Consider the following 288,358-nt stretch of genomic DNA (forward strand, 5'->3'; position numbering starts at 1 on the left):
AATGTTCTATATCTATGTCCTGCTCCTTTAAAGACACAGCAAGACAAATCTGGGATACATCATTTGTTAATCTGTGACATTAGTGAATAACTCAAAAAAAATCTGGTTCATATTGAACCTTTGTATTCAGATTCTCAGAGTCATATTGCAGTGTTAAAAATATTTAAGGAAATGGGAGGGCTTATCCATAAGGCTGCTAAAAGCATGCTTTTAATTACCTAGTGTATTTAGACTCCGCATATTTTTAACTTTTCAGTAACCAGTTCATAACAAAACAGTTTACATTTTTCAGCAACACAGGACACAAGGGGCTGACCTCAAACCACATTAAGTCAATTTCCTTTTCACTGACTATGTTTTATGGATGCTGTACCCAAGAGACAAATGTAATGCTCATAGCCATGGCCTTTCCCAGCATTCACAGATGCATGGAATAAATTATTAAGAGCTGCATAATAAATGGAAACAATCATAAAACACTGCACTATGAAAATGAAAAAAAAACGTTATTGAAAGATGAGCTGATCTGCTTTGAGAAGATTACAATAAGACAACAGGAAGCCAAACTCTCCAGAGAATTTGTATCATTTTTCTAATGCATGTATAACTGCATTAGCAAAATAGAAATATATAGCATCAATAAAACATTTAAATGGCATTGCAACCTTTTAGAGCAGTTGTTCCACTTCCATATATAACTTAACATATCTTTTGCAAATGCTTACAATCTCATAGTCTGCTTCTAGCAATACTGAGCCCTCATTGTACAGTAAAAATGAAGGATACATTGAGCTACTATCAGTACAGAAATGGCATATAATAGAGTACTTCAATCAGACTTGATCCCTAACTGCACATAAACAACACAGATCCACCCTAGCAGTCGTGCACTTTAATAAAGTCCTCAAGAAAAATGCAGTTAAATAAATAATTTATACCACGTAGTGCTTTTCAGCGAACAATCTTTGATATGGAAATTGGAAGGATCACATAGGTATTATTTGCATCTTTTCATGTATAGATACATGTCATCATGTATATCTATACAGTATATATATATATATATATATATATATATATATATATATATATATATATATATATATATAAATATATATATATATATATATATATATATGTAGGCTTGAAATAAATAACAATTGTTAAACAAATTTTCTGATAATACATCAGTTTTTATGACTCTTCTGCTGTACTCCAAAAGAAAATTAACCATCTTTTTGTGTGCATCACAGATGCATTTTTATTTGTGGAATTTAATCATAAATTCTGAAGTAAGATATCCTTGTTTAGGATATTGGAGTCAATGCTCAAAAATGTGCATACGTACTTATGTGCCTGCATGTGCGTGCTAAACTCTGCCACTACGTTCACCTATTCATATCTTTCTCCTCTGTGCAGATCCAGAATAAAACAGCAGGACTATTATTTTTTGCTAGCTTTGCATGTTTCACTATTTCCTTGATTACAGTTTACTACAAATATGTTTCACAGCAGCATGCAACTTATTTCATATTTTTTAACTAAAAAGAATCACTTTGAGCATGACAATAGAAGCTTAACGTGTTCCAAGGTTTCATTTGACCACTTACCAAAAAAAAAAAAAAAAAAACGTAGAAGAGCTTTATAAGCATGTCTTTTTTTGTGAGAAAAGCTATGGGGGTATGATGTCATGGTGGTGAGAGTTGGTACTCTGGGACTCATATTAAGACCATCATCCTGTTCACATTTTTCAGGAAGGAGAAAAAAATGTCTTTCTCTTTGAGCTTCCTCTGTTTAGCTTTAACCTACAAAAGATTTTCTTCATCACAGATTGTCTCACATAATGCAATTAAGGTGACCAAGGATTAGTGATTATGCACTTGCCTAGACCAGGAGTAGGTTATTCAATCCTTTACAACTGCTCTGGTCTCTTTCATAATATATATATATATATATATATATATATATATATATATATATATATATATATGTGTGTGTGTGCTTGTGCGTGTGTGTGTGTGTGTGTGTGTGTGTGTGTGTGTGTGTGTGTGTGTGTGTGTGTGTGTGTGTACATATGCAGAAGTGATAATAGGTATGTGTTCTCTGGTTAGAAAGAATTTGTGGTTGATTATCAGTGGTCTGTCTTGACAGTAAAGATACGCAGGTGACACTTATATGTCAATGATGTCAGATAAATATCTGGAAATTGAGGATAATAGTTTGAACTTATTGTATAATGCAGTTTTCTATTGCCTGTACTTCAAAAAAAGCAACTGGATTGCCACAGTCAGACAAAGTAGTAGTCTTTGACTGGACTTAAAGAATGTCATGTGATGCTAAGTTTGAGAATGGAAGTCTATATCAATCACGTTTGTGTTGTGGACTAAAACTGACAAACTTAAGAGATTGGAGTAGGATAGATTGGATACTGGTGAGCCTAGTACCACCTGGGAGAAGTTCTTTGCTTTCTACAGTAGGCTGAATAATCTATGAGGCTTAGCTGGGACAGTGATTTCATGGATGAATAATGTACAATGTTGGCCCAAGGGCATTCCAAGCTGTTTATAATCTTCTGCATAGTTATTTTTCAGGATACAGCATGTATCTAGTTATCGTTTTTTATTCATGTCCTACAAGCAATATATTCTTAGTTTTGGTAGCAATCAGGATAAGATTATTGTCAGAAAGTCAGGTTTATGTAAATAAATATCTGCTAATGATGTTTGGTTCCATTACAAATAAAAAATAACCAAGCTGTTAATGTACTCCAGTAGCTGATAGTTCCCAGTAAATTATTAATTGTTATATATGTAAATAAAGGTCCTTTCCCAGACTAAAGGGGCCTGAAAAAACTCCATATCTTATGAATACAGAGAATAAAAGCAAATGGAAAAGGAATAGTGAGCTCTTTAAATGAGAAAGCCAGTGCTTGGCATGTAAAATTCCATTCCTCTGAAATAACACGTTTGGCCATAGAACTGATAGGTATTGGAGGAAAAAAATAATTTTAAATATCATACAAAATAGACTGTCTTGTATAACAGGGATTAATAGCAAAGTATAGTCAAAGCAAAAGGAATAAGGGAGTGTTAAGTGAAGGACCAGCACTGATAGAGCTTTTAGTTGAGTCTAGAACAAAGGCTGCAGTTAAAAACAAAATTATAATTAGTAGAGCACATAAAATATTGCATGATAATTGCAAGAGTGAATTAGATGAAGTTAAAAAGATTGGGAAAAATGAATGGAAAATCAATTTAAAAAGGAATGATGGGAGGACATCTGTATGGCTCCCAAGTATGCAATGGAGTCCAGAAGGTTAAGGATATTTACATGGGCATATTTACATAGTTATTTTGTACTACAAAAAGTCTTCAGAGAATTTCCTCTGGTTCAGGTTGAAATCAAATGCTGGAGATGTGATGGGAAATAGAATATTACTTAGGTACATGTTTCTTGTGAATGTAGTGATGTGGCAGATTGTAAAATACCTTTCTGAGTTCCTTGTTTGAAATGTTGGAGGAGTAAATGGCTGTAACAGAGGAAATTATACTTTTGAGCTGGGATATAAAATCTGAATTACCTAGACATACATAGGTCTTAATATGATTAATGCTACTGACTGAAAAAAGCAGTTACTAGAAAATGGAAATCAAAATCTAAGCCAACCGAAGTATTGAATATTGTACAGCAGATAAAAGAATTGGAGCTGGGTTTTTAGCAAAGGGAAGGAGTGAGTTACATAGAAATAAATGGAATTTGTGGAAACAATGCATGCAGAATAATGTCCAAGAGCATGAGTGAGGTTAAAGGGATACCTTTACATAGACAATTTTCTTAATAAAAAAAAAGCTTGGCTTTTTATGTGGTTAACTGTTACAGTGCAGAATATTATGTCTTCATGATATGCTCATATCCTTTGATGTCTCTTAGGTTCATAGGTAGGTACTAAGCTATCGGGCCAAAGGGCTAAGTAAGCCTAGCCATCAAGGTTTCCAGGCCTACGCCACCCAAGAATGTTATTTTCCTGTGCCCCTGTTGTGCAGAGCCACCAAGTGATCCTCAGGGTGTATTTCCTATTTCCCATCCACTCATCAAGAGTTTTCTTGAAGAGTGCTAATGAGGAACTTTGCTTGACATAGATGGGTAGCTTGTTCCAGAGTATGGAAAGTCACTGGGACAGGAATCTGTCCCTTCAGCATGTCCTGTTTATTGTGGTGACAAGGTTTAGGTCCCTAGAGCATGTAGCTTGGAGGAAGTGGAATTTCTTTAGATGTAGCATGCCCAACAGCTCTGGGTTTGACATAGCTTTATATGTTAGGCAGAGACCACCTCAGAGTAGGCGATATGCTACGGTGTAAAGCTGGAGATTTTTGAGATGGTCAGTGTAGGGAATCTGTTTGTGGCCAGTAATCCTTTTTATGAGGTACTTCTGTGGCCTTTCCAGCTGCTGCAGCTGTCTTGTGAGGTACATTCCAAATGGGACGTTGTACTCTATAATGGGTCTAATGAATGTCGAGTAGAGGGGAACAATGACCTCTTTTTTCCTGGATGAGAACCCTTTTGTGATAAGGTGTGCCACATAGAATGATTTCCTGACTACTGTGGCAATGTGATTATCAAAGGAGAGACTACTGTTTACCTGGGTCCCGAGGTCTGTTATCACACATTCAGCATTAAGTAGACTGCCGTCTATGTGGCAGTTCATGGGTACAAGTTTTTACCAAATGGGATGACAATGCACTTTTTGGCATAGAGCTTGAGGCCATGGCTCTGACACCAGGCATCTGTCTTAGTGAGGCCCTTTTGTAGGATGTCCACATCATTTGGGGACTCAACTATGGCTCCTAGTTTGCATTCATCTGTGAAGTTCGTTAGCCAAATGCCTTCTGTGTTAGCCTGTACTTCAGAGAAGTAGATACCAAACAGGAGAGGTCCCAGGACTGAAGCCTGTGGTACTCTGCTTGTCAATGGTTTGAAGTCAGATTTGGAGTCTGCAACTTTTACAATGCGGGTTCTGTCAGTGAGTCAATTGGCAATCCATCTTGTGACATATGGATTTATACCTAGTTTAGTGAGTTTAGCTATAATTTCAGAATGGGGGATGGCGTTGAAAGCCTTGGCAAGGTCAAGATAGGCTGTGTAAATCACCTTACCCTTGTCTGTGGCTTTGGTGACTGCCTCAAAGAAGTTGATCAGGTTCAGGAGGCATGATCTGCCTTTCACAAACCTGAACTGTGTGGGGTCCAGAGTTTGGAGGGTACCGATTTCTTTGTTTATGAGCTCCATGATGATACATTCCATGGCCTTACAGACCAGGTTCGTCAGGCTAATAGGGAGTTCCCAGGATCAGTGGTGGCTTCCCCTTTGTGGAGTGGGATAACTGTTGATGTGCACCATTCAGTGGGCACAAAGCCATATGTGAGACTATGATTGAACATGGTGCTTAGGTGGGGAGCCAGTTCATTCTGAAGTTCATGTAAAATGCAGCCTGGGATGTTGTCCAGTCCCATGGATGCTGTGTTTTTGGCATTAGATAGTGCAGCTTTTACCTGAGTGGTTATGATTACAGGGACTTTGCATTCTTCCTGTATAGATATGGGCCCTTTAGGGGGTGAGAGGAGTGTAAAGTTAGCACTGAAGCTATTTGCCAGGATGTTGGCAATATCAGTTGGTTCTGTAATTTTTATGCCATTGTGCTGTAACTTAGAGCAGATCTGGGTGTTGTCATTGATATTCTTGACATAGCTATAGAATGCTTTGTAGTCGTCCCTAGAATCAGTGGTGATTTTGTTTTCATAGCTAGCTTTGGAGGATCTTATAAGGGATATCAGCTTCTTACTGATGCTGGTTCAGGGAACTCCTCCAATCATGGGATTTTACTCTTATTTTGCAACAGTTTCTTCCTTCTGTTGTAGAGTTTGTTTATGGCAGGGGACCACCAGATTGGCTTGCTTTTTTTTGGAGGATAGCGGCTTGGCTCTGTTTGGGATAGCACGATCCTTGCACTTGTGTAAGTACTTATAGAATGCATCTGTGTAGGATTCAGCAGTTGTAACTGTAATGTCATCTGCATGGGTGTCATGAAGTTCACCACTTCTGTTTTAAGAAGCATGAAATTGGCTTTGGAGAAATTTTTTACCATGGTTTCCTAATGGGGTTGGGGGCAGGATGTGGATATCTAGGGTGATTAGCTTATGATTGGATCTGACCAACGATGAGTTGACTTCAGGTGTAGAACACCGGTCACTCATGTTGGTGATGACTAGGTCTAGAATATTGTTGCCCCTGGTGGGGGTGTGGATAACTTGATCCAGGGCATTGGAATTTATGAATTCCAGAAAATGATGAGCAAAGGAGTAGGTGCATGAGTAGTTTTCCCAGTTAATGGTGGGGTAGTTAAAATCACCCATTATTAGGGTGTTTGGTTGAACCCTAATATTTTCCAGTATATCAAGAAAAGAGGAGTGGGAATCCTGGGGCATGGTAGGGAATCTGTAGCAAGCTACAATTTGGATTGCAGTTTTGGCCAGAGTTAGTTGCACTTGGATAACCTCAGATGCATTATGCTGAGCAACTAGCCTTGAGGTGTTGATGTTCTTAATGAACATGGACACACCTCCACCTTTGGTGTTCTGGCCCATGTTAGGTGGCCTTTAATTATACATTAACAGCTCATTACTGTTCAAAAATATGCATGCTGATTGGATAGCCGAAGCAGCATACCATCTGTAAATTGAGTATATACTAACAGAATAATGTCTGCCCACCGAAGTACCACTGAGCAGCCACACTTTTCTATTGGGATATGGTTAGAGTACAGAGCAAAATACCAGAACAGTTGGGTACATTCTGCAAAACTAAAGAAACTGAACCTGATTTTCCTTGTGTTTCTGTGCTGTGCCTCCTAAACTTTTGATAGACTCTCATATCTCTCAATTGCTCATAATTTTTGCCTCATAGTTTTGGTCTTTTCCTCATTAAAATTACATTTTTCTGGCAAGCCATTGGGGGTTGAAGTCATTAAATAAAGACAGACATTTCAGGTTTGAACTTCATATCCTTTCACAAATGCATGCTAACTTATTCCAGGAACTTTCTAAGTTTATAACAGCAATAGTAAAAATCTGTCCCTATTTTTGGACATTTGTTCCACTATTATGTTGGGCTTGGTCCAGGTTTCTTGCATTCTGTAAAAAAAAAAAAAAAAAAAAAAAAACAACAGCAACAGATATGCTGTTTTCTTCTTTGCTTCTCCTGCACTATACTGATGTACGTGCAAGCGTGGGAACATAACTCCCATACATATGAGCAGTACATCACCAAATACAGAAGAGCACTACCATTATACAAAGACATTATTTAAGAACATAAACACATTTCCTTCTTAAATAATGTTATTGTATAATAGCAATAACCCACTCATGGGTGTGGGTATCACAGGATTAACCCACACCCATTTGTGGGTTATTTAAACCCAGACTTAGGACATGGATTTCTGATTTAATCATGCAGCGCTAAACTCTAATATTAGAAAAACACACTGAGTGTCAATGATAACAACAAGGTCTGTTCTTGGGATAAAGGGCTTGAGTTATCTGCTGAAACAGTATTATGTCTCTTCCCCATTGCCTCCAATAGGGTGGGGGGGGGGGGGTGAGACAATTACTTTTTGTATGTCCCTGAAAGAAACTTCACAATGAGAACATGTCACTTTAACTGTTAATGAGAGACAGCTAATAAAAATCTCAGAGGGGACTCAGTTGAACAAAGCAAAAAGTGTGTGTGTGTGTGGGGGGTGCTTGCCAGCGAAATAATATATGACAAAAAGTATTGCTTGGCAAGCAGTCTCCTCTTGTGTATCATTTGCATTAACATCAGGGCAGAAATGGTGAGTATTCACAAAAGATAAAGGTTGTTTTACTTCCACAGAGTCTCTTTCTACAGAATTTGTAAGCATTTTGTTTCTTGGCATAGCTCTTAACTCTTCAAGATTTCCTTCCTTTAATGTTTTGGTCAGGATTGCTCAGTAAATAAAATGAAACTTCAACAGAGGGTACAAATAGTCCTGGATAAATTATACTGTGAAAAGCCAAATTAGGGCTCTAAGAAGCTACAACATTTACATTTTCTTGGCTAGAGTGGAAGTTTCACATATGTTTAACAGTCAGACAGCAAGATAGCGTCTGTTAAACATCAGGACTTACTAAGAAGGCAAGTTGCCCATTTATAAATTTGAGTTTTTCATAAAACAAATAATACTTGTTGACTTTTATGAACCCATTAAAGATGGTTCTGGGCTTGAAAAGGGTTTTATTCCTTGAAATGCAAAATAAATACAGCCTGTCCTCATTACATTAGTTGAAAACTAACTGCAGTGGATGCTTCTGTAGATGCAAATCTAAGTGAGGGGCTACAGCATCCAGGAGACAAGGCTTTCAGATTTATTTATCCAACAAGTGGTTAGGTGGCTGACTTCACATGATCTTTGTATTTTTTAATATACCAGAACAATTTCTGGAATCTGAGGTGTTACAGCAGTGATTCTCATCATGCCATAGTGTTAGAATGAGGCTCTGAGGAAATCATTCCTATGTAGAGCTGACCATCTTCTGTTAACTCACTAACACTTATGTGATGTGCAATGTCACACCACTAGCAGCCTACATACATCCTTACCTTCCAAAGCATCTTCTGGGAAATCAACTTAAACAGCACAATACAAAGAAATATGAACAATAAATTATATTACAATGGCACAAACAGAAATATTATCAATAAAAAGTCTTCTTTGCATTGATAATAGCCAGTGCAATGACAGTCTTTATATCAGGTCTGTTTTCAGCAATAATTTTAGTCTTCTAAAATACTCATTACTGAAATTTGTTCACATTTGTCCATATTGTCGATACTTCATCGATTCCCAAATACTTATACACCTCTTGCGCAAATTCCATTATATCACATTCCTGTCCCAGGCTGATATTTTCTTGGTGTTGCAGCTTTTCTGCTTTACAAGTCACTTTTGCTCATCTATCAAGACCAAATGACATTCTTATATCACGTGAGAAAGTTTTGACCAGGTTCATTTGTGCTTCCAATTCCTCATCTGATGAACTATGCACTTTCAAATCATCCACAAAGAAGATGAGAGGTCTTTACATTTTATTGTTTTCTGGGAGCCAAACTGTAACCAAGACCTACCCCCAGATTTAATAAACTCCATGTAGGAATAGTGTTATTCCTACACAGAGTGAATGATGTCTGTATCCACATCTCCCTCTCAGCAGTGCAGCTTGCATATTAATGAAGGTGTGCTACTGAGGGGGGAGCCGTGTACACAGAGACTGAATCAGTGCTAGGGGGTGTGTTATAGTAGTGCTAGCAGATCTGTAACATCCCCCTGCACTTCCAAAGTGCCATATGGCACTTTCCAGTAAAGAAAGTGTTCTCAGACACTGAAATGGAAGTTGTGAAATGAATGTCATGTAGGGGGTATGTTACAGTACCTGTAATACACCCCCTGCATTGTGAAAGTGCCGTATGGCACTAAATAAATGAAGAAAGTGTCCTCAGACACTTAAATAATACTATGAACTGTAATGTCATGTGGGGAGTGTGTTACACTATCTGTAACACACCCCCAGCATCATAAAAGTTCTATATGGCACTAAAACAATAAAGTGCCCTCGACACTTATTTAATAATGTGAAGTCTAATAGTTTAATTTTAAATTAATGGTTATTTTTTTTTTCGTTTTCCTCAAAGTTTAAGCTTAGCTGAACGGGTTTGCACAGAGAGGCAATTTGCTCATTAGTGCTTAAATGTATCAATAATATATATAAACCCACCTCCATAGGTATCACAAGGGATAAGAAACTAAGAGTAATGCTACTCAATGCCAGAAGTCAAAACCTCAAGATGCACGCACTTGAAACTCTCCTTAGCATGGAGAACATCGATATCTGTGCAGTAACAGAAACCTGGTTCAGGGATCCCGAGAGCACCCCAGCACTACCAGGTTATACCTCATACCATGCTTTTCGGCCCCAAAACTTGGACTGAACCACAAAAGGAGGGGGAGTATCGATATTCATCAAAGATACCCACACCTCCAGGTTGGTGGCAAAGCACGAAGCATCAGAGACTATCCATGTGCAACTAACAGTGGGTAAAACTGCCTTCCAGTTTATAGCCTGCTACAGACCACCCTCCCAAACCCAGAAACCCCACTCAGCCTTCCTGAGAACACTGGAAAATATGAAGGTCTGTCCAAACACCATTATGTTGGGTGACTTCAACTACCCAAACATAGACTGGGAGCATTACTCTAGCTCCAAAACCCTAGCCCAAAGGTTCCTAGAATTTATAAAATCAAATGCTATGGAACAACTTGTTACCACTCCCACAAGAGGGGAAAACATACTGGACCTGATCATTACCAACATGGGGACTCTATGCTCCAGACCAGAAGTGTATCCCTCACTGGTAAGATCAGACCATAAACTAATCTCACTGGATATTCGCATCCCGATCCCACCCCCTGCCCAGAAAACCACAGTGAAAAACTTCTCTAAAGCAAATTTCACACTCCTCAAAACTGAGGTGGAATCCTTCAAAGCCCCGGGCCTGTGGAAAATATGGCCCAGACCGCAGAATCCTTTATAAATGCATTCTATGAACACCTTCAGGAATGCATGGATCATGCGATCCCAAATAAAACCAAGACCCAATCCTCCAAAGGCAGACGTCCTGTCTGGTGGACCCCAGCCATAAACAAACTATACAATAGAAGGAGGAAGCTACTAAATGATAGAGTAAAATCCCAAAAAGGGAAGGCATCACTGATCAGTATTAGCAAAAATCTACGGACACACATAAAATTGTCTAAGGCCAGCTTCGAGAGAAAAATTGCACAGGACACTAAGGATAATCACAAGGCTTTCTTTAGTTATGTTAGGAACCTGGGTGGTAATTCCCAGATATGCTCAGAATTAGTCCAAAATGACAAAAAATACACCGAACCCACAGACATTGCCAACGTCCTAGCTGACAGGTTCAGCGCAAACTTTTCCGCCCCCTCCCCATCAAAAGGTTAAATATCTATCCCAGCAGAGTGCTGGCCCCCTGACATCTCAGATGCTCAGGTAAGAGCCGCCCTCTCCAAAGCAAAAAACACAGCATCAATGGGACCAGACGGTGTCCCGGGCTGTGTCCTACACGAACTCCAAGAAGAGCTAAACCCAAACATAAAACTACTGTTCAATCTCAGCCTTACTACAGGATATGTGCCCAAAGAGTGGCGTACAGCAACAGTGGTCCCTCTCCATAAAGGTGGTGCCTCAACGGATCCTGGAAACTATCACCCCATAAGCATGACTAGCTTGGTCTGCAAAGCTATGGAAAGGATCATCATGGACCTCATAAATAAAGATATTGGGGACCTACAAACACTGGATCCTTCCCAGTTCGGCTTTGTTAAGTGCAGATCCTGCCTCTTAAACCTGGTTGATTTCTTTGAAACAGTCACCAAGGCTATTGACGAGGGGAAGGTGGTCCACACAGCCTACCTGGACCTCGCAAAAGCCTTCGATACAATACCCCACTCGGGCTTTATAGATAAGCTCACCAGCTTAAATATAAACCCCTATGTCACTAGATGGATTGCAAATTGGCTCAAGGACAGAACCCACATGGTTAGAATTGCTGGAGCCATGTCAGACTCCAAATCAGTTACAAGTGGTGTCCCACAAGGCTCAGTCCTGGGACCTCTCTTGTTCGGTATATATTTCTCGGAGGTACAGGCCAACACGGAAAGACTGTGGCTGACCAAGTTCGCAGATGACTGCAAACTGGGTGCCATAATCGACTCTCCAGCCGACACAAGCATCCTCCAAAAGGGCCTCATAGAAACAGACATCTGATGCCAGAGCCATGGCCTCAAGCTAAATGCCAAAAAGTGTATAGTCATCCCCTTTGGCAAAAACAAAGTGCCCACAAATTACCACATAGGTGGTAATCCATTAAGTACAGAAGAAGTAATTAGGGACCTGGTGACCCAAGTTGATAGCAATCTCTCATTTGACAACCACGTGGCCAAAGTGGTTAGAAAAACATTTTATATAGCCCACCTAATCATGAAGGGATTCACATCTAGATCAGGGGACGTCATCATGCCTCTTTACTCATCCCTCATCAGGCCCATAATTGAGTACAATGCCCCTTTTGGGATGCACCTTACCAGACACCTGCAGCAACTGGAAAGACCCCAAAAGTACCTCACCAAGAGGATCAAAGAGCTCAAACAGATGCCATATGCTGCCCGGTTAAAGAAACTCCAGCTCTACTCAGTGGCATACCGCCTGTTCAGAGGCGATCTGTGCCTGATGTATAAAGCCATGTCCAACCCGGAATTAATGGACATGCTGCACCTCAGAAAATCCAAATTCCATCGAGCTACGTGCTCGAGAGACTTGAACCTCAGCACTGAAATAAATAGGACATGCTGGAGGGACAGATTCATAACCCAGAGGCTCCCTTCACTCTGGAATAAAATCCCAGTCCAGGTTAGGCAGAGTCCCTCACTGAGTCTCTTCAAGATGAATCTTGATGAGTGGATGGGAGATCGTAGGTTTACCCCGGGTATCACTTCTGTGTCACTGTTAGACAGAGGCACAGTATACTAACCTCGAAAAAGGGCATAGCAAAATAAATTTAAAATGGGTGGCGAAAGCCAAACACATTCTGGCTAGGCTTATAAATGCCCTAGGGCAGATAGCCTAGTATGAACCTATGAACCTATGAACCTATATATATATATATATATATATATATATATATATATATATATATATATATGTATATATTTAGTTGAAATATTCACAGTTGAGTTAGCTGAGTGATGAGAGTCATGGCTTCGTGTGCAGTAGATGCACAGTTTGAATACCAAGACAGGCCACTCAGCTTTTACATGGGAAAGTATTTTTATTTTATTTATTGATATAGTTAGTGATATTTATTGATCAGGGTAGTGTAGCTGGTCCAGGATCCCAGTGTCAGTGGAGATATGAGGTGAAAACCACCATGTAAACACAAGTGTCCAATACATTACAGTCACACCCCAAAGTAACGTAATGAAAGCACATTTGGGAGGTCATGTAAAGTAAAACATATACACTGAATAATAATGTATCAGTAATGAGTAGTTAATAGCCAATTCCTATTTTTTTTAAATGAAAAATCTTGTTTGTCCTTAGCTCAGTTTTGCTAAGCACTGCTAAACCAAACTAAGCAATGGAGAAACAGGACCTGTCTGAGCAGTACTTAGCAGCGTTCAGCTCTGCTTAGCTGGTTTGAGTATTGCTAAGAAGTCCCATTGTAAGTAGTATTTAGCTCAGCTAAGCGGATTTGCGCACTGCTAAGCACTGCTTAGCATTTGCCACTTTAAGCAATGCTCAACTAAGCTTAAAGGGTTTGTGCACTGCTGAGCTTTGCTCAGCATTTTTAAAATGGACCGGTGATGGCAAAGGGCAAAAATATGGCATTATTTAAACCACACAGGCATGAAATTGGGCAGAACCTGTTAGAGTTTGATCCCTGTAAAAACTATGACAGGTGCAGGAGAGTGAGCGTGCTTTTGGGTGCAGCACTGGGGCATGGTGGAGTCCAGGGTCATGGCTGGGCTCCTCATAAAAAGCCATGCCAACAGATGGCTGCAGAGCCAGTACCAGGGCCATTGTATTAGCGGTGGATAGTGCTGGCAAAAGTGGATGTGTAGGGTCTGTACATATGTATGTGGTCCTGTGATGTCTTCCTCTGTTCATATCTTTCAGGTGGGATGTGCCAAAGAAAGAACTTGCCCTTCTCAGAAGCGGAGACCAATGCAATGATTAATGCTCTCAGACTCCATCATCGGGTACTGTTAGGAAGGAGACAACAAAACCAGCAGCAGCAACAATGCACTGCCCTGTGAGCAGAATTGGTAGCAAATATCAACAATGCGGGCCACTGACACTGTGCCACAGACCTTATCCACAATGCAAGGCAAAGGGCTGCAGCTGTGGCTAGGGACCGTGCTGGCATAGGTGGAGGGGCTGCTACTCAAAAACCACTCTCAGCAATTGAAATGTTCCTTGCAAACCTTGGTTCAGCCACCCCTTTCCCAGAAACCATGACTACATATGTCATGGAGGTGGGTGGCACAGATTCCACAGATGAGGAGCAGTACTGTAGCATTCATAGTGGCAGCCTTTGCATACCTGCATGCTTATGCCAGGTTAATCTGCATTTGTGGGTGGGGATTTGTAATGCACACATTTACACACGTATTTTGAATGTCAGCAATCTGGGTAGTATCACAGCTTGTAGTGTACATGTACATAAATGCACAGATTATCCTGTACCACTGCCACATGTGTGTGTGCTGACAGTAACTCTCCCCCCACAAATCCATAGGTCCCTCTGGTGTGGATGGGGAACATCAACCTGAAGCCAGTGAGTGTGGAAATGTTATGTTGTGGCTCATCTATACCCTAGGCATGTTAAGGGCAGCCAGTTTTCCATGCACGCAACTGTTAAGCTTAGCCATATTGCAATGTGTGCATGTTCACTTGTGGTGGGGTACACTGCAGTGCATCACATTATTCATCACCGGAGCCCATTTGCAGGAGGTGTAACATATTGGCACATACTTTTGTGTAGGTGTAGCCACTGTGCTATAGAGGGGTACATTATTAGTGTGTACACGGGTGCACTGTGTGTTAGGTGAAGGCCCATCACATACTCCCACTTCTCACATATCTCACAGATGTATAGTAGTAGCAACATTAACTGGACATAGCTGCACTGCATGTTGTTGAGGGCCTATCCAGGGGGTGTCTGTTGTGGCCTGATTGCATGTAATGCATGGCATCAGTCAGGATGTGTGGTCTGCATAATGCCTTTTTGGGACCCTGGGTGTGTGTGTGTGTGTGTGTGTGTGTGTGTGTGTGTGTGTGTGTGTGTGTGTGTGTATGGATCAGCAGACATTATAGTGCAGGAAGCAATGTATTTATGTTGTCTTCTCCTCACAGGTGAACATGGAGGTTGGGGTCTCTCATCCTCACAACCTAATGTCAGTATCTCATCAGACTCTGATGATGATGGTGGCTATAGTGAGGCACAGGTGGGGTTTTTGGGGGCCGAATATGTGCCACTGGTGAACATTCCTCTTCCACCCCCAATGTCCCCGCACACTGATAGTATGCCCACACATTCCCAGTCAACAGCAGCCACAGATATCGGATAGTCAGAGGGTGGTGGCATTGAACAGGGTAGTGTGGCAACTATGGCATCTATGACTGTAGACACTAGCCATAGCCAGAGAGCTGTTGAGGTCTCACACAGACAGATTGACAGGGGTGCTCCAAGGAGGACTGCTGCTCATCCAGCCCCTGTCAAAGGTGTCACAGCATGTGTCACCTGACACATGTTACAGTCCATCATGGTGACACAGACATGTTGTGAATAGTACACCAGATGGATGCTCAGGGTCATGTATGCAACACTTATGGACATTCGTGACACCTGCCATGGCATTGGAGATGCCATAAGTCATTTCACTGATGCCATGGATAGAAGGTGGGATGAGACGTTGTCAGTCCTTAACCATGCAATGTCTGTGTTTGAACATGTGGTGGGAGTAGGATGTCGGACACATGGATTTAGGTCAACAACAACATCAGCTGACAGCCCATGTGGCCATGCACATTCACACTCTTGTAGTGGCAGTACCACCAGCACTACCAAAGGGAGGTTGCTGTCCACACCATAACATAGCAGGCCATGGGCACTTGGTCTTGGCCTGTCCCATGAGGGACACAGACCCAGCAGACAAAGGTCACCATTAGGAAGTAGTACCAAATCTGGCCTTGGGCAAGGTGGTGCCAATGACACTCATGGCAGGACCAGTTCCCGTGTCCATGGCCGTAGATGGTGAACTGTATATCCTGCCATGTACGGTCCATGGCTGTCCAACATACCCTCATCTAGGGCTTCCACATGGCTTGACTGTGTGCATGCACACACTCACAAATCACTATCATGTGAGGTCACCACTAGACACATAGAGCTCCTCTCCATGGCCCAGCTGAACACCACCCCTCCAGACACACACACACACACACACACACACACACACACATATACGCACACACACAAACACACACACACACACACACACACACACACACACACACACACACACACACACACGATGTCAACTGTATGGCCAGCCTAGGCCTTTGGCAACCCCACACCTTGTGCATGTGATGATTCCTGTGCCACATCCCTGTTATTAATGCCATCGATGCAGGGGGAATGCTAATATGTGTCTGATGCAAAGGGGGAATATAGTACAGGTAATGCCAGTACTACGTGTAAGGTGCTGTTTGCTGCCAGTTGTCATGCATACACATCAAAGTTTATGTGTCTTTGTGCCATGATGCTTTATTGCTGTTAGTACTGCTGACTGACTGTTGTCTCACAGACCTTATTCCATTTCATTTCGAGGTGTGTGTATGGACATCCTCAGGAGCTGCTGCAATTACCAAAGCCGAATATGGCAGAGTGGAAACACAGAGACCGTATCATCGCCAAGGTATAGCTGTATATGTGCATGTTTACCTAGGTGCGTATGTGTGCAACAGTGTCTGAGGGACAATCGGGGTAGACAGTGTAACTTTGCATGCATACCCTTGACACAGCCAGCTAGCCTTCATGCATGTCACCTGAGTGTTTCTTAGAATCACCGGTTCATAGATACAGAGGAGGTTACTAGAGTACTGGCACTGGGTCCCTTGCAAGCCTAGGCATTACTTTATCCCCAACAGAATCATTGATCAGCACCTGTTGCCCCTGGCATTGTTGGATACAGGTTGAACCCCAGGGACAGATGTTGTTTTTCCCATCCACTCAACCTTGATGCAGTTGATGAGGGTATGCATGATAGTGTGTTTGAAATGTTTGGGGAGTATAGTCATGACACAGCACAGCCTCTGGGAGCCAAATGTGACTCTCTAGCATGTGTTTTTGCTACATCATATGCGATGCAGGCCTCTCGTGCCAGTAAAATGCATAGAGTTATCCTCTTGTATATGGGGCAGCTGTTGAAAGGCTGAGCACAATATTGCCATCTTGGCATGCCAGAGACACGTGTGGACAACCTGACTGATAACCAGTGGGGCAGTACTGATTACAGGTTGTTGGCATGGAGCAGGTTTTGAGGGCCATGGCTGACCATTGTGGGTGTTAACATAGCCTTTATAATTTCTGCAGATGTCTGCATAGGTGCATAGCAGACCAACCATGCTGCTAATGTATTGTTGTATTGACTGAGGACTATTCAGAGGTACTGGCTACCATTTGTCTGGATGCGGCCCCTTTATCTATGTGGTAAGCCACATACAAGCATTTTCTGACCATTGCCACTACTTGCTGCCTGATTGAAACATTGCTGGCTTCCTGACTACCCAGGTCTATCATCGCAGTCTGTGTGTTTATGGGGTTGGTGCTGATGTGGGGAATACTGAGGCCATGTCCTTGCTGTATGGTATGCTGACACCATTGTCTGCATTCAGTATGAAGCCAGGACCTTGGCACCATTCCAAACCCATTGTATGGCCCATTGCAGTGTGTTGACAGCAGTTTGTGGCTCATTGACAGACTGCACAATACTTACAGTTGACACAGCCTTAGACAGTACCTGCATACGTGCCAGTTAACATACATGTGGGTCATTGGGGGCAGCAGGTAGTCACAGGGCCTTCACAAGTCTACATATTGCACATACATAGGTAACACAGATTGTGGTTGCCACCTTATCAAATGTGGACTGTGGGACACGTCTTGTAGTAACGTGATAGCTGGCAGGACATACCATACCCATGGCCAGTGCAACACACAGAACTTCATTTGGTGTGCTACTATGACACCTTCTTTGTGTGACATTACCTTAGCTTACACTATTTGTCATACCATTATGGTGCTTCTGATGTGCAATAACTGCTCTATGCAATTAGTAGACAACTTTATGAAATGTTTGTTGTCCTACACTCTCGGGACCACTGTATTGTATCAGTTGTCATCACAGGTCACACCTTGCCAAACATGGACTGCAACCTGCAGGATGGTACAGATGGTGGCCATACCTCTGACCTTTACATATGTCTGCAGAATGTCCTGATGTTTTCCACATATTTTGCTTCCATTTGTCATAACATTGTGGTATTCTGACAAATTGTTGGAAAAGCATGACAGACTAACATTACAGATTACAGATGGATATTGTCATGTCACAACACATACCCTTTGGAAAGTGCATTGAAATGCACAACCTGTTCTGGTATCTATTTTCCATGCATCACAGCAATATGTGAAGCTTGTGTTCAATGTTTGGCTTTAGCCCCACTGTTCCATATGGCTTTAACCAGATGTCTGTCTGTGAGGGTTTGAGTGGTATGCTGGTGGCCATAACACAGTTAGACTGCTACAAGGGGATACACATACATACATGCACATGCACACACACTCATAACCTGCCCTTGTTGACAATAGAACCTCTACCAGCCTAGTTTTACATACAATACTGCTATATACACACAAACACCACACCACTACTATAGTGTTACAGTGTCTGCCACTACTATTCAGGTGGGTGACAATTGCAGGGTTTGTTAGGCTTGTCAATGGGGGGTTCATAGGCCCTTAAGATGGTAGATCCATCACAAACACACACACACACACACAGACACACACACACACACACACACACACACACACACACACACACACACACACACAGCTGACTTGGGATATGCATTGAAACACACAAGCACACAGAGTTGACACTTCTATGATTAGAATACCTACCTATCTTGTTATGTACAATACAGACTGACATGACTATTGCAAGTGCCAAGGTGGCTTTGTGTTAGAAAATGTGTAACTGTGCTTCTATGGTAGATGACATCTGTAGGGGTCCTGACTAGGTTAGAAATGGGGGAGTTAACAGGGTGGAACAGCCACACAAAATGGTATAACCATCACATACACACAGGCAAGACAGCCACAGGGGATATGCATACAGAAATACATACACTCACACAGTTGGCAATAGTCAGATTAGAATACCTACCTATCTACTTGTATGTGCCATAGTGCTACATACATATTGCATGCGCCACAGAGCTTATATGCCAGGGACACAACACACAACCTCTTACACCAATTAATCTTGGGAATGCCTTCATGAATGGTGGGATATACCACACAAAATAAGGACTGTTCTAACATATTGCTCTTACAAACCTAGTTAAGTGATAGGGTAACAAATATTGCATCGGCATGATGTTTCAGATGGGTATGACATCTGAAGCTAACATGTCTATCAGTACGGCAACTATCACATATTTTCCAATGATTTGTCATAATACCCCATTGTTATGAGACATGGACAACATATATGTTGCAACCATCTGGACATCCTGCATACATCTGTACAGATGAATTGCATGGCCTGTAGAGTTTGACATGGTGCATCTAAGGTGGATGATAACAACAGTCTTTAAAATAATGCCATGGGGAGGGGGTTAACATGTTTTAAAATGGTATAACCAATGCACACAACAGCCACAGGGGATATGCTTCACACATAAGCACATATTCAGTTTTACAGTTGGCTGTATTGAGATTCAACCCCTACCTACATAGTTGCATGTATTATAGTGCTACCTACTTATCACATTTCCCAATAAGTTTATATACCTAAACAGTGACCAACACAGGATTTAAGATGGATGACATGAACAGGCCTTGTAAAGTAATGCAATGGGAGAGGTCACCAGGATGGAACAGGCCTCAAAATGGTATAACCAACACCCACAGTTGCCAGGATTAAGATTAGAACCCCTACCTATTTGTACTATAGTGTTACATAGTGCATGTGCCACAGAGCTTATAGGCTAAAGGGTGCTCAAAGGTACTTCTAAGGTGAATGACATCAGCAAGCCTTGTAAAGTAGGGCAATGGGAAGTTTATTGGATGGAAAAGGCCTCAAAATACTTTAACCTACAAACACACACACAAATACACACACACACACACACACACACACACACACACACACACACACACACACACACACACAGACACACACAGACACACACACGCACACACACGCGTGCACACACGTGCACACATGCACACATGCACACACACACACACACACACACACACACACACACACACACACACACACACACACACACACACACACAGTTGCTAGTTCTGAGATTAGAACCCCTACCTATTTAGGTAAATGTACTACAGTTCTACATATTTATCACATGGACCATGGAACCTAGAGTGCTGAAGAGTTTCCAAAGGTTCTTCTAAGGTGAATGACATCAGCAAGCCTTGTAAAGTAGGGTAATGGGAAATTTAATGGGTGTAAAATGCTTACAAATACTTTAAACTACAAACACACACATACTTGGCAGTACTGAGATTAGAACCCCTACCTATTTAGTTATATGTACTACAATACTATGCATTGGTCACATGCACATGAAGTGTATAGGGCTAAAGAGTGTCCAAAGGTAGTTCTAAGGTGAATGACATCAGCAGGCCTTGTAATGTAGGGCAATGGGAGGTTTACTTGGTGGAAAAGGCCTCACAATGGTTTAACCTAGAAACACACACATACACACAAACACACACACACACACACACACACACACACACACACACACACACACACACACACACAGGCAGGTGAGGAGAGATTACAACCCCTACCTCACTACTATTACATAATGGAGGTCACCTTCGTACTAGCATGTGCCAGTGGTTACAATTGGTGTGCAAATGTCTTCATGAGGACATCTATGCCTTTCAGGGTGTCTCTCTTTCTCTATGTCTCCATGTCTGTCTGTCTGTCTGTCTGTCTCTCTCTCTCACACTACTTGTCTCTGTCTGTCACTCCCTCCCCCTATCTCTACCTGTCTATAATTGATATATCTGTATATGTTACCTATATATATTTATGTCTATCATACTCAACAGATGCAGATATATCACATATGTACCACCTCCAGATAGCTGTGGGTAATTCTCTCTGATGGGACTGGGGAGACACAGTTAGGGTGTACATAGCTGTCTGTATGCAAATACATATCTGGACAACAGAGTTGTATAGTCAGATGTGCATTTATACATGGGCTGTACTTCTCTATTTGTAGTAGCATGGCCAGTAAGACCTTCAATAGTAAGAGTTTGATTCCATTCCAGTGGTAGCTGTAGTCCAGTCCAGGATTTTGTGCACTAAAGCTGATTGGCTGATGAACTTGTGTAAACAGTCCAGCACCTCAGTGATATACTGTGTGAGGAATCTCCTGTCTGTCTGCTATCCTTATTAACTAAGTCATAACCTGGTGTGGGTACAGAGTGTATTAGACTGAACAGAGTTTTCCATAACAGGTGTGGAATATTCTACATAGCATGGTGATTTCCTGGTATGTGTGTGGCAGATCAGTATAGAGTAATGTTAGGGAGCACTGACATACATTTGTTTACTGACCCCATACACTGTAGAGAACTATGTTACAGCAGAAATTGTTCTAGTGTGCACATTCTATATTTGTCTGGCCAGTGGTTCCTCTCCCCCTTATATGTGTGTCTTTATCCTTCGTAGTGGCCTTTGTCCACAGTTGTTGCTGTTATGTACTTGTAGTTATGGTGTGAGTGGAGTAGATGTCATAACTTCACACACAGGGTTACAGATGTCACACCTCTGACTGTACCTGTTTAGTGGGTTGTCTATCATTGTGCCCCATACATCTGCTGTGGTCCTCAGATGGTTGGTGTTGCACTGTTATTGTAAGGCTACAGGTTGGCCATAGCTCTCAGATTCTTACAGACAGACATCTGAACAGGCCCATATATAACAGTCAGACATAGGCCCAGGCAGGCTCTTAATATCGCTCTTCCAAATGTACACAGTTGGTAGAACGGTTTTGTATTAGCTTGCATTTACTTATGGGTATGACATCTGCATTTCTACTGTCTGTCATTGCTGTTTTCACATCAACCTTTATTGGTTTGCCAATAGTTTGGCAGGCATGCAATGTTATGACAAGCAGAACAGATATACTATGAGGCATATGCGTGGACATTCTCTGACACCCCATAATTCCACGGGTAAGGGTGGTGCCCACTGACTTGTCATCAGTACTGACACAGTTGCATGGCAGCCTTTATATCCTGGCACTCAACTGACTTGTCACAACCTGCTGTTGTAGTAGGCACTGTGTAGGTTACTCAGACCTGTGTAATATCCATATGTGTGTGGCCCCCTGTCCCTCTATTGTCCAGCTTTTCTGCAGTAACAAATATTGATTTCTGGTCAGTGTGTACAACCCTTACCATTGGCATAGCTGACATGCAAAATAGCTGAGATGGCCAGTCTCAAACCATGGACCCTAATAACTACAGCACTGTCCTTAAGCCAGTAAGCCGCAGCAGCCACCTGAAATGGGTGTCTACTTGCTGACACTATTAACCACAAAAATACATAGCACATTGACCCCTGCATAATGTAGAAATAGAACAAGTTATCAAGTTGACTGTGACAGCCCTGGAAATGTGTGGCCTGCTGTTAACAACTTACAGACATAAATGTTACAGCAGGTCTATGTGAACATGGGTTTGTTGGGGGAGGGGGGCATACCTCTTAAGTGTATACATCTTTACAGACTCTGAGATATTTAGCACATAATTAGGGTCCATTCTTCATAAAATTGTTGTGTGGCAAATAATGGTGAATTCATTACAGACTGTAGTCAGAAAGTAATGACAGACATTTGAGTTTCAGACATCTTGACATTCAGGGGATTCATGCAGGTGCAGTTAACAATTGACAAGACCCCTGTTCAAATCATAGCTAGCTACAGGCCTCCCACTCTGACTGAAGATGTCCACTCCACCTATCTGGACCTCTTTGACTCTAACAAGATTTAACCCTTTACCCTGATCCTGGACGACTTTAACTATCCAACCATAGACTGGAAGAAATACTCATGCCAAAACATAAATGCCCAGAGATTCCTTGATTTCATCAATGCAAATGCCTTGGACCAGTTGGTTGACACCCCCACAAGAGGTGAAAATATCTCGGTCTTTTTTTTAACCAACATGAGTAACCATTGAAGCATCCCTACAGTGTCATCATCCCTGAAGATCAGACCACAAAGCAGTCACTTTCAGTGTTACCATCTCCCCTGCCCCCCCCCCCCAGCTAGGGTAAAACCAAAAAACTTCTCCAAAGCTGATTATAACCTCATGACAGAAGGTATAAACATCTTCAAAGTCCCCAGCCCTCCACAGAAATTGGCACATATATCAAAACTTACATCAAAGTACTATATGAGCATTTATATAGCTGCATGGAATCAGAACTACCAGACAGGGCAAAATCCTCCTCCTCAAGGAAGAGTAAACCTGTCTGGTGGACATCTACTATAAATAATCTGTATAATAAAAAAAAATGCTGTCCAGGACAAATGCAGATATATTAGATATGTGCCACCTCCAGAGAGTTGCGGTTAATTCTCCCTGATGGGACTGGGGAGACACAGTTAAGGTGTACATAGCTGTCTGTATGCAAAGACATATCCGGACAACAGAGTTGTATAGTCAGATGTACATTTATACATGGGCTGTATTTCTCTAAGTGTAGGAGCATGGCCAGTAAGACCTTCAGTAGTAAGAGTTTGACTCCATTCCATTTGTAGCTGTAGTCCAGTCCAGGATTTTGTGTGCTAAAGCTGATTGGCTGATGAACCTGTGTAAACAGTCTAGCACCTCATTGATATACTGTGTGAGGAATCTCCTGGATGTGTGCTGTCCTTATTAACTAAGTCATAACCTGGTGAGGGTACAGAGTGCATTAGACTGAGCAGAGTTTTCCATAACATGTGTGAAATATTCTACATAGCACAGTGATTTCCTGGTATGTGTGTGGCAAATCAATATAGAGTAATGTTAGGGAGCACTGACATACATTTATTTACTGACCCCATACACTGCAGGGAACTATGATACAGCAGAAATTGTTCCGTGTGCACATTCTATGTTTGTTTGGCCAGTGGTTCCTCTCCCTCTTATATGTGTGTCTTTGTCCTTCGTGGTGGCCTGTGTCCACAGTTGTTGCTGTTATGTACCTGTAGTAATGGTGTGAGTGGGGTAGATGTCATAACGTCACACACAGGGTTACAGATGTCACGCCTCTGACTGTACCGGTTTAGTGGGTTGTCTATCATTGTGCCCCATACATCTGCTGTGGTCCTCAGATGGTTTGTGTTGCACTGTTATTGTAGGGCTACAGGTTGGCCATAGCTCTCAGAGTCTTACAGACAGACATCTGAACAGGCCCATATATAACAGTTAGGCATAGGCACAGGCAGGCTCTTAATATTGCACTTCCAAATGTACACAGTTGGTAGAATGGTTTTGTATTAGCTTGCATTTACTTATGGGTATGACATCTGCATCTCTACTGTCTGTCATTGCTGTTTTCACATCAACCTTTATTTTTTTGCCAATAGTTTGGCAGGCATGCAATGTTATGACAAGCAGAACAGATATACTATGAAGCATATGCGTGGACATTCTCTGATACCCCATAATTCCACGGGTAAGGATGGTGCCCACTGACTTGTCATCAGTACTGACACAGTGACATGACAGCCTTTATATCCTGGCACTCAACTGACTTGTCACAACCTGCTGTTGTAGTAGGCACTGTGTAGGTTACTCAGACCTGTTTACTATCCATATATGTGTAGCCCCCTGTCCCTCCGTTGTCCAGCTTTTCTGCAGTAACAAATATTGATTTCTGGCCAGTGTGTACAACCCTTACCATTGGCGTAGCTGACATGCAAAATAGCTGTGATGGCCAGTCTCGAACCACAGACCCTAATAACTACAGTACTGTCCTTAAGCCAGTAAGCCACAGCAGTGACCAGAAAGGGGTGTCTACTTGCTGACACTATTAACCACAACAATACATAGCACATTGACCCCTGCGTAATGTAGAAATGGAACAAGTTATCAAGTTGACTGTGACAGCCCTGGAAATGTGTGGCCTGCTGTTAACACCTTACAGGCATAAATGTTACAGCAGTTCTATGTGAACATGGGTTTGTTGAGGGAGGGGGGCATACCTCTTAAATGTGCACATCTTTACAGACTCTGCAGATATTTATCTCATAATTTGGGTCCTTTCTTCATAAAATTGTTGTGTGGCAAATAAAGGTGAATTCATTACAGACGGAAGTTAGAAAGTAATGATACATATTTGAGTTTCAGACTTCTTGTCCATCAGGGGATTCATGCACATGCAGTTAACAATTGACAAGATCTCTGATCAAATCATAGCTAGCTACAGGCCTCCAACTCTGACTGAAGATGCCCACTCCACCTATCTGGACCTCTTTGAATCTAACAAGATTCAACCCTTTACCCTGATCCTGGACAACTTTAACTATCCAACAATAGACTGGAAGAAATACTCATGCCAAAACATAAATGCCCAGAGATGGATTCCAAGATGGTGGTCGTCTAGTTGACACCTTTCACACGAAGCTCCTCACAAATCAGCTAAAAACCGACAATTTAAACAACTTTCAGTGTGGTGTTCTCACAGGATTTGGTCTAGTAAATAACTGTGTATCTGGTCATTAAGAAAAGATCGTTCTTCTATCAAAAAATCCAGTCAAATCTCTTTTGTGGAAAAAATTAAACTTCTCTCAGCCTGTGTAGCCTGGGCCACGTACATCCAAGGGGTTTGTAGCTTTGACTGTATCCTACTGGAGTACTCTCATCTAAGGCATGGCTGGAAACTCTGACACCATGGAAACACAAACTACCAAGGCCAAATTCTCTTCATTATCATTATCATCTCCGGAGAAAGATACAAGTTCTAAAAGACTCAGAACCAATAAACAAGTAGGTGACACTCCAAAACAAATGCTAAAGAAAAACTGACTCAAATTTCCATATGGAAGACTTAAAAATGGCTTTACAACCAATTCATTCAGCCATACAAGGTTTTTCTACTCAGCTTACAGACTTTGGCAAAACATTAAAACAAATAACAGATAGGATGGACACACTTGAAGGTAAAAATCATACTATGGAAATCCAAATAGATTCAATAAATAAAGACTTGTGTGCTAAAGATTCACTGCTTACTGTAATACAAGATAAACTCCTGGACTTGGAAGCGAGAAGCTGTCGCAACAATATATTAATAAGAGGTTTGCCAGAATCATACGATAACCAAGATTTACTTAAAATCACAAAACAGATTTTTTCAGCACTTCTCACTTTAGACAGCGACTCTGAAAACCTAGTAGTAGAAAGAGCACACAGAGCCATACGTTCTCGTCAAGTAACCATTGTACCCCGACTGATCTACACCAAGATTTTGAACTTTCAAGATGCCCAGAAGATTTTGGTTACAGCTCGTAAACACAGACAGTTTGTATGGAATAATCACAAACTCACTTTCTCACAGGATTTACCTCATCAAATTAAGTTAAACAGACAGAAGCTGTCTCCTTACTGTGCTGACCTAATCAAACGTGGTATAAAATTTCAGATGCGATACCCAAATGCATTAACATTTACTTATAAAGACAAGAGACAGTCAGTGAATACTGTGCAAGAAGCGAGAGACACTTTTCTAAAGCTTTTTAAAGTAGTGCCCACCACAACATGAGAAGCTTAACAAGAACTGGCCAATCTCTGGTGGCTTATAAGTCATTGTACAAGTCATTGTATGCGTACAAAGCAGCACAGTTAGAGATACAATATTTAACTGAATGTATCAGAGTGCAGCGTATTCCGAAAGGGCTACGCTTTAGTAAATTTCCAAATAACGCTGCACCAGGTTCTGATTTATTTAATGATTTGACTGAACTATTTAACAAGGCTGGACTGGACATGCTGGACCTAATGGTCAAAGACTATGAGACAAAAGCTGCTGCATTACTAGTTGAGGTTAATACCCTCAACAATACAATTGTGAACAACAGTAATTTTAATAGTATTAAGAAAGACTATGAAAGTGCATTTAAAGAAGTAGATGATCATTGTATGAGGGTTGTTTCTAGGAAGATAAAAAAAACTGGAACGAGACCTAGTAGACTATAGAAATGGGACAGCTTATGTTTTCAATAACAAAAGAAAATGGTACAACAGTAAATTTAACAATGGCAACACTCTTAACAACTTAGATGACGACAACGAAGCTACACCTGATACACAGGCCCCTAGGAGAAGTGATGACGACAACGAAGCTACACCTGATACACAGGCCCCTAGGAGAAGTGAAAGACTAGCCCAGAAATCAAATCAGGAACCTAAGCAGGTTTTTCACTATGCTCCGGGGAGGCAAAGGAACAGGGAATTTACCCCCCAAACACAGAGATGGAACAAATCCAGGAGGTAATAACTCCTTTAGATGAAGTGAATATTATGACCCCAAATAATTGTAATGTTTGTAAGCAAGATAACTTAATTATTTACAATTACACGGATACAGAATTGAACACTGTGTATTTTGATCTTTTCACAAAGGGGCTACATTTTGTTCCCTCCCATTCTTTAGATATGACCAGAACAGTATTGGACCTGAAATTATTTATGAGACAACTTAATTTAAACATTTATTTCAGGGGTGATAATTATACACCCAATTTATTTCACAGGTCCAGTACTTTTAATCCTCCGCTCCATCCAGCGTTGAAAATCTTTGAGGAGTTAGTAGAAATAGAAATTAGGAATATCAAAGGTAACAAAGGTACAACACACCCTAGAAACCTTTCCAATGAAGCATTTGGACTAATTAACCTGTTGAGAACGGAAGACATCAGGGTAATGAAAACAGATAAGGGGGGGGTGGTGCTTATGTATAGACATGACTATGAAGCAACCTTACATACTTTATTGCATGACACACAACAATATAGTGAAGTTTCACTCAACGAACGAAATATAGCCTATGCAAAAATTAAGTATATGTTAGAGGACCACCTTATGCAAGGTGCAATTAACGAACAGCTGTATAATTATTTGTTGGTGCCAAAACCCTTAACACCAGTAATATTTGGTATCCTGAAGGTCCACAAAGGGCTGAACCCATTACGATTCAGACCTATAGTGGCAGGAGCCAAGGGAATAACTGAACCATTAGGGAAGTTTATAGATATTACAACAAAAAATTTGGTGACATCATTTCAACATTTATGTAAGGATTCGTGGGACTTCTTAAGAAATGTGAAACGGGAACATTTTACAGACACTAAGTTTATGATAACTATAGATATAGTAGACTTGTTCCCCAGCATCCCATATATTACAGGCTTAAAATGGTTCAATTATGTAATTACCTGCTCAGCAGTTCTTAGCGCTAACATGACAGGTTTGTTAGTGGAATTTATGGATGTAATCCTTAACAACAATTTTATTTCCTTCAATGGAGAACTTTTCAAACAAAAAAGAGGAGTAGCTATGGGGACTCCATGTGCATCAGCATACGCAAATACGGTTCTTCATTATTGGGAGTCTAATTATATTTTTGCTTCTGAATGGGTTAAGTATATTATACACTACCAGCGATACCTTGACGATATTTGTATCTTGTGGAGAGGTGACCTTAATGATTTTGAAAAATGTATGGGTTATATTGGTTCTACGACTGATTTTTTGAAATTTACTTACTCAATAAACCCTAATTATCTACATTACTTGGATGTTAAGTTAGAAAGAAATTTAGAAATGAATCAATTTCAATCTAGTATATTCAGAAAGGATAGTTATTCCAATATGTTTTTGCATTTTGGAAGTGATCACCAGTTGTCCCAAAAGAAGGGAATTATAAAGGGCCAACTCATCAGAGCCTCCCGCATGTGCAGTGAAGACAACTTATTTCAAAAGGAAGTAGAATTTCTTAGAATATTATTTTTGAAAAAAGATTATCCATTACATTTATTTGACACATTAGCACAAGAAATTTCCTCTAAAAGGGTGGACCAATATTTTCCTTTACTAGGGGAAGGTCCAGATAATAACTCAAATAAAAACATAAATAAACATTATGTTGAGAAAGAAAATTCTTTTCTCCATACATTTAATATGAACAACTCTGAGATAGATAATATCATTTGAAAATATTGGCCCATGTTATCTAAGAATTATGAAATTAATAACATAATACCAGAAAAAACACATTTTTTGAGAAGGAGGAATAAGAATCTTAAAGACCTACTTGAAATGAATCAATTAAGAAAGGCTTGTAATACCCAATTAAAATTTGGGACTTATGGATGTAATTCTTGTAAGCAATGTCCTTTAATGGTTAATAACAAGGGCTTATATTTGAAATCTAGGAGGGCCAACATTATCTCACCAGGTCACTTCAATTGTAACACTAAAGGGGTGGTCTATTTAGGGTTTTGCCAACATTGCTATGGTTTTTATGTTGGCAAAACCGAAAGGACACTAAAGAAAAGAGTCTATGAACATTTATATGAAATAAGCAAAAAGAAGTCAACAAATGCCTTTTACAAACATTTCCTAACTTGCAAACAGATGACTCTAAAGTTTTTAGTGTTAGAACAGGTCATGCATAACCCTAGGGGAGGTGATTGGGAAACGTCCCTAGAGTACAGGGAATTGCTATGGCAATTAAGACTCAATGCTTCTAGGCCACCCGGGTTGAACGAAACCATCAGTATAAGTAGTGTACTCAAATTAAGGAGAGCTAAGCTATAGTCGACTAGATTGTTGAATTTTTACATTTATATATTTATATTTATACTTATATTTATATTTATATTTATGGATATATTTATATTTACATATATTTATGTTCATGCTCATATTTATATCTATATGCACAGTTTACACTATGTAATTTTCTTTTGTCATCAGTCTGGTATTAATTCCTATTTTTTGTTCATCAATTTAGAGTTTGATTATTATGAAAACATCTTTGGTTATATAAAAGTAGCTGTTGTTAAAATGGATATATGGGGTATCACAGTTGGGTTTTAAGTATAATTTAAACATGAATTAATTATTATGCGAAATTTTATTTTGTATAAATGTTTTACACAGAACATTTTTAATTTTGTAGTTTGTTAATATTTTTCAAACACCTGCAATATTTGGACAAATAGTAATGTAGTACCCTAAATGTTGTACCGCTTACAGTTTTAAATTTAGGTTTTAGTGGGTAAATATGATTGGTTACATGACTCATTAATTATATAATTGACATATTGATTCAATCATCAATTTCAAAGAACTGTATAAAAAAAGCAAAGAAACTTTCACAAGGTATCTTGACAAAGCCTGGGAGAGCCCAGGTGAAAGCGCTTGAGTTTATTGTGGAACTGTTTCGTTTTTTATTACGTGACCAGATTCAAAGTGCATTCTGGAATTGGTTCGAGACATAAATAAATTTTATTACAAGCTGCCTGTCCATTTCTTGGCGCAATACTTTTTACCTGGTTGGTAAAGTTCTTTCGTTTGGTTTGTTTTATAAGTCATTGTGCTAATCTAGTTTTATTCATATGTTCTGCATTTGTTATGCCGTTTTTACTCTGAATTGTGAAGTACTAAACTGTGTTGAGATGACAATCTTGGCTAGCTATCTTTCATGTTTTGCATCCATTCTACATTTAAAACTAGTGCTTTATGCCAATAGGAACTTTTGTTCGATGACAATTGTAGTGACTGTATCACATCGATCTATCTTTATGAAGGCACGCTCACCTAACATAGACTGTAGCTACGTATATAGCTTATTGTCTTCGACTTACATGGTAGCTGGATGAGACTTTTTTTCTGTATTGTAATCCTGCTTACCCTTTAGTTTCATTTTGTACATTGGAATGCCACAATTGGTTTCTTCTGTGATCGTCGCTGAGACCCATAGAGATGACATTGCCTCTTCAGTCATGCAGAGCACTTTTTTCTATATTCTGGTAAACCTTCAGTTTGACGTGCCTGTCGTGCCTAACACGAACATTAAGACACACTCAAGGTTTAGCTTTCAAAAGAGAAAAGTTGCTAAGAACCATTTATATTCCATTTACACATTGCTTTTTTCTTTTCTCTATGTTAGAATGTTGCTTTTAATTTGACTTTCATCAGATACATTAACTTTGTTCAATTATACTTAGTAGAATATTGCATAGTTTGTGTCTGTTTATGCAAAAACAGTGTCACAGGAATAACTTTCATTATTAGCTGTGAGGTATGTGTTTGTACAGTATGTACGGTATCAAAGCAGATAGCTTCACTATCTCACAGCACTTTATTCTCCACTTTGATTCTCAACAAAATCCTCATGTCCTCCCTACATATGTGTATGTGGGGGGTGATTGGATACCATAGTTTCCTTTCCAGTCCTAAAATACTGTTGTAGGTGAATTGGAAATTCATCATGTTGCCTGCAAGTATACAAGTACATATGTGCACCATGTGATGGATTAGCATCCTATCCTGATTTTATTTTCTCCATCTTGCACCCAATGAGTGCTAGGATGACTTCTAGTTGCCCTGCATTTCTGCATTAGATTACATGGATAATTGGAAAATGAATGCAAGAATTTGTGAAGCTTGTAAGCGAATGAAATATGATATTTAGGGAATAATAAGATTGTGTGTAGAATTGTCTTTCTTAAACACTTCTTAAGTCATATAAACAGTCGTCATTTATATTTATATATGTAGTATGACAGCTACATAAACAGGTGATAAATGGGTACTAATAAAAGTTGAGTCTAATATCCCAGAGTCACAAATAGGTTCATATCCCTATCAACACCTATCATATACACATTACATCCAGCGGATACCACAAACTTGTCAATACATTTAATTTTATTTTAAACACTACAGTGAGAAGGAGAGTTGGTGTGGTGAGGTTTTACTATGACGGACATTTTGTTTTCCATGTTTTTGTATATATCTATAGTTATGTTTAAAGATTATAATAGTCCTTTTCAGGACTCTTTATAGAACTATTTCAGTTATGATTTCTATTATGTTAACCAAAGTTAACTTTATTATTTGTGATGATTCATATGTTCCTTCTTTTGTTGTAGACGGGTGGGTAGGCACCGGGTTAGTATGGAGGGAACTGGTTTTGATTTTGGAACTTTTAAGAGGCAGTAACATACAATATAATTTATACAGTGAGACTAGGTTCAATATTTTCTATTTTGTTAGGATTTTACTAAGTAAAATATTTAAGATTTTACTGAGTAAACACTTAAGTAGATACATAGACTTTAAGCAACTAATGTAATGTCTTTATATATTGATTCTTGGAATGTCAGAGGGTTACAGAACAAAACTAAGAGATCACTATTGTTTCATTTAGTGTTCAAATCTCAGGCCAGTATTTGTTTTCTGCAGGAAACACACGTGCATAGAGATGACTGGAAAAAAGAAAACAATAAGAAATGGGTTAAAATGATAATTGCAGCCGGGGATTGCTCTAATTCAAGAGGTGTGGCAATTTTAGTCAAAAACAATTTCCTTGGTAATACTACAAACATAAATTATGATGCAGATGGTAGATGGTGTTATTTCTCTTCTTATTTTTCTAACATTGATAAACCACTCTTGTTTTTTAATTTATATAGTCCTTGTGACCACCAACATATTTTCTTTATTCAGATATGTAATATTCTTTCATCTTTCAAGGATCATTATATTATTATGGGTGGGGATTGGAATGCCGTTATTAATCCTGATATCAATCGTACTAGTAGATCAATTTCATATAATCACCAAGCATCTATTGCCCTAGAAGAATTAATGTTAGACCTCAACCTTATAGATCCCATTACCCTCAATGTACATACTGACAGGAAAGATAGATATACATATTATTCTAAATGTTATAATGTATGGTCAAGACTAGATTTTTTTCTTGCTTCTGTTTTTCTTATGCATCAAAAAATTGAATACTTCATGGAGCCTAGATTTTTATCTGATCATTCAAGGATATCACTTAAGATTAGCTTTGATATAACGAGGCCACACATATATACACAAAATAGATGGACATTTAACAACAACCTTCCCTTGAATAAGAATATCCATGTTATAATTACTGAGATTATACAAGAAATGTTTTCCAATCTTGATACATCAGACATTCCATATGATGTTCAATGGGCTGCTTGTAAGGCAAACCTTAGAGGAGAGTTAATTAGCAAGGCTTCTTATCTTAAAAAACAGTATAGAAATAAAGAATCATCGTTAAAACTAAAAATCCAAATTTTAGAAAACCAGCACAGATTGAATCCTGATTCTTCTATATATCTACAAATTTGTGAATTCCAAAAAAGAACTTTTACTACTACACCAACATAATCTCTCTATAATAGAACAAAGGCTCTTAGCTACTTATTCCGAATGGGCTCAAGTCCCCTCTAAAGTTCTCACCAGAATAATTAAAAATAATCATTCCTTACCTAGAATAACACCTATACACTATAACAACAAGATATATAATACGGACTTAGAAATTATGCATCTTTTCACTACCTTGAGCCTGACCCTATGACTACACAGCATATTGAAAGTTTTATATCATCCATTAAATTCCCACTACTGAATGATCAACAAAGGAAAACACTATCGGCCCCTTTGAGATCTCAAGAAATTTCAGAAGCCATTGACAAGATTAAAACTAATAAATCCCCAGGTCCGGATGGATTTACACCAGAATTTTATAAGACTCACAAGTCAATTCTTGTACCTTTTCTTCTTAAAGTTTTTAACTACATAAAAATAAATGGTATATCAGATTTACATTGGAATGTCTCAAAAACCATATTAATTCTAAACAATAATAAAGACAAAACAGATCCTAATAATTATAGACCCATCTCCTTAATTAATATTGACATTAAAATTTTAGCCTCATTATTAGCTGAGAGATTGAAAAAAGTTCTAACATCATTAATTTCCCCAGATCAATCAGGCTTTATGTCCCGCAGGTATGTATGAGACAATACTTTATCTCTAGATGCCTTTATACACTTCGCAAAAAAAGATAGAAATCCTATATATATGCACTGATCCTTGACGCTTCGAAAGCTTTTGACAGAGTAAATTGGGACTTTCTTTTTCGTACTATGTCTTGCTTTAATATACCTAATACTTTTATTGATTTTATTAAAGTTTTATATAAGGATTCTTCCACCTTTCTTCATATCAATAGAAATGCCTCTAAGATTATAAAAATCACTAATGGTACGAGACAGGGATGCCCATTATCTCCTTTTCTTTTTAATCTATACTTAGAGCCAATGTTATTATATATAACACAAAACACTTTTCACAAGATTCCCAAAATTTTAAATTCTGAGGTGCCCTTTTCTGCATTTGCGGATGACTTGGTGATATACTTCCAAACACCTAGTACAGACCTTGTGAAAATAATCAATATTATTAATAAATTTTCACAGGCCTCTGATTATCAGGTGAATTCTCATAAAACTTTCATTGTTCCTATAAATCCATCTGCCCATAAACCTCACATATTTTCAGATTCCCCTTTTTCTTTCACCTATGCAATTAAATACCTAGGTACTCAAATTGAGCATAATGGTCTTTCTACATTTCAAAATAATATTCACAGAGTATGGTCATTAATAGTTTTAGATTTACATAGATGGGAATTACTTAATATATCACTCTTATCCAAAGCAGCGATAGTCAAAATGAATATACTCCCTAGACTCCTATTTCAATTTAATGCCATAGACCAGATTATTCCTAAATCTTTCTTTACAAAAGTCAATAAGGAATTAGTTAGATTTATCTGGTCTCCTAAGTCAGTCAGAATATCATATCTTAAATTAACGTGTCCTAAAAATAAAGGAGGCCTAGGTCTTCTGAACTTTTACATGTATTATTTAATTATTTCGGCTAACAAACTACTCACCATTGTGAACTTGAAAACTGATAGGTATAGGCAGTACCCCATTTGGACCAAATTATGGCATCAATACATTTCAAGTAAAAATATTAACCCAATTGCTCTTCCTTTCCTTTCTAAGGAAGCTGCTAACATTCTGAAAATTTCCAAACCCTTAAAACAAAAGATCAATTATTTTCAAGAATTAATAAAACTCATTAATCTAGATAGCATTTTTCAACTAACACAACCTTTACACTTAAATCCTAATATCCAGTTTAATAATGTGCCTTTTAATCTTTCTAAATTTCCACTTAATCAAAGTTTCACTGTGTGGGACTTGCTACAATATAACGATTTATCTCTCACTAACCTACGCATAAAGCTGAAAGCAAATATTAATTACATTACTATACTACGTCAATTGAGAGATAGCATCATTGTGAAATTTGCTCACATTATAGTAAGTATAAATGATTTTACAAATCTTACCACTGTTATACAAGCTCTAACATTACCACAGAAGATGTTATCTAAATCTTATAATCTGGTTAATCAGATAATACATAATAATACTTATCTATTTTCTGATTATTGGGATAAACAGAATGTCCATTTGTCTTTAACTCAGAAACTTTCAGCCATCAAGGATACTTTAGACTATTCCCCATTCAAGAAGCTTTTTTTATACCCAGTTAATGATATTTAATAATGCGTATCATACTCCTTCCAAACTTAACAAGTTTGACTCCAGAATTCCCTCCTCATGTTCTTGCTGTTCTTCTTTGAATGCTGATCTCTTACATATTTTGTGGTCCTGTCAGCACTCACATAAACTTTGGACCTCCCTTAAAATCAGATTACAAAAAATGGGATACCAAAAATCCACACTATCCTGGGAATTGGTGATTCTTCATATTCCTATTATTCATCTATCAAAATTTGATACACATGTGTTAGTTTATATTTGTTCACTCATTAAGTTTTATATTACTAAAAATTGGTTAGACCGCACCAAACTAAATTGGAATAACTTTAGAACCTTAGTCTACTCTTATATTTCAGCTCAGAAATTACTGGTGAAGAGTCCAAAGAAGTTAGATCTTAAGAATAAAGTCTTAGAAAAGGTATTACACATCTTGGATAGTGTTTAATAATCTCTGGCATTTTTTTTTCTTTTATAGTTTTATTAACCTAGCTCTCTCTCACTTACATTTACATGCATACTCCTTTATATACAGGATTATATACTTTGTTGCCTCTGGTTTAACATATTCATACTTTGTATATAGTTATGTTATAGTTGTTCTGTTAGGAGTTCTTGCATTTACATTGTTATAGTCTTGCATTTATACTTGAACTCCCGTGCTCTTATATCCAATGTTCATTTTGGTTATTGTGTTCTTGTTGTATTGTAAATATGCATATATTAATAATTCAATAAAAGGTTTTTTGAAAAAAAATAAATGCCCAGAGATTCCTTGATTTCATCAATGCAAATGCCTTGGACCAGTTGGTTGACACCCCCACAAGAGGTGAAAATATCTCGGACTTTGTATTAACCAACATAAGTAACCATTGAAGCATCCCTACAGTGTCATCATCCCTGGTAAGATCAGACCACAAAGCAGTCACTTTCAATGTTACTATCTCCCCTGCCCCCCCCCCCCCCAGCTAGGGTAAAACCAAAAAAAACTTCTCCAAAGCTGATTATAACCTCATGAAATAAGGTATAAACATCTTCAAAGTCCCCAGCCCTCCACAGAAATTGGCACATATATCCAAACTTACATCAAAGTACTATATGAGCATTTATATAGCTGCATGGAATCAGAACTACCAGACATGGCAAAATCCTCCTCCTCAAGGAAGAGTAAACCTGTCTGGTGGACATCTACAGTAAATAATCTGTATAATAAAAAAAAATGCTGTCCAGGACCAAGAAGGAACAGGTGCCTAATTGGAAGCAATCTCTCCTTAGCCTGAACAAGCAAATAAGAGCACTAGTGAAGTCCTCCAAAGCAGACCATATCCAAACTGGCCACATCTACTAAAGACAGTCATAAGGCTTTCTTCACATAGTTCTGCTATATCAAGGGAAGCAGCCAGATCTGCTCAGAACTGGTGGTCAAGGACACCAAATACACAAACCCTGTAGATATAGCCAACCTGCTAGCAGACAGGTTCAGTAAAAACTTCACTCCTCTGTCCCCCATCAGTAAACCAGGACATCCCCAGTACCTGCCCCCACCCCTTATCTCTAGGGAGCAAGTCATCACTGCCCTCTCAAAGGCAAAAAATACAGCCTCAATGGGACCCTATAAAATCCCAGGCTACATCCTACGTGAACTCAGGCAGGAACTTGCAGCACTATTAGGCACCCTATTCAACCAAAGCCTGAATACCAGAATCATCCCAACTGAGTGGAGGACAGCTACTGTTATCCCTTTGCACAAAGATGGAGCATTCACCGATCCAGGAAATTATATATCCATCAGCCTAATTAGCCTGATCTGCAAGGCCATGGATAGGAATATCATGGACCTCATTAAAAAGAATATTGGTAACCTCCAGACACTTGATCCAATGCAGTTTTGTTTTGTCAAGGGGAGGTCATGCCTGTTAAATTTGGTTGACTTCTTTGAGACAGTCACCAAGAACATAGATGAGGGCAAGACAGTGCACACCACCTACCTTGATCTGGCCAAGGCCTTCGATACTATTCCTCATTCAGGTATAATACATAAACTTTCTCAACTAGGCATCAATCCATATGTTACCGGATGGGTAGCAAACTGGCTTACTGATAGAACCCACCTACTCAAAATAGGGAAATCCACCTCAAGTAGTAAACCCATAACAAGCAGTGTACCCCAGGGATCGGTCTTGGAGCCTCTGCTGTTTGGGATATACTTCTCAGAGGTTCAGGACAAATCTAGTGGACTATGACTGACCAAGTTTGCAGAAGACTGCAAGCTGGGTGCCGTCATCAATTCCCCTAGTGATGTGGACATCCTCCAAGAGAGTCTCACCTAAACAAATGACTGGTGCTAGAAACATGGCCTCAAACTGAATGCCAAAAAATGCATCATCTTCCCTTTTTGGGAGAATGATATCCACACAAATTATCACATTGATAATAAGGCACTAAGCATGCAATCAGTCGTGAGGGACTTGGGAACCCATGTTGACAGCAAACTAACTTTTGCCCACCATATTGCCTCCATTGTATCTAAAGCTTTCTACATGGCCCACCTCATTAGTAAGGGTATCTCATCCAGGGACAAGGTGGTCATAAAATCCCTTTATTCTTCCCTTATAAGACCGATTATTGAATACAATGCCCCTTTCGGCATGTATCTCGCAAAGCACATGCAGCAGCTGGAGACACCATAGAGATTCCTCACCCAGAGAATCCAGGGCCTCAAACATCTACCCTACACAGATAGGCTAAAAGCCGTGTCCCTCTGCTCAGTCTCCTACAGACTCCTCAAATGTGACTTCTATCTGGCAAACAAAGCAATCTTAGACCCCATCCTGATGGGACTGCTGCATATCCACACGTCAAGTTCCACTCGAATAACCCACACACGTGACCTCAACCTGGTCTGTGACATCAATAGGACTTGTTGGCAGGGCAGATTTGTGTCACAGAGACTCCCCTGTTTGTGGAATAGACTCCATCTCCATGTAAAGCAGAGTACCTCTTTAAACCTTTTTAAGCACAACCTGGATAACTGGATGGGAATAGAAAATACACCCCTGGGATTACACTGATGTCCCTGCTGGACAGTGGCATAGGGTGCTGACTTATTGGAACATGACTAAATTCTTGTCTAGGCTTGTGAAGGCCTCAGGGTCGATAGCCTTGTAACTTCCTATGTTCCTATACAACAACTGTTATTCTATCAGCTTTTTATGTTTGTAAGTGCAATATTTGTGACTTGTCCCTGTTTTTGGGCCTTTGCTCCGCATTTGTTTATGGGTTTGTGCAGATTTCTTACTGTAAGAGGATTAGAGCTATTGATGTCATTGCATTTGTCCTTTGACCCCACTGTTTGTAAGTCCCTCACATAGTGCAGTGGATTTTGTTGGCTTAGGGCCTACTGCATATTGTGGGTCAGCCAGTGTTTGGGTAACAGTTCCTGTTTTCCCGCATAGCTCTACATTGTCTGGTGCTATCCTGGTAACCCACACCATTCCCAGGCATACATGCAGCAATACCATACATATGCTACCACAGTCTACTACTCCATTCATTTATTGTTAATAACAGTGACTTATCTTGTGCCAGAAGCAGTTGAGAGGGCAGTGCTTTGGGGCTGACTCTGTCAGATCCAGGCTGTACACGGCCTATACATGGTAAGGTATAAGTAGTGGGATGTGGTTAGCATCCATTTTACTGTCTGTATGTGAGTCTGAATGAGGTGTCATTCCCTGGACCCCTAGGGTGTCAGTGTATGTTCTATGCATTGCCTCTTTGCCAAGGCCAGGGTGTACTGGCCATGGCCTATGTCTGCCTACAGGGACAGGCTGAGAGTCTTCATCCCCTGAGTCCCCCAGTCCCTGTGTGGACCTTGTCAATAGTGAGGGGCTGTGTCCCCCTTCCCTGTGCTGTTCCTGCTGCAGCTGTTTTCACAGGATCATATTGTGTAGCATGGCAGATACTATGAACATGTGTGCACATGTGACTGAAGAGTACTGCAGGCCTCCACCAGATATGTCAAGGCAGCAGAACCGTGACTGGAGCAGCCCAAACACATGCTCTATTCTGTTCCTAGATTGTGTCTGTGCCGCATTATGGCATTCTTCAGTGGGTGTATGTGCATTTCTGATGGATGTCATCATCCACGGTTCCAGTGCGTAACCAGCATCCCCCACTAGATGGCCATACACGATGTCCCTCCTGGCAAATGCCTGGTACAGCTGTGAGGCATGCCATATGTGGGAGAAGTGATAACTGCCAATGATGCCAGTGCACACACATTGATAATAATGCCCTGGGAATTGCACATGACCTGGCAGTTGATGGAGTGATAGCCCTTGTGGTTGACGTAGACTCTACCCTCCTCACTGTTTAGCAGGTTGTCCATCATTGCACCCCTACGTTTGCTGTGTTCCTCAGACAGTTTGTGTTGCAGTGTTATAATAAGGCTACATGTTGGCCATAGCTGTTAAACTCTTACAGACTGATGTCTGGAAAGGCCCATATATAACAGTCAGACACAGGCCCAGACATGGGGACAGGGTGCCACTATTGCTCTTCCAAAAGTAGACAGTTGGTAGAATGTTTGTGTATTAGCTTACATTTTCTTATGGGTATGACATCTGCTTCTCAACTGTCTGTCATTGATGTTTTACATCAACCTTTATTGTTTTGCACATAGTTTGGCAGGCAAATGCAATGTTATGAAGAGCAAAACAGATATGTGAGGCATATGTATGTACATTCTGTGACACCCTGTCATTCCAGGACTATGGATGGTGCCCATTGATTTGTTGTCAATACTGACTCAGCAAGATGGCAGCCATTTATAACCTGGCACTACACTGATTTGTCACAATCTGCTATTCTACTAGGCACTGTGTAGGTTACTACAAGCTGTGTACTGTCCATATGTGTAGCCCCCTGTCCCTCCTTTGTCCAGCTTTCCTGCAGTAACAAATACTGACTTCTAGACAGTCTGTACAACTCCTACCATAGGTGTAGATGACATGCAAAAGAGCTGGCATGGCCAGTCTTAAACCACAGACCCTGTTAACCACAGTACTGTACTTAGACCACTAAACCACAACAGCTAACAGTAAGTGCTTTTGACTTTCTATCCATATTAACCATGCATAATCACAGCATATTGACCCTTGCATATTGTGGACATGGAACAAGTTAGCAAGTTGATTGGGACAGCCGTGGGAATGTGTGGTCTGCTGCTATTACCCTACAAGCAGAAATTTTCTATGGGAACGCAGGTGTGTTGGGTGTAGGGAGCATACCTCTCAGTTGTATAAATTTCCACAGACTGTCCAGATGTTTGCTTCATATTTTGGGTCCATTTAGCACAGTGTTATGGTTGTCTTGGAAAATACTTGCATATCATTAAAGATAGGACTTAGAAAGTAATGACAGACATTTGAGTATCAGACTTCTTACCCTTCAGAGACTTAATGCAACTGCAAGACCTGTTCTAATATCATTGTATAAGTTCATCGGAGCAATATTTCATAACTGTCCCTATTTGTGGGTCTTTGCCACACATTCCTTTATGGCTTTGTACAGATGACTTGCTGTGAGAGGCTGAGAGATGTCTATGGGACTCCAACATTGACATCCATGCATGTGACTTATGACCCCGCAGTTTCTTAGTCCCCACATATACTGCAGTGAGTTTTGGCACCTTGGGGGCTACTGCATATTCTGGGCCATCCAGTATTTGGCAGACATTTCCTGTTGTCCCACATAGCTGTCAGTTGTCTGCTGCTATACTGGTAGCCCACCCCATTCCCTTTCATACATGCAGCAATACCATGGATATGCTACTACAGTCTACTACTCCATTCATTTGTTGTTATAAAGAGTGACTTAGCTTGCGCCTGCAGCAGTTGTGAGGACAGTGCTTCAGGGATGACTCTGTCAGATGCATGCAGTACACAGCCTATGCATGGCAAGGTACAGGTAGTGTGATGTGTGTGGCATCCCTTATACTGTGTGTGTGAGTCAGAGTGAAGTGTCAGTCCCTGGGTCCCTAGTGTGTCAGTGTATGTGAAATGTGTTGCATTTCTTATTGGTGTCATCATTCATGGCTACAGTGTGTAACCATCATCTCCCACTAAATGATCATCCAGGGTGTCCCCCCTGGCAAATGCCTGGTACAGCTGTGAGGCATGCCAGATGTGGGAGTCATGATAACTGCCAGGGCTGCCAGCACACACATTGATGATAATGCCATGGGCATTGAACACGACCTGGCACTTGATGGAGTGATAGCCCTTGTGGTTGAAATGCACTCTACCCTCCTCACCAGGTGGTGCTTTGATGTACACATGAGTGCAGCCTATGGCCCCCAGTATGTATGGGCAGTGTGCTACATGGTGGAAGAGGTGCATATTGCTGGTTCTCTCCTCAGGGATCTTGGGGAAATAAATGTGTACACTGGCATGTGTTAGCATGACATCCAGGAACTGTTGAAGTACCCTTGATGTGGATGCCTATCAGATCCCCATGATGTCCCCAGTAGGTCTTTGGAAATTACCTGTAGCTAGTATTCATAAGGACTCACATAACTTTGTTTCCACTGGAATGAGTTCCCCTCTGTTGGCTCTGGGTCTGAGGTGAGGCCGGCAGAGCTCAGTGAGTTGCTGTAGTATGTCTGTCCACACTGTAGCCTTCTAATATCTCCAGCTCATGTTGCCCCAGAAAGGTTACCCTGGACCTGAACACTCTTCTCCTCCTCAGTCTGGGCCAGTTGTCAGCATCATCCTCATCACTGCCATCAGCCTGTAGAACATAGAGCTGTAGCAAAGCAGCAGCAGCCCCTAGCATTCTTTCAGTTAAAATTCCCAAGTGTGTACTCCAGTGGTGCAGAGTATGTGGGAAAATCAGATTGAAGAGTGTCTGTATACTTTATAGTGGTGTGCTGCAGATGCAGCCTTTGTGATTGGCTATGATATATTCCACCTGACAGCTACATTATTGAGGGGTTTGAATGGCCCACTGTGAGTGGCAAAGGGCTTATTAGTCATTTATAGTTGATTGCCTTTTTTCAGTTGTTTCCTTTTATTTATTTATGTTTTTTCAGTTGCCTCCACTTCTAAGCCTGACAGCACTCCGTGCAAACCCATGGAACTAGTGTAAACAATGCTGAGCAGAAAAGGATGCCCCCTGTACATGACCATGCTCAGTATTTGTTTAACCAGCTAAGCACAGTTAGCAGCCTCAGACATACCCCCCTGCTGCTTAGCTGTGCTAAGCTGAGCACAAGCAAGAGCCGCTAAGCTCCAATGTGCTTACACAAACCTGACACACTCCCTTATTATGTCAGCTGCTTCTTCTGCCTATACTACCATGTTGTAGCCCCTACATGGTTAGGTAACTATGGACAAAATGGCCCATTTTGCTATTCAGTAAACTTAGCTCATTTACATACTCCTAATTGCGTATACCTTAGTTACTGCACTACACCAGGGCCTATGTCCTTAGCAACCACTATAACCTGCCATTGTATGAGTCTGTCTACTAGCCAGTATAATGCTTAAATGTGTCATATGTGTTAAAAAAATATTTGGATGTTTCATTAATTGCATCAGTTTTAAATGCCAATAGCCATAGTTTTGGCCATTGGCATGCCTACTGCACCTAATACATGCTTTTATTTGAGTTGTCGCAGCCTTTTTTTTATTTTTACATTCCGGTACACAGTTATAACTGCTCCTGCAGGTACGGCTCCTACACAGATGCCTGTCTGCTTCCTGGATCACAAATTCACCTCATTTGCATAGTTTTCACCAGCAGATGAGGTGATTTGCATTATGCTGTCACCTCCATGTCCAGACAGTGCTGGGGAGGCTTGTGCACACCTCCAGCCTTGTTTCCTGGATTGCTCAGCCTCCTGACTTCGTGTTCGGGCTGTGCCACCATTCCTACATGGAGAAACGCTCCATGTAGGACTTATTGAATTACCCTCCTAATCTATTAAATAATCATCTTAATGGGTTAGGCAAGACAAAAGAGCAGTGGTGACAAAGAGTCACCCTGGAATATACCCCCTTTGAATTTTTTTCCCTGGAAGAATAATTTGTCCTCTCTCATGGTTTAGCTGCAAAGTGGTTTGCTACTGCTTCATGGTCACTATAATGTAATTGATCGATATAAGGTGTATCTTGGAGACATCTGCAATCACACTCTTATCCATAAATGTGGGATACTGTCAAATGCTTTTTTTGTCATATACCCATGCCATATTTAGATGCTTCCTCTTTTCACAATTCTCCATTATGACTTTATTTAACAACAAATGATCCTCTGTTCCACATGATTTTCTTTAGTTACCTTTTTGTTCTATTGCCATGATTGACTTTTCCTTCTAGAAGACTATATTCTCAGTTGGCACCAGTTATTGTGTATAGTATGTACATCATAAAAAGGTATGTAATTGGTCTATTGTTTTTGGATAGGTTGTAGGTTCACAATAAGGAGGAGTATCATTTTTCCTGCTGTTCTAAATCTTTGTGTAAAGGTGTTAATTCTTTTAGCCAGAAGTTAGGTACTGCATTGGAGCCTGAGGTTTTCCAATTAGGACCTTTTCTTAATTTTTGTTCACTTTCTCTGGCCATTATTGGTTCGATCCTGTACTGGGGTGCCCGCAGTGTGCATCCTACCACCTTTCTCAGGCACTTCATTTCCATCACCTCTAGCTTCTTCAACTGTTCTGCCTTTACTGCCCAGGTTTCTGTACCATACAGAAGTACTGGTCACACCACTGTCTTATACACCTTACTTTTCAGCTTCTTTGGCATTCTTCTGTCATAGACTACACCTGATACTCTATGCCAGTTGGCTGCAGCCCCTCTGATTCTAGCTTTGACCTCTTCATTCAGACTACCCTTCTCCTCAACCACCCCTCCCAGATACTTGAAGCTGTTTACCTGTTCCACTATCTTCCCATCTATCTCTATTCTCATCTTTTTCTGATTTCCCCAATCTGCTGCCATTATCACTGTCTTATATGTGCTTAGTTTCATCCCATGTGCCTTCAGATTTGCATTCCATTCTCCTATCCTTTGCTGAAGTTCTAGCTCAGAGTCTGCCTGTACTGCCACATCGTCTGCATACAGCAGCTTTGTTGATCTGTCCCCTCCAACCTGTTTGCTGATGTAGTCCATTACCAGTATGAACAGCACTGGGCTCAGAGCTGAACCCTGGTGTACACCCACTCCCACTGGGAACCCCTCAGTGAGGCCAAACACTGTTCGTACTTGAATCACTGGGTCCTTGTACATAGCCTGTACTAATTCTACCAATGTTTCTGGGACTTCAAACCACCGCAGTACTGCCCAGATCAGCTTTCTTGGGACCTTGTCATATTCTTTCTCCAAGACTAGGAAAGCCCCGTTTGACTCTCTCCTCTTCTCTAGTTTCTTCTCAAGTATCTGTCTCAATGCAAACATTGGGTCAATTGTGCTGCATCCTGATCTGAATCCAAAGTGTTCATCTCCCATCTTACATTCTACTATTCTGCGTATCCGTTTATCAATCACCCTCTCCAGAACTTTCATGCAATGGGTTAGGAGTTTGATGCCTCTCTACTGTTCACAGTTGTGGATGTCCCCTTTGTTCTTGTACACTGGCACGAGTATGCTTATTCTCCAGTCATCTAGAATATGCCTTTCTCTCCACACTGCAATTAGTACCCTCAGGAGCCATTTCTCCCCTAGCTCATCCAGCATCTTTATCATATCTGCTGTGACCTCATCTGAGCCTGCTGCTTTCCCTGACTTCATTTTCCTTAGTGCTGCTCTTACTTCTTCTAAGCTGGGCTCCTCTTCTACTCTCATTGTAGGCTGTTTCTGGGGCAGTACCGCTTCTGTGGGGTTTTCTTCATTCAGAAGCTGCTGGAAATACTCCTTCCATCTGCCTTTGATGTCCTGTGGGCTGGTAAGCAGGTTGTTGCTGGAATCCCTTATGAAGGGTGTCTGACTATCTTCTTTATCTTTCTGTCTTTGCCTTGCAACCTGGTATAGTTTCTTTGTGCCCCTTACTGAGTCACTTTCCAGAAGCTGATAGAGTGCCTCTGATGTCCTATTCATTGCTATTGTAACTTCTTTCTTAGTTTCTTTGTTAGCCAACCAGTAGTCCTTCCTAGCTTGGTCAGTCTTTTCAATCTCCCACTTCTTCCTGCACTCCTTCTTTCTTTTGATTACTTCCTGCACTTCTGCATTCCACCACCAGCTTTCATTATGTACCTTATTTCCATACCTGGCTCAGCCACATATCTTTTCTGTAGTCCTAACACATGCTGTTTTTAGGCGCTGCCACTCTTCTTCAACTCCACCTATTTCCTCCTCTTCTTGGGGTGCTAGAGCCCTGAGTAATTCCTTGAACTGCTGTACTTTCTCTCCAGTCAACTTCCAGGTCTTTAGCCTGGTCTCTGTTGGCCTTAGAGCCTTCTCTGACCACTGCTTGCAGCTGATTGTGGCAACTACTGGTTTCTGCTGTGAACCGACTGTCTCACTGGGGATGACTTTGCAATCATGGATTCTACTCCAGTGCCTTTTCCTTACCAGGAGGAAATCTACATGAGTTGCATGTTGGCTACTCTTGTATGTGATCTTGTGACTGTCTCTCTTTCTGAACCATGTGTTGGCTACTATCAAGCCATTTGCCAGACAGAAGTTTAGAATGGCTTCTCCTTCTTTATTCCTATTATAAGAGACCAGATGGCTTAGTGGTTAAGGTCTTCGCCTCCAATGCACAAGGTAAAAGGTTCGATCCTGACCTCCGACTAATGCCTGTTTGGAGTTTGCATGCTCTCTCTGTGTCTCTGTGGGATTTCTCCCATGTTCAAAAAACATGCTGAGTGTTTCCATCTCAAACTCACCAATGAATGGAGCTGTGGGCAGCAGCACAGACCCTACATGGTGCCCAATGGGGGGAAGAGTTGTAAAAAGACCAACCACTTTGGGCATCTATTGTGGTGCGCAGTATCCTCAAGATAGGAGAACACATATCACAAACTGCGAACACGGATCACAAACTGCATGCCGTGGCAGGGCTAGCCACTTGACGGTGTAAAATATGGCTCAAGGTGATTCGGTCATGTTGATTCGGTCATGTTGACTGTCGCCAAAAAATGGGCATGGGTACTTAACGGTGATAAGTGGGTTGAGGACCCGGCCTACTCTCTGACTCACGCCAGGGACCCATGCTAATGGTGGGAGGGGTATATGTGCCCCTATTGGCCAGTGTGTGCCCATCATAAAAAAAGCCCAGCAGCCCTGGGTCAATAGGCTAATGGCTGGCCGGTGTCTAGTTGCACAGCCTGGGTTACCTGGGATAGCCCTGTTGAGTGAAAGCTGGACATAAAACCAACCAACCTGCCAAACATGAACTGAGAATTGCTACGCTTAATGTAGGTTCACTGACAGGATGCAGCTTAGAAGTGGATAACATGATGATACGGAGGAGGCTGGACATCCTATGTATCCAAGAGATGAGATGGAAGGGCAGTGCGACAAAGCCACTTGGCTTGGGATCCAGACTCTACTCCTCAGGTGGTGGACAGGCTAGAAATGGTGTAGGAATTGTGGTGAGACAGAGGCTTCAGAAGTCAGTGAGGGATATCATCAGAATTAATGACAGACTCATGGCAATCAGACTCCAGTGTAATGATAGGACAGTATTCATAATCTCAGCCTATGCCCCACAGTAGGGTTGTGATAGTGAGGAAATGAGTGCATTCAGACAGCAGTTTCAGGACCTACTAGATAAAGCAGGACAACATGAATTGGTGTTGATAATGGGTGACTTAAATGCACATATTGGGACAGACAGAACAGGATATGAGGACTGCCTGGGTCCACATGGGTGGAGCAATAGGAATAAAGAAGGAGATATATATATATATATATATATATATATATATATATATATATATATATATATATCTAGACAGCAACATTTAAATATACATGTATGCATACATATACAGATATATCTGTATATAGTAATGTAACTATATATATATATATATATATATATATATATATATATATAAATGTGACTGTAAATATACACATGTATATAGCTAGGATATGATACAGCAGTTGCGAGTAACATATGTCCACAGGCCGTGCATATGGGGGTGAGGGGTCCAATAAACAAACATGTAACACGTAGCATCAACCCCCCCCCCAGCCGGTGAGACATACAGACACACAATAGAGGTAAACCCACCACTGCTTCCCAGACCACCTGCAGGGTACTACCAGTGGGAGAGACCTGCCAGGTCTAATCTTGAAACATAGACATCGATGTCCCTTGTGGGCACCAAAAATGAATGATTGGAGGTAGTCCCGGTAATGACTTATCAAACCAGGCTGTTGATGTACACGGACCAGTAGGTTGTGCAAGCCTGATAACCCATGGGTCGACACAACATATGACATGTGTCCCAACACAGGGAGTGGGCAGTGTGTAGTGGTGTGTTTATACCCCACCTGCACCCACAGTAAGGATGAGTGCTGTGCTGTAGAGGAGTGGCAGGCATGGGAATTATGGGTATGCAATTATGGGCCTAGGCTGGCGCAGTCGCATTAGTACCACCCGGAGATGTAAGTAATATTCTAAAATGGGCATAGCTGACACCCATACCTCTCAACCCCTAAGAGCACATCCACTGGACAGGACATAAACCATTGGGGGAACAAATAGGGACCATACCTCTGAACTGTCCCTGATTTCCAGGGACGTCCCTGATTCTGACTCGGTTTCTAACTCTGCCCCACTTAATCCCTCCTAAAACTAGTGACGTTTGGAGGAAAGGTGGTGAAATACACGTAATGAATATTGGCAACAATTAAGAGTTATAAACATCATTTACCTCAGAAAATGTGTATGAATTCATATGCTCTGAGTCTGTCAATGTGTCCGGTTAATAGCACCAATAATTGAAATGTGTCCCTGATGTTGTTATGACATGTCCCTCATTCAGTTTTTATTTTTCCCCAATCGTATGAGAGGTCTGATAGGGACAGAAAGCACATATTCCACTGATAACCTTAGAAAGATGATAGAATATTAGGTATGCAGTAGCATGACTTGGCTGAAGGATGTGGGTTCCAAAACCCAATTACTTGTTTGTATTGAAGAGTGTCACTTCCTATGTATTAGCCAGATGGGTGCAGATTGTAAGAGGAGCACTCCAATAATATGAATCAAACTCTGGACAGGCCGCGGATTTCGTACAGTCGAACGGCATGCTATCGCCTAATGGGCAGCCATTCCCGATACTGTAGGCATGTAATCCAATGTAATAGGCATCACAAGGTAATATCGTAGTCTTCGCTCCCACCCAGGGGCATGAGTGTCAGATGCAAACACCAAATGCAGTGCATTTGCAAGTAGGAGCAAGTGGGTGTAAGCATATTTGGCCGCCAATATGCGAGTAATACACTGGTAAAGCAATGTAGAGGCTAACTGAATGTAAGAAACTGTAACCAGAGGTTAGTGTTGCTTAGCACCATGCAAACCCACGCACAGCCACTCACAACTGCTTTAATATGCCTTAATCACACTGTATCCAATGGCCTTGTTCTTCCCAGCAACAAAATAAATGGCCTCTGCAAAGCTCGAAACCAGGACCCTGCACACACAGCTATTGTGATTTACCACTAAGCCATGACAGATATACAGACATCGGACCTTATCACAAACATATCATCCAGCACAGTCATTCAACAGTATAGGAAATGTATTCCATCATGTAGATGTATGTGTGAGTGCTTATGTCCAGCATATAGATACATACATATATATATATATATATCAGGAACATCCTATGTGACAACAAAGCATTACAAAGGAATGAAAAGGGAAACACCAGCAATGCCTGTGTTATGTAGTGGTATTGTCCTATGTAATATCAAGACTCCCTCTGACAGACATGTGTCAGTCATACACGCAAACATTTGTACATTGGCCATATACATCACTCTGTGCATGTTATTTACATTAACACAACAGTTGCTGTCCAATCATTATGTGAGAACAGTACTCTTGCACGGTGCTATGTGCGACATCATCATCATCATAAAGGTAAATGGGGTAACCATAGAGGGACCGGTAGCGTTGTGTGTACAATGGGGTTGTATGCATCACACGTACCCGGAACATATAGGAATCATGTGCATACTAGGATCGTGCACCTGAGAGACATGGGTGAGGACAACTGCAGTATGTTGTGATGCATATTAAAAGGGTTACAAGTGTCCAGTGGACACGTGTGAAATGGACAGCTATGTATGGGGCAAATATTGTTCTAGGAACCGATTGGCCTTTTGTTTCTGTAGGGTGAGAGTGGGATGTGGGGAAGGAGAGTAGGTTTGCTCATGTAGAATAGGTAGGGTAGGATGACAGACAAGACAGCATACAGGGTCGGTATATGACTCATGTGGGGGAATACACCTTTGACTGGGAGGGGTGTTTGGTATTCACAAGCCCATGAGCCTCCAGATGGAAACAGTGGGACGGAGGTCCCCAGCCATGGACAGCCACCACTGCACCAAAACAGCTGCAAAGTTGGCAGTGCTGGGGGCTGTCTAGGAGGGGCAGCCTCACCCTGTAAATGTGATACTCTGCCCTTGAGCTGACATATCTGGCCTTGAAACCCCTTATTAAGCCCCCTACGCACCACACCCAGGACTGTACGACAGCGGACATGTTCCTGTCTGGACCTGCTCCCAGTAGGGACAAGCCCCATCCTCAGTGGTGGTATCCTCAGAAGGTAGTGCAGAGCCAACAGAGGTGGAGAGCCAAGGCTGGGGCCCAGATGTGCTGGTGCCTGGTGCCATGGCCAGCTGACGTGGGGCAGGAGGTTCTGCCGGGACCTCCAAACCCATACAGCCTTTGGTGTTTCAGTTTAAACACAGATATTGCTTAGTAATAGTCAACAGCATTCTGGATTACTTACAACAGCATGCATAGATATGACCATCAACCCAACACAACAGATGGTATACATTTGCAGAGGTAACACAACACATGCATATATACTGCATGACATCTGTACAAAGTGTAGAAGACGTGACTGCAGCTATGAACAGTGGCCCATTATTGGCATGTCACTGAGAACCCCAGACAGCATCTGTCATACGGCTGTTTCATGTGACATATGTCCAGTCAGGGATATGATGGCAGTAACACATCACTATCACCATGTACTGGCTGCAATCCTCACACTATGCTCCTGCTGTTCACAGATGTGTGTTCAGTGAATAACACACAAAACAAATGGTTCCACACACTGACCAGTCCACAGATGGCCCTATAGATGGGGGTCCCTCACAGAGCACTGTCTTGTCAGTTTTAAAACATGCAGAATAGCCATTACCAAACACAAGTTGTTAAACAGGCAGTAGTCTCAATGAAGTATAGCTACACTTACATGCTGTAGTCATGTCTGGCACATCACCCTCCTGTCTTTAAGCTATTTCCCACTGTGTATGTTGTTTGATGAACATCCAGATATCATCTGTGATGCCGTTTACCAAACACCAGATCCAGGTACCACTCACAGCGACTGTCATGGGCAAACACCAACATAATGTTCCTAGATATTGTACTGTGTTTTTCATGTGAATGGCTACGGGAACATCATCACAGCTGTTCCACATGCAATCAGCTAGAGGAGGACTGCAATAAGTGCAGAGGCCATCACCTGATCATGGCCATCGCTTACAATACACAAGCTGCTGCTGAGCAGGTGTACACCTCCACATCCACCAGAGAGTGTGTGGGAGGGACAAACAGAGGCAAAGTACATCAGACAAGGGCTTGGAGACTAAAATCTAACCATTGTCTGTCACACACCTACCAGTACAGTGGTTCAAACCCCTGACTGACTAGTTGTTACTATTACAGGTGCATGCAGTTGCTCCATGTGCCACAAAGCTGACATGTTGGTGTGGTGTAAGAACATATATGTGTGTTGGTGAGCAACATCTGCAACAGAGATATAGTAGACATACATTAGGTGTAGCACACATGGCTGTCCACATGCACGGATTTCATTGTCAACACAACCACACTCTCTAATGGACTCACATTGACACACTTTGCCAGGACCACAAATACAATCCCAAACAACTTAGTTTCCCACACTGCAGTAATGCACAGTTACTACATGCACCACAGGGGATATCTGGAGGTTCTATGAACTAGGGCATATGAACATGTTTGACATCTGTCGATATGCCAATGGGAGTTATAATGGCAGTGACTGTGGTTGGGAGCACATGCAGACACAAGGTGCCAAGTACTGACATTCATGTGTGCATTGCTTCATGGGTGTGTAGTAGTTGGCTGTGCAAGATGGCTGTACAAGGCTGGGTGAGGCGTAATCCTTGGCATCACACCACATGACAATGGTGTGCAGTGTGGTACAGGGGTGTAGTGTCTGCAATGTCCCACACAGATGGGTATTGTATGAACTGTCCTGACATCCTGCTTACCATTGTGTATGGCCATAGCTTTGCAATGCATGCCATGTCTGTGTTTGATAGTCCTTGATATAGACATTGCCTGGGATGTGCATGCCCCACAATAATGTACTGTGACGACCTGGTTTGGCTGGCACATGTTGTACACACAGACTGTTATCCTCCGATATGCCAATACTGGCCTGGTGTGGCAGAACCTGCTTATAGTCAGCAGGTTGACACTGCACCTGCATTGATAGCATGATACAGGTATTCCCTGGTGTCAGTGGCATCGGTCCATACAGGGCACATGTGTAAGGCATTGTATGGCCTCTGTGGATCACATTTGATAGCACCACATATGTTGCAGGCATCCAGTGGGGAACATAGTGAAGGCACATTGTCTGCAATTATGTGCCTATTGTACTGTTGTACAGGGTGCCATGCCCTCTGCAGCCCAATGCAATCACACCATGCCTACTATCTGTCATCAATGTGCAGGGTATTAGCAACATAGTGGGATATTCTAGGCAAGTGTGTTTGTGTATGACACATGGGTTCAGGGCATATTCCGGGTAATAGTAGGGTTGCGTACTTTGTTCACCAGGCCTTTTGTCAGATGTAGAGGTATGGCTTGCCAACACAGTCCCTTGGCTGACTGACATCTGTACTCCTCGTGAGGTGGACATTGTGACATATAAGATGGACACAATATAGGAAAACTACAAAATCCACTCCTCAACATGTCCAGTGGTTAAACACTCACAGCCCCCTCCACACAGGCTCTGACAGTCAAGCACACACCTCTGCCATGTCCTGGAATAGAATCCATACCTAACTAGTATATTACACTACAGCATTATGCAGTTACAGCACGCAATATGGAGATTACTGGGTACAGCAGTCCTAGAGGTGTATGTCTGACATCAGCAGGATTGCCAAAGGTGGTCATGTGAATTAGAGGGTGCATACTCTAAAAAGCATTGTTCTTGTCTCGAGCAGACAGAGGCACACACACACACACACACACACACACACACACACACACACACACAGTTGACCTCTCTTGGAATTGAACCCCTACCTAACTAGTTTATCACACTTCAGCAATATGCAGTTACAGCACACTAGAGTGAATACTGGGTTACAGTAGTCCTAGAGGTGTATTTCTAGGTGGGTGACATCAGCAGGATTGGCAAAGGTGGTCATGTGGGTTGTAAGAGTGTACATACTCTAAAAGCATTGTTTCTTTCACAGGCAGGCAGACACACACAGTTGACCTGTCTGGGATTAGAACACCTACCAAACTAGTTTAACACATGACAGCATTATGCAGTTACAGCACACATCATGGAGATTACTGGCTTACAGCAGTCCCAGAGGTGTATTTGTAGGTGGGTGACATCAGCAGGATTGCCAAAGAAGGGCATTCCAAGTGTACTGCGGGTTGTACATGTTTTTTACCTGTGTGTACCCACTGCTTACTGTCAGGAAAACACATGTACACCTGCTTACAACTGTCTTATGCAGTCCTAATTGACAGTATCAACAAGGCTGGCAGGTCTTGAACCCTGGACCATGCACACTGAGGTCACTGGACATACCACTAAGCCATCTGGTTGTACACATTGCATGGTGTCTGTAATGCACATCCTACAACAGGTATTCCACAGTACTGAAAACAAATGGGAGAGTCCCTTTGTGTAGATATGTACAGTACCCTTGAATGCACTGTACTCTGTGAAACAACAAAGATAAGTCTACATCTGTACAACTGTCATAACTACATATATACACATATATATATATATATATATATATATATATATATAGATATATATATATATATATATATATATATATATATATATATATATATATATATATATATATATATATATATATATATATATATATATATATATATATATATATATATATATATATATATATATGTATATGTATATATATATATATATATATATATATATATATATATATATATATATATTAGAAATGTGTATGATATCACCGCTTTCCAAAGTGTCCTCAGGCAAAGCAAAACCACGTAATAAATCCAAAATAGAAAACCACGGGACACACCACGAGAAGTGAGGATTTCTTCTTTTATTCAAAACAGCATAAAAACAGAAAAGATAAGCGCTTTCGCGTGCTGAAATGCACGCTTCTTCGGATCCTATCCTTCGGATTTCTATTTTGGATATATATATATATACACCTACAGGATGTGTACACACACACACACACACACACACACACACACACACACACACACACACACACACACAGACACACAAGCACACACGCACACACACACACACACACACACACACACATATATATATGTACCATTTTTTTAAAAAAACTTTTTCTAAAAAAAAAAAAAAAAAAAAAAAAAAAACCTGGTACATAAAAGGGGTCCTTTTTAAAAGAATGTGTCTTGTATTCAAGGTTGTTCATTGATAATGACAATGTTGATGGATGTTCAATTTAACAAAAATATGTTCTTAATATATAAGGAAATGTATTTACAAGTTTCAAACAATATTAGTATTTATCTACATGTATACGTTTTTACATTGATACATTTATTTTTCAAGCTGATTGTTTTAACGAGAAGTATATTTTGAGATAGTAACACTTTCAAAGGAAGCTATAGTAAAGTAATTAGTTAATTAATAGCAATTTAGTTATAACGGGTGTGGTCTTGTGGTATGTGTCTGTATAAAAGGTTAACCACTAGTACAATGTATTTTGTCTGAAGAAGTGCATACACTTAGTGCATGAAAGCGCTAACATTTTACATTTCAGTAAAGTAATTTCTTTATTTTACTACCTGGACTGGCGTGATTTGTGTTTCCCGCGATTCATTTGTTATGAGTTATTTCGTTTGTTCATTTTTGGATTCATCTCTTGTGTTATAACATTTAAATCATAAGCAATTCCCTAGAGAAGGGATGGTTGTTGTGTATGTGGAGCTGGGGGTGGGGAATGGTGGCTAATATAATCTACCTCGGGGATTGTGGAGTTAGGGTGGGAGAATGATGGGTATGGACCTACACCCCAGCGACCACTTCTGTGTCACTGCTCGACAGTGGCACAGGAACATAACATACCCAACTGTAGTCGTGCTTGACTGTGCATTCTTTACCATTCCTAGCTATGCAATACTTTGTAGACACCGGTCACCACAGTTTGCTACCACGGTGTGCTAAAAGACATAACACATATGTATGCCTGGCTACAGGGTAGTCACACACACAAACACGCACACATTTGCCAGTATTATGCATACACATCTTGCCTATGTAAAGGTAACTAGTACAGAGGTATGCTGTTGGGTATGTGCCACAGAACCCATACAATTACGCTTACTGATTCCACGTCTAAGCTTGGTGACATCACAGGACCGATTACTTGCAGTGTGGAGGGGGGAAGAGAGAGGTTTAGTGGTTGATAAGGATAAAGGCCAGTGCAAAAGGAGGTATCTCTTTGGAATGCAGCAAAACCCACTGTCATGACAGGATGCAGACACAAATACAACCTTTGCTGACACACACACAGTTGTCAGTGGTGGGATCAGAACACCTGCCTATCTAAAGATCACTATTACAGTACTACGCAGTTACGAGATGCACCAAAGAGATTACACATCCCAAGGCAGTCAGACTGCCTTTCTACAATTGAGGACAACAGCAGGGAGACTGACAGTCACAAAGTACATAGCTGTAGACCTGTGTGTTTAAAGTAGATGTCCATTACAACCTGTGTGCACAAACAAGACACACTATCAACAGGTAGGCCTGAGAGGTATAGTTGTAGCACAACAAGAACCTGAACTGGAGTATGGCCATCTGTGGAATGGACAACTACTATCACTATACAGGGTTACAGTGGGCATGCTCTTACACTTAGTAGCACAGGGCCATTTGGGATGCACTATGACTGCAACTACACAAGGTTATACTGGGCATGCTCATACACTTTGTAACAAAGGGCGTGTTGGATGCACTGACTCAAATTACACAAGGTGGGAGTGGGTATGCTCATACACTTAGTAGCATAGGGCTGTTTGGGATGCACTCTGGTTCTAACCACTGAAGGCCGCAGTGTGCATGCTCAAACACTTTCATGTACAGAACATGTTGTAATGGACTCCTATTGTAAACACACAGGTTTACAGTTAGGTACATCTTACCTGTCAGTATATATGCACATCGTACTGGTTTACTTCCTGATACCTGTATGTGGCCTGTAAATGATATATCTGTGTCTGTGCTGTGTGATACACATGCATACATATACATGAAGTACTGATATATATATATATATATATATATATATATATATATATATATATATATATATATGTTACGTATACACATTCATGCATGTGTGGATGTGACAGACAATAGGTTACCTGGTCACACAGGCGGATGCTACCTACTGCATGTGTCACACACCTTGCTGCCCTGAAAGGCATACATTGATAGCAGGTTGTGGACAGTAGCATTATACGTGAAACAGTGGCATGTGCAAGCATAATGTGTGAGCAACCTTGTGTAATTGTACTGAGGTGCAGGTGTCAAGATGACCTCTTCCAGCAGTGTTAGTAGCTGTCATTATTAGCAGTACTGCTACCCTACATATATCTCACATTGGTCATATACACAAGTTCTGCCGCTGTCCGTCACCTTACATGGGCATTTGCTACCAAGCACATTAATGCCACGCGCAATGATGTCATGGTACAGGTGGCAACTGCTGGACCAAAATATTGAGCCAATGTCCTGCTGTTATTATGAGGTTGTCCAGTGTCTGTCATTCAGGGCTGTCATGACCAAATGATGAGCCTTCAACACAGAGCACATGCATCCATGTTACACGTGTGTGTGGATAATACCTAGTTTGCATTTACCCATATAGCCGCATTCCAAGGCAAATGTCCTACACACAGAAGTAACACCCTGACACCTACATGACAACTGCATTGGATGCTTATGCTAACCTGTGCTAGATGTGTGGCTTTAGTAATCCATTTGCTCAATGTAGAACCTACAATGGGGAATAATGACATCTGTGCAGTGAGGAACACTTGGCTGAAGGCTCTGTAGTGCACAATTGCACTACCACCATATAACTCAGATCCAGACATCTGGGCCATAACAGTGGTAGGGACCATTCTGGGTGGTGGTGTACACATATTCATAAAGGCTACTCACATGTAAAGACCACTACTCCGACATAACACATTACAGATGAGTCAGGTACAGGTGAAACTGGCAAATGCTGCATTCTAGGTTGTATCCTCATAGACATCCACCACCTTGTTCCCAGACTACCAACACACATCCATATGTTGTATGACATAGTATGGTAGACCACCAGATGACCCTCAATTGGTGGACTGTACCTAGGCCTGCATCAGCTGTGCAAAGTACCCATGTACAGACACAGCTGCATAATATGTTATGCAATGCAATAATACCACTATTTGTAACCAGCTTAGTTGTACACATTCCAGGGTCCCTCGGATGTTGTCAGCATTAACACAGTTGACTGTTACTATACACCAGTAAACAACACCCTCATGGCTGAATATGACCTAACCATACCTGCCCTAGATATGTACATCCCACACTCATACAACATAAATTACATTACCATAGCTTTCATTTACCTTTCTACATACAGGTGGCTACAGTCATTACACACATGCACATGGCAGATAGCATGCTAACAGTACATAAGGTTTGATATCTATGTTGACAGAGGTAATATCCCCTCTCTACTGGTCACCCATGACACCTATCATATCATACAACACCCCATGTGGCATGTATGTCTTTAGACATGTCCACCTATTGCAATGCCTACAAACATAACCAAATAACAGGACCATAGGACCTACACAAGGCCTGTATTGACAGACTCAGGGAAATCCATATCTGGTCTGTATGTTATTGAGTAGTCACAGGTGATATGTTCATGACATGTACAGCCATGTGTGGCCACAGCTCCTACATATACCCCATGTCAACAATTGCAAGCCATGCATGCTGTGTGCTGTCTGGACATTAGTCTTAGTACCACAATAGCCAGTACATGCTGGGGTGAGAGGTTTACAAGGCCACAGACCTCAAACATGCTTGAATGAGTGTACTGTCTAGCTCTAACTGAGCACATTGTTGGCACTCTTCCAGTACACATAAGATGTGTGTGGCAAATATGATGTGCTCACTGTTGACCATTACAGTGCCCTGGCTTCACCATGGTACTGTCAAGTAACAGTTTGTAGGAGCATGACATGGAATACTGCTGTTTATGTCACACTGATATGTGCTGTTGTAATATATGTACACTTGGCTACTCAGTGAAAGTGGTGGTGTCCTACCAGTACATGAATACAACATCCATTATGGTGTAATGCTCGACTATGTTTCACACATGGCGTGGGGAAAGTGTGGAATGTATCCTCTTGACCTGCTAGTGCACATACTGATGTAGACCGCATATGTGTATATGTATTACTGTTTGTGTAGATTCCATGTATGTGCAGTGTCTGATGTCTGAGGGTGACTGTTGTCTTAGTACATCATGCTGTTGCAATACAGCCTCAACATTGACAACTGTATATGGTGATATGCTCTAAGTACAGTAAGCCATATATGAGGTATGGATAGATGTTTGGACATGACTGCTAAGTGGTGGGGCTTTTTGCAGATGAATGATTACCAAGGGCAGCTTACTGGTGTCTTACAACCAGTCTTACAATAACCTGTGTACCTGCTAAGGTCAGATTTTGTTAATTGAAGTGGAAGACAGACAATGTAGAATCCTGTAAGGGTGACACTGAAGGCAAACCTCATGACACCTGTAACAGTAATACCTCCCCTGTGCATATATTGTGCATATATCAGCACAGTTGTCAAAGGAAAGAGTCAGTGAGCATTGTACTGGATGATATAGTGCTGTACTTCTGTAGTACCTATCATGAGATAGGCTGGTGTTTGATTCACAGTACTGGCACGTGTGGGTGTGTGTCCATATATGTCACGTATGGTTGGGAATACATCCCACATGTTATCACTCTCCTGAAACTGTTGCTGACATCAGTACAGAGTGAAGTGTAGAAAGAAAGGCATAGGCAGGTGGTTAAGCCTTGCACATGTAAAGTGTATGTGTGTGACATAGGTGTATATATTTGTGAATGCCAGTGTGTGTGTGTGTGTGTGTGTGTGTGTGTGTGTGTGTGTGTGTGTGTGTGTGTGTGTGTGTGTGTGTGTGTGTGTGTGTATGGCCGTCCATGTGTATAGATGTCTGGTTCCTGGAGTGAGGCTGCATTTTACCATAGGGAAATGTTAATGCCCCCTCCCCCCATCCACTCAAAGCAATCTAGCATCTCTGTTGATATAATCAACCATAGACAGGCATACTAACCGCCTGTTAACATGTACTCCCTGGGGTGTGACCTGTTGTTACATAGCCTACTGATGGACCCCCCTCCCCACATACACTCACTGCACTGTAGTATCCCTGTTGATGTCCTCGATGTTAGGCCATTCCAACTACCTGTACATGTGTAATCTCTGTGGTGCATCTTGTAATTGTGTAGTACTATAATGATGATATGCACATAGGCAGGGGTTCTCATCTGAACACTGGCAACTGTGTGTGTGTGTGTGTGTGTGTGTGTGTGTGTGTGTGTGTGTGTGTGTGTGTGTCAGAGTGTGTGTTACTGTGTCTGTGAATCCCTAAGTGTGTGGGTGTGTCTGTGTTTGCATGCTGTCATGGCAGTGGGTATTACTGCTTCCCAGTGAGAAGCCACTATTTCCACTGGCCTTTACCCTTGTCTTAAAGCATACCACTCTATTACCCAATCTGCTCTCCAGGTAGCTATACCTGTGATGTCACCCACTATGGATGTGACATTTCTGAACACAATAGCTTACTACACAGCTATCATGCTCTTGGATCATTAGAACAGTAAACATAATTGAAACATGGTAGAATATAACTGTGATGTGGAAGTTACAACGTGCATACAGGTATTGTCATACTGACCTGTGGGTAGTCAACATGTACATATGGGACTCCCGCAAACACCAGCATCCCCCGACACATGCCACTACACCTGAAATAGGAAGGCAAAACATCATAATCAACATGCTGTTAGTGTTGTTACATATGATACATACTGTCAAACGTACAAAATGCATTCTACAACTGCAATACATATTATGTCTGCTGCCTGTCAACACTACTCAACAATACTAATCTACAATTGTCTACCTAGTATGTCCACCCTGTGCATCAGGTCATATGAACATGTCCCTGCACCGATGGTGTAGATGACAGGGATGCTGCACAGGCATCATCATATGCACAGGGTGATAATTTTGCCAGAGGCCTAGGTTGTGCCATTTGATGACATCATGCGCGTGTGTTAGAGCCTGTGATATCATTGGGCATGTGTGGATGTTATGCGTGTCTGTGTTGAGATGCCCTACATTTTTTTTCAGTGTGTGTGTATGCATGCACACAGGTCTGGCATGTGGCTGGCCTACACAGGGGTAATATTGACAGCTGCAGACTGTACAAGGCAAGTTTCACAATTCATAGTGTCCGGCCATGGCCACATGACGTGCGCCTGCCAGGGGTTGCATGGGTACTACCAGGCAGAGGTCCAGATTGGGTACCGTCTGATGACACATGTCCACTGGATTCGTGTCCCTGTTGGGACTGTCCAGGACCACATGCACATGGCCTGCTGTGTCCTGGTGTTGACTGCACAGCACCAGCTTCACTGCTGCTGCTACCACCACTATGGGACCAGGGAAATGCAGTAACATGTTCACGTAGAGCTTCAATAGGTGATGTAGCTGACCTACGTCCACTTGCCTGATGCCTCACTTCCACCAAATGTTCCAGCACAGACATTTTTTCGCTCAAGGATTGACATGCCATGGTCTAGGACTCCCACAATGTCACCCAATCATCTATGCAAAACATCTGCAAGATGATGGAGTGCATTTGCAAGTGCCTGGATGTTGTCACTTAATGAACGGACAGCAGCCCTATGATGCCTCAGACCTTCTCTGTTGTGCAATTCAGCACATGTCTGTGCCTCCATTACAGCCCGAAACATGCTTCTGCTGACTCCAGCTGATGTGCTTGGTCTTGCAGGGGCATGGTGGCCAGTGGTCCTCCTACGAGTAACGCTGGGCACATGCTTGTGTGGGACATCACCAGTCTGTTGACTGGGATCATGGTGTGCAGGCACACCTTCCATAGTCACCAAACTTCCCTGTTCCATGCTACCACCCGCCATCTGTTCTTCCTCTATGGCCGCTGGTGATGGGGTATGTGCAGGCAGGGGAACTGTGTGTGAGGATGAGGGGGGACAGTTGGAATGTCAACCAATGGCACAGATTCAGCCCCTGACAACCCTGCCTGTGCCTCAATCATACTATCATCATCACTGCTAGAGTCTGTGGGGACACTAACATCAGGTGGACCGCAGGAGGGCAATGCACCTACATCAACACCTGTGAGGGGAAGACAAGAACTGTACATTACAAGTTATACCACACACACACACACACACACACACACACACACACACACACACACACACACACACACACACACACACACACACACACACACACACACACACACTGACACACACTGACACACTGGCACACACACTACATGCAGATGATATGGCAGATGGCATTCAGCTTAGACAATTATAGTTTCACCTTAGGCAATTATAGTGGTAGTTATACATCCCTGGGTTGCACACAACAGCATGCATGTGTTATAGCAGATGGCATCCACCTTACATAATTATAGTGGTGGTTAGCATACATACCTGTATTGCAACATTTGTGTTAGTAGCCTATGCCCCATATATGCAACACAATGCATGCCCTTTGCACCATTGCACTGCACTGCCATGGTGTGTGCAACATACACCACATGTTGACAGACCATCGCTGACCTTTGTACATCTGCCACTGATGCTCTGTGTTGGCCACCGCCCCTATGTGTCAGGACATGAGCTGTAGGGTATGTTGACTGCATACTATGTGTGCCTGAGTTCTAGCTTGAATATCTCCCCAAAAGCAGTGCATGTCTCTTCAACATTATTCCACCTACCCCTGAGCTGAGTGTAGACATTGAGCATGTGGATGTACACACATGTTTGACATGGCTGTCCCCACTTTGCAATGGTGCCACAGACCAGCACAGGTTTACAGTACACCAGCCTGCTGTGTGCCGTATGACCTTGCCAATCACATGTAGTATGACATGTCTTCTGCTGACGTGTTGAATGACATGCATACATGTGTAACACAAGGGTGTCCTTTCCAATCTACAGTACAGTAATGGTGTCCCAATGCAGGGACGTGTTATACTAACATGGGCCTTCAACTGATGCAATGTTGTCTGTCTACGCTAAAAATATGCAGGGACATACTGCACATTGAGCTGATGTGCATAGCCATTGCAGGGCATCATGTGGCTTCACAATTGCTATACAGTGTGAGCTACTGACACAGTTCATAGCCATGACTATGTTCACATACAATACATATCTAATGTGGAATGTGACCCACGTCACCAAGGTGTATTCACAAAAAACCCTAATGTGGAATGTGTGACACAGGTCACAGAAGGGTATACGACTGACACCCCTGCACATCTGCAACCATATTACTTATACCTGGCAACTATGCACACACATGGCTAACTTATAAGTACTCTATATCCTGCATGCCATCTGTGTACCTCACACACATGAAGAGCAGGCATGGCAGTGATGCCTGATACCAGCAAGGTGAATTTACTGTATCTGTGGCTTGATGTGTATGTATGTGTATGTTGTGCAACACTTGTATGTATTTGGACACTCTATAGGTGAATGCTTCCATGTTGTGACACACTCCAGATGTTCCAGACATGTTATGGGGTGGTTACATGTTATGCCTACACAAGCTGTGCACAGGCCTGTATGATGTTTAATGTTTCACATCTGCAATATCACCATTACACAAAGGCCATAGTTGTATTGTGTTGAGCCAATGTACAACAGGGTGTACACACATGTACATCACTTCTACTGTGTGTGTTGCTTCATGTCTCTGGCCATCCTCCATGGCCATGTGTACACATGTTCAGTCCAATGGGTGTGATGGCCATCTTATTTCACATGTCAGTGTTATCCCATATGGCATACACCTAAATATGTCATATGCCCCACTGGGGACAGGGTAATGCAGACAAAGGATGGTATGTATGAGATGTGAGACATGTTTTGCAGGATAGTTGAGCAGTGTTGCATTCAGCCCACTACATGTCATGGACATGTCTGATAGCATATGACATTATGTGACATTCATAGCAAGGGTATACTCCACATGGGTGTATCCTGTGGGCCGGGCATACTCCAGCTCCAACACATTTAGTGCGTGTGCGCACATATGCTCTCTGTACAGTACTGTTCGTATTCCCAGCATGTGTAATGCTGATATGTAGTACCTGTCCCTACAGTGGAACACACCTCCACCAATGTATTCACTGTTGTCCACACATCTGGCAATGACAGTTTGGAAGGTTTAGTGTATGTGTTTCATATAGTCTTCAATTGTTTCACATAGGTAAACAGTGTTATGCATTACAGGTCTGACCAGTGTCCATTAACAGGACCATCATACATTATGTGTACGTGTGCTATGGCAGATAGCATGCTATTAATATGTTCAGTGCATTATGAAGCCTGGTAAATAATAACAATCTCACCTGACACAGGCTGCTGTCGCTGCAAAATACCAGAGGTACTTAAATAGGAGTGTCACAGCAGTAAGATCATTATCCACACCTGTGTGATAGCTGCAAGATGCAATGTCCATGTTAGCACATAAGCCAGTACAATACACTATAGTATGGAGTATGCACATCTGTGCATACATAGAGTAGCAGACTATAGTATGTGGCATGTGCACATACATGCCTTGCATATGATGCTACATTACATATTGTACAGTAACACATGTAACTATGTGATATATAGTTGTGTTTTATGTGCAGTAGTGACTTGCCAGGCAACTCCAGGCTCAGTGGCTGAGAGACACCCACTGCCACAATACTGGCTAAAGTTTGTGGATGGAGGTCTGCAGGTGTCCCCAGGTTGGCCAGTAGCTCCTCAGTACTTGTGAGTGGGGGCTAGGTGAGTGGCCCCCCACCTGTTGCACCTTGTTCCCTGGTGATTGCATTAGCACGCTCTTTCACTCATCTTATCAGGTCAGTGCAGTGTCGGCGCAACTGCTGATAGGTGCGATTGTGACCACCAACATGATTTACCCTCCTGCAGAGTTCCTCCCACAGGGCATCCCGCTGCTGTGCATCCTGTGGTACATGGCTGAAGAGCATTGTGTAGCTGTCGAGGAGGTATGGGATGAGGACCTCATACTCCAAGTGGCTGTACTGCGGCAGCCTGCTACATGGCATACCTGGAAGACATAACGATGGAGACAGGTCACAGTAACTCACAGAACAGTACAGCAGTACAGCTGAACATACATGTGTATCACATTTATTAAGATTACAAATACATCTTTGTAAATCTACATGACACTAACACCACTGACATGTATAGGTCACACACATTTGACAACTACTGGTGATGTGATGTTATCGCCATATATGTGTGTGTCATGTGATGACTTTGCTCATACACCATGTGGATGTTGTCGTGACGTGGGCATGTCTGTTTGCCTGTAGTGGTATCTTTACCTATTAGCACATGCCTGGATGTGTTCACATTAATGCAATTGACCTTAATGCTGTGTACATGCCACATATATAGTCATACACAACTGTTAGGAACATGACCTGTGACCCTGCAGACTTGCAAGCATGTATGTGTTTTGCCATATACATCTACATGGCACTGTACAGCTGTGTAGCATCCTGCCATGTATTGCCTGTGTTGCACATATGTAACACATGGGACAATAGCTAGCCTGTTGGTATTTGTAGGGTTGGGTATCAACTATAGCATGTATGGTCATAGTAATCTAGTAGGCTATATGCCCTGGGCCATTTATGAGCTTAGGCAGACAGGTTACCTAGCTGTAGGCAACAGACAGGTACGTTTCAGTGGCCAGTTCAAGCAGTACCACAGAACTGATACACATGGTTACTGATATATTTGGCATGCGGTCATCACACCATGTCACAGAAAGGGGCAATGTGCAGCTTCACAGGACAAGGATGCATAGTATGGCAAGAGTATGTTAAGTGTATGGGACAAGGATCTTTCAGGCATGTTGTGATCCTTGTACTAGAAAGGTGAATGTCCATGACGTATATGTTTATTTGGGATCATGATGTGTTAAGTGTAGCATGTCCAACACCTCTGGGTTGGACAAGGCTTTATTCAGGATAGGTTGCATGCTACATAGTGCAGCTAGGGATTGTGAAGGGCAGTGTAGGCCATCTACACATGGACAATAACCCTTTAAGGAAATATGTGATCTATTATGGGTCACATGGGTGTTGAGTATGGCTGAGCCGTTATCTCTATATTCCTGGATGGCACCCTGTCATGATTAGGGTTGCCACATAAGACTACCTGTATTTTGTGGTGACGTAACTATCAAAGGGAAGTACTGTCCAGCTGCATCCCATACACACAGGTGCCATTATGTTGACCACTGCCTAGGTGGTAGTTAATGGGTACAGGGTTTGTAACATAGGGAATGACAATGCAATACTTATCTGTCAGATTGTGGCCATACATCACACACTACACATCTGACACACTAAGGCCCTTCTATATGTTGAACACAGCACACAATGAGTCAACTATTGCTCCTAGTTCATAGTCATAGCAAACATCAATAGGCAGATGCCTTCCATGTTAGTCTAGGTGGTATAGATACCAAAGAGGGGGAGTACCAGGAATGACCCCTGTATTACTGTGGCTGGCACTGGTTTGATGTGCGTGTATTCATCAGTCACCTTCTTTAGTGTCTGTTCTGCCAGCAGTCCAGTTGCCAACCACTCCTGTGACATAGGAATATACACCTAGTTTACTGAATGTAGCTGGAATACAGTATGGGTGATGGTGTCCTATGACCTGGCAAGGTCATGACATGCAGTGTGAATCAACCCTTCTGTGATCTACATCTGTACCGAGTACATCAATTACGTTGACCACAGTTCATGGCCATACAGACCAGACTCAGCAGAGTAGTTGTGCACTATGTACCAATATCAATGGTGTCTCCCCCTTTGTGGGGTGTGATAACTGTTGCTGTGCACCATTCATAGGTTCATAGGTTCATAGGTTGGTACTAGGCTATCAGCCCTAGGGCCTATACAAGCCTAGCCATAACAATTCCCTGGCTATTTCTTCCCACATTATTTACTTTCTGGATACTTTCTAAATATTTACTATTTATTTACTTTCCTGGACCCCTGCCTAGCAGGGCGACTGACGTGATCACTGGGGTGAATTTCCTTTCTCCCATCCAATCGTCAAGGTTCCTCTTGAAGAGGTCCAAAGAGGCACTCTGCTTGACAAGTATGGGCAATCTATTCCAGAGTCTGGGGAGTCTCTGGGTCAGGAACCTATCCCTCCAGCATGTTTTGTTTATTGTGATGACAAGGTTTAGATCCCTGGAGCGTATAGCTCTGAGGGATTGGGATTTCTTTAAGTGTAGCATGTCCAACAGCTCTGGGTTTGACATGGCCTTGTATGTTAAGCAGAGATCCTCTGAGTAGACGATATGCGACAGAGTATAGCTGGAGTTTTTTAAGGCGGTCAGAGTAGGGCATCTGCTTTAGGCCTGTGATTCTTTTAGTGAGGTATTTCTTTTTTTTTTCAAAACAGGTTTATTGTTTTAACATACAAGAGAAATATCATAACAATTTTATACAAGTAATTAAAAATAGATATGATTATAACATTCAACAAAACAACTAAAGTATTTACAAAGACATCCACTACAATCAGATCAATTAATTAAACTAAAATACCATGCTATTGAAATTAGGATTTTTTTAACAAATTTTGTAAATTATCCCATACAATATAATAAGATGTTTTTCTAGCTGTTCTTGACCTAATTGTGTTTATTTCCATATGGCACACTATATTCATAACATTTTTAAATTCATTGACGAAGGAGGTGTATCTGAAATCCAATTTCTGGTTATTATTTTCCTAGCCACTGCTAGAATAGACCATAACAAGGAAGCTTAACCTTTTTAACACTTTGAGGTACAGGTGTGTTGAATAATATAAGAGATTTAGAAATAATGAAATTATCTGTAAAAAGAGCCTGCAAAAATTCATTAACTGACTTCCAGTATTCTTTCAATTTTATACAGTCATAAAACATATGAGCCCAGTCAGCATTAATTTCTACATTACATCTCTTACATAGATTATCTTTATTATTTATTTTATTCATCATCAAAGGTGTATAAAAGATCTATGTAAAAATTTCCATGTATAAAGTCTCCAGACAATGGAAGATGTAGTTCTATAAGCAGATTCCAATATATATTGTTTATCTTGTTGATTTGGTGGGTCCCCATTAATAGAAGTGAAATAATTCCAGTATGTATCTACACTGTAAAAAGTTTATTGTCTGATAATTTTATGTATGTATGAAAGTTTACCTTTATCAGAAACTTTATGTTGTAAATTTAATATCAAGTAATCAATCAGTGTTGGAATAGATTCTTTAACTGTTATAGACATTAGATCTATTCTATTAATGAGATGTTGTCTAAAGGTCTGAACCTCTAGCCAGCAAGTTTCTCTTAGATCAAATTCTTGTTTTAAGAAATCTAGATTTTTAACTTTATTATCAGATATCAACTGATACCAGTACTTTAGATCATTATCTATAGCTAAATGAGTTCCTTCAGAAGTAGATGACAAAAGCATACCCTGAGTTTGTGGATGGAGGTCTGCAGGTGTCCCCAGGTTGGCCAGTAGCTCCTCAGTACTTGTGAGTGGGGGCTAGGTGAGTGGCCCCCCACCTGTTGCACCTTGTTCCCTGGTGATTGCATTAGCACGCTCTTTCACTCATCTTATCAGGTTAGTGGAGTGTCGCGCAACTGCTGATAGGTGCGATTGTGACCACCAACATGATTTACCCTCCTGCAGAGTTCCTCCCACAGGGCATCCCGCTGCTGTGCATCCTGTGGTACATGGCTGAAGAGCATTGTGTAGCTGTCGAGGAGGTATGGGATGAGGACCTCATACTCCAAGTGGCTGTACTGCGGCAGCCTGCTACATGGCATACCTGGAAGACATAACGATGGAGACAGGTCACAGTAACTCACAGAACAGTACAGCAGTACAGCTGAACATACATGTGTATCACATTTATTAAGATTACAAATACATCTTTGTAAATCTACATGACACTAACACCACTGACATGTATAGGTCACACACATTTGACAACTACTGGTGATGTGATGTTATCGCCATATATGTGTGTGTCATGTGATGACTTTGCTCATACACCATGTGGATGTTGTCGTGACGGGCATGTCTGTTTGCCTGTAGTGGTATCTTTACCTATTAGCACATGCCTGGATGTGTTCACATTAATGCAATTGACCTTAATGCTGTGTACATGCCACATATATAGTCATACACAACTGTTAGGAACATGACCTGTGACCCTGCAGACTTGCAAGCATGTATGTGTTTTGCCATATACATCTACATGGCACTGTACAGCTGTGTAGCATCCTGCCATGTATTGCCTGTGTTGCACATATGTAACACATGGGACAATAGCTAGCCTGTTGGTATTTGTAGGGTTGGGTATCAACTATAGCATGTATGGTCATAGTAATCTAGTAGGCTATATGCCCTGGGCCATTTATGAGCTTAGGCAGACAGGTTACCTAGCTGTAGGCAACAGACAGGTACGTTTCAGTGGCCAGTTCAAGCAGTACCACAGAACTGATACACATGGTTACTGATATATTTGGCATGCGGTCATCACACCATGTCACAGAAAGGGGCAATGTGCAGCTTCACAGGACAAGGATGCATAGTATGGCAAGAGTATGTTAAGTGTATGGGACAAGGATCTTTCAGGCATGTTGTGATCCTTGTACTAGAAAGGTGAATGTCCATGACGTATATGTTTATTTGGGATCATGATGTGTTAAGTGTAGCATGTCCAACACCTCTGGGTTGGACAAGGCTTTATTCAGGATAGGTTGCATGCTACATAGTGCAGCTAGGGATTGTGAAGGGCAGTGTAGGCCATCTACACATGGACAATAACCCTTTAAGGAAATATGTGATCTATTATGGGTCACATGGGTGTTGAGTATGGCTGAGCCGTTATCTCTATATTCCTGGATGGCACCCTGTCATGATTAGGGTTGCCACATAAGACTACCTGTATTTTGTGGTGACGTAACTATCAAAGGGAAGTACTGTCCAGCTGCATCCCATACACACAGGTGCCATTATGTTGACCACTGCCTAGGTGGTAGTTAATGGGTACAGGGTTTGTAACATAGGGAATGACAATGCAATACTTATCTGTCAGATTGTGGCCATACATCACACACTACACATCTGACACACTAAGGCCCTTCTATATGTTGAACACAGCACACAATGAGTCAACTATTGCTCCTAGTTCATAGTCATTTGCAAACATCAATAGGCAGATGCCTTCCATGTTAGTCTAGGTGGTATAGATACCAAAGAGGGGGAGTACCAGGAATGACCCCTGTATTACTGTGGCTGGCACTGGTTTGATGTGCGTGTATTCATCAGTCACCTTCTTTAGTGTCTGTTCTGCCAGCAGTCCAGTTGCCAACCACTCCTGTGACATAGGAATATACACCTAGTTTACTGAATGTAGCTGGAATACAGTATGGGTGATGGTGTCCTATGACCTGGCAAGGTCATGACATGCAGTGTGAATCAACCCTTCTGTGATCTACATCTGTACCGAGTACATCAATTACGTTGACCACAGTTCATGGCCATACAGACCAGACTCAGCAGAGTAGTTGTGCACTATGTACCAATATCAATGGTGTCTCCCCCTTTGTGGGGTGTGATAACTGTTGCTGTGCACCATTCATAGGTTCATAGGTTCATAGGTTGGTACTAGGCTATCAGCCCTAGGGCCTATACAAGCCTAGCCATAACAATTCCCTGGCTATTTCTTCCCACATTATTTACTTTCTGGATACTTTCTAAATATTTACTATTTATTTACTTTCCTGGACCCCTGCCTAGCAGGGACTGGTGATCACTGGGTGAATTTCCTTTCTCCCATCCAATCGTCAAGGTTCCTCTTGAAGAGGTCCAAAGAGGCACTCTGCTTGACAAGTATGGGCAATCTATTCCAGAGTCTGGGGAGTCTCTGGGTCAGGAACCTATCCCTCCAGCATGTTTTGTTTATTGTGATGACAAGGTTTAGATCCCTGGAGCGTATAGCTCTGAGGGATTGGGATTTCTTTAAGTGTAGCATGTCCAACAGCTCTGGGTTTGACATGGCCTTGTATGTTAAGCAGAGATCGCCTCTGAGTAGACGATATGTGACAGAGTATAGCTGGAGTTTTTTAAGGCGGTCAGCTTAGGGCATCTGCTTTAGGCCTGTGATTCTTTTAGTGAGGTATTTCTTTTTTTTTTTTCAAAACAGGTTTATTGTTTTAACATACAAGAGAAATATCATAACAATTTTATACAAGTAATTAAAAATAGATATGATTATAACATTCAACAAAACAACTAAAGTATTTACAAAGACATCCACTACAATCAGATCAATTAATTAAACTAAAATACCATGCTATTGAAATTAGGATTTTTTTAACAAATTTTGTAAATTATCCCATACAATATAATAAGATGTTTTTCTAGCTGTTCTTGACCTAATTGTGTTTATTTCCATATGGCACACTATATTCATAACATTTTTAAATTCATTGAACGAAGGAGGTGTATCTGAAATCCAATTTCTGGTTATTATTTTCCTAGCCACTGCTAGAATAGACCATAACAAGGAAGCTTAACCTTTTAACACTTTGAGGTACAGGTGTGTTGAATAATATAAGAGATTTAGAAATAATGAAATTATCTGTAAAAGAGCCTGCAAAAATTCATTAACTGACTTCCAGTATTCTTTCAATTTTATACAGTCATAAAACATATGAGCCCAGTCAGCATTAATTTCTACATTACATCTCTTACATAGATTATCTTTATTATTTATTTTATTCATCATCAAAGGTGTATAAAAGATCTATGTAAAATTTCCATGTATAAAGTCTCCAGACAATGGAAGATGTAGTTCTATAAGCAGATTCCAATATATATTGTTTATCTTGTTGATTTGGTGGGTCCCCATTAATAGAAGTGAAATAATTCCAGTATGTATCTACACTGTAAAAAGTTTATTGTCTGATAATTTTATGTATGTATGAAAGTTTACCTTTATCAGAAACTTTATGTTGTAAATTTAATATCAAGTAATCAATCAGTGTTGGAATAGATTCTTTAACTGTTATAGACATTAGATCTATTCTATTAATGAGATGTTGTCTAAAGGTCTGAACCTCTAGCCAGCAAGTTTCTCTTAGATCAAATTCTTGTTTTAAGAAATCTAGATTTTTAACTTTATTATCAGATATCAACTGATACCAGTACTTTAGATCATTATCTATAGCTAAATGAGTTCCTTCAGAAGTAGATGACAAAAGCATACCCTGAGTATACATTATAGGGAATATAATAAAATTCCATTCCCTATACTTAGGGTGCATGAATATAAAGTTACGATAGCTAATAATAATGTTTAATGGGTAACAAACCATATGTTTAGGTGTAATAGGTGAAGTACAAAATTCCTTTAGTAACCATAACATGGAGTTATTTACTATCATATTTTTATGTGTTAAGGAGATTTTCATGAAGTGCATACTTTAGTGAGGTATTTCTGAGGCCTTTCCAGTTGTTGCAGATGTCTTGAGAGGTACATACCAAATGGGGCGTTGTATTCTATAATGGGTCTAATAAGGGATGAGTACAGTGGGACAATGACCTCCTTTTTTCTGGATGAAAAACCCTTTGTGATGAGGTGTGCCACATAGAAGGATTTCCTGACTGTTGTGGCGATGTGGTTATCGAAGGTGAGACCACTGTCCACCTGTGTCCCTAAGTCTCTTATCACACTTTCTGTGTTTAGTGTACTGCCATCTATATGGTAATTCATGGATACATGTTTTTTCCCAAAGGGGATAACAATACATTTCTTGGCATTGAGCTTGAGCTCATGGCTCTGGCACCAAGCATCTGTTTCTGTAAGGCCCTTGTGTAGAGTATCCACATCATTTGGGGATTCAATAATGGCTCCCAGTTTGCAGTCATCTGCAAACTTTGTTAGCCACAGTCCCTTAGTGTTGATCTGTACTTCAGAGAAGTAGATGCCAAACAAGAGCGGCCCCAGGACTGAACCCTGAGGTACTCCACTTGTCACTTGTACACATTCACATTCGGTGTGTACACAGCCTGACATGGAGCTATGATTGAACATGATGTGTATGTGGATAGCTGAATGTTCTTACATTTGTGTAGGATACACCCTGGGATGTTGACAGGTCCCACGAAAGCTGTATGTATGGCTTTAAAGAGTGCAGCTTGTACCTGCATAGTCGTTAGTACAGGTGCCCTGTAGTGTACATGGATATATTACTAAGTGTACCTGTTGGGGGTGGGGGGAGGTGGGAGTGGGTTTAGGTTCTCAGAGACCTTATCTGGATGAATGGGTGCTATTTCTGTAGGTGCAGTACTTCCCTTGCCATAGTTCTGTGCAACATGGCAGGTCTTGTTGTTGCCATTGCGATTAATGACACAGCTATAGAATGCTCTGTGCTTGACCTCATAATATGTGGCTGATTAGTTTCACAATAGATTTGTCTGGTTTTACATAGTGTATCTGCATCTTACTGAGGCTGACCAGGGATCACCTACACTCATGTGTGTTCACTCTTGCAACAGTTACTACCTTCTGTGGTACAGTTTAAAGCATGGTACCACCAGTTTGCCTACTTGTATGTGCTGGGTTGAATCCTGGTTCTGTTTCAATGGCACAATCACTGCACATATGTGACTGTTTAAGGTTCATTTGTGTAGGATTCAGCATTTGCACATGCATTGTCCATCTGTATGGGTGCCATGGCACTCACCACTCTGCTCTTAGAAAACATAACATTGGCATTGGAAACTATATATGTGTAGCATAATGTTAGCCATGTTTGTGTGACTACTGTGATCCAGGTCAGTGAGGTCGATGGAATCCAACATGCATTGAGCACAGGTGTTGGTACATGAGGAGTCTTCCCAGTTCATAATGGAATAGTTGAGAGTAGCCATTATTATGGTTCTGTCTCAGACCTAATCTTTCCCATTACAGCACATTATGACAGTTGGGAAGTCCATGGCCTGGTGGGTGATCTGTCTCAAGGTGCATTTTGAATTCCACTTTGGCACAAAGGTAGTTGCTCAGCATAATGCATCTGATGTTATGCAAGTGCAATTAGCGTAGGGGTGTACATATCCTTCATGAATATGGACACACCTGTGGCCCGTGTGTTCCAATAAAGGATAATGGGCAAGAGGTAAGGTATGTGTTATAACATGGTCATGCATGTGTGCTCTCTGGAGTGTTGAAACATGTCCCAGCCACTGCACAGATATGTTCTCCATGTTAGGGAGTGACATATGTGTGTCCGTATAGTGTTTCTGACATGAATCTTTGTGTAGCGAGACCCACAGTTTATTGCTTGGCTGTCCCTGTAACAGCAGTGGACATTCACTTGAACCATGCACGATGAAGGCACTATAGGGGAAGCATGAGCCCTAGGCAGTATCCAGATTCCCAGGAGTTCCAGGAGCAGGCCCTGTCTGGCAAAGCATCATGGTCTATCAACCATGTTATCCCAGGATGACAGATATTGGATACCCTGTGACATGCACCACTACTCTAAACAATTGTGGAATACAATCCTTTTATCTCTGTACTGCAGTATCATTCTGGCCAATGGCAGAATGCTACCCAGGCCTTGGGACATATCTGCATGGGCTACAAGACCTGACAGTTCCTACATGTGTTTCCATGAAGTCCAGGCTACTGCATCACAGGTCCTGCACAACAACATGGAATATGCCAGAGCCATGTGTATAGTTCAAAAGGTGGTCTGAGTGTATGAGTATGTGGCTAATCATGGCAGACAGGCAGCTGACAGTATGTATGCCCTCGTATAGGTTGGTGTGTACCATAGTGCTGGAGTTTGCAATCACAAATGAGTACTGTTGGGCATGTTTTCAGTCATGTGTTCAGAGGTGTGGCACAATTATGCAAACTATGTCATACGGTTTGTGTATTTCGGTGTCTGTCTCATCCTGCTTGGGGGGAGGGTCACTTGTTTGGCCAAATACTTAGATGTGTCTGTGAATGTGTGTGATTTCTGGTAGTGTGTGTGTGCCCTTACTGTATTCTGGTAAGGGTATGTGTTGGTTGTGTTGATAAGCTGCATGTGTTAACCTACACCTCATGACTGTCCAGTCCAGTCATGGCTGTAGACTGGGCTGCCTTCCAGCTTACCCCTGTAGCTGTATCCCAAACAATGTGTGGGGCATGGTGTTAGGTGGGTCTGGCAGTGTACATGGCATAGAGATTACATTCCCCCAGGATGGCCACATACACAAAGTTGACATTAGGAAACACCAGTAGCTGACTAGTGGACATGCCTGTATGAGCAGTCAGTACTACAAGTACCAAGTACCGTATTTAGTTTACATATTGCCTATGAAGATGTTTTAGACAGTAATGCTCACATGTACATATTTGTATTATGGACATGACAACACTGGCTATTGCGGAAACATTGTAGCTACCTTTAGCAGCAATCCTCCTCAGAGGAGCACATCACATCCTGTTAGTTGATTACAGATGATGCAAGTGTCTACAGGTCTGTTTCCTTCTCTGGGTATATATTCACATATCCACCAAGACCATGAGCTCTGTTGAGCAAAGACACCCACTCTCCAAACAGAGCCATGTATCAGTAGGCTCTGATGCCACTATCAACAAGATCAGGATATAATCAGATAGTGTGAGCCATCCCCTATGATGCGGCTATTAAACATGGGCAGCTGTCTCCTACATCTTACATTCCTACTGCAGATGTTACACGGAAGTCAAAGATGATATGCAACCTGTTTCATTACCAGTGCTGTGCACTACCTTACATACAGAATGTGCAGGTGGCTGTTAGGCTGGCAATGAGAGGTTGGGCTACACAAACCTGGTAGTTCAACCAATGTGTCTGTACTCTCAATATCCACTCTATGTAGGTGTGCACATAGCCATTTGGCCCAGCCCTGTAACAAGGGTCACTACACATTTGCATAACATGTACACATGCACAGCTGTTATTGCTTGCAAACAATAGTAGAGAGGTGGATATTCCATGTGTTATGTGCATGGATAGTTACCTGGCTCTTCCAATTATCTTTGCTATCATGCTGCTAACCTGTCAGATGAATACTAATGCTATGTATCCTGTTACTGAGTATTGTAATTGCCAATAGACATAACTACTGTTTGCATAACATAACAGAACTGCTATGTAGAATAGAATACAGCTCTGCCTAGAATACTGTACATTACACAGTTATTAGCACAATATCCCACAATGCACACCATATTTGCATGGTAAGTCCACCTTTAACATGTTCATGTTATTTATACACCCATACATGTCAACTGTTACAATATATCGACATATACAATCCCCTGTTATAGCACATACTTGTTGGACCAATCCTGACACTGAAAGTGGCTGGAAGCGAATTGGTGGGTTCCAAGCCCATACCATCCCTTGTGGTGTATGTGGAGTGTGCCGTGTGCCCTACAGCAGTACACACATAAAATACTACAAGTATTACTATTGCTCAACAATACATCATTACACGATAGCTATTTCCACTATATGCATTGATTACACTGTAATTCTTACAGTACAGATACTACATACATAGACATACTACATGTTATACATACCGTCTTAGTAATCAGAGGTGTTATTAACTGGTGTAATACTTGTTTTCAGTTCATCTTTCAGTGTTTTGTACTGTCCTACAGGTAGATACAGATGGTCTGAGTGTGTGACAAGGCAACCTCTTATAGTTACAGATCAGTAACATGTGCTATCCCGAGGACCAATTGGTGTTCCTAAGTATCTAATTACATGCACATCAGCTGCGCTGCTACTAACTTAGCCAGTACCATGGCTACAGTGGAGTATAATCGAGTACTCCACTTGGGCATTGTCCCCTTGCCTTACGTGTGATAAAGACAACATGGACATTTTGTTTGGAATCTATTGCAATAGCTGTATGGAGATGAACAGTAATATATTGTGTGTAATGCCTAGAGGAGTTGGTCTAAATGTGAGTACTGCTGTTATATTTCTGAACATTGCTACTTGTGCAGAGTTTGTCTGTAACTAATACTTCTGCATATGTGTCAGTCTGGCCAGGTTGTTTGACCAGCTCAAGGCTGCATAGCTATGCATATAATGTTAGGGGATTTACAGTGTGGCTACCAGACATATTTAGTTTGGTGTTACTGTGTATCATACTGTGCTAATAATCAGTACTTGGTAAACCTTCCTGGTGTACGAACCTTTCAACCCTCTGAAACGGGATTAGTTCATACAAACCCTGGTACATCAGCAGCTGGTCAATTGTATAATGACAACTATTTCACATAGGGCCATGAGAGTGTGTCTGTGTCCAGGTATGTTAAGGTCTCAGCAGATGTTGTACAATAGTTGCACAATTGGTTATGGTATGACAGTATGTATTGATGTAATTATTTTGGTTGTGGGGTAGTCGTTAGTGGGTGTACATAGCACATGCAGGTGTGTAGGAACCCCTTTCATACAATGTCTATATGTGTGTGGGTGTTCTTTCCCTATGTGAACACCTATCCCTTAGTGGACTAAGAGTATGGTAATTGTAGGCTGATTCATTAAGGCACTATTAAATGCTTCCAGTATAGTATGCAGGTACTGTTAGTCCTTGAATCCTTTTGGCAATACATCAGAATGTAATGAAGATTTGCAAAATGAAAGCTGTCTGTGTAATTTTGTCATGGATATTTGCAGTCATTGCAGTTGTGTTGGTGACTGTGTCCATAGAACATATTTGTAATAGTGTATTGGCATATACTCTTCATATGTTATGTTCATATTGTTTGGGGGGGGGGGCGGAATGTGGGATTGCTATGGTCCATGTTATATTCAGATATGACCACTTCGGATGCTGTCTACAGGCATGTATGTATGTGTGTATATATATATATATATATATATATATATATATATATATATATATATATATATATATATATATATATATATATATATATATATATATATATATATATATATATATATATATATATATATATATATATATATATATATATATATATATATATATATATATATATATGCATATATATATATATATATATATATATATATATATATATATATATATATATATATATATATATGTGTGTGTGTGTGTGTGTGTGTGTGTGTCTATGTATATATATATATATATATATATATATATATATATATATATATATATATATATATATCCATATAGATATATACATTATTGCACACGTTTATCTGTACCTCCATAGATGTGTAGTTGTTTTTAACCTATCTATATATCTACATATATATGTAGACCTGTATATATCGACATGTCTCTATGCATCTCTCTCTCTCTCTGTAGATGTATATACATATATATATATATATATATATATATATATATATATATATATATATATATATATATATATATGAGCATACACCTTTAAATGGGTACATGGCGAGTTGTCCTATTTCAACACATTCCTCCCTTTTCTGTTTTAACCTGTCTGCATACACAACTGGGATAGGTACATCCCAGGTAGCTTAGGTTACTCTGAGGATGGAGTGCATTGTTATGGGTTCTACTCCTGGAAGGTGTTATTATTTTACCTCTCAGAGTAGGCACCGGTAGCCAAAGTGTGACTAACGCACATTTATGCGGTTGTGAGCAGGCTTGCCCGTGGTCTGCGCGACGTTAAGCAAAGGTCAAGCATGTGAAGCGCTTCTCTGTTTACCATGTTTCAGCACTCACGCAAACACATGGCAACCCACTTACAACTGCTTAAGAGTGCTTTAATCCACCTGCATCAAAAAGTCCTTATTCTGGCCCTCAAAATAACCTAACAGCCATTGCAGGTCTTGAACCTGGGAACATGAACACCACAGTCACTGACTTTACCACCAAGGCATCTGAGATATGTACGAATGTTATGGTGTTTAGAATATACATTGTACTACAGACATTCCTCACTACTGACAGTCAGTTGGTGTACATATGTCTGATACATGTTAATGTTCATATGTTTGTAAAAGTAGGTGTTGCAATGTGACATGACAGGGTGTATTATGAATGAGTAAAGTTCTTGCTTTGTGTCCTTTTTATATTGTCCCCATACTCCATGTATGCCCTTCCAGTTCACTTATTGGACATAAGACCCAGGCCCTCCTTGATGCATGATTGCATTACCCATCATTCCTCCCCCACCCCAATCTTCACATACAGAACAACCACCCCTTCAGTGGTGAATTAGGTTAATATTAATTGTTATAATACCATTGCTGCATGTGTTTTGTGTACACTCCAATTCCTTTGGAGTGCTTCTGTGTCACAAAGTGTGTTCATAGATGTTTATATATACGGCTATTGACGTAACTGTATAATATATATATATATATATATATATATATATATATATATATATATATATATATACATTTCGTATTAGTTTGTAACAGTAATACATCTGTAGACTGGAATGTATTGGTTCACAAACCACAGTACATTACAATATACTGTACATATGTACACAAAGTCACTGTCCCATTTGTGATCATTATAGTGAAATGCATATGATATAAGGTGCAGTCTCAAGACCATGAAACATGTGTACACCTTGGATGGCTTAGTGGTACTTCCCATGACTATAGTGTGCATGGTCTAGGGTTTGACATCTGCGATGCTTTATGAATATTTTTTACTAGTGAATAAGGCTCATTTAAGCAGTTATAAACATGTTTAAAAGTGTTTGTGTGTCATTATAGCAGCAGTTAAACACAGTTAAACAAACTTTGTAACATATAACCTGTGCACGCAAACATGGCCACATCCGCTATCTACTCAGGATATATACATGTTAGTGAAGTAACATCTCACTATGTGCTGACATAACATTACATTCTCTGCTGACTGTACTCTCCTGCACACATGGGTTTATCTGGGTGATTCGAGTATTTATTATACAGATGATTACTACCTATATATGCAAGCTGTGGTTAAGGTATACTTTTGCACATGATAAACATTCCTGCCATTATCAGGATTGTAACCTTGAATGCACAGATACTATGCAGATGCTGTAGCCATTACACTGTTGACATTAACATTGCTTCCGCTTATTTTCTATTTAGATGATTTCTATGTGTAATCTTGGCTAAGCAAAGGGCAGGAGCCCCCAAACTCATTGAGCTTCACGCACTCTTGAAATAATAACATATAACAAATGTACTGTGAGACCATACATTACATTCCTAACTACATTAGGCATAGCCCCTCATTGACACACATCAAGGGAAACCTTGTTGTGTGAATGGGTAACAGATTATACACCCCTGGGATCATGTGTCCCAGAACCATACAGCCAGGGGGTGGGGGAACCTGTCCAGTTTGATAGCTGCAGGACCTGTTGGGAGAATTGAATGGTGTTGAATTGCCACATTAACATGCCTTCTTTATATCACTAAGTGCCCCTTTCACCCTCCACAACCCCAGACTTCAACAACTTCCAGCAGCTCTGCCTGGAATTGCTTCATTGGCTATGCTTGACAGAAGTTCAGTTACTTCATCAATGATGCGGGAGAGGCCAACACACTGTTGCTATGCTTCTAATTGCCCTTGGGCAGATAGGTAGTAGGCTATCTGTGAACCTCAAAAGTGCAGGCCATCACAGCCATAATATGTGAATAAACAGACCTTCAGATCACAATATACAGTGAGAACTCACCATGTAGTCAGGAAACAGTTGAGTATAGCAAGAACATACGGAACACTGATACTTAGTCACTCCAAAAGCCTATCTTGGAAGCTGGAAGACTTGTATAAGTTTAAGGCTTTCTGTTGCTTACTAGTAGGTTACCTACAGGGGGGATGAAAAACAAGTGCAGATGGGGAACATGCATGCAATGATACCATACCAGCCTATGTGTCAGCCTTACACTTTGGAATACTGACCAAGGCTATTGGCGCCCCCATGGTGCCTTATTTTGGAGAGTCTCGAAGGTGAATACCACCTACATAAACAGCACAACAGCAGATTCAATAAGGATTATGCTACTTAACTCCAGGGGTTGTGATCACAACATGCATGCACTCGCAGCACTCCTCAGGATGGACAACATCAACATCTGTGTAATAACTGAAATCCGTCTTAAGGCTCCTGAGAGCACACCAGCACTACCAGACTACAACCCATACCACACATTTCAGCCACAGAACATGGACTGACAGACATGGAGAAGCTATATCCATATTCATCAGGGATACCTTCACCTCCAGGTTAGTGGGGCAGCATGATACCTCTGTGATCATCCATGTGCAGCTAACATCAGCCACAACTGCAATGTGGAATGTGGCCTGCTACGGATCACTGTCCATGACCCAGGACCTCCACTCCACCTACCTGGAGACAATGGAGAACACGACAGCCCTAACACACACCCTGGCATTGGTCGATGTGAACTACAATACCATTAACTGGGAAACGTACTCTGGTACTCACTTCCAGGGCCATCACTTCCTTGAATGTATCACCTCATATGCCCTGTATCAGGTGGCAAACTCCATCACGTGGGGTGGAAACTACTAGATGTGGTCATCACCAACTGGGCAACAGGAGCACCACAGCGGAGGTTAACCAGTCACTGGTTAGATCTGACCATGAACTATTCACTGTTTCCACACCCTAGCATCTCCCCCATTCACGGATACTGCAGTGTATACCTTTCCTACAGTTAAATTTACACTACTAGTGACAGAGGTGGGGGGTTTCACAGACCCCACACTAAGGGGAAACACTGCTCAAGATACAGACAGATTTACAAATGCAGTCTATAAGCCCTTACACAGATGTATGGATTGTGCCATCACTGGTAAACCAAGACTCACTCTCCTAGACAAGGACACCAGTCTGGTGGACCTCTCCAATAAACAGGCTATACTACAGAAGTAGGACAGTGTTCCAGACACACAGCAAATACCACAAAGGGCAGACATCCATGACCACTATTAGTATGATACGTTGGTCCCTCATGACATCATCCAAGGCTAACATCAGCAGGAGAATACGCAAGGATTTGAAAGACAACCACAAAGCCTTCTTTGGCTATATCAAGGATCTACGTGGTGACACACAAATTTGCACTGTGCCGGTGAAATATAGCACAAAATATGCAGACCCTACTGATATCGCCAACATCCTTGCAGATACATTTGATGCATACTTCAGCCCCTAAGGAGCCCACAACACTACCCGAAAGGTACAGTATCCCAACTATCAGAGACAAACAGGTAGAAATGGCCCTCTCTAACAGCAGAACACAGCATCAATGGAGGCAGATGTTGACCCAGACTGCATCTTGCAAACTGTACAAGACAACCTGCCCCCCACCTAATTAAGCATTCCTACCTCAGCCTTTCCACAGGCTACATGCCCATACAATGGCACGTGGCAATGGTTACTCCACTCCATCAAGGTGAAATCACAACTGACCATGGTAACTACCACCCCATAAGCCTGACCAGCCTGGACTGCAATGGCATGGTTTGGATCCTCATGGCACTCATTAACAATAACATTGGTAACCTTCGAACACATGACCTAACCCAGGTCAGCTTTGTTGAGTGCAGTTCATGCCTACTGAACCTGTTTGACATCTTACATACAGTCACCAAGACATTAGATGACGGGGGAGGTGGTTCACACATACTACCTGCAACTCACCAAGGCTTTTGACACCATGCCCCAGTCAGGTATTATTGATAAACACACCAGCCTGTATATTCACCCATACATCACAGGTTGCGTTGCCAACGGGCTTACACAAAGAACCCACATGGTACGACTAGCGGTTTCCAGGTTTAACTCCTAAACAGTCACGAATGGTTTCTCACAGGTCTCAGTCCTGGGAGCCTTACTGTTTGGCATATACATCTCAGATGTACAGGCAAACACAGGTGGACTACAGTAAACCATGTTTGGCAATGACTGCAAACTGGGAGCCATGACTGATAGTCCAGTTGACAATGACATCCCTCAAGGGGCCTCACAGAAAATGTCACAGGGTGGCAATGACATGGCCTCCAGCCAAGTGCCACTAACTGCATGGTCATTCCATTGTGGAACTGGCACCCACATATTAACACATGAGTGGCAGCCACTTCCATACAGATGAGGTAATGGGGTATCAGGGGACTAAGGTAGACAGTGATCTCCCCTTTGACAATCATATCTCCACAGTAGTTACAACATCCTTCTATGTAGGCCATTGGATTACTATGGGATTCCCATCTAGACATACTAGGGTTATAGTGCCCCTTTACTCATCACTCATCATTCCCACTATAGGGTATAATAACCCATGTGGGATGTACCTCAGAGGACACGTCCAACAACTGGGGGGGTCCACGAATGTACCTCATCAAGGGGAATAATGGCCTCCAGCATATGGCCTATGCAGCCAGACTGAATAAACTCCTGCTTTACTCAGTGGCATTTCGTTTACCCAGAGATGATCTCCACTGGCCAACACAGCCATGTCAAACTCAGGCTTGATGGATATGCTCCACCTATGGGAATCCATGTCACAGTGAGCCGCACACTGTAGTGAGCTGACCTTGCCACAACAATAACCAGAGGATGCTGGAGGGACAGCTTACTGTCACAGACACTCCCCATACTTTGGAACAACATCCCTAACTACATTATACAGAGCCCCTCACTAACACTCTGCAAGAGAAACCTTGAAGGGTGAATGGGGAACAGTAGATGCACCCAAGGGATTCTGCCATTGGCTCTACTCCACAGAGGGATGGTTAATGAATCAATGGGGTGGCAAAAGCTGACACATTTTGGCTGGCCTTATGAATGGCCTCTGGCAGTTGGCCAAGTACCTACCTATGAATCTATACATACAGTATCTGCATATGCTAATAGCTTACTTTACTGATCAGATGTTGACTTACCTTGTGCCAATGGCTGTTGTGTGTGCAATAGTTGAGGGCTGCATATGTTGGATGCACACAGTAGACTGCCTATACATGGCATTTTACAGGTAGTCTTGTGCGTGTGCCATCCATTTTTACTTTGTGTGCAGGTGGAGAAGGGTGTCAGTCCCTAGGTGCCTACACTGTCAGTGTGTATGCTATATGTTCCCTCTTTGCCAAGGCATAGGCATACTGGGCACGCCTCCATCTGCATACTGGGGCTGGCTCAGGGTGTTCATGGTCTGAGTGCCTTTGTGCCTGTGGTGCCCTTGGCAATGGTGGTGGGCTGTGAGGGCCTTCATCATTCTGTCCCTGCTGCAGCTGTTTCCGCAGGACCATATTGTGTAGCATGGCACACACTATGAAGATGTGGGTATATGTGCCTGGAGAGTACTGCAAGGCTCCACCAGATATGTCCAAGCAATGGAACCATGATTTCAGCATACCAAACACACGGTCTATGATGATTCTGGTTTGTGCGTGTGCCTCATTATGGCATTCCTGCATGGGTAAGTGTGCATTTCTGATGGGAGTCATCATCCACGGTTCCAGTGCATAGCCAACATTCCCCAACAGGTGGCCATTTGGGATGCCCCCGCTGGAAAATAACCAATGCAGCTGTGAGGCATGCCAGATGTGGGAGTCGTGATAGCTTCCAGGACTGCCAGCACACACATCCATGATAATGCCCTGGGCATTGCACATGACCTGGCAGTTGATGGAGGGGTATCCCTTGCAGTTTATGTAGCACCTACCCTGCTCACCGGGTGGTGACTTGATGCGTATTTGTGTGCAGTCTATTGCACCCAGTACCTCTGGGTATTCTGCCACATGGTGGAAGAGATGCATATTGCTGGCCAACTCCTCCTGTGTTCGGGGGATGTATATCTGCTTATTGGCATGTGGTAACATGACATCCAGGAACTGGTGTAGTACCCTGGATGCTGATGCCTGTGAGATCCCCATGATATCCTCAGTTGGTCTTTGAAAGGTATTTGTAGCTAGTAATCTCAGGCTTGCACATACCTTCGTATCCACTGGGATGGGTTCCCCTGTTTGTTCTTGCTCTGAGGCATGGCTGGCACAGCTCCACAAGTCACTGTAGGTTGTCCCTGTCTACCCTGTAAAGCTCTACTATCTACAGATCATGTAGCCCCTGGTAGGTTACCCTGGGTCTGAACACTCTCCTCCCCCTCTGGTGCCTGCAGTGGTTGTGTGCATCATCCTCCACAACACCTTCAGTCTCCAACACATGCTGGTGGATCAAAGCTATGGCAGTCCCTAAAATGTACATAATAAAAGTTCCCCGTCTGTATACACCACTGGTGCAGAGTGTATGGGAATACACAAATGTGTGTGAAGTGTTTTCACACTTTATAGTATTGTGCTATGGATGCTTCTGATGTAAGTGGGTGTGTACGAGCTATTCCAGCTGCTGCATGTCTTAATTATGGGTTTTGCAATAAGTACTGCATGTGTGGGGCCTTTACTGTGGAGATCTACTTGCCTGCCTTGATTAATCTGTTGTCCTTTAATTCACTTTTAGACCTGGATCCCCTCCCATTAAGGCTTGCATCCACCTGCCGTCTTTCTTGTTTTGTACTTTCCCTACCCAGTCATGGCAAAATGTGCCTTGTAGCTCATATACTGCATATCGCCTTTGTTCTGCTTTGACACTTTGCTGTTTTTTTTTGCAGTACAGCCCCTCCACTTCCCTATTCTGCAGGTAGCTGCTTGCAGCCTTGTTAGCTGTTGTCAATGGTCCACTGTGGGCTCCTAGGTGTTAATTAGATGTTTGTACTCCAATTTCACTGCTGCAGCCTTTCCTTATTTCTTTCCTATATCCTTCCTGTTTCAGCTGCAGTGCACACCGTGCATACCCGTTTACTGGATTTACGTGCATTTTCATCTCCGTTCACATGCATACTCGGTTACCTTGTGTACTCTCAGCTAAGCATAGCTATGGGCAATTCGACACACCCCTATCCTGCAGCTTTCCCTAGCTAGGGGCAGACCAGTTTAGCAATGCTGCAATGTGCTTACAGCAATGTCAACACACCCCTCTCTTAATGTTTTCTTTATCTCAAGGGCTAACCTCAGTGTTATAAAGTTACATTGTGAGGTGCATCCTTACATCAGTGGGGAATCTCGATTCACTGTTACTCCATTCATTTGCATGCCATTGCCTACTAATTCCTAGCTACTGCACATAACATTGTCACTGCCCCTTAGCAACCCTTGCACCATGAGAATGGCGTAGCATGCCTGCCATTGACTATTATGGGGAAATCGTAATATGTGTTTCATTGCAGTTTTATTCTATATTTTTGTATATTCCTTGTGATCCTCTTTGTGTACCACTGCCCTGCACTTCCACGTCACAATAGTGCAACTATATATATATATATATATATATATATATATATATATATATACATTACATGTTAACTTTATATTTTGTACCTGTTTTTTTATGCCAATGGCTATATATTTAGCCATTGGCATATATTAACAATATAATACATGTGTTTGGTCGACTGTCATGGCTCCGCTTTTATGTTTGCAAAAATGTAAACCATTTTTTACCTTTTACATTTCTGCATGCTTACACTATGCCTGCACCACTTCCTGAATCACTACATACCTTCATTTGCATGCTACATTGCTGCAAATGGGGTAATTAGCATACAAGGCAAAGGAGTTGTGTGGGTGTAGTGTACGCAGGTAGTGCACGTGGGAACAGCTCGTACCTGAATTGCTCGGCGGCCATCTTTGGTGTTAGAACGCCGATGTTATGCCTGCACCTGGCGCAAGCTTCATGAATCTCAGGGACAGTCTATATGTCAGTGTCATCTTGGTGAGATTTTGTAAAAACAGGGTCTACCTCATGAAGGTACTCAGCAAGACTTGAATATATATTCATATCCAGCAAGTCTAGTCTACTTTGCTTGCTGATTTTATGATCTCTCCATCCGAATCCCTATGTGAGAGGATTTATTTATTTTAAACTATACATAGCAGCAACCATAGCATTAAGCATTCCTTTTATAGAGAGCTACCACAAATACCTTCATTATTCTTCTTTATTCTGTTTTATGTTTGAAGTAACAGCTTTCTGAGCCTTCATTCTCCTGGTGCTGTTTGTTTACAGTGTTTGCTAATATATTAATGAATGATATGAAATACAAAAGTGACCAGCCCTTTCAATCCATCTTGCTGTTTTAAAAATAGTAACTCTCCACTAAACCTTAACTTTTTAAACAGGTAAAACTCAAGTTACCTACTTTCACATCTAACTTCTGTAGTGCACACTGCAGAGTGCATTTTTTCAATCTTACCTTTAAGCATCCCTGTGACTAGCACTTTCTCTAATACCTGCTGGAAAGCACTAGGAAGCCTTAAACTCATACAAACACTGAACTCTCCTTGTTAATAAGGAGAAATTAATAGTAGGCACTAAACAGCCTATAATTGCAAAGTACCTTGCTAAGGAAACAGCTCCTGTACTTTACAAAGAAAAAAAGCCCCAAACCAGGCATATCCAAGGGTCAGCTTTCGGTGATTTCTCCTGTCCACCTGGTGAATCTGGGCATACTGGGGCAATGCAGCAATTGCCTCATGTACACAGACAACCCTCTCCTCCTACCACCCAACACTACAACCTGTGAGAGATGCACTTACATAGCCAAAATGGAAGCAAAGCTCTCTCCACCCAAGATTGTGCTAAACAGTCAAGAGGAGAAGGTTAAAACCCACACTACACCTCAAGCAACACATAGCCCTTCTAAACCCGCACCACCAACACCCACATATAGCAACACTAAATCCACATATGCAGAGGCCCTTAACTGTAACCTGTCCAAGCAACAAAGACCTCTGAAGCTGAAATGCAAACAAACACTAATCACAACCAATGTGTCACATAGTTCACAACACCAGTGTGCCACCCAGCAACAGCCCCTAAGGCAAGACAATGTACCTAACACTTTAGTCATAGGTGACTCTATAGTCCGCACACTGATGTCCCTCTCACCAGGTTGAATAAGGAGAAAATTACAGTCAGCTGCCTGTCGGGTGCCAGGATTCGCCACATAACACATGCACTCAAGTCACTCCACAACAAGTACAAATATGACTCTGTCATTGTCCATGTTGGAGTGAATGACTTGAGACGTACCTCCCTGGACTACATGAAAAGAGACATGGAAGAGCTCTCGGATCATGTGGCCCAGGCAGGTATGACCCTAGCCCTGAGTAGCATCCTCCCTTCACCCAGAATGATACCACAATATAAGGATAAAATGATTGACTTCAACAATTGGCTAAGCTTATGGTGTCATACAAAGGGGATCCAGTATCTGTCTGCCTGGGATGACATGATTGACAGACCACGATGCTTTGCCAGAGATGGTCTGCACCTGTCGCCCCTGGGATTCAGGTTACTGGCTAATGCTCTTGCCACCCCTATAGTGCCTTTTTAGGCAAACTTCAAAGGACAAAACCACCACCGTAACAGGTACAAGCATGCAAAATCTGAAGGTAATGCTACTCAATGCTAGAAGTCTAAACTTCAAAATGCACTCTCTCGAGGCACTCCTAAAAATGGAGAACATCGATATCTGTGCAGTAACTAAGACCTGGTTCAAGGCTCCAGAGAGCACCCCTGCAATACCAGGCTACAACTCTTACCACACTTTTCGGCCACCAAACCAGGACCGAAACACTAAATGTGGAGGAGTGTCAATATTCACCAAGGATATTCACACCACCAGGCTAGTTGGCCAACACAATGTGTCTGAAATTCTCCAAGTGCAACTAACACTAGGTAAGACTGCAATCCAAATTGTAGCTTGCTACAGATCCCCCACCATACCCCAAGATTCTCACTACACCTTTCTAAACATACTGGATAATATTAAGATAGAACCAAACACCCTAATACTGGGTGATTTTAACTACCCTGCCATTAACTGGGAAAACTACTCATGTCCCAACACCTTTGCGCAACGGTTCTTGGAATTCATAAATTCCAACGCCCTGGATCAACTAATCCATAGTCCCACCAGGGGCTCCAATATCCTAGACCTGGTCATTACCAACATGGGAAATCAATGCTCCATACCTATGGTCACCCCCTCGTTAGTCAGATCTGACCATAAGCTAATCACCCTTAACATCCACATTCCACCCCCACCCCCCAGTAAAGAAACCACCATAAAAAAACTTCTCCAAAGCCAACTTCATGCTACTCAAGTCAGAAGTGACAAACTTCATGACACCCATGCAGATGGGAACTGAAAGTTCAACTGTTGAATCCTACACTAAGGCACTGTATGAGCACATCCACTCATGCTTGAATCGTGCCATCCCAAATAGAACCAAAATGCTCTCATCCAAAAAAAGGAAGCCAATCTGGTGGTCCCCTGCCATAAACAAACTTTACAACAAAAGGAAGAAACTTTTGCAGAAAAGAGGAAAATCCCAGGATGCAAAAAACTCCCTTACTAGCCTCAGTAAGAAACTGAGATGCCTCATAAAATCCTCCAAAGCTAGTTACGAAAATAAAATTGCCAAAGATTCCAAAGAACCACAAAGCATTCTATAACTATGTCAAGAATCTAAATGGCAATGCTCAGATCTGCTCTGAGCTAAAACAGAATGGCATTAAATATACTGATCTGAAGGATATTGCCAATATCCTGGCAGATCGATTCAGTGCCAACTTCACCCCCCTCTCACCCCCTAAATGGCCCATCTCAATACCGGAAGATTGCCAAATTCCAGTAATAACGGTCACACAGGTACAAAACTCACTCTCTAAAGCCAAGAATACAGCATCCATGGGACCAGATGACATCCCAGGCTGTGTACTACATGAACTACAATATGAACTGGCACCTCACCTAAGTGTCATGTTTAATCATAGCCTCACCTCAGGTTTCGTGCCCATTGAGTGGTGCAGAGCTACAGTTATCCCAATCCACAAGGGGGGATCCACCTTGGATCAGGGAAACTACCATCCCATCAGTCTGACAAGCCTTATCTGCAAGGCCATGGAGCGTATTATCATGGAACTTATAAACAAAGACATTGGCAACCTTCAAACACTGGACCCCACCCAGTTTGGGTTTGTGAAGGGCTGATCTTGTCTCCTGAACCTGATTGACTTCTTTGAATCAGTCTCCAGAGCCATGGACAAGGGTAAGGTGGTCCACACAGCCTATCTAGACCTTGCCAAGGCCTTTGACACCATCCCTCACTCTGGAATCATAGATAAACTTACTAAGTTGGGCATTAATCCCTATGTCACCCAATGGGTTGCTAAATGGCTTACTGATAGAACCCACACTGTAAAAGTAGCCGACTCCAAATCCAGCTCCAGACAAGTGACAAGTGGAGTACCTCAGGGTTCAGTCCTGGGGCGCTCTTGTTTGGCATCTACTTCTCTGAAGTACAGGTCAACACTAAGGGACTCTGGCTAACAAAGTTTGCAGATGACTGCAAACTGGGAGCCATTATTGAATCCCCAAATGATGTGGATACTCTACAAAAGGGCCTTACAGAAACAGATGCTTGGTGCCAGAGCCATGGGCTCAAGCTCAATGCCAAGAAATGTATTGTTATCCCTTTTGGGAAAAAACATGTATCCATGAATTACCATATAGGTGGCACTACACTAAACACAGAAAGTGTGATAAGAGACTTAGGGACACAGGTGGACAGTGGTCTCACCTTCGATAACCACATCGCCACAACAGTCAGAAAATCCTTCTATGTGGCACACCTCATCACGAAGGGCTTTTCATCCAGAAAAATGGAGGTCATTGTCCCACTGTACTCATCCCTCATTAGACCCATTATAGAATACAACGCCCCATTTGGTATGTACCTCTCAAGACATCTGCAACAATTGGAAAGGCCTCAGAAATACCTCACTAAAAGAATCACAGGCCTAAAGCAGATGCCCTACACTGACCACCTTAAAAAAATCCAGCTATACCCTGTCGCATATCGTCTACTCAGAGGCGATCTCTGCTTAATATACAAGGCCATGTCAAACCCAGAGCTGTTGGACATGCTACACTTAAAGAAATCCCAATCCCTCAGAGCTATTCGCTCCAGGGATCTAAACCTTGTCATCACAATAAACAAAACATGCTGGAGGGATAGGTTCCTGACCCAGAGACTCCCCAGACTCTGGAATAGATTGCCCATACATGTCAAGCAGAGTGCTTCTTTGGACCTTTTCAAGAGGAACCTTGACGATTGGATGGGTGAAAGGAAATTCACCCCAGGGATCACGTCAATCGCCCTGCTAGACAGGGGTCCAGAAAAGTAAATAATGTGGGAAGAAATAGCCAGGGAATTGTTATGGCTAGGCTTGTATAGGCCCTAGGGCTGATAGCCTAGTACCAACCTATGAACCTATGTGCCTGAAGACCAAATAATGCTAGTGCCTGTATACTCAGCATCCTTTTGATGCTGAGCCTGGCTTATCTACATTCAGGCTTACATGTTTCTGTTTACAGAAGTCTAAGATAATATACCTAAATGCAGTTGAAAAAATAATAAACTCTCAGTTTCCATGTGTATCTTGTCTGCAGAATTACCCAGGCATCTGCATTCCCTCATCTGATGGAAATGGAGCAGCTGAGTTATGAAAACCAGATGTTAAAGAAAGACAGGCTGTGCTCAGCAAGGGCAAAGCTAAATCAAACCTTAACAAGTAGAATAATGGTTGTCAAAATGCTACTTCTTCCATTGTTGCTACACAAATGTATGCATGGTGCTCTCAGTTCCTAAACTAAAGGGGTCTAGAAATTCCAAAGATAGCTGCCCTGAACATAGAAAAAAACAGATTCAGTTTATTCATAGTCACAACAATATATTCTATGGCTGTAAACTTCACATTGAAAATTATTAGTTGCTGACCTCTGTCATTAACATGGCTTTCCATAGTACTCCTTTTTGCCAGTTAGTTTGATAGAGTGTTACATGTAAAGAATATATATAATGTTCTAGGCATGTTGAGCACCTTTGTCTCAAATCTTCCTCAAAGATTACTTTGATATCAGACAGTGTTGCCTTAGCATGGCAAAGACTGATGAATAGCAGTGCTTTAAGTTACCTTACCACTGGGAGTTACATACTCTATTCTTTGTAGTCCCTAACTGCATACTGATAATCCTCCACATAGGACAAGTAGATTTGAGGACATGATAGGAATCATACCCAAGAATAGAGGGACTGCTTCCATTGCTCTGAAACAATGTTTATGTAACTACACGTATATAAATGTCTTCAAATTGAAGGAGAGAATTTTTTTTGTTAAGACTCCTGCCATTGAGTAGACTAACACTGATGTGTGCTCCAAATTAGAATTCACTAGGTTAGAATCTCCATCAGATGGACTTTGCCTAAACCAGGCACTATGAAGGCAGCAAAGGCTTTAGTCAGAATTTGAAAGCCTTGAAAAAGAGACGCACAGGCCATCCTTGTCAAAGCAGAAATGCTTGTTAGCCATCTTATCTGAAGCTGATACATACTGGATCCCACTAGAATGACTGCTCTGCAGAACTATCTTATGTCTTTATATCCTATTGTCAGAGATATGTCACTTACATCTGCTACAACTCATGCTTGAAAATGTGGGTAATCAGTGTGTTCCTGTATGCACCCTGCCTCTTTCACACATTCAGAAGAGACACTATTATATGTGTGCTAATTCTAATCTGAGCTGATAGTCCTCTAATTTCAGGCCCAAATGAAGTACTTCTAGGACAGTATAACTCTTGAGACTGTTGTGCCCATGCCAGCAATTGGGACTGCAATACATGTGATAATATAAGTTGCAGTAGTAGACACTGATATGCAGTAGTAGACACTGATGTGCAGTAGTAGACACTGATATTGTAGTAGTAGACACTGATATTGTAGTAGTAGTAGACACTGATGTGCAGTAGTAGACACTGATTTTGTAGTAGTAGACACTGATGTGCAGTAGTAGACACTGATTTTGTAGTAGTAGACACTGATGTGCAGTAGTAGACACTGATATTGTAGTAGTAGACACTGATGTGCAGTAGTAGACACTGATGTTGTAGTAGTAGACACTGATGTACAGTAGTAGACACTGATATTGTAGTAGTAGACACTGATGTACAGTAGTAAACACTGATATGCAGTAGTAGACACTGATGTGCAGTAGTAGACACTGATGTGTAGTAGTAGACACTGATATTGTAGTAGCAGACACTGATGTGCAGTAGTAGACACTGATATTGTAGTAGCAGACACTGATGTGCAGTAGTAGACACTGATATGCAGTAGTAGATACTGATGTGCAGTAGTAGACACTGATATTGTAGTAGTAGACACCGATATTGTAGTAGTAGGCACTGATGTGCAGTAGTAGACACTGATATTGTAGTAGTAGACACTGATGTGCAGTAGTAGACACTGATATTGTAGTAGTAGACGCTGATGTGCAGTAGTAGACACTGATATTGTAGTAGTAGACACTGATATTGTAGTAGTATACACTGATGTGCAGTAGTAGACACTGATATTGTAGTAGTAGACACTGATGTGCAGTAGCAGACACTGATATTGTAGTAGTAGACACTGATGTGCAGTAGTAGACACTGATATTGTAGTAGTAGACACTGATGTGCAGTAGTAGACACTGATGTGCAGTAGTAGACACTGATATTGTAGTAGTAGACACTGTTGTGCAGTAGTAGACATTGATATTGTAGTAGTAGACACTGATATTGTAGTAGTATACACTGATGTGCAGTAGTAGACACTGATATTGTAGTAGTAGACACTGATATTGTAGTAGTAGACACTGATGTGCAGTAGTAGACACTGATATTGTAGTAGTAGACACTGATGTGCAGTAGTAGACACTGATGTGCAGTAGTAGACACTGATATGTAATAGTAGACACTGATGTGCAGTAGTAGATATGATGTGCAGTAGTAGACACTGATATTGCAGTGTTTTCCCTTTGCATAGGCCTGTACACTAGCTGAATCAAATAACACAGACAGCAGTGCTCATTCAAGCCTATAGTTTCTTTTTTGCATTCTTCCAGTTAACATCCATAACTCTTTATGGTGTTCAGACATTTTCTAAGTATGTCATTCTGAATTGAGTCCCAAGTTAATAATAGGTAGTATTAGAAAGTGCAAGGTGTTGTTGTGTCTTTTGGCTTTTCCCGGTTAGAGGTTGCCACAGCAGAACTCCGGTCTGCTAATGATTGGTAGTTGATTTTTACATGCCGAGTTACCAGCCCTGACGCACAGCCTTCAACGAAGGTACGCCCATTCACGCATGTCTCCACGCAGAAGACGCTCTAGCTGACAATCGAACCGGACAGCATCTTACTGTGAGGCGACAACGCTACCGCAGCACCACTATACTAAGACTGTTAATCTCAAGATAGGGTGAATCATTTATTTATAATATTTATTTATTCATTTATTTATTTATAATAATTTATGTATAATAGTATTAATAATAATGTATTTATAATAAATAATAAATTAAATAATTTAAGTATAATCTTTTTTTCATATTTGTTCAAGCTCCTTCTTAAAGAACATATAACCAATCATTGTCTCTCTTCCTGTATCAATCTTGAATATCTTTATCTCTCCTCACTCCCCACTTTGCCTTAACTGAAACCTCCTGTCAAATCTTTCCTTCTCTCTCCCCACATTTCATAATGCCTAGCAGTAACCTCTCACTAAATCTCTTCTTCCACTGACCACTTTTCCATCCTAAACTTACCTTTCTGATGGAGTATAGCTTGCATTTACCAAAACTGGTAGCACTGTAAAAATATGTATATACTGAAACTTCATCAACTTATTTTTAACAATTCTCTTAATAATGTTTATTCCTAACTTTTTTGGAAATACTGTTTAAGATGTATATTGTAATTATCTTTGACTGTAATTACTGTTTCAATCTTTTTAGTCTGCTACTAGTCTTTGTTTTTTTTTTTTTTATTTGTCTTACTGGGGCTTTCCCCCAGGCCTCCACTGAAAATCAGCTGTTGGCCCAGTCGGACTATCCTCGTAAACAAATGTAAAATAAAATAAATAGATAAATAAATAAATTTATTAAACACTTATAATTATGAAAATACAAAATATTTCCATAAGTATTAATTTTCTAAAACTGGGTGACTTAGAAACTAATGCATGGCATCAGATAAAACCTTAGATAATGCTGAAAAAATCTGTCATTGATATTTTCACTCTAACTTTTACATCTTGGGAGATGTTGAGGGTGACCTATATTATTAACTATACAAATAAATACAATTCTTCATATTTCTGTAAATATCTTAGCACCATGCACATAGAAAGAAACCTTTTGCTGTCACGTGAAAACTTATGTTCAGCCAACAAAACTAAGATGACAAAATAAATATAGATTATACAGTTTCCAAGGTATTACAATTTGTTTGTGAAACATTAGATAAAAATATCATTCTGGGTTTGTATGTATAATAATAAATTATAGCATCAATGCAATGACTGTGATTGTACTATTATCAGTGCAAGAATGCTTTTTATTGAAAATATTGCTGTATGTTTCATTGTAATAGCTTTTATACTTCACAAAATATCATGCCAGCATGTTTATGCATTTAATAGTACTGTGTAGTTTATGATTCATAATCAGCAAATCTGTGATAATGTGTGTATTCATAACCAATCATTTTTGCCTGCCAAATTGCTAATCTATCCCCGGAATTCAAGAAGCTCGGCGCAAGGACGGTTTTAGCCTTGCGCCAAGCGTCCTCACTACAGATGGCATGGCAGCGCCATATAAATATGTATGAGGGTACGCCGCCACACCCTCGACATGCACAGGAAACATGTGCAAGTGCAGGGGGTGTGTACAAGTGCTCTATGGAGGCGTAAACATGCCCCAACACTTGCAAAACCTACTATGCCTACTAGTAGAGCCCGCCCCTAATAGTAAGTCAGTAAGTCAGTGTCGGTGGATACCAAAATGTATAGGTTCATAGGTTCATAGGTTTATACTAGGCTATCTGCCCTAAGGCATTTATAAGCCTAGCCCAAATTATTGTGGCTTACGCCACCCCTTATATGAAAAAATACTGTGCCCATTAGTTTGTTGTGCCTCTGTCCAGCAGTGACACAGAGATGATTCCTGGGGTAAACCTACGATCTCCCATCCACAGGTCTAGATTTCTCTTGAACAGAGTCAGCGAGGTGCTCTGCCTCACATGGACCGGGATTTTATTCCACAGCATAGGGAGTCTCTGAGTGATAAATCTATCCCTCCAGCACGTCCTATTTATATCCGTGCTAAGGTTTAAGTCGCTTGCTCTAGTGGTTTTGGTGGATTTGGATTTTTGAGGTGGAGCATGTCCATTAATTCCGGGTTGGACATGGCCTTGTATGTCAGGCACATGTCACCTCTGAGCAGATGGTATGCGACTGAATAGAGCTGGAGTTTCTTCAATCTGGCAGCATATGGCAGATTTTGGAGTCCCTTTATCCTTTTGGTGAGGAACTTTTGGGGTCTCTCCAATTGCTGCAGATGTCGGGTGAGATACATCCCGAATGGGGCATTGTACTCGATCATTGGTCTGATAAGTGAAGAGTACAGGGGAACAATGACCTCACTAGATCTGGATGTGAATCCCTTCATGATCAGGTGGGCAATGTAGAAGGTCTTTCTAACCACTTTAGCAATGTGAGTGTCAAAAGAAAGGCCACTGTCAACCTGGGTCCCCAGGTCCCTGATAACCTCTTCTGTGCTTAGTGGATTGCCACCTATATTGTAGCTTGGGGTTACCTTGTTTTTCCCGAAGGGTATGACTATACATTTTTTGGCGTTTAACTTCAGGCCATGGCTCTGGCACCAGCTATCTGTTTCCGTGAGTCCCTTCTGAAGGATATCCGTGTCCGATGCACTTTCCACTATGGCCCAGTTTGCAGTCGCCTGCAAACTTTGTCAGCCAAAGTCCTCCCATGTTGGCCTGTACTTCTGAGAAGTAGATGCCAAACAATAGGGGCCAAGGACCGAGCCCTGTGGGACACCACTTGTGACCGGCTTGGAGTCTGACACAGCGCCAGCAACTCTAACCCTGTGGGTTCTGTCCTTAAGCCAGTTTGCAACCCATCTTGTGACATATGGGTTTACATTTAAGCTGGTAAGTTTTTCTACAATACCCGAGTGGGGTATTGTGTCGAAAGCCTTTGCAAGGTCAAGGTAGGCTGTATGGACTGCCTTTCCCTCATCAATGGCCTTGGTGACTGTTTCGAAGAAGTCAACCAAGTTCAAAAGGCATGATCTTCCCTTGACAAAGCCAAATTGGGTCGGGTCCAATGTCTGCAAGTCCCCTATATCTTTGTTTATGAGCTCCATTATGATCCTCTCCATAGCTTTGCAGACTAGACTTGTTAAGCTTATGGGGCGGTAATTACCAGGGTCCGTAGAGGCACCACCTTTGTGTAGTGGGACCACAGTTGCCGTACGCCACTCCTTGGGCACGTATCCTGTGGTAAGGCTGAGATTAAACAGCTGCCTTATGTGCGGGTTTAATTCCTCATTTAGCTCATGTAGCACACAGCCGGGGACACCATCCGGTCCCATTGATGCTGTGTTTTTAGCTTTAGAGAGAGCAGCTTTCACCTGCGCATTTGAGATGTCCGGGAGGCTACACTCGGCTGGGATAGTTATCTCTCCTTTAGGGGAGAGGGGTGAAGTTTGCACTGAACCTGTCTGCCAGTATGTTGGCAATGTCTGTGGGTTCAGTGATTTTTGTATCATTTTGGACTAATTATGAGCATATCTGGGAGTTTCCACCCAGGTTCCTAACATAGCTGAAAAAGGCCTTATGATTGTCCTTTGAATCCATGGCAATTTTTCTCTCAAAATTGGCCTTAGTTGATTTTATGAGTGCTCGTATTTTTTACTAATAATGATCAGGGGTGACTTCCCTTTTATGGATTTTGTTCTATCATGTAATAGCTTTCTCCTCTTATTGTAAAGTTTGTTAATGGCTGGGGTCCACCAGACTGGACGTTTGCCCTTTGTGGAAAGAGTCTTGGTTTTATTTGGGATTGCCTGATCCATGCAGTCCTGGAGGTGTTCATAGAAGGCATTTGTAAGGGCTTCCGAGCTTGGGTTGTGGTTTCCTCTGGCTCAGGGGCCTTGAAGGATACCACACCAGTCTTGAGTAGTGTGAAGTTTGCTTTAGAGAAGTTCTTCACTATGGTCTTTTGCTTGGAGTGGGTGCGGGATGTGGGTTTCCAGTGAGGTTAGTTTATGCTGAGATCTCACCAATGGGGGATATACTTCCGTGTGGAGCATTTTGTCCCCATGTTTGTGACAATGAGATCTAGTATATTTTCTCCTCTCGTGGGAACAGTGACTAGCTGTTCCATGGCATTTGAATTTATGAACTCCAGGAACCATTGGGCTAGAAAGTTAGGGCTTGAGTAATGTTCCCAGTCTATATTCGGGTAGTTGAAGTCACCCAATATGATGGTGTTTAGAGATACATTTATACCCTCCAGTGTCTTCAGGAAGGCTGTGTGGGGTTCCTGAGTTTGAGAGGGTGGCCTGTAGCATGCTACAATTTGTAGAGCAGTTTTGCCTATGGTTAGTTGCACCTGGATGGTTTCCAAGCTTCGCGTTGCCACCAACCTGGAGGTGTGAGTATCCTTTATGAATATGGATACACCCCCTCCTTTTGTGGTGTGGTCCGGTTTTGGGGCCGGAACGCATGATATGAGGTAAAACCTAATAGTGCCGGGGTGCTCTCAGGAGCCTTGAACCAGGTTTCAGTTACAGCACAGACATCGATGTTCTCCATACTGAGAAGGGCCTCGAGTGCGTGCATTTTGAGATTTAGACTTCTGGCATTGAGCAGCATTACCCTCAGTTTCTTCCCATTTTGTTTTCTAGGGTGGTAGGTTTAGAATTTGAGCCTTGCCTAAAAAGGCACTATGGGGGTGGCAAGAGCCTTAGCCAATATCCAGAATCCCAGGGGTGACAGGTGCAAGCCGTCCCTTGCGAAGCAGCGTGGCTTGTCAAGCATGTCATCCCAGGCAGACAGACACTGGATCCCCTTTGAATGACACCAGACATTAAGCCAATTGTTAAAGCTGATCATCTTGTCTCTATATTGTGGCATCATTCTTGGTGAAGGAAGGATACTGCTCAGGGTTACGGTCATACCTGCCTGGGCTACATAATCAGAGAGCTCCTCTATGTCTCTTTTCATGTAGTCCAGGGAGGTACGTCTCAGGTCGTTCACACCAGCATGGACAATGACTGTGTCATATTTGTACTTGCCATGGAGTGACCCGAGTGCTTGTGTTATGTGGCGGATTCTAGCGCCCGATAGGCAGCTTACTGTGACCCTCTCCTTGTTCAGCCTATGCTAAGCATACAAGAGTGTCCACAAACAGTGAAATAAAAGCAAAGTAGTAAACACACAAGCATGTAGTGGAATGTAGAGCCCTGTCCCTAGAACTGTCACAATTAGATTCCCTGTCCCTGTGTCCCTATTATACATTCGAATTGCAGCAATAGCAAAGGTGTAAGCAAAGCGCAGCGTGTCTGCACGTCGCCGCCCTCCGCCAAGCGTAGTTTACACATCATATTCATTCAAATATAGAAAAACAAGCGGAATCAACATGTCAGTAGTGTAGTGTTTAGAGCATCCGCCTATCAAACAGGCAGTCACGGTTCGAGCCCAACAATAGCACATATAATTTTCCATGTGGAATGAATGTCGTTTTGCTGTAAAACCAACATGAGTATCGCATGAGATATTTAACTTAAATATAATTCAAGCAAAGTGGCACTGTCATAATGAATAAGGTACTAGTAAGCAAGTGTAAGTGCAAATAAGCAGCAGTAAACATATATAAGAACCAGTAAGCAAGTCTGAGTGCACTGACACGGGTCTAAGTAGTGCCCAGCATACAAAATGTATATAAGTATATACAGTTATATAAAATATATATATATATATATATATATATATATATATATATATATATATATATTTATATATCTATGAATAAAGAATGATGTAACAATAAAGCATACAAAAGGAACGAGAAGGAAATCAACAGCAACAGTATTATATAGCGCTGTCAGCGTATGTCATATCCAGCTGGGCAGGAGTGAGCAAAGCACTGCTACTCACACCACAGGGAGGATATTACCAGTGAGAGTAACATTGTTGATTTGCTAAGTCTACTTTACACACAGAGGGTAGTCCCTGGTGGGACTACCCAAAAATAGATAGACCATTTAGTACACACTGCATACACACTTGCAGATGTCAATCTGTAGAAGTACATTCTCTGTAACACATTCATTCCATTTGCAGACATAACATGAATGTGCCCTTACAAACCTGGACAGTAGATAGAATAATAGGTTGTGCAAAAGAGAGATGGGACGAAACTGCTAAAATGCAGAAGTGTGTACAATGTCCGAAGTCAGTGCTGTGCTGACAATAATCAAATATGAAGACTTCCCCACACATGTAATCATTTCTGTGATCTGCCTGCTACGGCAACGCCAATTACTAAACCGGTCTATTTGTAAAAGAAATACGCTGAACACATACATAATTAGGCTCTCATGTGTAACGTGTGTGTTACCTCCTAGTCATACATATTAATTAATTGTAGTGTCATGTTAACGGGAGTAAGGATGTAATGACGTATAGAGTCTAATCTTGACATAAACACATGTGTGTCCCATGTGGGACAACCCAAAAATTGCGAATGGTATTCTTTTGGTCGCTCATGTCACCAATGTTTGTGGACTAAATGTTTGGGAGTTCTGAGGATACGTGGAGTGAGTCAACCGATGGGATGGGTCTATAGGAGTAGGGAGTGGCCAATGTGTAGTGGTGTGGGTACACCGCAAATCCGACTGGACAATGGATGACAACAGTGTTAGGGAGGCATTGGGGTGTGTGTTTGGGGAACCAGGAGCCATGGGTATATATGCAAATGAAGCAGCACAGCAATAGTGTATTGGTTAGAGCAAACCCCTAACGAACAGACATTCCCATACAAATCCCACTGTATCACATACTATTTACTATCGGTAATCCGTACATGAACATATTGAGACATCTGTCCGCTGTATAACCTGCAAAATATCAATTAAAAGAGATTATAAAATGGCAAATGTATAGCCAACTAAACTGATGTTGAGGATAGTTAGTACATTGTTCAACTCACTAATACAACAGTATCTCTTCACAGTATATCTCTACAGAGGAGTATTGCACTCCAGCAGGTATGTTCCCATTTTGTAACCTGCATGAAGCATATGCTGGAATGTAGTTAAGAATAAATGTGAAGTAATGGCTTTCATGCTTAAATCTGTATACATTACTTAGAAGTGTAATAATGGCATGGCCTTGGTTGTCAAGACATTTCACAGGTATACAGCACTGAGAATACCTGAAAAGTGAATGCTGTGTTTTAAATATGTACACGTTACATGGACAGGTCATTTGATAGCACTTTAAACATTTCAAGGATATTTTGTTAGCATAATGGGTCCTTAGCCTGTCATTTTGTTTGGGGGGGCAATGATGAGTTAGTGCTAGGGCACAAACTAGACTGGACTGTTATGTTGGGTGAGTGAGAATATTACACTTACTGATATGGTACAGATAAGGATATGTTTGTCTTGTTAATCTCATTGTTTTGTATCCTCCATCTTGTTATATTTTGAAATGTGCAGACTATTTCATGTTTATCCAAAGGGAATACTGACAACCTTCCTTTACTGCTTTATCTGTAAACAGTTAATTTGTAGTTATGTGATCCTAATATATATTATCATCTTTTTTGTCTTGTAGGATGCAGTATATCTGCTCGTCATAGGCCCCAATTTACAGATGCAGAGAATAACCTGATAATTGATGCCTTAAAGTGACATGCTGCTGTACTACTATCCATGGGGTGCGCCATTATGGCTGAGCGTACAACCCTTTGTGATGAATTAGTGGCCAACATTAACACCATTGGGCAACACAGTCGACATATGAGCAGTTGTGTCACTGATCAATAGAGATGATAACTGCTGCACATATATGTACCGATGCAGTGGCATGCAATTATCAGATCACAGGTGGAGACCCTGCTGCAGAACCCCCCCCCCCTAATTGCCACTGAGGAATTCCTGGTGAACATTGCCACCCAGGACAGCTCCCAGCAATCCATGACACAATATGTTCTGGATGTGGGCGCAACTGCTGCATCCCAAGAAGAGCTTCTAGGTATGTTTGTTAGATGATAATTAGAATACTGTGGCATAGTGCACTAACTTCAGTAATGTGTATGTCTGTATCAGTTGTTTGTTGGGTGGGTGGATTTAAGATTGCTTCAGTTATAAGGTTAATTTGAAGTTGTCAGCCACATCATTGATCAGGGGAGTGTGGCTTCTGCAGTTTCAGTACCCATTGAATCTGTCCATAGCCAAAGTGTTGGCAAAGTGTCATGCAGGAGGGTTGATAGGCATGCTTGGAGGAGGCTTGCTTTCCCTCCTCCACCTGATGCAGGTGTCTCTTCCTGTGTCACTCAATGGATGTTTAGGGCCATCATGGAGTCACAGGCACATTCTGTAAGGTGCTCCAGACAAATGCTCAGGGTTCTAGATATGGCATAGTCTGACATCAGTGACGGCTTCCATTATGTAACCAATTCAGTGGATCAGTTGAATGACAAGTTGGAACATGGAGTGTCGGTGATGAAATGAGGGGTTTATATCAAAGACCATGCAGTATCTGTTATGACACATCTTCTGGAAGGGGTTTATATCATAGACCATGCAGTATCTGTGATGACACATCTTCTGGGAGGGGAATGTCATCCATGTGGACATAGGTCAAACACATCTGCTGCTGCTAGCCAATGTAGCCTTGCCCGATCATGCTCCTGTAGTGGGAGTACTTCCCCTGCACCATCAGGGAGAGTGCTGTCCACACCCAGATGTGGCAGTCCATGGGGTTGTGGTCCTGGGTGTTCTCAAGAAGGGAGCAGATCCAGCAGACAACAGTCACATTCAGATAGTAGCACTGCATCTGACATTGGGTGTGAAGATGCCAGTGCGTCTTCTGGCAGATCCAGGTTTCGTGGTCAGGACAACAACAATGAACTGACAACTCTACCATGCACAGCTCACACCTGTCCAACATGCCAAAATGTAGAGCTAGCACTGAGCTTGGCTGTGTTCGTACACATTGTCACAAACCACTATCACATGGAGGACCCCTATAGACAAACACACAACACATGGTTCACCCTGCCTGCTTCCCCTGTCTTACTCACATACACTCAACAACCTTTGTTTTCAGGCTAGACCTCCTGCCCCCCCCCCCAACAACACCCTGTGCAAGTCATGATAACTGTGCTATATCCCTGACATCTCTCTTGGATTCAGGGAAACTAAAGCTTTCTGACTGATGCACAGGGTGCTTAACTACATTATTGGTTAATATACCTACATTTGTGTTGTTTAAATGATAATTGTACCTGTGAATTATAATTTGCCATGCCAGGTTGTACAGTGGCTAGCATCATCATTTCACTACTTTATAGTGTATTCTCTTGTAACTGCAATGTATCTGATTACTTTCTAACTGTGCTGTAGAATGATTATCCAGTACAAACGTATGGTGCACATCATAAGTCAGGCCATCACATTCAGATCTCAGGATTGCATGATAGCACTGTAGTATAATCTCATCAGAACAGTACAGTAACATGCTGTCTGTTGCATGTAGCTCACCAGAAACATGTATCTGCATGACACTCCAAAGGGCTTTCTCATCAAGCTAACACAGAGCCTACAAACCATGCCATGATGTATGTGTACAGATTAAAACACATGTCACTATAATCTGTCTTGTATTGCATGATGTGATGTCTGCCTGACATCCAGGCCACTGTCTAATCATGACCTGGTGAGATACATGCATATACAATACTCTAATAAAGCTGAGGGCATCAGCATTGACTGATGAACATATGGGAATAACATTGTCCAACCTACTGGTGTAAAATGCTGTCTGTAATATCAAGTTGTAGCTGACTCAGACACACAAATACACATACGCATACACACACAGTTGATTGTATTGAGAATAGAACCCCTATCTATCTACTAAGTACACAGACTAAAGATCACTGACCATAAAATATGAACCATGGCACAAGTCTGGCTTGCACTGTGTCCAACAACCCTTTATAGTTGATTACATCAGCAGTGTTTGTTGAGGACTTGCATCGTGTCCAACAACCCTATATAGCTGATGAGATCAACAATGTCTGTTGAGGACAAGATATGTGACCCACTTGCTGGTGTAAAATGCTCTCTGTAATATCAAGTTACAGCTCACTCACTTACAGTTGATTGCAGTGAAACTAGAACCCCTACCTATCTAAGTAAACAGACTACAGAATACAGTATTTAATGCACATGCCCCAGACAAAGTCTGATTTTTTTTGGGTGTGCAGGTGAACTTATAGTAGATTAAATCAATAGGCCCTGTGAGAGACAACAGCTTGGTAGGCCGGTATGGAATGAGTGTGTAGGTATGAGCAGCTGTCAGAAAAATGGCCAGCCATGCCATTGGAGAGGTAACTGTAGGGTACCACTTATACTCTGCTGCCTAAAGTCATGCACACCCAGTTGACTTCAGTAAGATTAGGACCCTTACCTATCTAGGTGCACAGACTACAGAACACAGTACTTAATGCATGTGCCACAGTACAAGTCTGATTTATACACGAGTGCAGGTCGACTTAAAGTAGATGACATCAGCAGGCCTTGTGAGACACAACAGCTTGAAAGGCTGGTATGGAATGAATGTGTAGGGATGAGCAGCTATCAAAAAATGGTCAGCCATGCCATTAGAGAAGTAACTGCAGTATAGTACTTCTATTCTGCTGACAAGAGAAAGTAACTGTAGGATAACATTTCTTTTCTGCTGACTACAGACACACGCACACACACACACACTCAGCTGAAGTGAGAATAGAATCCCAAACTATCTAAGTGTACAAACTACAGAATGCAGTACTTAATGCACACATCACAGAACAAGTCAGATTTACACAGAAGGGCAGGTGAACTTATAGTAGATGATATCAGCAGGCCATGTGAGGAACAACAGCTTGGGAGGCCTGCACAGGCACATAGAGTCATAGTGTCATATGAGGCTAATAGCCTAATAGCATTAGTCTGCTTAGAAACCTAGTTGTATAAAAACACAAGTACCCTTATTGACCATATTTGTATGCCTGAGTTTAGCAGAGCAAGGTTGTGAGAACCATCAACAGGCACTGTCCATGAGGGAACATACAACATTATAAATTACACTTTGTCATGTGGTTGATATATGTGTGGAAAAAAAATAAACTGAGACCCCAGGGTCATAATGCTTGTGGGTGCATGGCCAACACACAGGGTGAAATCAGAGACAAGCATCATATATAGATTTCCATAGTACAGTGGGCCATACCTCTCAACCTTTTACAGCAAGGAATCTGAACAAAGCCATACATATTGGGTTGAAAAAGGACCAAACATAAGGACATGTTTTGGATACTGCTCTTACAAACTTATACAGTTGGTAGAATAACATGTTTTGCATTGTCCGAAGGGTAGGAGTTTTGAAATTCAAATGTCTGTCATTGTGTTCTGGCTTCAATAGTCAAGTATTTTCAAATTATTTGCCAAAAAATCAACTTTTTATGAGGAGCAGGACAAAAATGTAATGCAAAAATTAGGACATTCTACAAATATCTAAATAGTTGAAAGGTGGGTATTGGGCATCAGATTTCCACTACTGTTAACTAAGTGTAAGTGCTTGTGAGATAGATACAGCTATCTGCACATAGCTCAGCAGTACACAAATGCAAGCCACATTTCTAATGTGTGACAGTTACTCCACCCTGGGGTTTCCTGATGAGCAAAAGCTTTTATTGAATGCATCCTGTTTCTATGTCTGCTGGTCTGCTTCCTAGCTGGTATGGTTTCAGCAATGCTGTGTTCCAGGCAAGCAGCATTAGGACAGCAAAACCTACATTCATTTGTTTATGTAGCACATTGCGAAAACAGTGGAATAAAAAAAAAAGAAAAGTAGGAAAACAAATGGAAAGGAGACATAAGCTGAGCAAAAGCAAGCTTTGACATATGCACTACAAAATGATAGTACACATCAGGTATTTCTACATAGTTCAGGAACTGAACTCTCACACCATTGCATATTTAGAAAACAGGAGAGATGCCTTAGCCCTTTTTGCCACACAGATTTGCAGCAATGAACTGAAGTCATTGTTCACATAAACAAATACATCAGAATGTACACTGCTATGAGATCTTCAGCTGTGACTTGTACTTTTAACCCTCTTTATTATATTTGGATGTAGTGCACTTACTGATCAGACAATCTGTTAGTATTCTGTTTGCAAATATGCAGCTTTGTCTTACTTTGTGTTTCTTGGTACTTCATCAGTTATCTGAGCAGTACTGTGAGACATTCAAGTGTGTAAGGCATTCAATTTCTTTGGCCTTAAAATGTGTATGGATATTAACTGGGAGTTGCATGATATGCATTTTCCAGCAAGTGAAGGCCAGGTTGGATGACACAAACAGCCATATACTGTTCTTCTGCGGGACCATTGCTGAGTTACTGTTATGGCACAAGAAAGGCTACACTGCTCTGGATGGAAGCTCATATACTGTTATATCACAAACAAGCATACCCTGTTCTTTTGTGGGTAAGCAAAGTTGTTACTGCTATGGCACAGACAAGGATATGATGCTCTTGTTACTCTCCATGTTCTGCTTCCTGCCTGTTTTTGACTTTGGGAAGGGCTGTGACATCAGAAACTGCAATGTATATCAGTGCTGTCTAACTACGCTCTTTACAGATTTTTCAGTACAAAGGTATGGTGCAAAAATAAGGCCATGCAGTATACTTCAGAGGTAGGACTGAGTGAATCTTTGAAACCTGAAGCGTAGTACTTACTAATGGACACATATGAGTAAATGAAAGGTCTCTCTGCTGTCACATGTTAAAGTACTTTTTGCACAAATCCATGTCACTATTTAGTTAATTACTGTTCCAACCTACAAAATACAGGGATATGCTATAACACCATTCAAAAACTACACTCTAGGTTCAGGACTTACCTTGCAAATGCAGCAGTGGACACATTTTGAGTTCAGGGAAAACTCTGTATGATGCAAGCAGTACACAGGCAGTACATGGGGAGGTACAGGTTGTGTGAGTTGCCTGGCATCAATTTTACTACATGTGCGAGTAAGAGAAATGCATTATTCACCTAGGTAGTCAGTGAGTGGGTTATGTGTTGTCTTTTAGCCAAAGCAAGGGCATACTGAGCACCCCTATGTCTGCCTGAAGCCACAGCAGCTGGTAGTTCCCCATCTGAGCCCTCTTCTGACTGTGGCTGTGGTGACCTAGGTATTGGTGGGGGTTATTTGTCCCTTCCTCTAGATGATCCTGCTGCAGCTGTTGCCCAAAAGGTCAATGTGTAGCATAGCACATACTGTGAAGACTTATGCACATCTCTCTGGATTATACTGCAGGGCTCCACCAGATGTATCTAAGTACTGGAACCATGACTTCAACAGCCCAAGCACATGCTCTACGATGATTCTGGTTTGAGCATGTGCCTCATTATGACATTCTTCCATGGGTGAGTGTGCACTTCTGATGGGTGTCATCATCCACGGCTCCAGTGCATAGCCATTATCCCCCATTCAATGGCCCTGTGGGATGTCCCCCCTAGCAAACATCTGATACAGCTGAGATGTGTGCCAGATATGGGAGTCATGATAACTGCCAGGGTTGCCAGCAAACCCACTCAAGATTATTCCTTGGGCATTGCACATGACTTGGCAGTTGGAGTAATATCCCTTGTGGTTCATGTAGATTCTACCCTGCTCACCAGGTGGTGCCTTGATGTGCACATGAGTGCAATCTATGGCACCCAGTACTTCAGGGTAGTGTGCTGCAGAGTCTAACTGTTGGATATTGCTAGCCCTCTCCTCAGCCCTACGGGGAAACATATGTGCTCACTGGCATGTATGAGCATAGCATCCTGGAATTGGTGGAGGATCCTGGATACTGATGGCTGTGACACACCCATCATGCCCTCAGTTGGTATTTGAAAAATACCTGTAGCTAATTTTCTAAGGTCTACACATACCTTAGTTTCCACTGGGATGGGTACCCCTCAATTGGTTCTGGCTCTGAGTTGAGGGATGCAGAGCTCATAGAGTTCTTATAAGGCATCCCTGTTCAGCTTGCAGTGCCCTACAATCAATAGGTCATGTAGCATCTAATAAGTTAGCCTGGGCCTGAACAATGTTCTCCTTCTTGGTCTAGGTCTATTGTCATCAGCATCAGCAGCACTGACTTTGACCTCTAGCACATGCAGATGTAGAATAGCTGCAGTAGCCCCTAACATTGTGTCAGTTAAAATTTCCTTGTCTCTACTGCAATGGTATTGAAGTAGTTAGAAAAAACACGACTGGAGTTTACATGGATGCTTTATAGCAGGATGAATAGCTGCACAGTGTTGGAGTGGTTTTTGAAAATGGAATTCACCTGCTTATAACATAATTAGCATCTATTATACACACCTGCTGCTTGCTCACCAGTACTCTAGGTACACTTCCTCACACCCCCATGCAGCTATACATAAATAAAGTAAGCCTGGCAAAATTGTAATTACTTTCCACCATTCCTGTGATATTGCGCAAGCATTCAGTATAAAAAGGAAAGCCTGCCCACCCTCTACTCAAACCCAGGACATTCTGCACTCTAGTTCTACACATACACATGGTACCACAGGACCATTTACATGACAAGCTCAACAAAAGCTGCCATTCATTCCTCCAATTCACATTGGTGTGCTACTCGCACCATCACATAAACTAAGACATAAAAAGTTGTACAAGCATTATTTGAAATGGACAGAAAAGACACATTTTACAACAGAATTCTGAGGATGATACACAACCTGTAATCTGTGCATAACACATGCAGTTTCATCCTCCAGACACCAACCTGTTCAACTTTGAAAGTGTAGCCTGATACACCCTCCTGATGTCGTCAACCACTGTTGACATCCATTGAAAACAAAAACACTGTGGAAGTGCCTACATAGCGTGAACATCCCTACAGGGTTTTTCTTTTTTGGATTCAGTGATTCCAATGAGTTTTTAAGTAATTTGCATCTTCACCATCCTGACAGCCTGGAATTTACACAGTTAGTAGCCATGTCTGCAGGGAAACTGCATGGGAGCACAATGTTGTAAACACAAGGGAGGCTATTATATTGCCCATATATCTGCTACATACTACATATGCTTACAGTACAATATAATACTCTGTTTCAGGATGGTTAAACATTTTAGCAGCCTGCATTACGTACAATTACATTTTCTTTTGGGAGTGGAGGAGCAAAGGTGCATTTATGTCATGGCCCTTAAAATGCATTTTTTTCTTTTGTACCGCTGATATTCTACCACCCACTGTGTGTAATTAGGTAATAATATGTGTGGGGTTACATGTTTATGTCAGTTCTGTAAAAATGTTAAGAGATTTTACTTGCTGTTGCTTCTGTGTAGACTCCTTTCTGTGGCTGTACTCTAAAAGTTTCCAAATACATGGCCAACATGAACTCAGAGCCTACACAGTTGCTTTATAGCTTTGAAATGCTCCATCATGTTGATTTGCTTCATTAGCATAAAAGTCAGCTTCTTATGTTGTAATTCGCATGCCACAAAAATTTCCATATTTGTGCATGAGGGCATGCCTCTGTACTCCACTACACAGAGTTTACCGAATCGAAAACTTTTCATGCCCATATTCACATTGTGCAGCAATGAGCACATGGTAAAAATTATCATGAAGGCTTTCATGAATCCTCCATAGTCTTTACTCCTGTTCTTATAATATCCATATTTAACCATATTCATATTTCATCCACTTTTTTATATCTTCAAAAAAATCATTTTTACATAGTTGCCCATAACTTTTTTATTCTTTTACATTTCAAAACCAAATACTCCTTAGTTTCTTTTTCTACACAATGTAAACATATTCTATCATTTTTCTTCTTATATGGCATATTTACTTTTACTGGCAATTTATCTGTTATCACTCTATATTTAAAAATTAGTTTTCCCTAACAGACTGTTCAACCTAGCAGCGTGCTCCCAACTCTCCACCAAAACGTTCCTAATCACCTCCTAAGTGCATATGGGTGAAGAAACAATAGCCAGGAATCACATTTACCCTGACCTCATCAGTTGTTTGTAATTCTCTCCACAAAAACTCTCCTAATCACCTCCTAAGTGCATACGGGTGAAGAAACAACATCCAGGAATCATATTTACCCTGACCTCTTCAGTTGTTTGTAACTCTCTCTACCAAAACTCTCCTAATCACCTCCTAAGTGCATATGGGTGAAGAAATAACAGCCAGGAATCACATTTAACCTGACCTCATCAATTGTTTGTAACTCTCTCCACCAAAACTCTCCTAATCACCTCATAAGTGCATACGGGTGAAGAAACAACAGCCAGGAATCACATTTACCCTGACCTCATCAGTTGTTTGTAACTCTCTCCACAAAAACTCTCCTCATCACCTCCTAAGTGCATACGGGTGAAGAAACAACAGTCATGAATCACATTATCCTGACCTCATCAGTTGTTTGTAACTCTGTCCAACAAAACTCTCCTAATCACCTGCTAAGTGCATATGGGCGAAGAAACAACAGCCGGGAATCGCATTTGTCCTGATCTCATCAGTTGTTTGTAACTGTATGCATAATCTGTTATTACTTTTATAAATTGTTAAGCCCTGAGAGCACACTGCTCAGAACCTCTGCAAGGCCAGCCCTTCCTAGTATTTATAGTTTTATCCAACCTCCATTTTTCCATAGTACTTAATTATCCCTCCTAATTTAGATATATATACTGGGTGATAACATTATCTATTTTGGACTGTATAATTTACTCCATTCATAATCTGAGTTAGTATGCCTACAGTGTCTATCCCATGCACACTCGCAAGCTTAGTTACTACCACCCATACCCCTGATTTCTCCTACCTTAGCCTTCTGGCCTGTGGAGATAGTTTTTCTTTACTTCGCTGCAGTAGCAAGCAGATGCACCAAAAAGAACATATTTCCCTTCATTTTGTCTTGGTATAGTTTAAGTTCCCAACCTTTTCCCACCTTTTTCTTTTCATACAACCATATCCTCAACACTATTTGCTGCAAAGCACCCTGCCCCTCTCCTGAGCTTTTGTCCTGTTCTTCTTCCGTAGTAATAAATACCTGTCCCCAGCATTGGCACCATATTTAAAAATGAGTTTCCCCTAACAGAGTGCTCGACCTAGCAGCATGCTCCCAAGTAATTAGATAAGTCTTTCTTTTATCTGAAGAGCCTGTGTGGTAGACCACTCATCTGTATATATTAGGTTATTATGTTTCTGCCGCTGTGACAAAGGAGAAAGCAGACATCATTCTTTGTTGGTATCTGCCTTTACGTGCAAATGCCGCATATAAGATCTAGCAGCCATGTTGTATTTGTTAATGTTTGCTTGCACCATAGCGCATCTTCTAATAGCACCAGTTTGATATTCTTTAAAATTGGGGTTAAATGCAAACCGTTTAGTCTGTAGTGCTAGTGCGATCATTTGAGGCAAGAAAAACTGTATATGCAAATATTAGTGTGCCACGGATTAAAGTGTATCCACTCTACTGGCTAAATACCATATGATATTTACTGAAACTGTGGTAAAATGCAAACCTCTAAGCTATATTGTTAGGGCGTTCACTTGTAGCAAGGAAACTGTAGATGTAAATGTTCATCTGCCACGGATTAAAGTGTATGCACTCCTCTGGCTAAGCACTGCTATTATTTTTGTCCACTTATTACTGCAAATGATAAAACGCTGAATGGAACCAGATAGTGTTTTAGCAGAATTGGTGCTGCTGTCTGTTTAAATTGTTTGTTTTATCCACTGCCATCTTTGTTATAGTATGTTATTACAAACTGCTCTGAAAATATATACATACCATTGAGGTTTTAAATGCTACAGGCAAGCGATTAGTCCTCTGCCATTGATAGCAGGTTGTTGTAATATAGTGAAGCTCACTGATATCTGCCACGTGTTAAAGATAGTGTGCATGCCGCTGCTCCTACTCTGCATATTCTTCCTCCCTCTTAGCCTAGTGTCTTACCCTTCTCCATTGTTATTCTAGATCTCCACCAAAACTCTCCTAATCACCTCCTAAGTGCATACGGATGAAGAAACAACAGTAAGGAATCACATTTACCCTGACCTCATCAGTTGTTTATAACTGTATGCATAATCTTTTATTAACTTTTATAAATTGTTAAGCCCTGGGAGCACGCCACTCAGAACCTCTGCAAGGTCAGGCCCTACCCTCTCCAGCTACTTGCTTCCTAATATTTAGAGTTCTAGCCAACCTCCACTTTCCCCTAGTACTTGACTATCCCTCCCAATTTAGGTATATATACTGGGTGATAACATTCTCTATTTTGGAATGTATAATTTACTCCATTTGTAATTTAAGCTAGTATACCTACAGTGTATATCCCATGCACACTCACAAACATAGTTACTACCATAACCATACCCCTGATTTCTCCTACCTTAGCCTTCTGGCCTGTGGAGATTTTTCTTTACTCCACCACACTAGCAAGAAGGCGCATCCCATTCTGTGCTCACTCCACTTCCCTGCCCTAACCTCATTCCCACCCACCCCCACTTTCATTACATTTATAATGGTAACCCCGACTTTTGTCTACCTCACTAATACCATTCCTACACTCAGTAAACTCCCCTCCCCCACCCTATCACTGCTCTCCAATAGCAAATTATCTCAATACCATAAGAGTCTTAATAATCTTACTTCTCCTAACTACAATACTACTCCTACTATCCCCCTCCACCACATTTCACCTTAGAATAAAAGCACCTCCTCCAAAATCCTCCACACAAATTACTCTCACACAACATAACTTACAAAGTTACTCCATCTCATCATCCCTTTTAGCAAACAACACCGTATGCCCACCCAAACCACATATCACCCCATTTAACACCAAACTGAAATTAGCACAACATTACCCACTATTGTCTATAATAAAAACATAACAGCCACAGATAATACTTCATCTTCTCCTAGTAATACCACAGTGTGGAGATGTTCACCCTAATCATGGACCAAATGACCTACCACATTATACTCAGTCCCCTAAACCCCACAATCTATTCTTTGTTACAATTAATGTGCAAAGCCTCTGTAACAAACTTACTGAATTCCAGTCTTGGCTATATCACCACTCACCTGACATAGTAGCAATAACTGAAACTGGGCTAAAAACACACATATCTGACATTGAAATCCTTTCACCAGGCTACAACATTCTTCACAATGACAGAAAGCAAAAAAGGAGGGGGTGTAGCCCTAGTCTATATGAACTCTTTACCAATAAATAAACACCCAAAACCAGTACCTACTTTTAATAATATGGAAATACTAATAACATCCCTCCATATAAACCCCAACAAACAACTCTGTATCGTCACCATCTATATCCCCCCTGGTCAAAACATACCCCCACTTAGAAGACTTCCTAAGTTGGATTAACCAAAATATCTCCCAGGAAACTATCATACTAGCATCAATTGGCAAAACCTAAGCTCCAAAGCTCCTAATATTAGCATTAATCTCCATAGTTTCACACAACTTATCACAGAGCCTACACTTGCACTAAACACCTGAGCCGAAGCTACACTAGATTGCATACTTGTATCTCACCCCCACTACTACGCCAATAACAGTACCCTTTCAAATACACTAAGTGACCAACTACCTGCATTCACCTATAAAACCCAACTACAGATCCCCAAACCCCACACATATAAATCTAGTAGAAACCTTGCCAACTTTAACCAAACATATTCATCAATACCCTGCAAGATCAAAACTGGTCTCCACTAAAAACATTGTCCTTATATGACGCTGTAAGTTACTCCAACAATGTCTTTCTTAACACATTAAATAGCCAAGCACCTCTTCGTATAAAGCGAACAAAACCAAACCATGCCCCCTGGTTAACTAAGTATACCAAACAATACCTCCTATTAAGAGACAAAGTCTGGAAAACATGGAAAATGTAAAACTATAGAAAATGAACAAAACTTCAAAAAAATAGAAATACTGCAAAATAACTCATCATAACTGATAAGAAATGCTACTTCTCCTCACAACTATCTTCCCAAAGTAATAATCCAAATAAATTCTGGAAATCTGTATCCTTCCTTCTTAATCCAGGCAACATTTAATCCTCATCTCCCTCCCAGACAAAGACCCTTACCAAATAGCACAAACATTTAACTCCCACTTCATTGAAACCATCCACAAACTAATCAAGGATCCATCCTCAAAAGCCAACCCTAATATCAAAAATACCACACAAACCCCATATCCACCACTAAACACTCTACAGCTCCCTTAAACTGTATACCACCCAACCCACCCTTCTCACTACAACCTGTACCTACATTCCAAATTCTGAAACTCCTAACTAAACTAAAGCCCTGCTCACTCTCTGCTGATAACCTACCACCAGAATACCTACAATTCGCAGCAAGAGCCATAGCTTATCCAGTCAGTATTTTCATCAGTTGTTCCATCACTGAATCTTACATTCCTCAGCTATGGAAAATATCCATTATTACCCCACTACATAAAGGGGGAAATAATCATGATCTCTCAAATTACCGGCCATTCTCCATTCTCTCCCCACTATCTAAAATCCTGGAGAAATGTATACAAACCCAACTACTAAACCACCTCATTAACAACAACCTCCTAGCTCCCACTCAACATGGCTTTCATCCAGGTCATAGCACAACCACAGCTTTACTCTCCTTCACTGATACTGTGAATAAAGCTCTTGATGCTAGCCTATCTACCTCTGTACTCCTTTTGGACCTATTAAAAGCTTTCAACACAGTATCACACCCTAAGCTATTGCAACACTTAGACACACTTGGATGCTTTCAAAGTGTGGTTACCTGGTTCTCCTCCTACATGAGTGATAGACAGCAGTCAGTCATATGGCAAAACCAGCAATCAGAACACCTAGCTAACAACACAGGTGTTCCCCAAGGGTCCATTCTAGAACCATTACTCTTTAATATATTCATTAGTGATTTAAATAAAGCCACGTAACAAAGCATATTGATCAATATGCTGATGATTCAACCATCATCTCCTCCTCCAACAATTTCACTAACCTCCAGACGATCACCCAGGATGCATTTTCCTCCACAGAAACCTGACTAAATGATGCACAATTAATGCTGAACCCCCAAAAACTAAACTATTATTATTCTCATCAAAACCCCCAGGCACAAAATTTAAGGTACTTTCACCCAACAAAACTAAAACAGAACTGGTCAACTATGCCTAACTTCTAGGAATAATAATTGATGATAAACTCTCCTTTGAACAACATATACTCAGTACAATAAAGAAAACTTATTTCAAACTAGGCAAACTATACCGACATAAACATAACCTCAACAAAGAAACTAAGATAAAACTAGCTAATACCTTACTTATCCCATCCATCATGTATGGAAGTCCCATCTTCACCAACCTCCATACATCCCTCTATCATAAGCTAGAATCATGCTACTACAAAATGTCAAAAATTGCCTTTGGTATACCCAGCTGCTCTCCTCACTGCAACGCTATCTCAAACCTGTCCTGGCTAGAATTTCACCACTATCTCTACTATACTCAGTTAACTTTTGCCCATAAGCTAATCTTCCAACCAAATAGATGTCCAGCACTCCAATCCATTCTACACACATACACTCCTACCCAAACCCTCTGCTCCTCAGACAGAACCCTACTTCATGTTGCCAAACCCAATAAGAGAGCAGGACAGTGCCTATATTCTCATAACACTGCCAAACTATGGAATAGCCTTCCCACATCTATCACTCAGCTTGACTCCCTAGTGGTCTTTAAAACAGCATTAAAAACCTACTTTTTAAACAATCCAAGTTGTACTTGTGAACTACAGAATAAACCCAACCCCCTTAACTTCAATAACATAAACCTCTCAGCTCCATCTGATACCTCAACGTCAAGCAGTATGACACACTTGTCTAATTTCTATATTTTATGATATATATTGAACTATACTAGGGTCATAAATTGCTTTCATGTGAATTGAATAAATGTAAATAAGTCTTCTGTAATTAGAATGTTTATATGTTAGTACCTTTTTGCATATCTCAATGTTTGCACAGTTTCTGTTTCAGTTTTCTTTTATATACTAATGACTGTCTAATTATCTTATAACAGTGTATCATTTTGTACTGTTTTGGTACTGCTTACTCTGTATATTAATAACTGTGCAACATTTTATGTCTGTGGAGCTTTTCTCCCTGGGCCTTCACTGAAAATGGGTTCCTGACCCAGTTGACTTTCCCAGTCAACAAATGTCAATAAATAAATAAATAAATACTACCAGTCTCCACAAAAAGCTTGCCATTCTACTTTCTGATTACACTACTTAATTCTTATTTTTCTTATTTTTGCAGCTTTAATATTTTCATCTGTTAGAGTTTCCCATGGTTTTACATAGTAATGTTTTATCATTGCATTCTTATACTATATTTTTTTTTGGTAATATTTTATTTTCTCATTTATACACAGTTTTTTCTTTTACTTTTTTTTACCATATCCCCAAAATGATCATACTTATGTATACTTATGTATACACAATTTTACTACCACACTCTCATCTTTTTCATTATCCACTTTTAACACTTTGTACAAATTTCATGAATCAGCATATACCACTGAGTTTATTAACCCTAAACTCCATTCCTCTTTATTTACATACAAAGCTCCTCTTTTTTCCTGAGTTTAATCTAGAACCCCACATAAATGAAAAAAAAAATCATCTGCAATAATTAATTTTCAAATGCTGTTGGCAACATAAATAATCTTGTTAAATATGCTATTTCTCCCAACAGTACTGAATTTATCAAATAAGCTTTTTTGAATGATAATTTACACATTTTCCATACATGTTTGTTTTATTTCTCCCATTGTTTTTTCCCATTGAATTCTACTTACATCTTTATTCACAAATGTTATACCTAACACAGTAATTTCATTCATGCATTGTAAAATATATACCCCCAGTCTTTACTACATCATCTAAACCTTTACTTTTCTCTTTATTTAAAGCCATCTCTATCATGTCTAGACTGTCATGTCTGCAAATTATTTCTTCTATCGAAATTTTGTTTTTTGCAATTATTATGTTATTTCCATATGTTGACAGAACTGGAATTTTTAACCCATCAGGTGTTATATACCCCACCTCCATAATTTTGTAATTTATTTCACATACTGTCACATTTACAACTAATGCAAAGGGTATACAACTCATTGGGCATCAGTGTCTTACACCATTCTTCATATGTACTTCTTGGCTTAACCAGCCATTTACAAATATTTTTATTATTACTATACACTGACATACATAATTTCCTAACTTGCCTGCTTATATTATATTTTTTCATTATTATGTCATGTCCAGTTGTGTCAAATGCCTTATTAAGGTTTCCTATCCTGATTTTCACTTCTACTTTCCTGTTCATATTATCATCCACAATTTCTCTAACTATCAGTAATAATTCTTGATAACTCATCGCCTTTATAGTATATATGCTGTCTTCCATAATATTTGCCATTTTAGTTTCAAATCTCTATTGTATTATTTTCATAAAGATCTTATAATCATTATTATTCAATACTATTGGGTCTCCAGTTTTTAAATGTACACTCGCTTCCTTCTTCCATATGAAATTAAGTATCCCACTGCATTATTCTTTATACATAAAACCTTAATTTAACCATTTACTCAAAATATTAAAAAATATATTTTTTTTGCCAATCCTTTACATTTGTATACATTCATACCCTGTTCCATCTGGCCCTAATACTTTTTTTCCAGCTTACATTAAGAAATCTCCTTTTCCAACTCTTTACTCTCTATTTCTGTTAACTTTTTTACTTTCCATGTTTTTTTCACTACCTTCTTTTTTCTTTAAACATTTATTGTACATATTGTACTACACTATTCATAATATTTTCCTGAGTTCTTTCTAGTTCTCCTTTTACATTTTTTATTTCTCTTGTTACACTACTATCTTTGTTTACTAATCTGCTTTAGTAACTTGATGCTTCTTCTTTTTCCTTGTAAAAAATATATTTGCTTATATATACATTTGTTTCTTGATTTCTTGCATATTATTCTTTTTCTTTGTCAAAGTATTTTATATCATTATGTTCTAAATCTTCCAATGTATCATTATATATTTTTTTTATATTTTTCTTTCTCCACGTTTCTCGCAACAAATTGGCACCATAAAAAATATTTTTTATATTTTTTCTTAAATATCATCCAACATTCAGACCAGTTTTTATAAAATTATGACATAGTAATATGATCTTTCCATAACTGCATTACTAATCTCTTTCCTTCTTCATTCTATACTTTCTCATTTACATTTGTATTATTTTGCCTATTTTTTATATATTCATTGTATTCCTTTATCTTTAACCATGTTGTACGATGATCAGAAAATCCCATTTGAAGTGCCTCCCCTTCTCCTATAACTAAATCTTCTGATACTATAAAATAACCTATTTCATTTTTATGCATACCCCTTTTGTAAGTCCATGAAATTTTGTCCCAAAAGTTTTATCTTACCACATCGTATGACTCTGAACATTTTTCTTATATCATTTCTTTTTTTGGAGTTTTTACGTCGGGAATGTTGTCCTTGAGACACTGGCTAAAAAGGCACTATGGGGCTGGCAAGAGCCTTAGCCAGTAGCTGAAATCCAAGGGGTGATAGATGAAGACCATCTCTAGCAAAACTTCAAGGTCTGTCAGTCATGTCATCTCAGGCCGACAGATACTGTATCCCCTTAGAATGACACCAGAAATGAAGCCAGTTACTGAAGTCAATCATTTTCTGTTTGTACTGAAGCATAATCCTAGGTGAATGCAAAATGCTGCTTAAGGCTAGGGACATACCTGCCTGAGACACATAGTCTGAGAGCTCAGTCATGACTGTCTTCATATAGTCCAGAGAGGTACATCTTTAAGTTATTCCCATTGCATTCCAGCAGTTATTCAGAGACAGTGACACTTAATGGCCTCATTAGCATAACTGCTTAATAGCCTGGCATAAAGCACAAGTACCATTTTGCATGATGATTCTTGAAGACTATACACTGTGGATTGCAGGAGTTTACATATTAATTCTGTGAACTTGAAGATACAGATAGTGAAGGACGAAAACTAACCTAGCAATGTGTTGAGCACTATCTTCAACAGCTGGAATGCATAGTAATTAAAGTAAAACAAATGTTTTGGGGTATGTTTGAGTGGCTCTATCATGTACTTTTGTTCTGGAAGGCAAACCCTTGTGATCTAGTTCCTAGTGAAGAACATCCCACAATGGATATGTGAACCCTTCTAGAGTGGATGAGGTATGGCAACATTTGTAAGGGGATGTAACTAAATATGCATAGCACTAGATGAGGCCAATAGGCAGAGGCAGGGAGAGGTCTAGGGAGGCCATGCCTGCCTCTGTATGTTGTGGATTGGGAGGTACATGGACCACTACAGCTAACTGGCTGCATAACAGAGGAAGAGTCAGTAGCCATAGTTAGCTGACTTCCACTGCATGCCATATATACCGACTGACATTCATAGGTAACCCACAGGTATAGAGGGCTTGGCATGGGCCGGCAAGAGAGAGACAACAGCTAGAAAATTTATCACAGAGGAAACAGAAGTGTTACTGCAGGCCTTCTGCAAACATACTATGTGCTTACAATGGGTGCATCTAAGGGCAAGTGATATGATATTCTATGCAAAGTGGATGTTGTGGTGCATTACCAAGGACATGCTTACCACAAGGGGAGAACCACCAAAGCAGAAATATTCACAGATGTGGATGAGCTCCTGGTGCCACTTTCTAGGGAAGGAGGAACACAGCCTCATAGCTTGTGGTGATTTGGATAGAAAAGCTGCAGTGGCAGCAACCACATATCTGTCACAAGGGGAAAAAGCAGATCATTCATACACACTACACTTCCGTAAAGTACAGCAAATACATTTGTGATGCAATTTATTCATTATGAGCTTCCTGTATATCTACCTTTTCAGTTACATTTAAACTGCATATGCTAAAATCCTCACATCAAAGCATGTATGTCTTCAGATGCTATACACATATCCTGTTGTCTACTGCTCTGCATGCCACAGGGAAGGCCACAGACATATATATTTGAATACTGCCAACTGTATCACATGTTCATGCTTTTACAGGTTCTACTGGAAGAGGGGCCAGCACTGCAAGATAGCACATACCTGAAGATGGAAGGTTATATGAGGCTGATAATGATGGCATCATGCAAATGGCTCAGTCTGATAATACAATGGCATTGACTATAGCAGTAGGTCATCCATGTACCTTATGTCTGAGTCCCCTGTAGAAGTACAGATTGTACACATAACCTCACTGATGCATAGTGGGTAACTTGTTAACAGCAAGAACCTTCAGGGCTCATAAGTCCCCACCCAGCAGTATCCAACATTTGTATTTCCCTTCTGTACATACACTTTAGGGGAGAGATGTATGTAGGAGTTATGATACTACCATGAGTGCAGGTTTGTCTGTGATCTGGGTACACTTGGCATAAGTCACTGGATGTGCAGATCAGTGATCCAGGTTTGCACAGCTGCTATCAATAGCATAGTGCAGATGATAAATGTACTCCATGGCATGTGTAAAAAAGTGCAGCAACCTCACAGTGATATGTTATATAGTGGTGCTGCTAGTTGCAAATGCTGCCTCCGTGTATGCTTTTGGAAGACACATGGTAACTGCCTTCCAGTCTGCTCTTGCATACAGTGTTGTAAACGGCTATGACAGTGTCCAGATGGGACATGGACAGACACATGCAAACCTTAATCAGACTACATAGAGCATTTTCTGAGACAGCATCACTGCTGGTTATAGCCAGACAGCCTGCCACCACTAGCCATTTTTGTTGGTGCCAACTGTCCATGTGCCCAAGAAAGATATGGTCAAGTGAGTGTAAGAGGGAATTATTGTAATGAGAAATGAGAAGTGAGGAAAGGAGTACAGTAGGATTGTTCTTGGGATCAGAAGAGGTCCCAGGGGATTCAATAAAGCCTACATGGTTGTTTTTCACCATGTGCGCATCGTTCGCAGACAGTTTTATATAGCGCATCCCCACACAAACAAGGTAAGTACCATGGTATGTTAATTACAACATAAGCATCTGAATTGCATGCTAATTAACCAATCCAACATGGTTGAGCTATCATCAAGCTATAAAGCATCCATGTAGACTCCGTGCTGATTTCTCCTGTGAATTCCAAAACAGAAAAGAGTCTATACAGACAGAATGTTAGGGGCTGCTGCTGCTTTAATTCATTTGTATGTGCTATAGGCTGAAGCCAGTGCTGTTGCTGCTGCTGCTAATGTGCCTAGGCCAAGAAGGAGAAGAGTTTTCAGGCCCCATTTAACTTTTTACAACCTACATTATGTAAAAATTGTAGACTGCTACAAGGTGGACAAGGGCACACTACAGAAACTCTTCGACCTCTGTCATCCTCAACTCAGAGCCAGAGTCAACCAAGGGGAACTCATTCCAGTTGAGACCAAGGTATGTGTATCCCTTAGAATATTAGCTACAGGAACCTTTCAGAGACCAACAGGGGACATGCTGGGTGTGTCACAGGCATCAACATCTAGGATCCTCCACCAGTTCCAGAATGCTATGCTCCAACATGCCAGTGCCCACATATATTCTCTGTAGTTCTGAGGAGACGGCCAGAAATATGCAGGAGTTCTACTGTGCAGCACACTACCCTGAAGTACTGGGTGCCATAGATTGCACACATACAGAAATGAAGGCACCAACAGGGAACAGGGTAGGATCTACATAAACAGAAAGGACTACTACTGTATCAGTTGCCAAGTCATGTGTAATTCCAAGGGAATCATCTTGAACATGTGTGCTGGCAACCTTGGCAGTTACCATGACTCACATATCTGGCACACCTCCCAACTGTGCCACAGGTTTGCTAGGGGCATGTCCCACAGGGTCATCTACTGGGGGATGCAGGCTATGCATTAGAACCATGGCTTTTTGGAAAGAGCCAGAAATATGATGGAGTTCCACCATGTAGCACACTACCCTGAAGTACTGGGTGCCATAGATTGCACACATATAGAAATGAAGGCACCATCCGGGGAACAGGGTAGGCTCTACATAAACAGAAATGGATACCACTGTATCAACTGCCAAGTTGTGTGTAATACAAAGGGAATCATCTTGAACATATATGCTGGCATCCCTGGCAGTTACCATAACTCATATATCTGGCACACCTCCCAGTGGTATCAGATGTTTGCTAGGGGAGATATCCCACAGGGTCATCTACTAGGGGATGCAGGCTATGCACTGGTACTGTAACTGATGACACCCATCAGAAATGCACATACACCCATGGAAGAATGACATAATGAGTCACATGCTCAAACCAGAAATATCACAGAGCATGTGTTTGGGGTGCAGAAGTCATGGTTCTGCTGCCTAGCTACATCTGGCAGAGCCCAGCAGTGCAATCCATGGACATCTACAGAAATATTCACAGTATGTGCCATGCTACACACCATAATCCTGAGGAAATAGCTTCAGCAAGATTAGCAAGGGGAGGGGACACACATCCTACCACCAAGGCCAAGGTCACCACAGCCACAGGCAGATGAGGAGTCAGAAGGGGATCCACCAGCTGCTATGGGTATAGGCAGATGTGGGGATGCTCAGTATGTTTTGCATTGGCTAACAGATAATGCATAGCACACTCACTCACCACCTAGGGGCCTAAAACCTTCCTCCTACTCACAAACATATAGTAACACCGATACCAGGCAACTCACAGAACAATTACCTCACCATGTATGCTGTGTACCGCTTGCTTCAGACACAGTCATCCCTGAACTAAAACTGTGGCAACTGCTGCATTTACAAGGTAAGTCCTGAACCTGGAGTGTATTGTTTAAAATGGGTGCCATATCATTGTACTTCATTAATTGGTACAGTAAGCAAGTAAAAGGTGGGAGATTTGTACAGAAAGTACCTTAACATGTGACAGCAGAGACTTATTTGACTTATATGTGTCTATTACTAAGTAGTAGGCCTCAGGCATCAAAGATTCACACAATAATATGTCTCAAAAGTACTGATAATTACTGCACGCCCTCAGTTTAGCACCATACATTTGCACTGGAAAATCATTAAAGAGAGAAGTTAGAAAATAATGATATGCATTGCAGTTTCTGACTTTACAACCCTCACAAGCTCATTGACTCTATAGGTTAGAAATCTTGATGCTATCAACTGTTTAACTTTCCAAGGCCAATATATGTCAAAGGTACAACAGTTTAACACCACAAATGCAGATATACTAAGCACTAAGTTAGCTATGCACCCAGAGCATCAGACACAAAGCTCATGTATCCCTGAATTCAAAAGATAGAAAACAGGGATATGGCACAGTTAACATCACTTGCACAGAATGTTGTGTGTGTGTATGGGGGTGGGGGGCAGAAAGCCTAGGCTGACACAAAAGGTTGTTGAGTCTGTGTGAGTAAGAAAGACTGCAGGCAGACAGTTGGATACACCAAGAAATTACCAGTGAGACAAAATGAGTAACTGTTCTGTGTATGTCTGTAGGGGTCCTCCAGGTGAAATTGGTGTGTGAGTGTCTGCATAAACACAGCCAAGCACTGTGCTGGCTATACATCTTGGTATGTCAGACAGGTGTGACCCATGCATAGTAGAGGTGGCAGTTCATCATTGTCACCCCCGACCAAGATAACTGTCTCTGCCTGGAGTTTTTCTAGCACATCCATGCCAACAGTCATATGCATTGCTGCTACCTGAACATGACTCATATCTGCTGGATGAGCTCCCTTCATGGGGACACCCAGGGCCAGGACCCCATGGCATGCCATGTCTGGGTGTGGACAGCACACTTACTGATAGAGCAGTGGAAGTACTGCCACTGTTGGACCGTGATCAGGCACGACAACATTGGCTGACAGCAGATGATGTGGCTGACCAATGCCCACATGGATGCCATTCCCCTCCAAGCAGATGCTCCATCACAGATGTTGCTCATTCCAACATGTCATTCATCTGAGCTATTGAATCAGCAACATGGTGGAGGCAGTCATGCATGTCAGACTGTGCCACCTATACAACCTTGAGCTTTTATCTGGTGTACCTATGGGAACGCGCCTGTGCCTCCATGACAGCATATGTTGAGTGGCACAGGAAGAGACACCTGCACCAGGTGGAGGAGGGTCAGCAGACCCCCTCTGAGCACCCCTATCAGCATCCTGTATGTCATCCTCAGTGTCAGAGTCAATCTCTGCACCCCCTGGCTGTGCCTCAGTTTATCCACCATCATCATCAGAGTCTGCTGATACACTGACATCAGGTGGCAGAGACATCTTCATTAATGATTTCAACAAAGCCATTCCTAATACCAAAATTGTCCAATACATAGACGATTCTACTTTGATCTGCTTTGCCTCCAACCAAACTGAATTCCAGTCTCTAACTCAATCTGCCTTCTCAACCACTGAAAAATGGATGCACCAGAACCACCTCTCACTTAACTCTAACAAAACTAAGATCCTCCTATTCTTTCCCTCTAAATCCACTCCCATTGATAAAAATTCATTTCAAATTACCAGCTTTAATAACTCTATCATTGACATTGTTCCCTCCGCCAAACTCTTGGGGGTCACCATCGATGAACACTTAAAATTCAATACCCATATCCAACTTAACATCAAGAAAGCCCACATAAAACTCGGCCTACTGTACAGGAATAATCACTTCCTCTCTTTCTCTACTAGACATACTTTGGCCACTACATATCTCCTCCCATCTCTTCTATATGGCACTCCTCTGCTTACTAATCTATCTTCCACCCTTACCTCCAAACTAGAAGTATGCTACAATAAAATATCCAGATTCGCCACAAAAGCAAACTCCTTCTCTCATCACTGCTCCTCCCTACAAACTTTAAACTGGCTTGAACTCCCCAATCAACTAGAATTCCTCCAAATTGTCTCAGCCACAAATTACTATTTCAACCCACCAGCTTCCCCGCATTATCTAATATCCTCCAACCATATAGCCCCCTCAGACCCCATAGATCCACTCACCAAAACCTTATTTCCATCCACAAACCTAAGCGCCCAGTTGGTCAACTTTTACTCTCCTTTGCCCTAGCTAAAAAATGGAATGCCCTGCCTTCTTCATTGAGGACCTGTGACAACCTACACACCTTCAAAAGACAACTTCACTCCTACCTGTTTCTTTACAGAAAATGTAACTGCACTCTTCACCCCATGCCTCCCAAGCTCCCCTCTTCCTTCTCTCCTGGCTAACCTCCTTACCTTTCTAACCTCTCTCATAGACCTAGACTATTAATTGTAACCGATATCTGCACCCAGCCTCATGCTCTATGCCTCTCATCCTTCCTGGATAATTTTTTCTTTAATATCTTAGTTACTTAGTGAATGATACCTATTCGTCTGCTATTCTACCTGCTCTGTTTTGTAAGAATACATATTGACTGTAATGCAAATGATTTTTCTTTGTTATTTCAATATGTTATGTAACTTTGTATTGTGGTAATTCAATATGTGATGTAACTTTGTGGAGCTTTTCTCCCCGGGCCTCCACTGAAAATGGGCTCTCGAGCCCAGTGGATCTTCCTGATCACCAAACTGGAATAAATAATATAAATAAATAAATAAATAAATATCAACACAACAACACAAGGGCAAGTACCTTGTCTATGTGACTCATTCCTGATCTTTCCTAAATGTAGGTCTTTATAGCACAGCCTCCATTTCAAATTCCTTTCATTTTTACAGGCAAAAAAGGGGAATTCCCCTATAACATGCTTCAGTTCTGGCATGGACATTAAAACATTCCAGTTTCTACATATTATAGCTTCCACTTCCTTAGACTTAGTATTAAAATTCATTATATATCTAAATTTATTAGCACCTCTCCCACTGTCAGTTCTTACATTAGTCCTAGTCTGCCTTTCATTCCTAACCTCTTCCGCTATACTAGTTAAATCAAGACCATCATCATTGCTTCCATCTGACTTTGGAAGGTACATTCTGTTGTATTTAGTCTGCTGACTCTACTCAGCTGACTTTTCACAATCCCCCTAAAAACTTGGGGGGGGGGGGCATGCATACTACGTCGATGTGTGCATCTATTTACTTGTACCTCCTTTCTATGGACACTCGTATGTAAGCCATTTTCATCTCTCATCAAGTTGATATCTAGATAAGTGATTAATTGATTTGAGTAAGATAGCTTAAACTTCAAAAAACTAGTGGTGTTGTCCAAATATGCAACGAATGCTAACAGCTCATTAACATTCCCTCTCCAAACCAGGAAGCAGTTATCGACAAAGCATTTATAGAACAATAATTTAAAATTAATAAACCCTCCACAGTTTTATATATATATATATATATATATATATATATATATATATATATATATATATATATATATATATATATATATATATATGGATCTACCTGACTACATCGACACTTCACAACAGCGACAATGAGTCAGAAGATCGACAAGTCAGGAGACCGACGGAGGAAAACACCGACACTGAGAACACTGAGATGGGGAAAGGATGTGTAAGTATGCGGTAGTGATGGCCGTTAGGGTGCGAGTAAGGTAAGTGTGTGATGTAGATGGTCTGTAGAGATAGGGGTGGGATAAGTGAGTTAGGGTTAGGGCGCTGGTTAGGTAAGGGTGCGAGTAAGGTAAGTGTGCGATGTTGGCGGTCTGTAGGGATAGGGGTGGGATAAGTGAGTTAGGGTTAGGGTGCGGGTTAGGTAAGGGTGCAGTAGTGATATTTTTTGGGTTAGGGGCGGGTTAAGTGAGTTAGTGTTAGGGCGCGGGTTAGGTGAGTGTGCGATAGTGACGGACCTTAGGGTTAGGGTTTTGGTTAGGGTTGTAGATAGTTGTGTATGTAAGGGTTAGTGTTGGTTTGTAAGGATTTTGGTGTGCTTGTGTTGTGTGTGTGGGTTTTGGACAGGGGATTTGTTTTGTTTGTTGCTATGATGTGTCGAGTGTATGAGGTGTCGTGTTTGTGAACTGTCGATTATTTGGTGTCGGTGAAGTTGTTGTCGGTGTTGTGAAGTGTCGATGTAGTCAGGTAGATCCATATATATATATATATATATATATATATATATATATACTAATCTTCCCCACTGATTCAAAACAAGGATGGCATAAGTATTGGCCATGGGGTAGCCATGGCCATCCCTGATACTTGCAAGTACAGTTTATTCTCAAATAGAAATATGTTATTAGTGAGTACAACATCAATAATTGCACATGTATTTTCTATCTGTCTAGCATACATCTCAGTATTAAGATTCAAAAACTGTCTTATTGCTTCCAAACCATATTCGTTTGGTATCATGGTAAACAAAGAGTTTATGTCAAGAGTTACTAAGAAGAAATTAGTCCCATCATATTGATTAAACCACACATACAATTTTTCCAGGAAATATCCTGAGTCTTTGATATAACTCACAACAACAACAACAAAAACGTTAATATAACTCTTACATAAGTGCAGATATCCACTCAGTATTTCCTGTAAATACATAGATAACAGTTAAGTTATCCATCCTCTCCCTGAGACAATAGGTCTTGGGGGGGGGATTCATAGACTTATGTATTTTAGGCAAGCCATATATTATAGGCAAGACCGGACAAGGTACAGTGAAAAAAATTGAACTGTTCTAAGATTATATCATTATGTAACTGTAACTCATACACCATCATATTCACATTAGAAATGCATTTCCTCACAATGTCAAAATCTATAAGTTTAAAAGCTTCTTCAGTCTCCAAAAAAGATTTCATTAAATACATATAATGTGATTTATCAAACAGCACAATGGCACCTCCCTTATCAGCTTGCTTAATAAATAAGTCCTGATTGTTCTCTAGCCTTTTCAGGGCCTCATTCTCTTCTTTACTTAAATTATAATATTTATGTACATTCTTATTCAAAAAAGCTTTGCGAATATCACATTCACACAGCTCCTGAAAATCTGTTAACACAGGACTATTGTGTGGAACAAATGTACTACTTCTCTTACATTTTGGAAGATTGTTGCATACCTGAGAATCTTTGAAAATAACTTTCAGACTCAGTCTGTGGACAAAGAGTCTTAAATCTGCCAAGGCATCCACAATGTCCCCATCCCTACTTGGTATAAATTGCAGGCCTTTATTTAATACTATAACATCCAAGTCTGTTAGTACATAGCTAGATAAATTCACAATGTTGGAAGTATTCATTTCTGATGTACCATCTTGTTTTTCATTAGCAGACTGTTGTTTTGACGCTTCACAGTCTTGGGTCTTTGTCTCGATCTCTCCCTGGATCCTGACCTGTTTTTTGTATTTATTTTGGCCGGCAAAGTTATTTGGGGCATTTTTAATTGCTTCAAAAAAGACTGGGCATTCTGTCCAGAATTATCGGCTGATTTATCGTTCTCTCCTTCTCCTATTACTACTGGTATAGTAGTTTATGGTTGTGCAGCCTCTGAGCCCTGATTGGGCGGGCCTCGTTCATCCCGCCTCCCTAGTTTCTTAGCTGCAACTTTGTTGTTTTTTGCCATAGGAACAAAGGTTTCTTCATTATGTGATTCTCCTTCAGGCGAGAAGCTATCTAACCTGTCAAAACAGCTTTTTTAACTTCAAATCATCCACATTTCCAGTCTTTCTGGGCCAAGAGAAAATATGGCTCAGTTTAAAATTGTTAATATCTCTCAACAGTTTCCTTCTTTTATAGGCTTCCCGGCTTTTATCAAAGTTAGGCAACCTTTCTAACATCTGTTGGAAGCCAGAAGACACCAAGTGAAAGGAAGCATTTGAAGTAATTTTATCTTCGAGCTGGTCAATCTCACCCATGAGATCTCCTTCAATTTTACTGAAGTATTCATTCATCAAAGACATGTAGTCCACGCTAAGCTTAAGGTTCTGCTGCTGCCACTTTGCTAATAGCTCAGGGTAGAAATCACCATAACTAAGCATTTTTAATATCTGTAGACCTCTCGGTACTACCCCAAGCTTCAAATATGCTAAATAACTTAAGTGCTGCCATTGCAAATGCTTATAAGATTGTACCTTCTTCTTCAATTGCAGCATGCTTTTATTCAGGTCATCAGTTCCTCGAGCTAAGACAGTCTCACCACTAGAATCTGAAGAACCAATAAAGGCTAGCAGTGGATTATTCTCTTTACATAATACTTCCTTAAGGGAGCTCACAGTTTCTGCTCTCCCAACTTGGCTTTGTGTAGATAAAGCCATTATTTCCAAATAACTTCTCAAAAATGGGCTGTGTTTCACTTATAAAAGAGCGCCTACAGTAAGGTATCAACAAAGTTCAAGTTCAAGCAGCAAAAAATACCTTTACTGTGGCTAACTGTATTCAGTACGAACCACAAAGCCAAACAAAGAAATAAAGGATAGCAGAATTGCTCAGTTAAATTCTCTCCACTTTATTTTCAATGACAGCTTTTCAGGAGCTGGGTGAATGTGATATTTGCAAAGCTTTTTTGAATAAGAATGTACATAACTATTATAATGTAAGTAAAGAAGAGAATGAGGCCCTGAAAAGGCTAGAGAACAATCAGGACTTGGTTATTAAGAAAGCCGACAAGGGGGTGCCATTGTGCTGTTTGATAAATCACATTATATGTATTTAATGAAATCTTTTTTGGAGACTTGAAGAAGCTTTTAAACTGATTGATTTTGACATTGTGAGGAAATGCATTTCTAATGTGAATATGATGGTGTATGAGTTACAGTTACATAATGATATAACCTTGGAACAGTTCAATTTTTTCACTGTACCTTGCATATAATATATGGCTTGCCTAAAATACGTAAGTCTATGAATCCCCCCCCGAGACTTATTGTCTCAGGGAGAGGATGGATAACTGAACCAGTATCTATGTATTTACTAGAAATACTGAGTGGACATCTGCACTTATGTAAGAGTTATATCAAAGACTCAGGAGATTTCCTGCATTCATGTCAGCTACTATCTGTTGCTATATTTGCAACCTCTATATCATATCATCCCATTCCCTTTCCAGCAGAAAAGCACCATGTTTCCTAAAGGCATCCAAAATCACTTGGTTGTCAGCATGGTGAAGGAGGGACTCACAGGATTGACACACCTGGGTGGCATACTAAGTCCTAAAAGACAACAAAAGATTATTACACGTAAGTATCACATAACTACAAAATAACTGTTTACAGAACAAACAGGAAAGGTAGCCACTCAGCATTATCCACTGGAGAAACATAAAACAGTCTAGAGATGTGAAATAGGAACAACAGGCAGGATGCAAAACATAGAGAGCAACGAGAGCAACGTATCCTTGGTTATGTCATAACATTAACTCATCTTTCTCCCCCCATCCAAAAGAACAGTGTACCCTTGTTTGTGCCATATCGTTAACTCACCTTTACTGCCCCATCCAAAAGAATAGGAAAATGTCACATTTTGCTAACAAACCATCTTTAAAATGTTAAAAGTGCTATAAAAGGAACTGTCCCTGAGACATTTGTACATATTTATCACACAGCATTCCATTTTCATGTATTGGCGATCATGTATACCTCTGAAATGGCTTGGCAAACATGCCCATGTCATCAGCACACTTCTAACTAATGCATACAGATAAAAGTATAAAAGCCTTTGCTTCAGATATTTCTTAAATACATTCCAGCATATGCAGTATGTAGTTGACTAAGTGTAAACATAACTTCTGAATTTCAGTACTCCTCTGTACAGATATATCCTGAAGAAATAGCATTATCTGCAGTCTTCCCAACATAAACACGTCTCTCCTCACAATCAGTTTGCCTAGCTACACAGCTGCCTTTTTTATGGTGTAGATTCAGGGTTGTTAGCTGTTAGGGTGAAGATGCAAATGAGGTGTGAACTCATTAGAATTGCTTAATTCCAAAAAAATGGATCAGTGTAGGAGATGTAAACATAGTGCAGGCAATCCATAAGTGTTTGTTTTTAAGGGATTGCAACTGTGAATGATTAGTGGTTGGGAGAAGGAAAACACAACAGCACTTGCAAGCTGCCTTATGTCCTCTGGGTTTGTCAGGTTAAATCTACAAAGTATTAGATGTAAGGTTGGAAATGTAAGTAAGCAGCACACAAGTCACAGGCAGGGTCGGCCTTAAGTCAAGTGGTGCCCTAGGCAAAAGGGCTCCACCGCACCCCCCCACACCACCTGATGCCCCCATTCAGTCTATTTACACAATCCAGTTTACTGGAAAATTGCCCCTAGAAGCTGCCTAGTTGGCCTACGCCTAAGGTCGGCTCTGGTCACAGGTTGTGTTCCTTAACATCCAACCTGCCCTTCATTTGTTGGCAACTGCATATGATATTGTTTCCACTTAATAGTCTTGCACATTTTAAGGTCATTGATATAGAATGGCTTACACACTGAGTGTTGCAGATTACTGCTCAGATAAATGAAGAATGGCCAACAAACACAGAAATGTAAGACAGAGCTATATACATTTACAAGCAATACTCATGATAGGTTATGTGATCCAAAACTAATAAATGTATAAATAACACTTGTATGGTTTGATATCACTGTAAATTCTATTGCAGTTGGTTGTCCGCAGACTGAGTTCAGTTCTTTGCTGCAAAGCTGTGTGGCAATATTTGTGTGGCAAAGAGGGATAAGGCACCCATCATTTGTTCTGAGGGTGCATTGGAGTAAGAGTTCAAATCCAGACCTATGTAGAAATAACTTGTGTACTAACATTTTCTAGTGTGTATGTCATAGATTGCTTTTCCTCATTTCAACTACCTTTCCCTTTTTTTCTTTTCTTTCCTTTTGTTTTTTTTGGGGGGGCACTGTTTGTGCGATGAACCACTTAGCACAAACATGGGATTGGCAGAAAAATGAATGTCAGGTTTGGATGTGCTTGTCTCATTTGCATGAACTGTGGCACTGAGAAAACTGGACAACTGGCCAGATAGGACTCAGACAGCCAAAAATAAAAACTGGATTCAAATAATACTATTAGTTATCATGCAAACCCACTAAGCGACATTGATTGGCAGTTAACAGTGAGACCTCAAGAATGATTAGTAGAATAGGGAATATCATGTAGCTAGTACTGTGGCAGCAGGTGCAACTGTAGAGCTGGAATATAGATGTCCTAGATGATTCTAAATGTAGGGCTGGGTTTTAGTACAAGGTGAGCAACCTTTGTTTTACTTTTGTGACATTGCAATTCACTGCAATGAACTACAACATAGACAAGTGTTTTCTCAACCTCTTTGCGGCAACTGGTATAAGTGTAGGACTGCCATACACATGGTCTTTGGTTCAAATACACGATATTCCATACACTTTTACTGTTGTTTCACTTCTCATTATGGTCACTCTCACTTATGACACTTGACATAATGGAGCTGATATTAATTACAAGTATGAGTGCTGAGACACTAGTATTGTTTCAGTTATTTATGTATATATCTATGTATTAACACAGGTATGACTGTGGGTATACTATATTCCTCTAAGTATATTTCTGCTATATGGACTGGCATGGCCTTTATACTTGCTTAACACATACACACTACTGCCTGTACATCCAATAACTTTGAAATTGCTACTGCAAATATGTAAGGCCTTAATGATTGCCACTGTTGCACTCCACTTACCATCGCATAAACATGTTACTCAGAGGTATGTACTGTCAAGCACTGTGTTTGGACGATGGTAGGTGGAGCACAACATTTTCAAACAGTGTGTGCACTGCCAGTAACCATGATGACTGGAATTGGCAGGAGAGCATCTTTCTCCATTGCTCTATATCCATGGAAAACATGGCAGGCATTTGCAGGGAAGGTGTCAGGTTTGGGGTACAGGGATGGGTTGTCCAGGAATCCAAAATTTTTATTGGACTCCTAGTTAAGAACCACAGTGCCAGGCTTCTGCAGGAGGCCTATTCTGGTTCCCACTATAAGTTGGATAGTTTAGCCTGGGCTATAACCAGTGCCTCTGGTATCCCATGCACTGGTGACCAATGTAGAAAGATGCTCTCCTGCCAATTCCAGTCATCATGGTTACTGGCAGTGCACACACTGTTTAAAAATGTTGTGCTCCACCTACCAACCAGTTCAGTTCAGTGATTGCTTGGCAGTGGTGTGAGCGGTTAGGCTTTCCTGAGGCGAATTTAGCTATTTTATAGTAACAAGACTGAAATTTATTGGTGAGGGGTAAGTGAAGGTTAGTAAAAATGGCAGTACCATAAAGCAGAGCAGGGATGAGTAAGGTACGTGCCAGTTTTGTTTTGGTGTTTTTGTCCATGTAAAGTTTATGACAATAAAGTTTGCCAAGTTTAAAGTGTGTTTTCTTTATTGCATTGAGGGTGTGTGTTTCAAAGGTGAGTTTGTCGTCAATTGTAATGCCTAGTAGTTTGGCAGATTTTACTATTTCTATTTCAGTTCCATCTTTAGATAAGATTTTGAAGTCTATATCTGGTAGTTTTGAAGAGAATAATAGAAGTTTTTTTTTTTTGGGGGGGGGGTTGGCATTTAGAAGCAGTTGTGAATTGTTTAGCCATGATTCAATCTCTGTAAAAGCATTTTGAGTAACTGTGAGGAGGTCAGAGAAATTGCTTGAAGTAGAGATTATTGTCGAATAGTTGGTGTATTGAATAATTTTACCTATTTGAGAGACTTTGTGTAGGTCATTAATAAAGATGTTGAAGAGTAATGGTTCCAGAATGGAACCCTGTGGGACTCCTATGTTGTTTGACAGATAATCAGAATGGATGTTATGCCACTTTACAGACTGTCTATTGTTTAGGTATGATGAAAACCAGTTGGAGGATTTGGGGGTGCAGCCAAGTTTTGTTAATTAGATCAGAAGTTTAGTATGTGAAACGTGTCAAAAGCCTTAGATAGATCCAATAGGATTACTGAAGTGTGGAGACTTGTATCTAAGGCTTTGTTGACAGTATTGGTGAATGAGAGCAGGGCTGTAATAGTGCTGTGCTCTGGGTGGAAGCCATGTTGAGTGGGAGACAGAAGATTATTATCAATGGGGAACTTGAGTAATTGTGTGTCTACACACATCTCAAGGATTTTGGATAGTGGAGAAAGTATAGAGATGGGGCGATAGTTTGAGAGTTCGTGAGAGTTTCTGCCTTTATGTAGTGGAGTAATAATAGATTTTTTCTATAGATTTAGAACATATAATTATGTGAGAGAGCAGTTTATAAGACTACTAACTGGATATGCAATTGCATTTGCTGCTAGTTGTAAATATTCTGGGGGAAGGTTGTCTGTGGGAGAGCATGGTTTGAGTTTTTTAATAGTTTACATATGAGAGATATGGGTACTGGTTGAATAGAAAATAAGTGAGTTGTGGAAGGATTGGAATTTTTGTCAGGAATGATTGGTGCATTGTCATTTTGTATGAGATCATTAGTAATGGTTTGGGCTTGTTGAGGAGTCTTTGATAAATCTTTGGAGGGTGGTAATAAAGTGGGTATTAAAGTCATGTGAAATTTGATTAGGGGTCTTATCAGGTGCAGGACAGGTATTTTGTAGAGTTCCAGGGTTGAGAAGGGTGGAGACTGACTTTCAGAATTTCCTTGGATTATTTTGTAAGGTTGTTAGCTTAGAGGAGAAATATTTTTTTATCTTGTATTACTAGCTTCTTTGCTCTATTTCCTAGTTGTTTGAAATTAATTTCATTTTGTTGTGTTCTTTTTGCCAAGTTTTCCATGCCTTGTCTCTATGAAGGGTGCATTGTTTGGTCAGTTTTGTTAGCCATAGGGTGTGATTCACTTTTGTTCAGTTGATATGTATGGGGGCTAAGCTATTAAGACTATCCAAGAAGAGCTTATTAAAGTAATTAAATACCTCATCTAGGAGAGAGTTTTTAGTGAGAGCCAGTTATGGGTTTTAGAATGCTTGAGAATTTATTTTGGTCAAAGAGGGTGAGATTTCTGGATGTTTTATAGGAGTGTATATTGACTATATGAGGGTGAGTCCTGTGGGTGTATGCTGGGAGATGGTCACTTTATATGTTGGGTAGGGAGCCAGAGTTTGTGTAATAGTGGGGGTGAGTAACTAATATCCAATGTAAGATAGATTCTGCCCATGGGTGGGAGTTTTGATAAGCTGAGTAAAGCTGTGAAGATTTATACTATTGGCTGGGGAGTTGGAGGCAAGATTTTGCCAATTAATATTTGTATCTCCTAGGATTATAGTTTCATTTGATACATTCAGGTTTATCCATGATAGAAATTCCTCTAAAATAGGAATGTTCTGGCCTGAGGGAATATAGACTACTGTGATAGTTAGGTTTTTATAGTTGTTTATTTGAAGAGTCATTAGGAGAAATTCTGAGTTTTGAAAAGTAGGGACTGGTTTGGGGTAAGAAGTGAGATTTAGCAAGTTTTGATATATTAATGCAACATTGCTGGCCTTTCTGTTGAGCCTATCAGAACAAATTATGTTGTAGCCTGGGGGAGAATTTCAGTATCTGAAATATGTGGCTTTAGCGATGTTTCAGTTACTGTGAAATTAGTTGGATGTGGGTAGATAGCCAGGTATGAAATTTGGAAATTTTACTGCAGATGCTATGAATGTTTATTGTTATAAAGTGTAATTGGTGTTTTGGGTTTGCATTAGATTTTTGGGGATGGTTTGGGACAGAGTTGTGGTGGATGTCCCCATATGTAGTAAGTTAGAACAGAAGGTGAATTATAATATGGGCATGATTGTTCTCAGAGAGGGGTATGGGGTATTGTGAGAAGCAGAGTTTAAGTTTGAATTTGATATAGAGAAGTTTTGTTTGGGTGAGAATAGTGGTATGAATTGAGATTAAAGAAGGAGAAATGTCAGAGTAACTATTATTGTTATCTGTTACTGGTAGGGTGAGTTCTGGATGACTGTGGACGTGGGCTTAAGGTGATGTATATAGAGTTGGTATGGAATAGTAGGCTTAGAAGATCAAGGCTTAGTGATGCAAGCCATTTTAAAGAAGATAAGTGTGAGTATTTGGAAGGAGTTTGTAGGGAGTGTGTTTTTGAGTTGATGGGAGGCTGTTCATGAACTAATGAATGGGAGGGGTTAGGGAAATATAAATGTAATTAAAGAGGGGGTGGGTGGGAATGGGAGTAGGGGAGCAGAGTGAGCCCGGAGCGAAGCAGAGGGCAAAAGGAGCATGTTGCACCAGACCTCCAAACCCTGATAGCCCAAAAATCCAGCAAAAAGCTATTTCCACACAGGTAGGAAGACGAGCAAAAAAAGCACCTAGACAGACAGTATGTGTTTTAATGTGGTGAAGAAGGCAAGTGTCTAATTTTAAGTATCGTAGAAGTTGGGAAGAAAAAAATAAACTATACTCAAGAGGGCAAGTGCATAATATTAAATATGACAGCAGGTGGGCAAAAATATGATATATGTGAGCACACTACTGGGGATTCCTATGAAGCAAGGGCAGAAAAACTAAGTCAAAGGATGGTTCCTTTCTTCATCAGGTTTTTTGCTTCCTCTGTAATTAAGCAGGAGTGGAAGAGCGGCATGCAGGTTGAAGGTGGGGGATAAACACAAAGTAATACAAAATTGTGAGCCAGAAAAACTGGACCAGGGCAGCTTCTAAGAAAATACTCAGGAAAACCAAGCTGAGTCAATTCCAGATCAGTTTAGTGAAGTATCTTCCTAATTACTACAAATCTTGTGCTACTAATCTAGTACAGTGTGGTAAAAAGGACCACCACTTCTATAGAGAAAACAATTGAAGTATGGGCTGCAGGTACATATGTAAACCTTTCCAAGACAAAGAAAGTAGTTTTAAGTAATTGATCTAGGAGTACAATAGGAAGAGAAAAAATGGTGGTGGTGGTGGTGGGGGGGGCAGTAGTATGCGCACTTACAGTAAAAGGCTATTGAAAAATGTCTTCAGTTTAGAGGACAGATTAAATACAACTCCAACATACTCTAGTGTAGCTGAAAGCACTTTAGTGTTCCACCGACACAGGGTCTCACAGTGCAGGGCAACCAGACAGCCTTTGGTTTATTGAAGGTTGGCAAGACACAGAATAAAACATTTGCTGAGTGGACTGGAAATAAAAAGGAAAAGGAGGAAAATATTAGGTCTGAAGTTTTAAAACACTGTGATTACCAAGTAACTAAGATAGACGATGTAGGGGAGGAACAGCATACCTTGTAAGAAACAGCACAATTCTATGTGCAACACAAAATGCAAGGAAAGCAGAGAAAAAAAAACAAAAGGTAACTGCAGTTGATACCAAGCTATTATAACATACACAGTTGTATGCTACAGAAACACAAGTAACTACTAAGATGCTACACACAGTTTAGAATTCTCCAACTAAAAGTCAGAAATAACAGTGATATTATGCAGAAACACAGAGTCACTTGTATCCCTCGGAGGTTACAGTAAGTTCTTCTCTAATTGCCAAACAGGTTACTGTTCTAAAAGTACACATAGCAGGTGACAATATTCACATTAGTGAATAAAGCAGCATTTTTACTTGTTATTTAAAGCCACAATATGTTATGAATATAATTCTATACTGGCATAACAAAAACACTCATATGCAGGGCAAACAGAGTAAAGCAAAAAAAAAACAAAACCACTTTGGAAATACAAAATCCAGAAAACAAGTGACCAAATAGAGCTGTTACTAACTAAATTATGCATATTTTATAGAGGCATATCAAATTGAGCATGCATATCTCAACTGTAAAAGCAGGCATGCATGCATTAGTCTGTAGTACAAACCAAGAGTACAATATTAGATTTAAGTCAGAGGTTGTGGGTTCAAATACTATACTTCCCAACTATACAATTTTCTAATTTTTCAGTTATATTTAAATTAAATTCAAACTTCTGTACCAGTGGCACAAATGGCCTGTACTGTAATCTGTATAACTGGAGCATGCATATGTGCAATATATGCACATGTCAAGGTGTACTTGCTGCAGTCTGTAGTATAGTGTGAATCTGTTAAGAGCTGGTAGTCTTAAAAGTAAAAGTTACCTGTTAGAAGTTGGTAGTCTTAAAAGTGAAAGTTAAGATAATAGAGTCAAATAATTTTATCAATGTATTGTATGTCACATATCTCTTTTATCTTTTTTTCTCTTACTCCAACTCTTATCTCTCTTTTTTATTTTATTTTTGTATTTTGTTATCATTTTATTACGTGCTATCAAAATGTGTCTATGTCATCCATGTGTACCACATCACTAAATGCTCCGCAGTACAGTGGGGTAGGCCTGCTCCACAGGAGCTATCTGCCCCTTCTCCACCATCTCCAGCACAGTTGGCCAGCATGCCTGGGAGCCAACTTGGCAGCACCACCTCTGCTGCCCCTGCACTACCTGCTCCCACATGTAGTCCTGCCTCGTAGGCTGGTACAGTGGTACCATCTGGGAGCAGTGGCTCATGTGGTCATTTTATACCTGCACTGAGTTGCCAGGCATGGTGCATAAGGTCGTTTGTTGCACTGTTGGTGCATAACTACACTGGCTGGACAGACTGCTCTCCCTCATTTTGCAACATGCCAGGAGGAGAAACAGGAGATATTAAGCACTCCAGCCAGCGGCGGAGTGAGTTGACAGTGATGACAGTCCAGTGGGTGAGGACTTGATTCTCATTGTCACCCAGCTTGATGACCATGAGTTCAGGATATCCCCACACTCACCCCAATCATGGTGTCCCCCAACCTATTGTGTCCATCACCATCCCTGTCTCTTGTCTTGTTTGTCTTGCCTGTCTGCAATTGTTTCCTCACCTACCCAACTTACCTCACTCAGACATTCCTACATCCCTTCCCCAACATTCCTATCTCTCTACAAAAAAAAAAAAAAAAAAAAAAAAAAAACTTGTCCCATACATAGCTCTCCATTTCCCACATGTGTCTTCATGACACACTTCATTAGATCCAGATGGCTATGTAACATGATTGTGTTGTGGTCACCCCTCGCTCTGGAGGTGACAGTCCAAATTCAGTTAATATTTTCCACAAATGTTCACTTTACATTGTTAAATAAATGGATAGCTATAGTTCTGTCCTGTCTCCCTCCTGCACATTCCTGTCCTGCTTTTCATTTGTTCTTCCCCCTGCTTGCTCCCCATTTCATCACTGTCCTATCTACTTATTTCAGTTCTTTAAGGCATTTTTTTGCATGAAAATGCACATCGCATACAAATGGTCAGCAACGGGGAATGGCAGCAATGTATTTACATGCATTTAAAAGTATTACATATGGAGGCAATATATTTAAAAGTATTAGATGCACCTGTATTCAAACCCAATACCATCTGTCCCTAACAAGGAATATATCAATGCATTAACATGTGCTGCCACAGCGTCAGTTAAGCAGCAATTGTATTTCATTGACTCAATACTAACTGTCAGACTTTAGCAATATGGGTTGCATTTGCACACTGCTTACTTACTTTTCTTTTTTTCAACATGGCGATGCCCTGTGAGACAGTGGCTCCTTCAGCTCAAGAAAGCTATGTGCAATATCTGTGTAAATATCCATCTAATACACTGTCAGAAACTACAAAAACAATGAAAACAGGAAGGGAAATGGACACAAGGTTAGTCTATGGCAGAAATACCCTACAGGACCTTTGATTTATGGGCTCAGCGTGCAACTGTTTTAGAAGGATGCTTTCTCTAAAGCCTGTGAGGCCTAATAAACTCAGAGCGAGAGGAATTGTGTCTAATCAAGACTCAGAGTGCTATGTACAAATTCAATATACATTACACCATAAAGGAAGAGACGACAGAAGGAATGGAAAAGATCTGGGATAAGAGAAACTAGAGCTGGCATCAATGGCAGGCTGAAAGGAAATGCATACACACCTGCACTCCCATCTATCATGCTAGCAAAGGTTTGAGCCCTTGACAACAAAATTGACTACCTAGTACTGGGTCTAAACATCTATAGAGAGGTAAGAGCATGTTGTATGTTCATCTTTACAGAAACCTGGCTAAATAATAGCATCAGTGACAGTGCTGTTCATGTGGATGGGCTATTACTATTCAGAGCAGACAGAAGCCAGACCCATAGTGGCAGATCCAGGGGAGTTGGAATTTGCATTTACATAAACAACAATGTCTCAACCCACTGCTCTGAGAATATAGAATAACAGTAAAATGGAGACCTTTTTACCTGCAGAGGGAATTCTCAACTATTATCATCCCAGCTGTATATATTCTTCCAAGTGCAAACACAAATGAAGCACTGGCCACACTATACCAGTCAATCTCCAAAATTGCGGAACAAAAATGCTGATTGTGTCTATATCAGAGCTGATCACTTTAACAAGGCTAATCTGAAAATGGATCTACTGCACAACTACCAGCACATATGCTTTGTCACAAGAGGTGCCAGCATACTAGATAAGGTGTACACCAATGTCAAACAGGCATTCAGGACAAAGCCCCACCCACAACTTGGTATTTTAGATCATCTATCCATTATGCTGACTCCAGCCTACATTATCATCTTCATCATCATTATCCCCCTTTTTCCCATTTTTTCATCATGGGGTCGGGGTATCATGTTAACTATCACCAACTCTCTCAATTCAGTGCCACAGTCCTGCCTTCTTCAACACTCATGCCTGACTGTCACAGATCTTCTTTCACACAATCCATCCACCTCTTTGCTGGATGTCCTCGCTTCCTCTTACCTTCTTCCTGTCTGTCCCAAATCTTCCTCACCAGATTGTCTTCTGCTTTTCTACACATGTGCCCAAACCACCGTAATCTGTTCTCTTTGATCTTTTCTGCAATTGCAGCTACTTTGGCTTCTGCTCTTATGCCCTAATTTCTTTGTCTGTCCCACAGTGTGCATCCTGCTACCTTTCTCAGTCACTTAATTTCCATCACCTCTAGATTCTTCAACTGTTCTGCCTTTACTGCCCAGGTTGTACCATACAGTAGTACTGGTTGCACCACTGGCTTGTACATCTTCATCTTATTTTTCAACTTCTTTGGCATTCTTCTGTCATAGACTATACCTGATACTCTATGCCAATTATTCTACCTTTGACCTCTTCATTCAGATTACCCATCTCCTCAACCACCCCTACTAGATACTTGTAGCTGTTTACTTATTCCATTGTCCCTTCTATCTTTATTCTCAGCTTCTTCTGATTTCCCCAATTAGGTGCCATTAGCACCATCTTGAGGGAGAAAGCATGCCCGATGGCAGGTAAAGGCTAGGATTGTGATAGTGAGGGTCAGAACTTTGAATGTTGGCAGTATGACTGGTATAGGGAGACAGCTAGCTGATATGATGGCCCCAAGGAAGGTTACGATATTGTGTGTGCAAGAGACCAGATGGAAGGGGAACAGGGTTAGGTGGATCGGAGGCGGGTTCAAATTGTTTTATCATGGTGTGGATGGGAGGAGAAATGGCGTAGGGGTTATCCTGAAGGAACAGTATGCTAAGAGTGGTTTGGAGGTGAAAAGAGTGTCAGATAGAGTGTTGTTTATTAAGCTGGAAATTGATGGTGTAATGATGAATGTTGTTAGTGCATATGCTCCACAAGTTGGGTGTGCGATGGATGAGAAAGAAAAATTTTGGAGTGAGTTGGATGAGGTGGTGATGACTGTACCCAAGGGTGAGAGAATGGTGATTGGAGCAGATTTCAATGGACATGTTGGTGAAGGGAACAGAGGGGATGAGGAAGTGATGGGTAGGTATGGTGTTAAGCAAAGGAATGCAAAAGGTCAGATGGTAGTGGATTTTGCGAAAAGGATGGACATGGCTGTGGTGAATACGTATTTTAACAAGAGGGATGAGCATAGGGTGACATACAAGAGTTCAGGAAGATGCACACAGGTGGATTATATCTTATGTAGAAGGGCCAGTCTGAAGGAGACTGGAGACTGTAAAGTGGTAGCAGGGGAAATTGTAGTTAGGCAGCATAGGGTGGTGGTTTGTAGGATGATATTGGTGATCAAGAAGAGGAGGATGAGTGTGAGGGCAGCACCAAGGATCAAATGGTGGAAATTGAAAAAGGGTAATTGTGAGGTGGAGTTCAGGGAACAGTTAAGACAGGCACTGGGTGGCAGTGAAGAGTTACCGAATAGCTGGGTAACTACAGCAGAGCTAGTAAGAGAGATGGCTAGAAAGGTGCTTGGTGTGACATCTGGAAAGAGGAAGGAGGACAAGGAGACCTGATGGTGGAATGAAGAAGTACAAGAGATTATACAGGGAAAGAGGTTGGCGAAGAAGAAGTGGGATTGTCAGAGAGATGGAGAAAGTAGACAAGAGTATAAGGAGATGAGGTGCATGGCAAAGAGAGAGGTGGTGAAGGCTGAGTATGAAGAGTTGTATGAAAGGTTGGACACTAAGGTAGGAGAAAAGGACCTGTACCAATTGGCTACACAGAGAGACACCGAGCTAGTAAAGATGTGCAGCAAGTAAGGGTGATAAAGGATAATGAGGGAAATGTACTCACAAGAGAGGAGAGTGTGTTGAGCAGATGGAAAGAGTACTTTGAGGAGCTGATGAATGAAGAGAATGAGAGGGAGAGAAGGTTGGATGATGTGCGGCTAGTGAATCATGAAGTGCAGTGGATTAGCAAGGAGGAATTAAGGATAGCTATGAAGAGGATGAAGAATGGAAAGGCTGTTGGTCCAGATGACATACCTGTGGAAGCATGGAGGTGTTAGGTGAAATGGCAGTGGAGTTTTTAACTAGATTGTTTAATGAAATCTTGGAAAGTGAGAAGATTCCTGAGGAATGGAGAAAAAGTGTTTTGGTACCAATTTTTAAGAATAAGGGTGATGTGCAGAGCTGTAGTAACTACAGAGGGATTAAATTGATCAGTCACACATGAACTTATGGGAAAGAGTAGTGGAAGCTAGGTTAAGAAGTGAGGTGATGATTAGTGATCAGCAGTATGGTTTCATGCCAGGAAAGAGCACTACAGATGCGATGTTTGCTCTGAGAGTGTTGAAGGAGAAGTACAGAGAAGGTCAGAAGGAGTTGCATTGTGTCTTTGTGGACTTAGAGAAAACATATGACAGGGTGCCTAGAGAGGACTTGTGGTATTGTATGAGGAAGTTGAGAGTGTCAGAGAAGTATGTAAGAGTGGTACAGGATATCTACGAGGGTAGTGTGACAGCAATGAGGTCTGCAGTGGGAGTGATGGATGTGATTAAGGTGGAGGTGGAATTACATCAAGGATCAGCTCTGAGCCCTTTCTTATTTGCAATGGTGATGGACAGGTTGACAGACGAGATCAGACAGGAGTGGACTATGATGTTTGCAGATGACATTGTGATCTGTAGTTAAGAGTAGGGAACAGGTGGAAGAGACCCTGGAGAGGTGGAGATATGCTCTAGAGAAAAGAGGAATGAAGGTCAGCAGGACTAAGACAGAATATATGTGTTTGAATGAGAGGGAGGACAGAGGAATGGTGAAGATGCAGGGAGTAGAGGTGGTGAAAGTGGATGAGTTTAAATACTTGGGATCAACAGTTCAGAGTAATGGTGAGTGTGGAAGAGAGGTGAAGAAGAGAGTACAGGCAGGATGGAGTGGGTGGAGAAGAGTGTCAGGAATGATTTGTGACAGACGAGTGCCAGTAAGAGTAAAAGGGAAGATCCGCAAGTGGGTAGTGAGACCAGCTATGTTATATGGGTTGGAGACAGTGGCATTGAAAAAAAGGCAGGAATCAGAGCTTGACGTGGCACAGTTGAAGATGTTAAGATTTGCACTGGGTGTGACAAAGGTGGACATGATTAGGAATAAGTATATTAGAGGGTCAGCCCAGATTGGAAGGTTTGGAGACAAAGCCTTACGTTGGATTGGACATGTGCTGAGGTGGGATGCAGAGTATATTGGGAAAAAAGATGCTAAGGATGAAGCTGCCAGGTAACAGGAAAAGAGGAAGGCCTAAGATAAGGTTTATGGATGTGGTGAGAGAGGACATGCAGGTGGTTGGTGTGACAGAGCAAGATGCAGAGGACAGGAAGAAATGGAAACAGTTGATCTGCTGTGGTGACCCCTAATGGGAGCAGCCGAAAGAAGAAGAAGAAGAAGAAGCACCATCTTATCTGTGCTTAGCTTCATCCCACGTGCCTTCAGATTTGCATTCCATTCTCCTATCCTTTGCTCAGAGTCTGCTTGTACTGCCACATCATCTGCATACAGCAGCTTTGTTGGTCTGTCCCTTTCAACATGTTTGGTAATGTAGTCCATCACCAGTATGAACAACAGTGGGCTCGGAGCTGAACCCTGTTGTACACCCACTCCCACTGGGATCCCCTCTGTGAGGCCAAACACTGTTCATACTTGAGTCATTGGGTCTTTGTACATAGCCTGCTTTAATTCTACCAATGTTTCTGGGACTTTCTTGGGACCTTATCATATGCTTTCTCCAAGTCTATTAATGCCCAGCTGGACTCTCTCCTCATCTCTAGCTTCTTCTGAAGTATCTGTCTCAATGCAAACATTGGGTCAATTGTGCTAAATTTTGATCTGAATCTGAACTGCTCATCTCCCATCTTACATTCTACTACTCTGCGTATCCATTTATCAATCACCCTCTCCAGAACTTTCATGCAATGTGGTCAGAGTTTGATGCCTCTGTACTGCCCACAGTTGTGGATGTCCTCTTTGTTCTCGTACACTGGCACGAGTATGCTTATTTTCCAGGTTATCTGGGATACGCCTTTCTCTCCACACTGCAAGCCAGTAGATTCCAGCCTGCAGGCCATTACTAATCAGAGAGAAACCATCCAAGAAGCAGATAAGAGTCTGGCCAGAAGGAGTAATCTCTCCACTTCAAGATTGCTTTGAATGCATAGACTAGAATGCGTTCAAAAGAAGCCACCACTGCAGATCAGCACACCAAGCTGTAAGAATACAACGAGTCAGTAGTAGGATTGATATCCAACTGTGGATGACGTGACAATCACCAAGAACATCATCATATGTGCCAGCCAGAAACCCTGGGCTCAGAAGTGAATTGTATGAGCTTCTGAGGGCATGCAACACAGCCTTCAAGTCGGGGGATAAGGAAGTCCTCAGGTCAGTCACAGCAAACCTAAACAAGGGAATAAAAACAGCAAAAAGGTCATATGGTCAGAAGATCCAGAGTCACTTGAAAGACTTCAGAGACTCGAGCCGAATGTAGTAAGGCATACAATCCATTACAGATTACAGGTTAATGTCAGCACAGTGTGATGACAATACTGTCTTCCTCAACAAACTAAACAGCTTTTTCAACAGGTTTGAGGAAAGAAATAACACAATTACAATGAAAGCTCCTACCAATCAAGAGGATGAAATACTACATCTCAACCCTACCGATGTTAAAGAACTCTGTGCGGGGTTAACCCAAGGACCCGACAACATCCTGGGATGGGTGCTTACAGAATGCATTGACCAGCTGACACATGTTCTTACAGATATCTACAACATCTCATTAAGTCAGGCTATTGCACCCAAATGTTTTAAAACTACAAGTACAATACCTATCACAAAGACATCCACACTGTCAGACCTAAATTCTATCACCCCATAGCACTCACCTCAGTAGTAATGAAGTGCTTTGAGAGGCTTGTCAAGGACCATATAACATCCAGTCTTCCTGTATCCTTCCTTAAATCCATTCTAGTTTTCATATCAAAAATTGCTCCACAGAAGATGCTATCTCAATGGCATTTCAAGTATCCATGGCATACATGGAAAACAAGAACTGTTATGTGCGATTGTTGTTCATAGACTTTAGCTCTGCCTTCAACACAGTGTTCCCCCAACACCTGGTAAAGAAACTTGGCCAAACAGGAATAAAAACATCCCTATGCAATTGGATACTGGACTTTCTCACAGACAGACCTCAAGCAGTATGCATCGGAAATAGCACCTCCGATATCTGCACTATGAATACAGGGGTTCCTCAGAGCTGTGTACTGAGCCCTCTCTTGTTCATCTTGTTGACTCATGACTGCACAGCCAAGTTCAATTTGAATCACGGCATCAAGTTTGCAGATGACATAACTGTTGTAGGTCTCATCAACAATGATGATGAATCAGCCTATAGAGAGGAAGTTAGTGAACTCATCATCTGGTGTGACAATAACAATCTCTCACTAAACGTGAACAAGACCAAAGAGATCATTGCAATAATCCTACTGGCATTATCTTAATTCATATTCTTATGCAATCCTAGATGTGCAATAATGATTACAGCAATCTTAAATGTGTAATAAATGATTACCCATGAAAAGTTTCCCCTTTCTGTGCGGTTTTTATGTAGAGTTAGTTAAGAGTCTAAGACAATAATATGTGTCATGGCTGTAGCACAACACTAGTCCAAGGCTCGACAATGAATCAAGGAGACCACTGTAGTTAAAATCCACAATTTTATTAGCAAACTATAATTGTTGTTCCAGATATGTGGTATATATTGCTATGTGCCAAATATGTACTTTTTTTATATTGGTAAAACTGAATGAATGTTAAAACAGTGTATTTATAAACACATATATCATATTAATAATAAAAGGAATACTAATGCTCTACAAAGACATATTATAAATAATGCTGAACATTATTTTAAATTTTCTGTTTTGGAACAGGTTACACTAAATGTTAGGGATGGGTCTCATACTTTACATTTAGAGTTGAGGGAATTATATTGGCAGTTGTCCCTAAATGCTTTTAGATATCCAGGACTGAATGAACAATGTTCTTTAGCCTGCCTTTTGAAAATAAAATGTTTAGATAGCTAGAATGTATAATATAATTTAATGATAAGGAGGAGTATTTACAATGATTTTAGTAACAGTTTTAAAAAGAACTTTTAAAATATTGATATGACATTTTTCTTTAAATGTTAATTAATGAAATGGTCATGTGATTTGTTTGCCAGGTTGTTTAAATATGGGTTTGGAGTTGTGCTTTATACTTCTGAGGAAGTCCTGATTTCAAGGACAAAAGCACTTAAGTATTTAAAGTTTGCTATTAACATTGCGGATTTTAACTGCTGTGGTCTCCTCGATTCATTGTTGAGCCTTGGACTAGTGTTGTGGATTATTTTGGTTTTGGTGCTTGCTCTTGCTGGCCCTCCAGTATTGTTTTTTCTTCAGAAGAAGGCATAAAACACACTGTCCACTAACAATCAACAAGGAAATAGTAGAGAGAGTGGAAAGCACAAAAATCTTGGGGGTACATATCACAGATGACCTAACACGGAGTATTAATACTACTGCCATTGTAAAGAAAGCATAGCAACACCTTCATTTCATGTGAAAGATGAGAAAGGCAAACCTCCGATGTCTAATCCTTACTATCTTTTACAAACATACCATAGAGAGTATACTAACCAGCAGTCTTGCAACTTGGTACAGTAACTGTTCACTTCAGACAAAAAGGCCCTTCATAAAGTAGTTAAGGTAGCATAGAAAATCATTGGAACCACACTCCCTGCAATCCAAGAAATACACCTGTCACAATGTCTCAGTAGGGCCAACAAGATTATCAGAGACATTACCCACCCTGTCTATGGACTGTTCACCTATTTATCTTCTGGTAAACGCTACTGCAGTATGAGATGCAAAACAACTATTTGCAACAAGAACTTTTTTCCACAGGCCATCAGACTACTAAACTCATATTAAGTCAACACTATGCTGAACTCTGAACTCTGAAAAAAAGCTGTTGGAATTTCCCAACAGTAGTACCATATATTTTTGTGTAATAACTTTGGTGCAATAATCCTACTGGGGTTATCTTAATTCATATTCTTATGCAATCCTAAATGTGCTATAATGATTACAGCAATCTTAAATGTCCAATAAATGATTACCATGAAAAGTTTCCCCTTTCTGTGCAGTTCTTATGCATAGTTAGATAAGAGTCTAAGACAATAATGTGTGTCATGTCTGTAGTAGCTGTTGTAAAACAAATTGTGTATGGTGTGAAAATGCTTCCACTTTGAAAAGAAGTAATGAAATTTTATTCAGTGATGCATAAGTTGTATAATCTGAATGACAATTAAGTTTACTTTGAATTTGTCTTTGACTTTACATACAGACATGTCTATCTTGCATGCATAAACACTTTGCTAATCGTTGTGTAAACCCACTACTTGCCACTCTATGAAAACGTACATATTATGCTGCATTACTGCTGTTATTGTCCATTCTCTTTGTATAACATGAAATTACATGTGTAAACATTACAAACTGAGGGTATTATCTAACAATATGTCACATATTTACAATACATACATATGCTCCACCCCACAAGCACTGCAACCCTGGTGTCTCAGTAGTGTTTTCACACATATATCAACCACAGTACAAAATGTAATATTAAATGTTCTGTGCTATGCAGTGCACATCAATCTGGTAACATGCAGAACTACAACTACTGACCCAAATGCCTAAAAATACTTATCTGCAAGGCTAGGGTAGGAATCAGCGTGGACCATATCCATTGGGATGTAGGTGACCTTCAACACACTTGGCCGTACCCATGTTTTTTTTTTACCCATTTTTTTTTTTGTCAAAGGTAGATCTTGCTCACTGAACCTTGTGGACTTCTTGAATACTGACTCCACAGACCTGGATGAGGGATAACAGGATATACCGCCTATGTTGACTTATCCTAGGCCTTTGACACTATCCCCCATTCATGTGTCATAACGAAGATCTCTCATGTGGGAATTAAACCATACAGTAGTACAGGCATAGGCAACTGGCTCACTGACATAAGACACACTCTCAAAGTTGGGGACTGCACCTCCAGCAGTAACCAATTACAATTAGAATATCACAAGGATCTGTGCTGAGCCATCAACTGTTTGCAAACTACTTCCCTGAAATGCAGGTAATTGTAGGTAGCCTGTGGTTTACAAAGTTTGCAGATGACTGGTAACTGGATGCACTAATACAGTCCCCCAGTGATGGTAGCATTCTATGGAAGGGGCTGCCACACACAAATTATTGGTGCCAAGCCCATGGACTGAACCTTAAAGCAAACAATGGCTCATTCTCCCCTTTGACAATGAAGTTCCCCTGCTAATTATGATATACATAGCACCCCTCAAAGCTCAAACACAGTGTTGTGAGACTTGGGAACACATGTCGATAGCAATCTACACTTTCATCACTATGTGTCCATAGTGGTGACACACACATTCTGCATTGCTCACATCATACATATGGACATCACATCCAAGACGATGGTGGTCATTCCTCTGTGTACTCTACCCTTATCAGACAACCAATTGAGTACAATTCTTCCTTCTGTCTGTACATCACCAGACACCTACAGCAATTGGAGAAAACACAGGGTTGTTCCTGGGAGACCCCAGGACCTCCAAACATGACATTCTTGGAAAGACTGAAAGACCTATCAGTGTACTCAGTATCATGTAGGCTGCTGAGAGGTGACCTATGCCTGACCTACAGAGCAGTCTCAGACCCTGCCCTACTGGAAATGCTGCACATCTGCAAATCAAATGGGACAAGAATAACTTGGGCCTGTGTTCTCAACCTAGCCTGTGACATAAACAGAACATGCTGGTGAGACAGATGTATCCTCCAACGACTCACACTCCTCTGTAATAAGTTCCCATTGTGTGTCAGTCAGTGTTATTTAATGACCCTCTTCATGCACAACCTTGTCTACTGGTTGGGTGATTGTAAAGTCACCTCTGGGGTGGCACCTATGTCACTCACGGACAGGACCAGTTTCTGCTGGTCACAAAATTGCTCTGCTAACAATGACCATCCAACTATGCTCAATAAGGGTACTTGAGTTTTTACACAGCTAGGTTTCTAAACCCCATAGGGCCATTAGGCTAGTAGCCTCCTATGAACATATGAAGCTATGAGCCTATGCAGATATTGTGTTCTATCGTCTGTGTAAATAGATAGGTAGGGGTTCTATTCTTACTGCAGTCAAGTGTGTGTGTGTGTGTGTGTGTGTGTGTGTGTGTGTGTGTGTGTGTGTGTGTGTGTGTGTGTGTGTGTGTGTGTGAGCTGTTTGACGTTACAGAGAGCATTTTACACAGCATGTGGGACACTGTTATATTCTCTTCAACAGACACTGCTGATGTCATCAGACATAAAGTGTTGTCTGACACACTTCAAGTTGGACTTGAGTTTTTGTACTTGTGTAAAGTACTGTGTTCTGTAGTCCATACACCTAGATAGGTAAAGGTTCTATTCTCACTGCAGTCATGTGTGTGCATGTGTGTTAGCTGTTACTTGACATTACATCATCAGCTATAAAGTGTTCTGACACACTCCAGGATGGATTTAGCTGTGGCACTTGTGTAAAGTACTGTGTTTTGTAGTCTGTGTACTTAGATAAGTATGGGTTCTATTTTCACTGCAGTCAAGTGTGTGTGTGTGTGTGTGTGTGTGTGTGTGTGTGTGTGTGTGTGTGTGTGTGTGTGTGTGTGTGTGTGTGTGTGTGTGTGTGTGTGTGTGTGTGTGTGTGTGCGTGTGTGCATGTGTGCGTGTGTGCGTGTGTGTGTGTGTGTGTGTGTGTGTGTGTGTGTGTGTGTGTGTGTGTGTGAGCTGTTTCTTGACATTACAGAGAACATTTTACACCAGCATGTGGGATACTGTTATATTCTCCTCAACAGACACTACTGATGTCATTAGGCTCATAGGTTCATAGGTTCATAATAGGCTATCTGCCCTAGGGCATTTATAAGCCTAGCCAGAGTGTGCTTGGCTTTCGCCACCCATTTTAAATTAATTTTGCTATGCCCTTTTTCGAGGTTAGTATACTGTGCCTTTGTCTAACAGTGACACAGAAGTGATACCTGGGGTAAACCTACGATCTCCCATCCAATCATCAAGATTCCTCTTGAAGAGAGTCAATGAGGGACTCTGCCTAACCAGGACTGGGATTTTATTCCAGAGTGAAGGGAGCCTCTGGGTTATGAATCTGTCCATCCAGCATGTATAGGTTCATAGCTATATCAGATTTTTGGATATGCAGTACTCCCACTAGGGCAAGGTCAGAGACTGGCCTGGAGGCCAGGCAGAAGTCACCTCACCCTATACAATAAAAAATACAGTGACATGGCTTCTAATATATCACATATATCATGGCATGGTTTGTGGGTACTAGGTTATGTTGTTAGAAAACCCTGTGGTCTGTCCAGCTGTACATGTGTCTGGTGAGGTACATGAAAAAGACAGCATTATCCTCTAATGGTGTCATGATGAGGTTTGACTACAATGCTGTCATACATCCTAAGATCTCAATATGATGGCATGACTTATGACGTGCACAAGATAGGCTTTCAATATCAGTGTGGACACTTTGTGATCAAAGTTGAAATTGCTATATATGTGTGTTCCCAGTACTTGCCTGAGTTTCTGCATAGCATGACTGATGTCAATGCTGTGATTAACATGAAGTTCCACTTTCAGACAGACAACATTGCAAACACACATTTCTGCATTTATTTATAGATTGTGTGCCTTTGTCACCACTCAGTTGTGCATGTGTGTTACCTCTTTCTGTACTATGTTATCACCATTGGTAGATGATTGCACACAATATGCAAGATTCAGAAAACATGGTAAGTGAAATGCCATATACTTTATCCTGAACTGTTGAGAGATAAAGTTCAAACAGGGAAGGGCCAAGCACGGATCTATGGGGTTTGCTCTTGGGGTAGTTGTACTGCTACAGGTTAATTCACCGACTTACACATGATGTGTTTTGTCACTGAGCCAATTGGTTGCCCACCAACTGACATAAGGCTTAATTCCAGCTTGGAGGTTTTCTCAATGATACTTGCATGGGTGATTGTGTCAACCCTAGGCCAGATCATGATAGGCAGTATGCACTGCCTTATCTTCATCCAGGTCTATCACACAGAATCAATGAGCTGTGACAACATCACAGGTCACCTATGGTGTCACTCAGCACATACACCTTCCTGATACTGTTGAATACACAGTTCAACACACCCTCCACATGACCTATGTTCCCCATACAAGGTTGTACATCAACATGCATCCACCAGAGTTGGGGGGACAGCACCTGATGTATGCATGCATAGAGACATCCTGACTCTCCTCAACTGTGAGTCAGACCAACATGTCATCATGGACCTCTTCTACATGTACACTACTAATACTCCAAATGTGCGCAACAGACCTGTGTGAGTTGCTAATTCTACATGAAGTCCATTACATCTGATAGATGTTCTCAAAAAGGTAATTGAAGGCATGGGTGATCTTGTGGAATCATCTTGTGGAACTTGACCAGATCAAGGCATTTGACACAAATCCACACTGAGGTATTCACTCAACACTGTCATATGTAGCCATAAGCAGCTATATCACCAAATTGGTAGACTAGTGTATGACATACATGGCATCTCACTATGTTAAAATGTGTGACATGACCTATATCTCAGATCTAGTGATCAGGCTGGTACATCATTGGTGCCTGCTAGGCTGTTTCCTGCTCAATAGTTAAGTGATGGACATCACAGATGACATACACATGCTGAAGGACTAAAGATTGTGGGCAATTATTGACTCCAACTGTGATATAAGTATAATGCAGACAGTATCAACACATTCCAAAAAACTGCTGCCACAGCCATGACAACACCTACATTGCCAAGAAACATGGAGGGATTTGTTGAATCAGGAAAAAAAAAACACCACCCAAGTATAATGTGGACATCACACCCTATAATCAGACCAACAGGTATGTGACCCATGCCCTGGGGTAGATGATAAGTGGTACATCCACCAGCAAGTGGTCACAGTGCTGACTACTCTCTTGAATGTAGCACAAATATGGGGTATGTAAAGGCATGCACATCAGAGGCCATAATATCTCCATGGTTTCCAGCCTTCATCACACCAATAACTGTGTACAATGCACCCTTCTTCATGTACCTCCTTACATGTCTTCCACTGATGCTTAACTGAAGTTTACCACCTTTGTCACAGTGCTCACATAGCTTATTGCCCATACCTAGGTATTCTTTCTGTGGAATATAAATGACTGTCTGGTGATGCGGAACACCAATCAAGTTGCTACACCAGATGCATGTGTGCTACCTGTTCTGCTTATGCACACACAACATACATAGGTGTTGACAAAATTAATGCCATGTATATCATTCATGACAGCGTGGATTATTTATTTTACTTATTTATTTATTTAGCATTTGTCAACTGGGAAAGTCTGACTAGAAAGAGCCTATTTTCAGCGGATGCCCAGGGAAAAACATTCCAGATGCATGCCTTTGGAATGTGGGAGGAAACCAGAGTACCCAGAAGAAACCCATGCAAATGCAAGGAGGACAAGCAGACTCTGCACAAAAGGTACCCCTGCTGAGAACTGAACCAGAGAACATCTTGCTGTGAGGTGTCAACATTAACCACTGCACCTCATACCCCAACTGTACTCTCTCTCTCTCTCTCTCTATATATATATATATATGTATATATATATATATATATATATATATATATATATACAAACACACACACACACACACACACACACACACACACACACACACACACACACACACACCATGCACACAAGGCAACAAACCCTCGTAACACCTCCTGCAGATATTACAGTGCCAGACAGTGTGAGTGGTTATCCTCATAGATGGTGGATGTATCATAATAGTTGTTCAAGTGTGTGTGTGCAGGCTCATCTCTTATCACTCCACATCACATATGTTATGTCAAAGGCATGGGATTAGTGGTGATGTTATTTTGATATTGTCCATGAATGTGGGTGTTTTTTGTAATGTTTTCCATGATCCTTTACTTGCCGCAGCCTTGTTGGAGACCTCTGCAAGAGTACACTCATATTCAGGCATATTTGTTTGAACAACTTCACAATATGCACCCTACCCCAATTGTATGTCAGATCCATGATAGATGTCCTCTGCATTATTTATGTAATATAATGATGCTTATCTCAAACACACATCCTTCCCAATGTTATGTCACCATGTGTGTCAGTCACAGACAATACATTTTTAATGTACATTCCCTACTGTACCATATAGGCATATGCTTGGTGTTGCTGCTACAACCATCTTTCATTGATGTGCCCTCCCCTGCTGTACATGAGGGAGTTTCACCTGCCCTCTTTCCCTGTGTTAATTCCTACAATTCATCTGTGTGTCCCTATTTAATACACACACTTTCCCTGAGTGATCATTTTACATGCCAGTCCATGTCCTGTTACAGATCATTAACAGCTTCAGTACGGAATGCTACAAATGGGATATCACAATACTCTGCACTGTACGTACATTGTCCTCCACTGTGTTTGGACCATATACTTCACATTCATACTTCTCAACTGTCCAGATATTCCCAGGATGTCCAGATGTTTTCCTTATCAAATTTGCGGCTTTCTGCCGTATCACTGGGATGATCTCTGGACTGATGTGACTCAATATTACATACATTTGAGTGCATACAATACCTCTCAACTGTCCTGATTTGTGCAGAATCTCCAATCTTTGCCTCATATTTGTGATATTTGCCTCATAACATTTTTGTTTTCTGTCAAATCATTGGCATGTCATTGCAGAGTGAAGTCAGAAACGGATGACTGACATTTGAGTTTAAAACTTCACGCTGTTCAGAAAGTTCATGCTAATTTATAACCTATTATTCTATCAACTTTCTAAGTCTGGAAGTACAGTATTAAAAATCTGTCCCTATTTTGGGGCCTTTGTTCCCATTATGTATGCCAGTGTCCATATATCTTGCTCAAAGAGGATGACAGGTATGTTTGAGTTTCATTCTACCGCATTTCTATGCAACATCTATGGCAAGTTTTCTCCATATTTCTGGTTAAATATCAACACATTATGTTGGCCTTTGTGGAGATAATGTTTCACTAACAGATGCACAGCTGTCTGTGAAGCTCTGGTGGTCATTGTAGCATTCCGTGCAAATCTGCAGAACATAGGTGCTATGATATAAACAGAATTTTAACACTGTTGCCAGCCACAAAACCTAATTCAGGCACACTGCACAGCATTAATATGCATGGCGAGCTGCTGCCCGCTGCTGCTCACTGCTCATCATTGCACAGACATGTAAATTACGTGTAAGCTTCGAGCAGAGCCTACACAGAATTTATTGAATCATAGGGATTAACTATATTGGTATTATAGCAGTCAGCCTGGTAAGATACAGGAGCAGCTTCATTTTTCTATCAGGAGACATTTTAATTATTTTTGAAGGAATTTCCTTTTAGGTTTGTTTTTAGTACTAGAGGGATAGATTTCCATATTTTTGTAAATGTTGTTTTGAGTAGAGACAGTCCTCTGCAGAATTGTAAGATTTTGTTATGGCAAGCAGAGATTTGTCTTTTGATGTTAGGTGTCTATCAAGGAAGAGAGTTGTATGGTGATTTTATGGATTGACAGTTTTCTGGCTTATGCAAAGTGTGGTGTACAGTAGGAAATTGTGATAAAGATTTGTAGTGTAGTAGTTCTGGTCATCAGTGGTGTGACTGGTAGTGATGGTTTGCTGCAAATGTAATGGTTTTGCTATAACATTGTTCTAACTTTACCAGAAAAGGGGCTTGTAGGTTACTGAAAAATGGGTGAGGCATACAGTACAGAAGGCAGTAAGTCAGGAGATACCATGCTTTTTCTGGCTTCATCAATGTGGAATGGTGTTACTCTGTATAAATGGCCTAGTTTCTGCTGTACTTTCTTTATAGGTTAGTTAATGTGTTGATCAAACTTCATCTGGTCATTGGTGATGATACCTGGGAGTTTAGCTTAGTAAAATGGTTTGATCTTAGTGTTGTGAATAGAGGTGATGGTAAACAGTGTCATTTAATTTAAGAAGGGTTTGGGAGTAAATAATATTAATTTTGTTGTACTGAGATTTAATATGAGGTGAGATTTGTTTAGCCAAGATTCAACAGAGGTGAATGCATGCTGGGTTTTGTGCTGAAGTTTTGGTAGTGTTTTTGCTGAATGGTCAGGGTAGCGTCATCAACCTATTGCACAATGGTGGTTTATTTGCTTGCAATATGAAGACCATTAATAAAGAGGTTAAAGTTCAGGGGACCTAATATAAAACCTTGTGGGAATCTGATTTCTTCTGGGAGGAAAATAGAAATATTATGCTTCCATTTGACTGCCTGTGATCTGTTGGGTAGGTTACTATGCAACTAATGTAGAGAGGTATTGTCTAATCCTATATTAGAGAGCTGGAGTAGGAGATTTTCATGGGGCATAGTATCAAAGGCTTTAGCTAAGTCTAATAAAAGTGCAGATATTATATTACCTTAATTTCTTCATGTGTTTGCAGTAGAAGTGAAATGAAGCAATGCAGTGGTAGTGTTGTGGTGAGGCCATGCTCGGTAAGGGAGAGTAGCTGATTTTCGGCTAAGTAGTTGAAAAGCTCAGTATGTTTCCATTTCTCCAGTGTCCTAGATATGATGGATAGAATGGCTGCTGGTGTATAATTATAGAGGTGCCTCCCTAGTTCAAAAACATTCTGTTCCTTACAGAGGGGACATTTTCACAGATGGATCAATTTATTAGGATGGAAATGAGCTAGGCTATGGCATCAGTTGTCATTTTAAGGTACTCACTTGGGAGGTTGTCATTTATGATTGTGGTACATTTCATTTTTTAGAAGATTTATTTTTATAGTTGTACTAGGATTGGTTGGGAAAAATAGTGGTTAGGCAAGTTTGCCCATTGTGGTGGAGGCTTGGTTTGGTCTGGTTGCTGATTATATACTTAACTATTTCAAAGAAATTGGTATTATATTCACTGGCTATACAACTGTTTTGTGTTTAAAAGTTTGGGGTGGCTGTGTGATTTGTTCAGGTTGTAATAACATAGTAATGGAGTTGCATAATGTTTATGGATTGATAATCTTTGAGTTTCTGAGTGTGGAATAGTAGTTTTCCTTGTCCTTTTAATTAGGTACTTAGTTTACTTTCTTTTACGTCTAACATTTTGGAAGGTGACAATTGTCTGTTTTTTTCCAGACCTTCCATCCTTTTTTTCTCCATGTCTGATATCATGCAGAGTTTCTATTGGCAACCGTGGGGCTAGGTTGGATTTGATTCTCCTAATTCTGGTTGGGGCTAGTGAGTTAAGTATTGTTTAATACTGTTACTTCATTGTCTGTTGATAGGGCCCTAAGATATTCCCAATTATATTCTTTTATAAAATTAATAAAGGTGTGTTTTTTGAAAGAAGTTAGTTTTCTTACCTGTCTAAAGAGGTGTTTTAGAGCTAGTCCTTGAAGTTCTGTCAGCATAAATTGGTTGATGGTCACTAGCATTGTCATGTAAGGTGCAATGGTCAGAGATTAGGTCTGAGAAAAATATAGTCTAAGGTAGACTGTCTGGCCATTGCCTTATTATTTCCAGTTAGAGAGGTAATCAACTGCGGAAAAGTATAGAGTTGGATAGTGTTAGTAGAATTGTTACAGTGCATTGTTTGCCAGTCTATATTTAGATCACCTAGTTTGATAGCTTCATATGAGATTTTCAGTGATGATCAGGATAGCAACATTGGATAAACACAGCATAGAATTTCCTCAAGGGTGGCTATATTGTTACCTGGTGGAATGTAGATAGCTGTGATTGCAAAGTTCTTATGTTTGTTTACTTTGAGTAGCATTATAACAGTTTTTAAGTTAAAGTACGTTCAAATTGGGTGTGGGTATAGAACATCGAGTTGAGGTTTAGGTTACTGTCCCGGGGAGACAAACACAACTGCAGTCCTAAGGGCCTCATTATACGCAGAGGATTATACACAGCTGCCCTTAAGAAGTATTCAAAACTGCAAAATTTAAGAAGATCAAAGTGAAAGGTGCACGGTTTATCTGTGGTAGAATGTTTTGACTAATTGACAATTCCTTCTGTATTGTTTAACTGCTTGACTTGTGTGCTTATAGGACAGTTGTTCATAAGTTTTAGTCTTGTGATATTCACAAATGCCTTTCTTATTCAAGGAAGTGAATTAATGCAAGCTAATTTGGCATCTAAATTCTGCCTGATTCAATTAGTATGATCTACAGTTTTACCCCAGGGTCCATCTACCACCTCAGGAACATCATAGATTTGGGTAGATGAACCAGGAGGAATTTTGAGCAACCTTTTGAGATTCTGTCCTAAATTTCTTTAATCATGAAACTCTGTTGGTTTTTACCTCCTCAAGTATAAAGAAAACATTCAGTTAAAAATCATACTGAATAAAATGAGGTAGATAGCTGGCTTGGTATTGAATACATGAATGCTTACATGCATTAAATTTCCTTCAGCAGACAATGACTAGAGAAATAGTAGTGCCCACTAACAGGCATAAATATACACTCATATATAATAAAAATATATATATGCACGTGCATATATTACTGAATGTAAACCTTAAAACAATGCACAAATAGTACTCTAAATAATGAAATTCATGCAGAGATGGAGATTTTGTTGTACATTATTCTATTTTAAATGCAGCATGTAAGCTCCTTTACCTGCCTTTGTACAAGTTGTCCAGTACGTGAGCATTTGTCATTATTAACACTAGGTGCTCATTTCAGTTTAGTTGTAACTAGAGCATATGATTAGATAATAATTCATGCCTGACATTAGAGCACATGTCTGCCTGCTGTTAACAGCATGCTGAAGAGAAATTACTCTGATATTTAAAATACTTTATTATGCTTAATTAGGTAGCAGTTCTCAGAATTTCATTTGCTAATACTTTAGTTTAATGTTGACAGTATAGTAAATATGCACTGAGATTTTCAGGTGCTCATATCTGCAATGGAAAAACCTGAAATGCCAATTTACATGGTAACATCTGCTGTATTATGTGAAATCAAGCTGTCAGGGGAAAATCCATTGTGAATCTCATAAAAAATGTACACGCAAAGAGCATGCATAACTCATTAAGTAATAAAAGTTACACTAGTCAAGAGAATTAGTACAAAAATTAAATTATGTCAAAAACATTATCCCTCTTTGCTGGCTTTACCTCCTTAAAGTTTATCACTTTGAATTATTATGACACCATAAGTTAAAGAAACCTTATGAAGCAGAGCTGTTTTTATCACTGACACGATTCAGTGTTTGTAATTACCCAAGTAGACAGCTGAGAAATCTTTAAAATAGATATGAATTTAAGGTCATACTCCTTCTTGTATAATCACACATTTATGAACGTTTGCAGTTTTATAGTTCATATTTCATGGTAACTAGCTTTAAATATTTATTAGTAATAGGTTGATGTTAAATTTATTAACCAGCTGTAGAATAGATTAGGTCATTACTCAGCTTTCACCAAACTACTGAAAACAGATGTCATCTCCATACACTTGTACTTTAAGGTTGAATACATTAGGACAAGTAGTGTCAAGATGTGCATATTGGTGGACACTTAAAAAAATTAACAAACATATGGAAATCTGAAATTGATGTCGAGCTGCAAGAAATGTATATAGCAAATAACAATAGTTGCAACTTTTAACCCTCTGTCTATTAAAACTGGTGTAGCCAAGGATACTCACATTACGTCACTGTTCCTGTTGTTTAATTTATTATTTATCTTTTGGGATCTTTTTTAGATGAACCAGGAGGAATTTTGAGCAACCTTTTGAGATTCTGCCCTAAATTTCTATAACCATGAAACTCTGTTGGATTTTACCTCCTCATTTCAAGTATAAAGAAAACATTCAGTTAAAATACATAGAGGCAGATAGCTGACAATTGATCAGTCAGGCCTCATATATTTTTGACAAATTCAGCTTTGGAAGACAGGCATGAAACAAGTGATATAAGTTTCTATCTACAGTCATGTTGCATTTAATCCATTTCCTGGCAGTTTAGTGATTGTGAGTAGCGACAAAATTTAAAACTTTCATATTCAAAAAACAAAAATCAGGCAAGAGAAAAAATGCACCAGCATTTCATTTTAAATTTGGAAAGAGGTTAGTGCTTCAGATGGTACTTAAAACTTTCCATCCTTTCTCCGTGGGGCACCCTTTCCAAACTCCCGTTCGTGTTATGCATCATTCATCATGTATGTCATGTATGTCAGCTCTGCATTTCACCATTGCCTGGTACCTGGCATACGGCTTAGCCATTCTCGGAGGTGTTCTGCTTATTTGTATGTGTGATATGTGAAGAGCACTATCAGGGCAATGTAAGTGCTTTAACAAGGGAAATTAACGTGGGGAACAGAAAGAGTTTCAGTTGGCTACCTACTGATATGTTGAGTGCCAAGACACTGAAAAAAATACCAGAAATGCAAAAAGAGTGAAGATCAAACATCACTCTTCTCCTTTGTCCCTCTGCATCCCCTGAACCTGCTGCGTTCTTTGAACTCAGGCTGTCAGGGGGAAGTATTTCTGAATCTCATATAAAATGTACGGGCAGAGAGTATGCATACCTCATTAAGTATTAAAAGTTGGAATCTTCAAGAGGATTAGTACAAACGCTATGTCAAAAACAGGGTGAGGTCATTATACTTCAGAGAATATATTCCAAGAAATGTCCATTTTGGAATTAATATATATATATATATATATATATATATATATATATATATATATATATTTATTTATTTATTTATTTTCAGCCTTTTAGTCTCTGAATTACTAGACTTGCTAAAGTGTGTTCCAACCATTCATATGGCTCCTGTTTCAGTTCCATAGGTTCAAGGCAAAGTAACTTCCACTCTCAAACTGCAGATTACAGCACAACAATGCACTTATGCTGATGGGACACAATGGTTGGGCATGTATGTCACCAATAGTGCCACTTGAGATCACTATTCATTCTCTCAGTTGTTCAAAAAAGTAACAAACAGACCTCTTGACAATTGTTCTTTAGTGATCTTTCATTTACCATTGTTAGTGCATCTCTGACATCATAAAATTCTTATACAGCCTTGAGTTATTAGGATCTATGGGGTGATAGCCGTTATTCTTGACAACATTCTCCACTGCACAACTAGCTGCATTTCTAAATGTTTTAAATATGCTGCCTGATTCCCACTTATATGGTGTTTCCATGTATTTATGCTCTAATACTTTCAAGAAGTAACACAACTGTAAATAAACTAGGGGTAAGAAATTGTTATGGATATTAAAAAGAAATACAAGACCAAATGCCTATTGTATTATGACACTATACTGCATGCAGCCTGTACAATACCACTCATTTTTTTGTTTTGTTTGGATGTTAGCCAAAGTAGCAGTTCCAGAATCATGTTAACGACAAGCTCCAGTCCTATAGTTTTAAAGTGCTGTTCTCATTTGCTGTTTTAGTGCATGTTGTACATCACAAGTCAAACCTGTAAATTCTGTTATGCATCTTAAAAAATTTTATTTATCCATCTGACTATAATACCTACTTGGATTTTCAGCTTAGAATTTTAGCATTGTTCATCAAGCACTGATTTCTCTAGGACATCCTTACCTCCATGTCATTTGCAATCTTTCTTTTGCTAACTAAACTGTATTTACTGATGTCTCATTCTCTTCACCTTCTGTGACTATCTGTAAGGTCAGGATATTCATTCTAGAGGTCTTTATTTAGTACATTTTCTGAAAATTAACTCCTTGGATTACATTAGCTTAGAAAGGCTAGGGCCTGTTTTTATTGTACAGACTGTCTGATGATTGATTATCTTCCATATTATTTACAGTGGATATAAAAAGTGTACACACCCCTGTTAAAATGCCAGGTTTTTGTGATATAAAAAAATGAGAGACCACTATAAATCATGTCAAAACTTTTCCCACCTTTAATGTGACTTATAACCTGTACAATTCAATTGAAAAACAAACAAATCTATTAGGGGAAAAATATAAAAAATAAAAAAAAAACATACAATAATCTAGTTGCATAAGTGTGCACACCCTTAAACTAATACTTTGTTGAAGCACCTTTGGATTTAATTACAGCATTAAGTCTTTCTGGATAGGAGTCTATCAGTATGGCACATCTTGACTTGGCAATATTTGCCCACTCTTCCTTGCAAAAGCGCTCCAAATCTGTCAGAGTGCAAAGGCATCTCTTGTGCACAGCCCTCTTCAGGTCACCCCACAGACTTTCTATTGGATTTAGGTCTGGGCTCTGGCTGGGCCATTCCAAAACTTTAATTTTCTTCTGGTAAAGCCATTTTTTTATTGATTTGGATGTATGCTTGGAAAGGTGAAATTCCTCTTCATCTTCAGCATTCTAGCAGACGGCTGACAGTTTTGGGCCAAAAGTGACTACTATTTGGAACTGTTCATAATTCCCTCAACCTTGTCTAAAGCCCCAGTTTCAGCTGAAGAAAAGCAACCCCAAAGCATGATACTGCCACCGCCATGCTTTACCGTGGGGATGGTATTCTTTTGGTGATGCAAAGTGTTGCTTTTGCTCCAAACAAATGTTTTGGAATCGTGGCCAGAAAGTTCAACCTTGGTCTCATCAGACCATAACACATTTTCCTGCATGTTTTTTGGGAGACCTGATGTATTGTTTTGCAAATTTTAGCCGGGCCTGGATGTTTTTCTGTGTAAGAAAAGGCTTTCATCTTGTAACCCTACTCCTCAGGCCAGACATATGGAGAGTATGGGAGATTGTTGTCACATGTAGTACACAACCAGTACTTGTCAGAAATTCCTGCAGCTCCTTCAGTGTTGCTGTAGGTCTCTTGGCAGCCTCCCTCACCAGGTTTCTTCTTGACTTTTCATCAAGAGGGACGTCAGTTCTTTGCAATGTCACTGCTGTCCCATATTTTCTCCACTTTTTGATGACTGTCTTCACTGTGTTCCATGGTATATCCAATGCTGTGGAATTTTTTTTGTACCTTTATCCTGACTGATACCTTTCAACAATGAGGTCCTTTGATGCTTTGTAAGCTCTGTGCGAACCATGGCTTTTGGTGTAGCAGGTAACTGAGTAAATGTCAGGAAAGTCCTACTAGGACAGCTGAACTTTATTTGGGGTTAATCAGAGTCTCTTTAATTGATGGCAGGTGTGTACACAAGAAGACTGAATGCTGTAATTAAAGCAAACAAAGTATTAATTTAAGGGTGTGCACACTTATGCAACCAGCTTATTGTATGTTTTTTATATTTTATGTTTTTCCCCCAACACATTTGTTTGTTTTTCAATTGAATTCGACAGCTTATAGATCACATTAAAGGTGGGAAAGGTTTTAAAATGATTTATTGTGGTCTCATTTTTTTATATCACAAAAACCTGGCATTGTAACAGGGGTGTGTACACTTTTTATATCCACTGTACCGCTCACTCGCATGCCTGCAATCTGTTTATATCAACAGATATGGAACTTATCTAGGATAACCTTTTGTGTAGATGAAACACCCTTGCAAAGTGAAGATTTTGCTAAATGCATAGCAAATTCTGTTGTACTGAACATTTAAATATAAATTTCAGAAAAGTGCTTAAATAAAAGCCTCGAAAAAGAATTCAAAATGTTATAATTGTAAGAAATGTATATCAAGATATGTGTTTCATTTAGAGATATTTATTCAAAAAGGATAAAACTCAGGGTTGCAGTAGGTGATGGCATGTCAGAAAACAGTAATACAAAGATGGTGACATTTAAAAGATGAAAAGAAAACAGTATATAATAAATGACAAGACATTCTGTTTTGGGATTCCAACTGAAGATAGCAAGCTAGAACATGTTAAAATAAAAGGGGTTGTTTGAGGGACGAAAAAAAAACAGGATGAAGAAATTCAAAATTCATCAATAAATTAACAAATGTTGCTTGGAAGGTGGGGTTATAGGATATTTAAAGGGTGAATATATCCATTTTAGTATGCATCTGATGGCGTTCTTGTTGTGGAAGAACAAAAATGTTGTGATTTAGTTGGGTTTATGTGATTTTTTGAATAAAGAATGAAGAATAAAGGCTGACACTTGGCGTTGCTGGTTGCCTAATTCCTCAACCTCATTTTAGGATTATTGGTGTTTTGTGACTGGGAACCCAGCCAGTGGGGATGCACAAGCCAGTGCATTTCTTTGTGCCAGTCCCAAGCCCGGATAAATGGGGAGGGTTGCGTCTGGAAGGGCATCCGGCATAAAAATTCTGCCACATAACTTATGGCGCATAAATATAAATTTCATATTTCCCGGATCGGTCGAGGCCGGGTTCGCCACCAGCACTGTTAGCCAACAGGGTGCTGGTGGAGGGAGGCATGCCTGAAGGCAGGAAGAGAGGAGGAAGGTTAGGAGTGTAGCAGTGAGCGTAGGAACTTTGAATGTTGGCAGTATGACTGGTATAGGAAGAGAGCTAGCTGATATGATGGAGAGAAGGAAGGTTGATATATTGTGTGTGCAAGAGACCAGATGGAAGGGAAGTAAGGCCAGGTGTTTAGGAAACGAGTTCAAATTGTTCTATCATGGTGTGGATGGCTGAAGAAATGGGGTAGGGGTTATACTAAAGGAACAATATGCCAAGAGTGTTTTAGACGTGAAGAGAGTGTCTGACAGAGTGATGTTTATGAAGCTTGAAATTGATGGTGTAATGATGAATGTTGTTAGTGCATATGCTCCACAAGTTGGGTGTGCGATGGATGAGAAAGAGAAATTTTGGAGTGAGTTGGATGAAGTTGTGGTCAGTGTACACAAGGGTGAAAGACTAGTGATTGGAGCGGACTTTAATGGGCATGTTGGTGAAGTGAACAGAGGGGATGAGGGAGTGATGGGTAGATATGGTGTTAAGGAGAGGACTGCAGAAGGTCAGATGATTGTGGATTTTGCGAAAAGTATGGACATGGCTGTGGTGAATACGTATTTTAAGAAGTGGGAGGAGCATAGGCGATGTACAAGAGTGAGATGCACACAGGTGGATTATATCCTATGTAGGAGGGCCAGTCTGAAGGAGATTGGAGACTGTAAAGTGGTGGCAGGGGAGTGTAGTTAAGCAGCATAGGGTGGTGGGCTGTGGGAGGACGTTGGTGGTCAAGAGGGAGAGGAGGAGTGTGAAAGCAGTGCAAAAGGGTGATTGGAGTTGAACTAGTAATGGAGACTGGGAAGGAGGACAAGGAGGCCTGGTGGTGGAATGAGGAAGTACAGGAGAGTATACAGAGGAAGAGGCTGAAGTGGGATTGTCAAAGAGATGAAGAAAGTAGACATGGGTATAAGGAGATGAGGCACATGGCAAAGAGAGAGGTGGCTAAGGATAGAGATTGGACATGAAAAAAAGGACCTGTACTGATTGGCTAGACAGAGGGACAGAGCTGGGAAAGATGTGCAGCAAGTAAGGGTGATAAGCAGTGATTTTTAACTAGATTGTTTAATGAAATTTTGGAAAGTCAGGATGATGCCTGAGGAGGATAAAAAATGTTTTTGTTTTATTTTTAAGAATAAGGGTGATGTGCAGAGCTGCAGTAGCTAAAGAGGGATAAAATTGATCAGTCACAGCTTGAAGTTATGGGAGAGAGTAGTAGAAGCTAGGTTAAGGAGGGAGGTGATGATTAGTGATCAGCAGTATGGCTTCATGCCAGGAAAGAGCACTACAGATGCGATGTTTGCTCTGACAGTGTTATTGGAGAAATACAGAGAAGGTCAGAAGGCGTTTCATTGTGTCTTTGTAGACTTGGAGAAAGCGTATGACAGGGTGCCTAGAGAAGAGTTGTGGTATTGTATGAGGAAGTCGGGAGTGGCAGAAAAGTATGTGTGGTACAGGATCTGTCACGGAGTGTGACAGTGGTGAGGACTGCAGTGGGAGTGACAGATCCATTTAAGGTGGAGGTGGGATTACATCAAGGATCAGCTCTGAGTCCTTTCTTATTTGCAGTGGTGATGGACAGGTTGACAGATGAGATCAGACAGGAGTCCCCATGGACTATGATGTTTGCAGATGACATCGTGATCTGTAGTGAGAGTAGGAATCAGGTTGAGGAGACTCTGGAGAGGTGGAGATATGCTCTAGAGAGCAGAGGAATGAAGGTCAGCAGGGCTAAGACAGAATATATGTGTGTAAATGAGAGGGAGGGTAGAGAAATGGTGAGGATGCAGGGAGTAGAGTTGGTAAAGTTTAAGTACTTGGGATCAACAGTTCAGAGTAATGGTGAATGTGGAAGAGAGGTGAAGAAGAGAGTACAGGCAGGGTGGAGAAGAGTGTCAGGAGTGATTTGTGACAGGCGGGTACCAGTAAGAGTGAAAGGGAAGGTCTACAAGACAGTAGTGAGACCATCTATGTTATATGGGTTGGAGACAGTGGCATTGACAAAAAGGCAGGAGTCAGAGCTGGATGTGGCAGAGTTAAAGATGTTAAAATTTGCACTCGGTGTGACTAGGATGGACAGGATTAGGAATAGGTATATTAGAGGGTCAGCTCGTGTTGGACAGTGTGGAGACAAAGCAAGAGAGACGAGATTGCATTGGTTTGGACATGTGCTGAGGAGGGATGATGGGTATATTGGGAAAAAGATGCTAAGGATGGAGCTGCCTGGTAAGAGGAAAAGAGGAAGGCCTAAGATAAGGTTTATGGACGTGATGAGAGAGGACATGCAGGCGGTTGGTGTGACAGAGCAAGATGCAGAGGATAGGAAGAAATGGAAAGAGATGATCCACTGTGGCGACCCCTAACAGGAAAAGCTGAAAGATGATGATGGTGTTTTGTGACTGAGGTTTCAGTGTTTGGCTATGTTTAAATGTAAATGTAATTATTTATTTTATGTTTAATCACTGTTGAAATGAGCTGCTCTATTAAGTCATTGCTTTTTGACAGATGATGACTAATTTGACTTAAAATGTTCAGTTTATTATTGATCTTTTTATTATTCTTATTTTTATAATTTCTCCAAACTGCAGAGTCATGTTTAATAGGAAAGCCATTCTGGATGCCAGGATAAAGCAAACATTTATAAAAGTCCAATTACTAGTGACTTCAATGTGTGTTTAGGGACTTGGGATGAAGTGATGGTCAGTTTGTTATTTCTTTGGTCTTCAGCGCTTCAGATTCCCATGCAGAAGAACAGATGACAGTTTGATAACTGTCCACAGTAAAAAAAATGATTTCTTTTATGAACAAGTACAGTTTTGTTAAATTCAATAGGAATTTTGGAAAGGATAGATAATGCGATTTTATCTGTCTTCAGGGAAGTCATTCAGTCAATACATTTTTGATATGGCATAGAAAGTTATCATGTAAATATGTTATTGAGGTGATTACTTGTACTGGCACTGACCATTTGCCCCTGATATGATAGTGAATAAAAGAGGCTACTGACTTCAAAAGTGCAACTCGAGTTTACTTTCTTGAAAGTATTGTACATCCAGCTGATACTACATGGAAACTAAATTAATTAGATCTGGTAAATCTTCCATTTACTACTATGATTGGATTTCTTTAGCAGGATGCTTAGCAGCATAGGCTCAAGTTAAGGGCATCTTGAGGGATGAATTAGTTATTTGCAATGGATGAATTTTGGTAAACCCCATGAGAGATGCAGGTGGTTCGATAAGTATTGAGGACAGGCAAAACATAGGCTGAATGTTGGGTAACCTACTTGTGGATGAAGACTGAACACTTGCAGTTCAGCTGCTCGAGGTTCAACCTATTGAGAAGCAGTATTTCTCCATAGGAAATGTATGTTTGTTAAAATGGATTAAATCACTGTAAAAGTATTAGGTAAGCTATATCAGCATGGTGAGAGAAGGACAAGGCCAGCAACGAGGCAGGGGAATAATTTCTTAGTAATTAATGTAGGCTATAGGGCCAACCATCAGTAATGTCAGACTCTCTTAAGATATATATATATATATATATATATATATATATATATATATATATATATATATATATATATATATATATATATATATATATATATATATATATATATATATATATATATATATATATATATATATATATATATATATATATATATATATATATATATATATATATATATATATATATATATATATATATATACACTACATAAATTTCATCAGCTGAGGCCAGATTAATGTAGAGAGAACAATTAAAATATATAGGAAGGTTTAGAACTAATAAGGCAAAAACACAAAGTCCACAAGCAGAGAAACCACAGGAGGTGCGAAATGTTAGCGTAATTTTCCTTTAATCACTCCTTTTGTCAACAAGACTTCCTCAGAACAACACAAATCATTCATTTACAAATCCATTTAAATACCATTTCTAATAAAAAAAATTATTAAAATCAATCAATAAATCAATCGATTAATTAACAACAAGATCTATAAAATACACACAACTTGCAAGCAGGAAAAAAAGACGATAAACATGATGTTATAACAAACCATACCTCTTAACACGTAACCTACGATTTTTTAAAAAACATTTGATTTAATCACATCACTGAGACCAGCTTTTTTGCCTGCTTGTAACTTAATCTGCCATCTGGCCTCTCTCTGTTCCAAATAATTTTTAAAACTCCCCCTCTGATATCAGTTTTACCCTGCTCCAAAATGAAAAATAGGAACTTAGTATAAGCAATGTGAGGGAGTTCATTGTACAGACCCTCCAAAATATACCTACACATGGTACATTCATGACACTTATATATGACATGGGACCTGCTGGTGTTAGGTGCATCTATGGCCCCCTTGTTCCTTCCTTTTTCTAACAAAACTTTCAAATTATGATTGTTTCTATACACAAATTTAGGTTTCAGTCCAACTTATTTTAATAAATCCTGGTTCCCTTCTATCATTTTCCAATTTTCTTCAATTATTTTTCAAGTACCAATCCTACCAAGAGTCATTTCCATATTAAGACAGAGATGACTGTCCTCACCATCTTCCCTTTTAGGTTTGCATGTTACAGCCTTCTTCAAGATAGGAGGGCACCAAGTATCCCTTTTTTTCCCAAAACATCTTAGCCAATTCTCTCAAAAAAACTTCTTCATACCCTCTATCACAAAATAATTGAATAATTTATTCAAATTCACTAGCCAGTAGGTGGTCCTCACTGGTCATCCTACTGGCTCAAATCAATTGAATTTAGGATGTTGACTGGAACCATTCATGAATGTCTTCTTTCTGTAAATTTTACTCACAAACTTGTTGGCAGTAACATCCCAAAATAAAGTGACATCCGAATAGTTAATACAAGTACCTATGTCACCCAAGACAAATTGTAAGAAATCAGAGGCTTCATTTAACTTGTCAACAAACAATTTAACATCATTGCACTCTCCAACTGATATGAAGACCAAATCGTCAATAAATCTTTTATAATATAGTATCTGAAAATATTTCTTAAACAATTCTAAAACTTGATGTTCCCACCACCCCATCACAATGTTGGCAAAAGAGGGGGCCAGAGGAGAACCTATGGCCAACCCTCTAATTTGTTTATAATACTGATGGTTGAACACAAAGTAATTATTGTCCAAAAGAACTTCCAGTGAATAACAGTAAAAAATAATTTCTGTACTACCCATGTCAGTATATTTAGATAAATAAGCTTGGAGAGGTGTTAGTGATGGTGAGTCTAGTAACATCTCTGAGCTAGAGCATCGAAATGTTTCCAAAATTTCATCTAACAGTGGACTTTCTAACTTCCATTCCAACAAGTCTGACAAAGAATTGGGGGCAAAACCAAAGGCTTTTTTAGCTCCAGAAATCAAATGTTATGACGACCAGGAAGAAAGGAAGGGTGTTTTCGGAGTCCTCGACAGACAACAATTGAGTATAAACAGGTTTGGCAGTGACATTATTAATTTTTCTAACTTTGAACTGAATGATGCGCTTGTAAATCTATTAAGATGGGGCTTTCATTTTGTTCCTACGAGAAGAGCCAACACCATGGATATGGTGTTGGATTTAAAAATTACACAAGAAAGTTAAATTTCAAATACATTCTAAACAATGTTAAAAGTAGTAATTCATGTTTTTTAAAACCTTCTTGTTATAATCCCTTGTTGTCACACACATTGCAGGTTTTTGAAGCCACTTGTAAAAGTGATTTGAGGAAATTGCTAGATAGCAAAAACAGAATGTATTTTAACAATCTAAGTACTGAAATGAGGTTTGCTATGAATGATTTGGCTAGGAATAGGGACATTAATATAATGAAAAGTGACAAGGGTGGCATGTTAGTTGTCATGAATTAAAGTGACTATGTAAGTAAAAGTATGTTAAATAATGAGCATGAATATTTGAAAGTCGAAGTTAATGATATTTTTACATGTTACAAATATGTTTCTAGTTTTTTGGATGACAGCCTAATGTGTGGTGACTTAGATACAACAGCTTATACTTTTTGTAATGTGGAAAATCCAAAGATTGGTGTTTTGCTTGGTATCCCCAAAACTCATAAAAGTGTAATTGATCTGTCATTTAGACCTATTATTGTGGGTCCAAACTATATCACAGAAGGAATATCATTGATGGTGGATGTCTTGCTGAATGCCTTGGTGCAAAGAATGGATTCATTTCTGAAAGATTCTTGGGATTTTTGGGACATTATAAGAATGTTTAGTGAAACACAGTTTTTTGATCCAAAGCAACATATTATATTTACCATAGATGTAGTTTCCTTATCTGCTTCCATCCCTCACCATTTAGGTGCTGAATATGTAAGAGATTATTTATCTAAATATACTGACATGGGTAGTACAGAACTAAATTTTACTGTGATTCATTGGAAGTTCTTTTGGACAATAATTATTTTGTGTTCAACCATCAGTATTATAAACAAATTAGAGGGTTGGCCATGGGTTCTCCTCTGGCCCCCTCTTTTGCCAACATTGTGATGGGGTGGTGGGAACATCAAGTTTTATAATTGTTCTAGAAAGATTTTCAGATGCTATATTATAAAAGGTTTATCAACGATTTGGTCTTCATATCAGTTGGAGGGTAAAATGATGTTAAATTGTTTGTTGATGAGTCAAATGAAGCCTCTGATTTCTTACAATTTGTCTTGGGTGACATAAGTACTTGTATTAACTATTTGGATGTCTTTTTATTTTGAGATGTTACTAGCAACAAGTTTATGAGTAAAATGTACAGAAAGAAGACATTCATGAATGGTTATCTACATTTTTCTAGTCAACACCCTAAATTCATTAAGAATAATATACCAACGGGGCAACTGATTTGAGCCAGTAGAATGACCAGTGAGGACCACCTACTGGCTAGTGAATTTGAATATATTATTCAATTTTTTGTGATAGAGGATATGAAGAAGGTTTTTTTGAAAGAATTGGCTAAGAACATTTGGGACAAAAGGAATACTTGGTACCCTGCTATTTTGAAGAAGGCTGTAACATGCAAACGTAAAAGGGAAGATGCTGAGGACAGTCATCTCTGCCGTAATATGGAAATGACTCTTGGTGGGATTGGTATTCGAAAAATAATTGAAGAAAATTGGAAAATCATAGAGGGGAACCAGGATTTATTAAAAGCAGTTGGATTGAAACCTAAATTTGTGTATAGAAACAATCATAGTTTGAAAGTTTTGTTAGAAAAAGGAAGGGACATGGGGGCCATAGATGCAGCTAACACCAGCAAGTCCCATGTCATATATAAGTGTCACGAATGTGCCATGTGTAAGTTTATTTTGGAGGTTCCAGGTACTGAACTCCCTCACATTGCTTATACCATCAGTGTTCCAGGTGTTTTTTGTTGTAAAACCAAGGGAGTAGTTTTTGTGGTGGTGTGTGACACATGTCAATAACTTTATGTGGTGAGGACTACAAGGAACTTAAACAAGAGGATTAGGGAACATATTTACAGCATGAAAAAGAAGGATAAAAACCATGGTTTATACAAACAAAGTCAGGATTGTTCTGGTTTTAATAAGTTCCTATTTTCCATTTTGGAGCAGGGTAAATCTGATATCAGAGGGGGAGATCTTAAAAATTATTTGGAACAGAGAGGCCAGATGGCAGATTAAGTTACAGCAGACAAAAAAAACCTGGTCTCAGTGATGTGATTAGCATCAATTTTTTTTAAATTGTAGGTTACGTGTTAGGAGATATGGTTTGTTATAACACCATGTTTATCATCTTTTTTCCTGCTTGCATCAAGTCATGTGTATCTTTTAGATCTTGTTAATTAATTGGTTGATTTATAGATTGATTTTAATTATTTTTAATAGAAGTGGTATTTAACTTGATTAGTAAATGAGTGATTTGTGTTGTTCTGAGGAAGTCTTGTGGACGAACGCAGTGATTAAAGGAAGATTACGCTAACATTTTGCACCTCCTGTGGTTTCGCTGCTTTTGGCCTTGGTGTTTTTGCCTTATTAGTTTTGTATGTTTTTGCAGTTACAGGTTTAGAATTAAAGTCTTTATCCATATAACGAAGTATACATTGCAAAAAGAACAGAAATTACTATAATGAAATTGGTGTACAGTCATCTAGTATTGTTAATGCATGGATTTATCAATTATTGGTTGTGGAAGGAAGCAGGAAACACTGGACAAATCTCGACAGAGGATGGGAGCTATCAGAATATGGCTTTAGCAAGAGGTAGGCAACTTACAGGATCCAGAGAGCTAGAAATTGATATGATATGATATATGTTCAGATGGATGGGGTACTATACAGTCCCTGGAAATGTATTTCAAAAAGAACAGGCATATGGCTCTTGAAGTTTCTTCTTCCCTTTCACTTCAGTGTATTTCTAGACACAAAATTTATAAAGTGTTTCCCAAACCCATGTTGAGAAGGTATCTCAGGGAAGTGTAAGCATGATATGAAGCCTGTGACTGATGTTTCACATCCTCATTTTAATACATTTATGAATGTGGCTGACTGATAGAAATAAAGAATGGAGGTAGATTACCAAATATTACTTTAAACAGAATTTCTGTAACAAAAAGACTGGCACTGCAATACACAGTAAACAAGGCCAAAATATCAGACTCACTTTAGTTTTAGTGGATATACAAGAATCATTGTTTAAGTTTAACTATGAAATGTAAATCTTTGTTTTATTTCTATATACAAAGATCCTAAAGCACATATTTGAGTTTGGAAAACTATCAGGCAATCTCAAATTTACCCATTACATGTAATAGACATAAATCTACTCAGTAAGGTTTGTCAAACAACAACAGATGTAATTGTAATTTTGTTTGCAAAGTTATTATTCCGATGCTTTATAAGAAATGATTAAGGTTATGAGCTGCTAAAATGTTTTATTCTGCACACATGGCAGTGATTCCTTGAGCCTTTATTTGAGTAGTGTAAGGCTCTAATCAATTAACTTAACCAGACAGTGATCTCAGAATGCATCTTCATTAACAAACAAATTAAAAAATAAATTTGATTCAGAGATGCAAGCATCAAGATAATAATAAATAAAGATTAATACACTTTTATTTATTTATTTATTGTATTATTTATTTATTTGGTTATTCATTATTCAGGGTCACTAAACCCATATAAATAAATTAATAAGAAAATGAATTACTAAATAAATATATCATGTTTGTTAACTGTCATAATGAACTAATCTATAGTGAACCCATTTCACCTATGGCCTAGTCAAAACAGTGGACAAAGCAACTTGCAGTTACATGAGTGTTGAATTCCTTCCACCACTTGCAGGTCGTGATTATAATTGTCATTTGGTTAAATAGTTCAATATAATGAATTAGAATTAAATATATTATAATTGTCAACTGGTAAAATAGCTCAATATAATGAATTATAATTAAATATATCATACAAAGTTAAGTGTTAAATGCACATTTAGCTCTTATTTGTAGCATATTTATGGAACTGAAAGTTTGAATGCATACATATGGTATTCATAAAGCACAATAAATTATAAGACATAACTATTATAATTCAGCGTCATTATTTTCCAAAACAAACATCTCAAATTAAAAAGTTGAAGCCAAAATAAAGAATTAGAAGAAAATGAATTAAAAAAACAGATCAATGGTAGACAACGTATGACAAATAGCAACGTATTATGGGTTGAATCAGAAAGACCCTAGTATCAGTGCTTTGTTGCTATTTTTAAAGAAATAAGAATTGACCTTGGAATATACATGAAACTAGCTACTGATGTAAAAGAAATTAAGACAGTCTTTTCAAATATTTAAAATAAGATCAGATGAAATGCAATGACAAGTTGGAACTGTCTTTTAAAGGTGGAAAATCTGAAAAGCAAAGGATGAAATACACATTTTTTCAAATATATATATATTTTTAATATAAAGGCAGGTTGTTCATAAGATATGAATACAACTTAACATGAATCAGTTGCTAAATAATAAATTCCGAGGACATGATTTTAATATAGAAAAGAGAGATCACTAAAATTACAGTTTTTAATAGTATCTTTTTCAGGCTATGATTCAGTATAACATAATACACTTTACTCTCAGAGACACTTGTTCATAGTTATAAAACTGAATATTTTTAACAATGAAAACACATCTTAATTGTACAATCCATGAAAAGAATTAAAGAAATAGCTAAGGAATGCTATAAAAATAGAAGGAAAAGGTTTGAAATGCTTTATAGGGGTGAGAGATTTTCTTTGGAGAATTTTTCAGGATAAATTACCAGTAAAAGGTAAATGAAATCTATAGCAACAGAAGAAAATAAATGTTATGAATGCAAAGAGGAAGATTGAAATGCTTTTGAGAAAGTTTAAAAAATATTGTAAATGGAAAGAATTCAGCAATATAAATATTGATATGATATTTAATGTATTGTATGAAAGAATGGAAATAGGAAACTAACAAATGAGACAAATTATTAAATACTACCATGGATATTGCTGAAAAGAAGATGTGATGAATTACTGTATAATAAGAGAAAAGATGAAAATGTGATAGCTGAAATAAAAATATGATTATGGAAGAAATGCTGGGTGAGGGAAGGTTTAAAAGGTGAAGAATATTATTAATGTGAACATGTGATTCTGAGGGTCTATATCACAATGACGAAGATGCATTACTTTGAATGAATCTTCATCGAACCCATAAAAACGAAAACTGAAAACAGCGAAACTACATATGAGCGATTTCTTTCCCTGTGAAAGAAATCGCTTGTCCAAAAAATATATATATATATATATATCACTACACACAACCATACCCCCAACTAAATATATCAACTCATAGATCGCACTACAGTTTACAAAACAGCAAACTACTGGAGGCGGGCAAACAATTTCTTTCCCAGGGAAAGAAATCACTCATATGCCCCTTCACTGTTTTCAGTTTTCGTTATTTTAAGTTTGGCGAAGACGCATTCGAAATTATACGTCGTCAACGATCTAATAGGAACCCTATTCTGATAATATGAAAAGTAGATACTTTTAATGTGAAACTGAAAGTGTAAATATTGTGAATATGAAAGAGTAAATAATGTAAAAATGTGCATAGTATTAGGATGTATAAATAAAGTAATCCCCTCCTCTTTTTCAGTCAGTGCTATGGAAACTGTTACATCCATTTGAGCTACCGCCAACTCAAGAAAATGGGACCTTGCTTTAATGTCTCATCTAAGGGATGGCATTCTCAAGAGTACAGCAAGGCCCCCGTAGAGTCAGCAGTTTGAAACATAAATGCAATCATCTGGTGAGGGAGTAAAACACATAGCCTTCCCAGCTTCCAGTACCAACAATGAGTGTGTGAGCTGTTGTGTCCTTCACACAACAGGTTACATCTGCTCAGAATAATTTAAAGTATTGATCACTTCCCATATTTTGACTGTTTTTGTATAATCCCTCCATGAGAATATGCTTAACAAGGTAACTGTAATGTCAGCGGCTACCAGTCTTAATTTTTGCCACTGCTTAGTCTTATTTCTACTTAGATATGTTCCCAAAAATCAAATCACTATCTTGTGTGAAACAGGATTGCTAAATATCTAATAGAGAGTTCTCCTAAAATTGCCATAGTTGTGTATGTATACAGTATACATTGAAGGAAATCAGATTCCCTTTTTGAACATATGAAGAGCCTGAAACAGAAAAAAGGACCCAGCCAGGTCCAGCCTTAGGTGAGGGGAACCCAAAATGAAGGACTCCATGGTAGACCCTCTGCCCATTGTTCACTGATACTCCCATACACACTTCTTCTTTGTGACCCCTGGCCTCCCCCAGTACAGCATCCTCACATAATCCATATTCTTCTTCTTTCTACCATTTCCTCACATGTTCTGTCTCACTCTTCATCTTTTTCCTCTATCCTTTCAACACACCCTAACTCCCAAAAAGTGTCAAAATAATTGTGTCTGAAATAACTGAATTAAGCTAGGGTCTGTGAGCCATTTTTGGGGATGACTGGCATTGGGAGTTCCAGATGTTTTGAGTACCATTTTAGATTTGTTTACCCAGTCTTTTGATCCAGTGGTGGTCTGGACAAAAATCATGATTAAAGAAAGAAATTTAATCTTACCCCAACTTTACTTTCTCTACAACCTTTCAAAATAGCTTAACTAATTAGGAGTGTACTATAATATCTGTGAAATCGATAACCAAATGAAGATGGGGATTTGAGGGTCACTATGCCCCCCCCAAAAAAACACAGAATTTTAAATGGTGTGAGGTGCATTATAGAACTTTTCCCAACCTTTTGATTCGATGATGGTTTGAACAAAAAATTGAGCAAGGGAAAAAAGCAGTCGTATGTTTCCTTACAAGGAAAAATAACTTGTATCTGATGAAATATCAGTTCACAATATCTCCTGTGACTGGAAAAAAGATAGCCACCTTCTGTGTATCCCTCTGGTAATAGATTAGGATGAAGGTTCAAATTGTCACAGTTATATATTTCAAGTTGCCACTGTCAAAAATATACACATCATGCCTCCTTGCCTCTGCTCTAAAAGCCAGCCACCCTTTGTGTACCATTTTTGAGTCTCACTGGACATAAATGATATAGCTGACAGAACACAGCAACATATGTCAACCTGTTGCATGCATCCTAACACTGACCTCAAAGGATAGACACCTCTGCATGAGTCTCAAAGTGAAAAATATAAGAACTTTAGCAATGCATTAAAACATGCTTCTGTTAAACAGTACACTGTCCTTGTAAAAGCTTTAGTAATCTTCTGTGCACACCTCTGAAGTTTATTAGGAAAGTTAAGTAATAATGACCTCACTGTCCAAGCCCCAACACAAATCATAGGAGCCTTCTGTGTGCATCTCTCAAGTCTGATTTCATGGAGGATTTAAAAAGTAATGATCACACCATCCATAGCCTCCTGCACAAGCTACACTGCATTCCTGTGTACACCTCTGAGCAGGGCCAGTTTTGTATAAGGTGTGGGACACTTTGGTGGCCATTACTAAGTCTGTGTCAAAATCCACTTATACAAAATGTGTTGGGGGGCTACAAAGTCTTCAGAGACTGTGGGGGACTGCTTGTTCTGTGATACATTATGTACCATATTTATGGGTTCATAGGCTCATAGGTGTGTACTAGGCCAATGGCCCTGGAGCCTTTACAAGCCTAGCCCATAGAAGTTTCCTGGCATCATGCCGCCATTAGTTCCTGGTGCCTCTATCAAGTACAGCCACTGGATTGATCCCCGGGGTGAACTTTCTATTTCCCATCCACTCGTCAAGATTTCTCTTGAAAAAGGCTAGTGAGGTGCTCTGCTTGATATGTATGGGAAGCCTATTCCACAGCATGGGCAGTCTCTGGGTTATGAAGCTGTTCCTCCAGCATGTTCTGCTGATTGTAGTAATGAGGTTGAGGTCCCTGGAGCATGTGGTGTGGAGGAATTTGGATTTCATTAGATGTAGCATTTCTAACATAGCTGGGTCAGACATGGCTTTGTAAGTCAAGTGCAGATTGCTTCTTAATAGACAATATGAGACAGAGAAAAGCTGGCGTTTTTTGAGTTTGCTCTATGTAGGGTATGTGTTTAAAGTCTACTTGTGGCCTTTCCAGCTGCTGCAGGTGTTTAGTGAGGTACATGCCAAATGTAAGATTATGTAAGATAATTATAATAATATAATTATTAATCATGTAAGATAATGACTTCCTCTGTTTTCGTACTTCTACTCAGAAGAATTATGTCTCTAGCTGACAATAGTGTATGTGTCCACGATTAAAAATTAGGGACCCCTTGATCCAATACCCAAAATAAAAATCTAGCATTCCTACTTCCTATTAGGTACCTATATAGGACATTTGTTTCAAATTTCTTGTTTATCTCATAGTTGTGTTCATACACTGTTATTTTCATAGCTGTCTCAGTTTTCCCTACATGACAGGAATAACATAATTGTCAATGAACCAAACAGACAACCCCTTAGTGTCCAGTTGCCTACAAGTAAAGTGTCCAGTTGCCTTAAATGTGATCATAATATTAGGGAGCTCCAGCTCTCCACAATATGGCATATGTTAACACTGGTGGCACATACCGCATTTATAAATTCCTTGTCTCTGTTGACTCAATTTTTGATCTTTTATATTGGCCCCGATTCAAGTATATCCATGTCAGACAACATGGGGGAATAATTTCAGCTATGTCAGTGGTAGAGTATAAGAATACACCCCCTCTCAGCATAGATGAAACCACTGCCCCCATGTTTGATGCTAACCAGAGACTTTGTCAAAATCAGCCTAATGTGGAAAGTTAAAAAAACTGTGTGGTTTCAGTTTGCCTATGGGAAATGCAGGTTTCCCACACATCAATCTGAAATTTGAACAATGCCTGAAGTTGTTGTACAAATGATTTAGGGGGTTGGTAGTGTTGTTAATATTACTGATAGTAAACTGGTATGAGGTTGGACCAAAGAAAATCATAATAAAAAAATCAATTGAGTACTATCTAAATTACTGTAGTTGAAATTAGTGCATGTGATTAGAGTTAAAGAGAAGTATTAAAACTTCATGATAAGAAAATCAGAGCAATCATAAAGCTGCCTCTTCAAGAGGACAAACACACAATCAGGAGACTTTTTGGTGTAATACATCATCTTCTGAAGTTGAATCCAGTCACATTAGAGGTAGGTGATGTATTCTGGAATGTGTTGAAGGGTATTGTGCTGATAATGAGATATTTTAATATGAAAAACAGACTGCATTGTGGGTGAATATGAGCTACAGTGGTTTTCAGGTATTGGTTATACTGCTGAATTGGCTGGTTCACTGTGAGTCCAGAGTTTTTGCAGAATGATATAACAGATTGACTCATATTAGGAAAAGGTTCTTGTCATAGTGTATAGCTTTGAAAAGTTCTCTAAAACTGTTTTTTACAGGAAAAGAGGGGTACTGGGAAATGAACTTAAACCACTGGAAATAAATGCAATAAGACATTGCACAAGGCATTGTTAAAACTGCAAAGAATATCCCTGTAGTTACAGAAGTATGACTTAATTGTGAGGTAGGAGCCAAAAAAATAACTATATATAATATATGTATATATATATATATATATATATATATATATATATATATATATATATATATATACATATATAGATCTACATGAGAACACCGAAAGTGCAAAACACTGATAAGGACATGCCCGACACCCGACACCACAACACCAACAACCGAAACCTCAACAACGGAATAAAAGCATTGAAAATGAACACCCCGTCCCCCCAAACCCCCAGTAACTTTAATATACCAACTCCGAGATAGCACTACAGTGCAGGAATGGAAATCTTTCCATTCCACACTATAGTGAGATGCCGGTTACACATTGTTGGCATTCCGAATGTCGATAATATGGTGTCGGCCATATGGTTGTCGGCATTCTGGAGTGTCGACAATGTTAGGTAGACCCATATATATATATATATATATATATATATATATATATATATATATATAGAAGAATGTAGATGTATATGTAGATATATAAATATAGATATGAGTGTGTGTGTGTGTGTGTGTGTGTGTGTGTGTGTGTGTGTGTGTGTGTGTGTGTGTGTGTGTGTGTGTGTGTGTGTGTGTGTGTGTGTGTGTGTGTGTGTAAGCTGATCTGGGCAGTACTGTGGTGGTTTGAAGTCTCAGAAACACTGGTAGAATTAGTGCAGGCTATGTACAAGGACCCAATGACTCAAGTGCAAACAGTGTACGGCCTCACAGTGGGGTTCCCAGTTGGAGTGGGTGTACACCAGGGTTCAGCTCTGAGCCCACTGCTGTTCATACTGGTGATGGACTACATTAGCAAACAGGTCAGAGGGCACAGATCAACAAAGTTGCTGTATGCAGATGATTTAGCATTACAGGCAGACTCTCTGAGCAAGAACTTCAGCAAAGGATAGAAGAATGGAATGCAAAACTGAAGGCACTTGGAATAAAACTAAGCACAGATAAGACAGTGGTAATGACAGCAAACTGGGGAAATCAGAAGAAGCTGGAAATAGAGATAGAAGGGAAATAGTGGAACAGGTAAACAACTTTCGTATCTGGGAGGGGTGGTTGAGGAAAAGGGATGTCTGAATGAAGAGGTCAAAGCTAGAATTAGAGGGGCTGCAGCCAACTGGCATAGAGTGTCAGGTATTGTCTATGACAGAAGAATGCCAAAGAAGCTGAAAAGTAAGGGTGTACAAGACAGTGGTGCGACCAGTACTACTGTATTGTACTGAAACCTGGGTGGTAAAGGCAGAACAGTTGAAGAAACTAGAGGTGATGGAAATGAAGTGCCTGAGAACGGTGGTATGATACACACTGTGGAATAGACGAAGAAATGAGGACATAAGAGCAAAAGCCAAACTAGCTCCAATTGCAGAAAAGATCAAAGAGAACAGACTACGATGGTTTGGACATGTGCAGAAATCAGAAGACAACATGGTGAGGAAGATTTGGAACAGAAAGGAAAATGCTAACAGGAAGTGAGGATGTCCAGCAAAGAGGTGGATGGATTGTGTGAAAGAAGATATGTGACAGTCAGGCATGAATGTTGAAGAAGGCAGGAGTGTGGCACTGAATTGAGAGAGATGGTGACAGTTAACACGATACCCCGACCCCATGAAGAAAAATAGGAAAATGGGGGTTGATAATGATGATGATGATATATATATATATATATATATATATATATATATATATATATATATATATATGTGTGTGTGTGTGTGTGTGTGTGTGTGTGTGTGTGTGTATATATATATATATATATATATATATATATATACATACACACACACACACACAGACATGGCTCTACTTCTAAAGCTTCAGTTTCAAAACTTCAAACTTCAAAATGCTGAGATCAGAAGACTGAACTTTTGAAACTTCGAAAACTAAATAAAAAAAATAAATAAAAACTAAAGCATTTTTTTTTACATTTTTGCAGAGGGAAAGTCCCCCTGCACCCCCTTACATCCCCTGCTAAATAAATATACCAACTCATAGATCACACTACAGTGAGGAAGATGGCAAATATACCTTTCTGCACTGTACAGTGATCTCCATTCAGTACACTCGAAGTTTCAAAACTTTGATCTTCTGGTCTCGGCCTTTTGAAGTTTGAACTTTTGAAACTTTGAGCTTCTGAAGGGAACCCTGATACACAAATACCTATACATATATATATATATATATATATATATATATATATATATATATATATACATACATATATATATATATATATATATATATATATATATATATATATATAGATCTATGTCAGATTACTGAAGTTCTGAAACTTCAAAATTCATATGGCTGAGACCATATAGTCGAAGTTCTGAAACTTCGAACATTTAAAAATAAATAAATAAAATATATTTTTAACATTTTTGTAGGGGTCAGGCCCCTACACTATAGTTATATATTTTAAATTCCTCCTCATTGTTAAATGTGACAACCAGGGTTTTATTTAATGAGCAGAGCATTGTAAAACCACATCCTGGCATTCAGTATTCAATGTTTCCCTGTTCTGTTGTTTATTCTGTGACCACGGGGATAAGTATTGGAACCCCAGTTTTGTTGATCTACAGCTGTCCAATGCCCCCCAGTTTTGATTTGTGATTCTCTTGGACTGCCTTAATGGGGGTAACTCCTAAAGGGGCAAATTCATCCATAACATCAAGATTCATACCTACAATTTCTTATGTCCATTCTGTTAATTCCTCAGGGGGATGCCCTACAGGTTTAAGGTATACAATTCCATTAAGGTGTTCCCACCTGTCTCTTTCAATTTTTTTTCTCCTTCCTCTCTTTAGCTACTTTATCCACTTCAAAAAATGCCTGGTCATATTTATCTTTATTAGTAATAAGTTTATCCAGTTTAGTAATTTCACTTACCTAGTGGTCTATTGTTTTTTGGTTTTGCTTTAATGACACCTCCTTAAGATCACAACCTTGTTGGTTAAACAAGTGTAAAAGTTTCTGATGTAAATTGGAGCCTTCAACCAACCCTGTCAGGAATTTCCAGCTCCATAAACCTTAAGGTACCCACTTGGATTTGATACACTCCATAAAATAACTATTTTCCAGTTGTAGTTTTCTAAGCTCAGCCAGCTTGACTTCAAAAGTGTCTAATGACTGCTTTAAATTGCCTTGGTTATCCACTACTGCAGTAAAAATATTCATGCATTGATTCAGCCAGGTATTCACATTACGTTATAACCGTAAAAACACAACTTGCCTCTGCTCAACCTCCATCCATGCCAATCTTTTGATTAAAGAGATCATCACTCCACTGTACCAGGGCAGATTGACCACAACAGAGGGAATTGAAAGGAAAGCCTTTCTCATATCAAAACCTATACTCTGTGAGCTGGCTGCTGGTTGCTGAGACAATTGTTGCATTAATTTAGTAAGAAGGACCAGGTCAAACTGCGATTCATCCCTTGCATGTGCAGAACTAACTGTAAAATTGGACCCGAGAGCCACAAAAGACATAGCAGCATATGAAAACACACTGGTGGACAAACCTGTTGTTTTAGAAGAGGTAAAAATATTAAGAATATTTTGGAATTTCCTGGTAATTTGTCCCATTCAATGACTAGGAAGAAGGGTATTTTTAGATGTGGGTTTTGCCCCCAATGCAAATTTATCTTGGAGGCAACTAGTGTCACTATAAAAAATTTGGTTGTAAAAACTAATTTTTATTGTATCTGTTATTCTTCTGGTCTTATTTATGTAAATATCTGTCAATCTTGCTTTTGTTTTTATGTGGGGAAAACAGAAAGGAAATTTAAGGAGTATATCTATGAGCATACGCATAACATCAGGTGTATGAACATGATTGATCCAGTGTACAAACATATTCATAAATTTCCTAACTAGCAATTTTTGTTTTATGGTCTAGACAAGGTAAAGAAAAATCCAAGTGGAGGACCTTGGTCAGAGCCGCTTGAGTTCAGGGAGTTCATATGGCAAATTAGACTTAATGCATGTTCTTTCCCCTGTTTAAATGATTTTCTCTCTCTCACCAGTGATTTGAAGTTGAATTCTTATTTAATTTGCTTTCCTTTTTCCTTTCATTTGGATTTCACTAATGTATATATTTTTAGGGCAGGAATTTTATATGTGCAATGTTTTTAGATGTGTTTGCCCTTAAACTACTAGTTTGCTTGCTGAGGTACTGTGTATTGCTTTATTTTTTCAAGTGTTTCTCATTGGTTGATTTAATCATGTGATATGGGGAGGGACTTTTAAAACTCCATGGATATTGTTTGATATAATTCTGAAGAAGTCATTTGTTACAAATGACAAAATCACAGAAAAGTAGGAGGCATAAAAAATATAAATAAATCAATTATTATAAAATAAATGATATAATTGTTTACAGTATGCTGTGTGCAGAAGCCGGAAAAATTAGGCATAGGAGAGAATGAGAAGACATGGGATATAGTAGAAGGGGATGTTATGATTAGAATAGTAAAGAAATATGTCTAGAGTGGAAAACTGGAGGGGGGGAGTAAAGTAACATAAGAAAACTAAAGGAGTATGCTGTTAAAAGTTAGTTGCACTATGAAACAAGATATATCTTGTGGTAAAGAGGCAGAAGGCAAAAGCTGGTTGGAAAGTGGGTTTGTGAGTGTAATAAACCAATGAAAGCCCAAATGAAAAAGGGTTTAAGATAAGAATGGCTAGAGAAAGATGTCCAAAATGAAAGGAGAAGGGAACTGAATAACATAAGCAGAAGATAAATTGAGTTTTAATTCTACTAATCCACTGCAGTCCACGCCAATACACATTCAGAGTTATGGGAAGATCTTGGAGTAGATATAGCACAGATATGTGTCATGTTCAGGACTGTAACTATGCAATCTGTACTGGCTGATGCATGTTTTTTTGTGTTTCATAAGCTACAGATACTGAGTACAGATGTGATTAGTGCACTGAATGGTTGATTTTCAAGGTGTGGAATTACAGACAGAAACATACAGTGTATACCAAAAATATATGATGTTCAATAAAATTATGGAACGATGTCAGTTTTGACAAATTGCCTTTATACTTATCCATGCACAATATTCTGGTCCAGACAGTAGTGCAACTTGTTAAAATCCCCATCACATAGCATTAAAAGTGCTAGCCAGGTTGCCTCTCATTTATCTTTACCACAAAATATAAATAGTCCACCCAAGATTTTGGTCAATGCCACCTCAGTTACTGATAGGCCATAGATTAAAGACTATAGTTCTTACTGTGTCTACATCATTATTTATAACCCATAATTGAATCCAGATGTAGGAAAACATAAAAAATAGTCAAGAGAAATGTATCCTTCTTCTTTTACAGAGGGAATAGAAAAATGGGGTCTATATTAGAAGCACGACAAGATATAACCGCGAACACTCACATGAGCGAAAATGCCGGGAATCAAAAGGGTGTTTGTGAGGTCATGGTACAGTGAGGAGTGGGATATTTGCCCTTTCCTCACTGTATTGTGACCTCAGAGTTAGAATATATAGTTAGCAGGGGTGGGGAGTGCAGTACCCCACAACACCAAGTTCGATTACCGGCATGTTCGCTCATGTCAGCGTTCACGGTTATGTCTTTTTGTGCTTCTAATATAGACCTGAAAAATGAAGCAGAGATAATTCAGCAGTTGCTGTAAGAGGCAACCATTTTGTGTAGTTTTGAAGCAATATGAACAATCAAGTCTGTCTGTTGTTTATACAGTAGCTTGAAGCTGCATCAAAGCAAGCAGATATAACTGCTATAGACAAATGCAGCTCATGATCGTGATTCTGTATTCAGGAATTATGTTTTTGATGCCTTCAGAAATTGTGAGGTATGGAAAGAAGTGTAAAGATGTTTCCAAAGAGATGCCGAGGGACATTTACATTTACAGGGGAATTCCTGAGATGTGTGCTAAAGAGGGGAACCTAGTTCATCATGGCTGAAGACATTGAGATGGCCTGCCTAGAAACTTCATCTAGAAGTTCCTAGTTTATCATTCACATTATCATCATCACTGTAGATGACAGAATTCCCATTTAAGCCTAAAACACCTATTTTGCATATTTCCAGTCTACAACTATGGCTTCTTATGGCATCCAGATCTTTTTTGGGTCTGGCTTCTTTAACTAGGCAACTCACCAGCTAGTAATAGGCAGTATTAGAAAGTGAAAGGAGTTATTAACAAAAATGACACTTCTTTTTTCGGCCATTTCCTGGTTAGGGGACACCACAGTGGATCACCTGTCTGCTCATGATTGGCAGTGTCGAGTTGCCAGCCCAGCGCCCAACCTTCCACAGAAGGCACACACATGCACACACTCACACCTAGGGCCAATTTAGAGTGGCCAATCCACCTACAGCATATCTTTGGGATGTGGGAGGAAAACGGAGCATCCAGAGAAAACCCACACAAAAATGACACTAAGATTGTTAATGTAGGATGTGATGCAGTAGAGAAAGTGTTCACTATTTGCCACTTATTCATATCTTTGTATCTGTGTTCATATTTTCAAAACTGAGAACCCTGGATGTTACTGAGGGATATGGTCTGATATGTCATTATAGCAGATGAGGAAATTTATTGTTAATGTCCATTTATATCACACTATACCTGAGATATTGCTAGTAGTTTACTAGCAATTATGAAAATAAACTATAGTTCCATATGTACGTAATACTTCAAAAATCAAGCAACTTGCAAACTGCTGCATGATATCAAGTGAAACTTTAAATGTTGTTAAAGAAATGAGTCCATGATATTTGCCCTGTAAGTTGCACATCTTGAGTGACATTCAGTATTATTTTGTTAATTATACAATGGAGCATATGGTTTCATATTTCTGTAAATATCTCAGTAAACATGCACTTATAGAGGAATTTCTTGTTGTCATGTGAAATCTTATGCCTGGTTAACAAAAATGTTCTAACAAATATGTCTGGGTTGCACAGTTTCCAAGATATAAATCTTTTTTGTGAAAATTTAGTAAAAAATATAATTTGGGGTTTGCATGCATTATAATATATTATAGTGTTTATGGAACAACTATGAATGCATTGGCTATTTTCTTGCTGATAGCATTTCTATCTGTGCAATTTTAATAGCTTTTACTCTTCACAAAATATTTACCTGCATCTGTCTTATTCTTTTTAAGTTTATTTTTCAGAAAATGATTAGGAGTGCAAGCTGTGTGTAGGCTGCTAGAAGTGTCACTTTCACACCACATATGTGTTAATGAGCTACATATTCAAAATATGAAAGATTTTCTTAGAATTCCCCACAGATATTTTGACAGTTCCATAACACAGGTGTATCATCAAAAATTATATGCAGAATAATTAGTGAGATGTAGTAAAATATCAAATTTGAAAGAATTGATACATGTCTAGGAAGTATAAGGTGTTACGGCTATGCATTTAATAAAATAACTGTCATTTGAAAGTCTAAATCCCTCTGGTTAAAAGAAAGTGTGAAACTCCATTTCCAAATATGAAAACTAGTGATGTAGCATGCATTTATCTTCAAGGTTCTAGAGCTAAAATCTTTTTTTTTTCAGAGTCTGAAATATATATCATGTTAGCTGCCTTCTGGAACAATTTTTGTGTAGCTTGAAATTAAGCCAGGTAAATTTGGCAGCACTGAAATTCATGTCTTATCTCAGAATTTCTATTTTTGAATGCCAGATGTTTACTGCTTATCCACATGATTACAAATAGGGTTTTTAATTCATTATTTGCCCACCTTGCATAACCCCGTACCCATAACTGTGATCTGCATCTTTGCCTTTCATGTCACAAAATCTTGCAGATGTATCATTCATTTTGTCCTAACACTGCCAGCATCCTGCCATAAAAGATTGTCCAGTCTATTCACCATGGAAAATGTCCTTGTTCTGGGTTCATCTTGATAAGTACTTTCACTGCATAGAACAAGTATTAAATAACCACAGAGTCTATCTTTGTTGGCATTTGTTTATCATTTCCCACTATGTATAACCCATGCAGAAATACTTATTTTTATTCAGATTACTCAGATGCTCAGTCTACTTAACCCACGCCCAGTTATCCTGTCTGTCCTAAGCATTTTGCACCACAGACCATTAATAAGCATGTGGGCCATGCTGTAGCCCATGCATCCAGCTCACTTTGTGACATGCTAGCACTGCCAGAAGGATACTTTGTCAGATGATCATAACCGGTTTACTACTGAAATGTCGAATGGCACTACATTGACTGTACTATAGTCGAACACGAAAGTTCGAAAATAGTAATGTTGACGTCAAAAATACAATCTAGGATTGGTTTTAACATGGGTCGAGGTAGATGTTCAGTATTATTCAGAACTACAAACATCTCCCCTACCTCGACCCATGTTAAAACACAGTCCTAGATTGTTTTTTTGTCGTCGACATTACTATTTTCGAACTTTTTGTCATCGACATTACTATTTTTGAACTTCCGTGTTCGACTATAGTACAGTCGATGTAGTGCTGTTCGACATTTCAATAGTAAACCATCATAACCATCAGGTATCAGGAGCCTGTTCATTAATGTCATCTATCCACTAATGCCTTAGCCCAAGATTCTAGCAATACCTACATACCATTCACTTGTAACACTTCCACATTTAGCTGAGGCTAGACATAATAATCAACTAGTGTCTTGTCTCTTCCTTGACCTGTCCAAAGCATTTGATATAGTGCCTCATTCTAAACTACTAACAAAACGAACTGATCTTAACCTCTCTTATTTTACTTCGCATTGGTTCTCCAGCTGCTTTACTGATAGACTACAATCAGTCCAATGGCTCTGCTCCTGCTACCTCTTCCTAACTGTAAAAACAGAGGTCCCCCAGGGTTATCTCCTTGGCCTCCTTCTATTCAATATCTTTACCAACCACCTCCACTCTGCCTGCAGCCACTCGACTCTTATCCAATACGTGGACAACTCAGCCCTCATCAATACCCCTGACAACATGTCACATCTCTATTCACTTACACAAAGCACATTCATTGCTGTAGAAAAATGGCTTAATGAAAACCAGCTTATCCTAAACCCTAAAAAACTAAACTCGTACTCTCCCTACCAAGATCACGCTCACACCACAAATCCACCTTTTCCATCTTTTCTCTAAATAACACATTTATCAAAGTCAATCCATATACTAAACTCCTGAGCACCATAATTGATGACCAACTAAAATCCACATTAATCTCCCAAGTTGAACAAACTTATAATAAAATCACCAGATTTGCAACAAGCCAACCTTATAAGTCACACCATTGCATTGCATTGAAAAAAAATTACAATGGCCTGAATTTCCCCATCAACTTCTTATCTCACATAAACCTGCTGCATGCCCCTCCCTCTCTTCCCTTGTTTCCTTTTACACTCCCACTAGATCTCTCAGGAGCTTTGAACAACTCCTTGGCATACATTTACCAATTAAAAATAGTGGGAAACTACTTTACAATTACAATGTGTCTTTAGCCTGGAACAAACTTCATTACTCTATTAGAAACATCCCAAATACAAATCAATTCAAAAAGCCACTAAAACTCTTTTAAACTCATGGATCTGCCCTTGCCAGGAGCCTACATGAACCCTCCCAGCTCTCCCGCCATTTCTCTCTTCCTTTAACTCATTTACTTTCCTCTATCTTATAATTTTTATGGTTACATTTAGTAAAAATCTGCTTTTATCTCAATTTCACGTAGTTATAGTCATGTAGTAGTGTGACTACAGTGCATCCAGTACAATCAAAAACAATGCAATGTTGTATGCAGTTTATCTGTTTTTGTAGTTACTAACACTCTTATATTACATCAACTCCAATCTGCCTTTATATTGTCCACTCTTTGCCTCATCTGTAAATACATATTGTGCATATTTGAAATTGCCAGATTCTGTTAAATTGATCTCATTCTGTTTGTTTATTGCAGCTGTATTTTTTGCTCAACTATTTGTGCATATTCCATGTCTTACTTGTTATGTTTTACTATTTCTGTATGACTTAAAATATATTTTTATATGTGCTATGAATATTTGTATGTAATGTCCTGGAGCTTTTCTCCTCAAGTCTCCACTGAAAATGGGCTTCTAGCTCAGTTGGACCAACCCACTTAATAAATGTCAAATAAATAAATAAAATAAATCTTTATTGCCTTTCTTGACTTTCCTTTCATTCCATAGTATTTGCCCCAGCTCTACCAGACACACTTAAGATGACGTTTAAGCTCAATGTAGTAATGAAACTTCTAAGAACTTTGCCAAAAGATAAATTCTTACAACAATGCACAATAACTGGATCTGCATTAATAACAACACATCATTTTGTTATGCAACTGATGCAAATAATTTCCCTGAACAAGACATGAAATTATAAACAGTACTGACTTAATACATCGACATTTTTGCCAAGCTGCATTACTGTCATAGACAAACCAAACCAATGCTGCCATACCATCTTGATATTGGATTTTAAAAATAACAAATTTAAAAAGTTAAAAAATACAAGAACTGCTAATATAGTCCCATGTGGCTCCACAAATGGGATTACATATGCAGTCTCATGTATCAAGCGGCAACCACATATAAACCAGCAAGTTTAAAGGCATTATAAAAAAGCACAATATTGCAATTTATGTCTTCCATAGCAACTTCAAACATAGGACCTGTAGAATGTTTCAATATTTGACAAGCTCCCAGAGCAGCAGTAATAATCCTAATAATAAGTGACTCAGAATAACCACAGACAAACCTCTTCTTTCCTGTATCATTCACAGACAACAGTCATAACATTCCAGTCATCCCAAAAACTAAAATCACAGTCATTGGATAAGTTTTGGGAGCACAGGAAACACTGTCCTTTCTAAAGCCTAAAATACATCAACTGGTAACCTGTTCACTTTACAGCCTTGGCCTCCATACCATGTGACCCATTCAAATATAGCAATGATAACGTGTAAGTAGCAATACCTGAGAAGGACAGATCACACAAGTCCAAATGAATGAGCCGACAGCCCAGTCAGTACCATTTGACATCTAATCAAGCCACCAAATTGAGAAAAATCTTCACAAATGTTAAATGAATACAGCCCATTCCATGCTATGTTAAATGAATACAGTATGCCATTGTTCATAGGTTCCTTGAGTATGGGGAACTATACCCATTATTTTGCTGTGCCTCTGTCGAGCAGTGACACTGAGGTTATCCCTGGGGTATATCTGTGATCTCCCATCCATTGGTCGACTGAATAGAGCTCAATCATTGGTCTGATGAGTGATGAGTAAAGGGAGACTATGACCTGCTACATGGGTGTCAAATGACAGACTACTATCAACCTGGGTCCCCAGGTCCCTGATAACTCTTCTGTGCTCAGTGGATTGCCACCTATTTGGTAGCTTTTTGGCATTTAACTTTAGGCCGTGGCTCTGCACCAGTTATCCGCAAACTTTGTCAGCCATAACCCTCCTGTGTTTGCTTGTACTGAAAAGTAGATGCCAAACAAGAGTGGGCCCCAGGACTGAGATGTGTGGGACACCACTTGTGGACATTTAAGCTGATGAGTTTTTCATGATACCAGTGTGGGGTTGTTGTATCGAGGCCCCAGATAATCGTAGTAGGCTGTATGGACTGCCTTTCCCTCATCTCATCAATGGACTGTTGTTTCAAAAAAACCAAAGTCAACCAAAAGGCATGATCTGCCTTTGACAAAACCAAACTGGGTGATCAAGACCATTATGATCCTCTCCATGGCTTTGCAGATAGGCTTGTCAAGCTAATGGGCCGGGTAATTTCAGGGTCGGTGGGGGCACTTTGCTTTGAAGTGGTACGTAAGATTTGATTTAAACAGCTGTCTAGCTGTGTGTTTAATTCTCTCATTGAGTTCATGCAGTTCTCACTTGGGCGCTGGGAGATGTGGGGGGCAATCGTTTTTGTATCAGATATCTCTCCTTTTTTGGGGGGGGAGAAGTTTGCACTAGTTGTGTCAGCCAGTATGTTGTGGCAATGTCTGTGTAGGATCAGTAATCTTCACATCATTTGAACTAGCTCTCTGGGAGTTTCCTCCCAGGTCCCCAGGTTTCTAGCTAAAGAAAAGAAGGCCTTATTATGATCTTTGTTTGGGTTTTTCTTCGAAATTTAAATTTGCTTTATTTTAAGGAGCTCTTAGTTTTAGTTATAGTGAAGTACCTCCAGTGTTGAACATTGTGCTCCCACATTTCGTGATGTGAGATCAAGTATATTATCTCCTCTTGTGGGATGGTGACCCTAGTTTCCATGGCATTTGAGTTTATTATGAATTCCGAACTTTGGCCTGTTTGGGCTTGAGTGAGTAGTGTTCCCTATATGTATTAGGGTGGAAGATGGTGTTTGGGTTCCTGAGTTTGTGAGGGTGGCCTGTAAACATGCTACAATTTGCAGCAGCAGTGCTGCTATGGTTAATTACCAGTCTTGAGGTGTGGGTGTCCTTGATGAATATGGATACCCCCCCTTCTTTTTATTAATTGTTATTTTGGGGCTTTGGTGGCCTCTGCTGTTTTGGTAGATTTTTTTTCAGAGCCTCCAGAGTATGTCTGTGTGTTGTGTATGATTTGAGGTTGTAATGGTACTATGTATGTGAGACTGGGTAGTGTGTGTGTGTGGTAACCTTCTCCCTGACTGGTCTTTGCCAGTCCTATTTGAAGGAGAGCTCAGCCCAGTTTGGTATAGTTGTTGCATCTCTATGTATTTTGTGTGTGTGGGAGGAGGTGAGAAGAACTGCATCATTAGTCCAACCAAAAAGGTCCATAATCCTTCTGAACCCTGGTGAGTACATGTTGGCCATTCACTTTCTAGTCCATCCTGGATTTAATAATTTCCACTTCTATCACTTCATCATGACAGTCTCCTTGCCTCAAGTGTGTTCTCCTACCCTTTTCCCTGCAGTGCAAATCAGGAAAGAGATTACAACTGATGGGAAAGTGGTACTTAGAAAAAAAATGAATAGAAATGAAATTTGAAAAAAATGAACTGAATTTGAAAAACAACAAAGCTGCAGGTCCAGATGGATGTTAGAAACAAGAAGAGACCAATGTGCAATGCAACTTGAGACAAATCTTTTGAGGTATATAGAAAATTGGAATTTCCCAACCTCATGGATAGGAAGACTAAAAGTTCCTGTTTATAAACATGGGAGTAAAATAACTGAATAGTTAACAGCTTGTAATATGATTAGATTCTTCATAAAAAAAATCACATAATATTATTAGATTATTCATTAAACATATTTATCATTATCATCATGAAAAGCTAAGAGAAAAAATTATTAATATAGAACTGTTCAGAATCAAGTAACATTTCTAGAATGGATATCAGCTACCAGAGGGTGGTATCTGCTAAATCATTTAATAAAGAAGTATGTTACATCCAGAAAACCGACATTACTTGTAGCATTTATAGATTTAGAGGCTGCTTTTGATAGTGTTAATAGGAAAGTATTGTAAAATATAAATAGAAAAGTTTCTCTTCAAATTTAATATCAGTGACTAGTGAATTATATGCAAGAAATTAGGGTCAAGTTAAAAAGTGGGTGAGATAAGGATGCTTGCTAACACCTTGGCCTTTCCTGATATACGGTGATGCTGATTTAAGAAACTGTTGAAAAAGAAGACATACCAAAGGTTAATTAAATCATCTTTCCTGTAATTTGTTATGCAGATTATATCATTTTATTACCTCTTGCAAGGATTCAGATTAATAGTCTAAAGAAAGATCAAATGGTGGTACACAATTAATAAAAGCAAAAGTAAATGCTTGATTTTTAATTGCAAGAAATCAATACATCATTTTTATTTAAAGGTTGAAAAGAAAGAGTGAATAGCATAAAACATTTAGGAATAAAGGCTTGTGAAGGAATTTACACAGGGTGTGTGCAGTTCAGTGAACACTTACTGCTAGCACAGAATGCTGAGCTGCATTGCTGGCAGCATTATACGGCTATTAGCATGTACCGTGCTCAGCAGTGCTGCTGCAGTGATGGACACAGTGTATGCTAATGAGCAGCACTATTAATATGAGTGGAATGGTGCATGCTATTGAGACGAAAAATGGTGGAGTGATTCCTAAACAAATAAATGCTGAGTCACTGCACTGAGCAACCTGTGTAAATGAACACTGCCAAAGCCCTGTATTCATGTTAAAGGAATTGTAAACAAAACAAAATAGAGTTTACCACTTTGTTAATGAATGTCCATCTCTAACAAGCTCATATTTCTGCTGCATGTCATGGCAGAGGTGCCATACCATCTGACCACACTTAACTTTTCATGGACTGCATGGCACCAACATAGAGAACCAATGCCATGTGGATAAATAGACAATGCAAGACACTGTGGACATTTGCAGGGCTCATTTGTGGAAGTTGCAAAGTACCTATCCCAGAGAATATCAAGCTATGTGTGAATTTATGTATAATAGCTACACAGACTTTTTAGTAAACTACAGGGGATATACTGAGTATATCTCAGGCATATGCCTCAAGAATAGCCTATCTGTTTCTCTAAGTCATGCTTCAGCATATGAGGTTCCCATGTACTGCAGAGGAGATAGCTAACACATACAGAGTTTCTATGATACAGCCCATTTTCTTAAGGTACTATGGCTATAAACTGTACCCAAATTAAAATAAAGATTCCATTTAGTGAACTGGGAAGGAGATATGTGAACCACAAATGCTATTACTCCATCAACCACCAGGCAGCCTGCATTGTGTCTGCAGGCCTCCCAGACAGTTATCTTGACTCCAGGATGTATCGCACCTGTGACCTGTACCAACATTTTATGAGGGGTGACTTCCCCCCAGCATCATCTTACTGCTGATGCCAGATATGCCCTGGAACAGTGGCAGATGACACTCATTAGAAATCCACAGAATGAAACATGCCTAATATCTAGCAAGTGGCATTATTGAGCATGTGTTTCAGCTGCCAAAGGCATAGTTTCCCTGTCTAGATTTTTCTAGTGGTACCTTCCAGTATGTTCCTGGCATGTGTGAAAAAATATTTTCATTATCTGCAATATTACATAATATCATGCTTAGGAAGCAGTTACAGCAGAGGGCAGTTGCAGGAGGTGCAGTTCCCAGTACATCAGGCAGTGGAGGCTGAGCTATAAGAGGAGTGTATGGAAGAGCCAACAGTAGGGGATGACCATGTCAGGTAGAAGTTGGCATAGCATGCCGTGACACTAGCAGAGAGGCAGTGACTTGCATAAGGCTTTTACCCATAGTAAATCAGATGCACTACATTAAAAGTGATGCATGCAACACTATCCATAATGAGTGGCTACACTGTACATCAGATATAGGCAAGCCAATTAATGTCCAAAGGGTAGTACACTGATTTCACAGGTGGTGGAGCAAACACTTGTAGATTTCTTAAAAATAGAAATGTGTGAATGCTGAGGACAGTTAAAAACAAGACTTCAGTTGTGTGTACGGACTTTTTGATATGTGAGGACAATTAACATAAAAGGCTTTGCAAAGGGCCAGTGCTAGTATATGTGTGTGTGTGTGTGTGTGTGTGTGTGTGTGTGTGTGTGTGTGTGTGTGTGTGTGTGTGTGTGTGTGTGTGTGTGTGTGTGTGTGTGTGTGTGTTCATGTTCGTGCACATGTGTGATGTACAGGAAGGGCTATGGTAGCGTGAGTGTACGTCTGCTAGAGCACACCATAATCAGAAATTGCAGCACTGTGTACTGATCTTTTGAATGGGTCTATGGCATACATGGCAGAGGGTTGACCATCCCATGCATGCACCCGCCTGTGAAAGTTGGCTCTATGAGGAGCCATACCAATCATACCATTGTCCTGACTAGATCTTGGAGGGCTGCATGACTATGAATGATGTCAAATACTGCACATAACACTTCTGTGACTAACATGACTCCCCTTAAGATGTCTTGTCTGGCCATAGACACCTCCACAACTGATGTAGCTGTGGAAGTTCTAGCACAATGTGAGCATGATCTCGGTCATCCATAGCAGAGATGGATACCATCTGTGGAGGTAGTGGTGGGACAAACCTCAAAAATGGTAGATGAGCTTGAGATGACATGGCATATTCAATTATAAAATTTAGTGTATAAAAACAATCACACATATGAGAAAAGTACTCCTGTTGGTCATGCCACACAACCTGCATCACCCACCATGGCTGCAGTGGTTCTAGCCTGGGTCCTGCACATATGCTCAGTTGTGGCCATTGATACATCATGTTCAGAGGGATGGTGATAACCATATTTCTAGTCAGCACCAGTACCCCTAAGTGTGGACACTCACCCAAAGGGATAGGGGCAAGTCATGACTTGTGTCTTGTAGACAGTATCACACTTACCTAACTGCTATTTTCCCCACTAACTTGTCCTTCCTGTGTTATATGTGTTTCCTGGGTATCCAAGGCATAGAGACTGTGGAAGGGATGCAGAGATCACATTCCCCATGTCAAACATACACATCATACTCACTGACTGTGACAGCTCATCCTCACAATCATCATCAACAGAAGCTGCAGATCCTCCAACAGCAGATGATGGCAAGTCAACAGTGGTGGTACTAGATAGAGAATCATATGTGAACACAACAAAGTGGAATACCCTGTGTTAGCATACCTCTCAACTTCTAAGTGCAAGAAATCTGGACAAAGGCAAAAATAATGGAAGGAAAAAAAGCCCCAAATCAGGGACAGATTTTAAATATTGCTCTTATAAATTGTAAAGCTGCTACAATAACAAGTTTTACATTAGTGTGCATTTTCTGAGGGATATGAACTCTGAAACTCAAATGTTTGTCATTATTTATTGAGTGAAATGCTCAATCATTTTCAAAAAATCACAAATTTTATGAAGAACAGATGAAAATATGAGGCAATAATTTAGACATTCTTTGAAATCTGGACAATTGACAGGTATGTGTGTAATTAAGATCCACCAAAGAAAATAAAAAATGCTGTACAGATCCATTTAATAACTAAAATCAGATAACAATATCCTTCCTCAGTTGGTATGTTCATTTCCACTTTATACATCCTCAGACACATAAATAATATTTTTTTTCAAATGTTCTGCAACTTGTAATACATTTAATGTTATTTACATTACAAAATGTGTGAAACGTACTTTTTATGGGGTAAATCTCGTAGAAAATTAAAAGAGCATATTACTGAACACAGATCTGACGTCCATAGATCTATACAAACTAATGCTCTAGCTAAACACTATGGAAAATGGAAATGAACATACCTTTGTATTTAGGGTTATTGAAGTTATTTCTAATAACTATAGAGGAGGTGATTTGGATAACAAGCTTGAAATGTTTGAGTATAAATGGATCATTATGCTTCAGGCAGATAAAAAAGGGTTTATATCAGTCCGTCGAAATGGTTGAATATCGAATACCAGATGTTCATGGTAATCGTGAAGCCGTGGCCCACCAAATTCTTTCCCAGGGAAAGAATTCAGTGGGCCGTTTCTGTGGCTTTGTGAGTATCAGGACTGTGGTGAGAAGTTATGGGTTGAGTTCAGGTAAGTGTGCGATTGTGTGGATGTTAGGGTTAGGGCATGGGTTAGGTGAGTTAGGGTTAGGGCGCGGGTGAGGTGGGTGTGCGATAGTGAAAGACTTTAGGGTTAGGGCGGGATAGGTTAGTTAGGGTTAGGGCGCCAGTCAGGTGAGTGGCAATAGTGATGGACCTTAGGGTTAGGGTTAAGGTAAGTGGATAGGTAGTAGTGTATGTTCAGTTTAGTGTAGGGTTAGCTGTAGGATTTTGAGTGTATGTGTGTGGATTGATGTTGTTTTGGTGTGTATGTGTTGCGTGTGTGTTTCTTGGAACAGTTTTTTTTTTCCCTGGGGAAAAAAATCACTGTTTTAAGACTTTGATGTTTTTGCAGTTTGTGGTTTGAAGTTCGAAGATATGGTGTTTGAACTTCAGGCATTTCGATGAAGTGATATAGACCCGATAAAAACACCTGGCATAAATGCAAATGTCAGTTTGAAACCTGTGCTTAAGCATAAACAAATATGTTTAAGATAATGTTACATCAGCTGTAACTTTAAGAAAGATAATTGTGTCTTGATTGTGTCTCTGTTTTGATTGGTGGGCCATACCAATTATGTTAATTGAATGTATTATATAAATGGAGTTTATTCGTTTTTAAAAGTTTATAGCACTGAAGAAGGATATTGTTATCCAAAAGCTCTGCATTTTGATTTTAATTATTAAATGGATATGTACAGCATTTGCAGAACTCATTTTTATGTTCTTTGTTGATTTTGTGGTGCTACAAGATTCTGCTTTACCATTGTCCTGGTCTTATTTTTATTATTTAATTATGATCCACCACCAGACGTATGCACGAAAGTCAGGTGTCTTTATTGAAAATACTTTTTCATAGATGCAATATGTGGGCGCTATAGAGCAGACAAATGGTTTTATACAAGACCAAGCTGAATATGTTCACATTTGCACTGAGCATTTGCTGATGGGCATCTTTCTCATTAGGCTTAATCCTTCAGCATTACAACTGCCTTAACCTTGCAGTACCCCTCGCTCTACATGTTCAATAAAAAAGTCACAAAGAATATCTGTAAATGGGAAAGTAAAACATTTCTCTACCTGCTAGAGAAAGACTATAGTCACATGCTGTACAGGAGATCTATGAAGATCCTCAGCATAAGAGTGAGGCCTAAAATAGTTTGGCACAGACAGTGATGTGTCAATTACATCCTGCACATGGGTGAACAATGTTGTCACCATTAGATCGACATGAAGCAATGACATGATCTCCTTGGCCAGTGGGAGGCTAAGGTCCAATCTGAAGTGCCACCAATATACTGTAAGTAACCATTGTCTTACCTACACATACTAGCTGCCAGTGGATGCCATCCACAGATCTTACTCCTGTTTCTCCCTCCATCCCCCTGAAGCTATTGCAGAGGATGTGCAGCTGTACAGAAGAAGGAGGATAGAGTACCTTTGAGAGCAATGGGGTGAGTCCATGGGCTTCATACTGTACAGGTTTAAATGGTAACAATCTGTTCAGCTAGTGTAGCTGTAGTCTGAAAAAGCATAGGTTTTATCCATTCTAGCTCTTATCTGTTATGTTTCATAGTTCAAAGGTAACAGAATGACTGTTTGGTGCTATTACTGCTTCTGTGCATGCATGCCTTGCTGGAATTGCACAAGTAGCTCTATATGTTAAGACTTTGCTTTTTTTTTTTTTCTTTTTTAGATTATATGTGATGACGGTTGCAATGTTTATTCCTCCAGCAGTTGTCTGTTGTGACATAACTGCTGATTTGGTACCTTTGAGTATAGTACCTACAACTCTGTAAGTGAAAAATATGTATGAACTGCATTTTTGCATTATATCTTTATCTTCCTCTCATAGACCCTCTTCCTCATTATACTTGGCCTGATGGCATTACTGTGTGTTTAAGTAGAATTCTTAACCAGCAAGCACGAGTAGCTAGAGATGTTAAAACTTTGCCTTTTAGATTATATGTGATGATGGCTGTGGGTTCATTTCCCCCGCAGTTGTCTATTGTGTCATCATTTGTAATTTTATCTGAGTATTTGTTTTAATTATGCATAAAATACATACAACACTGTAATGAAACCATACATACGAGCAGCATTTTTACTTTGAATCTGTATGTTTGTCTCACGCATGCATCATTAACTGCAGAATTCATTAGGACTGTACAAGTAGCTCAACATATCAAGCTTTTGGTTTACAGACTGGATGTGATGGTGGTTGTGGGGTAGATTCTCACTCTCAGATATCTATTCTGCCATCAGTGGTAATTTTTTGTTGATGTTTGCTGTTATTATGATTAAAGTACTTTAACATTGCAATGGAAACATATGTATGAGCTCCATTTTTTCTTTGAATTTTACCTATAACACTGTAATGCAAACTTATGTATGAGTTGCATTTTTTCTTTGAATCTATACATTTATTTGCCTCACACATGCCATAGCTCTGTGTTTGGCTGCAGGCTTCAGATGGATTGTACAAGTGGTTCAATGTGTTAATGGTTTGGCTTCTAGATTCCACGGGTGACAGTTGTGGGTTCTACCATAGTTTGCATCATTACTTAGTGTGGGAGTTTGTTGCTCTTTTGAATACAGTACATGTAATACTACCATAGTAAATATATTCTTTTTTTATTTTATCTGTAATTCCCTCTACTCCCAGCCTCTTTCCCGCTATCATTTGCATATATACATTTATTTTGTTTATTATTTTGTGTCTCTACATTCATTTTACAGTTAGATGCAGCAGCATCTAGACCTGTCCCCATCCCTGCAGCAACGCCTGTCAGCCTCTCATATTGGGAAAATCTCCACCATTTGTAAAACATACAACATGTGGGTCCCAGGCTTCCACAGTCACCTTCACACAAGTTACAGCAGCTACATAAGGCATTACAGGCCACCCTGCACCAGACAATTGTGTTTTTGTACCTGTCAGTGAAAATGGAAATGGAGGTGACAACTTTGTTATCCACTGACAGTTTTTGGACATAGTGGAGGAGCTTATGGACAACAGGCTAGATAACCCCATTAACCACTTAAACAACCTCCTCTTCTGACTCATTGAGTCATATATGTACCCCACATTGGCTCCTCATTCTGAGCAAGGACCCGGTGGTGAGGGGGACTAGTGTGGCAAATAATCTCCCACTGGATTTCTGCTATGATGTATAACAGTTGTGCAGCCTCCATCCTATCACCTTCTTGGTGTTACCCTCTTTTTTGTTCTATGCCTAGCCCTGCTTGTTTCTAATCTTTTTCCATCATCATTGTCTTTACTCTGTTTGGCTGATGTCTCCTTCCCTATTGAGTTGCCCATTCTCATTGTGCCAGTTCCTGTCTTTTCGGGCTTGACTGCCTTATTTGTTTGTCTGTGTGCCCCATTCTACCTCCGCTAACCCTCTGGACTTTCTTTTGCTTCCATTATTTCCTTCCCCAATGTGCCTTGTCTTAATATATATATAAAATTGGTAACTGACCCACAAAAAAATAAATAATAACAAATAAAAAAAACACTCCACATTCCACACCTCCACCATTTTCACTCCTTAGCTTTCACTTTAGAGTCTACACACTGCTTTCCCCTTTCTTCATTTTATGACCATTTCTACTCTTTAATTTGGTAAAGAAAAACAGATAAGTATACCTGATAATGGCCATTTAAGGCTACCATATCAGTTCTCTTTTTATGCCTGATCATGCAGAGCTTCATTGAGGTGCATGCACAATGGACAAGTTCTGCTTCTTGTCATCTTTCCCTGTGGCTGTTCCTTAGTACTATGTGTTTTTTGTGCAGATCTTGCTGCACCAATGAGCATGGTATTCATTCAGCTTACCTCTTTGCACTGGTTTTCTTTGCTATTCATTAACAAGCATTGGGCCTTGTCACACAAGCAAGGTAACAGTCGTGGGCTGGCCATAAAGGAATAAGCCATCTTTCAGAATTATACCAAGGCTGGTAAATGGAATTTGCATATTTCCTTCTTACTTCATAAAGCTGAAAAACAAATGTGTAATCTATATAGCCTGGATAAGGAATTGGGAGAAAAAATATATTAAATGTTGTTGTTCCTATTAACAAAATGCTATGCTTGGTCTCATTTCACTCCCCTATCCTACCCCCATTCCCACCAACCCCACACCAGTTACTGTTATACATCCAGAATCCCCTCCCCAAATTACTTCTCAACCAATCCCAAGCCATCCCCTGTCTTTCTAATAGCTCATTCCCTAATTACTCCTGCCCATCTCAAACCTTCCCCTCCACGTAACATCAATGCCATTTACAACAAACACCACACTGCATAATTCACATACAACTACATACTACCCTCCATACTAATCCACCTCTCTTCCCACATGCAACCTGTCTTTTCAGCTTAATCTTTCTTTTATCTACTATACTACAAAATGTCACAGCATTTACCTACTACCATCCTCACAGCAGTCACATCAGTAGCCCTAATATTACTAACACTTACCACTTCCCTCAACTACTCACAAATAAACCTAGTTCCAGACCCACCCACCCTACTAACTCACTATGAAAAACATGCCAATAGCTTTTCAAATATATCAGCTAGCCTAATCAAACCCATCTTACACTTTAAAATGAAAGATCTTATCCATCACCATATAACCCATTCCACTGTTATAGCAAGCCTTACTTATACACATAATACCTACTTACTGTAACCACAATTTCCCTCCCCCCCTCACCCTAATCAAATGTGATGACATTCACAGTAATCCTGGACCCCCACAAAATTATACCACCCCCAATCACCCCTTTCAAATCACATGCTATTAGTCACCCTAAACATATGCAGCATATGTAACAAATTAAAGGAATTTCATTCCTGGCTGATGCAATACTCCCTAGAGATATTGGCTTTTACTGAAACTTGGTTAAAAGTGTACATCAAAGCATCAAGGACACCAACATTCTGCCACCATTGTTTAATATACTAAGAAACAATAGAATCCATAAAAAGTCCAGAGTAGCTTTAATTTATCCTAGTGCATATACAATTCAACCTTTATGCAAACCTATTCCCATTTTCAATAATGCTGAGATTCTCATTGCATCAGTAAAAATAAACAGCACCAAACAATAGTAATATACATACCCCCAGGCCAAAATATTCCAATACTTAAGACATTCTTTCTCTGATGTCATAAAACATCTCCAATGAAACAATCACCATGGGAGATGTTAATATCAATTGACATAACATATCCTTGGACTTACCAACAAATAGTATTAATCTTTACTGCTATGCACAGCTTATATTCACATTTACTAAAAAACAAGACACTAGTAACCTGTATTTTGTCCTAGACTGGATTCTTGTCTCCTGATCCACTCAAATTCTCTAACTCTAACACACTCCCCAATACCTTAAGCTACCACCTACCAGCTTCTACTTATAGAATCACCTCAAAAAAAAATCCAGAGCCCATACCTACAAAACATCCAGAAACCTGACAAACCTTAGCCAAAATCTTTTTAACAGTATATTAAAATATCTCAACTGGTCTATGACATTGTCCCGTTCGATTCTTAGCTAGGTCGTCTTCTGTGTGGAGGCATATGTGAATGGGGCGTGCCTTCGTTGAAGGTTGTGCGTCAGGGCTGGTAACCCAGTATGTAAAAATCCACTACCAATCATTAGCGGACTGGAGTTCTGCTGTGGCGACCCCTAACTGGGAAAAGCCGAAAGACACAAACAAAACTGGTCTATGTTAAAAACCTTACCTCTAGTCGATGCTGTCATCTATTTCAGCAAACTATTCTTAGACACGCTCAATAATTCATCCCCTTTCAGAACAAAAAGAACAAAGACTAACCACACTGCCTGGCTAACCAAATCCACTAAACAAATACTACAAATCTGAGACAGAGCATGGAAAGATTGGCAAAAGAGTAAAACAACATTAATCTTCAAAACTATAGGCAACTATGAAATAAAGCAGAAAGATTAGTTAATGCCAATAAAAAGCATTATTTTTTTACAACAAATATCCAATCATAAAATGACTCAAACATTCTGGAAAACCATCTCATCACTAATTATCCCTGGGTCCACATAAAACCCATCCCCAAACACAGACAAGACACCAACTGAACTGGCTGATATGTTTAATAGTCACTTTATAGACAGCATAGAGAAACTGATTATAGGCATTAACTCTGCCACAAGCACTAACTCCACAGATAATTCCATACCCTCCTCTCAAATAACCTACAAAGAAAATGCACCCACGTCTCTGCACCATCTAAATACATCAACACCTAACACTCAGATCCCTCTTTTACCTCTGTAACCTGTACCCACTAAACTTATACATAAACTTCTTCTCAAACTAACACCATGTTCCTCTTCCTCTGACAATCTCCCTGCAGACTACCTAAAATTTGCTGCTGAATCAATTGTATATCCAGTCAGCATTCTTATCAACCACTCCTTCAAGGAATCCCATGTCCCTAACCTTTGGAAGAAAGGTATCATTAGCCCTCTTCACAAAGGAGGCAAATCCAATGAGCTAACAAATTATAGACCTATCTTTATCTTATCTCCTCTATCCAAACTGCTCAAAAAGTGTATAGAGATACAACTACTAAACATTGTTTTAGGCCAGCACACAGCATGACAACTGGCCTCATCTCCTTCACCAATACAGTTAACAAGGCCAGAGTCTCTGACCTATTCACCTCAGTAGTACTACTAGATGTATCAAATGCCTTTGACATAGTATCACACAATAAACTTCTTCAGCAAATCTCCTTGCTAGGATGTTCAGTACCCTCCCAACAATGGTTTAACAGTTACCTTACCAACAGGTAACAGTGTGTAAAATGACAAAGTTGCCTATCATGATATCAGACTAATAAATCTGGATTCCCACAAGGGTCCATTCTTAGACACCCCTCCTCTTCAATATTTTCATTAATAATCTACACCCCCCATCAAAGCTCATTAATCCATTATGCTGATGACACCACCATTATCTCTTTATCTAACAATATATCAGATAATTTGCAGAAAACACAGAAAGCCTTCACCTCAATTGAATTATGGATAAATGATGCACAATTACTGCTAAACCCCATGAAAACTAAATTTTTACTTTTCACTCCTAAAACATTCTCTTCTGAATTCAAATTCTACTCCCAAAACCAAACAGAGATTAAAGTAGTAACTATTAGGTGTCACCACAGAAAATAAACTCACATTTGACCTACACATACATAAAAAATGCATTTCAAGGTTGTAACACTCTACAGACACAAATAATTCATGGACACTAACACCAAAAGAACACTAACCAACACCTATTTAATCCCTCCTCTATTGCATGGTGCTCCAATTTTCACCAATCTGCACTTGACACTTAAAACCAAGCTTCAGTCCTATTATTGCAAAAATCACTAGATTTGCCACAGGCTCATCATGTCATTCCTACCACTGCAATGCTCTCACAGAGCTAAACTGGCTTGAACCCCCCACTATCTTAACTGTCTACAACTGTCAGCTGCACAAAAACTAATATGTAAACCAGATAGCTGTCTTTGCTTAAAATTTAATCATCATACATACATTCCTACCAGGACTCTCCACTCTACAGACAAACAACTAATTAGTGTATACAAACCTTACAAAATATACTGACAATATCTTTACTCCTGTGCTATAGCTAAGCTATGGAGCACTTTATCAAATAATAAAACCAGTATAGATAATTCCAAAAAGTTCAAGCTTACACTTAAAAATTACATTCTTAACTCACAGATCTGCCAATGCTCTAAAACCATTGTATAACCCTCTCTTACCCACATTTTTCTTCCCCCTCTAAACATTTTCCTATCCATCTCTCACTCATATGTTTCTTTTCCCTCACTGACATGTCTTCCATATATCTATCCCCCTCATTTCCATCTCTTGCTCAGATCTGTCCATCCCTCTTTAGATCCTACCCACCCTTTCCCTATATTTATTTCATACACATTGTGATGTCCTTGCTCTCAGCTATTAATCAAGAAGCCTCAATCTTCACCACAGACAATGGCGAGGGATGTTGTTTGGAACAAAAATAGATACACACAGTATTTCCAGATGCATCTCTCTGCACCAAGCACAATTTCTCTTAAGAGCACACAGGGAGCACACTCAGTCTAGAGGCTGGAGTTCCTTCTCTCTCTCTCCAGGCCCTGCATAAGTCTGCCCACTGACACAGCTGTAGAGTTGAGTCCTCAGCCAAGTGTTCCAAGCCAAGTCCTCTACCACTCTGTCTGTGAAAACAGTGTTCTGTGTCCCTGCTCCAAGAAGTTGACAAACACACTCTTAGAGATTTGATTTTCACACACACACTCGCACGCATACACACACACACACACACACACACACACACACACACACACACACACACACACACACACACACACACGTACCTGGGAATGGCTGGCACAGATTTACCAGCTATGCCCTCTCTGCCCAGACTATAAGGTAGACACTGCCACCAGAACACTCCAAAGCCAGCTGCTCTAAGTCTGTTACCAAGGTATCCGATTATACTGAGTAAAATTAATATTAATACAAATGGTAGCTTTTGACCAATGCAGCAAGGCTTTCATGAGTGTGCACAGTGTCACCAAATAACTATAAGTACTCTCAAATGTTAAATATTTCCTAAAAAGACCAGACACAATAAAAAGTTTAAATATATTTAATAATAAATAATAAAAGAACATGAAAAATACTAAATATCTACTTACAATAAACATCAGAGTTTCAAGCACAGGAAATATTAAAAATAACACAGATGGACAGATTCACACAAATACAGAAAACAGTACTTAACTAATCTCACTATATTTTCCTGATTTATCTAAAGAATTATTTTCCCTGGTTACTTACTAAGCAGGGCAAGATGAAGTGAGTGAGTGATCCTTTTTGTCAAGTTTCAAAAATAGACTGTCCTGAGACTTCTGTCTCATCTAGTATTAAAACACTGTTTCAGTGCTGGATTGCAGAATGACATCACATACATCTGGTCACTTGTATTCTAGTTCCCACACTGCCTCCTTTACTAGACACTGAACCAGACTGTAGCAAATATGTGTCATAATACACACACACACACATACACACACACACACACACACACACACACACACACACACGCACACACGCACACACGCACACACGCACACACACACACGTACACACACATAGAGCTTTGCTAAGATGTGTTATAGCATCTGGAAGCTACAAAACCATTTCAAAATCTTTCACCCTTCCAGGGTAGCAATTATTTCACTCCTAAGGACAATAGAGTAGATTTCCTAGTCCTGGTTTTCACATTCATTTTGTCTCTGGCTACAATCAGAACTGTAAAATACAATCTTTATGGCTAAATCAAGTAATTTAATTTCAGACTATTTTTCAAAGTTAGCTGGACTGAGATTAACCACTTCTCTTCCAGTATCCTCTGTTACAATATATCCATTTTAACTATTACAATACAGTCTGACATACAGATGTATTTCTTTTCTGTCCAGCAGGACCTACTGTTGGTATATTTTAACACAAGCAGCTTTACAAACACATTTTCAATACAAGCACCTGTATAAATCAGTTTGATATACAAATGACATGTAATTCTTTAAAAAACTCCAGCTAGCTATGCTAGCATTTGTTACACATCCACTGCCCTAGCATTGCTGGCAATAACTCACATCATCACATGCATATCTAACATAATGCACCTTTCAAACTTCCTAACAACTTATTCTTACCTTACATCTAATCTACTTTGCCATCTAACACTCTATCTGTACTTCCTAAACAAACAAACAAAAAAAATTCTTCTCCTAGTTACTATATTTTATTAAAAATGCTCTCAATTACTATGTTAATCTTTTTATTCTCTATATGAATACACTGTATGAATACACTGAAATAACCTGTGCATATATGTCTATTACTATGTATACTTATTTTGTTCAACTCTGTTAAACACTGTTAAACTTTTCTGATCAACATTGTTATAGTTTTTTGACCCATGGGTTTCTGACCCAGCTGGAATTTATTGGTTACCAAATGTCAATAAATAAATAAATAAATACAATTATATAGAATAGAAACATGGAGATCAGAGATTAGATATAATCTAATGGTAAACATTAATCAGTTGGCTTGATTTACTAAGACATTTTCATTCCTAGAGATTTTAAAATTTGGAGGAATTTGTAATACAGGCCAAGAAAGCATTTGTAGATTTGACAATATTGATTAAATAGATAAGGATCACGAAATGTCCATGTTGAGGAGTTAATGAGATGAGCTTGGATGGAAAAAGAGAAATGAGCACTGGATTGTATGCATTAAGTCAGAGAGTAATGGGTTAATGAAAAAAATATTAAAAAGTATGAATTCACATATTTGGTGAAATATTTAAAAAAAAGATACATGAATAACTAAGCCTGCCATTCTATACTTTAAGAAATATTATAAAAAAATGGAGACTGAGAGATAAAGAGTAAAATAAAACAGAACAGATATTCTGATTTATTTGCAAAACTGCTAATTTCAGAGACCCATACCAAATATTTAAATGTTATTGAGAACAGAAACATGTTAAAGATTGATCTAAAATGTAAATTTGAATTATTTGAAAGGGATGTTTTGAAAAAGATATAAAAAGTTAAACTTTATTTATTTATTTATTTATTTTTATTTTACATTTGTTTACCGGGTTAGTCCAACTGGATACATATCCTTTTTCAGCAGAGACCCGGGGAGAAAAAAAGCACCAAAAAAAAACAGTAACTTTGACTTACATACATATAATTTCTTGATAACATGGTAGGAAGACACAATTTAAACATATCTATTTTCAGCAGAGACCGGGGCTCATAGCTCCAGTAAAAAAAAAACTTTTTTGACTTACATATAGAGATAACATGGTGATAACATGGTAGGAAGAGACATATCCAAAAATATCCATAAATTAAGTGTATAAGGATATGTATAAAATAGGACAAATAGGGATACACTAGGAAAATTATTTTAATTTTATAAGCTCAAAAGGATAAAGTAAAGTTTTTATCAATATCCTCATAATCACTAGATTGTGAGGAGAGGGGAAGCAGAGGAACTAGGACTGAAACTATGGTAGGGATCTACTACTGGAAAAAGAGAGAGAGGGAGGGAAGATTGGGCATGGGGGTGATAGGGGACTTTTAGGACTTAGAGGTTTAGTACAAGGACATAGCCAATGAGCTTTTTTAAGAATAATTTAAGTTAGTTTTTGAACTGGCTGAGAGGAGTCAGAGGTAGTTAGTCTTAGGTTGAAGGAAGAATTTTTCCAATGGAAAATGGAATTGGAGCATCACCACCATCACCACCAGATTTCGTGAGTTTGTATTTTGGACACTGACACTATTTGAGGTAGCTGGAAGAGGTGGGTGGTGTTGGGGTTAAAGTTTGCTCAGTGTTGGATTTTATCTGGTTCTTAATTATTTTAAAAAAAGTTGGTTAAGTTTGGTAAGAAGATTGGGGAGAGAGAAACCACCAGTCTTCTTTCTTTAGGTTAAGGCAGTGATAATGTAGTGATGGTTCTCCTGTTATTTGGCAATATGGTTATAAGCAACAGAGAGTTTGTTGTTTGTTAACAGAGCTGTTAGGAAGGAAAGCTTTATTGAGGAAGGAGGAGAGTGGAGAGGAAGGAGGTAGGGTGGTACATTAGTTGAGTACATGCTATGGTTAGTTTTAGATTAGAGTGTACATGGAACCAAGTTTGGTTGTTTCTTTCTAGTTTTGTTTATTGTCTGACAGATTGATTGATGAAATTTAAAAGTGTGATGACAGTATCACAGTGGGTGTTTTGGTGGAGGTGGCAGGAGCGGTAAGTGTGCTGCTGAGGTGGGAAAATTGGGTTTACTAAGTGCTAAGGGGTGGAGGTGTAGAGGTTGGGCTGAGGTGGGGAAAATTAGTAGCAACTAAGTTTTTGGTAACTTAGATTCAGGATAAGTTCCAAGCACCGAACCATTTTTCAACTAAAGCAGTTATGGGTTATGCAGCAGTTTTAGATTAGAAGCATCAGAAGTGATCAGTGTGGAGAGGAGTCATCTGCATATACCAGACTGCATATTGATGAAATTATGAATAAAAGATATTCAGAGATCAATGAGGAGAAAAGAAGGGGACCAGGGAATAAGCATAGAGTAGTGGGGAAGGGCTAAGTGAGTGTAGCTTCTTTCTTAGCTTTGCACTGCTTGTTGTCTACCAATGTCTACCAGCAAGGAACCAGCTTAGGTGGTGGGAGGGCTAAGTTGTCAAGGTGAAGGGATTCAAGGTTGTGGAGCAACAGTTAAAGTTGAGAAGTAATTGACAAGTCCAAAGAGTAGAAAAGAAGCAGTTATTTTTGCCAAAAAATTAGTATGGTGAGAGTGGTTGGAGAACAAAAGTTGAGACCTGTCCATGTATTCTGTTATGGGAGTTATGTTTGAGTTTTGTGAAGTTTGAAATGTGTTATGTTAGAGATAGATTTAGTGTATATGGCAACAATTTTCCAAATTTTTTTTGTTGTTGGGGAGTTATTGCTATAGGGGTCAAGATTGAGATAGAGCTGTGGATAAGCCCTTTGTTTAGTGGAGGACGATTATATTTCATAGAGAAAGGGATTGATTGGTAGTTATAAATTGATGCTAATTGTATTAGATTAGGATGAGCTATGTTGAACGTTTGATATTATTAAGTTGGGAGCTGGTGGACGATATGAGGGATAGGATCAGGGGTTTGGGTTCTTAGAGAGGAGGCTGATTAGTGGAAAAGGAGGTAATTGAACGCTAGTTCTGGTGCTTGGAGCTGGGGTTATGGAGGAGGAAGAAGAGGCGAAGAGAGATGCTGGGACTGGATGGTTCTAGAAGAAAAAGAAAAAACGCTTCCAGCTCTTGTTCTTGGTGAGTTCTTACCAAGTAGAGCAGGGTAGGGGTGGGGTATTAGGTTTCCCCAGAAGGTTAAGTTGTTTTAAAACCTGTTATCTTTGGGTTATTCTGATGTTTGTCCTGAGTGATGTTTGACTGTAATTTTTGTTTCTGATTTGATTTGATTTTGATTTTGTGTTATGCTGTGTTTGCTCTGAATCTAATAAGATGGTCTGTTGGTTTGCCACTTGTCCCATGCCCATGGTTAGCTTTTAATTGATTTAGTTTCTTTAGTTGAGTTGGTTTGGCATGGAATGATCCTAGATCTATATCTTTACAGATGTGTCCTGTGAGAGTCTTTCTTCTTTCTAGAATCGCATAACTAACATACTCAGTCATCAATTTTTTTTTTATAATGGGAATGAACTTGGATGCACTTCTTGAGGGTACTGGGGAAACCAGGAAGGAGATCTTGTTTCTAACAAGTCTATATTTCTAAGCGGAGAAGGGCTTGTGAATATCTATGAATTTCATAATGGTGGTCACTAAGATCATTAGGGAGGGTCCCAGTGGGTATATTATATGTATCTTGTCAGAGAAGATCATTTCGAATGGTGTTTTCTTTTGATTAGTATTTCCAATTTTGTGGGTTGTGGGAGAAGTAATGGTTGGGAGTGCCAAGTAAGTAGATGTTTTGGGAATCAGATGTCAGTTTGATGAGTATTGATATCAAGTCCAGTATGATGGATTCTTAGGGAGGTGTTCTAACAACCAACTTAGGGTTAGTTCCAAGGTTTCTAAGTTTTTCGGGAGGGATTAAACTACAATGAGATTGATAGTTTTATGGTTATTTTGGGCATATTTTAGGGCACGGAGTGGACAATAGATCAACTTTGTAGATGTAGCATGTTAGTTAATGAAAATCAGAAAGATTCCTTCTCAGTTATTATGAAATCTGAATAGAAATCAAAGAGGAAGCTGTAATAGAAATTTTAGGCTTTCACAACTAGAATATCTGGGATGGTGGAATGGAACATACATATAAAATTTTGTTTACAGCCTTGCATTTTAATACCATCCTAGAAATGACAAACCGAATTTAAACAAAAAAATAGGGAAAGGTGTGAGGTTGGAATAACTGTTAAGGTATTTAACTTACAGACACAAGGTGCAGGCTTTGATTCTCCCATGGAATAATTGGCTAGGTTTAAAATGGCCCACAGGGGCTGTTAGCCTAGTACTAACCTATGAATCTATAATTAAAGCAGGAGAAAACATATTAGTAAGGATAAGCTACCTTTCAGAGTTCATGAAATCAGATGGCAACATTTAATTATCATGATGATTGTATGGACTGTTAGGCTTTGTTAATTACACTGTAATTAGTCAAATGTCTATTGTTAGTGTTTGTTTTGCATGTTTTTTCTTTGTTACAATCATTGATTGAAAAATAAAGTCAGTCAATCTTATCACTGCAATGAGCTCTAAATGCTTTGCAGTTGTGAAAGCCATTACCTTTTAGGTCTTGTCATGAAGCTCAGTTATATGAATCAATTTCTTGAGAAGAAGACTCTCAATAGAATCTTGCATACTACTATCCTCACACTGTCCAGTCAAACCCACCATGCCACCATCCTGTTGGCCATTCAATCTTTTATTAAAACACCCAAACATGTCTATGACCACTAAAGAATAAGTAGAATGAGACTGGCAATGCAAATTAATCTCTCAGAGTAGCATTGACTGTGATCCTCAGTTTTAAAATTTCTAAGTTTCAATCAATTAATAATTAGCCATTGATGAATGGCCTCCCTGGCCATTACCTTTTAGATCTTGTCATGAAGCTCAGTTATATGAATCAATTTCTTGAGAAGAAGACTCTCAATAGAATCTTGCATACTACTATCCTCACACTATCCAGTCTAACCCACCATGCCACCATCCTGTTGGCCATTCAATCTTTTATTAAAACACCCAAACATGTCTATGACCACTAAAGAATAAGTAGAATGAGACTGGCAATACAAATTAATCTCTCAGAGTAGCATTGACTGTGATCCTCAGTTTTAAAATTTCTAAGTTTCAACCAATTAATAATTAGCCATTGATGAATGGCCTCCCTGGCCATTACCTTTTAGATCTTGTCATGAAGCTCAGTTATATGAATCAATTTCTTGAGAAGAAGACTCTCAATAGAATCTTGCATACTACTATCCTCACACTATCCAGTCTAACCCACCATGCCACCATCCTGTTGGCCATTCAATCTTTTATTAAAACACCCAAACATGTCTATGACCACTAAAGAATAAGTAGAATGAGACTGGCAATGCAAATTAATCTCTCAGAGTAGCATTGACTGTGATCCTCAGTTTTTAAATTTCTAAGTTTCAACCAATTAATAATTAGCCGTTGATGAATGGCCTCCCTGGGGAAATAAGCAGAGCTGGGTGTCATTCCCATCACCATAACAATAGTATGATGAACCTCTTTCTCTGATGAGCTCTCTGAATAGAAGCATTAATACTGTGAAAAATAAGAGGTCCAAGATCATGCCCTGTGGGAGATTAAACTCCAGAGGGTATGAACCAGATGAGTTTAAATATGGGAGAATCCTTTGACTAAAGCCTGAGAAATAGGAAAGAATTAACTCAAGGATTATGGAAGATACCACAATAAGAACTAAAATATGCAATCAAAATTCCACAATCAATTATTTCAAACGCTATAGAGAGAGAGACTGCAAGTCTAGAACAGAAAATAGCAATGGTGGTCTCTAGCAAAAAGAAGATCATCATCCACGCTAATAAAAATTCTAATTAGTTGGTACTATACAAGGAGTGAAAGGCAGACTGATGTGGATCTATGAACCCATTAACTAGAAGCTACGACACAGCTGTGCACAGACATCTGTATTGGTATCTTTACCTGAAAAATGAAGATTTCAAACTGGACAGACGTTATGAAATACCTTTGGATCCAAAGATGACTTCTTCAGGGTTGGAGCAACCAAAGCTTCTTTCAAAGCAGTTGAAAAAAAAACAGATTTCAAGGAGGACTCTAGCATTTGATATATCAATGGGGCCAGCACAGCTAGAGAAAATAAATGCAACTAAAGGGGGATATATCCAACCTGTAGGTCCCAACATGCATGTTTGAGATCACTGTCAAGACTTCACTATGATCATGAATACATACATACAGATATTTCAAGCATGGGCATTAATGCCCTTCTAGCCTGCCAAAATTGCAAAACACTTGTTCCCATAATAGATGCCCAGGCTAAACTAGTGCTTGCTTTAATCTAGTTTGGTAGTCTGCTGCATGCTTTGGCTGCTCTCAGAGAACCAATTAGTACACTTCTCCTTCCTATATAATCTTCTGCATAGGTTGTCTGATGATTCTGTACTACTTTTTGACAACCCCAAACATTCCGAGAGACAATTGTCTCTATATGTCCTACATACCCGCATAAGATCCCCTATTAAATATCTGTAAGATGCACTGTTCAAATTCAGATATTTTAGTCTTTCATAATAACTTAAATTATCACAGCCATGGATGCTCTTGGTGTATTTCTGCTGTACTCTTTCTAGTTTACTCATGCTTGTTTTCTTATAAGGTTTCCATATTCTTATTTCATGCTCAAGTTTGGGTCTAATGTAATTAACAATGTCTTCATCACTTTTGTTTTCCTAGACTTTATAAATCTTTCATACAACCTATAGTTCTATTACTATCATTAAATAATTGGTTGATATGATTAGAAAAACTCAAAGTTGGATCTAGCCATATACCCTTGTCCTTAAATTAATCTGCAGTTTCAATCACTGTATGCTGTATTAAATATTCACCTTTCAGTTTACGTTTCCAAATCTCATATGCTTAGTTTTTTTTGTATTTATCAGCATATTATTCTCTTGTACCCAAATGGTCAAATTAGTCAAGTTATTTTGCAGACATGCCCTATCTGTAACATATATAATCAGTTTACCCAGTTTCAGGTCATTTGCAAGCAAATTGTAGAACACCTCAGAAGACAGGTCTGAAAGATACAGAACTGGAATCAAACTCCTTGTAAGCTTTGCACAAAGTCTACATGGAGTTTATGTATTTGTGAGGTGAGCAGCAGTGCTGTTTACATATTCATGCCGTGCACTGTGTTTAAACATAAACAAGCATAGTTTCATGGCTAGCAACAGTGTTACTGGGTAGGAAACTGTGTAAGGCAACATGGATGGCAGCAGACATGTAGACCTGTTTACCTACAGGCAAACTCAGTCTGCAGGATTGTGCTGAATGTCACAATGACTACCAGGGTTAATAATATAGCAATGTATATACTCCAAACACATACAGGACAGTGTATACAGTGCAGAGTATTGTGGAATTCCATTTCAGGCATTCTGAACAAAAGCTGTGTAAATGATCCATAACAGTACATAAACTGCCATTTAAAATAAACAGTCAGGGAAAGAGTGTGTATTAAACAGGGACACATAGAGGAATTATAAGAATGAACACAGGGAAGGAGGACAGGTGAAACATCATAATGTACAGCAGATTAGGGCATGTAAATGGAAGACAGTTGTAGCAGGAACATTAATCACATATCAGCATGGTACAGTATGGGCTACACAGTAAAAATGTATATTATGTGATGATCAGACAAGATGGCATAACAAAGGAGAAAATGTCTTTGTGATATAAGCATCCTGACATGAACAATGGAGAGGACATATATCAAGGATGTTATATACAATTGGGGTTATGTGCATATTGAGAAGCTCTGCAAACTGATTTGCCTAAATATGACTGGAATGTTAGCAGAGGTCTCCAACAAGTGGGACACATAGTTACAGGCTCATGCACAACAGTAAACAGAATCATACACAATCATGGACAATATCAGAATAATACCACCAGTAATCCAATGCCTCTGACATATGTGATTCTGAGTAATCAAAGATGGTTCTGCACAAACACACTTGAACAACTATTATGACATTAACAAACAAAAAATCCTTCCAACAACCAGGTACCTGTGTCCAAATACACACAAGGTCCAAGTAATAAGAATAAGCAGACAGATTCAGGCAAGGCTCTTCTCTCCAGTATAAAATTCAGGTTTATTCACAATACAAACTGCACAAGCGCTTTCACAAACAGCTTCATCAGGTGCTTAAAATGACATAAATAAGACCCCTCCTTTTATAGACCTATTTACAAATCACATGACTTTACTCATTAGTCATCACATGATACTATTACATTAGAACAATTCAAACACAATAAAATCACTTCATTAAAAATATACTGATTCAATAAAGAATAAAAATATTCTTTAAACTACCGAAACAAAGGTCTTGATTTAAGTTTAGGTCTTAGGGGGGCAGGTGATATACGTAATCATACTGCGAAGTTAGAAGTGACTTGGATAGTTAGATTAAGGGGGATGCAGGACATGGTCTGAATGACCATGCCCCCCTAAGACCAAAATTTAAATCAAGACCTCTGTTTAGGTAGTTTAAAGAAGAGCCTTGCCTGAGTCCATCTGCTTATTCTTATAACTATTATGACATGTCAACAATCTATGAGGGCAATCAAGCATACTGTCCTGATTCTGTAACATCTGCTGGAGAAGTTAGGGAGGGACACTGCTATACTTGTATGTGCCATTATAATAAATCCAGGCTAGTTGACTAGTGTGCATGGCATATATATGGCACAACCCACACTGCCATGAATCTAGCCCATATCATCAATGTTGTCAAACAGCTATGTATGTTCTGTGTCCATTACTGGAACAGGTATTACACATGAATCTGGTCTAACACCTTAATGAGGATTCCGTACCATCAGACAGTAATGCTTACGCAACAAAAAGAATATTGAGGCATGGCCAATAAGACGTGTGACAGCTCACTGTGACAAAAGTGGTACACTTCAGTTATACATCACTGGAAGATGTATAGGGTGGTACATGAAGAGGTGCGCATTGTACTCAGTTATTGGTGTGATGAAGTTTGTGAACTATGGAGGTATTATGGCCTTTGATGAGGATGTCCTGCACATACTCAGGAGTTGAGATATATACAAGGGAGTAGTCATCACTCTAGACACATGTTGGTAGACGTTCCACATATCATCTACCCTAGGACACAGGTCACATACCACTTGGTCTGCTCATAGGGGCATGATATCTACATTATCATTGGGTTGTGCATTTGTTTTCATAAATAAACAAATCCACCCATGCTTTTGTGTCATCTCATGTGTTGTCATGGCTGCGGCAGCAATCTTTGGTGTGTGCTGATACTGTCTGTATTATACTAATATCACAGTTGGAGTCAAAGATTACCTACAGTCTGTAGTCCTCCAGACAGCTGTTTGGACACAGGATGTGTATGTCATTATTGACATCTGTGACTTAAATAATGGACAGGAAATGGCCTAGAAGACAGTCCTGATGTACAGACCTGATCACTGGACTTAGTTCACACATTTCAACATATTTAGATGCCGCATATATGATCCAGTGGTCTACCCACTTGGTGATATACAGTAGGTGTTTATGGCCACTTCTAATAGTGCTGAGTTAATACCTCACTTTGGATTTGTATCAAACACCTTGGCTTGGTCAAGTTCCAAAGGATGATAGTGCTGTCATCATGCATGCCCTCAATGACCATCTTGAGGACCTCTAAGAGATGTAACAGACATTGATGTAGCATTAACAACTCACACATGTCTTTTGCTCACAGCTGGGATATTACCAGTGTCCATTTAGAAAAGGTCCATGATTACATGTTGGTGTACATCACAGATGAGGAGAGTTAGGATGTGTCTATACATGCATGCATCAGGTGCTGCCCTCCCCCACACACATTGAGATGGATGCATGTTGATGTGCACCCTTCTATGGCAATATATTCAGTCTGGAAGGTGTGTTGAAGTATGGATCCAACTGTCAGGTCAGTGTATGTTCTGAGTCATGCTAAATGTGATCTGTGATGTTGTCACAGTCTACTGATTCTGTGTGATAGACCTTGATGAAGGTAAGACAGTGCATACTGCCTATCTAGATCTGGTCTAGAGATTTGACAAAATCCCCCACTAAAGTATCATTGAGAAACTCTCCCAGCTGGGGATTAACCCTTATTTCATTAGATGGTTAACCAATTGGCTCACCAACAAAACACATACTGTGAAAGTTGGCGAATTATCATCTACCAGTAGAGCTGTCAACAGTGGCATACCCCAAGTATCTGTGCTGGGCCCTTTACTGTATGTGATCTATTTTTAGACAGTCCCGGCTAAAGTATACGGCCTTTGGCTTAACAAGTTTGCTGATTATTGCTTATCAGGTGCAATCATTGTGTCCACTAATGATGTTAACATATTACAAGATGGGCTAATACAGACAAATGATTGGTCCCAAAGCCACTCGGTCTACAAATAAACACAAAAATGTGTCATTATTTTTGCATCTGTAAAATGGAATTCTCTGCTAATTACAGCATTGACAACACCCCCACCCCATGCTCAAACCCAGTGGTTCAAGACCTAGGAACACACATAGATAGCAATCTGAACTTTGACCACCAAGCTATCACAGTGTTATGGAAAGGCTAAGTTGTGCACTTCATAAGTCAGACCATCATATCCAGATCTCAGGATATAACAGCACTGTACTCAACCCTCATCAGAAAACTAATAGAGTACAATGCTCCCTTTTGATTTACCTTACTAGACATCGGCAGCAGCAATGGAGACCACAAAAGTTTCTCATCAAGAAAATACAGGGCTTTCAAAGCATGCCACGAAGTATATGGATAGACTGAAAGTCCTGTCACTGTATTTTGTATCGTATAGAATGAAGTGTCTCATGCCTGGCCTACAGGCCAATCTCTGACCCTGCCCTGATGGATATACTGGATATACACAAATCAGCTACAGCTGATGACATCAGCAGAGTCTGGTGAGAGGAAGATGGTAATAGCAGTGTCCCACATACTGGTGTAAAATGCTCTCTCTAATGTCAAGCAAGTGCACAAACACACAACCACCCCAGTTGGCTGCAGTGAGATTAGAACCTCTACCTAACCAAGTACATAAACTATAGAACTAGTATTTCATGCAAGTGCCACAGCATGTCTGACTTTTACAAGGCTGTAGCAGAACTTATAGTGGATGACATCAGTGGATGTTGCAGTGAAGATGTGTTGAGAGACCTGCATGAAATGGATGTGTAGGCATGTGTGTCAAAATATTGGCAATTTATGGGACTGGAGTGGTAATGGCAGGATGCACACTTATGCTCATTTGACTAGACAAACAGAAGACACACACACCCCATTTGACTGCAGTGAGAACAGAACCCCTACCTATCTAACTACATCAACTAGATAACTCAGTATTTACTCAAGTGCCATGGCACAAGTCTGACTTTTTCAATGTACAGGACAATTTCTAGTGGATGACATCAACAGTGGATGTTGGAAAGAAGATATTGGGAGGCCTGCATGAAATGGATAGCTATCCATGTCCAACTGTCAAGATATTAAAGTTCTGTATGTTACCAGATTGATGAGTGTACAATGTGTAGTATTTGGTGGTTGTGTTTCCAATGTGCAGATATACTTTAAAAGACAGTTTTACAAACTATACGAGAACAAGTGTCCACATTACTATAAGTATTGAAAAATCTGAATATGTATTGTCATTATAAAGATGTGCATGATATATACGACAGCAGTTGTTATTTATTTCTGTAGTATAGTTGATATATTTGTGAACAAGTTCTGAGAGACAAAGGTTGCAGTCCATGGGAGTAGGTTACAGATGGCTGCATTGTAAATATGTGTTATTTTCTTAGCTAGTGCCTTCATTTTGTTTATGTTTCCATGTGTGATTTCAAGGCATGAACACTAAATGGACAGTAAACAAAATAAATACATGCTATTGGCCACTTAGCATAGAACACTGCCAAGCAGCATGTTTCAGCAATGGGTGGCAAAGTGTTTGCGCATGTAAGATACACATTTCTATTGTTTTCCCTGTTTGTAAATGTTAAAATGGGGTACATAAGAAAGTGGTAAAATAGGCAGCAAGCAGGGGGAAAACAAAGGAGAAGCAGTATAGGAATGTGCAGGAAGGAGGTAGGAAAGAACCATAACTATCCATTTCTTCAACGGTGTAAATCAGTTAATCAGTGTGCAAATGCTAGCCTCATTGCTAATATTATGAGATTTCTCAGTACTGAGTGTCTAACAAACACCTGCTGATTAGCCGACTCTGTGCAGCAGGTGTAAATGCATTAACACATTTCATTTGCAGCCCATATGATATAGGGTTTGAATCCAGGTGTAGGTAACACTTTTAAATAAGTAGTGATAATGCAATGAAATAATTCTTTATGCTACATTCACCATCTGTAGTATGTGTCAATGTAGCTCAGTGTGTTTAAGCAGCATTGCAAGGTAACTGCAGCATTAAAGAGCCATTCAGCATTGTATGGCATTGGAGTATGATGCCAAACTCTGTACAAACATAAAGGTCAAAAATTTAAGCACTTCATTTGTTTTTTTTGTTACTTAAGTGTGTTGTTTGTGATTCTATTTTTTACCAGATTGTAAATATTAAAATGGGTTACATAAGAAAGTGGTAAAATAGGCAGCAAGCAGGGGGAAAACAAAGGAGAAGCAGTATAGGAATGTGCAGGAAGGAGGTAGGAAAGAACCATAACTATCCATTTCTTCAACGGTGTAAAATGAAACTATGTACAGAATATGAGTTGAATTTGGATTGTCACCTCTACAAAGAGGGGTGACAGCAAAGCAATCATGTTTTATAGTCAATTTAACCAAATCAAGTGTGTCAAGAAGACACATGTGTGAAGTAGAGCACATTGTATGGGACAATATTTTTTTTGTTGGGCAGGTGCCCTTTATTTTACTTCAGTAAGCGAGGAATGCTGGGTAAGGGACATTGGTATTTCTGGGATAGGTAGGTTGGGTAGGTGAGGAAGCAAATGCAAACAAACAGGACAAACAAGACAAGACACAGGGGGTGGTGAGGGATACAAATGTTTGGGGGACACCATGATTGGGGTAAGGGATGGGACAACACAAGCCCATGTGCATCAAACAAGGGGACAGTGAAAATCTAGTCCTCACCTGCTAGACTGTCATCACCATCCCCTTACTCTGTTGGCAGCTGGTATGCTTGATGTCTCCTCTTCCTTTGGACCATAAAAGAGAGCAGCTTCTCCATCCGGTGTAGGTGTACATCAGTGGTGCTGTGCATGACTCTATGCACCAGCTATGGCATCTCCTGGCAGGTGATGAAATCCCCACCTCCACCAATACTCCCATAGGGTACCACAGCACCAGCTGTCAGGGTAGTGCTACTTGAGGGTGCAGGTAGTGCAGGGGCAGCAGAGGCAGTATTGCCAGGTTGAGTCCCACATATGTTGGGCACTGGTGCCAGAGCCAGTGGAGCAGGGGCAGGCCTACCTCCCTGTGCTGTGAAGCATTTAGTGATTTGGTAGAGATGGATGGCATGGAGACAGTTTGATGACACATAATAGAAAATAATAATAAAAAAAAGGGTTGGGGTGAGAGAAAAAAGCAACAAAATTAGCACTATCATATGTGACATACAATACATTATCACAAAAATACAACTATTTTATCTGAAGTTTTACATTTATGTATACTTGCTAGCAACTACAAACTATAATTACGGATCACTCAAAGTAATCCTTGCAATGAGCAGATATTCTACAGATGCTTGGTCCAATTATACAGATTAAAGTTATCAGCAGAGCATTTATGTCACTTGGGTAGAATTTAATTTCTGTCATATTATTATTAAAGGATTGCACTATTTTATACTTGTTAATCATGATATTTGAATCCACAATGTCTGACTACAGTCTTACACTTGCCTCCTAAATTTGGTTTGTGCTACAGACTGACAACACAGTGTAAGAAACTTCTCTGTGTGGAAGATTTTCAGTCAATATATTTCTAGTTAATCATTGTATATTAAAAAATCAGATAATAGTAATAGAAGTAGTGAACTTAAACTCATCTTAAGTCAAAACAAAACAAAAAAAATAATAATAGAAAATATGTAATTGTACAGCATTACTAGGTATTCTAAAGTAATCCAAGCAAGGCAGGCAGTCTGTTTCCAGTCGAAAATCCTTTATTAAGTACACAGACAAGCAATCCAAGTAAAACAAAAATAGAGTAATAATTTCCTCACAAGCTTTCTAAATGTATATATATATATATATATATATATATATATATATATATCCTTTTTAACGGGCATGGGAGTGGTTTATTGTGCTGTAAAACAAAGTGTTATTGGTACACATGTTAAATTCACATCCCTTCCCCCATCAGTGTGACATTCGAGCTGGTCCTGCCCTACTTAGTAGCTGTTAAAATAATATAGAACTCTTATGTACTTTAAATAAAATTTATAATGATGTGGTACCTCTTATTTAACCAGATTATTAAGTAGATTATTAAGTCTGTGATTTTATTCAAGACAATATATTACATGGCTGGAAATATATCAACCTTAGTACATTTGGCAATCAAAAAATATATATAAATATATACATATACATTTTGCATGCAAAAATCAATTTCTATTTTCATAACCTATTGTTAACAACGATCGCTTTCGTCCTTCTAGACTTCTTCAGGTCTGTGTACAAGAACCCTAAAAACAATCTATAAAAAAATCTATAAAAATATATATAATTATATAATTAGTTAGTATTGTTATTACACATCATTTTGAATAAAGTGGAAAAAAGAACCAGATAAAAATAAAAAATAAGAAAAATGTATATATGACGATGGAAACAAAATATATACTTAAATTTCAATTGATTTAAAATGGTATTTAAAACCAGTTTGTAGAATAAAATAAAATAAAATACAATTATTCATGTAAACAATGTGGCAATTTTTTAAGTTCCAGTGCACTTTTAATTGAACAGTAGTAGTTTAGTCCAGGCTTCCTAAAAGAGTTCAGCTTTAATTGCTTCATAAGTTCATGTTTCTCCAGAATATTCGGGATGTCTCCTTCAAGATCACCCATGTCTATGTGATCCAGGATCTGGAACTTAAAACCTGTGTGTCTTTTATGAAGAGAAAGGTGTTTGGCTAGTGCATTATTTTACATCCAGAGTGGATTTCTGACAGATGACATGAAATCCTATGCTTGAGTTTATTTATAGTCTTGCCCACATAGAATGCATCACATTCATTGCACTGTGCCCTGTAAATTACTTTTGTAGTGTTACAGTCACCCCCTGCACTGGTTTTAATGATCTTCTTTAAATAAGGGCAATAAAAACTATCACCTTGCTGTATAAATATACAAAATGTACAATTAGTTTCACATCTTTTAGTGCTTTTCTCATATGGTCTAGGTTTAAATTCAACAAAACTTCTAATGTTCCTGGCCTTTCTATAAACAAATGATGGGGCTTCACCTAAGATGTTAATCAGAAAAGGGTGTTCTGTGACAATGTCCCAGTTTTCTTCAATAATATTTTTGATACTGTGATAATCCAAAGTGTATGTCAGGATGCAGCTATTTTTGCATTTGTTATTCTCTGTGGAATTTCTTAACATTCTTCTACTGGGGAGGTTGAGTGAAGGTGCTTCAGTCCTTTTCAGTTCTATAATGGGTTCCAGGATGTTTTTTAACATCTGATTTTCATAGCCTCTCACTAGAAAATCATTCTCTAAGTTGTTCAGGTTTCTCAAAAATGGTTCCATCTCTGTGGTAATTCTAGCTAATCTATAGCCTTGGGACTTCACTACATTATACTTGGTTTTTGTAGGATGTAGACTTTTACTGTGGAGTAATAAGTTAACCCTCGTTGGTTTTCTGAATAGATCAGTGGTGATTCTGTTATTGTTGATGTCCTTGGATATCTGCATATCTAAGAAAGTGGTTGAAGTACAGCTATGGGAAGAGGTAAACGTCAGAAAGGCAGTTGTTTGACTAAGGTAAAGTGATAAAATCTCCAAGCTGCAAGGTGTCACCTTCCCATACAATAAAGATGTCATCAATAAAACATAAATAGCATGTGATATGCTGCATGTAGTCTGTGCTGTTTAACACAAAGTCCTCCTCCTATTTGCCCAGGGCTACATTAGCTATGCTGGGAGCCATGGCAGCCCCCATTGCTATACCAGTTTTTTGTTTGTAGTGTTTGCCATTGAAAGTAAAGAAACTGAAGTCCAGTATAAAATTAATGAGCTTGCTTAACTTTTGCAGTTGTGCCTATGTACCCTGATTATGTTTCTTAAAAGACTCCATAGCTGCTATTATACAGTAATTGTGAGGGAACACTGTGTACAAGGATTCCACATCAATAGTTAATAAAGTACTGTCAGCTTCCACTGTAATGTTTTTTATTTTCTTCAAAAAATTCATTGAATCTCTTATGTATGACTTATTCTTCTCTGCTAGAGGTTTCAGCAAGTAATCAAGGTAAATGGCTGGGGCTTCAGTAAGGGAACCTCCACTTGCTACCATTGGTCTATAAGGTGGGTCTTCTCTGTTCTTGTGTGGCTTTGGTATTCCAAAAAAGTAAGGTAAATCTGGGCATGGGCTCCATAAATAATTATAAAGAATTTCAGTGATAAGGTTTTCTTCCCATAATGTGGTGAGATTAGTGTTCCATAAATCATATGATCTTTTTATGTCATCCATGGTAAATAACTCATAAAATCTGTTATCCTTCAGCATGTTCTCTATCTTTAGGTTGTAGCTAGTGGTATCAGTCACAAGTATACCTCCTCCCTTGTTTGCCTTCATTACACGCCTGGATTTATCATTGCTTAGCTCAAGCAATGCTTTTCTTTTGGCCTGTGTTAAGTTATAAAGTTTTTTCTTAGGAGTTTTTTAAGCAGTTTCCTGATATCTATCTCACATTTCATTTTGAAAGCAGCTAGTGTTTGATGTAGTGGTGGACAATAGCTGCTAGGCCTTTTTATAGTTTCATCAATAGGCTTATTTTCAATGTCATTACTTTTGCCATGAAACTGTACCCTTAAGTTGAGCTTCTTCACAAAATTTTAAGGTCTATCAGTACCTGAGCAACCTCACTCCTGCAGCTTGGTACAAAAGTAAGTTCTTTGGACAACACACTTTTTTCCTCTTCAGTCAGTGATTTAACAGAGTGGTTCCATATTGGTATTGGATCTGTTATTGTGGCTGGTTCCTCCGTCTAAGCCTGGGACCTGGGTTGTAGTCGGGGTTCCAGTTGGGATTGCCCAGGTATAGTATTTCCCTCAGCCCCGTCCACTGTTTGGTTCTTCTGTCTCCCTTGGAGTTTGTGGATAGAGTATGAGACCTCTGGAATTCCTCCTCTGCTTTCTGGAATTTCCGTGGACTGACACATGCATACTTGCTTTCACAGTTAGGATATGCATGCTTACTTTGCCTACTACTGTATAGAAAAAAATATATTTTTTTAAGTTTTAAGGACAAAATAATTATTCACTTGTGCTTTATAGATACTACTTGCTTCCCTCAATCTCTCTAGGTGTTCAACATGGACTTGCCTATTCACATTAATTTCAGAATTAGCTGTGAAAAGAAAAGAACAGAAGAGCATTATTTATACCAGTCTTGCTTATAATTAGCTTTCTATGTATTATAAATTTTCTTTACATACACAACTGTGGGATATTGCTATTTCAGAACTCATCCAACCACTGGTTGAGTGTATCCCTTTTGCAACATTTTAGGTCATTAAAGTGATGTCTACACTGTTCTCTAGTGACTGGGATGCCAGTCACATTAGATACAGCCTTGGCTAGACAATTCCAAGCCTTAGACTTGTACTGGGAGCTGGAAGAGTCCTCCTGCAAAAGCCTTTGTCTGTGGCACTTTACTAGGAGTCCAATAAAGATTCTGGACTCCTGAACACCCCGCCTCTGTGCCCTAAATTGGGCACCTTCCCTTCTAACTCCAGACATGTCTAACACAAAAACAATACAATAGCAAGTAATGATTTCCAGCTAATTCCTGTTATTGAATTTAGTGGTAGTACTCAAACCTGAGTGATGATGTGAACCATATTTGCACAATGCTAAGCAGATAGCAACAGTGCCAAACAGAGAGGAAAGCAGTTTTGGAAATTAGAAGTTTAATCTGACACTAGATATTAGTTTGAGTGGTGTACACTGCTGTAACTGTTAGGTAATTTAACTTTGCAGTCATGCACAAGAATACATTTCATGACTTGACACATGTTTGGTTTGCCTTTATACTCTGATAAAATTGATTTTTGCAGTGTGGATTCAAACCTATGCATAAGACAAAAAACATTTTCTTTACCACAGAAGAAATGCTTCCCAGACATAGTCATGAATTATGTATACATATAGATGACAGATTGAGGTGTTAGCCATGTATGTGTGTAACCTGACAAGGCCCTTATATATACATTCATTTGCATATGTGTCTTATTTAAGTGTGAAGGCCATCCAAGTCCAGATTGCAGAATTATACTTATAGAAAAATAGTAGACAGAATACCATTCATCATATATCTGAACCATCAAAATAAAGTCAAGGTTTCTTATCCCTCATACATATAATTCATAACAGCTCCACTGCGATGCATAGTTATTATTTATAATTATGTATACATTTTTATAAGTGATATTTAATATAATGTGAAATGGAACAACAGAAACAAATATCTGGAATTTACTGTATTAGAAAGCAGGAACATGTGTATGGCAACCCTACACTTAGACCTGTTGTGACACTTGGATATTTTCCTGCTCATTACTATAAACTGAACTGTCACAACAGTAAAAATATATTACACTTCATCTATTAGAACCCAGAACCATCTGTATTACAGCCCTACACTTATATCTCCTGCCACAAGAATAAATAAATAACATTTGAATATTTCCCTATTCATTACTAACTTCTGTGTGTTAACCCACCATGCACCTCCACTTAATGTGCTTGCATGGTGTCCAACAGAATTAATAGAATGTATCTGTTTTGAAATTGTGGACAGTCTGCTTTCTTTCTGCAGGTGTATTATTGCTGCAAGTGTTGTGGAAGCTTGCTAATTGTCACTCAACATCACTTAGCGGTGTTGCATGATGGAAAGCAAAAAATGCAGCAATGTATCCGTTTTGACATTTAGAATGTCTGTCTGCTTCCTATATGGGGTAGTAGTCCTGGACTGTGTGATGGTAAGCATCGCACAAATGAGATAAGCACAGCTAACCTTGTTTTAGTCTTGTGATCTGTGTTAACATTAACATTTATTGTGCTTCCCCATTTACCCTATTTGTGCTAAGCCATGCAGTGTGCAAACACTGGAAATATAAAAAAAGGAAATTAGGAGGAAGGAAGAAAAGTAATCTATTAAATAAACAGCACTACAAAAGCTATACTTTTACACAGGTTGGGATTTGAACTCTCACTCCTCACTGCAATGAACATTCAAAATGCAGTAATGGTGTATTGGTGTAATGGTGTATTATCCCTCTTTGCCACTGAAAACACTTTGCAGCAGAGAATGAAAGTCATTGTGCATACAAGCAACTGCAACATCATCCACAGTATTAACAAAACATAACTGAGTTGTTTGTACAAGTATTAATTTCAGATGTACTGCAATGAGTGATCACACAACCATTTATGACTATTCCTTGCAGAAATACAGCTTATGTCTTATCACTTTGTGTTTGCTGCTCATTCCTCTCTTCTTATCAGACCTGTAATCTGAGACATGCAGTCTGTAAGACATTTTGCATCATTTTGCTTAAAATGAGTGGGGATATTAAATGGCAATAATATACAGTTCTCAACAAATGCAGGGGAGGTTGGATGTTATTGAATAGAAGCTGTGAAATGTATGCTGCTTATTTACATTTCAAACCTTGATACAATTACTTCTATACTTTGCAAGTCTAACCTGGCTGGCACACCCACTGGAGGGAAGGACTGTGATTTGCTGTCATATTTTCATTCTCCCTACCAGTAACCATTCACAGTTGCAAGCAAAAACACTGAGGGGGCTGTCTGCACTATGTTTACATCTGGTACATAGAGCTTTTATCTGAACAGAAGACTACTGATCTTTGTAAGGTATGATTGCATTTTTTTCAGTTATATACTGGATATGCTTGCATGACTCTAATAAAAAAAATAATAAAAAAAAGATAAGGGTTGGGGTGAGAGAAAAAAAAAGCAACAACATTAGCACTATCATATCATGCATGTGAAGGATGAGTGGATGGAGCACTGTAAATTCTTACCAGGGATAGCACCCACAACCCTCCTGGACATGGGCAGTCATCACTAAATGCAATCTTGGGTATTGACTAGTACTTTTTCAGTATCACATTGGGTTGAAATGACTAGGCTTAAAATGACCTCTGAGTCTATATCCTAGTAATCTCCTATGATCCTATGATCCTATGTCAGTACTACTGTTTCAGGGATGAAAATTGTGTCCCAGGTAGAGCTTTCAGGTAGCCTTACCTATCTCAATTGTTAAATATTTCTTGTATAGTAAAATATTGACAGCAATACTTACTTTTTTAACACCATTTTTTTCGAGGGGACTAGTTGTAGATTGATACAATTAACAACTCTTTCTGGTTGATTAAACATGGGCTTGGGGTGGACGTGTCATCCAAGTTTTTGTTAAAAGTATTGTTAATGGACATATAAAGGGCAAAAAGTTCTAACCCTCTCTGTTACTGTTAATTGTAATGATGCCGTCCTTACCATTTGCTCAACTTCTTCCAGGACCATCCTCCATAAGAACTCTGGAATATCTGCACATGGTATGCCAAAAATTTTTATGTCACTACAGTTGAACAGTTCAAGGAAATATATATATAATCCATATAATGGTGGTGGAGCTGTACAGTGGTTAATATTGTCACCTCATATTGAGAGGTTCTCCAATTTGATTCTTGGCTTGGGGTGCTTTCTGTGCAGAATCTGCATGTTCTCCCTGTGTTCACATGGGTTTTCTCCTGGTTCTCTGGTTTGCTCCCACATTTCAAAGATATGCTTCTGGAGCATTTCTCCTTGGGCCTTCACTGAAAACAGGCTCCATCCTCGTCTTACTTTCCCAGTAAACAAATGTTAAATAAATAAATATGTGTGATGTGGGTGTCAGGACTGCTGTGTGTATTGTTGTACATTCTGTAATAGTAGCACCACTGTTGGTTTGTTAGCATATATTAGACTATAGTAGTGTAAATATTAATTTATTTCCTGTGTTTGTTGCTTTTTATCACAGGCGATCCCAACAGTGGAAGAGCAGGACTCCTACCACATGATGTCAGAGTATCGGCAGACACTGATGATGATAATACAGGCACAGTCAGGGGGTGCAAAGATTGAATCTGACAATGAGGTTGACATTCTGACATCCCCTGTAATTCCATCAGACACAGCCAGTATGCCTATGTCAGTCCATTCCAGTGAGCCCTCAGATATTGGACAGGTGTAGGGTGAGACACTCAATCAGGGTATTGTGGTTACTTCAGCTCCAGTGTTTGTTGACTCTGGCCATAGCCAAAGTGTGGGTAAGGTGCCACACCAGAGGGTTGTTATGGATGCTCGTCGGAGGCCTGCTTTCCATTCTGCACCTGATCCAGGTGTGTCTTCCCATGCCACTTGACATATGTTTTGGGCCATCATGGAGGCACAGGCATAATAGTTCCTCCAGAGAAATGCTTAGGGTTGTAGATGTAGAACAGGCTGACATGTGTGACTGTCTCCACTGTGTTGCTGATTCAATGGATTGGATGAATGACATATTGGAACAGGCGATGTCTGAGATGTAACATCTGCTGCATGGGGACAGCATCCATCTGGGCATAGGTCAGCCACATCATCTGATGTTAGCCAAGGTGGATGTGCCTGATCATGCTCCTATAGCGGAGGTACTTCAGTGGAAGTACTCCTATAGCAACAGTACTTCCACTGCTCCAGCAGTGGTTAAGATGTCCACACCCAGGTGTGGCAGGTCATGGGGTCACGGTCCTGGATATCCCCAGTACAGCTCATCCAGCTGATGTTAGTCAAATTCAGGTAGCAGCAGTGCATCTGAATGTGGATGTGGATGTGCCAGTGCAATCCTGGCAGAGCCAGTTCTCATGATCAGGTACGACGACAATGAACTGCCACCTCTACCGTGCATGGCTCATACCTGTCTACCATACCAATATGTAGAGCTAGCACAGAGCTTGGCTATGTTCTTGCAGATACTCACACACAAATTTCACCTGGGGGCCCAAACAGACACACACACATTACAGTTGCATGGTTCAGCCATGAGGCTTAAAGTTCATTCTGTCTCAGTGGCCATTTGTTACTTCATCCAAATGTCTCACACGTATTCACTTCCCTTTTGTGTCAACCTAGGCTACCTGGCCTCCCCCTCCAACACACCAACGTGTGAAAGTGATGATAATTGTGCCTATCCTTGTTTTCTATCTTTTAGATTTAGGGAAACATAAGCATTGTGTCTGATGCTCAGGATGCATAACTGACTTAGTTGCTTAGTATATCTGTGTTTCTGATATTGTTTTGCTAATTGTACTATTTTCAAACTGATTTTTGTAATTGTACTTACCTCCCCCAGTCTTACAGCAACAAAGCTGGACCAAGCCATAAATAAAAGTGTGATAAAGGCTGAACATTAGAAATACTTTTTTTACATATTTTGGTCTTACAGTTTTTGCATCAGTATATTTAAGAATCTTTTGAGGGTTATGAATTCTGAAACTGAAGTGTGTCTTATTAATTTCTAACTTCTCTCTTTAATGATTTGCCAGTAAAAAAAAATATGAGGCCAAGCTGAGGACATTTCATAGGTTCATAGGTTCATACTAGGCTATCTGCCCTAGGGCATTTATAAGCCTAGCCAGAGTGTGTGTGGCTTTCACCACCCCTTAGGATGAGAATACTATACCCATTAGTTTGCTGTGCCTCTGTCCAGCAGTGATACAGAGATGATTCCTGGGGTAAACCTACGATCTCCCATCCACTCGTCAAGATTTCTCTTGAACAGAGTCAGTGAGGGGCTCTGCCTCACATGGACTGGGATTCTGTTCCATAGTGTAGGGAGTCTCTGGGTGATGAATCTGTCCCTCCAGCATGTCCTATTTATATCCGTGTTGAGGTTTAAGTCTCTTGCTCTCGTGGCTCTGGTGGATTTGGATTTTTGAGGTGGAGCATGTCCATTAATTCGGGTTGGACATGGCCTTGTATGTCAGGCACAGATCACCTCTGAGCAGGCGGTATGCGACTGAATAGAGCTGGAGTTTCTTCAGTCGGGCATCGTATGACATATGTTTGAGCCCCTTTATCCTTTTGGTGAGGAACTTTTGGGGTCTTTCCAACTGCTGCAGGTGTCGGGTAAGGTACATTCGAATGGGCGTTGTACTCAATCATTGGTCTGATAAGGAAGAGTACAGGGGTACAATGACCTCTCCTGATCTGGATGTGAATCCCTTCATGATCAGGTGGGCAATGTAGAAGGTCTTCCTAACCACTTTGGCAATGTGAGTGTCAAAAGAGAGGTTACTGTCAACTTGGGTCCCCAGGTCCCTGATAACTTCTTCCGTGTTTAATGGATTACCACCTATGTGGTAATTAGGGGTTACCTTGTTTTTCCCAAAGGCTATGACTATACATTTTTTGGCATTTAGCTTAAGGCCATGGCTCTGGCACCAGTTATCCATTTCTATGAGACCTTTCTGGAGGATGTCTGTGTCTGATGGAGTGTCAATTATGGTGCCCAGTTTGCAGTCATCTGCAAATTTTGTCAGCCACAATCCCCTATGTTTGCCTGCACTTCAGAAAATAAATGCCGAACAAGAGGGGCCCAGGACTGAGCCCTGTGGGACACCTTGTGACCGGCTTAGAGTCTGACATGGCACCAGCAACTCTAGCCCTGTGTGTTCTGTCCTTGAGCCAGTTTGCAACCCATCTTGTGACATATGGGTTTACATCTAAGCTGGTGAGCTTTTCTATGATGCCCGAGTGGGGTATTGTGTCGAATGCTTTTGCTAGGTCAAGGTAGGCTGTGTGAAAACTTTTCTTAAAAAACCCTTCCAATTTCCCAAAAATTTGGCCCCTTTTTTGTGACCCCCGTTTTCAAAAATTACCAAGTTTTCCCCAAAGGGAGGGCCAAAAAAGGGTCCCTTTTTTTCCCTTCCCCCCCCCAAGGGGGGCCCCCAAATTGGGTTTAAGATATGATTGCATTTTTTTCAGTTATATACTGGATATGCTTGCATGACACTAATCAAAAAAAAGATAAGGGTTAGGGTGAGAGAAAAAAAAGCAACAACATTAGCACTACCATATCATGCATGTGAAGGATGAGTGGATGGAGCACTGTAAATTCTTACCAGGGATAGCACCCACAACCCTCCTGGACATGGGCAGTCATCACTAAATGCAATCTTGGGTATTGACTAGTACTTTTTCAGTATCACATTGGGTTGAAATGACTAGGCTTAAAATGATCTCTGAGTCTATATCCTAGTAATCTCCTATGATCCTATGATCCTATGTCAGTACTACTGTTTCAGGGATGAAAATTGTGTCCCAGGAAGAGCTTTCAGGTAGGCTTACCTATCTCAATTTTTAAATATTTCTTGTATAGTAAAATATTGACAGCAATACTTACTTTTTTAACACCATTTTTTTCGAGGGGACTAGTTGTAGATTGATGCAATTAACAACTCTTTCTGGTTGATTAAACATGGGCTTGGGGTGGACGTGTCATCTAAGTTTTTGTTAAAAGAATTATTGATGGACATATAAAGGGCAAAACGTTCTAACCCCCTGTGTTACTGTTAATTGTAATGATGCTGTCCTTACCATTTGCTTAACTTCTTCCAGGACCATCCTCCATAAAAACTCTGGAATATCTGCACATGGTATGCCAAAAATTTGTCACTACTGTTGAGCAGTTCAAGGAAATATATCTAATATATATATATATATATATAAAATATCCATATAATGGTGGTGGAGCTGTACAGTGGTTAATGGCCAATGCCTCTATTGAGAGGTTCTCCAGTTTGATTCTTGGTTGGGGTGCTTTCTGTGCAGAGTCTGCATGTTCTCCCTGTGTTCACATGGGTTTTCTCCTGGTTCTCTGGTTTGCTCCCACATCTCAAAGATATGCTTCTGGAGCATTTCTCCTTGGGCCTCCACTGAAAACAGACTCCATCCTTGTCTTACTTTCCCAGTAAACAAATGTTAAATAAATATGTGTGATGTGGGTGTCAGGACTGCTGTGTGTATTGCTGTACTTTCTGTAATAAAAGCACCACTGTTGGTTTGTTAGTATATATTGGACTATAGTAGTGTAAGTATTAATTTATTTCCTGTGTTTGTTGCTTTTTATTACAGGCGATCCCAACAGTGGAAGAGGACTCCTACCACATGATGGCAGAGTATTGGAAGACACTGATGATGATAATACAGGCACAGTCAGGGTTAAGGTGGGTAAATCTGACAATGAGTTGACATTCTGACATCCCTGTAATTCCATCAGACACAGCCAATGCCTATGTCAGTCATTCCAGTGGCCTCAGATATTGGACAGGTGTAGGGTGAGACACTCAATCAGGGTATTGTGGTTACTTCAGCTCAGTGTTTGTTGGCTCTGGCCATAGCCAAAGTGTGGGTAGGTGCCACACCAGAGGTTGTTATGGATGCTCGTCGGGCTTGCTTTCCATTCTGCACACCTGATCAGGTGTGTCTTCCCATGCCGCTTGACATATGTTTTGGGCCATCATGGAGGCACAGGCATACTAGTTCCTCAGAGAAATGCTTAGGGTTGTAGATGTAGCACAGGCTGACATGTGTGACTGTACCACTGTGTTGCTGATTCAATGGATTGGATGAATGACATATTGGGACAGGCTGATGTCTGAGATGTAACATCTGCTGCATGGGGACAGCATCCACACACCTGGAATAGGTCCAACCACATCACATCTGATGTTAGCCAGGGTGGATGTGCCTGATCATGCTCCTGTCAGCGGGAGAGTACTTCAGTGGAGAAGTACTCCTATAGCAACAGTACTTCCACTGCTCCAGCAGTGGTTAGATATCACACCCAGGTGTGGCAGGTCATCGCGGTCCTGGATATCCACGTGCAGCTCATCCAGCTGATGTTGAAGTCAAATTCAGGTAGCAGCGGTACATCTGAATGTGGATGTGGATGTGCCAGTGCAATCCTAGCAGAGCCATTTCCGTGATCGGAATGCAGCGACAATGAACTTCCGCCCTCTACGATGCATGGCTCACACCGTATATCGCCACCAAGATGTAGAGCTAGCACAGAGCTTGGCTATGTTCTTGCAGATACTCACACAGAATTTCACCTGGGGGGCCCAAACAGACACACACACTACAGTTGCATGGTTCAGCCATGAGGCTTAAAAGTTCATTCTGTCTCAGTGGCCATTGTTACTTCATCCAAATGTCTCCTGCGTATTCACTTCCTTTTGTGTCAACAGGCTGGCCTCCCCTCAATACACCAACATGTGCAAGTGATGATAATTGTGCCTATCCTTGTTTTCTATCTTTTAGATTTAGGGAAACATAAGCATTGTGTCTGATGCTCAGGATGCATAACTGACTTAGTTGCTTAGTATATCTGTGTTTCTGATATTGTTTTGCTAATTGTACTATTTTCAAACAGATTTTTGTAATATGTACATACCTCCCCCAGTCTTTCAGCAACAAAGCTGGACCAAGCCATAAATAAAAGTGTGACAAAGGCTGAACATTAGAAAGACTTTTTTTTACATATTTTGGTCTTATAGTTTTTGCATCAGTATATTTAAGAATCTTTTGTAGGTTGTGAATTCTGAAACTGAAATGTGTCTCATTAATTTCTAACTTCTCTCTTTAATGATTTGCCAGTAAAAAAAAATATGAGGCCAAGCTGAGGACATTTGGTGACCATCAGTACTTTTGAGTGGTATGACTGTATGAATCTTTGATACCTGAGCCTATTATTTGATAGAGGACACATGTATTTACATATATCTTTGCTGTCACATGTTGAAGTCATTGCTGTACAAATCACCCACCTTTTACTTACTTACATTACCAAGTAACAACATGCAAGGATATGCCGTTCATTCATATTATTACACAATTGTGTTTAATACTACAGCTTCAACACTTACCTTGTAAATCAAGCAGTTGCTACAATTTTAGTTCAGGGCTGAGTCTTTCTGATATTAGGAGTATGCAGCCATCACATGGCTAAGTAAAGGTTGTGAGCATTGCCTGGCATCAATGTTATTATATGTATTTGTGTAGGATGAAAGTTTTAGCCCCTAAGGTGCTGAATGAATGTGCTATGCCTTGCCTCTTAGCCAATGTGAGGGCATATTGGGCATGTCTATGTCTGCCTACACCCAGAGCAACTGCTGTCCCCCCAACTCCTCACCTCTGTGTGGCTGTGGTGACCTTGCCAGTGGTGGTGGGATGTGTGCCCCTTCCCCTTGTTGATCCTGTTGAAGCTGTTTTCTCAGGATGATGTTGTAAAGCATTGCACAAGCAGTGAATATTTCAGTACATGTCCGTGGGACTGTACTGCAGGGCTCACCCAGATGAATCTAGGTACCAGAGCTGCAACTTTGGCAACCCAAACACATGCTCTATGATATTTCTGGCTTGAGTTTGTGCCTCATTATGTTGTTCTTCAGTGGGTGTATGTGCAGTTCTGATGGGCATCATCAACTAAAGTTCCAGTGCATAAACTACATCCCCCAGTAAATGGCCATATGGAATGTCACCCTTAGTGAACATCTGATACAGTTGGGAGGTGTGCCAGATATGTGAGTCATTTTAACTGCCTGGGTTGTCAGCACACACATTAAATATGATTCCCTTAGCATTACACATGAGTTGGCAGTTAATGGAGTGAAAGCCCTTTCACTGTATATAGACCCTTCCCTGTTCCATGGGTGCTGCCTTGATTTCTATAGGTGTACAATCTATGGCACCCAGTACTTCAGGGTAGTGTGCTATAGGGTAGAACTCCTGCACGTGTGGCCCTGTCCTCAGGAGTGTGGGGAAATATATGTGGTCACTGGCATGTTGGAGCATAACATTCAGGAATTAATTGAGAATCCTGGATGCTGATGTCTGTGACACACCCAGCATGCTCCCTGTTGGTCTCTGAAAGGTTCCTGTAACTAAAATTTCAAGTGCTACAGATACCGTTGACTCCACTGGTATTGGTTCCCCATGGTATGTCCTGGAGTTGCAGATGACAGAGGTTGCTGAGTTCCTGTATTGTGTCTCTATCCACCCTGTAGCACTCTACAAGCTCCACCTCTTGCAGACTGTAATAAGTTAAACAGGGCATGAAAACTCTTTTCCTTCATGGCCGTGGTCTATTGGCAGCAGCAGCATAGACTTCAACCTGTTGCACTTACACATAAATTAAAACAACAGCAGTCCCTAACATTTTATTCTGCGTAGACTCCTGTCTGTGACTGTATTCCAATAGGTTTTGGAATTCTCAGGGAAAATCAGTTCTGAGTCCACACTGTTGCTTTATAGCTTGTTGAATAGCTCCTCCATATTGGATTGGTTGAGTAGCATACATTTCAGCTACTTATGCTGCAATTAGCATGTGACAGTGTTTACCATGTTTGTGTAGCTCTATACACTGTGTAGAGCCACTTACTGAATATAAAACAGTGCACTACCTTATTTTAGTGGACCATGTAGAGTTTATTGAATCTGCCTGACAATCTAAACAAGTATGGGCCCAGAACAGAGCCCTGTGGGACACCCTGACTGTAATCAAGAATTTCACCTGTCCAATTGCTCTATGAAAGTTGCTGTGTCCTATTTGTAAGACATGCAGTTATCCATCTTATGAAGAGTAAATCAATATCTATTTCTAATTTAGTGATCACACTAAGCAAGAAAGAGAACAGACACCACCACATACTGACTGACTGGATGTGGATCCTTAAGGAGAAAGAGGAGGTTTTACAGTTATAACCTGGTCATGGTAAATAGTCATGATGTAGGTTAGACTGTACAATCTGCCAATTACCAAAACCAGCATACCTAGATGGTAGTGATGCCACCCTGCCATAGCTTTCCACAGTTCTGCCAACGGTGAACCCACATCCTTGTCTGCTGGTGTAGCATGCTCAATACACTTGCTGGTTGTTCCTTTCATTCAATGGTGTTTTAAAAAATGTAACATCACTAAAAACTGACTCATCTTAAAATGTGCCCTTTCTCTGAGTTCAACCAGCATACACTCAAATAAACTAATACTATATGACATCTGTCTTACACCTATGCATACTGTCATTGACAAAGTGAGGAATTAAACAAATCTGGGAGACATTTATACCAAGGCACGGGTGCCTGAAAAGTTCTGTTCCATTAAACCCTCAAGCCCCCAGGTTAGGCTGTTTATTTATTTACCTTGGACACACAGCTACCCTTAAGCAGTTAATCAAAGTATAAACTGCATTAGCCAATAAAAAACTGACAAACCACGTTGCATTCTGACTCATGGTGTGAGTCCTAGGGGGGAACAGTGTGCATTCTGTACTCTATGTATTAAGGTGACTTCTTGATTAATATTTAATTTGATACTTAACTGGATGCACTTTGTACTACAAAGGAAAAAAAATGGTCATATAAGACATCAGAGAATTAGACACTTTATACAACAATGCCTACTGAGTGTAGCTTTGGTCTTCACAGATAATGGGTATTAGAACGTATTTTGAGTAAAAATAATAAACTAAACATACTGATACTATCAGGTGGAATTCATCCAAACAAAGGCCCTCCACAATAAAATATCATTATAGACCCAAAGCAGAATGAATTATTCAGTGAGAAATGGTCTGAAAAGAATAAACTGAAATTGTTATTACTATACAAAATATGCTTCATTGTATTCACAATTAATTCTACTTGTATTATCCTGTCAAACTGTCTATCTCTTGACCAGGTTAAAAAGAACCAATATAAATTAGTCAAGAATCTCTTCTCAGAGTTACAATACATTTGGATAAAAGAAAATCTATACATGTATTAGACAGACTGGTATTCTTTGTTTTAAAAACTTTACTTAATAGTTACTTGATACTCAAATTTCATACACTGAACAAAGACAGTCTATACAGATTTATATAAAAAATCAATACTGTAATGCTATTATCAGTAGTTGTTTATATATCCCCAGGAAAGGCTGAGTCACTGGCCAGCATGCCCCTTCACTGGCTGTACTCCATTGTGAAAATCAAAGTCACCATCATTATGGGTAAGCACAATATTGACTGAATACTATTAACACATAAATCAAACCCCAGCATTAGGAACAATAATTAGAGGGTAGCACTGCAGCCTGTGCATAAAGTTTAAAATAGAATGACATCAGGAATGAGGTTTTTGAGTTTAGTGGTATGTGTATGTAAACAGTTGTTAGTGAAATGTAATAATAATTTACATCATTTTTGGTGTCATTTATGATGAAAGTTGTACTGTTTTTCAGTATTTGCCAAATAAATATATGGGGTTTGATGTTTATGTACTTTGTTGACATCTGCAAAGATAGGAGGCCTTCAGACCTGACACTGAATTTCTAACGTTACCTCCATTAATTTGAGAAACAGCCTCCTTCCAGTGATGAGGTGTATCAATATGCTATTTGGTGTATTCCAATGTCGTAGAGAAGGAAAGTCAAGTTTCACATGACACTTTTCTTCTGAAATGCCAGTAAAAGCCACCAAACACCATAAATCAGCAATTGTTAATATACCATCCCCCGGGTTTACTAATTTTCAATGCAGGACTAGTCTAGTACTGCACGGAAGCAGCCGCTTAGGAGCAGAACGGCAGCACGCCATGCATATTAATGAAGGCATGCTGCCTGACCTCCTAGGCATACATGGCACATGTAAGACTGCAGGGGGTGTGTCTCAGAGCAGACCACTCAGAATAAACATGCCCCTGCAAAGTAGAAAAGCAGAAAGTGGAAATAAATGAGTGAGGCCGCTCATAGGTGTCCACATATCCCCACCAACAGTCCCCCATATGTACAACAGCAACAGTACATATAAATAAAACAATGAAAACCCGTCATATTTATCGCAAATCCGAGTACAGCTAACCATAGGTTCATGGGTGGGCCTATCACTTAGCTACAGTTAAAGCAGCTGAAAAGGTCGAAAAGGATAACAAGGAATATATATGCAAATGATGCAACACAGCAATAGTGTAGTGGGCAGGGCGTCTGCCTAACTAGCAGACATTTCCGGTTTGAGTTCCACTGCAGCACATACCATTCTCCATGTGAAATCTGTATATGAACATTTTTTTTCTCATATATTTCCTGTATAACCTACTAAATAACATTAAATGTGAACTGAACGACTGTATTAATAAGGCACTAGTAAGCAGGTGTAAGCACAAATAAGCAGTAGTAAGCATATATAAGCAGTAGTAAGCGTGTGTAAGTGTGTTTGTGTGGGGGTAAGCATTACCCACACAGATTAAGCAAAGTAGAAGCTAACTGAGTGTTAGAAACTGTAACCGGAGGTTAGCAGTGCTTAGCTCTGCGCAAACCTGCGCACACCAGTGTACAACCACTTTAATGTGCCGTAATCACTCAGTACCCAGTGGCCCATGTTCTGCCCAGCAAAAAAATAAACAGCTCCTGCAAGGCTCAAACCAAGGACCCTGCATACTGTAGACAAATGGAATTACCACTAAGCTATGACATATACAAATAAAGGCAATGTTATCAGAAACATACCATCCAGTCCAGTCATGCAACAGCACAGAGAATGTAGATCTACAGCTAGATGGACATGTGTGTGCAAATATATTGCTATCTAAATGGATACAACATATCCATAGATGTAGTCACACACACACACACACACACACACACATATATATATATATATATATATATATATATATATATATATATATACATACATACATATACAAATATATGAACAGATGTACATGCAAATGCTGACAACTACACACACATATATATATATATATATATATATATATATATATATATATATATATATATATATATATATATATATATATATATTTATGTCAACATCCATATTTCCACATATACACAGCAAGTTACACATATGTACACAGAGAAATGACCCCATAGGTATATATGGACATAGCTAGAAATATGTAAGCAAATTTATACACCCACAGAGGTATATATGGCCAGACATCTGTAGATAACAATGCCAGATTAACAGACACATACATGTCCACATGCACTGTGAAAGACCTTGACAGGCCCCAAACAATATACGACACATACGAATTGGCATACCCCCTGCCCAGACAAACACAACCGCCCTGCAAAACACTACCAAGCTCAATGTAATGTACGTGTGTCATTGAAATAGGGATTTAAATTAGTCTTTGGTCATGTTCCACATGTTGACATCACATCTCCCTCTCACCCGCCCACTAGGCAGCCCAAGCAGTACAGGCCCATCCAACCAAGGCCATCCACGAGCCATACATGGATTACCCACAGTTCTGCTTCCCCCCACCCACTGCACACACGCAGCCACCATCTCAACCTTGGTTACCGGCTCAAAGCTACCACACCACTACACACTGCCCCCCTATACACTCCCGCATCAGGATCCATCTCTTATGTTGTCTCGACCCACGTATCCTAAATCTGGCACATGCCTTAGTCCATGCACATAGCCATGGGTACCTATGTAACTCTAGATATATACATATGCAACCACCCATACATCCACATGCCTTTTTATATAAATATATATATATATATATATATATATATATATATGTATATATATATATATATATATATATATATATATATATATATATATATATATAGATATATATATATATATATATATATATACATATATATATATATATATATAGGGTATATAGTTAAAGTTGGCTTAGTACTAATATATATATATATATATATATATATATATATATATATATATATATATATATATATATATATATATATATATATATATATGTGTGTGTGTGTGTGTGTGTGTGTGTAAATATACACAGATATATAGCTAGGATATGATACAGCTGTTAAGGATTACATATGTTCACAGGCCATGCCAATGGGGGTGAGGGGCCTAGTCAACAAATGTGTAACACGTTGCATCAACCCCCCCCAGTTAGGCAGGTGAAACATGCATACATGCAATAAAAGTAACAAACCACTGCTTCCCAGACTACATGCAGGATACTACCAGTGGGTGAGACCCGCCAAGTCTAATCTTGAAACAAAGACAAGAATGTCCCTTGTGGGACAAGCCAAAAATGTTATGGCTATTCGGCCTTCCAGCCATTATACAAATAATGTATGGCAGGGCACACATGTACCTGGACCACAAGGTTGGGGAAGCCTGATGACCCATGGGGCGAGACAACATACGTAATGGGTCCCGAGAAGTGTGGAGTGGGCAGTGTGTACTGGTGTGTTCAGACCCAACCTGCACCCGCAGTAAGGAAGAGTGCTGAAGATGAGGTGCAGGTGGGGAACTATGGGTGTGTAATTATGGGCCTAGGCATGCAGGTGTTGGCTGGAACAGTTCTATGTTGACCGCCCCAGGGATGTAAGCAATAGTGTGCATTGGTCAGACACAACACCTAACGAGCAGTCATGCCCAGTACGAGTCCCACAGCAGCAATGTCTAGTTTACATGGCAAAGGATGGTATAGGTTCATTCATATAACCAGATGTGTTGTTGCAAACCCACTAAATGACACCAAAGAACACGTGGTCACAACACCTCATTGTAAGCATGTAAGCCAAACTAATTGGCATTACAAGGTATTATTGCTATCCTCACCCCCACCCAGGGCTGTGAGTGTCCAGACCTACCCCCAATGCAGAGTATATACACAGCTGTCACTGTAGAAGAAATGGCCAGCTGTGGACCTTCCCATCAGCCATCCTGCACATCCTTGAATATGTTCCCTACTATCAGCCCCTCTGTTATCAACCCCTGTTTCATTCCTAGTAATGTTTACAGTCACAAGTAGGTGACACCCTCCACACAACTATACTGGCAGAATCTGGAACCCCCAACCCAAGTGTATTACCACAGCTGTCCAAGATGACACATGTAAATAACACATGAAGGAAAAATTCAAGCACACTTGGATCACCATCTGCTCACCACCTGGTGAAGCCCACCCCCCCTAACTAACACTCCATACCCCTACATCAACTACTGACACTGACACCTCCTGTCCTGCCTCGCATATATATCCCAACACCCTGCAAACCTGCACTACTGCTCCCCCACCAATCAATTGAGCAACCTACTATTCAGTTAAAATGTCCCCCCTCCACCTACCCACCTACACCTTCACTATTCACATCTACTCTACAACACAAGTATGGCATAACAAAACCTAACATGAATACCTGAGTGTAACCTATCCAGAACTGCTAAACTGGAATCCCACTTCACCTTACACTGACCTTCATGAACAGTCATACCTGACATGTACATCTGACTTAAGGATGTATAATACCGATATGTTCATGAAGTAGCGTGGGGATATGCAGCAGCAAGCTGGAGTACGCCTGTTTGGGTGGCAGTAAGCAATGCCCACACTGGTTAAGCAATGTGGAGGCCAACCCAGTATAAGACACCATAACCGTAAGTCAGCAAGTCTGAGCCTTGTGCACACCAGCGCATACCCACCGACACTTCCCACGCAGTGCCTTAGGCACGCTGTAGCCCACAGCCCTCATCGTGGCCAGTAACAACATAATCAGCACTCCCAGATTTCCACCCTCTTCACCCTGCACACTATAGTCCAAGTGAGTTACCATGAAGGCATGGCAGATGTACAATCAGCTGCTGTTATCACAAACATATCATCCGGCACAGTCAGTCAACAGCATAGGAAATGTATGTAAGTATGTACATTAATACAAACAAACATGTGCACATTGCTCAATCACAGTATTCCATGCAGTCTATGAGTATCAATGAACAGTGCCTGTCCACACATACTGTGAAAACAGTAGTCTTGTACAATACTGAAGAGAGTACTGGAAAACTAGGCACGCCGTGGGGGCGTGCTTCATCTGCGAAAGTGGAAGATGTGGTTGGTCTGGTGTGTGAGCAAACTACTGCTTCTCAAACCCCTGGCAGGATGCTACCAGTGGAAGAAACAGTGTAGACCAGCAAAGTCTACTCGTGATACAGCAACAGGTCCATCCCTGTTGGGACGCACCAGACTTTGTGGGCCACAATGATGTTTCCACCAGTATCAGAGGAGGATCAAGGGAAGGCTCGAACGTATGTGGACTAAACGGATGAAGAGCCTGCAGAAAGTTGCATCGAGACAGTAAAATGGAGGAGTACCAAGACATGCAGAGAGAAAAATGTGTGGAGTTGTGGTTTGGCAGGGCTGGCAACTGGAGAATGGATAGATGCTGTGTATGTGGAGCTCGGGAGCCAGGGAAAGGGAGCATGGGTATTACATTAAGGTAGAAATATGCAAATTAGGCAGAACTGCAATAGTTTAGTGGGCAGAGCATCCACCTAGGTGCACACATTCCCGGTTTGAGTCCCACTGCAGCACATTCTATTTTCCATGTGAAACTGGCATATCAACATCATTTTGCTGTATATCCTACTAAATGACATTCATACTTGAACAGGAGTACTGCATTACACATAGACCCACTCAATATTCAAAGTACATGAGAAGACACACAGGTATTTATACACAGGCAGCTTTTAATGGTGTATTTTACAATAATGCATGCCATTACTTAAAGCACATAGATCTGGACTTATTTAATCATTGAGGAATGCAAGGCCCACACAAAACAGTAGATGCAGACAGTGCAGATATATAACATATTATGCTGTCCAGGTCAAGCCCATCAGTTCGTACAACTGTAGACAAAGTATTTGCCATCAAGATAGGTAACAATAAACAATAACAGATGTAGTTCAGCAGCTGCCAGTTACACCCTGTAGTCAAGGCCTAGGGGGACATTTATTACCTGTGCTAATGTCTATGTATCTGTCACATGTATGGACCCTAACCAACAAATGTCATGGGAGTCCACGATATGACTGGGATGATAGCAGGAATGCTAGCAGTAAATAATGATAAGCCAATACTGAACAACCCCTAAATGTATCACAGCAGGACAAAGCCAGCCATATATGTGGAGGACAGAGGCAGGAACACAGGGCCATACTAGTAATATTGCTGTTACACACCCTGAAATTGCTGGTGTTACAGGATTCGTTGCAACATACCCTTATGCAGGAATAACACATCAGGAACACAAATGGAGGTAGCCATGTACTGACAGCATGCAACAGACAGATTGCCGGGGATATATCTAGGACAAGACCTGTGAGGTGCACAGGCAAAAGTAAACAGATAATACACTGGCCATCATGTGGATAGGCCCACTGTTGAGAGCTAGGTAGACAGACTGCGTTCCATCTAAAACTACTATGTACACACAAACACTGCAAGACCAGCAATATACAATGCACATAACAACACTACTCACTCTGTCTATAGGGCTGGAACCTCTTAAGACTGTGTAGTTGCCCTGTGTCTGCAAACCTCACTGTAATAGGTACTGCAACCTGCCATCTGTAACACTGTTACCCAAATACAGGAAGGATGTCCTCCATACTGGAAAGGTGAAGGGACAACGCCCACATGAGTAAGCAATTTACAGTAATGGGTTGCCATGACAATGGTTAACTGAATCACTACACAGCAGGCTGCACACAGTCAGCAACTGTTGCACACTGGTGCAGAGCCCATTACATGATCATGTGCATCACCTACAAAAGCCATGCTGAAATCCATTCAAACCAACTCATCCACTCTACTGGAGAGAGAGAGAGAGGGAAAAAAAAAATGTAAAATGAAACTCGCACACAGTGGGAAACAAAAACCTAGAAGCCAAAACCAGGACGGCGTCACACCCGTCCAAAGAAAAAAAGGTATGTAAAACATAACTGTATGTAATTTAATGTAGTATGTGGTATAGATTAATAGGATATATGATGTTGAATGTTTGATATGTGCCATCTGTAGTTGTCCCTGTAATGATGTTCTGCTGAACAATTTCTCTGGACAATACTGTCTGTCCCTGTATGTAGTGGGATATACCCACCAACTGTGCAGAAAAGCAATGAATGACAAATATGTCAGGCATAATATCTGTGTATGTTATGTTAGTGGGGATAATAGCTGGTGGTGGAAGTACTGCCATCATGATAGACACATGGGTGTCAGAGCACACCACTTGCAGGACAGTCATGTTAATGTGTAATGTAACATGCACAAATGTCATAAGTGTGTAATAGGCATACCAGCAATCTCACACCATATTTACCACCCTAATGTTAGTCTGTGTTCACATAGGTTCATAGGTTCATAGGTTCATACTAGGCTATCTGCCCTGGGGCAATTATAAGCCTAGCCCGATTCTGTATGGCTTACGCCACCCCTTGATTTGAGTATACTGTGCCCTTTTTAAGGTTTAGTTTACTGTGCCTCTGTCTAATAGTGACACGGGAGTAATCCCTGGGACAAACCTATGATCCCCCATCCACCTATCGAGATTCTTCTTGAAGAGATTCAGTGAGGTGCTCTGCCTCACATGAACTGGAATTCTATTCCAGAGCAAAGGGAGCCTCTGGGTTATGAACCTGTCCCTCCAGCAAGTTCTATTTATTTCTGTGCTGAGGTTCAAGTCCCTCGAGCGTGTGGCTCTAAGGAATTTAGACTTACTGAGGTGGAGCATGTCCATTAATTCTGGATTTGACATAGCTTTATATGTCAGGCATAGATCGCCCCGAAGTAAGCGGTATGCAACTGAGTAGAGCTGGAGTTTTTTTAACCGAGCAGCATATGGCATCTGTTTGAGACCCTTGATCCTCTTGGTGAGAAACTTTTGGGGTCTTTCTAATTGCTGCAGGTGTCGGATAACGTACATCCCAAAAGGGGCATTGTATTCTATGATGGGCCTGATGAGGGATGAATAAAGGGGCACAATTACCTCTCTTGATCTAGATGAGAAACCCTTCGTGATGAGGTGGGCTATGTAGAAGGTCTTTCTAACCACTTTGACAATGTGGTTTTCAAAGGAGAGTTTGCTATCAACTTGGGTCCCCAGGTCCCTAATAACTTTCTCTGTACTTAATGGGTTTCCGCCTATGTGGTAATTTGTGGGCACATTGTTTTTGCCAAAGGGTATGACTATACATTTTTTGGCATTTAGCTTTAAACCATGGTGCTGGCACCAGTTATCTGTCTCTGTGAGACCTTTTTGAAGGATGTTTGTGTCAGCTGGAGAGTTGATTATGGCACCCAGTTTGCAGTCGTCTGCGAACTTGGTGAGCCATAGTTCTCCCACGTTTGCCTGTACCTCGGAAAAGTATATACCGAACAAGAGTGGTCCCAGGACAGAACCCTGTGGGATGCCACTTGTGACCGGTTTCGAGTCTGACATGGTTCCAGCAACTCTCACTCTGTGGGTTCTGTCTTTGAGCCAGTTTGTGACCCATCTTGTGACATAGGGGTTTATATTTAAGCTGGATAGCTTATCTATGATGCCTAGTGGGGTATTGTGTCAAATGCCTTTGCAAGGTCCAGATAGGCTGTGTGGACTACCTTCCCTTCATCTATGGCTTTGGTGACTGTTTTGAAGAAGTCAACCAGGTTCAAAAGGCAGGATCTGCGCTTGACAAAGCCGAACTGGGTAGGATCTAGTGTCTGTAGGTCCCCAATGTCTTTGTTTATGAGCTTTATGATGATCCTCTCCATAGCCTTGCAGACTAAGCTAGTCAGGCTTATGGGGCGATAGTTTCCAGGGTCCGTAGAGGCTCCATCTTTGTGGAGTGGGACCACTGTTGCTGTACACCATTCTGTGGGCACATATCCTGTAGTGAGGCTGAGATTGTATATCTGTTTTATTTGAGGGATTAGTTCCTCTTGGAGTTCATGTAGGACGCAACCTGGGACGCCATCTGGTCCCATGGAAGCAGTGTTTTTTGTTTTGGAGAGGGCAGCCTTCACCTGAGCATCAGAGATGTTTGGGAGGCAGCCCTCTGCCGGGATAGATACTTGCTCTTTTGGGGGTGGGGGTGGAGAAGTTTGCACTGAACCTGTCTTCCAGGATATTGGCGATGTCTGTGGGTTCAGTGTATTTTCTGTCATTTAGAATCAACTCAGAACAAGTCTGGGAGTTGCATCCCAGGTTTCTAACATAACTGAAAAAGCCTTATGATTGTCTTTGGTGTCCTGTGCGATTTTTCTCTCGAAGCTGGCCTTGGAGGATTTTATGAGGGATTGTAATTTTTGCTAGTACTGATCAGAGATGCCTTCCCTATTAGGGATTTTGCTCTATCATGTAGTAGCTTCCTCCTTCTGTTGTACAGTTTATTTATGGCAGGGGTCCACCAGACTGGATGCCTGCCTTTGGATGATTGGGTCTTGGTTTTGTTTGGGATAGCATGATCCATGCATTCCTGGAGATGTCCGTAGAATGCATTTATATAGAATTCTGCAGTTTGGGCTGTAGTTTCCACTGGCCCTGGGGCCTTGAAGGATTCCACTTCGGTTTTGAGAAGTGAGAAGTTCGCTTTTGAGAAGTTTTTCACTGTGGTTTTCTGGGCCGGGGGTGGGGTCGGGATGTGGACATCCAGTGAAACTAATCTATGGTCTGATCTCTACCAATGAGGGATATATACTTCTGGTGTGGAGCATAGAGTCCCCATGTTGGTAATGATCAGGTCTAGTATGTTGTGCCCTCTTGTGGGAGTGGTGACTAGTTGTTCCATAGCATTTGAGTTTATATTTTCCAGGAATCTTTGGGTTAAGGTGCTGGGGCTTGAGTAGTGCTCCCAGTCAATGTCTGGGTAGTTGAAGTTGCCCAATATAATGGTGTTCGGAGAGATCTTCATGTTCTCCAATGTTTTCAGGAAAGCCGAGTGGGATTCCTGACTTTGAGAGGGTGGTCTGTAGGATACTATGAACTGAAAAGCAGTCTTTCCCACTGTTAGTTGCACATGGATGGTCTCCGATACTTCGTGCAATGCCACTGACCTGGAGGTGTGGATATCCTTGATAAATATGGAAACTCCCCTCCTTTGTGGTTCGGTCCGGGTTTTGGAGCCAAAAGCATGATCAGGTATAGCCTGGTAGTGCTGGGGTGCTCTCTGGAGCCTTGAACCAGGTTTCTGTCACTGCACAGATATCGATGTTCTCCATACTGAGGAGAGCTTTGAGTGCGTGCATCTTGAGGTTAAGACTTCTGGCATTTAGCAGCATTACCCTTAGTTTCTTGTTCCTTGTGCTGTCTATGGGGGTGGGTTTGACTTTTGAGCCTTGCCTAAAAAGGCACTATGGGGTGGCAAGAGCCTTTGCCAATATCCGAAAGCCCAGTGGTGACAGGTGCAAGCCTTCCTAGCGACAACGTGGCTTGTTGAGCATGTCATCCCAGGCTGACAGACACTGGATCCCCTTTGAATGACACCAAAATTTTAGCCAGTTGTTAAAATAGATCATTTTGTCTTTGTACTGTGGCATCATTCTAGGTGAGGGTAAGATGCTGCTCAAGGTCAGGGTCATACCAGCCTGGGCTACATGATCAGAGAGCTCCTCTATGTCTCTTTTCATGTAGTCCAGGGAGGTAAGTCTCAGGTCATTCACACCAGCATGTACAATGACTGAGTCATATTTGTATTTGCTTTGGAGTGACCTGAGTGCTTGCATTATGTGGCGGATCCTAGCACCCGACAGGCAGCTCACCGTGACCTTCTCTTTATTCAGCCTGGTGAGCGGGACGTCAGTGTGTCGGACAATAGAGTCACCTATTACAAGAGTATCACGTGTGTTATTCAGCCTTAAGGGTTGTGGCTGCTTGGCACACTGACTTTGTGGGTTATGTGTTGTGTGTGTTTTGTTTTGAGGTAGCGTTTGCTTGGATGTCTGCTTTGGAGGTCTCTGTTGCTTAGGTAGATTTTATTTAGAGCCTCAGTATGTTTTGTGTATTTATGTGTTTGGTTTGCTGATGTGGTGGGACTATGTGATACTGGAATTGTGCTGTGTGAGGTTACCTTCTCCTCCTGACAGGTTACATCAGTTTTGAGATGAGAGAGCTCAGCCTCCAGTTTGGCTAAATAGTTGCATCTCTCACATATATTTGAACCTGTTTGGAGGAGGAGAGGGTTGTCCATGTACATGAGACAGTTGTAACATTGCCTCAAAATTCCCAGATTCACCAGCTGGACTGGAGAGAAAACCATTGACTGACCTTTGGACATGCTAGAGTAATATAGGGAAACTGAATTTAAGACGGACCAATAGAGGACAGGGTAATCGTAGAGAGTACAAGAGTAAGTAGTGCTTATGGTTTAATAGTGCTAACTTGTAGGATTACTTAATTGGACCAGTGAAGGGCCTTAGAATGAGAATATGGTGTTTAAATTGAGAGATAGAGCAGTTCTAAGGGAAAAAGTGAAGAGCAGACTTTGTGGAGCCAGGAATAGTTTAAACCCAATTAGGCGGCACTGCCCACTGTTGCTCTATGCACAAAAACGTGCAAAACCGCGCAAAAGAGGGTTTTAAGAGAGGAAGATGAAAGAGTTTTGGAATTGACCCAAAATGGCCAATAAAACTACAGTTTCAAGTCGGTAACCACTCCCACAGGGGCAGGCAGGCTGCTCAATGTTTTTCACTGCCACTGATCAACAGAGAGACTTCCCTTTAGCCCAAGCAAAAAATGGCCTCACAGAAACTTACAAACAGTTCAAGAACAGCAAGCCTGTAACTGAACTTTTTTAAATCTCAGAAAAGTGGCAAAAAAGCAAGATTTTTTTTGTTTTTTTGTTTTTTCAGAGATAGCAGAGGTTCACAAGTATCAACAAGTTATAACAGTGCAGTAAATGACCCCACACAAGAGTGCTAGGCCAAAGACAGATAAAATGCAAGTTTTGAGAAAAAAAAAACATCTGTGTTGCAGCAAGGCAGAACAGGGCAGCTGTGAATGAAAGACAGTTACAGAATGTGGACCAGATGTCTGTATGCACTCCACATATCTGTGTGATACAGAATGTGACATGTATGTGTACAGATGCACAGACACTAACATAGACATAGGTATATCAACAACGTATAGCATATATCTACACATATATGTACATAGATGTATATTTATACACACATATATATATATATATATATATATATATATATATATATATATATATATATATATATATATATATATATATATATATATATATAGATATATATAATATATATATAGTGGCACCGACAATGGCATGCAGGTGAAACAGGCCAGAAAAGATAAGTGTCCCCACAGGGAGCATGGCTACAAACACATAGCACAAAGCGTGGCACATACACATAGCACAAAACTTGGTACAATACAACATATGTCCCAATGGTAGGTAAGCAGCTGACATAACAATTGCAGTCTGTGAATAGTTTATTGTAGCTGATATGGTGGAGGAGACAAATATGTGTATTAAGAACTATGGTGACTCTGCTGTATGGGTGGCTCAGACCTGTTTCCATCTTTATGACTTTCAGGAAACATGTCACATAGTCGTCTTCCCACATAAAGCACCGCTGAGACAGAGATCATTACTGACCACCTGGTACAGCACTATGAACTGCTGTTTGGGCAGACAGCCCACAACCAGCAGGAGAGGACTGCCCTGTGGAATGAGCTAGTCCACTGGGTCAGTGATGTCGGACTGCATAACCGCAGTTATAAGCAGGTCCGGCATCATTGTGTCGGTGTGCAGTTGCCATAAGGGGGGACCACCTCGCAATGTGGGGGCAACCCACCCATTCACCCCTCATCCGTGTGGAGGAGTTTCTCACCAGCCTTGTGGCACCGGGCCACCTGTAGCATCAACACCTGGCAGGGCACATCTTGGAGGTGGGTGCCAATGATACACCAGCTGAAGAGCATGCAGGTAAGGCCCCAGGGCACATTGGTACTCCACTCTTGTGTATGCATCTGCATCTGTACAGGTACATCATGTAAAACTGAGATGTCATATACATAGTCTGCTGCTGTGTAGTAGTAATAAACAGTTGTGTATAAGCTGTAATGTGTAATTCTACAGCTGATATAACATAATGCTGCACTCACCTTTTATGAATGGCACAGCTGTGGCCACTGACATCAGCTTTCTCACACTCCTATGTAGGTCCCTCCAGGATACCACCATGGCAACAGCCAGTAGCCAGTGAGTATGGCTCGTGTTCATGTATGATGATAAACTGGGCATGTAATAGCTATGGGATATCCCATACACATGTCTAACATACCTACCCATACTGCATGCTGTACATATTCATGTTTTGTTGCTGTGAAATGGACTACATCACTGTAGAGATCATGCTGGGGTATTGGAAGGGTACAACAGACACATGCAACTAACATCCTGTCAATGTACAATGTGTCCACAGGGATGTGAATTGTGGCATTTCACATGGCCTACAGTAGAGACATGTGTGAATCAACATCACCACGGCTGCAGCTGCACACAATCAGGTTAAGTAAATGTTGCAGACATATGCCTGACCCCACAGCACTCGTGCCAGCAGTGTGTGCACTCCAAGAGATGTGCACATGAGTTGACATTGCAACCATGCAGAGGTCTGGGACATGTGTAGGGCACCCCCACAGCCATGGTAAGGTCCACTGTTTGTCAGTGTAATAGTCATGTACTGGTCATACATGCACTGCTGATGTTGTGATCTGTAACGCAGGCATCAGGCATCCACAACTGATAGCTGTTCACATATCATCACGGGTATGAGTTGCTACAACACATAGGGGCTGTGAGCATTGGAGCTGACATAACCAACACAGTACTACAGATGCATCAATGGTTTCTACACCTGCAAGGTATGGTGCACAGTACAAGGCAGGGTGTGGAACAGGTCCACAGTAACACTCTGTACATGGGTGCAGTGTTAACATGGAGAAGGGCCATCACCTACCAACACAGCCCATGCCTCACCCACATGTATACTGCCGCTAGCATGATGTCACTATAGTTGCACTTCATGCTGTTGAGCACCATATGTAATGCATGCTGACATAAGGGTAATGGGAGGACTGTGTGTACAAATGTGTAAATCCACATGTAGGAGTGTGGTGTGTGTGTGTGTGTGTGTGTGTGTGTGTGTGTGTGTGTGTGTGTGTGTGTGTGTGTGTGTCTCAATTGTGTTTGTAAGTGCAATTTAGTGGAGTGTGGACGATGCATGTCAGGTGTGTGTGTGTGTGTGTGTGTGTGTGTGTGTGTTTGTCCATGTATGCACAGGCGATAGTGAGATTGACCACATGGCAGTACTTCCCCTTGGGATTATGCTGTACATTGAGTGAGACATGGGACACCAGGACAACCTGTCAGGTATGTGAACACAGGACAGCTGATAGCATAACAAGGTCTGTAGCATGGAGCATGCATTGGGAGGTGCAGTACATACCAGGTATACACATCATATTGCCAGCAGCAGATAGGTAACCGGCTACCCACATATGCAGCACTACAAATGCCATGGGGAATTACCACAGCACATCAGTGAGTGTATCCAGGTAGTACTGTTGTCCGCATGATGGGTCACTTGTGCAGCAGATGTGGCATGGACTGAGCAAGACTGTAGTATGAGGCTCTGGTGTGTGACATATGTAGTGAATGTAGCAGCCCCAACCATATAGGGGCCTCATACAGCATTAATGCCTATACACAGGGTAAAACAGGGTGACAGCAGTGAGGCCATGTACAACTTACTCCACCCAAGTCAGGGAGATGATGGAGTAACAGGTCAGGTGTTGTAACCACATGTGTAGGCATGGAGGAGAATGATATCTTAATGGGCAGTAGTGATGTGTGTATATTAGCAAGTGCCATGCAGGATGGGGAACATATATAACTGACTGTGGGACTGTCTGTAAACTCAGGGAAAGTGAGCTAGTAAGGTAGCTGTCAGTGTGAGTGCGTGTGTGAGTGTGTGTACTGTTATGCAATGCTGTACAGGTCTTAACATGTGTATTTGTTTTCCCCAAATGTGGCAAGGTGGATCAGGGTCCCTCCTGCATGCAAACTGAGTTAGGTGTCCCTACAGACACCGATGATGATGAGGGTACAGGTGATGCACAGGTGGGGTAGTCAGAGGATGACACTGTGCCAATATGTGTCATCACCCTCCTAGCCACCCCTAGCCTGCACACAGTTACAATGCCCCTACGAACCTCATCACATGTGGCCATAGCAGAGGGACAGTTGGGGCTTGGTGGCAATGACCAGGAAAGTGTGGTGTCCATGCCAACTGTGTGAGGTCACAGTCGACATAACCAGATGTCCAGAAGGCCATCGCATTGGCAGATGTACTGTGGTGCTCATGGGAGTACCGCCGTCATCATGCCCCTGGCTGAGGTGCCACAACTGGTACCACCAGGAGCATGATTCAGGCCATAATGGAGGCATAGGCATGTACAGAAATGCACACCAGACAGGGCCTGAGGCTGCAGAGGTCTGCCTTCACAGCTGTAAGTGGCATAGGTTCATAGGTTGATTCATAGGTTGGTACTAGGCTATCAGCCCTAGGACCTATACAAGCCTAGCCATAACAATTCCCTGGCTATTTCTTCCCACACTATTTACTTCCCTGAATCCCTGTCTAGCAGGGCAACTGACGTGATCCCTGGGGAGGATTTCCTTTCTCCCATCCGATCATCAAGGTTCCTTTTGAAGAGGGCCAAAGAGGCACTCTGCTTGACATGTATGGGCAATCTATTCCAGAGTTTGGGGAGTCTCTGGGTCAGGAACCTATCCCTCCAGTATGTTTTGTTTATTGTGATGACAAGGTTTAGATCCCTGGAGTGTGTGGCTCTGAGGGATTGGGATTTCTTTAAGTGTAGCATGTCCAACAGCTCTGGGTTTGACATGGCCTTGTATGTTAAGCAGAGATTGCCTCTGAGTAGATGATATGTGGCAGAGTATAGCTGGAGTTTTTAAGGCGGTCAGCGTAGGGCATCTGCTTTAGGCCTGTGATTCTTTTAGTGAGGTATTTCTTTGGCCTTTCCCATTGTTGCAGATGTCTTGAGAGGTACATATCAAATGGGGCATTGTATTCTATAATGGGTCTAATGAGGGATGAGTACAGTAATGTTGGACAGTTGCAGACCATACCTGGCAGGGTGTGCAGTTCAATGCCTCCAACCTCCATGAACTCGCTGGCGCCTTCCGTGAATATACAGAGGTCATGGATAGATAGTGGGGGTGAGATGGTTACCCTCCTCGACTGTGGTATGTCTGTGCTAGAATGTGTGGTGGGAGTGGTGTGACAGCCGCATGGATGTAGGCCAGAGACACCAACAGCTGGTGGTCAGCGTGTATGTGCCAAGACGCCCAGCCAATCCTATAGTGGCAGTACCAGACCCAGCACACCACAGGGGCTGCTGTCCACACCACACCACAGCAGGCCTCGTGCACATGGCCCTGGTCAGTCCCAGGTGGGACATGGTTCCAGCGGACATATGTCATCATCAGGGGAGAGTAGCACCTCAAGGTCTTTACCTGCACGTGCCCATGGAACCCCTGGCAGGCACAGTCAGTGTGTCTCTGGTCGGAGGCATTGAACTGCACACCCTGCCAGGTATGGTCTGCAGCTGTCCAACATCACCTGTATAAGGCAGCCACATAGCGGAACTGTGTGCATGTATACCCACACACTATGCAACCACCACACCTTGGGTGACCTCATACCGACACACACCACAATGCCACCCCCACAATCAATGAACCATACCCTCACCCACACACATGGTGACACATGTTTGGACCCCCCCTCGGCCTCTGGTACACCTGCAACACACCCTGTGCATATGATGATACCTGTGCCACATCCCTGTCATCCATAACATCGATGCAGGGACAGGCTACTATGGTTCTGATGCACACGGTGACTGTAATGGAGTGCCGCAATGTACCGCAGTGTAGAATTTAGTCAGGGTAATGTGTACTGCATACATGTCAGGTAATGTGGCCATGCAGCTAAGATGACTTTCACACACCCTGTGCATATGATGATACCTGTGCCACATCCCTGTCATCCATAACACCGATGCAGGGACAGGCTAACATGGTTCTAATGCACACAGTGACTGTGATAGAGTGCCACAATGTACTGCAGTGTAGAATGTAGTCAGGGGTAATGTGTACTGCATACATATCAGGTAGTGTAGTCATGTGACTAAGATGACTTTCACACACCCTGTGCATATGATGATAACTGTGCCACATACCTGTCATCCATAACATTGATGCAGGGACAGGCTAACATGGTTCTGATGCACACGGTGACTGTGATAGAGTGCTGCAATGTACTGCAGTGTGGAATGTAGTCAGGGGTAATGTGTACTGCATACATGTCAGGTAGTGTAGCCATGCAGCTATGATGCATCTCAGCCTTTGGTAACACCAATTGTTATCCCCATACTGTCATCCATTTGTGCTGTAGGCATACATGTGTCAGTGGGAGGATGGTCTGCAGTCATATTCCACAAGGGTATGTCAGTGTGGTGACACCATGGCCGTGACATATGTGGTGTACAGTTGCACACATGCCTCAGGTATGTATAACAGTTATTGGCTGAGGAAAATTGACCGGTGGCCTGCTAGTACAGGTATAATCTGCACTCTTATGTCAACCCATCCACATACACACATCCTTACTTGACGACACTGTGTCTAGACCCCAACCCAGGTATGTAGTGCTACTGAACTGTGTGGCTGTCATTGCACACATGACATCATCTGTAGGGTGAGGTATGTACCAGGTCACTTGCTACACGCAGACCATCCACAGACATGTGCAATATGGTAATGGGGGATTTAATGTTTGTATATGGAGAATACATAGTGTCTCATACCATCATATACACATTGACTGACACATAACAGGTAGACACACATCTTAGAGACCTGGTTGTATACTTGCTAACTAACTAGTCCATGTGTCCAATGTGTTACAGGTAAGCTACACACAGCACATGTGTAACTGGGCTGTATCCTGTTATCCATTACCTGTATGGGTGATGGTGACATTGGCCACCTGAGAGTGGTATGTGGGCCATATACCAGGTGTACCATGGTGTAAAGACAGTATACACAACACCCACATACCCCACTAGATATTGTACACACTGGAACCCATCTTGATACTCTGACATACCCACTATCACACATTGGCCACGATGCCAAAACAACCCATTGCATATCACAACAGTGGTACCACAGGGATATGCATGTGATGCACATGCCACAGGCATAGTAGGGTGTTGCATTGCATTGCCACACCTATGGGTGACAACAACAATATCCCTACTACTGTGTGGTAATGTGTATTGTAATAGGAGTATGTGGACTCGGAATGGTGTACCCTACAGATATGCCCACATACACACATACACACGTTGCAGATCTCAATAGGATTCCCATGCCTACTGATCCATTGGTACAACACTATTGTGCTGGTACTGCAAGGCACATGTAGCTGTTAGGGAGAGAAGTGTAACAGGCTACATATTACATTAATGGGGTTGAGAAGCACCACACACTATACAAGTTGTGCAAATAGGCATCCCCCCAGCCAAATACGTCTGCCATGCAATACACTACCAAGTGTTGGAGATCCCATAACCAGGGCCAGTGACAACATGGGCACACGATGCTACCTGTGCTACATCCCACCTGTATGATGTCAGGCTGGTATTGGTAACTTATCATGCAGTACAGTCTATTATTATGTGGAAGCAATCAACTTTACCAGGCTACAGATACACAGACACAGACATGCAGATACAAGTATACATATTTATAAATATATATATATATATATATATATATATATATATATAGATAGATAGATAGATACATATATGTACATATACATGTGACTACACATTTACACGCATTTATATGTACAGTAAGATGCATAAGTGGAAGGTGCACACAATATGGAACAGCCACTATGCCTACATTTAACCCCTGAATGACTGGACACTGTATGTGCCACCCATACAAATGACAATCATTGCCTGTAACATACACCCATAGAAAGGTCATAGGTAAAACAACACCCATAGGTTTGCAGACATGGAAACCTTTAATCATGTACTATTACAATTCTACATGCCATGCCATGTAGCTGTTCAGACACTGACAACTATATCAATGGAGTGATGCTACAGTGGACCAGTTACAGTCATATAGTAGTCTGGAAAGGTTCACAAATGTTGCTGTCCAGGCTAAGCCATTCACATTGTAGAATAGGAAAGACACACTGGGCCACAGGATACCTAACAATCAACAGGTGTGTAGTTCAGCAGCCTCTGTCTACACACTGTACAAACACAGTAGGTGGTATAGATGTCATATGACCACATGGGTTGTAACTGCTGCATAACATGGCATAAATGACACCATCACAAGCGCACCAACATACAGAACAGTTTGTATGACAGGGGACAGTAGTCCTGCATTACCCAGATCCATGTCAGTAATTTGTATATAGGTGAAGTATATGGTACTGAACATCCAGATACCTTAGGGCAACTCAGCCCTGATACCCCCACATTTTGTAGCAGCCTATGTCATTTCTGGTGCTCCCCCTAGACTCAATAATACAGGGACATATGCCACTGTTACATACACTGGACTCTGCAGTGCATGAGGGCACACATGTATTGTGTAGGTGGCACCCACACATATATGGCCCCAGCCCCACCATATGTGTGGGGCTTACAATTGCAGTGGACTGATGGCAGACATGGCAGTGTGTTATACTCCCAGCCCACTATGAATCAACCACCGACATCATGACATATGTGCAAAGCTTGGTATGTAGGTGATGGACAGAGGCTGGAATACAGACACATATGTGGACAACTGTTGCCATACACTACACAAGGTGCAGGTGTTACAGGATAGTCTGTAATATACCCTTAGTCAAGGAATTGATGGTAGAGACGGTCATGGATGTAGCCATGTACCGGTAACACACAACACACACACACTACCAGTGTATTATCTGACACAAGACCTGTGTGGTGGACAGAAAAGACATGATAGGCACAGCTTTGGCTGGCATGAGGGTAGGCCCATAGTTGTGTGCTATGCAGATGGACTGCATTCCATGGCAAACTAGTATGTACACCCATACCCTGTAACATCAGTACTGTACAAATCATAATACAACTCTACTCGTAGTCTGTCTGTACTTCCTGATCCTCCTACAAATATGTGGCTGCCCTGAGTGTGCCAGTTCTCCTGTAAGGAGTATTGCTACATGCTGTCAGTAGCACTGCTGCCCACATAGAGGATGGATGCCCATCACATAGGAGATGTAATGGGACCACGCACACATGATGTGGGAATCTATAGTAGGTGGTTGCCATGACAATGTTAATTGGGTGTAGTACACATGTGTAATCATATATCTGGCTATCTGGATAGGTATATGTACATATATTCCCACCATAAGTCCTGGACATGAAGTGTAGGCCAACCCCAGCCCGTATGTTCCCAATGTCGTAGTTGCAGGGGATGTCAGGTATGTATAGCAGGTATACTAGTAGACTATTGCAACTGTCATTGGGATTATCTTCACAGACATGGTGTGTGTGGGAGGTCACATCTGCTTATAACAGATGTGCCATTGGTTACTGAACGACATCCAAAGGACATCAGTGTACAGTACCGCTGCTAGCACGTAATGCTGCTGTGGACTGCAGCAGAGATATTGACCAATATTTGTGGAGGGTCTGACACAGTCTGTACAGTCCAAAGGTATACCCATAAGCCCATAGTGCTACACATGTGTACCATGCCTGACAATATGGATGTAGATGGCCATGTAGATGGGTATAACACATAACGACTGGTATATGATGTCCACCATAGGTCATGCATTCACACACCCCTGCCTTGCCTGTAATGGTATGACCACAGGTACAGGGGTGCCATGGCCACATACTACACAATAGGTATTGACATACATCTGCACTGCATCCCACTGCCCTGTCTGACATACATGACTGTTAGGGGAGGGCCAGCAGTGGGACATCTGGCTAGTATCTGCACATGATATCCCACTGGGTAGGTGCACTCAAATGCTAGGCATGTCACAATGCACTGTGCAGGCTGCAGGCAAACTGGCTCAACACTGGCCTACATCTCCCAAGGGGAATGCACATGTACCTGCATATAAAGCAGGCTCAACAGGCATGTCACAGCACAGGGTAAGATGCACCTGTGTGACAGTGCATATCCACAACCAATGTGAACACAGCCACAGCCACATATGGTTAGCTTGCATGGTAGTACAGTATATGGACTATGTGTTCTACACCATTCTCATATATTCTACTCACAGACTGACCCTACATATACTGGCCTGCTACATAGTTTGGTCTGGTGGCTGTCTGTGGTATGGGACACGTGTTTATGGCCCTACAAACATGTACACCACTACAGTACCATACAGTGGGGCAGCATGTAACATCTGATAGTAGGGAAACTAGAACAATGTCATCTACCACAGTCTGTACACAGGCTAAGGTACATATCAACACTACACACTCTGTCAACATTCACCATAGGTACACAGACCTCAGCATTGTACATACATCCACAGAATGTGCAGGTAATATCATGTAATGTAACCCTTACTGTACATAACATGTGTAGCAGTCAGATTTATCAGTGGCTTGTTTTCAGATATGATGCCACAAAGTATGGTGTAGAGCTTACTACACTACACTACACTAGTACTTTTTCATATGCTTGTACATAATTCATTAATGTTTTTAAAGTGTATAACATTTGTTACATGTCAGTTTTTTATATATTCTCTATATTTTTTTATATTTACATAGTATCTTACATATGCCCATACGTATTACTTTAAGAGTGCTTTTTTCATACATACACCAATAGTATTGTGTATTATTGATGAGTGCAGATGTATGCTTTGTGATAGGAGGATGTAGGCTATTTAAATGAATGAAAAAATGGTTGTAATTATTAAGTCTGATGAAGCGTCCTGTCAGACGTGAAAGCGCTTACTTTATTCAATAAATTCGTGTTGCTGTGATATACAATTGTGGTTGACTTCGATTGTCTTGGTGTATCTACCTCTTTCATCTTGGACATACATATTACTTTTTAGGAGGTGATACTTTACCCTGGATTGTGTTTTTTGTTTTTTTACAGGTAGTGTAATGTTTGGCATCCCTTTTACTGTATGTGAAAGTCAGAGAGAGGTGCTATTCCCTGGGTCCTTCCCATGTCAGCATAAGTGCTATGCGCTGCCTCTTTGCCAGGGCCAGGGCATACTGTTCACGCCTCCTTCTGCCTACTGGGGCAGGCTCAGGTAGTTCCTCCTCTGAGTCACTCTGTGCCTGTGCAGGCCTTGGCATTGGTGGGGGGCTATGTGGTGCTGCCCCTTGCTGCTCCTGCTGCAGCTGTTTCCGCAGGATCATATTGTGTAGCATGGCACATACAAGGACGATTTGGGTACATGTAGTTGGTGAGTACTGCAAGGCCCCACTGGATGTGTCCAGGCACCGGAACTGTGACTTGAGCATCCCAAACACATGCTCTATTATGATTCTTGTTTCTGCGTGTGCCTCATTATGGAGTTCTTGTTCGGGTGTGTGTGCATTTCTGATGGGTGTGATCAGCCACGGCTCCAGTGCATATCCGACATCCCCCATTAGGTGACCATGTGGAATGTCCCCATTGGCAAATTTCTGGTACAGCTGCATCAGATGCCAGATGTGGGAATTGTGATAACTTCCAGTTTTATGCCATGGGCATCGCACATAACCTGGAGGTTGATAGAGGGGAAGCCCTTGTGGTTGATGTAGACCCTACCCTGCTCACTGGGTGGTGCTTTGATGTGTATGTGCATGCAGTTTATTGTACCCACTACCTCAGGGTATTCTGCTATTTGCTGGAAGAGACGCATACTGCTGGCCAATGCCTTATGGGTGAGGGGGAAATATATGTGCTGCAATGGCATTCAGGAACTGGTGGAGTACCCTGGATGCTGATGCCTGTGAGATCCCCATCATATCACCAGTTGGCCTTTGGAAGGTACCTGTAGCTAGTATTCTTAGGCCTACACATACCTGAGTTTCCACTGGGATGGGTTCTCCTCTGCTAGTTCTATGTGTCAGGCGTGGCCGGCACAGCTGAAAAATCTGCTGTAGGAGGTCCCTGTCCACCCTATAGCACTCCACTATCTCCAGCTCATGTAGCCCTTGGTAGGTTACCCTGGATTTGTACACTCTTCTCTGTCTCTTCACTGTGGGTTGGTCGGCAGTATTCCCATCCTCACCACCCTCAGCCTCTTCCACAAGTTGTCTGATAGCTATTGCAGCCCCTAACATTTTGCTGTTGTGAGTGTTAAAAGTTCCCTGCTTGTTTACACTAGTGGTGTGGGTCTATATCACTGTATCGAAAAGTAAAATGTCGGACGCTCACAACAGAGATAGGGCAAAATGTCAAGTGTCCATTTTTGAGATCACTGTACAGTGAAGATTGGGATATTTGCCCTTTCCTCACTGCAGTGCGATCTCGGAGTTGGAATATATATTTAGTGGGGGGTGTCAGGGGCACAGTCCGCCACAATAACGAGTTTGATTTTCAGCATTTTCGCTCTTGTGAGCATTCAACATTTTGCGTCTTCGATACGGTGATATAGGTGTGGTCGTGTAGGGTGTGGGAAAAACCAGAGGGGTAGGTGTTTGCATAGTTTATAGTGGTGTTCTGGGCTGATCTGGTCTGCTGCCTGTGTAATTGGCTGGTTCCGATATGTTTCACCTGGCAGCAAACCTAGTACCCCTTGATTAATTTCCTACTGCTGCTTTCCCTTCCCATTGCCCTTCTGTTTTATCCCAGGGGCACACCACAATCTGTGTACTCCAATATGCACACTGCTGCTATTTCCTAGGTTCACTTCCTTTATCCTGTAGATCCCATTGCACGGTGCGCACACCCACTTACACTTTGTCATACGTGCTGGGCAGATTTAGACACATCCCCTGGCTTTGCTGTGCTAAGCTAGATGCAACCCGAGCCACAGGGCTCCAATCTGCTGACAGTATGCCTGGCACTCCCACACATGATATCACCTACCTCCTAGTCTTGCACTCAGCTATTCATACTCTTACACTGTTGGGACCTGCCTCACATGCTGAGGAAAACTGGGATTCCCATCATTTGCATTGAATTGCCTGCTAATGCATAGTTACATGTGTCACACTGTGCCTCCCCTATTCGCAACCACTGTTCACTGGCCAGGTTGTGTTTTGCCTACCATTGACTTGCATGGTGGAAAACTGATTTTAGTTAGACTGCTTTTTTAAGGTTTATTTTCTTATTTCCCCACCGATCCCGTTTGCGCGCCACTGCCTTATGCTTCAACAGCCGTGATCGGCGGACATATTATAAAAGTTGTATTTTGTACATTTTGCATTGTTTGCAATGCCAATGGCCTTCTACTTGGCCATTAGCATGCTTCCTCAATGATATGCAGCCTTTATTTGGAGCTGTTATAGCTCCATTTTGGAGTTTGCAGTACAGTATTTGGTTACTAACCGAGTACATTTCTGCATATTACGCTAGTCTTGCATGCCCTGATTCCTGCTTCCTGGATGGCAGATTTACCTCATTTGCATGGTTTTCACCTGCAAATGGGGTGATTTGCATACAGGGGCTGGGAACGTGCAGCACTAGTGCTACAGCACTCACGCACATCAAACGTGCACATACGTGGATCGCTCGGCTGCCATATTGGCAAAATTTCCTCTTACACTAATCATGCCCACTATGCAAGCTTTTGAGAGTCCGGGTGCATGACTATCCACTCATCTCCACTAAACTGAGTGGTTTTCTATTTAAATGCTCTTCTTCTTCCATCTAGTATCAAGAAGGAAAGTGAAATGAAAATTCTTTCAGTAAACTGGCATGACTTGTATTATTGCCTAAGAAAAGAATAAGCCTGGCCTGACCTGTCTCTTTGACCATTTTAATAAAAAATACCTAACATTTTGATTGTTTCTTTATTTCCTGTGCATGAGCGTGTGTGTGTGTGTGTGTGTGTGTGTGTGTGTGTGTGTGTGTGTGTGTGTGTGTGTGTGTGTGTGTGTGTGTGTGTGTGTGTGTGTGTAAGTTTGCTTAAGGCCATCCATTTTCCACTGTGAGAGATCTAGTCAGGCACTGGCAGGCCTGTGTTCTTCTAGCACAGTCCAGTCTGTACCAGTTCACCAGTAAGATAGTGTTTAGTGTTTCAGTGATAAACTGTAGCTCAGATCTGCAAACACCTAACTGCATTTTCATTCCCTTGTGCAATTGCAATGGTAATATACACCCAGGTTAAGCACCACTGACAATATAATATTTCTAAGGTTAAACTCAATCAAAATATGTACACATGTAAGAAAATAAATGCTTTAAGGCTTCATTTAGGTTACACTTGATAACATGTTTAATAAAATCACTCATATATTCTTTAGCTCAAAGTCATAGACATAGACTTTAAAAAAAATACTGGCAGTAAAACTGAAAACTGTTTTGTGCAGCAGTCACTCAGCTAATGCAGACCTCTTCTTCATTTCCTATTTGCTTTACCTAATTACATATATCACCCAAAAAAATCAGAAAATACATATTCAGCATGTAAATACAGATAATAAACCAGCATAACAAGCAAAGTTCTTCATTAGCACTCTTCAAGAAAAATCTTGATGAGTGTATGGGAAATAGGAAATATACCCCGGGGATCACTTCTGTGTCTCTGCTCGACAGTGGCACAGGAAAATAACTTTCTTGGGTGGCGTAAGTCAGGGAACCTTGTTGGCTAGGCTTACGTAGGCCCTTGGGCTAAAAAAAAGGGATAAAAGCTCCAGACAGAACACTTATCAAGCAGAAATAACAGTAAGTACAAAAGTTACAGTATACATCAAAAATAAGACAGACTCTAATATAGTAGAAACTGTACGTACCAATACAATCTTAATTACAACAAAAGAATAAATTAATCAATCAGCAGGCAGTCAAGTGAATGATAATAGAAGACAAATGGTGGTAGCTATAGTATTTATACATCTACAGTATACAGTACAAAGTAAAACAAATCAGCAAGTTCTGGTGTAAAGAAATATGAAATCCAAATGAATACAAAAAGAAGTGGACTAAGGCAGTGTCACTCATACTGTGTATTCAATAACACAATGAGACTGGGTGTTAATTTAAGGAGTTTATTACACACAAATACATCAGGATGGATGATTGAAACAAACTAAATGAACTAATTGACTGCTACACATATGCACGCTTTCACTTAGGCTGCTTACTCAAACTGGCACTGTTGCTTGTATGTGCTCAGTACTTATATGCATGTGCTCACTGACTGGAATGGCTCTTAGAGGTACAGACCCATTCTGATCTACATCCTCCCTCTTTGATTATTCTGTCCTGCAATGAAAATGACAATCGAATAATCATGCAAATTATACAGCTATGCCTGACTCTCCAAAATGTCCTCATTATTTTATAACACCACTATTCCCATGTCACTTGATATTTTTTATATTACTTTAGGATGCATTGTTAGAACACATTCCATAATTTTTCTTTTACCATTTCTATGTCATTTTGTTTCTGATATTTTTATAATGCATATAATATGTATTTGAACAATGTGCATTTTCTATGTCATTTTGTTTCTAATAGTTGTATAATGTGCATTACTTGCAAATCTTGTTTCATTCTCTATTTGTTATTGTAAAACTATATTTTGGAGAGTTTCTCCTCGGGCCTCTATTGAAAATGGGCTCATATCGGCCAATGGACTTTCCCGGTTAACAAACTGCAAATAAAATAAATAAATAAAATAAAAATATATAAAAACAATAACAATCATGTCTAGGTTAGCATGTATTTGGGATTAGGTCTTGAGATACAACCTGACCTCATAATGTAATAATTAAGACTGGGTTTAGCAACAGGGACAGTCACTGGGGAATGTTCTTCTTGAGGATTTTCCGGGATAATTTCAGGAACAGGAACAGATGATGAAATGTTCTCTGGAACAGGAACATTTGACAAATCACCCTGAGAATTAGAGTCTCTGTTACAAGCAAAATGTTGCAACACTGGCCCACACACCGGAAGTAAATGTTTCCGATTCCACCTGAATTCCATGTCTTGCAACTCAATGTATGATCTCGGTTCTTCACACAAATGTTTCACAAGTCCTATTCGGTCAAATCCTTTTGCTGTCTTCATCCCCACTATCTCTCCTTTTAATGGATTCAGAGGCTTGCTGGTTTTATCATAGTAGGACTTTTGGGACAAATGCTTCTTTAGGAGTTGTGCTTTCACATCTGGTATTTAGCACTTGGAACCAACAAATTCTTATTGATTGCCAGTGTGGTTCTGGTTTGTCTCGACATTAACTTCAGGGCAGGTGAACCAAGAAGATTGTCATGAGGTATGTTTCTGAGATTTAGCAGATTTAGAAAACATCAGTATTGTTATGTTTAGACTTTTCCAACTGCTGCTTTGCACTTTGAACTCCACATTCAGCCCAGCCGTTTGATTGCAGGTATTCAGGACTACTCATAACATGAATAAAGCTACACATTTCAGCAAATCTTTTAAAATTCTGACTTGTAAACTGTGCACCATTGTCAGAAATGACTGTGTGGACTACCATGGACAGAAAAAAGTCTCTTCAACTTCGTAATGACAATATTGGATGTCAGATTAGGAAGTAGGTCAATCTCAAACAAATTTGAATAAAGTCTACTAACACCAAGTGATGTTCCATTCGAAAATATCTGTAGCTACTGTCAACCAAGGTGGTTCAGGAATCTGGCTTTGCTGAAGTGGTTCTTTTTGTTGATGTGGTTTAGTACTATTACAAACAGAACAAGATGAAAGTTCTTTCTAAATATCATTTGACATAGAAGGCCAAAATATTAGTCTTCTCTCCCTTCTTTTGTTAGAATCATTTTTGGGTGGCCATTATGCAAGATTTTAATATACTCTTGTTGTAAGGATTTCAGAGCAAACACTTTTGGACCTTTCATGATGATACCATCTTCCATCAAAATTTTGTCACTGTAATGAAAATACTACTACATATCTGGTGGGAAACATGATTGCTTTGACAGGCATCCTCAACTAATAAAGTGGTTGAGCTTCTGGAGAACTGGATCTGAAGCTGTGTGAGTTTTAAACTCATCAAGACATGTAGAAGAAACATTTCTCACTTCCATGACTTCAAAATCAAGGTGCTCCTTTTCATGTTGTTCAGTGGCTTTTCTGGAAGATCTGGATAAAGTATCGGCAAGATAAAATGATTACCTTTTGTATAAACCAAGTGAAAATTGTTCTTTTTCAATTTCAACATAATATGTTGCAATCCTGCAGGAGCTGTGTGCATAGGCTTTTTCAAAATAGTGACCAAAGGCTGGTGGTCTGTCTCAATTTGAATATGCCAGCTATAAATATAATCATGGAACTTTGAACATGCAAAGACAATTTCCAAGAGCTCTTTCTCTATCAGAGCATATGGCATCTTAGTCTGGGTCAAAGTTCTGGATGCATAAGCTACTGGTCTGCCCTCTTGGAGAATGACTGCACCAAGACCAAACTTTGATGCATCACAGGAAACAGTGACAGGTTTGTGAACATCATAGTATCTTAAAATGGGTGAACAGGCAATTGTCTGTTTCAGGACATCAAATGCACTTTGGTATTGTTCTGACCAGGACCAAGTTACATGTTTTCATGTCAGCTCTCTTAATTCTGCTGAAAGCTCACTCAAATCTGGAAAGAACTTACTCAAATAGTCGACCATGCCAAGAAAACGTTGTAAGGAAGTTATATTGTCTGGAGCTGTCATCTCAAGAATTGCAGTTTGTTTGGAAGGAGCTGGTCGTAAGCCTGAACTAATAAACAAATGACCCACATAAGGAAATTCTCATAGCCTGAACTTGCATTTCTGAGGATTCATCTTAAGATGTACTTCATGAGTACATTCCAGTACTTTCCTGAGGTTTCTATCATGTTTGACTTCACCATTGCCTCGTACAAGAATATCATCTACTATTATAGCATATGGCTAGCCAGAAAAAAATTGCTCCATTGCACATTGAAAGATTTCATTGCCAAAAATCTTCTCAAATGGTATTCTCAAAAATATGCACCTTCCAAATTTTGTACTAGAAGTGGTTAGCAATGAAGATTTTAGGTCAAGCAAACTTTGCCAAAATGAACTTTTTGCATCTAAGACAGAAAAAACAGTGGCATTTGGCATAAGAGTAGCAACTTCTTTGACTGTACGCATTGGATCATGAGGTTGTTTTAGTGCTTTGTTCAAATCTCTTTGATCAATACATATTCTAATATCATCTGAGCTTTTCTTATGAGCTACCACCATGGAGGATACCCATTCAGTTGGTTCTCCTATTGGACAAATTACATCTAGACGCACCATTCTGTCTCAGCTTTGACTCTGCCTTGCAAGGCTACTGGAACTTTCCATGCTGGTCTGACAACCGGGCTTACTTTGTGGTTTAACCTCATGGAGTACACAACTGGGAATTTGCCTAACTTGTATTCAAAAAGATCAGCATAATACAAAAAAAATTAGTTTAAGCAAAATGTTCATTGTTACAGGTATTTATATGGTGGACTTCTGCATTAAATGAAATCAGTCTCATTCTTAAGATGTCTTTGAGGTTGAGGTCTAATAATGACTGTACATGCCTCTTGACTATGTAAAATTGCAAGTCATAGCAGTTCCCAGCAGAGTAACATGAAAGCACTACTGAGCCTTCGGTTTGAATTCCTTCACCACCATAAGCAACAAGCTTCGCACACTTTGCCAGATCAAGCTTCTCACTAGTTCTTACTTTGGGAAACATTTCTGCTGAGATAACATTGCACTTTGAACCACTATCAACTCTGAGCAATACAGGTCCTCCATTAATCAGAACAGTATAAAATGCTTCATTCTTTGCCAATAAATCTACTCCACTGACTCTTTCATCAAGCACTGGCACACCATCAAAATAAAAAATATGGTCGCGGCTTTCTAATTGATCAACTTGCCTCTTTAAATACTTTCTTTTAATAAAATAATGTACCCATTTTTATTTACATAATCTTTTGAAATGATTCCACTTTTTTACATGTGTGGCACTGCTGACCTAAAGCTAAGCACTTTTCTCTTTTGGGCTCATGGCTACCTCCAAAATTACAACAGTTGCCTATGAGGCTTGCCACAGGTTTTGCTGACTCACCCTCCCTGCTTCACTGAGCATGGTTTGGATTTTACTGGCACTGCCCTGGAATTTGCTAGAAAGGTTTGGGATTTCACTGATGCAACCACACCCTTTGGCCTGTATCTTTTAACCTTGTGCTGCATACAATCAACATTAGCACTGGAAGCATGCATTTCTCATTCATAACCATATTTGTGTGCTTTTCTGTAAGTACATATATCTGACAAACCTCTATGGCTTTATTCATAGTTAAATCACTGTCTCAAAGCAAAATCTTTCTCACTGCATCATCTTTAATACCACACACAAGCCTGTCTTTTATCAGCTCATCTTTTAAATCACCAAATCTACATGTTTTGCTTTGTTTCTCAAGTCAATTATATATGCTGCAAAAGTTTCACCAGGCTTTTGATATCTTCTGTAAAATATGTGCCTTTTCATTGTAATATTTGTTTGGGGGTTACACATTTCTCTAAATTTATGTTTTAAACACTCAGTGTCAACCCACGCTTCAGCCAGTACCACAATATGGTGGTCTTCTCCCTCTCCTGCATACACAACTGGGGAATACACAAATGAATGGTCACTTTCAATGGCTACTGAACCAGCTAAATTAAGCAGAATAAATGCATTTGTACATGCATCTTTGTCAGAAAAAGCAGCCTGAATGAAAATATTGTATTCTTGCTCAAACACTCTCCAGTTTTCAGCAACATTATTATCAAATACTAATGGAGCAGGTCTACAAAATCCCTCTGCCATGCCAACAAAACACTTTTCTCATTCGTAACCATATTTGTGTGCTTTTCTGTAAGTTCATATATCTGACAAATCTGTATGGCTTTATTCATAGTTAAATCAGTGTCTTAAAATCTGGAGATAAGGCATGGGAAATCTGGAAGAAAGACAACAAAAGTCTTTCCAAACAAAGCTATCAACACCTTAGGAATTAGGTCAAACAACAAACAAGGCTTGATAAACAGAACTACTATCTATGTATCCAAAACAAACACTCCAACAACCCTCAAAAGTTCTGGCATGCAATTAACTTCCTACTAAAACCTGGTAAAACCACCACACCAGCTCCCACCTCAATCTCCACAAATACAGATAGTGATATAGCCTCCAAATTCAACCATCACTTTACTGAATCCATTAAATCTCTATCTACTCAACTATCCAAAAATAGCTACTCATACATGCCAACAGCTCCTAACAACACATCTCTCTTTAATTTTTCACCTATCCCAAGCTCTACAATAAAAAAACACCTCTTAAAACTTAAACCCACTACTCTTACAGCAGATGGTTTACCAGCAAATTTCCTAAAAATGGCTGCCAACTCCATATCCTACCCAGTCTCAATCATTATCAACCGCTCTATACAGGAATCCTATATCCCTCGACTGTGGAAAATCTACATTATTCCCCTTCACAAGGGTGGAAACTCCTATGATTTACCAAACTACTTCCCCATTGCCATTTTGTCTCCTTTATCAAAGATACTAGAGAAATGCATACACTCTCAAGTCATGCATTTCCTAAACTCAAACAACCTCCTCTCCCCTACGCAACATGGCTTCTGCCCATACCACAGCACAACCACTGCCCTTCTCTCCTTCACAAACCGGGTTAACCAACATAGAAATAACATATTTGTATCTGCTATATTCCTGGACCTCTCCAAAGCATTTGACATGGTTTCTCACTCCATACTAATAGATATTCTAACCTCTTTAGCCTTTACCCCTAACACTATTGCTTGGTTTAAAAATTACCTAGCAGACCGACAACAAGCTGTCCAGTGGCAAGTAGGTTTATCACCTTTACTCCCAACCACCATTGGTGTACCTCAAGGTTCCATATTGGGTCCACTGTTCTTTTCTATCTTCACCAATAACCTACATACCTCTACCCTGCAAGCCTCACTCATACAGTATGCAGATGATTCCACCCTAATCTGCTCAGTCCCTTTTCTTATTACAGCACCTCGCCCAAGAATCTTTTGCCTCAGTAGAAAGGTATTGCACTAATATTCAACTTATCTTAAATCCCAACAAAACAAAACTACTTCTATTTACCCCAAACAAAGCAAAAACCTCTCCACTCTCCTTCTCTATCTCCTCCAATAATGATCCTGACATTTCACCCTCTCTCCACACCAAGATCCTTGGCATTGAACTAGATAACAACTTCCAATTTTGACGTCCATATCTCTCAAACTATTAAAAAGGTACATAAAAATGGGTTCCCTATACAGACATAAAAACTTTCTATCAGATTAGGCTACGGTCACCCTAGCTCAAACCCACCTTCTTTCCACACTAATGCATGCAGCATCAATTCTCACTTAGGAAATTTGACCTAGACAAACCTGAGTCTTGTTATAACAAAATCGCCAAGTTTGCTAATAATTCCCCACTTAGAACCCATCACTGCATATCTCTTAGACAACTTCAGTGGCTTGAGCTCTCACAGCTACTAATCTATCACCAACTCGTCATAGCATACAACAACCTAAAACAACCCGACAAAACTCCCACTCTAAGGCAATTACTGACTAACTACACACCAAATCATCTACTTTGCTCTGCCAATAAATCACTTCTCTCTATCACCTCAGCTAATAACACAGGATGCAAAGCTCTATTTTTCACACAGTATAGCAAAAACTTGGAATAATCTCCCTCCATCCGTGTCTTCTGCATCAAATATTACACAATTCAAAAACTCCCTTAAGGCCCATCTTATAAATTATTGGCTCTGTCCATGTGTCACATAGTCCTTAAATCTGTTATCTCCACACTTTCTCTTTTTTTCCTCATAGTCCATTCCCTCAGCAAGCATAGTTGTTACAAATGGTATCCTCTGACAAACAGGAACTTGTATTTTCTGTCTGTTTTTTTACAACAAACAGAATGTACATATGTAAATATTGCTGACTGAAATTGTTCTTACTGTTTTCTTCTCTCACTAGATACTACAAGTATAACAATGTTTTTTACACTATGTATAATATCATTATTGTTGTTATTAGTTGTTTTTAATTAAGTGGAGCTTTTCTCCCTGGGCCTCCGCTGTAAATGGACCTCGTCCAATCTAACCATCCCATTTAACAAATGTAAAATAAATAAATAAATACATTTTGTAATTTTGTTCAAATGCACGCACATATACCAGGTACTCAAAAATATTCCACTGCACCACAGTCTCTTTGAAATGACTGTATTTTGCAAAATAACTATTATAATACTGTACAAATATGTGAACACTCTGCACACCTCAGATATCTTGAATAGCTTTGGTTAATATGAAAAAGAAGCACATAGCAATATATACAGTTGTTTACTGTTTTTTATACATTTTATGTGATTGGAAATTATTTCAAGCACTTTTGTAAACATTTTGAGTATTCTTTATTAATATATCATAATTTCAAACATTTTTTTAATTAGAAAGTCATTTTGAAAGTTTTGAATGCTCCATTTTATATGTGTTGAGTAAAAATCATTTAAATGAGTTTTTAGTACCTGGGTTTGTTTTTCTGACCTGTTTGTGAGTCGTTTGAGCAGGGATGATTCACTCCTGTATATTTCTCCAACTGTAACTGTGTGCCTCATGGTCTTGAAGAAGTTTTGCTTCTAACCTCTTTCTAGCACCATATAATTTTAAACATGCCGCTTCTGACACCATGCCACTCATCTTGTGTATTCGATAAGGTGATGAGGCTGGGTGTTCATTTAAGTGGTTTATTACATGTAAACACATTAGGATGGGTGACTGAAACATTAAACTAAATGAACTAACTAATCAACTGACTACTACATACATGAATGCTTTCACTCTGGCTTCTCACTCAAAATGGCACTCTTGCTTGCACATGCTCAGTACCACACACACTCATCCACAGGCAGTACCTGTGTGGAGTAGAAGGGATATCAGAAAAATAGGTAGTGTGAATCGTAAATTACCTGGAGTGGTTAAAAAGGCTGGGTAAAGGTTTAGAAGACTCAGAGTCTAGAGGAACAAATCAGTCAGAGAGTTAGGTTGGGCTTTGGCAGGAACAGATCCATGTATTCAGATGGGTTTCTTAAAGCTTTCTTGAAGTTATGGGTACTGGATATAGTTCCGATAGACAGAGGAAGCGTGTTCCAAGCTAAGGCAACAGTGTAGTTGAATAAATGTTGGCTAATTGTTCTTTTGAGCTTGTAGATTTCCAGGAGAAGCTGGTAAGAGCTCCATAATGAGTGAATGGGAGTATAGAAGGAGATAAGGGATGAGATGGTGGGGCAGGAGGTAGGTTTGTTCAGTATGGAGTGAGCAAGGAGAAGTCAAGATAGTAGGAGCTGTTGGGGAAATTCTAACCAGCTTAGGGATTTGAGAGAAAGGCAGTGATGTGAGTTGTAGGGTTGGTTTGCAGCAAACCTAGTGACTTTGCTATAAGTGAGTTCAAGTGTAGACATTAGAGAGGATTTTAATTGGATTAAGATCAGAGAGGTGTAAAGTAGACTGTAAATAAGGTAGGCCTTGGCAAGGGAATGTCGAGAGTACTTGTAGAAGAAATTTCTATAGAGAAAAACTAGTTTCAGGTGTATCTTTTTATGCAATCTTGGACATGAACATCAAATTTTATTTGGTCATCAATGATAGGACTCAGGAGCTTGGTGTGTGTTTCTACATTAATTACAGTGTTGTCAAGGAAATAATAGACATTCTTTTTTTGGCTAGAGAATACATTGGTTGCCATTTAACTATGTTTTGAAACAGTTGAAAGAGTTTTGGGAGGAGTTAAGAGAAATTATCAGAAGTGGTCCAAGAATGGAGCCTTGAGATATTAACAGGAAGGAAGGGTGAGAAGGAAGAGAGACACTTGATGGACTGCTGTCTGTTGGTAAGGTAGCTTGAGAACCATTCAAGAGTGGGATTTGAGAGAATAAGATAAGACAATTTGGTGTGGGGCTTGGGATGAGAGACTATGTTAAAGCCTTTGGAGAGGTCAAGGAATAGACAGCAAACTAGTTTATTGTTGTCTCAAGCTTGAGAGATAATATGTGTGAAGGAGATTAGAGCAGTAGTTGTGGTATGGTTAGGGCAGAAGCTGTGTTGGGTAGGAGTAAGTAGATTTTCCCGAAGAAGATAATCCAGGAGCTGTTTATTTTAGAGAGGGGGACAGAATGGCTATGGGCCTGTAGTTAGAGAGGTCAGTGGGGTGTCTTCCTTTGTGAATAGGAATAGTGTAGAATTGTTTCCAGATAGAGGGGATAGTATATTTGTAGATAGATCAGCTGATAAGGATGGAGACAGGGTAGACTACAGAACTATTGGCAAGCTTCAGGAAGATGGGTGGTAAATTTTATGTAAGCAGTGGGGAAAGGTTTGAGTGAGAATGTGGTTGTATGGCCAGAAGGAGAGGGTGAAATAGAAAGACTGGATGTATGAGACATCTGGGTTAGCTTGCAGATGGAGTTGATGAAATAAGAGTGTAGAATAGTGGTGGTTTCAAGGGGAGAGTTATTAGGACAAGGATTAGGTATATTGGGGCAATCTGGGTGAAGAATCTTATTAATACTGTTCCAATTTTTTTAGGACTGCTGTGAAGGTTAGTTTGAGGTTTTAGGTAAAAGTTTTTCATATCATTGATACGTTTTTAGTGAGGTGTCAGAGTTCTTTATAGGTTTGGAGGTGGATAGGGGATTGTTTTTTTAGCTGTTTTTTCCAAGCATTATCCCTCTTGTGCATTAGAGAGTGAGTAGACTGAGTGAGCCAAGGTGCAAAGAGATATTTCACTTTTATCTTCCTAGGGGGAGTGAGGGAGTTGAGAAGATCTAGAAAAATGGAGTTAAATCTGTGTATGGCATCCTCAAGGAGTAAGTTTAATATGAATGACCATTTAATGGAGGAGAGACAATTGTTGAATACATCAAGGTTGAAGTTAAAGAGACATTGGCACTCTTTGTATTTGTATGGCCTAATTTGTTGAAGGGAGTATCTCTGAATGCAGGTGGGGTGGTGGTCACTTATAGGGTCAGGTAGTGTTTTAGGTTTGTGGTATAGGTTTGGATTGAATATGAGGATACAGTCCGGGATAGAGCTGGAGTTGGTTCAATTAATATAGTAGGTAGTTGTATGAAGCTCTGAAGGGTTATACTTGTGTTAGGGGAGTCATTGGTGAGGGTTTGCCAATCAATGTTGACATCACCTAGAATTATTCTTTCATAAGGTATGTTGTGAGTGATCCAGGAGATAATACGTTCAAGGATGGAGATGTTGTTACTTGGAGGGATGTATAATGCAGCAATTGTACGTTTTTTTTGTGATTGTTAAGTTTGAAATTAACTATTAAGAGTTCTGTAGGGTGAAAGTTGGGGAGTGAAAAGGGCAAAGGAGACAGGCTAAGTTGGTCAAAGTAGATTATAGCTACACCTCCTCCTTTTTGTGGACCCTATCCATATATAAGATATTGTATACAGGGGGTTAAGCCAAGTTTCAGTGAGTTATTAGATCAGGACAATAATGGGCAATCCAAGAAATTTGCTGACTTTATTGAGTATGCTATGAATATTCATGAAGTATAAGGTTAGTTGATTGGAAGATGAATTGGGATGAGGGGGTGATGGGATAAGGAGAAGGTGTCATGAGAAGGGTGGCAGTGGGGGCCAGGGTCAGGGTGAATATCTCCTGAAAGAAATACATTTTTGGTGATGTGCATTAGAGTAGAAATCATAGAGCAATAGAGGTATTTAAGCTTAGTTTTGAGCAGGTGAGAGGGGTGGAGGACTGATTTGATTATGAATAGGAGGGGTTTGGAAGGGTTAAATCAAGAGGGGGTCATTAAGAAGGTGTAGGTAGTTTCTAAGTCTCTTAGGTGTGAGGAGGAGTAGGAGGTAAGTTTAAGGGAGGTAATCCAGTTTGATAGGAGGATAGGTGTGACAGCAGAAGAAAAAGAGAAGTGGAAATAAAATTGAGAAGCATGCTAAGAATGGCTAATAATGTATGAAAGGTGGAAGATAGGTAGAGGAGAGAAGGTAAGCTCCTGTGTGGAGGTTTGTATGATTTTGGAAGAAGAGACAGGGGAGTGGGTGGAATTGGCTGTTGGGTGTGCTGAGGTGAGGAAGGGTTTGGGCAATTGAGAATACAGTGTTAGTAATTTAGAATGAGGAGGGTATAGTGTTGAGGGAAGTGAAAAGTGAGTATGGGTTTGGTGATGTGGCTAACATAGAGTTTTCCTTGATAAGGGTGAGAAGTAAAAGGGGGTGAGGTAAGGTGAAAGTATGTAAGTGTTTATTGGAAGGAGTATACAGGAAGAGGAGGAGTAAAAGGGGAGGGGAAAAGAATAGAGTACAAATGTAGAGTAAATGGGGGTGTGTGGGAATTGAGGCTAGGGTAGGGTAGGGGAGTGGAGGCTCAGATGGAATGGAGTGGGCTGACCCACGATAGTCATGGGTGCTTTACTGGGAAACTATCAGTAAGGAGGGGTAGGTAAGTAAGTCTATGCTACAGTGTATAAAACGTAGCAATCTGACCCAATAGAAACATTCTTTAATAAAACTGTTTGTCTTATGATTATCAGAGTATGGGTTACGTTAAGACCAGGAGCCAAAGCACAATAGAGGGAGGCATTGTAGTGGGGAAAGATGAACGAGACTGCTTAGAAAACAGAGAAGCCTAATTAATATCAGTGGAGAGGGGATTCCTTCTAACTGCATGCCTACCAAGGGTGTTTAGAAAGCTTTACAATTAATAGAAAAGTTGGGATGTAAAATATGCATATATAGCTGACTGTGGTACTGTGGTTCTTAATTAAAGTCAAGCACAAGTTCCCTGAAGAATTTTCAGTGGCTTTTATGGCTGCATCCACCCTGGTGTCATTTCTTCTATAATGAGCAAGTAATATAATGAGTGATATTATGAGCAATATTATGTCTGTATCTACCCTGGTGTCATCTCTCGTATAATGAGCAAGTGAATTTTACATGTCTGTTCATTTCATACCATTCTTTCTATCCCCTGCATGGCATACAAACTACAACCCATGGCTGAACCTTAAAAGTCATTAAGTATTAAAAATGCAGTTTCAGGCACTGCTAGTCCTGCATAAAGTTTCAGATGAATCAACAATGATTTCACTATTACTATTTACATGATTTACATCATCTGGCAAATTCATTAACCACAGGAGATAGTCCTAACATGCTTTGCTGCCATGTTTGACTTTTCTACCCTTTCTCTGGCTCCATTTTCTTTAAATGACTCCTAGCTCCTAGATGTAATTCTGTCTCTTCTATCCTGAAGCCTCATCCCTCATGCCATAGCATATTCATTATATATCTTTATCTATATATATATATATATATATATATATATATATATATATATATATATATATATATATATATATATATCTATATATATATATATATATATATATATATATATATATATATATGTGTGTGTGTGTGTGTGTATACATATGAGCTACTGCTACATGCATTTTATCATGTGCTGAAATGCTAGTAATGATCAAAGTTCATTATATCAGCTATTAAATAATTATAATTCCTGGGTGAGTATATTTAATTTTCAGTAGTGCGGAAGCTCCCCCACATAAAAGTTGTTTTTTTTTTTGTTGTTTGTTTAGTTTTGCTTTTTATGTAATTGCAAATGTAACTGATTGGTTTGCAGTTTGTGATTCCTTTTTTCATTGACTTTAGTTATTTTAGTTGTGATTAATGGTAATCAATGATGAGTTTGTTCAATAATTGGTATTAATCAATGATGAGTTTGTTCAATGTTTTGTATTTCAATCAAACTCATCTACAATTTTTCATTATAACCTCAGATATGTATATACTGCACAACCAGAGATATGGGAGACTGTTTTCTTGTATTTTGGAACTGTCCAGGACTAGAGGTATTTAAGAAACTTATACAACAGATATGTGAACTTCATGGCCAGGGCAAATTAATATACCTAAAGTTAACTTTTTGTTGGGGGATGTGAACATTTTTCCTTTTTTTGATCCTCCAGTCAGAATTATTAAATTTGCTTTTGTTGGCTGTAAAAAAAAATGTGTAACAAAGAAATGGAACACTTCACACCCTGCCACATTTGTAGACTTGGTTGCCTTGAAGGGGGGTGGGTTTGGCACAATGGTTAAGGTCTTCACCTCACAGACACAAAGTATGGGATTTAATTCTGACCACAGGCTATTAGCTAATATTAAAATGGCCCTTCAGAGCAGTTAACCTACCATTCACCTATGAACCTATGATGGACAGTGTGATGAAGGGAGATACTGCCAGCACAGCTATCTGGAATTTTGTAAAAAAATATATGCCATTTGTGAATATCAACATGATGTATATAAGATGCATGTGTCACAAATATATTAGAACTGTATGTCATGTGTATATCAAAGTGCTTGAAGTTATTTGCAAAGTGCTGTTTGAAATGTAACCACAGTGTCCCCTACTAGAAAAGAACAGAAATGTACATGTACTGTCGTAATTGTTTAAATGTATATATTTTAATAGTGGAAACTGGTATACAGGAGGTTAACCTCAGTCTAGTAAATTTTAGAAAAATTGCTGAAATTAAATTACTTAATCTCTATGCAATAAAAGCTGATATATTTTACTTTCAATGCAGCAAGGAGACACATTGTCTAAAACTAGGGAACTTTCTGTATTGTCTTTGAAGTGTTTTATTGTTTTATGACCTCCAGCATTTGCCAAAGATCTGAGGGAAAGCCCTTGTCTATGCATTGTAACACATGCCATATAGTCATATTATATTAAATACTAATATAAATATTAATTTAGTAAATATTAATATAAATAGTATCTGCTGGAGAGATAGGTATGTGTCCCAGAGACTAATCCATCTATGCAACAGGCTCCCCATCCATGTGAAGCAGGGTTCCTCCCTAACCCAGTTCAAGTACAACTTGGACAATTGGATGGGAATCTGGAAATCCATCCCTGATTTGGCACTTATGTCTCTAATAGACACAAGTAGTCTGTAAATGGTTCATCACCCAGGGCCATGCTTACACTTATCAAGGGTATCACAACTTGTCAGAGCTTTGGGATGAATAGCTTGGTTGAAAAAGACCCTTGTGGTCATTAGCCTAGTAAACACATATGACCCTATGAACCTATTTAGCTTATTGCGAAATATGCCTAGCATTTTATATAGGTAAAATGGATAGACACTTTAGAGATAGAATAAGGGAATATGGGTTAGATTCAGTAAAGCCTATACTAAGTGTACACTGTTCTGAGTGAACAGACAACACGGACATAACTCACACCTTCTTCCTCCTAATTTTAGTTTTCTTACTGATATTCTTGCAGCTTTAAATATTGATAGGGATTCATAAAGGTTACCACTAAGTATAGACTACATGTACACCTAGTGTAATCTTTCTGAGTGACTAGAAAGAACAAAAATGTGATAAGAATTTTACTGAATGCACATTGCATACACTTAGTGTAGGCTTTATTGAATCTGGCCCCATATCTAAATTAGTAATGGGAACACTGCTAATGCCTTAGCTAGACATATTTTACAAAATGATTCAACGCATTGCTTTAGGTTCCTAGTGATGGAAATGGTAAGGGAAAATGAACATTGGAGGGATGTTAAAAACATTTCAGAGCAGTCTTGAGATGAGATGGGCAATAACAATGACAGCTGATAAAGGAAAGGGCTTACATGATAAAGTGCCCTTTAAACTGGCCTTAAAGCTAGGAGTTTAAGTAAGCGATGATTTTGAAAGTTGTCTGTTGTAATATGTTACTATCTCCCTACGTGAGCCAATATGCATATTATGCAGAGTTATGGAACTATTCTTAGGGTGTTTTTTCCCCCCAGATTCACGAATCCTCCATGCAGGAGAAGTGGCAGTTTAAAAGGAGGATGGCAGCGTGCCATTCATATTAAGGAAGGCATGCTGCCTGAACACCTAATGCTACACGGAGTGTGGACGAGTGCAGGGGGCGTGTCTGAGAGCAGAGATCTCAGAATAAACACTCCCCTGCAAAGTAGAACAGAAGAATGTGTACATTAAAGAGCGAGACCACTCATAAGTGTCTGCGTATCCCCACCAATAGTCCCCATGTATTCAACAGCAACAGTAAACTGAAAAACAAAACACAAAGAAACCCTTGTAGTAATTTATTTAAAACTCTGAGTACAGCTAACCATAGGTGCGCGGGTTTGGCCATCACTTAGCTACGGGTAAAGCAGCGTAAAAGGCTGAAGAGTATAACAAGGAAGATATAGCAACTGAAGCAGCACAGCAATAATGTAGTGGTCAGAGCATCCACCTAATGAGGAGGCATTCCCGGCTCGAGTCCCACTGCAGCACATACCATTTTCCATGTGCAATCTGTATATGCACATTTATGTACATTTTATTACTGTATAACCTACCAAATAACATTTAAATGTGAACTGGTGTACTGCATGAAATGCACATGTGAAGAGTCAGTACCATAATGAATATGTCAGCAGAAAGCAGGCGTAAGCACAGATAAGTCGTAGTAAGTATATGTAAGCAATAGTAAGCGTGTGCAAGTGCGTATGGGTGGGGTGAAGCACCACCGACACAGATCAAGCAAAGAGATGCTAACTGCGTGTAACACACTGTGACCAGAAGTCAGCAGTGCTAACCTCTGCGCAAACCCTCTCACAACTTGAAAGTACCTTAAGCACACTGTATCCAACGGCCAGTGTCATGTGTGAGTCTGTGTACACTAACAGAGTTAGTCATAGGTATAGCAAAGCAAACATTTCACACAAGGTTGGCTGGTATGCACACAAAACACATTATCCAGCAATACCAGTCAACATTACTGGATATGTAGCTAAAGAATTAGAGGTATATGTGTTTGTATGAATACCCATATCTATATAGATATATACCTCCCCTTCTCTGTAGTACAAATGTGTTCATACATAGATAGACATATAAATAAATACCCACAAGTACAGATATACATATGCAGACACCCATGCCCACATATCGTCAGATATATATACAGCAATACATATATATATATATATATATATATATACAGGTTCACTTCAGTTCACTGAACTTTCAATTCACTGACTTTCATTTCACTGACACCATTTCACTGAAATTCATTTCACTGTAACTTCATTTCACTGAAAGTTAATTTCACTGACAACTATTATTAGCAATAAAATGGAATATTCCCCCTTCCCCACTGTAGTGCTCCTGGAGTTAGAATATATAGTTAGGGTGTGGGGCAGAGCCCCCACATCGGGGTGGGGGCAAGCCCCCACTTCATATGATATTCTTACGTTTGATATAATATTGCTTAGTAAAAACCTACTTAGTAACTGTAACGCCTGATAGTGGGGCCACAGTGAACTATATATTACCTAACTCCAGGGTTGCACTACAGTGGGAAAGGGGGCATATTCCATTTACTTTGTAATAATACTTGTCAGTGAAATGAAGTTTCAGTGAAATGAATTTCAGTGAAATGCTGTCAGTGAAATATAAAGTATATATATATATATATATATATATATATATATATATATATATATATATATATATATATAGATATACCAAGATGCATGTAGCCAGCTCAGTGCACGGGCCATACCAACACAGTCAAGCCAAACCAATGATCCAGCACTCAATAAAAGCACATAGTAAAATAAACAGGAGCCAAAATAATAGTGAGAAAGAAGAAATTATCTTCCTTATTATACATTCAAAATGAACAGTGGTGATAGCAGCATCAACAAACAGACTGGTTTCACCCCCTGGCGTCCTCAGTGTAGTTCATCCTCCATCACACACTGCAACCTTTAAAAGTCAGTGGCTTAAAGCAACAGTACCTTACAAAATATAAATAAACATGACAGCGAAGCATATTTAACCAATTTGTTATAAACACTCAATAACATTCATTTACCAGTGTTCATTTAACCCAGGCTTATATAAAGCCCCTAGGTTAATAATCCATAATCTCTCCTTTTTGTCTAGCAATATATGCTTTTTACTGTCACTCATACCCCTACTGGAAACTGCATCAATCCCTAAAAAAACAAAATGTGCAGACTGATGAACCAAAATGTGCTTAAACAATGCACTCGTGATGAATGAAAAATTGAATGTATGTTTACATGTTGTGCAGAAATATGAATCGTATGGCATAAGTAAACCTAACCTGAATACCTGAGTGTAGCCTAACCAGAAATGCTAAAACAGAATTCCACTTAACGTTACACTGACCTTCGTGAACAGTCATACCTGACATGTACTCCTGACTTAAGCATGTAGAAAACCAACATGTACATGAAGAAGCGTGGGGGTATGCAACAGCAAGCGGGAGTACACCTGTGTGGGTGGTGGTACACAGATTAAGCAAAGTAGAAGCTAACTGGTTTAAGTAACTGTAACCAGAGGTTAGCAGTGCTTAACATTGCACAAACCCACGCAAGCCCGTGTGTTCTGCCCAGCAACAAACTACACTGTCTCTGCAAGGCTCGAACTCAGGACCCTGTACACTATAATCACAGTAGTCAACCACTAAACCATCATAGCAGTATAGATGAATGAGGTAACAGCAAACCAATCCTCACCTCAGGTAAATCAAACCAAAGATGTGAACTGAATCTATGTACAGTGTGAAGTGGTATAACTTGCTACATAACATAAATATGTGAACTGGAGTATTGCAGTAAGCATAGATGTGAGGTGTTATTGTAATAAAGTGTAGAAGTCCCCAGCTCCCTATACAGTGTATATACACATAAATCATGGATACCAGACACATATAAAACCTGTAATGAAGAATAAATTACTGCCAGAAGGCAAATATAGTGCAAATTAACTATTAAGCAATGCTAACCACAGCACAGCTCAACTTAGTAAGAGTTAGCAATGTGTAGGGGAGCCAATCCAATCTGTGTACCGGTATACCCCTATAAGCACTGCCAACCTTAGGAAAGCAGGTGTGCCCATAGCTTAGCCTCTTCAAACCCGGCCAATCATGGAAAAGTGCAGGTAACTGGCTGTATATAAACCACACAGGTGTGAATACGTTCCATAAGTGGTTGTAGCTTCCTACTGCAGGCAGAATGGCTGGTGTGGGTGAAGGCACTCATTTTAGAGCGCAGCACTGGGGCATCCAGGAGTCAAAACTCATGGTATGGCTCCTGGTACAACACCATAAGGAGAGACCACTGCAGGGCCAGTACCAGGGTTGCAGTATAAAATGGAGACCTGGGACAGTCGCACCCATGACCTCACCAGTGCCACAGGTATCGCCCGGGTGGGTGAGCAGGTCAGGCACCCCCTTGCTGACCTGAAGCGATGGAGGGGGGATGTACTGGAACAATGGATCCAGCAATCTTGGCAGATGGCTAATGCCCCAGTACTGAGTAAGTACTCATTCCACTAAGTAGTTAAGAATTGCCTAGCTTGTGTATACTATGGATAGGTATGGCTAAATATCACTGTATTCCTCCAGCAGCTGCAGATAAGCAGGCTGTGAACCAGCAAGCCATTGATGCTAGGTTGCAAAGGCTGTGTTGCAAGGCAGGTTAGTATTTCTCTGCATGTACTGTCATAATAAATAAATACAAGAGCCTCAGAAAGTGTCGTACCAGTAGGAATAAATGCGTAATATTCTGTGAATAAAGGTATAACCCCTGGAGCACTTCTGTGTACTCTTCTTTCATATATAGTTGAACTGTTGCATACTATAAATAGTCCTGTTGTATTAAGCAGTGTTATCCACGCTGTGGTATGAAGATAAACTGTGTATGAAGGTCTGTCTAACATTGGAAGTGCCAAAAGGTCAGTCATATTGTACAAGTGAGGGAGACTTAGAGAGAAGACAGTAGAAAGCTTCACATCAATTCCCTGATGGCACAGTGTACTGTGATGATAACTTAAATTTTGTTGTCACACACAGCAGGGGTTTGAATACCAGGAGGGCTAGTAAGATGTATGCATAATCATACCCTGCAACTGTACAGATTTTGTTACAATGTTTAGATAGAAAGCTGTATGTATAATTACACCCAACAACTGTACAGAATTTGCTAGAATGTTCAGATAGACAGTTGTATGCATATTCATACCCCACAACTGTTCCAGTCTGTCCAGCATGTCTAGATAAATGGCCCATATCACCAGCCTGGTACCCTGTTCCCCTGAAAAAGCAGTGTGAGGAACCCAGAAATGTAGGCAGCTGTTAAAGACATATAACTGAAAGTCAAACATGTGCATAGTCATAGAATATATATAAAAACAAACCTGTCATTCTAGCACCTCACCCAAAGTGTATGACAGCAATACACAACATATGTTGCATTAACACCTGCCTCTTGCCATGCCTGTATGTAAGACACAGGTCATGTATATAATAATCTATAAACATACCAGTGTTCAATATAAGGCCATTGGGTAGTGTAATAATACTTGTAAGGGAAAGATCACTGCAGTGATTAGGAATGTTGTGAAAACTACAAGGATATATCAGTTGTTAACTGAACTCTCTCTCACTCCTACCATATGTGCGAAATAACCCAATGACACTCCTCATCTGGTATGTGCCCACTCCAAACATTTGCTGGGACATATGTCCTTATGGTTTATACATATTCACATTTGTTTCTATGCATGTGCCATGTTAAAATACACCCATATTTGTGGCCTGTTGTCATCAATGACACCTGCATGCTCTTGTAATCACCACTGTTGTTCCACATATGCATATGTTCTGCTTGCTCTGCAACTGTGTTAAATCTGGTGTGTCAGGTTAATGGGAATACCTATGCATGCTGTTGCAACTAATCCTGAATGCTGTTGACTGTTACTAACCGACATCTGCCATAAACCAGTGAAAACACAGCTCATATGGGAAGGCCGGTCCCAGTGGACCCACCTGCCCCACTTCAGCTGGCCATGGCACCGGGCATCAGTACGTCTGGGGCCCAGCCTGGGACCTCCTCCTCCGTGGGCCCTGCATCATGTTCAGGATGAACCGCTGCAGGGGATGGGGCTCACCCTGCTCAGAGCAGGTGCGGAGGGGAACCTGTGACCCTTCAACAGGTCCGGGCCGTGATGCATAGGGAACTCAATCTGGAGAATCGAGAGCAGCTACGCCAGCTTGAGGGCTGAGTGGCGGTATTAGAGGGTGAGCCTGCCCCACCTACACAGCCCCCAGCACAGCCACCTTCGGGGCAGTGAAGGTGCAGTGGTGACTGTCCAAGGTGTTTACCCCCCACATGTGTCATATACTGGCCCTGTATGCATCTTGTGTGTCTTGATTGTTAACCTAGCCAACCTCCCTCCCCAAATATACCTACTTCCCCTCTCCAATATCCCACTCTCACCTGTAAAATAAAAAAAGGGCAATCTATTACCACAACAAAGTCTCACCCCATACATAGCTGTCCATTTTGCACACATGTCCAATGGACACATGTAATCTGGTCTATTTGGCAACACAGTGAATATATGTTGTCCTTACCCCTCCCCCAGGGGTTTGAGGGTCCAAATGTACCTGCAAATATAGTGTATATGCACAGCTGTTGCTGTAGAGGAAATGGGCAGCTATGGACCTTTCCTATACCCTTCCTGCACATGCCAAGCTATTTTCCCTACTGTCTTTCTCTCTTTGTGCCCCATTGTTCACCACTTTCCTATCAACCCCTTTTTCTTTTATTTTAAAGAAATTAGCATGGGGGTAAGTGGCAGTTAGTGCCTTTAAACAGCAGTAAGTCGGTTTGCATGGGTTTGCGCGGGCTTGCGTGAGGGTAAGCTATGCCTGCACAGGTTGAGAAATCAGAAGCTAACTGACTGTATGAAACCATAAGCAGAGGTTAGCAGTGCTCACCATCCCGCAAGCCCATGCAAACCTGCTGACAACTGCATAAAAGTACCTTAATCCCTCTGTAGCCAACGTCCCTTGTTCTGCCCAGCAACAAAATGAACTGCCTCTCCAGGGCTCGAAGCCAGGACCCTGCACTCCATACACAAAGTGATCTAACACTAAACCATGGCACATATACTTAACCTGATGTTTTCACAAACATATCATCCAGCACAATCAGTCAACAGTACAGGAAATGTAGTAATATCATACCACACAACCACTTATTGCAAGAGTTCTGGACAAAGTGTGCCAAAATGTCGGTACAGGTAGGGATATATGTCAAATATTGCTCTAAGGCACCTAAAATGTTGCTAGTCACACAGTGATATGTATTAGAACACATATCTTGAAGGAGATGAAGTCTGAAACACAAACGTGTTGGCACTAGTTACTGACTACAGTCCTGTGATCATCCATGTCAATTGCCAACAGAATGGGGTACAGGCCAGAAATATAGTCCGAACATGCATGGACATATGGACAGCTATATATCTGGAAATGTAGACAGATATATATATATATATATATATATATATATATATATATATATATATATATATATATATATATATATATATATATATATATATATATATATATATACATATATAATATACAGAACTGTGTATAGCATTATTACATGGGAACAAAATCCTGAACTACCCACTACAACATAACAGACCATATGCACTATTAATTGGGGTGGGGGCCCAAATAAGGGATACCTAGTAATTAGTGCTATGTTACCCTCCACACATCTAATGGATATGTTGTGCAATCCAATAGCCAGCACATGCAGTTCTTGGCTACAAGACCCTCCATGACACAGCCACAATGCTTTCACAGTAAGCCAATTCACCTGTAAATGTCAGGGCAATATATGTAACATATCATGCAGAAAAGTAATTCTAACATAGGGAATGTACAATGTGGAAGAGGTACACATCACAATGGCTCAGATATGCACACACATCTATACACTGACAAATATGTTCAGGTATATACAAGTATATCTATCTCTCTCTCTAGATATATATATATATATATAAATATATATAGATATATGATATATACATATAGGTTCATACACATATACACTGAAAAAAGGTATTAGTAGCCATACATATGTAGGAGTAGTGTGGAAGTACTCAGTGCAAATATATCCCTCAGCCACAAGCCCTGTAACTGGTACCTGTGAAATGTGCAGTGTGGCAACCATTCCCACAAATGAGAATACTTACATTAAACATATACCCACCCACAATTCAAAGGACATGACACGACAGATAGTTATGAATACACAGAAAACCTTTATTTATGTACTATACAATAATGTATGCCATTACTTATAGCACATAAAGTCTGACATATGTAATCAGTGATGAATGCAAGGCCCACACAAAACAGTAGATGCAAGCAATGTGGATGTATAACATACTATGCTGTCCAGGTCAAGGCCTTCAATTAGTACAGCAGTAGACAAAGGTTTTGCCTTCAAGATAGGTAACAATCGACAATTCCTGATGTATTTCAGCAGTCTCCAGTTACACCCTGTAGTCAAGCCCTGGGGGGAATGTATTAGTTGTGGTAATGTCAATGTATCAGTAACATGCATGGACCCTGACCAACAAATTTTGTGGGAGTCCACGCTATGACTGGGATGGCAGCAAGAAGGCTAGCAGTAAATAATGATAGGGCATTACCCAACAACCCCTAACTGTATCACAGCAGAACAAAGCCTGCCATATATGTGGAGGCCAGAGGCAGGAACACAGGGCCATACTCATAATATTGCTGTTACACACCCTGAAAATTGCTGGTGTTAAAGGATTTGTTGCAACATATGCTTATGCAGGAATACAACATCAGAAACACAAATGGCTGTAGCCATGTACTGATATCATGCAACATACATACTGCTAGTGACATATGTAGGGCAAGACCTTTGTAGTGTACTAACCAAACCAAACAGACAATCCACTGGCCATCATGTGGATAGGCCCACAGTTGAAAGCTATGCAGACAGACTGCATTCCATCCTAAACTACTATGCACACACAAACACTGCAAGACCAGCAATATACAATGCACATAAAACACTACTCACTCTGTCTGTCGGTCTGGAACCTCATACGAATGTTTAATTGGCCTCTGTCTGCAATTCCTGCTGTAAGAGGTATTGCAACCTGCTGTCTGTAACACTGCTGCCCACATACAGGAAGGATGTCCTCCATACTGGGAAGGTTAACGGACAACATCCACATGAGTCAGTATTTTATAGTACTGGGTTGCTATGACAGTGGTTATCTGAAGTACTACACAGCAGGCTGCATGCAATTAGCAACTGTTGCACACTGATTGGTGCAGAGCCCATCACCTGATCATGTGTATCACTTACAAAAGCCATGCTGCAATCCATTCAAACCAGCTCAATCACTCTAGTGGAGAGAGAGAGAGAGAGAGAGACACACACACACACACACACACACACACACACACACACACACACACACACACACACACACACACACACACACACAGAAAAAAAAATCCTTAAACAACAACAAGCTGTCACAGCTGTCAGGAAAAAAAATGACAGGTATGTAAAACATATATGTATGTAATTGAAAGTAGTATGTGGTATAGAATAATAGGAAATATGATGTGGAATGTTTATATGTGCCATCTGTAGTTGTCCCTGTAATGAAGTTCTGCTGAACAACTGCTCTGGACAATACTGTCTGTCCCTGTAGGCAGTGGGACATACTCACCAACTGTTTCAGATCAGCAAGGAATGACAAAGATTTAAGCCATAATATGTGTGTTTGGTATGTTAGTGTGGGCAATAGCTGGTGGTGGAAGTACTGCCGTCATGATAGACACATGGGTGTCAGAGCACACCACATGCAGGATAGTCATGTTAATGTCTAATGCAGCATGCGCAAATGCCATAGGTGTATAATAGGCTTACCAGCAATCTCTCACCATATATACCACCCTAATGTTAGTTTGTGTTAATATGTGACACCTGGCTGTGTTGAAGTAAGGCAGAACAGTGCAGCTGTGAATGAAAGACAGTTACAGAATGTGGACCAGATGTCTGTATGCACCCCACATATAAATATCTGTGTGATATATAATTACACAGGTATGTCTACAGATATACAGACAGTCATATAGATGTAGGTATATAAACACCCACAAGATATATCTATACATATATATATATATATATATATATATATATATATATATATATATAGTGGCACCGACAATGGCATGCAGGTGAAATAGTCTGTAACAGGCCAGCAGAGATAGTGTCCCCACAGGGAGCATGGCTACAAACACATAGCACAAAGCAAGCCACAAACACATAGCACAAAGCTTGGTACGATACAACATATGTCCCAATGGTAGGTAAGCAGCCGACATACCAATTGCATTCTGTGAATGGTTTGTTGTAGCTGATATGGTGGGGGGAGACAAAGATGTGTATTAAGAACTATGGTAACCCTGCCGTATGAGTTGCACTGACCTGTTTCCATCTTTATGTCCTCCAGGGAGGATGCCCCATATCCATTTGCCAGCTTACAGTGCTTCTGAAACAGAGGTCATCATTGCACATTTGGTACAGCACTAGGAACAGCTGTTCGGATGGACAACCCATGATCAGCAGGAGAGGACTGCCATGTGGAATGAACTAGTCCACAGGGTCAATGATGTCAGACTGCATAACCACAGATATGAGCAGGTCCGGCATCATTGCAGCAACCTGCTTCACCATGTACGTTGGTGTGCAGCTTCTGTATAGGGAGACCACCTC

This window comes from Protopterus annectens, chromosome 2.part1 (assembly GCF_019279795.1).
Source record: "Protopterus annectens isolate FY-2018-M chromosome 2.part1, PAN1.0, whole genome shotgun sequence".
NCBI classification, from domain to species: Eukaryota; Metazoa; Chordata; order Ceratodontiformes; family Protopteridae; genus Protopterus; species Protopterus annectens.